The 288,358-nt window shown below is 44.1% G+C and overlaps 4 protein-coding genes and 2 non-coding genes across 14 annotated transcripts in view; 2 read left to right on the forward strand and 4 right to left on the reverse strand.

Annotated features, from left to right (window-relative positions):
- The first annotated feature begins 4,831 nt into the window (after positions 1-4,831).
- On the forward strand, positions 4,832-4,969 carry LOC119920032. The gene has a single exon (XR_005447803.1). It is a non-coding gene; the product is annotated as a small nucleolar RNA SNORA7 (small nucleolar RNA).
- Positions 4,970-24,774: 19,805 nt separating this feature from the next.
- ABHD6 (abhydrolase domain containing 6, acylglycerol lipase) lies at positions 24,775-139,524 on the reverse strand. Of its 5 annotated transcripts, none has more exons than XM_038739869.1 (10): positions 139,203-139,524; positions 66,182-66,238; positions 58,159-58,302; positions 47,829-47,985; positions 42,381-42,494; positions 39,987-40,119; positions 34,802-34,959; positions 31,290-31,344; positions 31,008-31,108; positions 25,225-25,401 (listed from the first exon to the last, which is right to left on the reverse strand). In XM_038739869.1, the coding sequence occupies exons 3-10, from the start codon at positions 58,275-58,277 to the stop codon at positions 25,225-25,227; spliced, it is 1,014 nt and encodes a 337-aa protein (XP_038595797.1). In that variant the 5' UTR covers positions 58,278-58,302; positions 66,182-66,238; positions 139,203-139,524. The 5 variants fall into 5 exon arrangements, with proteins under 5 accessions (XP_038595799.1, XP_038595797.1, XP_038595796.1 ...); XM_038739868.1 differs by lacking the exon at positions 139,203-139,524 and adding an exon at positions 76,120-76,216; XM_038739870.1 differs by lacking the exon at positions 66,182-66,238.
- Positions 93,177-93,314, reverse strand: LOC119920055. The gene has a single exon (XR_005447824.1). It is a non-coding gene; the product is annotated as a small nucleolar RNA SNORA7 (small nucleolar RNA).
- DNASE1L3 (deoxyribonuclease 1 like 3) lies at positions 99,514-131,049 on the forward strand. Of its 2 annotated transcripts, XM_038739872.1 has the most exons (8): positions 99,514-99,652; positions 106,959-107,047; positions 107,717-107,806; positions 112,761-112,873; positions 117,075-117,187; positions 128,601-128,758; positions 130,478-130,574; positions 130,710-131,049. In XM_038739872.1, the coding sequence occupies exons 1-8, from the start codon at positions 99,515-99,517 to the stop codon at positions 130,800-130,802; spliced, it is 891 nt and encodes a 296-aa protein (XP_038595800.1). In that variant the 5' UTR covers position 99,514; the 3' UTR covers positions 130,803-131,049. The 2 variants fall into 2 exon arrangements, with proteins under 2 accessions (XP_038595800.1, XP_038595801.1); XM_038739873.1 differs by lacking the exon at positions 107,717-107,806.
- Positions 139,525-144,568: 5,044 nt separating the features above from the next.
- LOC119950058 (protein ATP6V1FNB) lies at positions 144,569-146,894 on the reverse strand. Its single transcript, XM_038772002.1, has 2 exons — positions 146,432-146,894; positions 144,569-144,678 (listed from the first exon to the last, which is right to left on the reverse strand). Exons 1-2 carry the CDS (start codon positions 146,892-146,894, stop codon positions 144,569-144,571), a joined length of 573 nt encoding a protein of 190 aa, XP_038627930.1.
- Positions 146,895-155,937: 9,043 nt separating this feature from the next.
- The window catches only part of FLNB (filamin B), a 139,376-nt gene continuing 6,955 nt past the window's right edge, over positions 155,938-288,358 (reverse strand). Inside the window, exons 2-47 of one of the 4 annotated variants that reach the window (XM_038772473.1) lie at positions 242,070-242,318; positions 241,177-241,274; positions 237,732-237,879; positions 234,018-234,136; positions 233,202-233,279; positions 231,202-231,364; positions 229,770-229,967; positions 228,042-228,179; positions 226,565-226,691; positions 223,054-223,190; positions 222,281-222,474; positions 220,931-221,044; positions 217,102-217,245; positions 216,759-216,882; positions 214,259-214,419; positions 212,786-212,876; positions 212,254-212,423; positions 208,879-208,996; positions 206,669-206,931; positions 205,379-205,976; positions 204,531-204,704; positions 203,970-204,132; positions 203,315-203,475; positions 198,469-198,636; positions 196,075-196,167; positions 195,107-195,230; positions 193,558-193,714; positions 192,490-192,679; positions 191,000-191,247; positions 188,100-188,171; positions 187,260-187,362; positions 185,737-185,877; positions 184,770-184,898; positions 182,149-182,322; positions 181,018-181,176; positions 180,645-180,848; positions 179,707-179,859; positions 179,464-179,586; positions 176,580-176,846; positions 175,421-175,558; positions 174,195-174,310; positions 170,763-170,895; positions 169,757-169,933; positions 159,230-159,448; positions 158,252-158,455; positions 155,938-157,662 (exon numbers count right to left, since the gene is read on the reverse strand). In XM_038772473.1, the coding sequence (XP_038628401.1) occupies positions 157,475-157,662; positions 158,252-158,455; positions 159,230-159,448; positions 169,757-169,933; positions 170,763-170,895; positions 174,195-174,310; positions 175,421-175,558; positions 176,580-176,846; positions 179,464-179,586; positions 179,707-179,859; positions 180,645-180,848; positions 181,018-181,176; positions 182,149-182,322; positions 184,770-184,898; positions 185,737-185,877; positions 187,260-187,362; positions 188,100-188,171; positions 191,000-191,247; positions 192,490-192,679; positions 193,558-193,714; positions 195,107-195,230; positions 196,075-196,167; positions 198,469-198,636; positions 203,315-203,475; positions 203,970-204,132; positions 204,531-204,704; positions 205,379-205,976; positions 206,669-206,931; positions 208,879-208,996; positions 212,254-212,423; positions 212,786-212,876; positions 214,259-214,419; positions 216,759-216,882; positions 217,102-217,245; positions 220,931-221,044; positions 222,281-222,474; positions 223,054-223,190; positions 226,565-226,691; positions 228,042-228,179; positions 229,770-229,967; positions 231,202-231,364; positions 233,202-233,279; positions 234,018-234,136; positions 237,732-237,879; positions 241,177-241,274; positions 242,070-242,318 (7,610 nt within the window). In that variant the 3' untranslated portion in view covers positions 155,938-157,474. The remainder of the gene's footprint in view (positions 157,663-158,251; positions 158,456-159,229; positions 159,449-169,756; positions 169,934-170,762; positions 170,896-174,194; positions 174,311-175,420; positions 175,559-176,579; positions 176,847-179,463; positions 179,587-179,706; positions 179,860-180,644; positions 180,849-181,017; positions 181,177-182,148; positions 182,323-184,769; positions 184,899-185,736; positions 185,878-187,259; positions 187,363-188,099; positions 188,172-190,999; positions 191,248-192,489; positions 192,680-193,557; positions 193,715-195,106; positions 195,231-196,074; positions 196,168-198,468; positions 198,637-203,314; positions 203,476-203,969; positions 204,133-204,530; positions 204,705-205,378; positions 205,977-206,668; positions 206,932-208,878; positions 208,997-212,253; positions 212,424-212,785; positions 212,877-214,258; positions 214,420-216,758; positions 216,883-217,101; positions 217,246-220,930; positions 221,045-222,280; positions 222,475-223,053; positions 223,191-226,564; positions 226,692-228,041; positions 228,180-229,769; positions 229,968-231,201; positions 231,365-233,201; positions 233,280-234,017; positions 234,137-237,731; positions 237,880-241,176; positions 241,275-242,069; positions 242,319-288,358) is intronic. The other 3 variants (XM_038772475.1, XM_038772474.1, XM_038772477.1) reach the window with 3 other exon arrangements.

The following is a 288,358-nucleotide window of genomic DNA, read 5'->3' on the forward strand; positions in this document are numbered from 1 at the left end:
TCCAGTGGCTACCAATCAACCTACGCATCAAGTAGAAACTCTTCACTCTAGGCTTCAAGAAGGCTCTCCATCACCTCACCCCCTTCTACCTCACCTCCCTTCTCTCCTTCTGCAGCCCAGTCCGCACCCTCCGCTCCTCTGCTGCTAATCTCCTCACTGTGCCTCATTCTCGCCTGTCCCACCATCAACCCCCGGCCCACGTCATCCCCCTGGCCTGGAATGCCCTCCCTCCCAACATCCGCCAAGTTAGCTCTCTTCCTCCCTTCAAGGCCCTACTGAGAGCTCACCTGCTTCAGGAGGCCTTCCCAGACTGAGCCCCCTCCTTCCTCTCCCCCTCCCTATCCCCCCCGCCTTACCTCCTTCTCCTCCCCACAGCACCTGTTTATATGTTTGTACATATTATTACTCTATTTTACTTGTACATATTTACTATTCTATTTTGTTAATATGTTTTGTTTTGTTGTCTGTCTCCCCCTTCTAGACTGTGAGCCCGCTGTTGGGTAGGGACCGTCTCTATATGTTGCCAACTTGTACTTCCCAAGCGCTTAGTACAGTGCTCTACACACAGTAAGCACTCAATAAATACAATTGATTGATTGATTGATTGATTAGAATGGAGGTTCCAGGATGATACTGCGGGAGGGAAGGCGGGGAGCGACTGGTTCCTAGAGAGGCAGCATGGGTGTATGGTGCAGAGGACTGTACTACTGAACTTTTAAAATTTCTGGCCAAAGATATAAAAAAATGATCTTAATTGAGCAACAACGATGTGTCTTAGGCAGAGGAAATTCAAGAATACACATATGTATTAAATGCAAATCTCTGAAAGCCTCAGATCCTGCCCTCACAAGATCATGATTTTCTTCTCATACTAAGATCTAAAAACTTCTTTTGTTCTAAAACGAGTATCTTTGTTGAGCCAATAGGTTGATTTTCTTGAAGTCAAGCTTCGTACTTTCAGAACAAAATGATTATGGCATACATAAAAAGGTGGTACACTATAATAATGATGATAATAGTAATTACAGTATTTGTTAAGCATTTACTATGTGCCAGGGATTGTACTAAGTGCTGGGGTGGATACGAGTAAATTGGGCTGGACACAGTCCCTGTCCCACAAGGGGCTCACAGTCTCAATCCCCATTTTACAGATGAGGCACCGAGAAGGGAAGTGACTTGCCCGATGTCACACGGCAGACAAGTGGCGGAGCCAGGGTCAGAACCCTTGACCTTCTGACTTCCAGGCCTGTGCTTTGTCCACTATGCCATTCTGCTTCCTATAGATTAACCTGTCACTTGCTTTTGCTCAGTTGCTTTTAAGGGAGATTTAACAACGCTAATTGTGGTCACTAAAAAACCACCCAGAAACACAGATGAGGCCTTTGCCCTCGAGTCTGCCTAGGCTAGAAATCTAGAGTCCAGTCTAGTTCAACCCATCATGGACTATGCTAATTTAGCCCAGTATCTGCCTTGGAAGGCAGCATTGGAGCACCTAACTAGACCTGAAGTGAGGTTGGTCTGAGCAAGAAGTCATTCATTCTGGAGGCTGCTGCCATCCAGGTGCAGTTACTCCACACATTTGAAAGTGAGGAGTAGGAAGACAGTTAACTTGGGAGTAGGAGAGTGTTCAAGCCGAGAGTGGTGGGAGGAAGAGGTGGAGAGCCTTCAAGCCAGTGGTCCGGAATTTCTGTCTGAAGAGGAAGTAAATGGGGACCCATTAGACGTTTCAGAAGAGCAGAATGATGAATTCAAAATAACGTTTGAGTAGGCAATCCAGGCAACAGAGTGTGACAAGAGTTTAAGCAGAGCACTTATCCTGTCCCGCCTTGATTACTGTTTCAGCCTCCTTGCTCACCTTCTTGCCTCCTGTCTCTCCCCACTCCAGTCCATACTTCACTTGGCTGCCCATATCATTTTTCTACAAAAATGTTCAGTCCATGTTTCCCCACTCCTCAAGAACCTCCAGTGGTTGCCCATCCACTTCTGCATCAAACAGACATTTCTTGCAATTGGCTTTAAAGCACTCAATCACCTTGTTCCCTCATTCATTCATTCATTCAATTGTATTTATTGAGTGCTTACTATGTGCAGAGCACTGTACTAAGTGCTTAGAAGGTACAATTCAGCAACAAATAGGGATAATCCCTACCCAACAACAGGCTCACAGTCTAGAAGAGGGGGTAGTAATAAATATGTACAAATATACACAAGTGCTGGGGGTGGGGGGAGAAGGGAGTATAGCAGAGGGAGGAAATAGGGGCAACCAGATGCTATCTTGTCAATCCTTGATACTTGAACTTAAGAACCTATTTCCCGGCAGGCCTAATAAAGTCAAAGTCTTTCTGACCCAAGAGAGCACAAGGTGAATCTTTGACATCTAAAATGCAAAACCAAGACTTACTACTCAGTGTGCCCAAGTGAACTGAAATAACAACAATGAAACAAGCCCTCCCCCTTCCACCCAACTGACCCACCAGAGCCACCCTCCCCTCCACCCACAAGAAGGTTCCCGACCCTGGAGCACATTCCTCCTATCTTACCTTGCTGATCTACGACAACCCAGCTCCAAAATAACTTTGCTCCTCTAATGCCAACCTACTCACTGTACCTCAATCCTGTCTATCTTGCTGCCAACTCCTTGCCCACATCCTGCCTTTGACCAAGAACTCCCTCCCCATTCATATACCCTCATGAGGCTGTGAGCCCCATGAGAGACAGGGACTCTGTCCAACCCAATTTGCTTGTATCCTCCCTAGCGCTTAATACAGTGCCTGACACATAGTAAGTGCTTAACAAATACCATAATTATTATTATAATTATGTCTGACAATCACTCTCCCCACTTTCAAAGACTTTTTAAATCACATTGCCCCAAAGAAGCCTTCCCGGGCTAAGCCCTCATTTCCCCTTCTCCCACTCCCTTCTGTGTCACCCTTGCCCTGGGATTTGCCTGCTTTATTCACCTCACCCTCAGCCGCTCAGCACCTTTGTGCATATCAATAATTTATGTATTTATATTAATGTCTATCTCCTCCTCTAGACTGTAAGCTCCTTGAGGGAAGAGAGTGTGTCTATCAACTCTGTTATATTGTGCTCTCCCAAGCACGCAGTAAGCGCTCAATAAATACAATTGATTAATTGATGAAGGTTGGCAAAAGAGGGGAGAAGTTGGAGGCAGGAAGACTAGTAAGGAGGCCGATAATAATAATAAATATGGTATTTAAGTGGTTACTATATGCCATGCACTGTACTAAGTGCTGGGATAGATAACAAGATCATTAGGTTCCACGTGGGGCTCACAGTGTAAGTATGAGGGAGAACAGATGAGGGAACTGAAGCCCAGAGAAGTTAAGTGACCTGCCCGAGGTCACATAGCAGGTGTAAATCATTGAACTGGGATTAGAATCCAGAGCCTATGACTCCCGGGCCCATGCTCTTTCTATTAGACCCCACTATTTTCAGTAGCCGGTGCAGTAGTCTAGTCGGTAGATAACCAGAGCTTGAACAAGGGTGATAATCCTGAGTACAGAGGAAAGGAAGGACCTGGGAAATACTGTGGGGGAAAACAATATGACAGATTTAGTGAAAGGTAGAATGTGAGAGCTTAAAGGCAGAGAGAAGTCGGAAATGAAACCAAGGTTGTGGGCATCTGCGTCAGGGAAGATAATGGTGCTAATGACTGATCCCTACTGACTCATCTCCCCAACCTATTTCCCTCCCTATTGCCTCACCTATGCAATTAGTCCATATCCTCTAAGCACTTGACACTCACCCCATCCCACCCATAGGACTTTAACATACTCTTATCTTCAGTTACTTCCCTTACCTGTAATTCATTACGATGTCTGTCTACCATACTTCTTGTATGGGCAGGCATTATGTTTATATACTCTCGTATACTCTACACAAATGCTTAGTACAGTGTTCTGCATGCAGTAAGAGTTCAATAAATATGATCGACTGATTGATTGATTGATTGAACCTTATTTGTTATTGCCTTCCTGCTGGGTTTGTAAAGCTATAGAGCAGACACAGACAGACAAGAACATATATGCTGTATATGTGAAAGTATATAGTATGTGCAGAAAGATGATTAGAAATAGCAACACCATATTTTCGAGCACCTTTGCCCCTCTCAAGCTTAGCACTCTGGGTGCAAATACTCTGGGCACAAACCAGCTTTTTAGAAGAATGGCACTACATAAACATAAAAATATGCAAAAATAAAGAAAATGTATTTATCATTTATTAAATGTATTCAACAATTTCCTTTGTTAAAACTTGCTATTTCATTGCCTCAGATCCCAAAACCTGGCTTATAGGATAATAGGAGGAAAATATTGCCCTCCCATGCATGCAATTTGGGAGTAAGAACAGAGAATAGAAGTAAATCAGGTAGATTCCCAGGATCCAGTCATCGAAGGCAGCATGCCCTAGTGGATAGAGCATGGCCCTGGGAGTCAGAAGGACCTGTGTTCTGCCACTTGTCTGCTGGTCACCTTGGGCAACTCACTTCCGTGGACCTCAGTTACCTCATCTGTAAAGTGGGAATTAAGACTGTGATCCCCATATGGGACAGGGACCGTGTCCAACCATAGTAGTTTGCATCTACCTCAGTGCCTAGAACAGTGCTCGACCCATAGTAAGCACTTAACAAATGCCATCATTATTATTATTATTATCAGTGGAAAGAGAATGAGACAGAGAATCAAGAGCCTTAGGTTCTAGTCCTAGCTCTACTACTTGCCTGCTGTGTGACATTGGGTAAGTCACTTCACTTCTCTGAGTCTCAGTTTCTTTATCTGCAAAATGGGGATAATAGATGAGCATTCCCCTCTCAGGGTCACACATGGAGAGTTCCCAGTACTCTACCAGTCTCGGCTAAGGGAGGGAGAGTCAGGCAGAGGCATAACCATTCTATTCCTAGCTTGGGCAGTGACTAGCAAATGGAAGGCAATCTGCTACAAATTAAAACTCACCTGTGCTGGGCAGCAGTGGCATGGGAGAGAATGAAGGGTGAAGACTCAAGTTTACTGTACGGAAGGAGGCAATGGTAAATCTCTTCCATATTTTTACCAAGAAAATTCTGTGGATACAGTGTCAGAATGACTGCAGAGAGAGGTGGGGCGTCCTGGGAGAGATGTGTCCATGGCGACGCTATGGGTAGAAGACGGCTCAATGGCATAAGACATGATTGGCACTCCCTCTTAGGCCGTGAGCCCTGGGGGAGAGGCAAGGCCTGTGTCCAGTCTCATGATCTCATTTCTATCCCATCACTTAATTATTATCTACACCTGTGCCAGACACAGAATGAGTGCTTAATAAATACTAATATTATTATTACATCTCTTACAGTCATTAGAGGGAGTTCTTTGCCAGTTGAATACCCATCCTTGGGGAATGGGGATGAGTACAACCACAATAGGCCTTCTTCTGTGGGGTGCAGGGGACCCACAGTGAAGTCTAAAACAATTGGAGTGTGGATCAGAGGGGGGCTGTGTAGCCAAAACCGGACACCAGGCTAGGGACTCTTATATATTAAACACCATGCTACCATCTTCCCTGTGGGCCGTCGCTAGAGTGCTGAAAATTGGAGCCCCAAGAAGCTCCTCTTCGGGAGTAGCTGAGTAACAGTGGTACTACAGAAGGCAAACTTAATCCATGTGTCAGGGTTTGAGAGGCTTGCTTGGATTTGAGTGAAGAGTTTGCAAAATGGACAAAGTGTAAGAGGACCATTGTGCATGGAGCTTTGATCAATGGGCTGGTTTCTACTGTGCTGAGAATTCAAATGCCTGGCCCGGGTTGTGAGTTTCTTTTGCAGGAAATTAGCTTCCCCAGTGGTCCTATATGTTGGAAAAGAAATCGTAACTGTTGCTGAAGTGAAGAAACTCAAGCGATCCATTGCTTTCATTACTATTTGGCAATATTATTTCCATATAGATACCTGTCTACTGGAATTACAGGAAAGACTCATTCTGGTCACTAGAGGGCATGAAACACCAGCAAGGATCTTTTCTTGGGATCTACATCACTGAACCTCCATAGGCGACTTCCTGAAGCTCAAAATTCAGCAGGCAGTTATTAGAGATGAGGTTTAGTGTGGCTTATTCCCCATCAAGTAGAAATCCACATTTCAGGCAGAGTCATTCTTCACAGGCACATAGTCACGTGAACTCTTCTCTCCATCCCCACCCCTTGGGGAAGGTGAGCTCAAGACACACACAAACAAACCCACTCACATTTTCGCTAGTTCTCTTTCTCCCCCTCTTCTTCCCTCTGCCTTCCCCTTCTCCTGCTCTCTCTTTTTGCTGCCCTTCCTCTCCCTCCCTGCCTGCTACCCTTTTTCATGTTCACCAACGCCTCCTTTCCCCACTTCCCAAGCCAGGACACCTTGGTCCAGGACAGCAGGCTCCCTGCTGTCTGAGCCATCTCAGCACCACACATACACCCTGGCATTCAGCAACTCCTATTGTCTTTACCCAGGGCTAAGGTTCAGGGCCTAGTCCTCTGATGGTGCTGCCATCAGAGTTGATGGCTCTTTCCCTCTGGGCCTTTCTTGCCCTACATGGCGGGCTACTGATGGCCCTTTCACAGTATCCCCTGATGATGATTGGGCTACCCATCTTACATCACCTCCTTCTCACAGTCCAGGACTTACACCAGGCTGGCTGCCTCTGAATTTGGTAGTCTAATGCAGGTATTAAGAGGATTTATGCTGGATCTTCAATTGGAAAAGTTGAAGACCATTGACATCCATATCTGGAGACAAGGGGCAGTCTGCTTCTCCCAGATAGAAGCACACACACACTCACTCTCTCTCTCTCTCACTCTCTCTCTCTCTCTCTCTCTCTCTCTCTCTCTCTCTCTCTCTCTCTCTGGCACAATTACCAGCTCTGGGGCAAGTGGCTCGGTGGAAAGAGAATGGGCTTTGGAGTCAGAGGCCATGGGTTCAAATCCCTACTCTGCCAATTGTCAGCTGTGTGATTTTGGGCACTTCTCTGTGCCTCAGTTACCTCATCTGTAAAATGGGGATTAAGACTGTGAGCCCCCCCGTGGGACAACCTGATCACCTTGTAACCTCCCTAGCGCTTAGAACAGTGCTTTGCATATAGTAAGTGCTTAATAAATGCCATTAAAAAAAAGTGGCAATGGGCTCTGCACCTGAGTGGCTGGGCAGACCATGAGGCAGGGAATGAGGGTGGGCCGGACTGGACTCGGTGATCCAGTGAGTGAGTGAGAGTGATAGCCCCACTGCTTTTGCTGCCAACGGGGCAATGGGGGAGAAAGTCCAGCAGTCCACCTCATTCCCTGTAAATCCCCCGGCCAGTGCAGACCCCTTTCCTCAGAGTGGCCACCCACATCCCCTGTGTCCCTGCTGCCTGGAGTCATGCCGGGGTCACTGTGACCATCGCCTAGTGTCAAGCAGCTGGGAAAACTGCACTGGTGCCACGAGGACTTCTGTGCCCATTCTGCACCCTCACTCTCCCCAGAACCTTTGTGTCCCCCTCCTGTGTCAGTATGAAGCCATGAGACTTGGTGGCAGAAGTCGCAACAGAGCAAAGCATGACTTCTGTACAATTCACACAACGCGGGGCCATTCCGGCACTCGCTGTTTTACAGGAACAATGCTCCAGCGTACTTGCCCCTCTGTCTATGGTAGTCGGTCAGTGACAGTTCTGGTTATTTCTCAATCATGCCACCTTGCTGTTGGAGGATTCCATTGTGCTCCCAAGTACCAAGCCCCAAGGGAATTCTCCCCAGAATATCTGCTCATTTGGCTTTTGGTGGTGGAGCTGCCATAATAGAAGCAGCATGGCTTAGTGGAAAGAGCACAGGCTTGGGAGTCAGAGGTCATGAGTTCTAATCCCTGCTCCTCTACTTGTCTGCTGTGTGAGTTTGGGCAACTCAACTTCTCTGTAAAATGGGGATTAAGACTGTGAGCCCCATGTGGGACAACCTGATTACCTTGTATCTACTCTAGCACTTAGAACAGTAAGTGGCATATAGTAAGCACTTAACAAATACCATTATTATTATTATTATTATTATTATTATGTTAGAAGACAGCACTTCAATCAGGGAGAAGGAAGGACATCCCCAAAGTGAGGACTACTGAGTCACCAAAAGAGGTTGTGGAAAGATGACTATCGGCATCATGATGTCATACTTAGTAAGACCCACCTGAAGGGCTTTAAGAACAGGAGAGAAGTCTTGGGAGGCTTAAGTGGAAGCAAAACCTGAGGGTGGGGGCTGGATCATGAGATGGTCTCCTGCATGTTCTTTCTAGCATAAGTTCCAATGAGTCTACATCGGCTTTAAATCTTGAGCCCCAAATGGTCACTGTCAAACTGGGGAAGCAAAGCCTTCAAGGTAAGGAAAGGGTGAGTTAGAACTCAGATGAGATGTTTCTTTAACCCTCGGACTTCATGCTTATGTTGGTAACGTGAAACCTATTATAAACCCAGCAAACGGACAAAACACATTTCAGATTTTTTGCCATAGATTTTTCAAAAGCAAAATTCCAAGGATGGTACCCAGAAACGATTTTTTTCCAAAACAGAGCTCACAAAGGAAATGATAATGAGAAATCAACACAAGTCAGCCTAAACATTTTAGTTTGCCTCAATTGGACCCCCTGACATTTACAGATGGCCTTTATCAAAGCACAACATTTTTTTTCTTCAACCATTTGTTGTCTTTCTTCCTTGGCTGTAGTTGAGGCTGAAGGGAATTCTTGTGAAAACTGCCATCTGATAAAAAAAAAGGTCACCTTGATGTGCTAAAAGCAAATAGCTCATATAATCTGATAGGCTCTGAGGAAGGAAATCAAGATCTACATCCACTGTCCAGCTGCCTTAAAAAGAAGCCCTTCCCTAATAATTTTTCACTGTTGGTGTTCCCCTCTCTCAGACTTGCCCCCACCAAATCTCTCCTTCAACCCTACTGCTCTAATCCATTTTCAGGGAAACTTTGGACATCGCTGAGGATTGAGTGTGAGGAAATCTTGTGTGACTATAGGCATCAGTACTACTTCTCAGGACAGGGCAAATGGGTTTGGAGCCATTTCCTAATAACGATTTTAAAATGGCTTTGTCTATATTTATCATCTGAGATCCGTTGGCTGCGGGGCAGGGGGGGGGGGACAGGTCCACCAGAACTAAGGAGACTTCCCCCCTCATCGTGGCCCCTATGGAGGCCCCGAGAGAGAGAGAGAAGAGGTCCTGCAGACCTGGTGGCTTTTTCCCTCCTTTCTGGCTGGAAGCAAATACCCCAGGGAAAGGCGCTCTGAACCCCTGATAGCCTACCCCTGACCTGTCTGCCTCCTCCCTCATGTCCCATCCCCTCTCCTGTCGCATCCCCTATTAGCAGTGCTGAAACCAAGACTTTGAGAAGCACTGTGGACTAGTGGAAAGAGCACAAGCCTGGGAGTCAAAAGACCTGGGTTCTAATCCTGGCTCTGCCACTTGTCTGTTGTGTGACCTCGAGCAAGTCACTTCATTTCTCTGTTCCTCAGTTCCCTCAGCTACAAAATGGGGATTCAACATCTCTCATACGTAGACTGTGAGCCCCACATGGGACCTGATGATCTTGTATCTACCACAGTGCTTCACATATTGAAACTGCTTAACAAACAACACAATTTTTTTTGTAAACTTGAGAAAGGGAATAGTCACTTTGTCAAGCCACTTTAAAAATGATCAGTCTTTGGGGAATTTTCTAAACAGGAAGCTCTCTGTCCATAAAATCAGATTGGCTTCATGGTACTCATGAAACTCAACAGGGGTTTGGTCAGTGGATCCTGTTCAGTGAGGTAGGAAAAGTGCTTCACTACTCATAATACAGCCAATTTCTTGGAGGTAACATATTATACAATAACAAAACAATAAAGCACACACGTTCTAGGAACAGAGTAAAACAATAGAGCACACAAGTGCTATAGTCAAAATCTCACTTCCGTAAGACCAGGCTGCAGGACTGGCCAGGTCCCTCAGCTCTGGTTTAGATGAAAGGAACGAGACTGTAGTTCTGTTCCTAGAGATTTTTCTCTCTTTCTTGCTGCTTTGGGATATTTGCAAAACATAGGAGAGTCACATCCCTATTCTTAATCCCTAAAAGTAGTAAAGATTCATTTATGTGTGGCAGTTATTTCTTATTATTGCTACAATCATGTGGGTTGGCCTTGGTCTGAAGAGAGGTGTTTGCTTTCCCACATTAACTCTATCTCTTTTTGTTCTTCCTCTGTCCCGGAGAATCTGTTCCTTCTCCACACATAACTGGCAACTTTCATAGTCAATAACCTCTGTCGCAAAGTATCTGTTTTTGTTCTTTGTTTCCAGAGAATCTGTTCCTTCTCCTCACATAACTGGCAACTTAGTTAGTCCTTACAGACTCAGGAAATGGCTGATTTCCCTCCACTTATGGTTCCTTCTAGTTTTCTCAGGGCTTTGGCTCTTTTAACCCTATTTTTGATAAATATCCTTGCCCAGTTTTTTGGTCAAGTAGGGATTGAGCTACAGAGAATAACCAGATGGCCGGCAGTGATAGTTGGTCTGCTACGGTTACTGGGAAAGTGGCCCGAGAGAAAGTCACAGTCTTGCTAGACATTCTCAAATATTCAGAGCTCAAGCATCCAAAGGAGTTTAATTTTTAAGTGTAGGAAGACAATGATGGGAAAGCTAAAGCCAAATCCAAATTATAATAATAAGAAATAATTGTGGTATTTAAGTGCTTACTATGTCCCAGGCACCGTACTAAGCACTGGGGTGGATACAAACAAATAGGGTTGGACACAATCCCTGTCCCACATGGGGCTCACAGTCTTAATCCCCAGATGGGGGGAAGGGGAAACGTGCAGAGGACTGCCAACTCCCCACACCCCACCTGCCAAGTGGTGTCCCCGGATAAGTGAGGCCTGCCGAGATAGGTTGGGGGAAGTCTGGAGGGATGCATTCTCTGCCCCTCTCCCTGCCTTTCATGCCCAAACCCCACAGGAATTGGGCCAGCAGAGGGAAGAGAAGCAGCAGGCCTTTACGCCTCTGCATCTGCCTCAAACTAACTCTTCTGGGAAACTGGGGAGCAGCAAGAGTAAGTCCAAAACAAGTCTGATCCCTGCTGCCTTCCCCCTTGTAGGTTTCAGGGACACTCAGACAGGGGAGATCTGGGCAGAGGGATGGGAGTCTAGGTAGGGTAGGGTAGGTTTTGGAAGAGAGACTTTGGCAGAATATTCAAAGTGGCTGCAGAGTTGCTGCTCTCACCCCTCAATAGATGCCACTGATTGATTGAGTAAAGTATCCCTTCTCTCTACACCACTGCCTCCGCACATTGAGATGTGGGTTTCAGAGAAGCAGCATGGCCCAGTGGAAAGAATATGGGCCTGGGAGTCAGAGGACATGGGTTCTAATCCCGGCTCCACCGCTTGTCTGCTGTGTGACCTTGGGCAAGCCATGCAACTTCTCTGTGCCTCAGTTACTTCATCTGTAAAATGGGGATTAAGACTGTGAGCCCCATGTGGGACAACGTGATTACCTTGTATCTACCCCAGCGCTTAGAGCAGTGCTTGGCACATAGTAAGCACTTAACAAATAATATAATTATTATTACTGTTATTATTTTCAGCCTGCCTCTGGGGCAGGCTGGACTTGGCAGCATTTCACAGACAGTTACCATGGAGGTCCTAGACTTTAGTCTCTTGCCTGACAACCTAAATTTGGCCTCCAGCTGCTCCCTGCTCTCCTCCTCCCTTATGGCCTTGGCAACAGTATGTACCACAGCGAATGATTTCTCTCCCATCCTTTCTAAAGTGGATCTAGCACAGGCCTGAGAGTCAGAGGACCTGGGTTCTAATCCCGGCTCCACCACTTGCCTGTTGTGTGACCTTGGGCAAGTGACTTAACTGCTTTGTGCCTCAATTTCATTATCTGTAATAATAATAATAATTACAATATTTGTTAAGCACTTACTATGTGCCAGGCACTGTACTAAGCGCTGGGGTGGACACAAGCAAATCGGGTTGGACACAGTCCCTGTCCAATGTGGGGCTCACAGTCTCAACCCCGTTTTACAGGTGAGGTAACTGAGGCCCAGAGAAGTGAAGTGACTTACCCAAGGTCACACAGCAGACAAGTGGCAGATCTGGGATTAGAAAACATGATCTTCTGACTCCCAGGCCCGTGCTCTATCGATTACACCATGTTCCTTCTCAAAGGGGTTCAATACCTGTTCATCCTCCTTAGACTGTAAGTTCCATGTCAACAGGGACTGAATCCAAACCTGTGTCTACCCCAGAGCTTGACACAAAGTAAGCACTTAACAAATACCATTATTATTACATGTTTCCTGCAAAGGCCTGCTACTTCCGCATTCCACAGGAATGTGACCAACTCCCTGGGTACCTAACTGATAGGATCTCCCACACCACTTATCTCCACTTACCCTGAGGGCATCTGGTCCTCAGAGTAGTGCCTTCCATGCTAAATGACAGGGTGACATCAGCTTAGGGGTTTGATTCCCTTCTCCTCCCAGCTGACTGTCTCCTTTCTCAGAGCAGCCTTTCTCTTCAGCAACCTGAAGGCTGCCACAGGGGAGATGAGACTCCTCTACAATTGCCCTGAAGGCCTGGCAGTGCCTCTCCCTTAGCTCTCTGGCTCATCTCTCTACCTAGCTACCTGCTCCAGGTACACAAATATGACACCAGTCAGAGGGATAAGTACTCATACATGTGGCCCCTACACCGAATAGCTCCCTGTAAGCTTGTTGTGGTCAGGGAATAATAATAATAATAATAATAATAATAGCCTTTGTTAAGCACTTACTATGTGCCAAGCATTGTTCTAAGTGCTGTGTCTGTGTATTGTTATATCGTACCTTCCCAAGCGCTTAGTACAGTGCTCTGTACACAGTAATAATAATGATGGTATTTGTTAAGCACTTACTATGTGCCAAGCATTGTTCTAAGTGCTGGGTAAGAGCTTATTAAATACAATTGAACTGAACTGAATACTATACTCACCCAAGCACTTAGTACAGTGCTTTGCACACAGTAAGCACTCAATAACTATGATTGAATGAATGAATAGCCTTCACTCTGCTCCTGGGTCTCTACCTCCATTGCCTCCTTACCCTTTCTCACCTGGATGAAGTCCTCTAGTCAGTCTACATTTCAGTCCCCTCTATACAACCTAGTTTAGGGTACCAGACTGGATCACTCTCAAGTATTTTAGTTTATCTTTTCTTCTGAAGACATTTGAAACCATACTTCCCAGGAGCCACTGCCCACTGCCCCCCACCCCCACCACCCCTGCAATGCAAGCTCCCCTTCCAGAACCGGAGGAGACCTCTGCCTAGTCCTGCCTGTGTGTTGGGGTGAGAACAGCTCAATAATAATAATAGTTGTTATAATTGTATATAATAATAATAGTAATTATTATTATTATTAACAGCTCTGGGGCTCCAACAGAGCAATCTTTCCTCATAGTAGCAACAGCAGTTTGGGGCCATAAATCTGAATTCATGATCTAAGATGGCAGAAATAAATTCACTGTAACTGACTATCGTCCTGGAATCGATATGCATGCCTTGGAAAATAAAAAAAATGGAGGCCACATCTGGGCATTCATTTTGAATTAAGTCCTGGCATTTACCTGGAGGCAGGAGACTGTTATGCACTAAAGGTGTTTGGTTCTATTGACATTCTCTCTTAAACTAGTCTCTTCCCTGCATGCTGAGTAGGTACAGAGGTGCAGACTCCACTAGAATGGTTCCTGAAATTCAAGAGGCAGGAATACTAAACACACCCAGCTAACTTGTTCTTTGTGGCTCTCACACATTCAAAGTTCAATGCGAGTTGATCAGATTTCTGACCTGAGGTAGGAAGTAGAGGAAGTGGGGGAGAGAGGGGAATGTTAACAAGGGAGTGTTCTCCCACCCTCTCTAAAGCATGGCCTAGTGGATAGAGCATGGGCCTGGGAATCAGAAGGACCTGGGTTCTAATCCTGGCTCCGTCACTTGTCTGCTGTGTGACCTTGGGCAAATCATTTCACTTCTCTGGACCTAAATTTTACCTCATCTGTAAAATGGGGATTAAGACTGTGAGCCCCATGTAGAACAGGTACTGTGTCCTACCTGATTAGCTTGTATCTACCCCAGTGCTTGGTACAGTGCCTGGTACACAGTAAGCACTTAACCATAAAAAGGGGAGTAGGGCTATAAGGGGAACATAGAGATGAGGGCTGGGTAAGGATAGAGAGAAGGGGAGAAAAGGAGAGAGCAGGGGAATAGCAGTTTCATAGTAAGGAATCCTACCCTGGCCTTGAATGTCCTCCCTCCACACATCCACCAAACTAGCTCTCTTCCTCCCTTCAAACCCTTGAAAGCTCACCTCCTCCAGAAGGCCTTCTCAGACTGAGCCCCCCTTTCCCTCTGCTCCTCCTCCCCTCCTCATCGCCCCCACTCCCTCCCTCTGCCCTACCCACTTCCCCTCCTCACAGCACTTGTGTATATCTGTACATATTTATTATTCTATTTATTTTATTAATGATGTGTATATATCTATAATTCTCTTTATCTATTTTGGTGGTATTGACGCCTGTCTACTTGTTTTGTTTTGTTGTCTGTCTCCCCCTTCTAGACTGTGAGCCCATTGTTGGGTAGGGATTGTCTCTCTCTGTTGCTGGATTGTACTTTTCAAGCATCTAGTACAGTGCTCTGCATGCAGTAAGCTCTCAATAAATATGATTAAATGAATGAATGAATGAATGAATGAATGAATGAATGAATAAGGAGGAAAAAGAAGAAGAGGAGGAGGAGAAGGAGCAGGAGTCTCCCCCAGACTGTAAGCCCATTGTGGGCAGGGAATATGTCTACCAGTTCTGTTGTACTCTCCCAAGTACTTAATACAGTGTTCTGCAGACAGTAAGTGATCAGTAAATGCCATTGATTGATTGACTGATTTGCCATAGCAGCACCATCATTTTTTAAAAAAATGGTATTTATTAAGTACTTACTAGGTGCCAGGCATTGTACTAAGCACTGGGGTAGATACAAGGTAAATTGGGTTGGACACAGTCCTTGTCCCAGGTAGGGCTCACAGTCTTAATTCCCATTTTACAGATGAGGTAACCGAGGCACAGAGAAGTTAAGTGACTTGTCCAATGGCACACAGCAGAGAAGTGGCAGAGCTGGGATTAGAACCCAGGTCCTTCTGACTCCCAGGCCTGTGCTCTAGCCACTAGGATACTCTGCTTCTTGTTGCCATTGCCACTACAGCTGCACTGGCTTATCTGGGAGCTGGGAATGAAGGGGAATTTCTAGAAGCAGTGTGGCTCAGTGGATAGAGCATGGGCTTTGGAGTCAGATGTCATGGGTTCAAATCCCGGCTCCACCAACTGTTAGCTGTGTGACTTTGGGCAAGTCAGTTAACTTCTCTGTGCCTCAGTTACCTCATCTGTAAAATGGGGATTAAAACTGTAAGCCCCCCGTGGGACAACCTAATCACCTTGTAACCTCCCCAGTGCTTAGAACAGTGCTTTGCACATAGTAAATGCTTAACAAATACCATTATTATTATTATTATTAACTATATGATCCACTTGTGCAGAAAAGTTCCATTTCTACATGGCCCTAGGACCTGCCAGTTGAGCCAGGCTGGCTGCCAAGGCTGCCCTCAGCTTTCCCTTCTATGGGAGTCCAGGAGTTCCCCAAACAAGGTGCTAACTTCCCACCTTATGGCCTGCAGACCATTAGCAAGGGGACATACCTAGCCATCATCACCTTGGTCAGAGAAGCCAGACATGGTTTGAACATGCTAACCCCCAGGGGCATCATTCTGAGTACCAGCCTGACTTTAGGCTTACTACTGTGTCCTCAAAGGAGTAGACTGGCTCCCAAGGCAAACTTCTTTGTCTTGCTACCAGCTACTCTAGGTCTCTTCCCTTTGGTCAGAGAACATGCTCCTCCTTTGCTCGCCCATGCCTTGTCCCTCTAGCCTTCCCAAGTCTGACCCATTGCCAGAACATTGTAAGACTGTGGATTTTCTGAAAGGGAGCCTGTATGGCAGGTTAGTGCCCTATTGCCAATTTGCTGACCAATATTTCAAATTGTATGGACTGAAAAGGGTTATCAAAATCTGTTGCAGCCACCCAACTGGCTAGCCTCCAACTCCAACCTTCTAGAAAATGGAGCCCATGGGGGAGGGGAAGGGATAATTGCCAACGAGCCGAGTACAGAAAGGTCAGGAGAGTATAAGACGAGGAGGGAAGGACTGGAGATGAGCAGGAATTCAGGGGATCTGGATTTTAATCATGAGGTTGCCACTTGCCTGCTGGGTGACCTTGGGGAAATCACTTAATAATAATGATGGCATTTGTTAAGCACTTACTATATGCCAAGCACTGTTCACTTCTCTGTGCCTCAGTATCATCACCTGAAAAATGGAAACTAAATGTCTAGTCTCTTTCCCCTCTTAGACCATGTCCAATCCGCTTACACTGCATCTATTCCAGTGCTTGGAATATAGTCAGTGCTTAACAAATGCCACTATTAGTATCATTAACATGATTCAGGCACTCTTTCTAAAATGCTAAAGAGGTAGCAGCAGGTTATTCTGCTACCAAACAACCTAGGAAAATCTGGGTGGGAAGATGGACCACTCTTCAAGACTGCTTTGATATAACATGGGGCAGGCTGTTCTGTTGTCACACGATCTGGGTGGGGGGGAGTAGATGATTGTCTGGGAAGAGGAGGAAGAGGAGGAGGAAAAGGAGGGGGAGGCAGATGGGTTTCTAGGAAGAGGGGGGAAGGAGAAAGAGGAGGGGGGTGGATGGGTGTCTAGGAAGAGGAGGAGAAAAGGATACAGAGGGGGAAGCTGTGAATGAGGAGCTCTGGATGTTGGTGAAGTTTTTGGCAGACCTTCAGAAGGAGCCAGGAGAAGGCTGTAGCATCAGGGGCCAGATCACGGAGGAGGCAAATCCGCTTGTGGAGGAGCAGAGACCAAAAGCTTCTGATCTAGCAGTGATAGAGAATGAGCTGAGGAGCCCAATTATGTTTTCCCCTGGCTAGAACTGGGGGCCAGGTAAGGGTCAGTGTCTGGAGGGACTGGTGGAGAGAATGGGAGGAGGAACACATGGGAGAGCAGCTGGCTAGGAGAAAGGGAAGGAAGGAGGTTGGCCCAGCCCCATTCTCTCTGCACTGATGGTGGTGGAGCGAGAATGGCAGCAGGAGAAATTCCATTCAAGGGGAGATACATGGTCACTTTCCATCACTGCTAGGTCAGGAGCTTTTGGTGGCTGCTCCTCTGCAAGTGGATCTGTCTCCTCCATGATCTGGCCCCTGCTGCTGCAGCCTTATAGGAGAACTGGCAAAAGTATCCTCTCAGGGACTCTGGTGGGCACTTTAGTGGTAGGGTCCCAGGTCCCTCAGCACCCAGCCAGGGGACATAAATACAGTTATTAGAATGCCCAGCTCCAAAGAATTTGATGTGAGCCTATAGACTCGGGTAGTTTTGGATTATTTGTAGAAGAGGTGGCAGGAGAAGAGGCAGAGCGAAGTGTGGAAATATTTCCCTGTGAGTCCTCTGAGCCGGCTAAGACTGAAGACACTTTTCATTATGAAATGAGACAGTTTCAGTGAAGAACATAGAACTCTGGGTAAGGAGACCCTGGAAAGCTGTCTCTCAGCCTGGGAAGGTGGTGGCCGATGGGCCATCTGTCATGGTTTTTAGGTAGGCTGCGATCAGTAGGGGTGCCACACATGGTAGGGGTACTGTGTTTTGGACAGGGGAGCCCCATTAGCCTGAGGCCCCAGGGGGTGGTTCTAAACACTTCACACCCCCTCCTCAGGTGGAGAGTCATGATTGGTTCCAGGAAGAGCCAGGTATGGTTCCCAAGCCCTCGATTGCAAACCTAATATAGAGTAAGGGAAACAAGGGAGAGTTTTGGTTTCCCCAAACTGATTGGGTGGTGGATGCTTGTGGAGTAGAAAATGAATAATTTCTCTCCTACCTCACCATGTCTGGCATTTACTGCTTGTCCCACTGATTTTGGGGATTTCACTTCAAGCTCTTTGAAGAGTTTACCGGATTTATTGTTATTTTTATTATTATTGTTACTCTCATGGTGTTTGGTAAGTATATGTCAAGCACTGTTCTAAGTGCTAGGTTAATCAGGTTGGACACATTCCCTGTTCCCCTATGGAGCTCACAGTTTAAGTAGGAGGGAAAAACAGCTATTGAATCCTCATTTTACAGATTTCCACTTGATTTTTTATTATGAGAGTTTTTCCAGGATTGAAAGCTGTCCTATTGGGTCTCCTCAACAGCAAAAATTCCCTTTGACTGGCTGGATATGTTTTATTTATCCCAAGAGCTCCAGAATTCATAGCTCTCAGAATGGACTTGCCTATGCACTTGACTGTGTACTTCTTAAGCACACTGATACTCACCCCAACCCCACGGCACTTAATGTACATATGCCGATACTCTAATTTTCCCTATCTGTAATTTATTTTAATGTTTGTCTTCCCCTCTAGACTGAAAGCTCCTTGAGGGCAGGGAACGTGCCTACCAACTCTATGGCATTGTATTTTCTCAAGTGCTTCATACAGTGCTCTGCGCACAGTAAGAACTCAATAAATGCCATTGATTGATAGAATGTCTGGCCCGGTGTTACATTCAGTGACAGAGGGCTGGATGTCATCCCACATCCAATCCAGTGATTGGGCCATTCTTAGTTGGTATTGGGCACTGTTCCTATATGTCTACTCAGCGGTAGTAGCAAAACAGGTACTATAGACTCCTCAAAACCTATTCTCAAATGCCCTTGAGGACTCACCAGGCTTCTGCCCAACTTTTCCTAGTGCCAGAGACTCACCCTTCATTACAAAAGCCACTGCCTCCGAACACCAATTATTGACTTCTTCCTCTCAGCATCTGGTGGCTGAAAGATTCTCAAAGATCCTTGCTCTTAATCACCCTGCCAAGAATACTGTAGTCTGAATTTCTTGGAAAGCAACATGGCTTAGTTGAAAAGACCATGGGCTTGGGAGTCATAGGACCTGGGTTCTAGTCCTGACTCCACCACTTGCCTGCGGTGTGACCTTGGACAAGTCACTTAACTTCTTAGTGCCTCAGTTTCCTCATTTGTGAAAATGGGGATTCAATATCTGTTTCATTCATTCATTTATTCAATTGTATTTACTGAGCGCTCACTGTGTGAAGAGCACTGTACTAAGCACTTGGGAAGTACAAATGGGCAACATATAGAGACAGTCCCTACTCAACAACGGGCTTACAGTCTAGAAGTGGGGGGGTAGACTGGGAGCCCCTGGGGGGACAGGGATGGTGTCAGACCTGTTGAGCTTGTACCTACTCCAATGATAAGTACAGTGTTTGGCACATAGTAACCACTTAACAAATACCACAATCATTTCCTGAAGGGTGTGTAAGTAAAGAGGAAGGTCAAGTGAATTACAACAGGCTCGAGGAACCTTTCCTCACAGACAGCAAAGAGGAAATCCTTGCTTGCCTCTGAAATCCTCCGAGAAAGCCAGAGGAAGTACTGCTAATCCCCTTCATGCCAACCAGCTGCCCCATAATCTGTGTGAGGAAAGCCTAACCTGTAAATGCAGATCAGAAATGAGAGCAGCATATGATCTCTAGAATCATATAATGGGTAGGGGACATTGTCAGTGAAAATCAACCCCACTCTAGATGCTATTTGTGGAGACTGGAGAACATTAACCTGAGTTTGACATCCCTGTACCACATCATATTTTCAATGGGGTCCACGACAGGAGTGCGATTTACAGAAAAGGCATTTGGTTGGTAGACCAATTTGCTTGGGAGCCCTATCAAATCTACCAATCTTAGTAGAAGGGGTTGAACTATGACCCTGCCAGTCAAATGATGCAATCTGATGCCAGCCTGGTGCCTGCTTCCTGCAAGCAGCTCCACTGGCAGGTCACCCCTGCCTCGGACTGCTGCTAGCCCTGGGGGGTTTATTTTATGTCCATTTTTTAAATCAAAAGAAAACACGAGGCTCCTTGATTCATCTCCTCTGTCCACCCCATGGCCAGGGCCAGAGGGCCCGGAGTCTGGCGAGGAACCACAGGTGCTTTCCTGCTTTCCCTGCCTCAGGCTGATGAGTGGGGAGATGGACCTTGGGCAGCAGAAACCCTTCCGAAGAACTGGAATATCAATCAATCAATCAATTGCATTTATTGAGCGCTTACTGTGTGCAGAGCACTGTACTAAGCGCTTGGGAAGTACAAGTTGGCAACATGTAGAGACAGTCCCTACCCAACAGTGGGCTCACAGTCTAAAAGGGGGAGACAGAGAACAAAACCAAAACATATGAACAAAATAAAATAAATAGAATATGTACAAGTAAATAAATACGTACAAACATGTGTACATATATACAGGGGCTGTGGGGAGGGGAAGGAGGTAAGGCGAGGGGGAGGGGGAGGAAGGAGGGGATCCCTTCAGTCATATTTATTGAGCGTGTTTATTGAATATTGAGCATATTTATTGAATATGCCCTGCCCCTGCTGCAGAGATCAGCTCCAGGCTCACCCACCCACACATGCTTCTGTTTCCAAGGAAACCACACTCACTCACACCCCCAGTCCACTTCTCGCAAGCGAGTCCCTTCCTCCTGTAGAGCTTCACAGAAAATCCCTCCTTTTTATTTTTTTTTAAATGGTGTTTATTTAAGCACTTACAATGTGCCAAGCACTGTTTTAAGAACTGGGGTAGATACAAGATATCAGGTTGGACACAGTCCCAGTCCCACATAGGGCTCCCAATCTTAGCCCCCATTTTCCAGATGAGGTAACTGAGGCACAAAGAAGTGAAGTGACTTGTCCAAGGTCACACAGTTGACAGGTGGTGGTGCTGCAATTAGAACCCAGGTCCTCTGACTCCCAGGCCCCTACTTGTTCTACTAGGCCATGCTGCCTCCTCCCTCTTCCCCAGTTCTACCTCCTGCTCGGAAGCTTGGGTGTCCTAGTAATTTAAACTATTAGCCAATCCATCGGTAACCAATAAAAGCTGCCCATTTATCATATCATCTTGAAGACTTTCACCTGAATAACATTTCACAGAGCAAAATGCGCCATTGGTCATGGTACCCTTTCTATAGAGCCTACTTAGCATTTTATCTTTTTGAAGACAGACCCAGTTGCTGAATATCAAAACTGGCTGCACAAAACAATACTGTGAGTAGAGTTCTCTGTGTGCAGAGAATGTGTCTGTTTACTGTTGTACTGTACTCTCCCAAGTGCTTAGTACAGTGCCCTGCAAACAATAAGTGCTCAATAAGTACGACTGAATGAATGAATGACATCGATTCACTACTAGGCAAGTTCACTGGTCATTGAGTGACCCAAACGTTCAATAAGGTCTACTAGCAGTTTCTGATTTATCCTATTAGAAGACTGCAGATTGACAAATTAATGGAGTAGAGAAGATGGTGAGTGGCTATCTGAAAACTCCAAAGTACTGAATATTAAGATCCTGTGATGGTGTTCTTTTCTGGAGCTTCAAAAAAATCGTAACACTTGAGAACATTTGGAGTTCTTCATCCATCCCACTAGACTATATAGCAGGGTCATTTTCTAAACCGTCATATTGCACAACTCCTCTCTCCTTAAAAACCTCCAATGGCTGCCCATTCTTCCTCATATCAGGCAGAAACTCCTGACCCCTGACTTTACGGCACTCAATTAGCTCTCTTCTCCCATTACACTCCAGCTCACAGTCTCTCATTCCATTCAGGATAACCTACTCACTTGGGCCTTCTTCTCATTTGTCGAGCCACCAATCTCTTGCTCTTGCTTCCCCCCCACGCCTAGAACTCCCTCCCACTTCATATCCAACAGGCTACAGCTCTCCCCACCTTCAAATCCCTTCTGAGATCAAATCTCCTCCAGGAGACCTTCTCCAAGTAAGCCCTAGTCTCTCCACCTTACATCCACCAAGTGCCACTTCTGCCCTCCCATGCTACCTAAGCACTTATGTTACCATATGTTACTTTACTATTTCCCTATCTGAATTTGTGCCTGTCTGTTTCCTCTGCTAGACTGTAATATCCTTGAGGACAGGGATGGTGTCTTCTAAATCTTTTATACTCTCCCAAGTGCTCAGTACAGTGCTCTGCACACAGTAGGTGCTCAATAAATGATGACAAATGAACAAGAAACCATTTTCTCCTTTCCCTTTGTTTCCCATCTTCTAACCAGTTTTCTATCCATGATGGAGAGATCCTGAAGCAGCAGAAGGGCAGCAAAGTAAGCCATATCAGACTTTCCTCCCGCCTCCTTGGCTTAGCCCAGGAAAGAAGGGCTCCTAGGGAAGTATGGTTCCTCTGTGCCATGCTTCCTGACTAATATGGAATAGAATGTGCAGTTGTCTTAGGGTTCACGCTAGGCTTGTCAATGGGATCTCACCAGGGAGCGGAATGTGGGTCTGGATATTGTCTCTGTTGCTGAACAGTACTTTCCAAGTGCTTAGTACAGTGCTCTGCACACAGTAAGTGCTCAATAAATATGATTGAATGAATAAAGTGCATATGGTGGGGATTCCAGGTTGAGGAGCAGCATGGCCTAGTAGAAAGAACACAAGGCTAGGAGTCAGAGGTCGTGGGTTCTAATCCCAGCTCCAGTACTTGTCAGTTGTGTGACTTTGGGCAAGTCACTTAACTTCTCTGTGCCTCAGTTACCTCATCTGTAAAATGGGGGATTAAGAATGTGAGCCCCAGGTGGGACAACCTGATTACCTTGTATCTCCCCCAGCGCTTATAACAGTGCTTGGCACATAGTAAGCACTTAACAAATGCCATCATTATTATTATTATTATTATCCAGCTCTTAGTTGCCTGCTGTGTGACCTTGGGTAAGTCACTTCACTTCCCTGTGCCTCAGTGACCTCAACTGTAAAATGGGGGAGACAATGCCTGTTCTCCCCACTACTTAGACTGTGAGCCCCATGTGGGATGGGCACTGGGTCCAACCTGATTCCCTTGTATCTACCCCAGCGCTTAGAACAGTACTTGACACAGAGTAAGTGCTTAACAAATGCCATCATCATCATCTTCATCATATTTTTTTTCTTTTCCACTCCTTTACGATCTAGAACTGGCACTTCCATATCAAACCCTTCTGATCTCCAGTACTTTGAACCATGGAAGTAAAGGCCTTACTCAACAAAAGTGTCCAGAGAGAATAAGAAGCAGGTGCTCCTCCTGAAAGAGAGTGCACAGAGATATTCTGTTCTACAGCCACAGACCACACCTGGAATCCCAGTGACGACCCCGAGGTCTGGTATGGCAGAAGGGATTGTCTCCCTCAACAGTCATGTACAAACCAGATTAGGGCATAGCAGGGCCTGCTGCTGAAACCGATGCACAGAGATATTCAATTTCACATGCATTCAATCATTCAGTTGTATTTACTGAGTGCTTAGTGTGTTCAGAGCACTATACTAAGCGCTTGGGAAGTACAATTCACAGCCATGGACTGCACCTGTACCCCAACTAAAAGTCTTGCACTCTGAGTTGTTGACTACATGGGGACTAGGGAAGAGATTGTGAATGACTCGGTGCAACCCAGCACCACTACTGAAAAACCAATCAAGCATATGGCCCTACTGATGGGAAGCTACTCCTTGGCTTCCATCAGTGGCATCTTCTTCAAGTACAAGGGGCAACTATTTATAAAGTTATAAAATCATGACAAATTAGTCTCTGTAATTCCATGATCACTCAATTTCATTAAAAGTTTCTGGGTGTGGAACCTTGCAAAAGGGTATTTGAAAATCTAAACATAGTTTGTCTACTGGCTCTCCTCTATCCACGTGCGTCTTGACCCTGTCAAAGAACTCCAACACATTAGTGAAGCATGATCTCCCCCATTGGAAATACCCTAACATTTAAGTTACCAGAGTCAGTGGCTACCAGAACATGATTTTCGCATAACACTAGGGGCTTCAAGAACACAGCCCCCTTAACATAGGAAAACTAACTGAATGCTTATAGAATACGGATGGGGAAAAGAAGTGCTTCAGCATCAGTGCTGAGAATAGCTTGACCATGCCTTTTAATTTCATTTGGATGCAAATGGACAACCTGATAAAAAAGGAAACTTGCAAGCATCCTACTGCAGTTCACACTGCCACTTTTTCGATGCATCTCATTTGAGTTAACAGCATGTTTGCAAACACTGCACTTGTTTTCAGACTTTGGAGAGAGTTAGACTGTATGATGCTTATTAAATTTAATTCATGACACGTCAGTAAATTTTACAGCCATTATACTTGTTAATCACATCACTGTTCACTGAATTCCTACGGTTCACTAGCGAGCAGATTATTTACATCCAAGATTTTCATCAGCACAATGACATGGCAAGGAGGCAGGTGAACTACTTGTATGATACCTGAAGTGGCTTATGCACCTAATTATTTAGAGATGATGGATTTATTAGGTCCCGATTTCCGAAAACTAAGTTATTCATGAAATGGTTTTAACCCCCCACAATCCTGTAACTGTTCTCTATTCAAAGGCTTTACCACAAGGATCCGATCACCTCTTCAAAGAGAGGACAGACAAACTGCCAGAGCATTGCTCCTGGTAGGGCAAATAGATTAACTCTTCCAGAGTTTAAAAATCCACTTCCAGTAAATATGAACACTCGGGATGATCATTTCCCTTTCTCTGACTCCAGCTAATGTGTTGTGTTCATGTACATGTCTCTGTGGAAATCTTACACAAGATACAGACAGGATTTCATTTAAATGTCTAGAACTTTATAATCATTTTCTTATAACAATAATTTATCATGCAATAAGCTCTAAATAAGGGAAATATCTGAAGTCTCCATCTGTAAAGAACACCTTTCACAGAAAATCATCAATAACTACAGTCCACTGAAATCTGGCTTTGCACAAGTTCATGCACCACGAGCTGCAAAGAGCTCTCAGTGCATTCCATAACTACACTTTCTATTTTGAAGCCAGCAAACTATTCTCTGCCCTATATAAAATCTTTTGAGATCAGAGTCTCTTAGGACACTGGCTTTCATTAGTACTATAGGTAACAAATAAAGCATGGTTGTTTTCCTCAGGGACTTTTGGCACTTTCACCATGATCTGCTGGGATCCCTGAGAAATTATCAAAATGCCAGATTTCTGCTATTTAAGTAGTGGCGGTGGATGTGCTCAAGATCGCAGAGGGCTTAATCTAGCTTCTTTCTGCTGTCTGTGTTGTGCACAGAAGCTAAGAACTCCACAATGAGTTTGGCAGTTTTCCTGGGACGTTCCATGACCACAGAATGTCCGCAGTTCTCCAAGAGTTCCACCTGACAGTTGCAGATGGAATTGGCTAACATGTCTGCTCCAGATACATCCAGGACCTGGGTACAAAAGAAAGAAGTAAATGTTATGGGAAGATCCTATTACCTTTCATTCCAGTTTAAAATGATGTGGGGCTCTGTATTATGAAATTATGCCTCACTAGTCCCTGGGAATTCTTTGAGGAGTTTAATAAGTGGGTGAAATGAGGGGAACCGGTTAATGCTATCTAGTTACATTAGCTTAACAAAGTTCCCTACTGAAGACTTTTAAAAAAGCAGATAGATCTTAAACCCTCAAGGGCAAGGACCAGGTCTGTTACACTTAGTGTTGGCTCCCAAGTGCATAATATAGTGCTCTATACCTGCAGGCATTCAAAAAATACTAAGGTAAATGCAGTAACCATGGATAGAAAACTGAGAAGAAACATTTCTGGATGGAGAAATGTAAATAATGGCATCCTCCAAGGATTGACATGAAGACTAGTTTTGTTTCACATCTTCATATAGGACCTGGAAGAGGGAATGTGTGGTGAAATTTCCAACTTTGTAGGGGAAACTAAGCTCTTCTATTGGTGGAATGTCATGCAGATGAGAAAGAACTGCCAAAAGACTTTGTAGAGCTGAATGACTGTAAAAAAACAAGTGGCAGATAAGCTTCAGTGTGGGCAAGTGCATGATGATGGGACTCAGTGGAAAACAAATCACCCAAACTTCAACATAATGATGACAGGGTTGGAGCTTCCTGCCATGACTCAGGAGAGAGAACTCAGTGTCACTATTGACTGTTTCTTCAAAAAGGTTAACAAAATCCTGGGTATCATCAGGAAAGATAATGGAAGGATACAGCTACAAAAGCTGTAGCTTTGCCACTACATAAAACCATGTAGCATCCGCATCTGGAATACTATCTGTTGCTTCATTTTAGGAGAGTCAAAACAGACTTGGAGAAGGCTATACGAGAACATCCAAATGACCAGGACAATAGATCAGCCTTTAAGGGTGGCTTAGGAACTTCAGTCTAGAAAGATGAAGGCTGAGTGGGGACATGATTCTTTTTGTAAAAACATGAAGGGTGGGGACTAGAGGGAAATGGTATTGTTGTTTATCAGATTCCACAACATCCACAACACCAAGATGAGGGAAAACTTACTGAAGATTGAAGCTGGTAACATTTCTTCACATGGTGGCAAACAAAAGGATTTTGTTAAAACAGGAAATTGTTCAGGCCAAAAATATCAGCACATTCAAGAGGGGTTGGGATAAATCCCTAACGCTTGGGAAGCACTTAAACCTCAAGTCTCCTGGCTCCATAAGAAGCCACTGTAGTTGGAAAGCCCTAGTCACCAGGGTCTAGATCCTGTCTAAGCCACAGCACCGAAGTAGGGAACACCAGCGTGTGTGACCTAATGATACAGAGGGGAGTGGAGGTAATGAGAATAACTTTACCTTGCCAAGTAGGAGCACAACCTAGGTTGCTCTGGCAACTATCTGAGCAACAGCAAGGCCCAATTCACCAAGGCCCAATGCAGGCCATCTGCTAGCTTGCTAAGGCTGCTGTGGACTGCACATCTTCAATGAAATGCAGCAAGTCGGAGTCGAGTTAGTAATCCCATACACCCTGCTCTTCTGAAGGTTGTAATCGGAGTGGGAAGGGTTGTTACCTGTATCCATGGCTACCTCAGAGCAAGGTAGGAGTGACTGCAGGTGAAAGGTGTTGGCTTGGAGTCAGGTCAGATTTAGCCAGTGGGCCCTATTCTGGTCAAAGGGCTAGAAGGAGTGTGAAGACAGCAGAAATCTTCTTCTGTGGAAGTATAGATCTCCACAGGTAACATATTTTGTAGTAGCAACAGTATTAGCAATGGCATTTACTGAGCATGATGCAATGTACTAAGCCCTTAGAAGTGTAGTTGGAGAACAGGAGGTGAAAAGGACGGGTGGATAAAGCTGGAAAGGAGTCTTTGAGATGGAGTGAGGTAGGCAGCCACAGGAGGTTTTTGAATAGTGAAGAAACATGTGCCGAGGCACGTTTCGGGAAGATGATCCAGGCAGCAGCATGGAATAGGGGCAAAAATGGGAAGAGGCTGGAGGCAGGAGAACAGAGAGGAGGCTAACACAGAAGTTTAAGTACCATATGACAACTGCTTGAACCAGGGTGATAACTCTGTGGGTAGAGAGGAAGGGGAGGATGCAGGCAATGTTTTAGAGGGAAAATTGGGAGGAATTAGCAGTGGACTGAAGCACATATCTGAAAAACAATGAGAAGTCAAGGTAGCAGCCTTCCGGGACAGGACAGATGGTGATGTTATTGATAGAGATAGGAAGGTTGGGAGGAGGGAAGGATTTGGGAGGAAAGAGGAAGAGTTCAGTTTTGGACATGTTGAGTTTGAGATTCCAGCGAGCCATTCAAGTGGAGATTCATTCACTCATTCAATCATATTTACTGAGCGCTTACTGTGTGCAGAGAGAGACTGTGTGCAGAGCACTGTACTAAGCACTTGGGAAGTACAAATCGTCAACATATAGAGACAGTCCCTACCCAACAACAGGCTCACAGAGATGCAAGATTGAATAGCAGTGGAGCAGTCAGAGCTAGAGAGGTAAATCTGGGAATCATCCATATAGAGATGGTAGCTAAAGCCAGGCGAGTGAGCAGATGAGCTCCCTGAGAGAGTATGTGCAGCATGAGAACCATAGGAAACCAGAACAGAGCCCTGAAGGACACCCACTGGTAGGGGTTGAGAGGTGGAAGAAGAACCAGAGAATGAAACTGAGAAGAAGCAGTTGAGATATAAGAAAACCAGAACCAGATGAGTACCAACTCTGTTGCATTTCACCCTCCTAAGTGCTTAGTACAGTACTCTGCACACAGTAAGCACTCAATAAATAAATACCACTGATTGATTGAATGATACTACGTTGGCAAAACCAAGATCTGATTCCATTTTAAGTAGAGAGATGTGGTCAGTTGTGTCTAAGATGGCTGAGAGGTCAAAGAGGAATGGGACAGCGTAAAGCCTGTTGCATTTGGCTCTGAATCAGTCATTGGTGACTTGGGAGAGTGTAGTCTTAGAGGGATGAAGTGTGTAAAAGCCCGACTGTAGTGGGTCAAGGAAAGATTTGAAGGAGAGGAAGTGAAGGCAGTGGGTGTATACAACCCTTTCCAGGAGTTTGACCAGGAATGGGTTAGAGGTAGTTCCTTATTTCTGTTCTGCCTTGTGGGGGAACCTCTGGGGACGTGGTCTCAACTAAGATTTTCCTAAGGACCATGAGTGTATTCGTGTATTATTTTCATGTGCAAGTTAAAATATCACATCTGTGAGGTTGTCACTTAATTTTCCTCTTCTTTGTTTCTTCTCCTGCACTCACCCTACTTGATAGAGATTCCCTACACATTGAATGTGTATAAGCCCTGTACTAATGAATGTATAGCCTAGAAGGAAGACACACTAAGAACCAAGGACAGGATAAGGACTGGCAGGGAGGGCAGCCAGAAATTTTTGCTGACTCACAAATGATCCACAGTTAGGCACAGCTTGGATTATTCTAACCTGAAATAAATTAATTCAATTGCGTATTGGAAGCATTAATGACAAAGGGATTCAAGCTCTTGGGCTAAAGGTATACTGAGAATGAAAGAGAAGTACCAGGGCCTAGTGGAAAGAGCTCAGACCTGGGAGACAGGGGAACTTGGTTCTAATCCCAGCACCGCCACTTACCTGCTGTGTCATAAGTCACTTAACTTCTCTGTGCCTCAGTTTCTTCATCTGCAAAATGGGGATTAAATATATGCTCTCCATCCCCTTTAGACTGTGAACTCTCCGTGTCTGATCTGATCGCACTGGATCTACCCCAGCATTTTGCACAGTGCTTAGCACATACTAAGTGCTTAAATAGCAGTTTTAATTATTCTTATTATGGATTGTGGAATAAGTTGACATGAGAACAAATGAAAGGGTTAATACCAACCAACCATAGGTCAGGTTAAATCAGAAGTTTAATAAAAGAAAAAAACACATACTCAGTTGTGCCATAACACATATTTTCAGAGCATGTTTTGGGTAGAACACTCTTCCTACAACATGCACTTGTCTGGATACAATGTGATATGGTGTTGGCAGAAATAGTTGTGCGCAAACATGTGGCATCAACACAATGTGAGCATCACAATGCAATTTCTCCTTAACACAAGGTTCTTTACAAACAGAACCTTTGTGTTGTAGGTGAACTGACTGCATATTTCAAATGGAGACACCAGTTATGGAAGAAAGGGAGATGGAAAGGCATCATGTAAACCTAAGTCAACTGTTATCACCTGCCAGCAATTTTTTAAATCAATGTAAACTGAGACCTAATGATAAAATCATCCCAAACTGTTCAATGTACCCAATGCTAGCCCCATGTACCGATTTCTTATCTTCAACCTTTATAGGCCCAACCCTCTAGAAAACATTTTCCTGAACTTTGAGAGATTTCTGTTTGTTTCCTTTTATTTCAAAGTCCCCTGCACCTCACCCCCACTACCCCTCACTCTTTTTGATCTAGATATATGTGTGCACATATATATGCATATATATGTATCTCTTTGAATGCTGAAGACATTGAAAAGGAGCTTTAAGACTAACATAGATAAATTTCACCGTTTCCAACACCCTGAATTACATGCCACATAATGATAATAATAATAATAATAATAACAATGGTATTTGTTAAGTGCTTACTATGTGCCAAGCACTCTTCTAAGCACTAAGGTAGAAGAGCGTCTACCTCGATCTTGTCGATCTTGTCCATGTTTTCATGGAGCATGTATCTTGAGGTTGTCCCACGTGGGGCTCACACTTTTAATCCTCATTTTACAGATGAGGTAACTGAGGCACAGAGAAGTTAAGTGACTTGCCCAAGGTCACACAGCAGACAAGTGCTGGAGTTGGGATTAGAACCCACGTCCTATGACTCCCAAGCCCATGCTCTTTCCACTAAGCCACGGTGCTTCTAACTGCTAACATCTAGCAAATAATTTTCTACTGCCACTTCAATGCTTCCCCCATAATCTAAGGACTTGGATTCTCACCCCCCTGCCTCTTAAAACACTTATGTACATAGCTTGAAACTTTGTTGCTTTCCCTTAACTATAATTTTAGTGTCTGTCTCCCGGACTAGACTGTAAACTCCTTGAGGGCAGAGTTCATGTCTATTAACTCAATTGTTCTCCTAAGCACTTAGAAGAGTGCTCTACCCACAGTAAACACTCAAATACTGATGATTAATTTTCCCACCACAAACAGAAACAAATTATTCTCAGTAGGTGAACAACTTTCTTAGCTCACAGAACATTTCTCACAGGGCAATAAGGAGAATCAACCTTTACAACCATAATGTGTGCTACTGCTGTAAAATAGAGGCCAGCTGGAAGCTGGAGCCATGAGAAAGCTCCCTCCTGTTCCTGAGGAGGCTACTGGTATCCTAGGCACTGCCCAGACACTATCCCAAATGGAGAGTGACCTTCACCAACCTCGACCATGTTCTCCCGTGTGTCCCTTTACCCTCGTGTCTACATTTTCCTCTCCCCACCCCATATGTGGATGTGTGCATCTGTCCACTGTCCATCCCCACAGCAGTCCTTCCCCGGATTTTTCCCCATACTTCAAAGGAAAAGATGGAAATAGTACCTGATCTTGCTTCCCCCAGATGACTTGAGTTGGGACTTCGATCTTGTCCATGTTTTCATGGAGCATGTATCTTGACTTTTCATTTACTATTTCCAAAAACACTTCATAGAAAAGGAAGTAAAAGTTACACATATTAGAATTTTTGTTTATGACATTTACCAAACCCACTGGACATTTTCATTTTGCAGCAGTCCAGAAAAACATTTCAAAAAAGTGACTTAAAAAAACAACCCACCCATAGCTTCAATCTTAATGAAAGTGGTGTCAAAGCAGGTTACTTACACTTTCGATAGAAATCATTATGTGGGGTGCGAACATCAACAAGACCCTGCAGAATCTAAAGATAAACAACAAAATATCAAAGAAAAGACAGATCATATTTTTTGAAGCATCCCCTTCTTCCAAGAGCCTTGGAAGTGAAGGAGACTTTAGTGGGCTATCGCTGTGTATTCATTTCTGGGTTTTTTTTCCATCGTTGCTATCCATTTATATGTAGGAGGCATATCTTTCTGAGGTGCTTCTCTGACAAGAAAGTTGCTTCATCAAAGGTTCTTTCTTGCAGCATTACATGAGCATTGTGATATGATTCTTATGCCACACCTCAAGAGAGATGGTCTCTGTGTTTGCAAGGTTGGCCCTTACTGGAGCAGCAAGGAGTCTGAGAGTTATTCCTTCCCAGCAATAATGTGCTGTTACTTTTCCTGCTGCTGGTGTTATCATAACATTGTTTCTTACTGAATTTGCCTGGTTGTTTCTCTCCCCTATTGGCCAAGGATTATGTCTGATTCATTAGCCTTGTACCTTTTCCCAGTGCTTGGCACCCAGAAAGCACTTACCAAATGTCAGAAATAATAACAACAATGGTTAATGATAAAAATAATGATTTTTAAAGCAGTAGATGGGGGTGGTTTAGGAATCAAATAAGCTATCCACGTCACACATCCTACTCACTCAGTGCCCTGAAATAAAAACAAAACACAGAGGTTTATTAAAGGAGCAAAGGTACCCTGCCTCATTTTCATGCAAATCAAAAGGTGATTAGGAAATTGCATGTTTATATCATTCAGAATCAGCTGGGGTTGGGATAGTTCCATGAAGAAACTGATCTGCTGCTCATGTGGGTCTTCTAACTGACCTCTCTGAATATGCAACCTTAGGACAAAAATACATAAGACATGTCATATTGGATCAGACCAATGATCTGTTTACTCCAGCATTTTGTCTTTGATAGTGAAAGCAGAGAATGCTGAAGAACACACATAAAAATTGTTCTCCTTGCCATTCATCCTCACGGTTAGGGACACAGTTGTCCTTCATGCTCAAAGATGCCACCACGGAAGGTGAAGATCACCTATGGGTGTGAGTGAGTGAGTGAGTGAGTGAGTGAGAGAGAGAGAGAGTGTGTGTGTGTGTGTGTGTGTGTGTGTGTGTGTGTGTGTGTGTGTGTATCTGCAAAGACTAATGCGGAACCCGCAGCTCCAACCACACTATATGCATACACAAAGACTGTGCTTTGTTATGCTGCCGTGTATTGTTTGTGGTGACTGGCACTGTTTTTGCCTCTTTATATCATGTTCTTCTCAAAGCTTCTTCTCAAAAAGAGCCACTCCTTTCTTGAATGCTGGCTTGTTTGCCACAGTTGTCTCCCAGTATTGCCTGAAGCTTTTTTTTTTTGTCTTATTAGCTCCATACAACTTTTCCTCTGTCTCCTTATTTTTGGTTGCCCAATTTCAGCTCACCCTATGGCAGCTGTTTGGGGAACCCAACATCCATTATTGTCACATGGCCCATCCATGCGAAGCTAAGCTGCGTTGAGGTAAGCATAGCTTCAGGGATTGAGGACTGAATTCACTGCATGATTTATTTGGGATTCTATCTTGTTAATGATGTTGAGTAAGGCTTCTAAGTGGAATCACTCAAGAAATCAGATGCGGTATTTGGAAATGGTGTAGATCTCCGAACTTTTAAGAAGGTGGGACAGCACTCAGCTCTGTAGACCTTCAGTTTGGTCTGAAGCCTAATACCTCACTGCTGCCACACTCCGACCATCTCCCAGGGGATGTTTTGCCATTCATGATTCAGTTTTCTACTTCCTTCTCTATCGCTGCACCATTGACCAGTTTGCTGCCCAGATAGAATTCTGTGATGGTACGGTGTTTTAGCTCTGTGTTCAATGAAGAAGATCTTTGATAGGGTAGGGATTTCCCCTATGCAGACTGCTACATTACTTCAGTTTTCTTCAAAAACGTATCAGTCCTTAGCACTTGGCTGACTCAGAAAAACAGTTTTTCAGTCATTGATATGTTTTCTTGGTTGTGCATCTCTAAGACACAATAATCTCCAAATAGCAATTCTTGAAAAACTTTCTCTACGACTTCACTTCTGTTGAGCTGGAGGAGCAGAAGCATAGTCTCATAACTATGGACCACCTAGCAATCTTAACTTTTCCCTCTAGTTAGTATCCATTATGGACTTCTCATGACTTCTCAAGTTGGCTGCCCGAATGACATTTCTTGGGTCTTAAAGTCCCTCCTTCCTTCCCATTTTAGAAAAGGTAATGTAGCAAAATGTGAACGATGTTTCTTTAGATTCAGAATGTACCGACCATTCTGCAGCATAGACTGAGATATGTGAAAGATGCAAACAATACAATCATGGACATGTGAACGCTATACAGTCCTCTCAATGGGCAGTTAACATTAAAGAATTATGCCTATAGAGGCACTAAGTGCTAGACCGTAAGCTCGCTGTGGGCAGAGAATGTATCTGTTTATTGTTATATTGTACTCTCCCAAGTACATAGTACAGTGCTCTGCACAAGGTGAGCACTCAATATATACGACTGAGTGACTGATAATCTGATACCGTTGTTTGTATTCACAGTTTTCCACTTGGAGAGGTGGTCTCACATCTCCAGGTTTGTCCAAATGTGCTATCTCTCCAACTCTTTTCCTCACCCCTATGTTGAAAAAGAGTTAAAAGGAAAAAAATCTTAAGCATAAAGTCCCCACAACCAAACTAGGAGGAGCAGAACAACTATGGGTTCTGGGTTTTCCTCTTGCTCCCATTATATGTATATTGTCCATTTCTACCTGCCTCTCCATTAGATTGTAAACTCCTCCAGGACAGGGACCAGGTCTTTGCCTTTCACTGTATGTTTTCAAGCACCTAGTACAGTGCTCTACACCAGTGGGTGCTTAATAACTATTCATGATGATGATGATGATGTTGAAGATGAAGAAATTAGTACAGAGTGTCAATCAAATGGGCATGCTGATTCAAGGCTCCAGGGCACATGGCTTCAGAAGGGTCCACAGGGCTCTCTCCACAAGCACTGGGAGCATCAAGCATGAGATCTGTCCCATAAAAATACAGGCCATGAAAAAGTATCTTGCATGAGAAGGATCCACTTCAGAAACACACCCTTGCCCAATATCAGGCTTCCACTTCTGCGCTGAAACTTACTTTAGAGGAATGCAGTTCTGGATGATTAGCATTAGTTTTCTCTTGGTAACTCCCGATCTCTTACAACTGTAAAACATGGGGTTTTCAAAGAGCAGCCAATGGCCTTCGAAGTCAGCTGGCAATAGTTATTAGCACACACAAAAAAATGAGTGTGTAGGAGTAACCATGAAACACGGCTTAACTCCAATGCCAGAGACTATTTTCCTCCAGTTTCCATGTTACCCAGTCTTCCAATGAATAATTTGATACTCTGGGTAAAATCCACCGACAAGAGGCTGATGGGATCATGACAAACATTAACAGAAGCATCCCAGACTACACCTCTTTACCTGCTGGGGCACTCTGAACCGAACATATGAGCAAAGTTTCAGCATGTCGGCCATTTCCTCTGGTGTGGATGGAATTAAGGGAATCTTCTCCACATCAGCTGTCCTGTGTAGTTCTTTTAGTCGCTGTACAAATTGGTTATCAGTTGTGTACTGCAGGCCTGTAGATTCCAAACCAAAACAATACCATAACTAAAAGGTGTCGAGACACTCAAAGTCCAGTACCTGAAGAATATACTCCAGGGGGAGTTCTGAAATCAGGCTAAACTACGACAATACTACATTCCAGTTTGCCCTTTCCCTATCCACTGGTTCTTCTTAAATGGAGGGTCACAAAGGAGTTCCATTGAGGTCAAGGAGACTGGCGTTGCGAAACTCTGAATGGCTGCTTGATGAAGACCACAGTGCTCCTCCACTCCCAACCTTTAAATACTGTGGTGATGCCAAGGAGACAAATTGTGGGCCTTTTTTTTTGATGGAGGGAGTGAGGGCATGGATGAAAAGTTGGAGAACACTGCCACAGACCAAAAGAAAATAAGTTTTGCCATGCTTGTTAGGTGACAAATAAACTACTGGGAGAGTCAGGGAGCAGCTTTCAAAGGGTAATTAGAAGGCATTTCTACTGGAGCTCGTGTTTCATTCTAACCCTTCTTTAAAGAGAGCTTTGGTTAAGCTATCTGAAGGAATTAGGAAAGAAGGTTACTGAAGTCATTTCAACTCTGTGTTCCAACTGATCTGGAAGTTTTGAAAAATAGAAACACTATTGTCCTCTTGCTCAGTTTTACTGATTAGGGAGGCAAGAATGGAGTGGAAATAATGATAAGGGACTTCTAAACAATTTAAGCTGAGACCTTGGATCAGATCAAAACAGGAGACATAAAATATGAAATAAAGATGAGTTCCTAAACAGAGGATTTCAGTAGAAGGATTAGCATGTGTGAGGAAAGTACAATTAGATGTGCTGTGCTGAGGGACTGTTCCTATTCAGAACTCATGTTCAGCTCTCCATCTCTGATGGTAGCTCAATGCCACAAGAATCACTCAGAAGGTTTATGGGAGCAAGTAAAGTAGTTAAAATTACAAAGTATGATTTTTATGGGGCCTAACAAGCAAGTGTAGGTATCCTTAACCATGTATGGACCTGCATATCAATTTAGTTAGGGAATGCCACTCTCTGATATCACGTACTTATACACACACCCCTCCCCAATCAGTGCTGAATAAATTCTTGCTTGTAGCCCTTTTAAAATGTCCCAAATCGGCCGATATTAATATATCATTAATTATTTTTCAAACACTGCTTTTCCAATATGTTTACAGGTTAGTTCTCATTCTGTTTTGTCACCGAAATCAATTCTTTGTGACCTTTACCTTCATGAGAGGTGTTCCCTGATTGTTCTCAGTTTTTCTACTTCTGTGTTTCTAGTGGATCTAATTACTAAGTCCAAAGTATTGCTCATTTGATGTAGGCCACGCCCTCTTGGTTGTCGTAATTTAAATCATATTTTTCATGACCTATGTACTTTATTTTCTAATTAAGTTTAAGCTCCTCACTTGTATTAAATGTTGTCTGAACAGTTTGTTGATTTTGTAAAATTTATGCTTATGATTTATGCTTATGCTTTATGATTTCAGTGTATATACAGTATGCCTCTCCCCCTCTAGAATGTAAGCTCACTGTAGACAGGGGGCATGTCTATCCCCTCTGTTATACTGTACTGTCCCAAGCACTTAGTGCAGTGCTCTACACACAGAAAGCGCTCAATAAATACCATAAATTAATACGATTGATTGCCTACCAGACTGTAGCCTTGAAAGCCCTTGTGGTCATGCAGGTGAACGCATTATTTGATGTGGCCCATCAGGTAGTAGAACATAATCAGTGTTTGGAAGGAGGGGAGTTTGGGGGCTGTTTACATTTTCAAAAGTTCATCAGACTCACTTTTATGTGATAAATAACAATAAACGTGGTCCTTCTAGTCCACTGTAGGGCTGCTCAATTGACCGTACTCGGATCAAAAATAGTTAAGATGCAGCATGAGGTCATTTCCATATTTTGAAAATTAAATAGTAAAAGTATGCAATGTCCCTCACTCTCACCTCACTGGCCATCAACCCCTTGCTCAGTCCCTCCTCCCTGTCTGGAACTCCCTCCCCTTACATATGTGATAGACAGGATGCTCCCCATCTTCAAGCCCTACTTAAATCATCTCTCCTGCAGGAAGCCTTCCCAGACTATGCTCTCACCCCCCACACCCTATTCTCCCTCTCAGCTGCTTCTCTCATGCACTCAGTCCCACTTACTATGCACTCAGTGATCCCTCCCCCCTCCCCCAAGCCCCACTCCCCCAGCACTTACGTACACAATTTTACACTCGGTTGCTTCCCTTACCTGTGATTTATTTTAAATGTGTCTCCCCCTTTAGACTGTAAGCTTCTTGAGGGCAGGGACCGTGTCTACCAGCTGTATTGTATAGAAAAATGCTCTGCACAAAGTGCTCATTAAATACCATTGACTGATTATCAGTACAGCAATGTTTATCTGAAATGCCAATATTTTAAAATCAATTACTAATAAACTTTTGATGTGAATGAGAACTATATTTTCATTATTTAATTCACTTACTAGATGCAGTCCATAAACTAGATGTGGATAAGAATGTTGGCTCGTAACTTGTCACCCTGCTCTAAAATAGTCTCACACCCAATAATTTTTTTCCATCTGGGTCAAAACCATAAGTGCATCCCAAACCCTCTTAATAATCCTTTCCTGCTTCAGAAACAGCAGCCATTTTTGACCTTTCACACAGAACTCCTTTCTCCATGAAAGCACAGATAGTGATGGATGAAAATTAGTCATGCCAAAAGCAATTCCTGACCCATCACCACAAAGTTCAAAGATGAAATATGAAGAGGAAACAAATGATGAAACAGGTGGATAAGGTAAAGGTCCACTTTGACACAATTAACAATTGGCCAACAATTTCATAGCTGCAAAATTTCATTCCATGGACTGCTCTGAGGATCTCGGGTAACCAAGGGGACACGAAATTAGATCAGAAACTCTGCAACAACCAGCACTCAGTAAGTTACCCAGACACAATAACTTTCTCAAATCTAATTGCCTCTACACTGAGAGATATTTGGGGGATTTTGTGGAAGAACAGCATAGATTTGGTTAAATTTATAGGGGGTATCCATTGAGAAAGGAGAGGGGAGGTAGGCTTATGCACTAGCAGAACTTGAAAAAGGCAAGGATTTACTTGAGGATGTATGGCGGACGGCCAGGTGTAAGATGAAAAGCAAGGCTTGCAAAATACTGACCACCAGGACACATGGAAGTAAGAACACAAGCTGTAGCTAAAACAGGGTGAGACCAGGAGATGGGGGGCTGGCGGAGAGGAGCGGACACTGATACCCCCCGACCGAACAATCACGGAAGGAGACGAATAGAGGGCCAATAGCAAAAGACGATGGCAATCAGTGGACCTGAGAGAGGGTTTACACAAGCGTAGATTGTAACAGTGTGACTCTCTTTGGGTGACACTGTCCCCACTAGAGATCACCCACCAGATCACGACTGATGTGATGCCCCTCTTTGATAGGTTGGCAATAAAACTGCAATTGCTTTTCCTGAGTATCTCCTTGCTGGCTTAATGGAAAAAGCCCGCTCTTGGGAGTCAGAGGACGTGGGTTCTAATCCTGCCTCCGCCATCTGTCTGCTGTGTGGCCTTGGGCAAGCCACTTAAATTCTCTGAGCCTCAGTTACCTCATCTGTAAAATGTGGATTAAGACTGTGAGCCCCAAGTGGGACAACCTGATTACATGGCTCAGTGGAAAGAGCCCGAGCTTTGGAGTCAGAGGTCATGGGTTCAAGTCCCCGCTCCGCCAATTGTCAGCTGTGTGACTTTGGGCAAGTCACTTCACTTCTCTCTGCCTCAGTTACCTCATCTGTAAAATGGGGATTAAGACTGTGAGCCCCCCGTGGGACAACCTGATCACTTTAAAGAAGCAGCGTGGCTCAGTGGAAAGAGTGTGGGCTTTGGAGTCAGAGTCATGGGTTCAAACCCCGGCTCCGCCAATTGCCAGCTGTATGACTTTGGGCAAGTCACTTAACTTCTCTGTGCCTCAGTTACCTCATCTGTAAAATGGGGATGAAGACTGTGATCCCACGTGGGACAACCTGATCACCTTGTAACCTCCCCAGTGCTTAGAACAGTGCTTTGTACATATTAAGTGCTTAATAAATGCCATCATTATTATTATTATTACCCCAGTGCTTAGAACATTGCTTGGCACACAGTAAGCACTTAACAAATATCATAATTATTATTCTAGCCTTGCATTACCCCAACCACACCACCAGAGAATGAAGCTGCTTTTGACCAATTCCGAACACCTTCTCGGTGTGGTCTTGCAGCATCAGCCTTCTGGGGATAACATCTCCCAGGGTTAACAAAAATCCCTTTTGTGTTTTTCAGTATGGAAAACTTTAAGCAAGTGTGATTTGCCCCAGAGTCTCTTCTATGCGTCTCATAAACTTACTTCAACTCAAGGACTTGCGTTAAGAGTTGGTACCCCCCAAATCTTCTCTTATGCAGTAGAGAAAATTCTCTTTCTGATAGTGATGAAAGTCCAACCTATGACAAGAGTGATCGATAAACCAAGAGCCTTCCATGTATGAATGTACTACTTAAAAGGAAAAAAAACACCAAATGATTTTAGTGGAGGTAAAGAAAAAAAAAGAAGGAAAAAAAGCCTTCACATGAGTGGTGTTTCCTTCAATTTCCCTGTCCTACAAGGCCTACAGTGAGGAAACGCCAACAATATCCTGCCAAGTTTTCAGAGTTATGGGAAATGCTAGTAGCAAATTCATTCAGGTTGCAATGAAGTTGGTATACACCTGCAGAGGAAGGAAGGGGTGTGCTTTGGGTATTTTATACAATGAGGGTGGGCTGTAGTTCTGAACATGTTTTTATTCCTGGACTAAAATAATCATGCCCATCAAATGTACCTTTATGAAACTGAAATTCACACAGGCAAATCATCACAGACACTGAGAACTTTTATATCCTAGCTTCTCCCCCGCTCATGTTTACATTAGGACTGTCACTTCAAACTCCTTTTCTGAATCCTTTAGTATAGACTGCACACACTATTGGCAAGGAGGTTCTGCCTCATGACTCACCTGCAGGACACACAAGAGACAGGCTGCAGATGTCAGATGGGTAGAAAGCAGCATACACTCCCGCAACATGGCCACCCATGGAGGTGCCAACAAGGTGAAAGGGCTTTCGGTTCAGATTAAGGCATTCCACAAACTGCAATGGAAATGTGAGCATGGTCTGGTTAAATAACTAGAAATGATGCTGAGAGTGAAAAAAACCTCCAAAAAACACACACCTGAGAAGAAGTCCAGCTAAAATTAGCTAGTGGTTCTAGAGTGGGGCATGGCTCTGCTGTGTGAAGACCCCAGAGCAAAACTCTTCAGGGTGCTCTGAAATGTGTGTCTTAGCTCACTTTCTCATCCCACTGTTGACACCATCACACTACTTCTTATGCTTCAAATTGTGTACCAGAATCCAACTAATACAAGAATCCAAATTAAAAAGTGCATAGAACAAGGCTTCTCCCTTTAGCTTCTCTACTATTTTCCTCCTTGATCTTCAAAGGTAGCATGGCCTCGTAGAAAGAACATAGAGCTGGGAGTAAGGAGACCCAGGTTTTAGTCTCAGCTCTGCCACCAGCCTGCTGTGTGACCTTGGGCAAGCTACATAACCGCTCTGTACCTCAGTTTCCTCATTTGTAAAATGGGAATAAGATCCCTGCTCTCTCCCCACTTAGACTGTGAACCCCATGTAGGACAGAGACTGTGTCCAATCAGATTAGCTTAGTATGCATTTAATGCATTCCATAATTATGATGATTTCTTCACTCCCACACTCTTCCTCCTTTTCAATGGAAAAAAAAACCAACAAAAAATGATTTCCTCACTTGTCAGCTGCCTTCGTATCTCCAGCTGAAGCAATGCAGTCACTCGGGCACAAGTTTAAAGGGTTTATTGTGGATGCTTATTAAACAAAGAACCTAAGTGTTCTCGGATGTAGCGTGACTGGGAGCTGGTGGTTTGTTTACAGGTAGAGGCATATTTGAGTAGGTCTGAGGTGGATGCTAGCTTTTTATTTTGTACATGGGGACAAACTCAGAAAGAGAGGACTTTCTTAGTACTTCCCTGACACTCTATTATATGCATTCTCTGGCTCCACATTGCTTCCCCTCCTTGGTGACAATTTTAGAATGGCATTGCCCAGATTGCTCCTGGCATTCTGAAAGGTGTGCCAGGGAAGGAAAGGCATGGGCAGAGTCAGGAGACAGTCACATACAGAGAAGAGCACCTCCAACAGATCTCAGCCTCACTGTTCTACCCACACAACTAACCTTGTAATCAAATGCAAAAAAAAAAAACCAACTACTGTTTGCTCCTCACCCATGGAGCAAGTAAAATGAATGCAACCAGAGCTTTCTTCTTGCCCAGAATAAATTATTTGGCTTGAGTAGAGGGCTGAGAGATTGTACTGGGCAAATAAATGGGCAAGCACTTATTACACAGCTTTGCACACACTAAGCGGTCAATAAATACGATTGAATGAATGAATGAAATAAGCAGTTATTGCAAAAGCGTACTAAATTGGGGCTTCCCAATTGTTTCAAGTCTATGTATACTCTCCCCACCCTGAAATAAATGAGATACCCATCTCATTAGTGACTTCTCTGTGAGCCCATCCCCAAAACACCATTGGGAGGAGTGCTGGAAAGCTCCCAGCCCAGTCCAGAATTGGGTGTGGTATTCATTCAAGGTACTGATAATGGACTCATCTCCTAGACATGCACGCACTCATACACCATCATGTTCCAGAACATGCTGGCCCTGTAAAATCCCATATGGCCACAAGTCGGTAATCACGGGGCCTACCAGAGAGCATACAATGGCACTCTGGCTGGGAAATATGGGTGATAAAACTATCTTCTGGAACAGGGTCTCCCCAGTACAAAGCCTTTCTTTTTCTGCAGTGAAAACCCATGCCTCGCTGCAATCTAGTCTCATTCCAGGATCTTGCAATCTGAGATAAGCTTGGAATGGGCATGAGCCTCCTGAGAGCCTGAGGCTGCCAGCAAGGGAAACAGCAGGCATCAACGAGCTCATTCACAGACAAGGTCTGCTCCCTAGTAAAGTAATACCAAGAGTTTGCCCATGCAATTTTCAATGGAAAAGGGTGCTTAAGATGACAAAGTCTTTCCGTTCACTTTCCATTGACAGAATCTGCCCTCAGACTTAGAAATTCCTCCTCAAAGAGCAAGCAAATTCTCTAGATAATAGCTCAGATGAAAGTGACAATTCCTTTCATCTCTAATGGAGGGTGTTCTCTGCTTGCCATTTCACCTGCTCAGTTTGGAGAGAAGAACAAACTGAGTATTGCCCAAAAGTCAGTACAGTCACCTGCTTAGTCTTCAATCTTGAAAGAGGAGCATTTGTGAAATGCTAGTTCCAGTTCCACAATGGGATGCAGTTTCTACTGCCTACCTGATGTATCCGCTTGACTTGTCCACTTATTGAGAAGTCATCTAGGGATGAGCGGGTGGTACCCTCATGGCCAGGCATGTCCACACAGATCAGATGCAGATTCTTGGGGAGGAACTGGAAAGACAAAGCTCTAACCCGTGAGTTGAAACATAGTTGATAGTAACTAGATCAGCTGAGAACTGAATGTTCTTTTTCAGGGAAGATTTTCTATTTACCTTCCCTCCCCGCAATATTCGGGGGTGTCACTGGCAACAAATATATTTCCCAAAACATTTTTCCCTAGACTGAATGCCACTTTGAAATAGTAAGCCACCAGGTAATCAATATAGTGAACTCTCAATTACAAAAAGGATATTGATTAGATAGCCTCCATAGCCACTGAGCACAGAGCAAGAGGAAATGGTCTTAAAATGCAGCATGAGGGACTCATATGAGACTGAAGCAGAAATGAAAACAGTGCCGAGTACCTCAAATAGCATTCACATCAGAACATGAAACAATCTTTGCATGTGCATGGTGTGATCAGATATGTCAGTCCTGCACTAGCCGTTTCAGTCAAATCCACACCCGTAGGTAAACTTCACCATCACTGACATAATCTTCAAATAGGAAGGAAAACTGAATACCACTGATTGATTGGTTGGCTGATGACTATATTTCTCCCTACAGCTAGCTAGCTAGGGGATTCAAGTTCAATAGAAGGAGGAATTTCTTGACAGTGAGGGTAATTAAACATCGGAATGGATGACTGATAAGGACAGATAATTTCCTTTTCTGGAGGGTTTGAAAAAGAGGGCTGGGGTGATTAAAGTATGTTCTTGACCAGAGTTTGGCAAATGGCTAGATGATATTTCAAGACTCTTTTAAAGACTAATTCCATGACTGGAGTAAATGGTGATAGGGATCACACTGATAAATTGGTCATCTCTGTCCCCTGCTTGTCCCAAACCGGGTAGTGGCCACTTAAAGAGGCAGCATCCCCCGTAAGAGTCAACCATACCAGAATTTGGGCAAACAGTAGTCTTCCTAGCCCTGAGTTGTCTCCTCCTGGGTCCTTGCCCACCCTTTTGGCAACTCGTTGTGTGTCTGCTTCTATGGGAGCTGCTCTGGCTGCCCCGCAGTTGTCCCTGCAATCCTCACTGTGCTGGGCCTGGCCCAACCATGGTAGGTCCTACTGGCCTGGGGACATGGAGGGCTGCTTTAAAGCCCTCATGCCTCCTCCTCCTCACCCTTGGACTTGACAACAGAAGTGTCCAAGTTCTAATAGGTGACCATTAATACCAATTGACACCACCTCTTGGCCCTAGCTCATGTGAGCAGATGTGGTGGTCTTGGCTTTCTGTCAAGACCTGAGGTCCGGAAGTTCTGGAGTCCAACAGACCAAAAGTGGGGAGGAGAAGAGGGAACGTGCAAGATGATTTAGTGGGCAAGTCATTTCACTTCTCTGAGCCTCAGTTATCTCATCTGTGAAATGGGGATGGAGATTGTGAGCCCCACTTGAGACAGGGACTGTGTCCAACCTGATTTACTTGTACCCACTTCGGTGCTTAGTACAGTGTCTGGCACATAGTAAGCGCTTAACAAATACCACAATTATCAGAGAAGTGGCATGGCCTAGTGGATAGAACACAGACCTGGGAGTCAGAAGGTCCTGGTTTTTAATCCCAGCTCTACCACCTGTCTGCTGTGTGACCTTGGGCAAATCACTTTACTTCTCTGGGCCTCAGTTACCTCACCTGTAAAATGGGGATTGAGACTGTCAGCCCTATGTTGGACACAGTCCAACCTGATTTGCTTGTACCCACCTCAGCACTTAGTACAGTGCCTAAAACATAGTAAGCGCTTAACAAATACCACAATTATTATTATTATTGTTATTATTACCATGCCCCAGCAGGGCTGATCTGGCTCTGAATATGGGGTATAACATCTGATATTCTGATAATATCATCTGTGGTATTTATTAAGTCCTATGTGCCAAGCACTATACTAAGCACTATGGGTCGGAGACGACTCAATGGCATAAGACAAGACAAGAGAGGGTGGTTACAGGATAATAAGGGTAGACACAGTCCCTGTTTCTCATGGGGCTCACAGTCCCAGGGGAGGAAGAGCAGATAATTCATTCCATTTCACAGATGAGGAAACTGAGGCATAGAAAAGTTAAGTGATTTACCCAAGGTCAAACAGCAGCAAGTAGCACAGCTGGGATTAGAACCCAAGTCCCTTGACTCTCAGGCCCATGCTCTTTCCACTAATAGTAATAATAATGATAGCACTTGTTAAGGGCTTATTATGTGCCAAGCACTGTTCTAAGTGGTGGGTAGATACAAGTTAATCAGGCCGAACAGAGTGCGTAACCCACATGGGGCTCACACTCAATCTTCATTCTACAGATGAGGTAACTGAGGCCCAGAGAAGTTAAGTGACTTGCCCAAGGTCACACAGCAGACACATGCCCCGCTGCTTCTGGAGTTGTACTGCATATCATCTTGCTCCCACCTAAAAGTTGTTCCATTGTTTAACTAGAACAGCTGAAACTTTTCTTATTCAGGTCTACCACTATTGTATCACATCCCTTTGAAGTTATTAAAAAGTTTTGTAAATATTGATTATTGTAAACGGTCTCCTGGATTTTTGAGAACTGTCTTGCCACATTCACAGATAAAACATATAGTGGGGATAGAGGCAATACCATTTCAAATCGAGAAAGATAACACATTTTGAATTTAGAAAGGCCAAACAATTTTGCATCGAATGGATATTTATCAGTTTAAGCCAAAAGGGGGCATGTGGGTTTGCCCCGAGGACAAGTGACCTAGTTTGTAGTTAAAGGAGACATATGGATGAAGAAAGGCACAGTAATTTTAAAACTATGTCAGGAGAGCTCAGGAGACACTGCGAGCAATAAACAGAAGTACAGTATTTGCATAGTACTGAATTAAAAAGGGGTAAAACTCAAAAGTCTGAATCTCAAGGATTGCAACCCAGGACTTTAAACCTCACCTACAATTGCCAGGTTTGGATTTAAGGGACCACAGTGATGGAGTAGATAAATTAGAATTACTTAATACCAATCAAAAGTATATTTTGAAACCAGGACCTCGTCATTTCCCCTATCATCCCTCTCTTCTGGATCAACTGTACACTTTGCTGTGTACCCCTTACTCAATCCCAGCCCAACAGCACTTACATAAAATATTTTTATACTCTACAATTGCCCCTATACCTAATCTATTTTAATGTTTAAGTCCCCTACAGGCTGTAAGATCCTGGTGGACAGGGATCACTGATATCTACCAACTCTGTTGTATTGTACTTTCCCAGGTGCTTAGTATACTGCTCTGCCTACAATAAGCGCTCAACAAATACCACTGATTGATTGAAATGAAAATCTCAAAATTGGTCTGAAAATTTTGGCAGTGTTGTATACTTGTAGATTGAGTTTCAGAGGTTAGGAAGGAGAGCACAGTAAGTTTAATTCAAACATGTTTTTAATCGATTAATGATATTTACTTAGTGCTTATTGTGTGCAGTGCACTGTACTAAGCGGTTGGGAGACAACAACTGAGTAAGAAGACATCATCTCTGCCCTCAAGGAGCTTAACTGTTAGTGGTGTTTATAACAATACTGGAAAAGAATGGAAAACAATTTAAAATTGGAAATCAAGGATTTTTTCCATTTTTTAAAAAAGGTTCTTTAAGATGCTTCTTTCATAATTTCCTTTATGAAGGGCAATGTAAAGTTTTGGTGATGAGGTAATGTTTATAATGCAGTTTCACTTTTAGGAATGGAGTACTTTGATCACCCATTAACAAATGGGACTTACCCTTTAAAACTCGACTTGTCTAAACTGAGAATTGTTAAAAGATGAACAAATCTCATAATAACAATGATGGCATTTGTTAAGCACTTATACTGTAATACTAACAGGGTTTTAATTTGTGGAACAACTCCTAGGCTGCCCTTGCTGCCTCTCACTGTAAAAGGCTGAAGCCACAATAGGGCTCTGGACTGCAATTCTCTCAGTCCCCAGCCTCAGCAGGGAACAGGTGTTTTGCACTCCATCTGACCCTGGCCTCAAGCAAAAAATGGATGCCTGGGGGGGTGGGGGGGGGGCAGCCCCGACTTTAAGTGGGAAACAGGCCCTCTACCAAGTCCTAATTGTAGTGTGAGTGTGTGTGTGTGTGCATGTGTGTGTGTCAATGTCCACCTTCATGGCTCCATGTGTTGCATGCACAAGTCCACCTCCCTGACCCTGTGTACTTCTCATTTTTATCCCCAGCCCCATCTTCTTTGGAGCCCCGACTCAATTTTGCCCCTGCACTCAGTTGGCTTCACTGAGGGGCAGTAGGGGAAGATGGAACAGAAAAGGAGAAAAACCCAAAGATTTGTTTCTTAGAGTGACAAAAATCCTTTCGTCAGAACAGATGCAAGCCTAGGCAAAAGTATGCCTATGGCTGAACTCCTATTCCAGGGCTACTTTCTCAACTACCCCAGCATTTTTCTTGTCCCCACAACAGTGTCAGCCTTCCCAACAACTAAGGGGTTGGGGTGGGTACTGACGGGACCAGTGATTTGTATCCCTGCTCATGAATGTGGGTGGGACGTGAAGAGAACAATTTAAGTGGGACTGTTGGTGTCTGATTCCAGTTGGAAACCTAAGAAATTGGGATGGTTCACCTCCGGGCAGAGATTTAATCATATAACAAGAGTAGGGTGGTTTAGGGCTCTCCTGAGAGGTGGGATGAAGTGCCACTTCAAGTACTATAAATTCACAGCTGAGCAGGCATTAGTAATTGCTGAGGCAGAGAGGAAGTGCAGAGGTTAGTGGTGACTAACCTCCCCGCCCCCATATTATTTGCAACTCCTAACCCCACACTTACAGGGTGGGGATGCCTTAGCTGCATCCTGAGGAGGTGGTGGTAGTGAATGGGGAAATGGCACACTTGCTATGCCTCAGCATGGCTTTGGTACTCAGCCTTGTTGCCATCTTATACAAAAAACAACTTCTCATCCCCTCCTGCTCCCCCGCTCCCCGCCACTCCAAAATTACAAGCTCCCTGTTCCACCATATATCTGTGGAGTATATCCGCCAGAGGTATTTGGGAGCACATTTATAAATGAAACAGAAAAACAGAGTACAAGACGATATGTCAAGCAACAAAATGACCTACTTCTCTATATGTGAAGTGAAAGAAGGAAAAAAGGAAAATGGAAAGAAAAATAGAAGCTCAGCATTTCAAAGATCAAAAAAAAGAAAAAAATGTGATCCCAACCCATGCTACCTCGAAAGAATTGACTTCAGTTCTGGGCCACTGAGAAAGAGGGGAGGTTAATAAAGAGTTCACTTTTTCTACTCCTGTTCTGCTAGTACTGACACAGCAACAGTGAACCTGCTGTAAGCCAAAGACCATGCCCTTTATGAACGAAGTTTAAAAACATACCTTGATGACAGTGAGCCACATATCTTTGTGGGCCGAGAAGCCATGCAGCATTAAGATGGAAGGTTTGTTTCCAGGCCTGCCCCGATAAGAATAACAGAACTGATAGTCCTCATGATTAACATATCTAACTTGCATGCCCAGTGTCCTACGCCAGTACCTTCAGAAAAAGATAATAAGCAAAACCAAATTAGCTGGATGTATTTATTAAGTAGTAATCAGACTCATCACTTCAGGACAGTGAATGCATTTCGGAGGCATTCAACTAGGCCGAGGCACACCTAATCAGGTTATAAAGTGGGAAGCAAGGGCAAGGCTTAGGGATGGTGCAAGTGCTTACTTTCTTCAGCCTGTCTGGGTATGCCAGGGTCCACAGCACACCTGGATCTTTCCACTGCTTCATTCGCATGGAGTAGTTGAGAGACAGAGTTACTTACTAGCTAACGCTCTGTGAATAAAAAGTGCATTCATACACCCAATCACCATATCTGGAAAATGTGGTCTTCTCAAAGCTAGATCATTAGTCTAGGTTTTTTTAAACAAGTCTCAATAAGATTAAGTGATTTACTACTTTGGAATTTTACAGGATGGTATTCCCATTGTATTTTGACTGTATGTTTTCATCAACTATTCTAAAACTTGGCTTATATACCATCGTGACTGGTTAACTGAGTTTCTGCAGCACTAGTTAGCCAAAATCAGTTTCTAATCTGAAATTTCCATTTTAATAAGTAGGCCATTTCTCAATGGAGAATTTTCTCAAAATAAAATGAGAATTTATGGTTTCAGGCAGTTAGTCAAGGACCAGTTTTATAACCTCTTTTGAGTCAAAACTACTTCAAAGCCTTACAGGTGAAGAGAAAATCCATGTATCTGGGAGTGTTTTAAATTGTCCGATATAAATGCTCTCCTTTACAATTTAGGAAGAGAATATTTTCCCCAATCTTCATCAAAAATCATTTTTCTTTCTGAGATTCGTACATACTGAAAGCAGTATTTTTTAAAATGTTCAGATCAACTCCCTGAATTTTACTAATTTAATATTTTTAAATGCAAAGATGGTGCATCCTCCAGCTATTGCCCCAACTCCCCCTTCCCATTCCTATCCAAACTCCTCAAATGGGTTGTATGTACCCGCTGCCTTCATTCCCTTCCCTCCAACTCCCTTCTTGACCTTCTGCAGTATCATTTCTGCCCTACTCGCTCCACTGAGACCGCCCCTTGACAAACTGAACAGACTCTATCTTATTCTTCTTCAACCACCTGGCTGCTTTCAATACTGTGGCTCACTCCCGTCTCCTGGAAACACAGCTCTCGGCAGGTTCTCCTCCTACGTCTCAGGCTGATCCCTCTTCGTCTCTTTCACTGACTCTTTCTCTGCTTCCCACCCACTAATGTGGTGCCCCTTAAAAGCTCTGTTCTTCTCTTCTCACTTTACACTCACTCCCTTGGTGAGCTCCTTAGATCCTGTGGCTTTGACTACTACCTCTCTGTGGATGATTCTCAAATCTACCTCGCTAACTCTGACTTGCTCCATCTCTGCAGTCTCGCATATCCTCCAACCTCCAAGACAGCTCTATGTAGATGTCCTGCAAGCACCTCAAGATATCCCAAATGGAACTCTTCCTCATTTTATCTCCCATACCCTCACCTCACCTCCCTTCTCTCCTTCTACAGCCCAGCCTGCACCCTCCACTCCTCTGCCGCTAATCTCCTCACTGTGCCTCGTTCTTGCTTGTCCCGCCGTCGACCCCTGGCCTGGAATGCCCTCCCTCCACACATCTGCCAAGCTAGCTCTCTTCCTCCCTTCAAAGCCCTACTGAGAGCTCACCTACTCCAGGAGGCCTTCCCAGACTGAGCTCCCTCCTTCCTCTCCCCCTACTCCCCCTCCCCATCCCCCCGGCCTTACCTCTTTCCCCTCCCCACAGCACCTGTATATATGTATATATGTTTGTACATATTTATTACTCTATTTATTTATTTATTTTACTTGTACATATTTATTCTATTTATTTTATTTGGTTTATATGTTTTGTTTTGTTGTCTGTCTCCCCCTTCTAGACTGTGAGCCCGCTGTTGGGTAGGGACCATCTCTATATGTTGCACACTTGTACTTCCCAAGTGCTTAGTACAGTGCTCTGCACACAGTAAGTGCTCAATAAATTAATGAATATCCCTTCCTCCTCCCCATCACAGTGGACAACACCACCGCCCTCCCCATCTCTGAAGGCCACAAACTTAGTATTACCCTTGAGTCCTTCCTCTCTTTCAACCCCCCATACTGAAGATGTGTTGCCAAATCCTGTTGGTTTTTCCTCCACAATATTTCCAGTATCTGCCCTTTCCTCTCAATTCAAATAACTTCCACACTGGTTCAGGCACTTGTAATATCCCAACTTGACTACTGCATCAGCCTCTTCACTGGTCTCCCTGTCTCCAGTCTCACCTGTTTTCAATCTGCTGCCCAAATCATTTTTCTAAAATGTCACTGTTCACATGTCTCCCTACTCCTCAAAAACCTCCAGTGGTTGCCCATCCACCTCCACATCAATAGGAAACACCTGATCATTGGTTTAAGGCCCTCAACCATCTCTCTTCCTCCTACCTATCCAGTTTCTTCTCCCACTCTACCACAGCTCACACTCTTCAGTCCTCTCAAGCTAAAGTTCTCACTGTACTTCGTCGCTGTCTCACCACCATTTCCCCTGCCTGGAATTCTCTCCCAATTCAAAGCACACAGACCACGACCCTCCCAATCTTCAAAGCCCTTCGAAATCACATCTCCTCCACGAGAACTTCCCCACCTAAGGAAAAATGTATTCACAACCACCACTACAACCACTCATTTACCAAATTGCCATACTCCCTTACTTAAGCATTAACTCAGGCACATATCCTTTTTTCCTTCTTCCTCCTGCCTGTAAATCATATTAGTGCTTACTGTCCCATCCGGATTATAGACTCCTTGAGGACCAGCATTATTTCTATCTCCTCTATTTTACTCACCTAAGTGCTTAATATAGTGCTTTGTACACAGTAGGCACTCAAACTTTATCGATCTATCAGATGCTAATTGGACTACTTTTGTGAGGATTTCCCATGTGAATTAGTTAACAGTTCTGAAATATAACAATAATAGGTGTAAAGAGAAACTCCTATTCATATTTTATTTGGCTTGTCCATCATTTTTGCCTGGAGACTCCACCGATAGGGGTCATTTTGGGTGATGTAAAATTGACCAGGATGAGAATGAATCTAGTCCAGAGCAAGAAAATTAAAAGAGAATACTGCATATTTTATAAACATCATGTTTAGGTACTGCTTCAAGCTGAGGAATCACTGCCCATTTTTAAAATGACTAAATTTTCTGGTCCAGGTTCACATTCTGCAACATTTAATAGAAAAAGCCAACGTTTACCATTCAGACAAAAGAATAAAAAGAGTAATTTTCTACATCAATGAATACTATAATCAAGCTCAATTAATTTTGGTTTCAGGATTTGAGGTCCTGAGAAGTCAAAAGTTAAAAAAAGAAAAAAGAAAGAAACAAGGACAGATTCTTAAAGACAGCTCTCCAGTCTTTTCAGACTCTCAGAAGCCCTATTGTGCCAAACTAAGCACCACGTTGATGCTTTTACCAATGGATCTGGGTGCAGCTGACTATGTCAGCCCAAAGATGATTTTATGCAAAACTGCATGGCTCTGTCATAAGGTGCGATCACTCTGTAGGATGGCTTCACCAGTTAGCAATTCACTGTGAGAAGCATCAACTGCCGCAGTGGCTTTATCTTCCATTTCAAAAGACAGCTAAGTGTAGCAACCAAGGATGCCTCAGATTCAGCTTTAGAGGGTGGTGAATCAGTTTTCCAGTTCTAAGCCCAAGAGAGAGCAGCATAAGCCAGAGCAACCCACATATTCATTCTATCACTAAATCCTGTCAGTTCAACCTCCATAACTTTGCTGAAATCCATCCTTTCCTTTCTATCCAAACTTTTTACCACATTAATCCAAGCACTTATCCTAACCCACCCTGATTACCATATTAGCCTCCTTGCTGACCTCTCTGCTTCCTGTCTCTCCCCACTCCAGTCCTTACTTCATTCTGCTGCCCGGAACATTTTTCAACAAAAACGTTCAATCCACGTTTCCCCATTCCTCAAGAACTTCCACCTCCGCATCAAATAGAAACTCCTTACCACTGCCTTTAAAGCACTCAATTACCTTGCCCCCTCCTTCCTCACCTAACTAGTCTTCTACTACAACCCAGCCCACACACTTTGCTCCTCTAATGCCAACATACTCACTGCATCTCAAACTCGTCTAGCACACCGCAGACCTCTCACCCACACCCTACCTCTGTCCTGGAACACCCTCCCTTTTCATATTTGACAGACAATTCTCTCACCAACTTCAAAGTCTTATTGAAGGCATATCTCCTCCAAGAGGCCTTCCCTGACTAAGCCTTCATTTCCTCCTTTCCCACTCCCTTCTGCGTCACCTTGACTTGCTCCCTTTACTCATCACCTCCCACCCCAGACCCAAAGTATATATCTGTAATTTATTTATTTATATTAATGTCTGTCTCCTCCTCTAGACTGTAAGGTCATTGTGGTCAGGGAGTGTGTCTGTTATATTGTCATGTTGCACTCCCCCAAGTGCTTAGTACAGAATTCTGCATACAGTAAGTACTCAATAAATTGACTGAGCAGAGAGCTCGGACAGAATTGTATTTAAAATGGAAATGATGTAGGAAGGTAATACAGCATTTTAGGATTTTAGGCTATCTCCTACTGTGACAGAAGCCCCCATTAAGATACTAAGGAAAGGGCTTGCCTAGCCTGGAGTTGGCACTGCAGAAATACAGTGACAGATGTCTTATTCAGATGTGATGAAGGTCAGTGCCAAGACCAGACCACCACCTTCCTGAGTCCTGCTTCTCTGCTTCCACTATCATATGTGCAAACAGACTAATTTCCTCCTCTATGCCTCTTAGAAATCGAGGTTGCTGCCACTCCTGGATCAATGAAGCTCCCCAAAACCACCCCTACACATGCCCAGGGGTGAGATCCAGGATGCTAGATGACTGCTATTGTCTATAGCCCCAAAATCTGAGAGGCAAATGGATTAAAATATTTAACTTAAAGTAGCCATTTGCCTTTCTTATAAGGACTAGAGCTGATAAGGAGTCAGATGTTACCCCAGTAGTGAAGCAGCACCCAGGCTAAAATTAGTCCAATATTCTCATGGGAAGCAGGGCAGCAGGAACCAGAGTGAAATCCTTGACCTTGAGTCATCTTGGGTGGCTTGGAGCCCTGATACCTGATGAGCAGACATTTTAAAATTGGCCAATCTGTTCATTAAATAACAGGGTGTGGGGTTATGGTGAGGGAAACAACAGGGAGAGAGGGTTGAGCAGAGTCTTCAGGAGGTGCCTGGTGGAGAGGGAGAAGACTTATTTTACCATGTCATAGATCAGTCATAATGATATCCATTCATTCATTCAATCAATCATATTTATTGAGTGCTTACTGTGTGCAGAGCACTGTACTAAACGCTTGGGAAGTACAAGTTGGCAACATATAGAGATGGTCCCTACCCAACAGTGGGCTCACAGTCTAGAAGGGGGAGACAGAGAATAAAACAAAACATATTAACAAAATAAAATAAATAGAATAAATATGTACATAAAATAGAGTAATAAATACGTACAAACATATATACATATATACAGGTGCTGTGGGGAAGGGAAGGAGGTAAGGCGGGGGGGATGGGGAGGGGGAGCAGGGGGAGAGGAAGGAGAGGGCTCAGTTGGGAATCTACAAATAGAAGAACTTTGGTTGGAACTTCACGGCGCCAATTCTAAGTCCCACAGAAGCATGGGAACGTAAATTGGTCATGCTCCCTAAGGAAAGTCAATGTTCTAAGCAACCTTACCGCTCAGAGGGAAAAGTATAGCTCAGATACCAACAATTTGTGCATTTACAGAAATTCCCAACAGCTTTTGTTAATCTCAATGCCTTACCAAAATTCCATGATAGGGAAACTATGTTTACTTGGTCTTGGAAATTTATTTGGAAAGTTTACTTGGAAATTTCAATTGAGAAAGAAGGAGACTTTATGGCCTAATCTTTATGTTCATTCATTCAATAGCTTTTTGTTATTGTTTTTAATGGAATTTATTAAGTGCTTACTATGTGCCAGGCACTGTACTAAGTGCCATGGCAGATGCAAGCACAGTTCATATCCCACATGGGGCTCATAGTCTTAATTCCCATTTCACAGTTGAGATAATTATGGCCCAGAGAAGTTAAGTGACTTGTCCAAGACAACTGGCGAAGCCGAAATTAGAAGCCAGGTCCTTCTGACTCCCAGGCTCATGCTCTATCCACTAGGCCATGCTGCTTCTTGCAGTACTTATTGAGTGCCTATTGTGATCCAGCATAAAGAGTACTGCTCTGGGAATCAGGAGACCAGGGTTCTAGCACCAACTCTGCAAATAATGGAAGCTTGCTGGGGTTATGCCACCCAAGGGGAAGGTTTCTGAACCATTGTGCACATGGACAGGCCCAGTAGAATTCCTGAAAAATAGCTAACTTGTACAGCAAAAACCACAGTGGCTACCAAGGCAACCACCTGCTGGGTCACTGCGTTACGATACAGTAACGGGACCCTGCAGCAGCAAACCATAAATGGGTCCTGCTCGTAAAAAAACTTTTATGTGCACTTTGCAATGTTCCACATCCCTGCCCTCTTACACACTCATTCTACTGTGTTCCTGACGGAACATGACTGGCAGGGACAAGAAAGTGCAAGTGGCACTGCACAAACCACTAGCACTAGAATCAATTCCTTCAAGCAGGCTCTCAGTACTAAAGTTTGGGGCCAAGTCTCATCCATCATTCCCAATGGGAGACTGTCATTATTACTGCATACAGAGCACTTTATCTGGGAGAGTACAATAAAATAATAATGGTGTTTATTAAGCACTTATTATGTACCAGGCACTATACTAAGCACAGGGGTGAATACGAGCAAATCAGGTTGGACACAGTCCCTGTCCCACATGAGGCTCACAGTCTTAATCCCCACTTTACAGATGAAGAAACTGAGACACAGAGAAGTGTAGTGAGTTGCCCAAAGTCATACAGCAAACAAATGGAGGAGCAGGGATTAGAACCCAGGTCCTTCTGCCTCACAGACCCATACTTTATCCACTAGGCTACGTTGCTTCTCAAGAAACATGGTCCCTGATTTTCAGGAGCTTACAAATCTACTAGGGGAGAGAGGACACAAATTGTATACATACAAAAGGGAGCAGTATTATATTTTATTTTCTTTTTTCAAATTAGTCAATTTCTCTTAAGCCTCTAAATTCACAGGCAATAATTACCTTGGATTCCTCGGTGCTGCTAATTAATGGACATGGTTCACTTTAATGAATGGCAATGTAATATAGTGTAAGAACACATCAGACTCATCTATGTGATAAATTTGTAAAGTGCCTTGAGGTGAACAGAGATAGAAAAATGTGAAATCTTTCAAAAGTTGATCAATGATAATTTGGACAAGGTATAAGAATGCCTTATTATCTCTCATAAGATCTTGTTATTCCAAAATCGAAAAAAGGAACCTAAATAAGGAAAGGAGACTTTTTGGGTAAGACTTAAAATTCCCCAAGGAAGGAAATAAATATCTCCTTCTTAAAACAAAACAAAACTTGCCAAGGCAAGGAAAAGCAGAAAGACAAACGTGCGTATCTCTCTCTTAAACAAATCATTATTTTACAGTAAATGGAAACCATGTCAAAGACTAAATCCTTCCTTTTTCAGGGATAAAACAGACTGAGAACCTACTGACCTAAATAGCATAGTCAAAAGAAAAGTGCACAAATGCATCTCTTCTGAGCTATATCTCTTCAGTATCTTCCCCTTGGTTAATATCACCAGATAAGTCTTTCACTCATATCATTTTTACAGCAAATACTGGGAAATCTACTCTTGATTCTCCAATTTAGTCCTAACCTGGAAAAATTCCTCTGTGCTCCCCATCTTCCACTTGAGAGAACTCAACACTTATTCATTCTTCTGTTTCTCCAGCTCAATACAAAGAATTTCTGTTCTTTTCACTCCCAAAGAAAAATGTATCCAACCCAGTTTTCTGTCAGTGTTCTAATGGGCATATGCTAGGGATCCCTTCAGCACCACTTTGCAATTGCAGTAATCACCAGCGTCTTAATGGGATTGGGGCTGGACACTCTCCCAAGACTCCCAAGATTCTTAACAGCTGGCCTCAGGAGTACTCGTTATTCTCCTCCCAGGGTGACTATAAAGCCCTCTGACCTCCTTCAGAGGAAGAGTCTATAGGAAGACAGCATACTCACAGAAATCACAGTCATTACATAATAATCAGCCTCATTCTTGACTAATAAAGAAACGGGGATCTTACAAAATGGAAGTTGACTGCTGTTTGCAGCTGCACAATTGTGCAGTTACCCTGAAATGAGACTGACACATTTAGTGAAGAACAGTAAAACGCCCTGGTGCCCATCACGGACAGCTACTCTAATGCCATTAGAGGTTTTGCACAGAAAAGTTGCAAGACTCTGGCTTCTTACAAACACAAATCACTTGCAGTTTTGCTGCCTGCAGAGTATCCTTTGACAATTGCAAAATGAATGGCAGTTTTAACTGCATAGTACTGTTTGCAAGGAAAGGCATCCTATTGCGTTGCTATGGATTCTGAAGAAGGAACTCTCATGTTTTGGCTGTTTTTTTGTTTTTTGTTTCTAAATGGAAGGTTTTCCTGCCCCAATTTGCAAGGGTATTATGAGCTATCTAACAGCTTCACTTGATTTTCATTTGATTCTCTCTCTCTCTCCCTCCCACTCCACCCCCCACATGCCCTTGGATTCGCATGACTATCCCTTGGGATAATCATGCTGGCATGATCTCAAAGGCTTCCCTGGCTGATGTCCCTTCCCAACAAACTGAGTTTACACTCAGACTGCTTTCCTGAATCAAAAAGGACAAAAAATTGCTTGTACCCACCAGCAACTGGCTTCCTTCTCAAAGGTGATCAACCTAGGCAACTGGGATCCTGGCTAGTTAAAGCAACACAATATCACATGGCTCTCACCCTGGTCTAATAAGGGAATGCAGATTCTGTTTCATAATGTCTTTCACACAGACAGGCAATGGTAACAGCAGAGATAAGGTTTATCCCTCTCAGCAACCCTAGTCTGGTGACTGAACAGGAGTTTTTGCCCCCCAGTGATAAACAATCATGCTGCCAATGGTATGAGCCCAGCTACTTTAAGCAAACCATGCTTCTGCTCCGTTGATGTGCAAAGACAGAGTCTGCAGTGACCTTTTTGAAGCGGTCATTGCACAGAAAAGAGGTGAAACAATCTTTTCCATTTCATTAGATTTTTTTCAAGGATCACAGCTTGGCAGCAGACAAAGAGTCCAGCAATCTTTTTACACCAGAGAAAGCCCAAAGGAAAGATGGAAGAGGAAGCACACAAAATTTGAACTCCTTAGATTCTTTTCCTGATTCAAAGACTCCCATTTACCCAACTCTTTAATGCTCATAAAATCTCTAGCTTTCTTTCACTAAAAGTTTAGCCCAAGCACAAACCACTATTTTCTCTGGTTCTTTTGTCACCTGCATTATTTTCCCATTTTGGGGGCTACCAGTCCAGCTCTAAGTCTCTGTCACCTGAGCAGAAACATGAGACAGGTGTGAGACCATGGTGGGCACCTATTAATGGGACAGAGAGCAGCATCGGAATAGGCAGAATCTTGGAAAAGCAACGAAAGCCTTGGCAGTCATACCGGAAAGCTGGCAGACCAGGAAGACCTCTGGATCAAAACTGCTGATGTTTAGTTTAGTTCAGCCTGTTTCAATGGCTTTGCCTGGTAAAGATTTTCATAATGAATCACCATTTTCTAACCTCTACTCTGTGTGCCATTTGGGGGCAATTACTTAATCATCCTCGCTTCTTCATTTCTCTCCTATTATTCAAAATAATTTTAGTGTACAATGTAAAACATTTAGGGAGGGCATTGTATTGGAATTTGTTGACCAAAACAATTGTTCATTCCAGAGTTTCAGGGAACAGAGCTCTCCCCTTGCTAGAATCAGAGAGATAGTATGACTCTTTGAATGTGAGTGACTGGGCTGTTAGCAATGAAGACCAGGTCAGGGGGATGACTGTCTGCCATGAATTTTCATTTAAACAAAGTTGACTTGAAGATCAGAGATAACTACCTATGAAAACAAAACTAACTTTCTAAATTACAAAAACAACAACAAAAAAAATCAATGACCTTACCAATAATAGATTCTTATGAGTGCTGATGGCCAAAGAAGAAACGATGCAATAAATGCCAGAATTGGGATGGCTAGGGTGCCTCCAGCTATTACAAACATGTTAACCATATCAAGATCCATCTCGACTCTTAGTGCTCCACTTCACCTGTAAGGAAGAGAAAGACAGACTTTAAACAAAGAAAAGATGAAAAAGTAAAAGGCAAAAAAGAAAGAAATGTGGTCAGAATCTAAAAGAGAGATAAAAGGCAAAATTGAGACTTTAAAAATTGTAGCCTGCTGTCCTCTTGCTGACTCATTTAGATAAATTCTCGGGCTGCTCACACCCTGATCTAAATCAGCAAATGGTATTTGTTCAATCCACTCATACACAAGTGGGCAGACAAGATACTATAAATAAAATACTGGGTTCCCTCAAATTCTGGTCATTCCTACTGCACTTGTTATTAAAATACAAAAACTCCTCTTTACACGGAGCCTCTCCACTGGGAGATGCTCATATGTATTACATTTTTATTACCAATTCAGTCCATCAGAATCAATCAATCAATCAATCGTATTTATTGAGCACTTATTGTGTGCAGAGCACTGTACTAAGCGCTTGGGAAGTACAAGTTGGCAACATATAGAGACAGTCCCTACCCAACAGTGGGCTCACAGTCTAGAAGGGGGAGACAGAGAACAAAACCAAACATATTAATAAAATAAAATAAATAGAATAGATATGTACAAGTAAAATAAATAAATAAATAGAGTAGTAAATATGTACAAACATATATATATACAGGTGCTGTGGGGAAGGGAAGGAGGTAAGACGGGGGGGATGGAGAGGGGGACGAGGGAGAGAGGAATGAAGGGGCTCAGTCTGGGAAGGCCTCCTGGAGGAGGTGAGCTCTCAGTAGGGCCTTGAAGGGAGGAAGAGAGCTAGCTTGGCGGATGTTGGGAGGGAGGGCATTCCAGGCCAGGGGGATGACGTGGGCCGGGGGTCGAGGGCGGGACAGGCGAGAACGAGGCAAGGTGAGGAGACTAGCAGCAGAGGAGCAGAGGGTGCGGGCTGGGCTGTAGAAGGAGAGAAGGGAGGTGAGGTAGGAGGGGGCAAGGTGATGGAGAGCCTTGAAGCCCAGGGTGAGGAGTTTCTGCCTGATGCGCAGATAAGATTGGTAGCCACTGGAGATTTTTGAGGAGGGGAGTAACATGCCCAGAGCGTTTCTGGACAAAGACAATCTGGGCAGCAGCATGAAGTATGGATTGAAGTGGGGAGAGACACGAGGATGGGAGATCAGAGAGAAGGCTGATGCAGTAGTCCAGACGGGATAGGATGAGAGCTTGAACAAGCAGGGTAGCGGTTTGGATGGAGAGGAAAGGGCAGATCTTGGCAATGTTGTGGAGTTGAGACCGGCAGGTTTTGGTGACGGCTTGGATGTGAGGGGTGAATGAGAGAGCGGAGTCGAGGATGACACCAAGAGTCGAGGATGTGTCCTAATTTTTCTGCACAAGCTTTGAAATTATCCAGTGAGATGTCTTTTGGTTCTGACAAGGGCTTTCTTACCTTCTTCACTCTTGAAAATCATGCAAGAACACCTCCAGAGTTATGCAGATTAGTGGCATCATTCTTTCTTTGAAGCTGATCTTGCTAACCATCCTCTTGATTTTCCAACCACTATCTCAGATCTGGGTCTCCACACACATGGTCACTGTGCACAAGACTTTTACAGATCAGAGCCACTAGGAACTCCCTCATTTCAGATGAAACATACTTTGGCTTTAAAACCATATCACCTGGTGACTGAAGTTGAAATCAGGGGATTGGCCATGCTCAGATGGGATGGATGGGTGGGCAGAGTGACCTAGTGGTTAGAGCACAAGATAAGGAGTCAGGAGACTCGGGTTTTAATCCTGGCCTTGCCACTTGCCTGTTGGGTGACCTTGAGCAAGTCCTTGAACTGATCTATGCCTCGGTTTCCTCATCTATAAAATGAGATCCATATCTGTCTGCCCCACCCAACCCTTGGACCTGGAACTCCGTGTGGGACAGGGACTGTGAATGTGCTGATTATCTTGTCTCTAACTCAGTGTTTGATACAGTGCTTGGCACATAGTAGTGCTTAATAAATACCATCATCATCACCAACATCATCATGGATGGGTTAAAATTTAAACCAAACAGAGAAGCAGGATGTACCTAAACTAAAGAGTCCTAGGGCATACAAAGAAGTTGGGGGCAAATAATTCTCTGTTTAACCAAATAGAAGGTGCTCCTCATGCTCCTTTCCGCCTTATATCTACCCCAACGCTTAGTACAGTGCCTGGCACAAAGTAAGCACTTAAATACCATAAAAAGGTAAGCTTTTCAATAATGTAATATGGAAAAAAATATACTCAGGTAAAATAGCCAGGTATAAATCCCTTTCGTGTCACAATGAATCATTTGAAAGAATACTGTAATGATAGAGGAATCCCTGCAGAATACAGACCATCTAGCATTCATTACACAGAAAGATTGGCTCCCATTAAACAATGACTCCTGAGATTAACAACTGTGAGGCCGAGAAGTCAAAAACATAGACAGTCCCCCGACCAACAGTGGCGTCTCTGATCCAAAGCCTGGGTTGAATCTGTAGCTATTGTGAAAGTCCTGTCACTCATTCGTGGGTTTTTTTTTTTTCTGACACTCTAATATTCAGACAATAAATATGTCAGGACATAACGGGATTAGGCTATGTGGGTCACGAGAGCAACTGCATCAATCAAGTTTAATTTGTTGCAACAGGTAATTAATTACTTTCTAGAGATAAAATTTCATACCCTTGAAAATGACAGTTCCCTTTGTTTTCCTGGCATTTTCAAGACAGTGAGCATTCATTATGGTTTTATGCAATCTTTCCTTTACACAATCACGTTAATCAATACCCCCATATTTCCTGAAAATGCTGACCTCTCAAGCCCTCCACAAGAATACTTAACCTTACTGAAAGAAAATGACATGCTGGCATTCAAACAAGTTACTGATTGCCATAATAATAATAATAATAATAATAATAATAATGATGGCATTTGTTAAGCACTTAGTGCCAAGCACTGTTCTAAGCGCTGGGATAGATACAAGGTAATCAGGTTGTCCCACGTGGGGCTCACAGTCTTAATCCCCATTTTACAGATGAGGTAACTGAGGCACAGAGAAGTTAAGTGACTTGCTCAAAGTCACACAGCTGATTAATGGCAGAGCTGGGATTAGAGTGGGTATTAAAACAACTCCATGGTCTGTTTTTCCCTTGATAAGCCTATTACTGATCCTTCCTTGATTGATTTGGTTTATTTTAGGACATGGTTATGACTGCTCCAAACCATTAATCAGTAGAATTTATTGAGCACCTACTGTATGAAAAAAACTATTAAATGCTTGGGAGAATACAATAGATGTTGGAAATGATACCTGCCCAAGAAGACAGAGGAGGCAGACACATAATTTAGACAAGGGGTAGAAATGTTTAAATAGTACAGTACATAACAAAAGTGCACCAGGAGGTTGTGCATGCAAGAGTCTTGAGAGGAAAGTTGGAAAAAACTTCTTGGAGGAGGTGCGATTTCAGTAGGACTTTGAACATTGGGAGATCTGAGGTCTGATGATTTGGAAGGGGTAGCAAGCTCCAAGCAGGAAAACGGCAAAAGCCAGGGGTTGGAAGTGGGAGAATCAGGAACGATGCACAGGGAGATGGGCTTGGGAGGAACAGAGAGTGTGAACTGGGGCATGGCTAGGTAAGGGCTAGTGAATTGACAGAATGTCTTGGAGTCCAACGGTCAGGAGTTTCAGTTTGTTGCAGAGAGGAACTGGTAACCATTGAAGGTTTCTGAGGAGCAGTGAGATGGGTCCAGATGATCTTTTTGAAAGACGATCTGGGCACAGACTGGAGTATGGACTGGGAAGAGGGAAGGCAGGGAGACGAGTGCATGCTTCCTCAATTGGGAGGCAAATGTATCAAATGACTGAAAAATAAATGCACTGTCCTAGGAGAGATGAGGCCCCTACCAGATTCTGTTTTCCTGAGGCCAATAAACTGATTTCTCAAAAAGTGCATTAATTGAATGCCTATGTGCAGAGCTCAGTACTAAGTGCTTAGAAGAGTACAATAGGATTAGTAGACATGATCTCAAGTCCTCAAGGAGTTTACAATCTAGTGGGGGAAAACAAGCGCTTAAAATAAATTATGGGGGGGGGAAATAATAGCAAATATAAACCATGTATGTGCATAAGTGTTACAGGAGATTGGGAGTACTCAAAGGTTTAGGTGGTACAGAAGGGCTGAAGTGGCAGTTGGAGGACAAAGTAGGGAGATTTGAGATGAATCAGGGAAGGCCTCCTGGAGGAGATGTGATTTCAGAAAAGCTTTTAAATTGGGAAAAGGTGTAGGCTGTCAGATATGAAAGGAGATGCAGTTCCTGGAAGGGGGAAGGGCTTGAGTTCAGTGGCAGGAGAGGCTAGAACGAGGCACAGTGAGTAGGCTTTCTTGGGAGGAATGAAGAGTGTGAGGGGAAGAAGAGAGTGGATAAGTAGAAGGGAGAGAGCTGACTGGGTCCTTTAAAGCCACCAGTGATGGAGTTTCACCTTGATTCAGAGAAGAATGAGCAAATATCTGGAGGTTTTTCAGGAGTGTGGAGACAAATGCCTGTCTTAGGAATACTGAAAAGACACTCTCAAAAAATATTTTGAAGACCCTCACCACATCGATTGTCAGAGCACCTTAAAGAGTTACACCCACTGTGCCTGTGTGCCTTGATTCACTTCTAACCCATTAAGATTGTTGTTTCACTGCGAGGAAGATACTGAACACGGATAATATGGGGAGGGAGCAATTTGTCCAGTTACCATCTTTCTTTCACCCATCAAACCTCCACATCATGATGTAGTGTGGCAGGGTCATCAGGAGTGCAGTGGGAAAGGAGATATAATAAAGGGTGGAGGGGGAGAAAAGTAAGACCGTTATTGAAGCACAACCCAATTGGCAACAATTTCTGCTCAAAGGCCAGATATTAGGGATTGTGAGCAACATATTTGGTAACAGATTTTAAGACTCATTTGTATGGTAAATAGGTATGTATGTGAGACTGGAGGATATAGGAGGCTTGATGGACTAGCCTCATTTTTATCAGAAAATATCAGGTGTTCAAAGTGCATGACACTGTACCATGAACTATGAGGTTTGTAAAGTACAGTACATTCAATCAATAGTATTGAATGCTTACTGTGTTCAGAGCACTGTACTAAAGACTGGGCAAGTATGATACAATAGAGTCTGTAGATGTGATCCCTACCCGCAAGGAGTTTATAGCCTAAAGGGGGAGACGGACAATTTGTTCTATATGAGGTGCTGGATCTCTAAAGGCAGGCATCATTTCCTCTGCCTTTACCTCACATGCAGAAGAGAGAGGGGAGAAGGATTATGGTTTGAAGGCCGAAAGGAGCAGTGAAATGTCATCCCGATACTAGGAGATGTACTCTCTTGGGATGAAACCAACTGGTCCTGGAACTGACAAAACTAGCCCTATGATCAAAGGTGGTGGGGTGAGGCCAGAGGTACTGGGGCGGTGTCATAGATGTGTTTGAGCTCCAGTACAAATTAATCTTTGACTTGGGCTAGCCCTAGGTAAAATAATAATAATAATGGTATTTGTTAAGCGCTTACTATATGCCAAGCACTGTTCTAAGCATTGGGGTAGATACAAGGTAATCGGGTTGGACATGGTCCCTATCCCACATGAGGATCACAGTCTTAATCCATACAATGTTCTGCACAAAGTAAGCACTCAATAAATATGATTGAATGGATTTTACAGGTGAGGTAACAGGCACAGAATTTAAGAGAGTTGCCCAAAGTCACACAGCAGACTGATTTGTCTAACAATTAAACTTAATACAGACCAGTGCAGCCAGAAGGTGCTGCCTTGTTAGAAATTGGCTTATGAACCTAATCTTTAAGAAATGTGATCTAGGTAACACTGTAGCATTACTTACAGCCACAGCCGATTTTCTCTTGACCAAAGAGATCTTATCTTGGCACCTCACCTCCAGTTTTCTCTTCATCTAATAGTGTAGTGTAGTTTTGAATGAGCCCAAGTTCTATAGTCCTCATATTCAAAATAACATCCAAGTCATCCACCTAATGAAAATTGGAATCTCACGAGGAGACCTAGTCCTCCCAACCATGAAGCCCAAGATGCTCAGCTCTTGGGTTTTATGCAGGTAGTATTATAGAGCCTCAGGCCTGACCTAAACTCCTGGTGTTTGCTGCAATAAGCATCTTCTCAATTTAAAGGACCAAGATGCAGCCTTTGATGATGGGAGCTTTATTTGACTGTCAGAAACGGCCTTCCAACATGGTTATGCAAATACCACCACCTTTTAAAGAGAAAATGATGACCTGCTGAAATAGCACACAACTGTTTTGAGGGACTAGATCCCTGGCAGGTGAGAGCAAATCAGTCACTGGGCAACCTTTCTACTTGTGTTGGACCTATCTTCCTTCATTTTGAGGACACCCCAGGGAGACCTGAGCTGGGTCCAGAAAACTTCTTCTTTCCAAGTTCCATTGAAACGAAACGAGGGACACCATTGTCTGGAGCTGGTTCTCAGTCACTCTATGAGTGACCCAGGCTGGAGACCTGATGCAGGCAATTGACGGCCTTGGGGAGTTGGCAAGGTTTTACGCCTCTCAACATATGGGTTGAAAGGAGTATAAACCTGACCCAAAAAATTTCTCCCAAGTGCAATGTAGTTTGGTAGCTAATGCAGTATTGATATTGACAAACATCAACAGTCATTATGGCTAGTGAACACAACTTTACACTAACCCAAACAAAAAACAAAATGCAGCATTGATATTGACAAGTATCAGCAGTTATTATGACTAGTGTATACAACTTCACACTAATCCAAACAAAAAACAAAATGCAGCATTGATATTGACAAGTATCAGCAGTTATTATGACTAGTGTATACAACTTTACACTAATCCAAACAAAAACACCACCACAAAAACCCACTGATGCTCTTTATGCCTGGATTGCAGATCTAGCTGAAAAGCTAATGCTCAGAAGTGGTTGGGTTAATTTGAGTTATCCATCACAACACACCAGAGGTCACAGTGGAATTTGGGAAGCAAAATGACTTAGCTTAGTAGTAGTAGTAGTAAATAATGGATTTCTTCATATTATATTTTACTGAAACCATAACATTCTCCACAGGGTCTCATAATTTGATTTAAGCAGTGCAAGATATGGCCTGCCCCTCAAAAGAAGTGCAATTTACTTCAGATAAGGGCATGTGTTAGGAAGATCAATTGGTTTCCAAGCATATTTCCCTTCTGGTATGAAAGCATCCTTGGGTTGCTATTACTACTAATAATAACTATGGTAATTGTTAATAGCTTATTATTTACCAAGTACTCACTGTATTAAGAGCTGGGGTTGATACAGGATAACGTGGTTGGACACATTCCCTTGTCCCACAGGGGAGGCTCACAGTCTAAGTAAAGGAGAGTAGGAATTAAATAATAATGATGTTATCTCTTAAGCGCTTACTATGTGAGAGGCACTGTACTGAAGCACTGGGGTGGATACAAGCAAATTGGGTTGGACACAGCCCCTGTTCCACGTGGGGCTCCAAGTCTCAATCCCCATTTTACAGATGAGGTAACTGAGGCCCAGAGAAGTGACTTGCCCAAGGCCACATAGCAGACAAGTGGCAGAACAGGGATTAAACTCATGACCTTCTGATTACCAGGCCCATGCTCTATCCACTACGCCATGCTGCTTCTGTAAAAAGTCCACTACGCCACCTGTAAAAAGTCCATTCGACATATGAGGAAACAGGCCCAGAAGTTAAGTGACGTGCCCAAGAACCCACAGTAGGCAAGTGGCGGAGCCAGCATTAGAACCCACATCCTGTGACTTCCAAATCAAGTCTCTCTCTCATCTTACTAGAAGCAAATGCTCTGAAAATAAGGATAACATTGGTTAAAATTAGAGCTTACTTTACAAGGTACACAGTCTTCCTCTGGGCTGAACTGGTACAGGTTGAAAACAGGACTCTGGGATAACAAAGAGAGACACAAAGAAGTATATTATTGTCCAAACACTACGAGAGAATGGAACAGTGGAGAAGCAGCATGACCTAGCATATGGAATACGGGCTTGGGAGTCCTAATCCCAACTCCTCCACTTGTCTGCTGTGTGACCTTGAGGAAGTCACTTAACTTCTCTGTGCCTCAGTTACTACATCTGTAAAATGGGGATTAAGACTGTGAGCCCTATGTGGGACAGGGACTGTGTCCAACCTGATTAGCCTGTATCTACTCCAGCGCTTAGCACAGTGCCTGGAACATAGTAAGCTCTTAACAAACACCGTTTTTAAAAAATACCATTCAAAAAAACCCCAGCTCCAATGGAGGTGAAGATTACTTGCGTATGGGGACAATCAAAGCTCCAAACACCTCTGTTCAGGCCCACCTCCTCCAATCAAGAAAGCTCTCCTCACTTGTTCTAGCTGTATACAAAGCACAAAGCATTTCCCATAATATTCTCTGAAAGAGGTAAAAAATGAAAGCCTTCTGAGAGAAGAGAAAGACACCCTGGCTATGCTAGCTAAAAACTATTAAAAAAAAATTCTCCCATGTACCAGTGCATTTCTAAGGGATAATTTCAGATTCTAAAAATAGAGATAACATGGGGACCTTAAAGGTAGTCAAGAAGCTGAAATACAGAGATGAAAATCTCCTTGTAAACTCGGAAGAGCCTGAGATAGATGAGGCTGAGCACTATGTTACAGGTTCTGGGACTAAGACTCAGTACCAGAAGGATCAAGCTATCAGAAGAAGTGCTCAAGGAATCAAAGAGGCAATTATACGGGCAAAAGAAAACTGCACGGGGATGCGGCAGGGGGCGGGGAGGAAGGGAGGAGGGAATAAGTCCTTTAAATAAACCATTAAACTGAGAGTACACCATAAAAAGATATAATGGAGAGGCATCATTTCTGCAATTGTTTTTTCAAAGAAAGAAAAGAAATGAAAAAGGTGGCACTCTGTATTCAATATTCTCTATCCAACGTAGCAAAAGCAACAAGGTTTTCAAGGCTGGGGGTCATGTTTTCCTGTACCACCCTCCTAGTCTGCCAGAATAGAATAGCTTCTATCCTCCAACCATCTCTTCTGCTGGAGAGCCTTGCAGGGAGACAAGATTGTTCATATGTTTGTTCTTCTGTCATGTTTGAAGATGCTGTTCATATATTTGTTCTGCTGTCATGCTTGAAGATGCTCTGGAGAAGGTGCTGAGGAGATTACTGTTGGCATCTCTTCCTCACATTTGCTCATCCATACATATGCTGGCAGAGCAATGTACCTACATTACTCCTGCTTCTCTGGAGCCCGGAAGGACCAGAGTCAAAGTCACCCACTCCACTCTCCGAACCATGCTTGACTACCTGGGAAAGTGCTGTGAACACAGATTCGTTCTTTGTTTTTGCAGATGAGGGTAAGATCCTCTCCATACATGCAACTGTGACTAAAAAGACCAATAGGTGTTCACGAAGCCTGAGACCTCGATGTCACTCTCACTCAGTTATCATTCAACTCTGCCACATTCTGCCGATTCTTCTTCCACATCTCCCAGCTCTGCCCCCTCCTCTTCATTCAAACTGCTACCAATCTATCAGTCAATCAATGGTATTTACTGAGCACTTCCTGTGTGCAGAGCACTGTACTAAGCATTAGGGAACACCTCGAGTCATATCATCTGCTCAGCCAACTCTAAACACATTTATTCATTCATTCAATCACATTTATTGAGTGCTTACTGTGTGCACAGCACTGTACTAGGCGCTTGGAAAGTACAAATCAGCAACATATAGAGGCGGTCCCTATCCAACAACAGGCTCACAGTCTAGAAGGGGGAGACAGACAACAAAACAAATAGACAGATGTCAATAATGTCAATACCGTCAGAATAGAAAAATAGAATTATAGCTATATACACGTCATTAATAGAGTAATAACTATGTACAAATATACACAAGTGCTTTGGGGAAGGGAAGGGGGTAAGGCAGAGGGAGGGAGTGGGGGTGATGGGGAGGGGAGGAGGAGCAGTAGAGAAAAAGGGGGGGGGCTCAGTCTGGGAAGGCCTCCTAGAGGAGGTGAGCTCTCACATTCATTTAATTACACTCTCCTTAGCACTCACTTATATTTATGCTCAATTATTTGTTTTGACTATTGGTGTTTGGCTCCCTCAGAGTATAAACCTTCCTAACTGCCAAGTGCAGTACACTGTATCAAGTGGGCTCTCAAGTGCTGCTGCTACTACCACTAGCTGGAGTTCTTTGTTCCAGCATGGATGCTGCAACTTTGTCAGCGAGTGCCATGCAAGTCTCTTTAACATTCAGCCTCTGAGATGGTTTGAATGCCACCTTTCGGTGCACTGATTGTACTGATGGCTTGAGCTAAGTGCTCTGCCCCTCACATAACTAGAGTAAACTGGACGTCTTTCAAGTCCCGCTAATGGTAAACAATACAGTCTAGGAGCTGCTACTGTTTAGACCTTGGGTGAATGAATGACGCCTTTCTCTCATTTGGAAGGTTGAAGATAAAAAGCAACGTGGCCTAATGGAAAGGGCACGGGCCTGGGAGTCAGAAGGACCTGGGTTCTAATCCTAGCTCTGCCACTTGTCTTCTTTGTGACCTTGGGCAAGTCATTTAACTTCTCTATGCCTCAGTTACACCATCTGTAAAATGGGGATTAAGACTGTGAGCCCCATGTGGGATGTGGATCATATCCAACCTGATTAGTCTGTATCTATCTCAGCACTTAGTTTAGTACCTTGCACATAGTAAGTGCTTACCATAAATACCATAAAAAATGTTTGGCACATTTGCTAAATTGAAGAAGGCTATGGCTAGTTAGCGTCTCAATCGCATGTGGACTGATTATTTTTTCCACCTCTTGGCATCATTCCCTACACTTGTATTAACATCTCCCATGATTATGAACTTTGGAGTTTATATGATGAGTCTAACCAGATTCTTACAGAATTTTCCTCTTCTATTTTCTTTCTTATCATTGTTATTTGTCATCGTTGGAGCATACATATTATGCCTCACCTAAACCCAAACCCACTCAAACCCTGTCCTCTCCCAACTTTCCCATCACTTATACGGCACCACCACCCTCTCTGTCTCACAAACACATAACCTGGGCATTATCCTTGATTCATCTCCCTCATTCAACCCACATATTCAATCTATCACCAAATCCTGTCAGTTCACCCTGCACAACAATGCTAAAATCTGCCCTTTCCTCTCCATCCAACTGTGACCAAGTTAATCCAAGCACTATTATTATTATTACTCCGCTTTGATTACCACATCACCATCCTTCCTGACCTCCCTGCCTCTCCCTACCCCAGTCCATACTTCACTCTGCTGCCCAAATCATTTTTCAACAAAAACGTTCAATCCATGTTTCCCCATTCCTCAAGAAGTCCAGTGATTACCCATCCACCTTCTTAGCAAACAGAAACTCCTTATCATCAGCTTTAGAGCACTCAATCACCTTGCCCCCTCCTACTTTACCTCCCTGATCTCCTACTACAATCCAGCTTGCTCGCTTTAATCCTCTAATGCCAACCTACTCACTGTGCCTCGCTCTCATCTATCTCACTGCTGACCTCTTTCCCACATCCTTCCTCTGGCCTGGAACCCCCTCCCTCTTCATATCCAACAGACAATCACTCTCCCCATCTCCCAAGCCTTATTGAAGGCACATCTCCTCCCAGAGGCCTTCCCCGACTAACCCTCATTTCCTCTTGTCCCACTCCCTTCTGCATCGCTCTTGCACATGGATTTGCAGCCTTCATCCACCCCTCCCTTAGCCCCTCAGCACTTATGTACATATCCATAATTAATTTATATTAACGTCTGCCTCCCCCTCTAGACTCCAGTGGCTACCAATCAACCATCAGGCAAAAACTCCTCACCCTCGGCTTCAAGGGTCTCCATCACCTCGCCCCCTCCTACCTCACCTCCCTTCTCTCCTTCTACAGCCCAGCCCGTACCCTCCGCTCCTCTGCCGCTAATAATAATAATGATAGCATTTATTAAGCACTTACTATGTGCAGAGCACTGTTCTAAGCGCTGGGGAGGTTACAAGGTGATCAGATTGTCCCATGGGGGGCTCACAGTCTTAATCCCCATTTTCCAGATGAGGTAACTGAGGCCCAGAGAAGTGAAGTGAGTTGCCCAAAGTCACACAGCTGACAATTGGCGGAGTCGGAATTTGAACCCACAACCTCTGACTCCAAAGCCCAGGCTCTTTCCACTGAGCCACGCTGCTTCTCTATGCTAATCTCCTCACCATGCCTTGTTCTCGCCTGTCTCGCCGTCAACCCCCAGCCCACGTCCTCCCCCTGGCCTGGAATGCCTTCCCTCCACACATCTGCCAAGCTAGCTCTCTTCCTCCATTCAAGGCCCTACTGAGAGCTCACCTCCTCCAGGAGGCCTTCCCAGACTGAGCCCCCTCCTTCCTCTCCCCCTACCCCCACCTTACCTTCTTCCCCTCCCCACAGCACCTGTATATATGTATATATATTTGTATGTATTTATTACTCTATTTATTTATTTATTTTATTTGTACATATTTATTCTATTTATTTTATTTTGTTAATATGTTTTGTTTTGTTCTCTGTCTCCCCCTTCTAGACTGTGAACCCACTGTTGGGTAGGGACCGTCTCTATATGTTGCCAACTTGTACTTTCCAAGCGCTTAGTACAGTGCTCTGCACACAGTAAGCGCTCAATAAATGATTGAATGAATGAATGAATGAATAGACTGGAAACTCATTGTGGGCAGGGAATGTGTCAACCAACTCTGTTATACTGTACTCTCCCAGGCGCTTAATACAGTGCTCTGCACATAGTAAGCGCTCAATAAATATGATTGATGATGATGCTATGTACACAGTAAGCACTCAATAAATACTGAATGACGGTAGCAGAGCACTTTAGCTTTAGAGGTAGACATAGGGACATAGATGGTCACTTCAATCTTGACAGATTTGGAAGGCCAGAGACTACGGGCTGTCTGATTGCAAAACTGACAGCAAGTAGCATCACTCTGGAGAGGGAAGGTCATTCCAGAAGAAGGTGTATAAAGCACCTGTCAGTCATCAGGTAGCCTAGTTTCACTCAATGCCACACTCAGACCTCCTGAAGAATAAGGCCAGACATCCTATGTCAGGAGGAGAGGAAAAACACACAAGAACAGACAGATCCAAGAAGAGTAAGGGAGTTTACTGATATATATGGGACATGGACATTAGGCCCCAAATCACTTTACCTTTCGGCTATTAAGGTCTGAAGCTTAGGCAGAAAGTATAACCACACTACCAGGCTCTGACCTAACTAAAACCTGCTCAATATCAATTACCCTAAAGCAAAGAGAAGACCTTGATCTCAGCCTGCCATCCATCTCACCTCTACAATAATTGGCTCGGCAGATGAAAAGAAACATAATACTTAGGCTTTTCTAGGCAAAATTTGTTTAAAAACCAAACTCCTCCTACCAGTGCTCCAGAAGCCATACGAGCCAACAGCTATTAAGATTGGTCTCTAATGAAAGGTGTACTGAAAATTTAAGGTTCCCTGGATGCATTGGAGTTTCTTATCCCAATATTCAATTCCAAAAATTTTCTGCACAAATGGCTGAGAACATGTGTACATTCCTCAGATCACAGGCACGGTTCAAAGGTAAATGGCAAAAAAGCTGCATGTAAATGAGTGTTTTCCACATTGAAATGATTTAAGATAACTCTACTGATGTGAAAGAACAGAGGAATTAAAATAGGCACTCAAAAACATCCCCAAGGAAGTAGAAAATCCATTCTCCAAAGGTTAGCCAGGGTCTCTCCCTTCCGCAACCACTAGACTTCCCAACACATAGTTTTGGGGTCTCTCATCTAGAACAGATGAACCTTGATGCGGTCACAGTGATTTCAGGTCCAAAAACCTATGCAGAGGATTATAGTGCTACGGGTTTGGACAGCACCACTCATATGCCATTGTCCCTGTCGGTCGTCTCCAAGGTGGGACAGTAGGAGAGGGAAATAATAGGGTGCAAAGTAATTTTAAGTTAAGGGATGATCTGCAATAAAAAATGGTCTAGGCTAAAGCTCGTGCTAACTAAACAACGAATGACAGTGCTTTCATGCTATATATGTTCAAGAGCAAAACCAGTTACTGAAAAACACATGCAAAACCACTGCGGTGTCCCTAGAAATCATAAGCCAATGGTAATAAACAGGACTGCTAAATCAATATCAGTATGTTGCCCCTCAGCTGATATGAGCTGCAGAGGGGTGGGGGTGGGAATAGGTTTATTCTCACTTTGAAATACTAGCAAAAGAAAAGCATCTCAACCTGAAGTCCAGCTTTGAAAAAAAGAATGCTACCATAACAGCCATTTTAACCTCAGAAGAAAATGCCTTGAAGTAAACATATTATATGTATATATTTGAAGGAAAAAAGAAATCAAACCTCTCGAGTACCACTGCATCAGCACAATGCCCTATTCACCAGGATCAGCAATTTCTTCTTCTGTGCAACACTTGGAACATCGCTGAATCTATATAGCAAATTTCTTTCAACAGAATGCAAAGAAGAAAATAATACTCCCAATGCACCAGGCTTAAAGTAACAACAACCCAAAGTATGTATAAAACATAAATACTCAAATACAATAATACAGAGGGTTTACTTGAGGTCTAATTTCTGTCTTCTTCGAAAAACATAAACCTTTACATATCAGAGGACTTCCCAAGACGGAAAAAAAAGGGAGGAGCAGGGGGAAGAGAGGGGTGGTTAGCAAAACAGGCCTACTCAATTTGAAAATACTATTCATTTGCAAGAGATGATGATGTATACAGTGTGATCATTTAGAACAATGCTACATGATTTGCCTGAATCCACTTTCCCATATCCTGTCCAAAGTGCTGGATTATGCAGACCCTGCCCAGAGGACAGCAATAAAAGAAATGCTTGTTTTTTAAAGTTCAAAATATTAAATCTACTCCTAACTATTTTACTCCCTCACACTCCCATTCTTTTTTAACTTGCAGAATAATAGTAGTGAAGAAATCAGCCAATTCAAGGCTGCAGGGATTCATTAAAAAGTACCATTCTAAATGATGAAACATCTTCAATGCGTTGCCTTTTTCTGAATTTAATTGGAATCCCTCTGAAACACATAATCTTTGAATGCCAAGTGACAAAGAGTGGAGCTTCCATCAGTTTCCAAATGTCACACAGATATGAAAAAGGAGTTTGTGTGTGTGTGCTGTGAAACAGAAACAAGACAATATACACTTGGCTAAAATCCATTAAGATTTGACATTGCATGGAGTGCATTTCCTTTTCATAATTCATTAAAAATCCTTTTAAATCCAATCCTGATAAGACCTGAGATTATGAAATGCAACCTTTACTCTGCCAATTAATCGCGAGACAGTTGGAGGATGGGGTAGCATGCCTACAGGATTTTTTAAAGCTGGCAGAATTAACTTCTTTATATATTATGCAACACAATTAAGCTTTCAGCCTTATGGTATGTGGGGTATCTGAACCTTATTCTTTAAATATAAATCATTATATTGGACCAACCAACAACAGACACAACTATCTTTTGTAACATCACGGCTGTCGTGATGTGTGTGACCCTGTGTAGTTCAATTCGGTATCATTTAGAAAGCCAACATTCAATATGATGAAATATTGAAGAAAGACCCCATTCACCCTTTGCTCCTCTAAATTCAAATATAATCTCTATTCAAAAGAAGATTCATCTATTTGTAGGAAGCATTTTTAACGGATTTTTTTAAAATCATCACTTTACTAAATTATACAATTACTCCCATCTGTTCAAACTGTCCTAGAACACATTTCAAACTTTGTTCCCAAGCATGCACGGCCCTTGAACACACAATTCCGGGTGAGAAGACTATGATAGCAATTTTGTCTTCTTTATGAGTGGCAAGAACAGTTCCCATGTAATTCAAACCCCAGATCCCACCCAGTCCGAAGATTTTAATCTAATGCCTATCCTTCAACAGAATTGTTTCTTAGATTGGCTTTTTACTATGAGAAGGAACATCCACATCATCCAGGGTAAAAATTCTTTCAGTGCTACAAATGGGTTGACAATTTGGGCATTATTCACATTTTGGCCATACAAAGAACAGAATCAAATAAATGACTTTGACATGGGTCACTTGCTCTACAGAGAAGAGAGGGCAGCACATTTAGTGGGATTTGGTATAAAGGACTATTTTTGCTTAATAATTGAACAAAATTCACCCTATGCTTCTTTATTTGTGAATGCTTTCACCTGAACAACGGTTCCTATAGCTTCCTTAAAAATGCAAAATCAAGAAACAAAAGCGAATGATTTCTGTCCCTTCGACAAACATTGCCAGTTCTTGAGGCTAAAAATGTAGCTAGTCACAGAGTATAATGATACAACTAAATTCTGCTCAGTAGCAGACTTTTCAGCTACATTCGAATGTTTTCCTGATACCCTGACAACCTGGCACTGATGTTAATTAAATAGCAAGATTAGAAAGCCCTTTATCCCCTCATCCGGGCTTGAGTTACATTTTTATGATGCTTCAAAACCCAAGGAAGCACACTGGTTTATCTACTCCATTGAGAAATGAAGGCTTCCGAATGTGTGACATTAGAAAAAGGGGGTATTTCTGGACCTCTAATCTGCTGGGGACCGAGGATGGAGGAGAGGCCCTCAGCGGGCGTGGGAAGGAAAGCAAAATTCAAATTATCCACCCTTATGGGGAGAAACTAAGTTTCTGTTCTGTGCTCAAAGCGGTCAGACTATAGTGGAAGCCCCGATCCTGCTGGAATTCACATGGGTTCTGGGTTTTCCCCACCTGAAAAGAAAAAAACCACCACCACCACCAAACACACGATTCGGTGGCATTCAGCCATTCAATCTCCCCGCTGACATGATGTTATACGACAGAGCCCTCCTATTAAACTCCCTCCGTATAGGGAGCGGCAGGTCCCGGACACATAGAGCAGCGAGACCAGTTCTTCTTGATACAAATAAACCGCCAGAGCCTCTTCGGAAAAATCCTCCCAAGCGTTTCTCCAAAGGGAACAATTCTAAATCCAGGGGGCCGTGCGGCTTGGACGCGTGAGGCAGTTGGGACAAGTTACGGGAGGTGAAAGGGAAGGACAGAAGGCAGGACTTTTCACGCTCTGGGGCCAGTGCCCCGGGACCGAGGGCTTAGGCGGCGACACCTTTGGGTCAGCACACCCCCGATCTTCTAAAAGGACGACCGCAGGGTAGTGGGCACGGCCGGGTTCCCCTTCCAAAGTGGGCGCACAGGTGCCGGGGGCACCGGGGTCCTGGGCAGAAGCCACAAAGGGAGGGCAACTCACCCCGCTCTACCGTCTGCTTCGGAAAGAGTAGGATGCGCCTCCCACCCGCCGCCGCCAACGGAAGCCTCCGGGGAGTTGGGGACGTTGTGCCTAGCAAGGCGGGCACGGGAAGGGACCTCTCTCCGACCCCCCACTCCTTAGGCCCCTGCACCTCGGGGCTCCGGAAACCATCCATCGCCCCCCGACTGGGACGTGGGCACAGTTCTTGGGAGATCGAGATACCCGCGGGGAGGGCGACGGGACTCGGCTGCCTGGCCGGCCCCTTAGGGGTAGGGAGAGAGGGTCAGCACCAGTTCCTCCAGCCCGGCGCCCCCGAGGTGGGAGGGGGGGTCCTCTTACTGCCCCATATTCCCTTTCCCAAGCCCCTCGGCCGGCCCCCGCAACCGCAAGACATCGCCTAGGAAACCTCTGAGCAAGTACCGGCCGGTATACCTGCTGAACCTGCTCGCTCCCGCCCGCCGTCCCCACCAGGCTCTCACCCCTCCCTGTGCGCTTGGTTCCGAGTCTTCTTCCTTTTCTTCTTCCACTTCTTCTGTTCCGGCGACTCTTCCTCCCCTTTCTTCTTTTCTTTCTCCTCCTCCCCGTCCCCCGACCGCCGCTGCCCAAGGGTTTCTCTCCCCCGAATGCCGCACTGGCTCCGCTTTGCCTGTCTCCCCGAACCTTAAAGGCAGGGCCAACTGGGCGATCCCGCCCTCCGACGAAAAATGCTGAGCCTCCGCCCCCGCTCCTCCTCTCTTCTTCTTTCGCTCCCTCTGCGTTCCCGGCTATCCCAATCGCCCACCGCCACCTTCCCGAATCCTCGGGCCTAGTTGAGGCACCGGGTCCACTACATCCTGTCTGAGGAATTAGGGGCGGGGGATTAGAGCGGCGTGGGAATAACTGTCTTCCATGTTCCCTGCCCCTCTTTTTATTTGCTCTCCCACCATCCCACCTTTCTGGGGTCCTGCGGGGAAGAAGCCTGGTTAGAAACTATGTTCAATCTGATTATCTTGTGTCTGCCCCAATGCTTTTTTTTATTATGGTATTTGTTAAGCGATTACTATGTGCCAAGCACTGTTCTAAGCACTGGGGTAGACACAAGCTAATCAGGTTGTCCCACGTGTGGCCCACAGGCTTAATCCCCATTTTACAGATGAGGTAACTGAGGCACAGAGAAGTTAAGTGACTTGCCCAAGGTCACACAGACAAGTGGCAGAGCCGGGATTAGAACCCACATCCTCTGACTCCCAAGCCCGGGCTCTTTCCACTAAGCCAGTGCTTGTCTTTGTCATATGGAAAGGACATGCACTTTCACTTCTCTGTGCCTTAGTTTCATCACCAGTAAAATGGGGATTAAAACTGTAAACCCTTTGTGGGACAGGGACTGTGTCCAACCTGATTAGCTTGTATTTACCCCAGTGCTTAGTACAGTGCCTGGCACGTTGTAAGTGCTTAACAAATACCATTAAAAAGAGAAATACAGGTCTTCAAATTGCTTCTGCCTCTCTGATTTTGCTGATCCCTTAATTCCCCTCTCTCCCCCCAGACAGAATTTCTTCATGGAATGAATCTGCAGGCTCTCTTTTGGTACCTGACACTAAGCCCAGTCTGATAAAGTGCTCAGGCAAACAAAGTTAGCACCCCACACTCCCCAATCCTGGATGCTTGTGTTGAGTTTGGAAGTGATTTTGAGGCTGATCTTTGGGGGTCCAAAGATCTGAGGTCATCCCAGACCCATCCCAGACCCACATCTCCAGACCTGAGTTAGAACTGGATCCACCTTTGGGTGAGGGGATGAAGTAATTTCTCCAGGCATTCATCTCTCTAGGTATTACTAACTCCTGCTCTCCTCCTACAAGATTATACCCTTAAATCCCAACTCTTCTCCACTCGAGATGATGATGGAGTCTCCCATCAAGAATGATAGATGAGCCTCAGCCCTAAGACTCATTGCAGGGTTAGTGGTGTACATAGGACCACTCACGGTCTTTCATCTCTGCCAGTCATGTTCCCTCTGGGGCATGGCGTGAAACAAACGAAGAGACAGGCAGGGGCACCACACTTTGCGACGTGCACATGAAAACTTTACAACGCAGGATCCACAGCCAAAGTGACCACAGCAGTGTGGATGTTGTGCTGACCCACCATAATGGTTGCTGCAGTCTTCATCACCCATTTTAGCTATTTTTCAGGATTTCTGCTGTGCCTGCCCTCCTCAAAGAATATCCTAGGTGGAAAACTTCACCACTGTTGTCATTCCCCTATTTGCAGAGCCAAAATTAGAAGCCAACTCTTCTGATTTCCAGAACTATGCTCTTTCCACTGGGCCAACAAGCGAATCAACCAGTCGATCAATTAATCATATTTTTTGAGTGTTTGCTGTGTGCCGAGCACTATACTGTGCACTTGAAGAGTACAATATAACAGAGTTAGTAAACAAGTTCCCCACCCACGTGAGTTTACAGTACAGAGACGGAGGCAGATATTAATATGAATAAATGAATTATGCATATGCACATAAGTGCTGTGGGGCTGAGGGTGGGGTGAATGAAGGGTGCAAATTCCAGTGCCAGGCAACACAGAAGGGAGCGGGAGAAGAGTAAATGCGGGCTTAGTTGGGCAAGGCATCTTGGAGGAGAGGTGCTTTTAATAAAGCTTTGAAGGTGGGGAGAGTGACCGTTTGTCAGAAATGAATGGGGAGGGAGTTCCAGGCCCAAGGCAGGATGAGGGCAAGGAGTCGGCAGTGAGAGATACAAGACTGAGGTTTAGTGAGTGAACAGATTGGCATTAGAGGAGCAAAGATTAAGGCTGGGTTGAAGTAGGAAATAAGAGAGATAAGGTAGGAGGGAAGAAGGTTTGAGAGCTTTAAAACCAATGGTAAGGAGTTTCTGTTTGATACAGAGGTGGATGGGCAACCATTGTTTCCCAAGCGCTTAGTACGGTGTTGTGCACACAGTAAGCGCTCAATATATATGATTGATTGATTGATTGACAGAGGACAGGCCTGAGAGTCAGAAGGACCTGGGTTCGGATCCTGGCTCCACCACACGTCTGCAGTGTGACCTTGGCCAAGTCACTTCACTTGACTGTGAGCCCACTGTTGGGTAGGGACTGTCTCTATGTTGCCAACTTGTACTTCCCAAGCGCTTAGTACAGTGCTCTGCACACAGTAAGCGCTCAATAAATACGATTGATTGATTGATTGTAAGAACTAGTTGGGTGTTGATTAGGCCTTCCTCTCGTGTTCACTTCAGCGAAGAGGCTGAGGACTAGGTTTCCCGGAGATTGCCCGGATCATTTTTCCATGAAAACGTGCTGTCCGTGTTTCCCCACTCCTCAAGAATGTCCCGTGGTCGCCCAGCCACCTCCGCATCCAACAGAAACTCCTTACCATTGGCTTTAAAGCAGTCGATCACCTTGCCCCCTCTTAATCTCACCTCGCTGCTCTCCTACTACAATCCAGCCCACACACTTCACTCCTCTAATGCCAATCTTCTCGCCCTACCTCGATCTCATCTATTTTAGCGCCAACCTCTCGCCCACATCCTGCCTCTGGCTTGGAAATCCCTCCCTCCCTCTTCATATCCAACAGACAATGACTCTCCCCACCTTCAAAGCCTCAAAGAAGGCCCATCTCCTCCAAGAGGCCTTCCCTGACCAGTCCCTCATTTCCTCTTCTCCCACTCCCTTCTACGTCACCCAGATTTATTAACCTCCTCCTCAGCCCCCCAGCACTTACGTGCATATCTATAATTTATATTTATATTAACACCTGTCTCCCCCTCGAGTCTGTAAGCTCACTGCGGACAGGGAATGTGTCAACAAGCTCTCTGCTATTGCTGTATTGCACTCCTAAGCACAGTTCTCTGCCCACAGTAAGCACTCAATAGATAAGATTGGTTGAGAACGCTCAGTAGACAGTAATAATGATAATAATGATGGCATTAATTAAGCGCTTACTATGTGCAAAGTACTGTTCTAAGCGCTGATAAGATTGGTTGAGAAGGTGCCAGTGTCAGCACCAGATATTGAGCCCACTGTTGGGTAGGCACTGTCTCTATATGTTGCCAACTGGTACTTCCCAAGCGCTTAGTACAGTGCTCTGCACACAGGAAGTGCTCAATAAATACGATTGATTGATTGATTTGATATTTGATAATATATTAATGTTTATAATAATAATATATATATGCACACAGTAAGCGCTCAATAAATAAGATTGAATGAATGAATATCTCTCTCCCCCCCCATCTCCTGTTGTTGGGTAGGGACCATCTCTAAATGTTGCCAACTTGTACTTCCCAAGCGCTTAGTACAGTGCTCTGCACACAGTAAGTGCTCAATAAATACGATTGAATGAATGAATCTCTCCCCCCCCCCGCCCCCCACCATCTTTCTCCCCTCTCTCATCTCCCGTTGTTGGGTAGGGACCGTCTCTATATGTTGCCAACTTGTACTTCCCAAGTGCTTAGTACAGTGCTCTGCACACAGTAAGCGCTCAATAAATACAATTAAATGAAATGAAATGGAGGTTCTTGAAGAGTGAGGAAACATGGACTGAATGTTTTTGTAGAAAAGTGATCCAGGCAGCAGAGTGAAGTATGGACTGAAGTGGGGAGAGGCAGGCGGCAGGAAGTTCTGTAAAGAGGTTGATGCAGTAATCAAGGTGGGATAGGATAAGTGCTTGGGTTAACTTGGTAGCAGTTTGGACGGAGAGGAAAGAGTAGATTTTTAGAGATATTATGAAGGTTGAACCAACAGGATCTGGTGACAGATTGAATATGTGAGTAGAATGAGAGAGATGAGTTGAGGATAATGCCAAGGTTTCAGGCCTCTGAGATGAAGAGGATTGTGGTGCTGTCTATGGTGATGGGAAGGTCAAGGGGAGGATAAGGTTTGGGTGGAAAAATGAGGAGTTGTTTTAGACATGTTAAATTTGAGGTGTCAGGACATCCAAGTAAAGTCCTGAAGACAAGAGGAAATTCAAGACAGCAGAAAAGGAGAAAGATCAGGGCTAGAGGGGTAGATTTGGGAATCATCTACATAGAAATGACAGCAGAAGCCATGGGAGCAAATGGGTTTTCCAAGTGGGGGGGTGTATATGAAGAATAGAAGGGAGACCCAGAACTGAGCCTTGAGGGACTCCCACAGTTGGAGGGTGGCAGGCAGAAGAGGAGCCTGCCTAAGAGACTGAGAATGAGGATAGTATTTATTGACCACTTACTATGTGCACAGCACTGTATTAAGCGCTTTGGGGAGTAACATCAATCAATCAATCGTATTTATTGAGCGCTTACTGTGTGCAGAACACTGTACTAAGCGCTTGGGAAGTACAAGTTGGCAACATATAGAGACAGTCCCTACCCAATAGTGGGCTCACAGTCTAGAAGGGGGAGACAGAGAACAAAACAAAACATATTAACAAAATAAAATAAATAGAATAGATATGTACAAGTAAAATAAATAAATAGAGTAATAAATATGTACAAACATATATACATATATACAGGTGCTGTGGGGAAGGGAAGGAGGTAAGACGGGGGGATGGAGAGGGGGACGAGGGGGAGAGGAAGGAGGGAAGTCTGGGAAGGCCTCCTGGAGGAGGTGAGCTCTCAGTAGGGCCTTGAAGGGAGGAAGAGAGCTAGCTTGGTGGATGGGGGGAGGGAGGGCATTCCAGGCCAGGGGGATGACGTGGGCCAGGGGTTGATGGCGGGACAGACGAGAACGAGGCATGGTGAGGAGATTAGCGGCAGAGGAGCGGAGGGTGCCGGCTGGGCTGTAGAAGGAGAGAAGGGAGGTGAGGTAGGAGGGGGTGAGGTGATGGAGAGCCTGCTCGGGGGGTCGCGTAACTAGTTTAAAACAATAGAGTTGGCAAACTCTAGCTTAGTCTAGAGAGGGAGACAGACATTAAATAAAGTATGGATCTTTACATTAGTAAAAATAATTATGGTATTTGTTAAGCACTTACTATGTGTGAGGCACTGTACTAAGCGCTGGGGTGAATACAAGCAAATCAGGTTGGACACAGTCCCTGTCCCATGTGGGGCTCACAGTCTCAAATCACCATTTTGCAGATGAAGTAACTGAGGCACAGAGAAGTGAAATGACTTGCCCAAGGTCTCACAGAAGACAAGTGGCAGAGCCAGGATAAGAACCCATGACCTTCTGAAACACAGGCCCGTGCTCTATCCACTATGCCATGCTGCTTCCGATAAGTGCTGTAGGGCTGAGAGTGAGGTAAATATCAAGGGCTTAAAGAAAGGGAGTAGGGGAGATGAGTGATAGTCAGGGAAGGCCTCTTGGAGGAGATGTGATTTTAATAAGGTTTTGAAGATAGGGAGAGTGGTGGCCTGTTGTATATGAAGAGGGAGGGAGTTCCAGGCCAGAGGGAGGACATGGGCAAGAGGTCAGCAGTGAGGTAGATAATTTTTAGGTACAGTGAGTAGGTTGGTGCTAGAAGAGTGAAGCATCCAGGCTGAGTTGTAGTAGGAAATCAACAAGGTAAAGTATAAAGGGAAGAGCTAATTGAGTGTTTTAAAGCCAAGGGCAGGGAATTTCTGTTTGATGAGGAGGTGGATGGGCAACCACTGGGGTTTCTTGAGGAATGGGAAGATGTGGACTCAACAGTTTTTTTCAGAAAAATGATCTCAGGCAGCAGTGAAGCCTGGACTGGGGAGGTGAGAGACAAGAGACAGGAAAGTCAGTGAGGAAGCTGATGCAGTAGTCAAGGTGGGGTATGATAAAGTACATGATATGATATATCATATCCTATGATAAAGCAAAGTGGAAGTTTGAATAGAAAGGAGAGGGTGGATTTAAGCGCTGTTGTTAAGGCAGAACTGACAGGATTTGTTGACATTTAATATATGTGTTCCCCACCCCCTAATTCTTGCCTGTCCATTTCCTACAACCCAGTAGCAACTTCTCAATCAATCAATGGTATTTACTGAGCACTTTGTGCAGAGCACTGTACTAAGTGCTTGGGAGAGTACAATGTAACAGAGTTGGTAGACAAGTTCCCTGTGCAAAATGACCTGACTCCAATCAAGGATTTTCATATGAAAGTAAAGAGTTGCAGGGATTCCCAGTACTTTCTGTGTCTGATCTGATTGCATTGTATCTACTCCAGCGCTTTGTATGAAGTTTTACACATAGTAAGTGCTAACAAATATCTCTATTATTGTTATTATTATTACTATTATTATTCACTTGGCTGTCCAGTCTGATGGTAGCCTTTAAAGGACAGGGACTGTGCCAAATTTCCACTGTGTATTCTTTCCCGGAGCTTAGTACGGTGCTCTGCACACAGTAAGAATTTAATAAATACTTTTACTATTACTACTATTTGAGAGTAAGATGGCAGTGTTCTAAATGCTTTGGGACACACTGATTATTTGGTATGAGGTCAAGAAAGGGAACATAAGAATGAACAATGTTTGTCCCATGCCTTCACACCAAACCAACTTGCCTTGAGTCCCACCAGCTAAAGAGTGGACACTAGCAGTGATAGCAGAAAGGGCCCCTTTGCTTCAGCATCCAAAAAGCAGCACGATCTAGTGGACAAGTGCTTAGTACAGTGCTTTGCACACAGTAAGCGTTCAATAAATATGATCGAATGAATACAGAAAAGGCCTGGGAGTCTGAAGGATATGGGTTCTAATCCTGTCAAGGGCTCTGTCACTTGCCTGTTGCATGACTTTGAGCAAGTCATTTCACTTCTCTGTGCCTCAGTTATCTCATCTGTAAAATGGGGATTTGAGACTCTGAGTCCCATGTGGGACAAAGCCTGTGTCCAACCTGATTTGCTTGTATCTACTCCAGTGCTTAGTATAGTGCCTGGCACAGAGTAAGTGCTTAAGAAATACCGTAGTTATTATTATTATGCTAAGAGAATTCATGGTGGTAGGGGCCTTTTCTGGAGAGGAAGCAGTGGTAGCTGGCACAGATAATAATAATAATAATACTATATTTGTTAAGCACTTACTATGGGTCAAGCAGTATTCTAAATGTTGGGGTAGATCTAAGTCAATGAGGTCAGACACAGTCCTCGTCCCACATAGGGATCACAGTCTAAGGGGGAGGGAGGATAGGAATTGAAGCTCCATTTTACAGTTGAGGAATCTGAGGCATAGGGAAGTCAAGTGACTTGCCCAAGGTCACACAGCAGGCAAGTGGCAGACCTGGGCTTAGACTCCCAGGCTTGTGCTCTTTCCACTAGGCCATGCTGCTTCCCTAGTCAAGTCACAGTTCCCAAGTCAGTAGCTGCTACAGCTCTCGCTTCCAGGAGACACCCGCCCTCCCCACCAGAGTACTTCCTTCTGGTTCATTCATTCAATCGTATTTATTGAGCGCTTACTGTGTGCACAACACTGTACTAAGCACTTGGGAAGTACAAGTTGGCAACATATAGAGACGGTCCCTACCCAACAGCGGGCTCACAGTCTAGAAGGGGGAGACAGACAACAAAACAAAACATATTAACAAAATAAAATAAATAGAATAAATATGTACAAATAAAATAAATAGAGTAATAAATACGTACAAACATACATACATATATACAGGTGGTGTGGGGAGGGGAAGGATGTAAGGCGGGGGGGTGGGGAGGGGGACAGGAAGGAGGGGGCTCAGTCTGGGAAGGGCCTCCTGGAGAAGGTGAGCTCTCAGTAGGGCTTTGAAGGGAGGAAGCAGAGCTAGCTTGGCGGATGTGCGGAGGGAGGGCATTCCAGGCCAGGGGTATGACGTGGGCCAGGGGTCGACGGCGGGACAGACGAGAACGAGGCACGGTGAGGAGATTAGCGGCAGAGGAGCGGAGGCTGCGGGCTGGACTATCACGACGGTCTGCTTGGGCCCCGGGGGGCGGGGGGCGGCGGCGTTGGGGCCGGGGCCGGGCAGGGTCCCGGGCTGGCGGCCCCGCAGGCCCCGGGGGTCCAGCTCTCAGGCGGCCTCCGCCACCGCCCCAGACCCCAACAGCAGCAGCAGCAGCAGGAGGTGGAAGAGGCGGGGCAGGGCCGGACCACCGCAGGCTCTGGGCCGCGATCATTGTTGCCAGGAAGGACCACGCGCCTCCGCCGCCCCCGCCGCAGGGGCCGTCTAATCCCGCCTCCGCCACTTGTCTGCTGTGTGGTCAAGTCACTTCACTTCGCCTCAGTTTCTTCATCACTAGCTTCGGCAGGAATCCTCATCTAGAGCCATGGAACTGATCTGGAGAGATGCCAGGATTACCGATCCCGTGATCCTGGGTCGCCCATCCTGCCCTCTGGAAAAAGCTGAGAACCGTGTCGTTCTGTCCAGTCCCGTCTGCACCAACACGTCCTTGGGAGGCGGGGTTGGACCAGGGGGCAGGGTCTTCCAGGATGCACCTGGGGCTCAGGCTCCTTCCTTGGCCCTGTTCCGGGTGCTTGAGAAGATGCGGGGACAGAGGTTCTTGTCCGGGAGGTTCTTGTTCTGGTCTGATAAGGCAGCTGATCTCAGTTATTCTAGTGGAGGAGCCTGCACTGCTGTCCATTCTTTGATCAGTGAAGGTATGTAGGTTCCACTAATGGGAAACTGGAGAGACCCTCATGCTGGGTCCCAAGATAATGACTATTTCAAGTGATCTGTCACTCCTGAACCAACTCTGCTGCTCTCATACCTTCAGATGTCAGAGAGCCTTCTGTCCTGCTCTGGAACAGAGGATCCCAATCTGCAGGATACTAGCGACCAAGGCAGTTTGTTCTGCTTATTTGTTTTTAGAGCTAAGGAGATCACCCCCTTCTATATCACCCTTGCACTTGGATTTGTATCCTTTATTCATTTCACCCTTAGCCCCCACCACTTACGTACGTATATGTAATTTATTTATTTATTATATTAATGTCTGTCTCCTCCTCTGGAATGTAAGCTCCTTGTGGGTAGGGAATGTGTCTACCAACTCTGTTATATTGTACTCTCCCAAGCCCTTAGTGCTCTGCACATGGTAAATGCTCAGTAAATACAATTGATTGATTGATCATTTTTCAGTCAAAGTCCCCATGAATATTCTCAGACCCATCTCTGACCCATTCATTCTTCATTAGGGCTCAGAAAGAACTTTTGTCTAAAGATGATGCTTGATGCTGGGGCTGGGCTAAGAGGACAGGGGCAAGTCACAGGGAAAAAAGCATTTTTGCTCACTAAAATCTCTTCAGTGTTTGACTTCACTCTTTGAGAGAGTTGAAGTTTTTGGTCCTAGTGCAGATTTCTCATTCAGCACCTAGCATGTTGAAGTTGGTCAACAAATATTAAACAACAATAGGTTTTGTTATTACTACTATTACTATTGTCTTTCTGAAGACTGAATAACTGGGGAAGTCACTTGGCAGAGTATAGATGGGCTAGGATCAAAGCCAGGCCTCAGAGTGAGGCCCAGGCCAATGCTGATCAAGATCATTATCATTCTCATCAGCATCACTAGTATTTATCGAGGCCCTTCCACTTTCTCCTCTCCATGGAAACTACCTTCTCTAAGGTTACCAGTGACCTCATTCTTTCTAAACACCCAAATGGTAAGCATCTATCCTAATCTTCCTTGACCTCTCAGTTGCCTTCAACACTGTCTACCATCCCCTTCTCCGGGAAACATTATCCAACCTTGGCTTCACTGACACTGTCCTCTCCTGGTTCTCCTCCTATCTCTCTGGATGCTCATTCTCAGTCTCTTTCGAGGGCTCCTCTGCCTCCCACCCTCTAACTGTGGGAGTCCCTCAGGGTTCAGTTCTAGGTTCCCTTCTATTCTCTATCTACACCCACTCCCTGGGAGAAATTCATTCATTCATTCATTCAATCATTCAATCGTATTTATTGAGTGCTTACTTTGTGCAAAGCACTGTACTAAGCACTTGGGAGAGTACAATATAACAACAAACACATTCCTGCCCACAATAAGCTCACAGTCTAGAGGGCTTTCAGTCTCCCACAGCTTTAACTACCATCTCTATGTGGATGATTCCCAAATCTACCTCTCCAGCCCTGATCTCATTCTTTCTCTGCAGGTCCTCAAACTTAACATGTCCAAAACATAACTCCACATCTTCCCACCAAAACCCTGTCCTCTCCTTCCTTACCCATCATCCTAGACAACACCACTATCCTCCATGTCTCACAAGCCTGTAAACTTGGCATTATCCTTGACTCATCTCTTTCATTCAACCCACATATTCAATCTGCTATCAAATCCTGTCAGCTCAACCTTCACAGCATCGCTAAAATCTACCACTTCCCCTCCAACCCAACTGCTACTAAGCTGATCCAAGCACTTATCATATCCCACCTTGATGACTGCATCAACCTCCTCGCTGACCTCCCTGCCTCCTGTCTTTCCTTCACTCTGTAACCCAGATAATTTTTCTAAAAACCTGTTTAGTCCATGTCTCCCCACTCCTCAAGAACCTCTGTTGTTGCCCACCCACCTCCGAATTCAAACAAGAAACCATTGGCTTTACAGCAGTCTATCAGTTTGCCCCCTCCTATCTTACCTAACTGATCTTCTACTACAATTCAACCCACACTCTTTGCTCCTCTAGCACCGACCTACTCACTGTATCCCGATCTCATCTATCTTACCTCCAACCCCTTACTCACCTCCTGCCTCTGGCCTGGAACTTCCTCACAACTCCTCCAAGAGGCCTTCCCTAACTAAGCCCTCATTTTCCCTACTCCCTCTCCAGTCTGTGTCTCCTATGCACTTAGATCTGTACCCTTTAAATACGTGATATTCACCCCTCATCAGCCCTACAGCACTTTTGTACATTTATTTTAATGCCTGTCTCCTCCTCCACACTGTAAGCTTCCTGTGGGTAGGGTAATATTTCTACCAACTCTGGTACATTGTTACTCTCCCAAGCATTTAGTACAGTGCTCTGCACACAGTAAGCGCTCAATAAATACTGTTGATTGATTGATTGACCTTCAATGCATATAGCATTGTATTAGCCACTTGGAAATTCACTGAATAAGTTTTAAATTGAACTCTCTTCCCACAAGAAGCTCACAATCTAGGCAGCAGGGGAGACACAAACATAGAACGAGAAATAATTAACCATGAAAGACAACATACCAACATTTGACGAAATGCTATGATGTAAAATTGGCCAGAACAACATCCTGATGCCTCCCTCCCTCCCTTCTCCGTCTCCAAACCCTATTCTCAGTCCTTAAACAGAAAATTACCAACACATACTCTTCATCAAAGGTCACTCTTCTCCTTTTCCCACATTCTCCCATAGGGGAGGGCTGAGCTTGGGGGTCCCAGTGCTTAGCAAGGTAGGAAAGGGGACTGAGGCATCAAGGCCTCAAGCAGCCTGGCCCTGATGCTTAATCAACACCATAATTACTACATCCTGCCTGTACCTCAAGCTCAATATGTTGAGAACTGAACTTCCCTCCCAAATCCTCTCCTCCACCTAACTTTCCCATCACAGTTGACAATACCATCATCCTCCCTGCTTCTGAAGCCTGCAACCTTGGCAGTATCCTTGGTTCCTCTCTCTCTCTTTCAACTCTTTCATCCAGTTGGTTGCTAAATTCTCAACAATATAGCCTGGATCCACCACCCTGGTCCAAGGGCTTGTAACATCCCAACCTGCCTCCAGCTTCTCTCCTCTTTGATCAGCTGCTTGAATCATCTTTCTAAAATGATGTTCTACACATCTCTCTGCTCCTCAGAAACCTCCAGTGGTTACCCAGTTGTCTCTTCATCAAACAGAAACACCTGCACACTGACTTTAAGGCATTCCATCATCTCTCCCCTCATACCTCTTTACTCTCTTCTCCTATTACACCCCAGCTCATACTTTCCATTCCTCCAAAGCTCACCCTGGCATTGTGCCTCATTCTCCTGCTTCCAACCCCTGATTCAGTTACTTCCTCCTATCTGCAACATCTTCCCCTTTCAAGTCCACCAGGCCCCTGCTCACCCCATCTTCCAAAAGCCCTTCTAAAATCTTGCCTACTTCAGGGGTCTTTCCCAGATTCATTTTTCTTTTCCCCCATGTCACATCTTCTCCACTCTCAGGTCAGCACTATTATGCCCACAACCTCTCATCACACTTTGGTACATATCCATTTACATATTCTTGAACCTTTATTGTGCTCTCAAGCACTTAGTATAGTGCTCAGCATCCAGTAGGAACTCAATAAATACTGTTGATTGTAGGAGATGCCCTGGAGGTCCCTGGGGCTCCCACCAAGTCACATAAATTGTTAGGAGTCAGAGGATGCGGATTCTAATCCCGGCTCTGCCATATGTCACTGTGTGACTTGGGCAGGTCACTTCATTTCTCTGTGCCTCAGTAATCTCATCTATTAAATGGGAATTGAGACTCTGAGACCCATGTGGGACAGAGGCTGGGTCCAACTCAATTTACTTGTCTCCACCTCCGTGCTTAGTACAGTGCCTGGCACATAGTAACAAAATACCTCAATTATTATGATTATTATTATGTCTTCTGTGTGACCTTGGGCAAGTCACTTAACTTTTCTGTGCCTTAGTAACCTCATCTGTAAAATGGGGATTAAGACCATGAGCCCCATGTGAGACAGGGACTGTGTCCAACCTGATTACCTTGTATCTACCCCGGCACTTAGAACAGTGCTTGACACATAGTAAGCACTTAATACCACAATTATTATTATTAAAAATCTATTTTGCACTTTCTACATATTATGGCTCTTAGCTTTGCCTTTGATTTTGATCTTGTGCACCAATATTAATTTAATTACAAAAGACCATGGAGTTGAACTCTAGCTGGACTTGGCCAGCTATTACAGCAAGTAAAAAGAAAGTTGAAGGTGCAGTACTGTTTTTTTTTGTCCCCAGTAATTATCTCAGTCAGTCCTGTCACCAGCAGGTGGCTAGAAAAGATTGCTGTTTGTAGTTTGGTAATAGACTTGACTCACTTCTACCACTGCCTGCTTTGGCAGTGACTAGGAGAAGCAGCATGGCCTAGTGGATAGAGCACAGGCCTGGGAGTCAGAAGGACCTGGATTCAAATTCCGGCTCTGTTATGTGTCTGCTGTGTGACCTTGGGCAAGTCACTTAACTTTTCTGAAACTCAGTTACCTCATCTGTAAAGTGGGGAATAAGACTGTGAGCCCCATGTGGGGCAGGGACTGTGTCCAGCCCAATTTCCATGTATCCAGAGCTTAGTACAGTGCCTGAAATATAATAAAGCACTTAACAAATACCAGTTATAATTATTAGAAGTTGCTGAGAGACTGTGAATAGGTGGTGGTTAGTGTCAGAACTCAGACAAGGAAGATTTCAAAGACATTGTCATGAGGAAGAAATAGAATTCAAGGCTGCATGAAAAATTCAGGAAAGTAAAATACCAGTCAAAAAGGTTTCTCCACCCTTAATATCCACCTACTCATAGATGCTCCTGTTTAAGCCTGGCTGCAGTCCCTTTATTAAAGAGTGAGGAAGGACCCATTTCATCCATTCATTCAGTAGTATTTACTGGAGTGCTACTGCATAGGCAGCACTGTATTAAATGCTTGGCATAGTGCAATAGAAGTAAAATTCCCTTTGAATTAGTAGTCGTAATGACATTCAGTAAGCGGGGATGGGGGCGGGGGTGGTGAATGTAATTTTGGAGAAGAAGGGGAAGATTGGGGAAATATAAACTAGTAGGATTTAGAGATAGACTGAAATGAGACCATAAAGTCAGAGATAAGTCAAAGATCAATCAATCAATCGTATTCATTGAGTGCTTACTGTGTGCAGAGCACTCTACTGAGCTCTTGGGAGAGTACAATACAACAGAAGTGGTAGAGGAGGAGACAGACATTACAATAAATGATTGATATGTACATAAGGGGTTGAGGATGGAGTGGATAAAGGATACAAATCCAAAAGCAACGGCAACACAGAAGGGAGAGGGAGTGAGGGAAATAGTGAATAGTGCACACAGTAAGCTCTTAATAAAGATGACTGAATGAATGAAATGAGGGCTTAGTTAGGGAAGGCCTCTTGGAGGAGATATAATTTTAATTAGGTTTTGAAGGTGGGGATAGTGATCATCTGTCGGATACGAATGGGGAGGGAGTTCCAGGCAAGCAGCAGGACATGGGAAAGGGGTTGGCAGAGAGATAGATGACATCAGGGTACAGTGAGTGGTTTGGTATTTAGAGGAGCGAAATAAGTGTTCTGGGTTGTAGTAGGAACTCAGCTAGGTAAGATAGGAAGGGGCAAAGAGGTTGATGCAGTAGTCAAGGATAGATCAGCATAGAGACAGTTTGCATAGAGAGAAAACAGCAGATTTTAGAGATGTTGTGAAGGTAGAACTGAAAGGATTTAGTGAAAGATTGAATATGTGGGTTGAATGAAAGTGATGAGTCAAAGATAATGCCATGGTTACAGGCTTGTGAGACAGGGAGGATAGTGGGGCTGCTTACAGTGATGGAAAGCTAAGGGGAGGACAGGGTTTAAATGGGAAGTTGAGGAATTCTGTTTTGCCATGCTAAATTTGAGGTGTCAACAGGAGATCCAAGTAGAGGTGTCCTGAAAGCAGGAGGAAATACAAGAAGGCACATCTCCTCCAAGAGGCCTTCCCTGACCAATCAATCAATCAATCAATCATATTTATTGAGCACTTACTGTGTGCAGAGCACTGTACTAAGCACTTGGGAAGTACAAATTGGCAACACATAGAGACGGTCCCTACCCAACAGTGGGCTCACAGTCTAAAACCCCACTTTTCCTCATCTCCCACTCCCTTCTGCATCACCCTGACTCGCTCCCTTTCCTCTTCCCCCGCTCCCCACCCGACAGCATTTACGTATATATCTGTAATTGCATTTATTTATATTGAGGTCTGTTTATTTGTATTGATATCTCTCTCCCCACCTCTAGACTGTAAGCTCATTGTGGGCAGGGATTGTCACTATTGCTGTATTGTACTTTCCCAAGAGCTTAGTACAGTGCTCTGCACACAGTAGGTGCTTAATAAACATGATTGAATGAATGAATGACTGCAGAGAAGAAGAGATATCAAGAGTGTGAGTTTCTGGAACAGTGAGGATGGTGTTGTTGTTGACCATGATGGGAAAAGTGGGAGAGAAGAGTAGTTTTAGGAGGGAGGATGAGGAATTCAGTTGTTGCCTAATAGGCAAAACTTTTTGTACCTGTTAGGATTGAGGGAGATGGCAGGGAAACTCCAAGGGGATCACCATCATACTCCATAAAAGGAGCTTAAGGTGTCAGAGGCCCATTCATATGGCAATGTCCTGGAAACAGGAAGTGATGTGAGATTTGTAAAGCAGGACAGAGGTTGGGGCTGGTGAGGTAGGTTTGGGAGGCATCCACATAAATGTGGTAGTGGAAGCTCTGTGAGCTGATCAGCTGCCCAAGAGCACAAGTGAAGCATGAGATGAGTAAAGGATCCAGAACAGAACTTTATGGGATACCCTCAGTTACAGAGTAAAGTGAAGAAAAAGAGCTAGCGACAAAGGTTGAAGAGCAGCATTCAGAAAGGGAGGAATAGAACCAGTAGAGTACAGCGTCAGTGGAAACAAGTTCAGCTAGAACTTCCAAGAGAAGAGAGTGGTCAACAGTGTTGAAGATAGGCAGAAGGTCGAAGAGGGTGATACAGAGAAGCAGCATGGCGTAGTGGAAAGATCACGGGCTTGAGAGTTAGAGGACTCTAACCCCATACCTTTGCACCTTATCAAAGTTCTTACCCCCTCCTTTCTTTCCTACCGGACTGCCATAATCAACTGTTCATTCTCTAATGGCTTTTTCCTCATGGCTTTCAAACAGGCTCATATCTCCCCTCTCCTGAAAAAAACCTTCCTGGAGTTTCCTCCAGTTATTGCTCCATGTCCCTCATAACATTTCTCTCCAAACTCCTTGAGGAAGTTGTCTTACACATGCAGTCTCCACATTCTCTCCTTAAACCCCTCCAAGGTTGAACCCAGAGGACCTGGGTTCTAATCCCAGCTTTGCCAATTGGTTGCTGTGTGAACATGGGCAAGGCACTTCACTTCTCTGTGCCTCAGTTCCCTCAACTGTAAAATAGGATTAAATACCTGTTCTCCCTCCTACTTAGACTGTGAGCCCCATGCAGGACAGGGACATCGTCTGATCTAATTAACTTGTACCTACCCCAGTGCTTAGAACAGTGTCTTACACATAGTAAGTGCTGAACAAGTACCATAAAAACTAAAACAAACAAACAAACAAACAAAGAGAAGAGCCCTTTAGATTTGAACAGAAGGAGGTCATGGAGACCTTGGTAACTGTGATCTCAGGAGGATGAAGGGGGCAACCATATTGCAGAAGACCATAAAGAGAGCTGATGGAGAGGAAGTGTAGGCAGCAGGTGTATTGTCTTGTTTTATGCTGTCAAGTCGTCTCCAACCCACAGCGACTCCATGAACACATCTCTCCCAGAACACCCTATCGCCATTTGCAATTGTTCTGGTAGGGTATCAGTAGAATTTTCTTGTGGTTTACCATTGCCCTCTTCCATGCAATAAACTTGAGTCTCAGCCCTCTACTCTTTTCCATGCTGCTGCTGCCCAGCACAAATGAGTTTTGACTTGTAGCAGATTGCCTTCCACTGGCTAGCCACTGCCCAAGCTAGGAATGGAATGGGTAGGCCTCTACTTCACTCTCCCTCCTGTAGCCGAGACTGGTAGAGTACTGGAAACTCTCCAGTTGTGAGGGGAGCAGGTGTATACAGTCCATTAAAGGAGTTTGGATAGGAATGGGAGATGGGAGATGGGACAATAACTGGAAGGTGCAGGGGGACCAAGAGAAGGTGTTATTTTTTTTGTATGGAAGAAACTGGAATATGATTGAAAACAAAAGGGAAGGAGTCAGGAGAATGAGACGACTGTAGGTGATAGTAAGAGAAGTAAGTAGGGTGAGAGCAAACATAGTGAAGAGATGAGAGGGGCTGGGGCCTATAGCACAGGTAGAGGAGTTAGATTTTAAGACCAGATCTATCAGTCATATTTATTGAGGGCTTACCCTGTGCGGAGCACTGTACCAAGTACTTAGGAGAGTACAATACAATAGAGTTGGTAGACATGTTCCCTGGTCACAACGAGCTTACAGTCTAGAGGGGGAGGCAGACATTAATACAAATAAATAAATTAAGGATATGTACATAAGTGCTGTGGGGCTGAGGGAGGGGGGTGTATAAAGGATGTAAATCCAAGTGCAAGGGTGACACAGAAGGGAATGGGAGAAGAGGAAATAGTAATAATAATAGTAATTGTGGTATTAAGTACTTACTGTTTGCCAGGCACAGTACTGAGTGCTGGGGTGGATACAAGCAAATTGGGTTGGATACACTCTCTGTCCTATGTGGGGCTCACAGTCTCGATCCTCATTTTACGGGCTCACAATCTCGATCCTCATTTTACAGATAAGGGAACTGAGGCACAGAGAAGTGAAGGGACTTGCCTAAGGTCCCACAGCCTTAGTTGGGAAAGGCCTCTTTGAGGAGATGTACTTTTAGTAAGGCTTTGAAGATGGAGAGAGTGATCGTCTATTGGATGGGAAGAAGGAAGGAGTTCCAGGCCAGAGGCAGGATGTGGGCGAGTGGTTCTAGACTGTGAGCCTGTCTACACTGTGAGCCCTTCTAGACTGTGAGCCCGTTGTTGGGTAGGGACCGCCTCTATATGTTGCCGACTTGTACTTCCCAAGTGCTTAGTACAGTGCTCTGCACACGGTAAGCGCTCAGTAAATATGATTGAATGAATGAGTGGTTGGTGGCCAGATAGACGAGATTGAGGGACAGTGAGTAGGTTGACATTAAAAGGACCGAAGCATGTGGCCTGAATCGGGGCCAGCTCAAGACACTTTGGAATCTCGGACAAAAAGAAGATTGAACTACGAGGCAAGAATTAGAAATCAGCGTGGTTCAGTGGAAAGAGCATGGGCTTGGTAGTCAGAGGTCTGTGGGTTCAAATCGTGTGACTTTGGGCAAGTCACTTAACTTCTCTGTGCCTCAATTACCTCATCTGTAAAATGGGGATTAAGACTGTGAGCCCCATGTGGGACACCCTGATTACCTTGTATCTCCCTTAGTGCTTAGAACAGTGCTTGGCACATAGTAAGTGCTTAACAAATACCATTTTATTATTATTATTATTATTAAATCAGAAGGGGAAAGAGGTGGCTTTTCTGAAGGCAGTTGCCTAATTTGCTCCTATGGTAGAGCTAGCCCTTAGTAGGGGCTTTGTAAATATGGGGAAGAGGATGTTTCTTTACTCTTGAACACTGCTCTGCACACAGTCAGTGCTTGGTAAACCCAGTTGATTAATTGATTACATTGAACTTGACTCTTGATCCTTGGACATTAGTGGATAGAGCACAGGCCAGGAAGTCAAGAGGTCATGGGTTCTAATCACAGCTCCACCACTTGTCTGCTGCGTGACTTTAGGCAAGTCACTTCACCTCTCTGTGCCTCCATTACCTCATCTCTAAAATGGAGATTGAGACTGTGAGCCCCACATGGGACAGGGACTGTGTCCAACCTGATTTGCTTGCATCCACCCTCCGCACTTAGTATAGTGCCTAGCACATAGTAAGTGCTTAACAAATACCACAATTATTATTATTATTGTTAGTCACCTCACCTCCAATCCCACAGCAATAATGTACCTATCCTTAAATTGTATATTTTAAATTACCTATTTATTTATATTAATGTCTGTCCCCACCTCTAGCCAGAAAGCTTGTTATGGGCAGGGAACATGTCCGCTAATTCTGTTGTAGTGTACTCTCCCAAGCGCTTAGTACAGTACTATGCACATAGTAAGTGCTCAATAAATACCATTGATTGATTGATTGATCAAGGTGATTGAGTGCTTTAAAGCCTATGGTAAGGAGTTTCTGTTTGATGCGGAGGTGGATGGGCAACCACTGGAGGTTCTTGAGGAGTGGGGAAACATGGACTGAATGGTTTTGTGGAAAAATGATCCAGGCAGCAGAGTGAAGTATGGACTGGAGTGGGGAGAGACAAGAGGCAGGGAGGTCAGCAAGGAGGCTGATGCAGTAATCAAGGCTAAGTGGGAAACCTATAAGTGGGACAAGGATAAGTGGGACACCTCTCCAGAGGCACCTGGGAAGGAGGAGAAAGTAGAAATAGAAGCAGGGGAACATTAAGGAAGTGAGGATAGCCCCAGAGAAGTTCACATCAATTGACTTTTTTTAAAATGGTATTTGTTAAGAGCTTACTACGTACTAGGCACTATACTAAGCGCTGGGGTAGATACAAGCTGATCAGGTTGGACACAGTCCCTGTCTGACATAGGACTCTTAGTCTTAATTCCTATTTTAAAGAGGGGTAACTGAGGCACAGAGGAGTTAAGTGACTTGCCAAGGTCACATAGCATGCAAGTAGCAGAGCCAGGATTAGAACCCAGGTCTTCTGACTCCCTGATGGGCGCTTTTTTCACTAGATCACACTGCTTCTCTAATGCCTTCTGTGATCACCTCTTGTGGTCCAAAGTGGGCACTGCAGGTTGTCCTGCCATCCCCACCCCTCCCCTCTAGGTGACCTCTTTGGCACATCCATTCATTCATTCAACCATATTTATTGAGCACTTACTGCATGCAGAGCACTGTACTAAGAGCTTGAAAAGTACAATTCAGCAACAAATAGAGAGAATACCTACCCAACAACGAGCTCACAGTTTAGAAGTGGGGGGAGACAGACATTCCAGGGAGCTGGCATAGTACTGGCATAGTATGTGGAGGATCACCCTTCTCCACAGTGGGTGAGGCCTGCCATGTAGGAGTTTCCCCAGAGTGCAGATGGGAATCTGGGCTCATCCCACATGGCCGGTTGTATCTGAAACCTTATCTCCTCCAGGAGGTTTCCCTCTATTAATTTCAATTTCCCCCCTTAAGAACTCCCAAATGTCATTTTAGCACTTCTGTGCCACTTATGCACACACATGTGTACTCCCAACTTCTGGTAGCACTTTTGTACATATCTTACATACCCTATTACTTAAACACTAACTCATTCATAGTCCCTTTTCATTCATTCATTCATTCAATCGTATTTATTGAGCGCTTACTGTGTGCAGAGCACTGTACTAAGTGCTTGGGAAGTACAAGTTGGCAACATATAGAGACGTTCCCTACCCAACAGTGGGCTCACAGTCTAGAAGGGGGAGATAGAGAACAAAACAAAACATATTAACAAAATAAAATAAATAGAATAAATATGTACAAGTAAAATAAATAGAGTAATAAATATGTACAAACATATATACATATATACAGGTGCTGTGGGGAAGGGAAGGAGGTAAGGCCAGGGAGATGGGGAAGAGGGGGAAAGGAAGGAGGGGGCTCAGTCTGGGAAGGCCTCCTGGAGGAGGTGAGCTCTCAGTAGGGCCTTGAAGGGAGGAAGAGAGCTAGCTTGGTGGATGTGGGGAGGGAGGGCATTCCAGGCCAGGGGGATGACGTAGGCCGGGAGTCGATGGCGGGACAGGCGGGAACGAGGCACGGTGAGGAGCTTCCTTCTTCCTCTTCCTCTTTGATAATCCTTCTTTGATAATCCTTTGATAATTCCTTCTTCCTCTTTGATAATCACACTAATGATAACAGCAATGGCATTGATGAAGCTCTTACTTTATGCTAAGAGCTTGGGTAGGTACAAGATAATTAGACCGGAGAGTTGCTGACCCAAAGCTAAGGGGGAAGTAGTACAGGTCCCTGAACCCCATTTTACAGATGATAGTACTGAGGCACAGAGAGATAGGTAACTTGTCCAAGGTCACCCAGCAGGCCAGTGGAAAAGCCAGATCTAGAATCTAGGTCTCCTGACTCCCAGCCCTCTGGTCTTGCCACTAGGCCACGTTGCCTCATCTGTAAATTATTTTAGTGTCTATCTCCCCTACTAGATTGTAAATTCCCTAAGGAAAAGGACCATGTCTACTAACTGTATTTACTGTCCCAAGTGCTTAGTATAGTGCTATGTACACAGCAGCTGCTCAATAAATACTATCGATTGATATACATCCTAGTGGTTAAGATTGTACCATCTAACATCCTTAAACTTTCCCTCTAATTCATTTTAGTAGTCCATTATGAATTTACTGTTCATGTATTTATCTAAACCCTTCTTGATCCTACTGATATTCCTGCCTGTGTAATTTCCTATGACAAAAAATTCCATGCTTACCACCCATCGTATGAAGAAATGTTTCATTTCATTTGCTTTAAAGCAATGGCCAAGAATGCAGCATTGCCTAGTGGAAAGAGCATGGTCCTGGGGGTCAGAGGACCTGGGTTCTAGTCACGGCTCCACCACTTGCCTGATGTGTGACCCTGTGCAAGCCAGTTAACTTCTCTGTGCCTCAGTTTCTTCATCTGCAAAATAGGGATTCAGTGTCCGTTCTCCCTGTTTAGACTGTAAACCCCATGTGGGACAGGGACTGTGTCTGAACTGATTAACTTGTATCTATCCCTGTGCTCAGAACAGTGCACATAGTAAGTGCTTAACAAATACAGTAATCATAGTAAACATTTCATAATGACATTTGAGCCGAAAGAAGAGGAGTGTATTTGGAGGCTAGAAAAGGTAGTGGGATAATCCAAGAAAGTACCCTGACCATGAGCAAATAAAGACCTGTTCTGAGGGTTTGGCTTTAGAGACGGAGAAGAAAGGGTGAATACCGGCCTTACTGCTTTCTTTCCACCTTCTTCTAGTTGAATGGGATTAATCAATAATCAATTGTATTTATTGAGTGCTTACTGTGTACAGAGCACTGTGCCAAGCACCTGGGAGAGGACAGTACAGCAGAGTCGGGAGTCACGCTCTCCGCCCATGAGAAGCTTACCTGTAAACTAGTCTCACCGCTGTGGGCAGGGAATGTGTCTGTTTATTGTTATATTGTACTCTCCCAAGCGCTTAATACAGTGCTCTGCACACACTAAGCACTCAGTAAATACCATTGACTGACTGACTTTACCAATAGAGCTGAATAACTTTGAACTCGTTGTCTTTCTGGAGCTGCCTGTCAATCTTCACATGCCTCACTTGTGTCTCTAGTTTGGGAGGGGAAAGGCAGGTGGAAGTTTTGATCACCAAATAAATTGAACATTCAAGTTACTATCCTCATCACTAAGCCTCCCGGAAGAGGCCTCATCAAGCCACTACCATGAAAATCAATCCCTTCACCATGGTTCTCAGCTCTGAAGTCTCCGTGACTAGACAGAGACTCATCCGCCACTACGATGGAGGATTTCATCCTCACTGTTTAAAGAAATTATCATTTCTAAATGCTTTTGCTCTTAAATACAGAACTTCCCTTGTGGGGAATTGATATGCTGTCCAGTCCTTTACCAGACTAACCCAGCTAGAAGAGGAGCCAGAATGCTTCTCTTTTTCTTGCCCTAGGGTCTCAGAGTACAAAACAATGTTCCCATTTTCTCCTTTACTGAGTTTTAAGCAGATTTCTGGGGCTCTCCAAAGTTACTACTCATGAAGTGGAGGTCCGAGTTGGAATCACTAGGAGTGGGAGAATAAAAATTACTAGTGGTGTCAGCCTGGAAGTCACCTGTGTTTATCAGATTGCCTGCTGTCTCATCTCGGCAAGTTTCCGTATGGAATGCTCTGTCAACTAGGCAATCTGGTTTCCTTATGCGTAGAAGACGACCAGAAATTTTGGTGTGCTATAATTAATCTTGAAAGCTTGAAGATTACCTTAGGGCAAGAAGTCTATGAAGTTAAATTCCTTTCGACCTCCTCAGCTTCAAGAGAAGTGAAAGTAACAAGGCGGAAGCCAGCAATTCCTGTTATTTTAAATCTTATCTAAGTCAGGAGATTCATTGGATAAAGCAGTCTTGGCGTTCTAAGTGCTGAATCGCAGGGCTACATTCAGAGGCTTTGAGTGTGCGAAAACACCACGATGTTTTACGCTTTGGTGGTTTTACTTTTCTTTCTCTCTTCCGAAGAAGCTCTGACCCTCAAAATTTGCTCCTTCAACGTCAGGTCTTTCGGAGTGGCAAAGCTGGAGAACCATAAGGCTATGAATGTCATCGTCAAGGTAAGTAGATAGTAGACAGACCTCAGCTCTCACAGTCTCCATTCGGGGGGCAGGCTACCAGTCAGGGGAGGTGAGGAAAGCTGAGCCTCTTGTTTCATGCCAGCAGTGGGAACTTCAATTCAACAAACCCCTAAAGTCCTGACTCTAACATTTCCTTCTGGGCCCCTTCCTGCTGCCACTAGCCCCTCCAGGCACCCATCTCCCTCGCTGTACTCTTGCCATCTATGTCAGCTTTACGCACACCTTAAATTAACTTTCAACTCTTACCCTGCAGTTAACTTTATCTTTGATGGCAAGAATTTAAAGTGAATGAATAACTGCTTGTTTTACAGGAGTTTGGGATGACTGTTGAGTTTGATCTGAATGCAGGTCAGCAAATTTTGTAGGGCACACTGAATAGATGAATATAACTGGGGTTTCTTGTGTCACACCCATGGTCTTAATTCATTCATCCATTCAATCGTATTTATTGAGCGCTTACTGTGTGCAGAGCACTATACTAAGCACTTGGGAAGTACAAGTCGGCAACATATAGAGATGGTCCTTACCCAACAACGGGCTCACAGTCAAGAAGATCTTGACCAGGCTGTCAGTCCTGGGAACAGAAACTTAGCTACCTGTACAAACCAATTCTGATGCTTCCAAACTGTTAAAAATTGACAGTGAGAAGCATGTCAGGTCTCTTGCAAACTCAAAGGCGAGACCTACTCGGAGGCTCTTCCCCACCTGCTCAGGGGCTCTTACGAGCAAAGCAAGTCTCCCATTTCTCCATCAACATTCTTGATCAAGAGGTCTGTTTTTTTAACTCCCTGAAAGGACACCACTGTGAAAGAAAATTATTGCTCTAAATGCCTTCCCTCCTAACCACTTCCTTCGTCTCTTTGGTCAGAAGTGAGTGATTAATGTACACCTAACAAGCAGCTCAGTGTCATGAAAGTGTTGGATGCACGACTCACTGCCCTCATATTCTCAATTGTTCTGTATGGGGATGCCAAAGACCTAGCTTGAGCAGCTCAGTACAGGATTCTAAAAACTGAGATATCCTCCTTGGGGAAAGGGGAACATCTGAAGGTATGGTGCTATGCTAAAAATATGTGTATAATTGCCTAGTCAGCCTCTTCACGGTACTCCTTCACCTGGATACTACCTTATGGGGGAACACCCCACTTGTCTGTCTCTGAGCACATCCCAGTCCCTGATGGGTGAGAACATGCATCTCATCCCAGCTCTGCAACTTGTCAGCTGCGTGACTTTGGGCAAGTCAATAAACTTCTCTGTGCCTCAGTTACCTCATCTGTAAAATGGGGATTAAGACTGTGAGCCCCACATGGGACAACCTGATTACCTTGTATTTACCCCAGTGCTTAGAACAGTGCTTGGCACATAACAAGCACTTCACAAATACCATCATTATTATGCATCATGTTACAATTCAGGATGATGTATCATTCGCTGTTTTCAGAGAGCAATAACTCCTCACTCTTGGCTTCAAGGCTCTCCATCACCTCACCCCCTCCTACCTCAACTCCCTTCTCTCCTTTTACAGCTCAACCTGCACCCTCCGCTCCTCTGCCGCTAACCTCCCATGGGACTCCCAACCCGTGTCCTTCCCCTGGCCTGGAATGCCCTCCCTCCACACATCTGCCAAACTAGCTCTCTTCCTCCCTTCAAAGCCCTACTGAGAGCTCACCTCCTCCAGGAGGCCTTCCCAGACTGAACCCCCTTTTTCCTCTCCTCCTCCCCATCCACCCCAGCCCTCCCTCCTTCCCCTCCCGACAGCACTTGTATATATTTGTACAGATTTATTACTCTATTTATTTTAATTGTGCATATTTACTATTCTGTTTTTTGTTAATGATGTGCATATAGCTATAATTCTATTTATTCTGACAATTTTGACACCTGTCTACTTGTTTTGTTTTGTTGTCTGTCCCCCCCTTCTAGACTGTGAGCCCGTCGTTGGGTAGGGACCATCTCTATATGTTGCCGACTTGTACTTCCCAAGCACTTAGTACAGTGCTCTGCACACAGTAAGCGCTCAGTAAATATGATTGAATGAATGAATGAGAGGCTGTGTCAATGTTCCTCAAGGGCTTTCCATTCAGAAGAGTGCATTAGAATTGCAGTTGGATATTTTGAAGAGTATCTTGCTCCATTAAAAACAGGTAGACAGATGGATAGATAGACAGATAGATAGATAGATAAATAGATAGACTCCTGCCTTCCATCCATTTCTCTCGCCTCAGGATTCTCCTCAAATGTGGTGAAGTAAATCTGAGTTCAATCAATTAATCAATTATTCATATTTATTGAGCACTTACTCTGTGCAGAGCGCTATACTATACTATAGCACTATACTATATATACTCTATACTATATACACTAATATACACTATACTATGCTAAGCTATACTAAACCTGTCCCTTTCCTAAGGATAGGGTCCATAGCCAGCATTTATAGTAGGTGGATCTCTTAGGGTTTTATGGCCAGTTCCGGCAGGGAATGTGACTGTTTATTGTTATAATGTACTCTCCCAAGCACTTAATACAGTGCTCTGCACACAGTTAGCACTCAATAAATACAACTGAATGAATGAATGAAAAAGGGACAGGAAATTCGCCTGCCACTTAGGCCTGCTGAAGCTTTTTTGCTGATCTTCCCTATGGTCAGATTAGCCCAGGCACCATAGAAGAAGGCCAGGGAGGCTCAGTGCTCCAAGGCAGGTGGGCAGTTTGCTTTTCTTCTCCGCTTCTTGACCACCCAACCAGCTGGGCAGGGGGTCGGAAAGGCTGCAACCACACCCACCTCTGCCCAATTTGTGACTCTCGACCCAGATTTACATGGGCATGGGAGGAGGGACTGACTCCTCTGGGACTTTCCCTGGTTTTCTGCAGGAAAGGATGGGAGAAGTCAAAACAGGTCTCCTCTAGATCCTTAAGGTAGAACAGGTCTAACAAGAAGAGTAAGGAAAAAAGTAGGAAATTGCTTAAACCGTCATTACAGTTGACTCACCTTCCATAATTTGAGTCAGTCAATGGTATTTATGGAGTACTTACTATGTGCAGAGCACTATACTAAGCACTTGTGTTTAAGACAAAAATCAGCAGGTGAGATGCTCAGCAACTATTGATTATGATGATGATAAAATGATAATAGCAGACACCATCGATATACCAAGTTCAATATGGAACAGGTAATTGTGCCTGGTCTTTGCTTTCATTCATTCAATCCTATTTATTGAGCACTTACTGTGTGCAGAGCACTGTACTAAGCACCATCTAAAGTATCCCCAATCAAGAGTCTGGCACAGAATTGAACCTGGAAAGGCAAATGTTCCATCCCCCTGCCCTCAAGGGCTGGAACGGTTCTGGCCCCAGCCTCAGGGAGAGTCTGGGGAGTCCATGCCAGATCAGAGTAGTCTCAGTAGGTCTCTCTAGGCCGAGGCCCCTTCGGATCCTGAAACAGTTCCAAACACCCCTCTTGGCTCCACAGTGGGTCCAGGGACAGGGAAGCCAACTTCTCATTTTGTATGTGGGGACGAATTTGGGGATGGGGTTTAGAGGGAGTGGGACACTGGGGGTGGGGCTTTGTGGGGACAGGGGAGGAAGATGTGGAGGAGTAAAGAGGAGAGGAAGGCGGGGGGAAAGGGAGGGAATGGAAGAGGAAGGAAGAGAAAGGAAGAAGAGAGAATAGGGGAAGGAAGAAGAAGCAAAAGTTACAAAAGGAGGGAAATGAGAAGCCACTGCAGGAATGGGGAGGGAGTCTGAGGTGAAAGAAGATGTGAGATGAACAATGCTTCAATATACCACTAGTACAGACTGGGAAGAGGAGAGGCTGGAGGTAGGGAGACTAGTGAGGAGGTTGATGCAGTAGTCTGGCTGTGCAAACTACATTCAGAGTTAGGATGCAGGTGGGAGCAATATGGGTGTGAGGGGGATGGGTAGATGTGGGAAATGTGTAGCAAGAACCAGCAGAATTTTGCAGTATCTTGAATGTGAGAGCTGAAAGACAGTGAGAAGTCAAGGTTGCAGGCTTTGGTCCCATGACAGGTTGGCCGATTTTGCTCTACGAAATGTTAATCAGGCAAAACCCTTCGAGATCATCCCATATAGCAGCACTTTGAAAGCTTCCTGATTGTCTCTCTACAAACTTTGAATTACGAAATTGTGGGACTTTCTGTGAAGCTCCGGAGGAAGGAGCCCAGGCTGACTGTGGGGGTGCACACGCTCTCCTCCGAAGTCAAAGCATGTGTGGGTGAATCTGGAGCTGACCCAAGTGGCAAGGGGGATCCCAGTCTGAGCCACCGCAGCCAGGACTCTCCCAGCTCCTTGGAAGGGTCCGTACTGCCTGAGGTCCAACTTCCCACTTGTCAGCCAGAAGCATGGGAAAAGCACTGTGGGAGTGAAGGGAGCCAGACCTTTTGGAAAATTGCTGATGTTCTCGCTGCCAAAGCTGGGCTCTGTAGGTGAACGGAGATGTGCGTGTACCCAGTTTCCATTGCTGGACTAGGGGAAAGAGAAGTAACTCCATCAGGGGTGGACCAAGGGCAGGGGGGACAATCAGGTGGCCAAGGAGTCAGCAAACAACCCAGGAAAAAGAGCCATCAGAGAAATGAGAGGCAAACAATACCATGTCAGCAAAACAAGAACTAATAATGCTTCCAGGAACGGGGGTCCACAGTGTCAAAAGTGATTGAGAGGTCAAGGAAAATTAGAGCAGACTAAAGCCCATTGGACTTAGCTATAAGGACCTCTCTGGTGACCCAGTAGAGCACAGTTTCAGTGGAATGAAAAACTTAAAGCCTGACAGAAGCGGGTCAATCAATCAATCAATCAATCATATTTATTGAGCACTTACTGTGTGCAGAGCACTGTACTAAGCGCTTGGGAAGTACAAATTGGCAACATATGGAGACAGTCCCTACCCAACAGTGGGCTCACAGTCTAGAAGGGGAAGACAGAGAACAAAACCAAACATATTAACAAAATAAAATAAATAGAATAGATATGTACAAGTAAAATAGAGTAATAAATATGTACAAACATAAATACATATATACAGGTGCTGTGGGGAAGGGAAGGAGGTAAGATGGTGGGGATGGAGAGGGGGACAAGGGGGAGAGGAAGGAGGGGGCTCAGTCTGGGAAGGCCTCCTGGAGGAGGTGAGCTCTCAATAGGGCCTTGAAGGGAGGAAGAGAGCTAGCTTGGTGGATGTGGGGAGGGAGGGCATTCCAGGCCAGGGGGATGACGTGGGCCGGGGGACGATGGCGGGACAGGCGAGAATGAGGCACGGTGAGGAGATTAGCGGCAGAGGAGCGGAGGGTGCGGGCTGGGCTGTAGAAGGAGAGAAGGGAGGTGAGGTAGGAGGGAGTGAGGTGATGGAGAGCCTTGAAGCCAAGGGTGAGGAGTTTCTGCCTGATGCGCAGATTGATTGGTGGCCACTGGAGATTTTTGAGGAGGGGAGTAACATGCCCAGAGCGTTTCTGGACAAAGATAATCCGGGCAGCGGCATGAAGTATAGATTGAAGTGGGGAGAGACACAAGGATGGGAGATCAGAGAGGAGGCTGATGCAGTAGTCCATACGGGATAGGATGAGAGCTTGAACGAGCAGGGTAGCAGTTTGGATGGAGAGGAAAGGGAGGATCTTGGCAATGTTGCGGAGCTGAGACTGTCAGGTTTTGGTGATGACTTGGATGTGAGAGGGGTGAATGAGAGAGCGGAGTTGAGGATGACACCAAGGTTGCGGGCTTGTGAGACAGGAAGGATGGTAGTGCCGTCAACAGTGATGGGAAAGTCAGGGAGAGGGCAGGGTTTGGGAGGGAAGACAAGGAGTTCAGTCTTGGACATGTTGAGTTTTAGGTGGCGGGCAGACATCCAGATGGAGATGTCCTGAAGGCAGGAGGAGATGCGATCCTGGAGGGAGGGGAAGAGAGCAGGGACAGAGATGTAGATTTGGGTGTCATCAGCGTAGAGAGGATAGCTGAAGCCATGGGAGCGAATGAGGCCACCAAGGGAGTGAGTGTAGATCGAGAACAGTAGGGGACCAAGAACTGAACCTTGGGGAACCCCCACAGTAAAGGGATGGGAGGGGGAGGAGGAGCCTGCAAAAGAGACTGAGAATGAACGACCGGAGAGCTAAGAGGAGAACCAGGAGAGGACGGAGTCTGTGAAGCCAAGGTTGGGTAGCGTGTTGAGGAGAAGGGGGTGGTACACAGTGTCAAAGGCAGCTGAGAGGTCGAGGAGGATCAGGATAGAGTATGAGCCATTGGATTTGGCAAGCAGGTGGTCATTGGTGACCTTTGAGAGGGCAGTTTCTGTGGAATGTAGGGGACGGAAGCCAGACTGGAGGGGGTCGAGGAGAGAGTTGGTGTTGAGGAATTCAAGGCAGCGCATGTAGACAACTCGTTCAAGGAGTTTGGAAAGGAATGGTAGGAGGGAGATGGGACGATAACTAGAAGGTGAGGTGGGGGTCAAGAGAGGGTTTTTTTAGGATGGGAGAGACATGGGCATGTTTGAAGGCAGAGGGGAAGGAACCAGTGGAGAGTGAGCAGTTGAAGATGGAAGTTAAGGAGGGGAGTAGGGACGGAGCGAGAGATTTCATGAGAGGTGGGAGAAATATATCAAGGGTAGCAGATGTATTCAAATTCTTGTTCCAAGAGTTCAGATAAGATTGGGAGCATAAAGTTGGCGAAATGGCTGGAAGGGTCTGTGGGAACAGAGTGAGGGATTTTTTTCATATGGGGGAGGCTTGAGCGTACTTGAAGACAGAAGGGAAGGTGCTGTCAGAGAGACAGTGGTTGAAGATAACAGTGAGGAAAGGCAGGTGGGTGGGACCATGTGCTTTTAGAAGGTAAGAGGGGATAGGGCCAGGAGCACAAGTGGAGGGAGTGGATTCAAAGGACAGGCAGAAGACCTCTTCTTGAAAAGCAGCAGGGAAGCCAGAGAAGGATGAAAAAAGGGCAGTGGCGTGATGGGAGAACTTCGGGAAGTTCATGTCTCATTGTTTCCATTTTACTGACAAAAGCAGATAACTGGGTCATCGGGACGAGGGAGGGAGGAAATTGGCGAGCTGGGCACTTCGGAAAGGATGAAAGGTTCAGGAAAGCCTGGGGGTGGTGGGGGGGTGGTGGTGGTATGGGCAAGGGAGTCAATCAGCCGTTCCAAAGACATAATGTGCCATCCAGTTCTCTCAGTGTTATTTTATGGACCTGCCACAGTTACATCTGGTTAATGTGTCTATTGATTTTCACCAGCAGCCTGTTGCCTAGAACAGCAATCTGAATATGCTGCTCTCTCCTGTCCCAGGTTATCACTCGCTGTGATGTCATCCTCCTGATGGAAATAAAGGACAACAGCAATCGCATAGGTCCTGCTTTGTTGCAAAAGCTTAACAGGTAAGAGGACAGTCAGATAAATGGGAACAGGAGAAGCTCAAGGAATTGAGGAGAGCAGAGGCATTACTGGAGAGGGGAAAATGGAGGGTGGCAGGGGTCGGCAAAGATAGCAGATCCACCTGAAGTCAGAGCTGGTTATCACATTCTGGAGCCTTTTCATTGGCTTTTATAGCAAAGAGTTCTGTTTAGAGAACTTTATACCTGGAACATTAAATCTTCTAAAGACAAAACAATGGAAACCCCAGTGGGAACCACAGGGGAAAAGATAGGAAGAGAGAAGGAAGAGGGAAGACAGGAGTAGCAGGCAACAAACAATTCCAGCCCTGGGCTGATCTTCAGGGCAAAATATCAGGCCTCATCTCACCCTCGACTTCACAGTTGGGAAATGTGTTGCGGCCAAGTCGTGATGAAAGTCCAAGTCTAAAAGCCACCATTCTGAAAGACCATGCCTGATCTTCATTTGTCATCTTGCTATGCATTTCCCTTCAGTGACACATTGACAGCACAAAAAAAAAAAAGAATTCAGATTGGGAAAACTAAGGAAATGGGGTGCAGAACCTGAGTATTGTAGATAATTTATAATTGGGCACCGAGTAAAGATTTGGGAGATGAGGGAAGAATATGATCTTTTATTCCGAGAACTTAATGATACATTATCATGTTTGCTAGTAAATCACGAGACAAAAAAGAATTCAACTACGTAATCAGCCGTCGGCTAGGAAGAAACAAATATAAAGAGCAGTATGCTTTTATCTATAGGTAAGTGTAATCTGCATGTATTGTAACATTCTCAGTTTACAAACTATACCTCCAGTTTTCCTAGAATGCAGAGGTTGTAGTCTTGCAGAACCCAGCAACAAGGAATACTCACAATGAAATACTGACCGTATCCAACATTACACACTTGCTCACAACTTTTTCTTCTGATACAATGCCATGCTGTATCCAGTCAGTGGCACATTGAAGAAGAACATTTCCTAATTCTGCCATCCTATTCTATCCTAAACACATAGCAAAAACATGTTCTTTGGCAGAAATAGAATAAACTCCTAGTACAATGCTATTGGTTGGATGACTGTATCAATTACCACCGGCTACATACATTAGGGTATTTCTAATCCCTAGAAGCTTCTGTGCCAGGGAGCCACTTACACCCTCGCCATCTCTCCCTCGCAACTCCCATAGACCACGTTTGCTGTATTGTACTTTCCATGCGCTTAGTACAGGGCTCTGCACATGGTAAGTGCTCAATAAATGTGATTGAATGAATGAATGAATGAATGAGTTTCAGGAGCACAAACAGGACAATGGGTCTGTGGGTCTGGGGTGCTTGTCTTTGGGGCTCCTCATAGCATCATGAGCCCAGAGATAAAGCAGAAGCAGCACAGAAAGATCATTGGGGAGCTCTGCCACTTTCCTAGACTCTAGACTGTGAGCATGTTGTGGGCAGGGAATGTCACTGTTAATTGTTGCATTGTACTTTCCCAGGCACTTAGTACAGTGCTCTGCACACAGTAAGTGCTTAATAACTACAAATGAATGAATGAATGAATGAGTGGATCTTGTACCACCTATTTGCCTAGGACATTTGTTTAGGGTAGAGTATAGGAAAGACTACTTTCAGTAAGACATGAGCTTGAGTAGTAGTAGCAGTATCAGCAGCAGTAGTTGTAGTGTTAATAATAATAATGATAATGGTATTTGTTAAGCGCTTACTATGATAGTAGTAATATCTTATTGAGCACCAACTTGATACACTGCACTGTACTTGCCTCTTGGGAAGTACAGAATAATAAAGTGCCACATTCCCTGCTTTACACTGTGATGGGGAAGACAAATACCAATATATTTACTACTAGAGAGATAAAAAATAAACAGAGAGAGAGAGAGAAAGAGAGAGAGAAGCTGTGTGGCTCAGTGGAAAAGAGCGTGGGCTTTGGAGTCAGAGGTCATGGGTTCAAATCCTGGTTCCTCCACTTAGCTGTGTGACTTTGGGCAAGTCACTTAACTTCTCTTAGTTACCTCTTCTTAGCCTTAGTTACCTCTTCTGTAAAATGGGGATTAAGACTGTGAGCCCCCCGTGGGACAACCTGATCACCTTGTAACCTCCCCAGCGTTTAGAACAGTGCTTTGCACATAGTTCTAAGCTAATAAAATGCCATTATATATATATATATATATATATATATATATGAATTCTAAGAAGAGTGAACACAAATTCACAAGTGATGGCTGAGGGGATGATATGGTCTCAGAGTGCTGGGATATTACACATGGAAAGCTTGTTGGAGGATATGGAATTTTAGGAGGGCTCTGAAAGTGGAGAGGGAAGGAGTTCTAAGGCAGGAGAACATCGTGAGCGAGGGGACAGAGACGAGAGAGTCAGGAGCAGGGTACAACTAGGAAGTTGGGTTGGGAGGAATGAAGAGAGGTAATAGCAGGTGAGGAGAGAAGATAGGTAAAGTGGGGTCTGGTGGTGGAGCAAGGATTGTGCCTCTTTATTGTTATAATGCACTCTCCCAAGTGATTAGTACAATGCTTTGCACACTGTAAGTACTCAATAAATACAATCGAATGAATGATGCCAAAAATGAGGTGTTTTTGTTTGCTGCTGAGAGATACAGGAAGCTAGTGGAAGGCTTCAAAGAGAGATGAGTTGTGGTCCAAGGGATGCTTCAGGAAAATGACCCTTGCAGTAGCAATGTGTAGTAGAGATTGGAGCAGGGAGAAGGTGGAGAGTGGGAGACCAGTGAGAAGGCTAATGCAAAACCATGGTAAGACCAGAGCTTGTACCAGGGTGATAGTAGTTTGGGTGGAAAAGGGGTAGATTCAGGAAATATGCAGGAAAAACTGGCAGGATTTGGCACTGGACTGGATATGAGAATCAAATGATAGCAAAGAGTTAAGGATGACACTAAGGTCACCATGCATGGCAGTAGTGGAGATGCCTGTAGTGGAGATGGGTTGTGATAAGCCATCAACTTTCTCTTGGCCAGTCCTCCTGTAGCCAATAGCAGGCATCGCAAAACTGTTGTGTGGGATAAAAGTGCTGTCTGTGGCAGCAAAACAGAATAACTCTGGACTCTCTCCCCAATAGTATAACCTACTCTGCCCACATCTAGTTCGTATATCATTTTTTGAGTGAGACTCTCACACCCTCTGTACCAAAACTCAAGGTCATTACTGGGAAACCAGGAGCAGTCACTGGCATCTCAAGCTCAATATGTCCTAAAATTAACTCTTCAGCTTCCCTCCCAAATCATTCTCATCATTGTTATTAGCATTGCTCCCTCAAACCCGCAACTTTAGCTTCATATCTCTCTCTCTCTTTCAACCTACATACATATAAGATGATCAGGTTGGACACAGCCCCTATCCCGCATGGGGCTTACAGTCTTAGGGGGACAAAGGACAGGTATTTAATCCCCATTTCACAGATGAGGAAACTGAGGCACTAAGAATTTAAATGACTTGCCTGAGATCACACAGCAGGCAGGTAGAAGGGCTGGGTTAGAACCTAGGTGCTCTGACTTCTAGGCCAGTGTTCTTACCACTTGACCACTTGTTTCTTAGATCTTAACTATCACATTTCTTTAAGCTCTGTTGCTTCTCTCTCCCTGTAATTCATGTTGTGTCTGACTCCTCCACAAAACTGCAAGCTCCTTTAGGGCAGAGATCATGTCTATAACTCTATTGTAGTCTTTCTCAAGTGCTTAGGACAGTGCTCTGCAAAGAGAAAATGCTTAATGAGTATGTTGTATTGACTGACTGATCTGTAGCCAGAGAACAGCGGGCGGCAATGAAAGGTGCCAGAAGACATTGGGGCCCACTTTAGCTGAGTTTAGTCCCCACAGAGTAGTTTGTTAGTTAACCCCAACTCTGTAACCCAGAGGCCTTAGCAAGAGCAAATTAGGTCAAAGTATGCAAATTAGGAATTTTTCAATTCAATTCAATCGTATTTATTGAGAGCTTACTGTGTGCAGAGAACTGTACTAAGGGCTTGGGAAGTACAAGTCGGCAACTATATAGAGACAGTCCCTACCCAACAACGGGCTCACAGTCTAGAAGGGGGAGACAGTGCTTTGCACATAGTAAGCGCTTAACAAATGCCATCATTATTATTATTATTAAAACATGTAGACAGGTGTCAAAACTGTTAGGGCAATCAATTTGAGCGCTCAATTCAACCACTAGGTGATGGCGAAACCCTCCGGGTAAGAATCCTTGTCCCATTGTGTTCATAGGCTATGTTCTTGGCTTTTACAGCAAAATCACTACAGTAGTCCCTTGGTTTTCATATTGGATTGACTAGAAAATCGCCCTCAAATGAGGGGAAACCGCAAAGACCATCAGCACCAGATGGCAAAAGTTTATTCAACGACTCCCAGCCATCTGGGTTTTCTGTGGGGGTAGGGTGGCCATGGGAATAGGTGGGGTTGCAGCTGCTGGCAACCAAAGAGATGGGCGCAGGGTGTGAGGCCAGGATCTGCTGCTGAGAGCATGACTCACATGGAGAGGCGAACATAAACATAAATTCTTGAGAATCCCAAGAGACTACTGTATTTACTAAAAGAATGACACCATCCCAGGAAGATTAATCATTCATTCATTCAGTCAATGGTTTTTATGTTCTCAACTCTAGACTGTAAGTTTGTTGTGAGCAGGGAATGTGTCTACCAACTCTGTTATAATGTACTCTCCCAAGCGCTTAGTACAGTGCTCTGCACCCACTAAGCACTCAATAAATAAGATTGACTGATTATTTATTGAGCACTTATGGTGCGCAGAGCATGGTAATAAGCTCTTGGGAGAGTACAATACAACAAAGAGGGTAGACATGTTTCCTGCCGAGCACTATACACTTGGGGGAGTACATTTAAAAGTAAAAGACACAGTCCTTGACCTCAAGGAGCTTGCAATCAAATGGGGGAGATAGGCAGACACGAATACTTTGCATACAATGGGAGGAAGGGCATGAAAAATGAATAAATCCATTAATACATGGAGTGTGTAAATGGAAAAATACACAAGTGTTAAGAGCGGTTGTTGGGATGACATCACCAGATGTAGCAGTCATTAATCCAGGAGAGCTGACCTGGAGGAGGCAGGTTTCACGGGGGCTTTGAAGATGGGGGAAGTTGTGGTCTGGAGGATTTGAAGGGGGAGGAAGCTCCAGGCAGGGGATCAGCAAGGGCAATGTGTCAGAAAAAGGAAATGTGAGGTCAAGGAACTGAAAGATGTTTAGCTCACAAGGAACAGCAAGTGCTCAAGGTATAGTAAGTGAAGAGGGCAGACATTTAAGACATATATGTGGAAATGTCCTGGAGGTAAGCATAAACTTGAGTTTGTAAGGCAGGTGAATGGTTGGGGCTAAAGCGGTAAATTTGGGATATATCCCCTTAGAAGAAGTAGCTGAGTGAACAAGCTATAAGAGTAAGGGATCTGTGGGACTCCAAAATTAAAGAATGAGAGGAACGAGAAGAAACTGATCAGGAGCATTCAGGGAGAAAGGAGGAAAACCAAGTGTGCAGATCAAAGACCAGATAGCATTTCTATGAGAGGGAATGGTCAACAGTGTCAAAGATAGCCAAGAGGTCAAGGAGGAGCAAATGAAAACAGCCCAATTGGGTCTTTCTTAAAGATATAAATAAGCATTGACCCGGCTTAAGTTCTGTATGGTATCATCAGCATTCTGTTTTATTTTACCTTACAGAGAAAACCTGGTGTCAGTGAAGAACACCTATCAGGTACCTGATTTTCAAAAAAAAAATGGAGATGTATTTTCCAGAGAACCTTTTGTGGTCAGGTTCTTCTCCCCTCGCACAGGTGAGAAACAGATTGTCAACATCTTCGAGTACTTATACCAAGTGCCCATGGACTGCATAGGGATGAGGGCTCTTCTCAATTTTAAGAAGGATAATAGGAAATGAATGATGGCAGCAGTAACATTTCCCATTTCTAGGTTTTGTGAAACATTTGTAGACTTTCATAGGGCTTTAAGTTTCAAAAAAACAAGTTATTCAATGATTGTTGGGGGAAAAAGCTTCACATGAATGCACTCAATCCCCCTCTTGAAATTAACTGGCCTGTTCACCGAAACAGATGAGTCGTGACTCTACCTTAGAATTGAACCTCCAGATATTGCCTCTTTGATGTGTTCAGGCTGACCACATATTTAATGTTAATCTCCATTTTTATAAAGTAGAGCCAATCCTTCATTTAGAAAATAGCCACCAAGTAGTCGGTATAGGGCGTGGGTCGAAAACACTGGAGAACTCTCCTGGCTCAATAGGCTATGAGCACCATCATGAGTCTTCATGCCAGTGTGGTCTAGCAACTGTTCTATGCTTAGCATTGTCCTCTTAAGGCACATACACAAAAAAACATGCATGTTGTTATGAATCGCTTGCAGACTCATTAAAGCTCTGTGCATTGACTATACGTCTGAAGATTATCACCAGATTCTACTCTAGGTGGTGCACTAAACCAGTGATGCAGGAATATGCAAATAAGTAGAAGACAGTTTAAAAGGCCAGCATCACTTCTGGCAGACTGCAAAACAGAATGTAGTGAGAAGAGGCGTGTCCCACATGGGACTCACAGTCTCAATCCCCATTTTGCAGATGAGGAAACTGAGGCACAGAGAAGGGAAGTGACTTGCCCAAGGTCACACAGAAGTCAAGTGGTGGAGCTGGGATGAGAACCCATGACCTTCTGACTCCCAAGCCCATGCTCTATCCACTATGCCATGCTGCTTCTCAAACTGTGAGCCCCATGTGGGACAGAGACTTGATTAGCTTGTATCCACTCCAGCACTTAGTACAGTGCCTGGCACATAGTAAGTGCTTAACAAATACCACAAAAAAAAAATACAGCTCCTCTGGGCAGGACATGGGAGAAGAATCGATGACACCAGGATACCTAAGGAGGAGCTAGGTGGTGAACTGAAATGGGGCTCATGTACACCAGGAGGATAAGATAAATGACAGAAAGACACAGGGAATCCCAATCCCAATCAAGGAGAAGGAGCAGTGGACCATTGGGTGAATATCCAGAGGAAAGATCAGCCTGGAGGGCTGCAACTACTCTTCTTGAGTAAAGGCTTTCATGAAAATCAGCATGCCAAGAAGCACTCTTGAAAACTGAGACAGAGAGTGTATTGGGCAAATACATCAGCACAGCAAGGAACTATCCTTACATGTACACAATGCAGAAGGTAATGTCGGTCACTTATCATCCTTTTCAATCACACTCACATTCATGACCAGGATTTCCCTGTCAGTTACCGCCGTCTTCACACATGAAGGACAATTATTGAAAAATGAATGAAAATTCCCACAACCATCAACAATCTAATGTGGGGAGACAGCCAGGTGTTTTTGTTTAATGCAAAGATAAATGGATAGCCACAGAAGCTATGAAGACAGGTCCACTTTTCCAAACATTATATGAGTGCAGGGGACCTCTTTGGTGATACAGAACTCAGGGAAAAGGCTAACAACCCCATTAGCCAAATGCCAGTTTCTGTACTGAGCACTGCTACTCCATCCTGGAGGCTTGTCTCCTTGTTGAAGTAATAATAAGTTTCATTGCTGGTCTGCTGGGACCTAAGATGGAAGTCTCTTGGGCTTCCCTGGGATAGGAGAGTGGTAGTAGTAGCATTTATTGAGTGGTCACTTGGTGCAATGCTGTAGTAGGTGCTTGGAAAGTCACATGTTTTCTGCCCACCAGAAGTTAACACTGTGTGACCTTGGGCAAGTCACTTAATTTCTCTGTGCCTCAGTTACCTCATCTGTAAAATGGGGATTAATAATAATGATGGTATTTGTTAAACAGTTACTACTGCCAAGTCTGTCCAACCTGATTATCATGTATCTACCCCACTGCTTAGAATAGTGCCTAGCACACAATAAGTGCTTAACAAATACCATTTAAATTTTAAAAAGGAAGCACTTAATAATAGAATATTGTTACTACCAAAGTGGGGTCAGCTGGTGGAGAACCTTGAAGCCAATTTTAAGAAATTCCTATTTGAAGCAGAGACATAGGAAGCCAGTGGAGGGTTTTGAGTGGAGGAGAGAACTGATGGTTTAGGAAGGTGTTCCATGCAGCAGCTTATAGAATAGATTAGAGGGGGAAGGAGAAGTGGAGGCTGAGAGACCAGTGAGGCAGCTAATGTAATAGTGTAGTAGAGGCAAGGCCAGAGTAGATACAGAATTCATTTCAGATTACCATAGAAGAAAATGCTCTTTAGTTCCTCCCTCAAATAGCAGGCACAGTTTGGTTTTCAGCTTTATCTTGCTGTTGGTTGATCCAAAGAGGGAAAATGTATTTTCTATTGCCATCCCAGGGATTAAGGTGCAGAGTAGAAGAAGAAGAATATATAGTGCAGTATCCAGCAGTTTTGGAAATGGGAAGCATTGGGTAGTCAAAAAATCTGTTAACAAAGAGTCTTTGCATAATCACGTGGGATTCAAAGTAAAAGTCCCATCCCAAGTTCTAGAAAGATCTGTAAAGAACACACAATAAACCCAAATGAACCCTGATCACCCTTTACATCTAGAGAGTCTTTGCTCATTAGATTAGTAATTACCTCAACCTGAAGCTGTTAAAAGAGTTAATCACATTAGCAGAACAGCAAACCCTGCAGCTGCTCAAGGCATCCCTGCTAGATCTGGGGAAAACGTTTAGGTGGAACAGCCCATAAAAATGCATAGGGTTTGATGCTGTACAAATGGACTTCAGATGAGAGAGAGCTCCCTGATGAAACCAAAACTGTTTGCTAAAGAGATTAGCAGAAAATTCAGACAAATGCCCCATGGGACCCACAAAAACAGTTGGCATGGGGAGTGGGGAAGGAGTGGGAAAGGGAGAAGTCAGGGCTCTAACACTGTAAATTCCTCCTCCTCTCAGGATCAATGGCCAGAATTGCCCTTGTATGAGAGTTAGCTGATGCACTTACTACTGGTAAAGTTTCAGATAATGACGTTTTTACTGTATATCTGATAGATTAATCATTAGAATAATGTAAATAATAATAATAATAATAATAATGATGGCATTTGTTAAGCGCTTACTATTTGCCAAGCACTGTTCTAAGCACTGAGTAGATACAAGGTAATCAGGTTGTCCCATGTGGGGATCACAGTCTTAATCCCCATTGTACAGATGAGGTAACTGAGGCACAGAGAGGTTAAGTGACTTGCTCAAAGTCACACAGCTGATAAGTGGCAGAGCAGGGATTAGAACCCATGACCTCTGACTCCCAAGCCCATGCTCTTTTGGTGTGGTATTTGTTATGCACTAACTAGATGCCAAGGCTAAGAGCTGGGGTAGGTACAATACCATCAGAGCAGACAGAGTCCTTGTCCCACATGAGGCTCACAGTCTAAGCGGGTGGGAGAATGGATGTTTAATCCCCATTTTACAGATCAGAAAACTGAAGCCCAGAGAAGTGAAGTGACTCGCCAAGACCAAACAGCAGAAAAGTGATAGAGCCAGGATTAGAGTTCAGGTCCTCTATCTCGCAGGCACATGCTCTTTCCACTAGATCCCATCTGCCCTAAGCCTGTGGGCCGGGAACGTATCTACCAACTCGGTTACAATGAACTCTCCAGAGCACTTAGTTTGGTGCTCTGCATACAGTAAGTGCTCAATAAATACAGTGGATTGATGGATTGTTTGAGTGACCTGGAGCTACCTACACTAGAGGAAGAAAACTGGAACTGTCAGCAGTCATCTCAGTGGTTTGCTTTGACATTACTTCTGAAAATGGCCCTGAACAAGATTACCAAACAATCAGACTATGCATTTCTAGGCATATTCACCTTAAATATGCATTTTCTCATCATCTCCCTTCAATTTAAAAGGGCAGATGTGAGAGAGAAGGTGTTGTTAAGGACATAAAGAAAGGTCTGGATGGGATGAGATCTACCTGCTTTTTTAGGGGGAAGGCTTTTTTGGCCAAATGGAAACTCAGGAAGTCTTTGATAACCACTTCTTCTCTGTCTTCTTTCCTGTTGCTTAGTGGTTAAAGACTTCGTGATTATTCCCTTGCACACTTCCCCTGAGACCTCAGTACTGGAGATTGACAAGCTCGTTGATGTTTTCGGGGATGTGAAACAGCGATGGAAGTTAGAGGTGACTGATGCCTTCTAATGTTCCTGTCTTTCTGTTCAGGAGGCAAAGAGCCTCAGCCTTTAATGAATCCCAAGTCTGGCACTGGGGCCTGCTTTTTCCTCACCAAGGCTTTCCCTCAAACCTCCATGTCGAAGGTATCTCTCAGTCCCCCCTCCCATGGTTCACAAGTGTCCTGAACAGAAGAAGGATGAAGCACAGTGGCTTCTGTCCTCCCATGAACTAATCTGCTTAGGTCAGAATGAACTTCTTCTTGCCAAAAATGCAAAACAAAGAAAAAAAAGAGAGCCAAGGCCAGGCAAGCCAAGATAGACTCAATCTGCAAGCAGTGCCTAATTTATGATTATTATGCAGAATCATTAGATGGTATACCATTCCAGCCCAGTGCATATAAAATACAAGTAGCACAATTGGACCCGGGAACTTTACAATGACAATCTCATGGAGCTATTGAGAAGAAGAGGATCAGAATATTAAGATGATCACAGCTTCAGGCCGGGATATCGCCACTATTTTTTCACCATCCAGTCCATCACAGAATCTGTCACCTTTAATTCCTTGAGTTACTGGTATTCCATCCCCATCATGTTCTCTTCATTCATTCATTCAATCATATTTATTGAGCGCTTACTGTGTGCAGAGCACTGTACTAAGCCCTTGCGAAGTACAAGTTGGCAGCATATAGAGACGGTCCCTACCCAACAGCAGGCTCACAGTCTAGAAGGGGGAGACAGACAACAAAACAAAACATATTAACAAAATAAAATAAATAGAATAGTAAATATGGACAAGTTAAATAGAGTAATAAATCTGTACAAACATATATACTGGTGCTGTGGGAAGGGGGAGAGAAAGGAGGGGGCTCAGTCTGGGAAGGCCTCCTGGAGGAGGTGAGCTCTCAGTAGGGCTTTGAAGGGAGGAAGAGAGCTAGCTTGGCGGATGTGCGGAGGGAGGGCATTCCAGGCTAGGGGGAGGATGTGGGCCGAGGGTCGACGTTGGGACAGGCGAGAACGAGGCACAGTGAGGAGGTTAGCGGCAGAGGAGCAGAGGGTGCGGGCTGGGCTGTAGAAGGAAAGAAGGGAGGTGAGGTAGGAGGGGGTGAAGTGATGGAGAGCCTTGAAGCCGAGAGTGAGGAGTTTTTGCCTGATGCATAGGTTGATTGGTAGCCATTGGAGATTTTTGAGGAGGGGAGTAACATGCCCAGAGCATTTCTGCACAAAGATGATCCGGGCAGCAGCGTGAAGTATAGATTGAAGTGGGGAGAGACAGGAGGATGGGAGATCAGAGAGGAGGCTGATGCAGTAATCCAGTCAGGATAGGATGAGAGATTCAATCAGCAGGATAGCGGTTTGGATGGAGAGGAAAGGGCGGATCTTGGTGATGTTGCGGAGGTAAGAGCGGCAGTTTTTGGTGATGGATTGGATGTGAGGGGTGAATGAGAGAGCAGAGTCGAGGATGACACCAAGGTTGCGGGCTTGTGAGACCGGAAGGATGGTAGTGCCGTCAACAGTGATGGGAAAGTCAGGGAGAGGGCAGGGTTTGGGAGGGAAGATAAGGAGTTCAGTCTTGGACATATTGAGTTTCAGATGGCGGGCAGACATCCAGATGGAGATGTTTTGAAGGCAGGAGGAGACACGAGCCTGAAGGGAAGGAGAGAGAGCAGGGGCAGAGATGTAGATTTGGGTGTCATCAGCATAGAGATGATAGTTGAAGCCGTGGGAGCAAATTAGTTCACCAAGGGAGTGAGTGATCTGATCATAACCTGCTCACCTGCCTCCTCACTCACACTCCTCTCCCCTGTAAATCTATATTACTACCTCACAGAGACCTCCGCTCTCTCAACCCCATCCATCTCTCTGTGCGCCTCACACCCCACCTCGCCTCCCTTTCCTCTCTACCCAATTTTGATGATCAGATTACTGCTCTCAACTCTACCCTCTACCCTCTCTACTCAGCTTGACTGGCTCACTCCCCTTTCCCTTTGCCGCTCTCGTACCACTAACCCACAGCCCTGGATCACTGCCCCTGTCCGCCTCATTCACTCTTATGCTTGAGCTGCTGAACGCTGCTGGCGAAAGTCAAAACACCAAGCCAACCTCGTTCACTTCAAGTTTATCCTTTCCTGCCTTAACTCTGCCCTCTCCTCTGCCAGAGAAAACTATTTCTCCTCCCTTATTGACACCCATGCCCATCATCCCCATCAGCTCTTCCATACATTTAATTCCCTTCTCAGGCCCCCTGTTCCTCCCTCTCCTCCTTCCCTCACCCCCAACGATCTGGCCTCCTACTTCATTAGTAAAATTAATTCCGTCAGGTCTGAGCTTTCCAAAGTCACTCCTCCCCCATCTCCAACCCCCCTGCTCTCAACCCTCTCCACTACTCTCTCATCCTTCCCAGCAGTATCCTCAGATGAGATCTCCTCCCTCCTCTCAAGTGCTATTCCAGCCACCTATGCTTCTGACCCCATTACCTCTCATCTTCTGAAATCTCTCACCCCGTCCCTCCTCCCCTCCTTTACTTCCATCTTCAACTGCTCACTCTCCACTGGTTCCTTCCCCTCTGCCTCCAAACATGCCCACGTCTCCCCCATCCTAGAAAAACCCTCTCTTGACCCCACCTCCCCTTCTAGTTATCGCCCTATCTCCCTCCTACCATTCCTTTCCAAATTCCTTGAATGAGTCGTCTACACCCGCTGCCTCGAATTCCTCAACGCCAACTCTCTCCTCTACCCCCTCCAATCTGGCTTCTGTCCCCTACATTCCACCGAAACTGCCCTCACAAAGGTCACCAATGACTTCCTGCTTGCCAAATCCAATGGCTCCTACTCTATCCAAATCCTCCTCGACCTCTCAGCTACCTTTGACACCGTGGACCACCCCCTTCTCCTCAACACGCTATCCAACCTTGACTTTACAGACTCTGTCCTATCCTGGTTCTCCTCCTACCTCTCCGGCCGTTCACTGTCAGTCTCCATTGCGGGCTTCTCCTCCCCCTCCCATCTCCTTACTGTAGGGGTTCCTCAAGGGTCAGTTCTTGGTCCCCTTCTGTTCTCTATCTACACTCACTCCCTTGATGAACTCTTCATTCCCATTATTCCGGCAAACCTCCTGTACCAAATAACCCTGATCATGTACAGCACCTCCCCATCACTCTCCCCTCCCTTTCTCCTCCCCTTCCACAGTTTCACTCTACCAGAGCCTGCGGAGCCCCCAAACTCCCCTTCCTCCTTGACTTGATCGCGGCCTTCCCACCTCTCCTCTCACCATCCCTGAGACCTGGCTCTCACCTCTTGGCATTGTTTCCCCTGCTCTTCTCTCTTGAAGGGGTTTTACCTCCTCCTACTCCCACTATCTCTCAGGGAATGGGGGAAAAGTCAGCCTGCTCCTCGCCCACGTCACTTGCATTCCATTCGCCCCCTCTGTATCTCACCTGCTCTACCTTTGAATCCTACAGCATCTGTCTCTACCAGGCACTGCAGGCAGATGGTTGTTGTTATCAACCACCCTTGCGGTCTCACCTCAGTACCTCTGCCTGACTTAATGCTTTTCTCTCCTTCCGACTCATTCCCTTCTACTCTTCTCCTGCATCCCCTACCCCACCCCATCCTTCTCCCCAGGAGACTTACTTGCCCCTACTCAACTCTGCTGACCACTTGTTCCACCACCCTTCAGCCACTCATCAGCAAAGACACACATTAGATCTCATCATTGAGAAGCAGCATGGCTCAGTGGAAAGAGCACGGGCTTGGGAGTCAGAGGTCATGTGTTCAAATCCCAGCTCCACCAGTTGTCAGCTGTGTGACCTTGAGCAAGTCACTTAGCTTGTCTGGGCCTCAGTTACCTCATCTGTATTCATTCATTCATTCAATCATATTTATTGAACGCTTACTGTGTGCAGAGCACTGTACTAAGTGCTTGGGAAGTACAAGTTGGCAACACATAGAGACGGTCCCTACCCAACAGTGGGCTCACAGTCTAGAAGGGGGAGACAGAGAACAAAACAAAACATATTAACAAAATAAAATAAATAGAATAAATATGTACAAATAAAATAAATAAATAAATAGAGTAATAAATACGTACAAACATATATACTATATACAGGTGCTGTGGGGAGGGGAAGGAGGTAAGGTGGGGGGATGGGGAGGGGGAGGAGGGAAAGAGGGGGCTCAGTCTGGGAAGGCCTCCTGGAGGAGGTGAGCTCTCAGTAGGGCCTTGAAGGGAGGAAGAGAGCTAGCTTGACGGGTGTGCGGAGGGAGGGCATTCCAGGCCAGGGGGATGACGTGGGCCGGGGGTCGACGGCGGGACAGGTGAGAACGAGGCACGGTGAGGAGATTAGCAGCAGAGGAGAGGAGGGTGCTGGCTGGGCTGTAGAAGGAGAGAAGGGAGGTGAGGTAGGAGGGGGCGAGGTGATGGAGAGCCATGAAGTTGAGGGTGAGGAGTTTTTGCTTGATGTGTAGGTTGATTGGTAGCCACTGGAGATTTTTGAGGAGGGGAGTAACGTGCCCAGAGCATTTCTGGACAAAGACAATCTGGGCAGCAGCGTGAAGTATGGATTGAAGTGGGGATAGACAGGAGGATGGGAGATCGGAGAGGAGGCTGATGCAGTAGTCCAGACAGGATAGGATGAGAGCTTGAACGAGCAGGGTAGCGGTTTGGATGGAGAGGAAAGGACGGATCTTGGCAATGTTGCGGAGGTGAGACCGGCAGGTTTTGGTGACGGCTTGGATGTGAGAGGTGAACAAAAGAGCGGAGTCGAGGATGACACCAAGTTTGCAGGCTTGTGAGACAGGAAGGATGGTAGTGCCGTCAACAGTGATGGGAAAGTCAGGGAGAGGGCAGGGTTTGGGAGGGAAGACAAAGAGTTCAGTCTTAAAATGGGGATGAAGACTGTGAGCCCCACATGGGACAACTTGATCACCTTGTATCCTCCCCGGTGCTTAGAACAATGCTTTGCACATAGTAAATGCTTAGCAAATGCCATCATTATTAGAGAAGCAGCATGGCTCAGTGAAAAGAACATGGGCTTTGGAGTCAGAGGTCATGGGTTCAAATCCTGGCTCTGCCAATTGTCAGCTGTGTGACTTTTGGCAAGTCACCTAACTTCTCTGTGCCTCAGTTGCCTCATCTGTAAAATGGGGATTAAGACTGTGAGCCCCCCATGGGACAACCTGATCACCTTGTAACCTCCCTAGTGCTTAGGACAGTGCTTTGCACATAGCACTGTGCTCACATTTGCTCACATTTTAGACTGTGAGCCCACTGTGGAGTAGGGACTATCTCTATATGTTGCCAACTTGTACTTCCCAAGCACTTAGTACAGTGCTCTGCACACAGTAAGCGCTCAATAAATACAATTGATTGATTGATAGTAAGCGCTTAATAAATGCCATCATTGTTATTATTATTATTATTATCATCTCTCCTTCCCCCTCCATCCCCCCGCCTTACCTCCTTCCCTTCCCCACAGCACCTGTATATATGTATATATGTTTGTTCGTATTTATTACTCTATTTATTTTACTTGTACATATCTATTCTATTTTGTTAATATGTTTTGTTTTGTTCTCTGTCTCCCCCTTCTAGACTGTGAGCCCACTGTTGGGTAGGGACTGTCTCTATATGTTGCCAACTTGTACTTCCCAAGCGCTTAGTACAGTGCTCTGCACACAGTAAATACAATTGATTGATTGATTGATCTCTAGTGTCTATTGCTAACCTCACCAATTCTGACTTAGCACACTAACTGACCACAATTTTCTGAACTGCCGCCTTGCCCCAATGCTCCCCTCCCCCTCCCGCACACACCACAGTTCAAATTCTGTCTTCACCTGCTATCGGGGCCCCTGGACTCTGGATACGCTGAACCCATGGCAGGCTGTCACACCCCTCCTGAATTCCCTATGAACCCTCCCACCCCTGATTCTAAAGTCTGTGGCCTCAACTCCGTCTCCTCCACCAAACTCAATTCCCTTGCCCCATTCCCTCTGTCACTCTCACACCTCAACCCTCAGTTCCAGATCACCCCAAAATTCCACTTTCTTCACTTCTGCATGCATGAAGCTGAGCCCAGCTGGAGAAAATCCAGGCACCAAGCTGACTTGGAACCTCAAATTCACTCTGTCCTGTTCTAATTCAGCTCTGTCTTCTGTTCTCCAACTCTTCTATTCCTTCCTCATCAATTCCCACACCCACAACCCACACTATTTCAAAACTTTAACTCCCTCCTGAAGCCCCTAATGCCCCTACCATCTCCCTCCCTAATTGTTGATGACCTTGCCAAATACTTAGTCTGTAAAAATAGAAACCATTGGGGTTAATTTCCAATAGTCCTTCCTTCACCTTCTCAACCCTCTACTAATTCCTCCTCTTTCTCTGCCTTCCCAACTGTCTCTAAGTGATCTCTGGCCTGCTCTTCAACTCTACCCCTTCTACCTGAGCCTCTGCCTCCATCTCTTTTCTTAAAAACAGCCATTCTCACTCTCCTCCCCTTCCTCACTGTCATCGTCAGCTTATAACTCTTGGATGGCTACTTCCTCTCTGCCTTCAAACATGCCCATGTATCTCCTGTTCTAAAAAAAATCCTCCCTCAATCCCAGTACACCCTCCAGCTATTGCCCCATCTCCCTCCTCCCTTTTCTGTCCAAAGTCCTTGAAAGAGTTTCAACATACACACCCACTGCCTTCACTTACTCTCCACCAACTCTCTCCTTGACCCACTACAGCCAGGTCTTGGCCCCTTTACTCCACCAAGACATGCCTCTCTAAGGTCACCAATGACCTTCTCATTGTCAAGTCCAATGTCCCTACTCTGTCCTAATCCTCCTCAATCTTTTGGCCACCCTTCATCACTGCTGATTAGCCCCCTTCCCTTTGGAAGATCTTGATTTTGCCACCATGGTATTTACCTTGTTCTCTACAAAACTCACCAATTCCTCTGTTTCTTTTCCTGGCTCCTCCTCCATCTTTTATCACCTTTGGGTGCCTGCAAGTCTCTGTTCTGGGGCCCCCACTCATCTCGCTCTACACTCACTCTCTCAGGAAGCTCATAATCTTGCAAGGATTCAGCTACCATCTCTACGCAGATGATTCCCAGAACTATTTCTCTAGTCCTCACCTCTCTCCTGCTATTCAATCTTGCATCTATTCTTGCTTCCAGGACACCTCCACTTGGGCCTCCACTTGGATGGCCCACTGGCACTTCAAATTAATCACATCCAAAACTGAACTTTCCTCTTCCCTCTTCAACCCTCCCCTCCTCCCAACTTTCCCATTTTAGTCAGTAATGCCACCAGCCTCCCTGTCCCTGGACCCCGTAACCTTGGTGTCATCCTCCACGTCTCACTGTCACTTCAGCTCTCACATCTAATCACCTGAAAGATTTTACTGGTTTTTCCTCCAAAACACTTCCCAGATCCACCCCTTCCTCTCCACCGAAACAACCATCACCCTGGTTCAGGCACTCATATCACCAGTAATGAATGTACTTCACTGTCCTAAGCTTGTGAGAAGTACAATAGACGCACGAGACACTTTCTGTGCCCATGAGGAGTTTACACTCCAGTGAGGGAGATAGACATAGAAATGATCACAAGGTAAGACTACTGTGTCAGCCTCCTCACCGGTCTCCCTGACTCCAGTCTCTCCTTTCTGCCAATCCGTATTTCCTGCTGCCGCCCAGATTATCTTTTTTTATGGTATTTGTTAAGCACTTACGATGTGTCATATACTGTTCTAAGGTCCGGGGTAGATACAAGTCTTTCTGAAATGTCACCCAGAGCACTTTCTCCACTCCTCAAACAACTAAAATGGTTCCCCCTGCATTAAAGGAAGTTTCTTACTGTTGACTTTAAGACTTTCCCCATCTCGCACATAGGCCCTTTCACACTCTACCCTCTAGTTTGCACTCTTTGCTCCCCTCAAGCTCACCCCTCACTATACCATGCTCTTGTCTTGTCCCCTGCCACCACCACCACCTCCGATCCTTCATTTATGCTGTTTCCTCAGCCTGGAACTACCTTCTACAAATCTGGCAGATCTCAGTCCGCCTCACCTTCCAAGCCCTCCTAAAATCCCTCCTCTTCTGACAAGGCTTTCCCAATTAATCCCCAACACCCCGAGTCATATCAACATCCAAATCCAGCATTTGTGTGTTCTTTTAACCCATCCTTGCCACTTCTGTATATATTTTTCCAATTGTACATTCAAATATGTATTCTGATTTATTCTCTCCTGGCCTAGTCATTCAACTCCCTTATATGACCCTCTTTCATCCTGTTGCTCCCACTGTTTGTAAATGTTAATGTCTGTCTCACCTGTTAGATTGTAAGTTCCCTGTAGGCAGGGAATGTGCTTCTGTTGTACTTTCCCCAGCACTTAATAGTGCTTTTCACTAGGTAGGTGGTCAGTAAATACCATCACTACTACTACTACCATTAGGTGCCCCGATCTGGTGACAAGTACAGACATGAGCAAGGAGATGGGGAGATGAGGAAAGGGAAAACCGCTAGAAAAAAGAGGTAGTTCCAGCAGGAGAAGTATAAAGCCCTTAGGACTCTTTTGCAGTCTGGGTAGTCAAAGGAAGCTAAGAAAATAAAAGAAAGTGACTGGGTCTGCATAGGGTAAGTGGGCTTTAGGGGATTTTTTTTCTTCAGAGGAAATCTCTGGTAACTGGACAAAGCAAACCGCTGACACCAAACAAATGCCTGCCTGCAGACAACTTTTGATCTTTGAACTTTGATCTTTTGAACTCAGGGGCCACTCATCCAGCCTGAGATTGGCCTCAAGAATCTTGGCACCAGCATGTTTACTTGACAGACAGACTACTACTGGTCAGGTTTCTCACTGACTTCTAGCCCCAACCCCTTATTTTCCTTGATGGACAGTGGTCAAAAAAGCCAGTCCCAGTCAAATTATAAGGGGGAAGCAGGACAAAGGGGAGAGCTGTTTTGTTTGTCACTTCGTTATCTAGTCTGCCTGCTGACTGCTGACCAAAACAGCAGCAGCAGTGTTAGCAAGTTTCAGAGAAAAGGGCACCAGTCTCCTTGCTGTTCCTTGCATTTCCTTGCCGGAAATGAAACAAACCAAGGTTGTCCCCAGTAGAGAAGAATTAGCAACACTACTGGATCCAAAAGGAAGGTGATAAAGAAAAATTAATATCAGGGTCAACTGCATTCTAGCCATCAGAAACTATGCCCAAGGACATGATCCCATGGGAAAAAAAATACTCCCTTCTAGGACCTCGAATAAATTACATCAGCTGATACCTCTAAAGTGGCAAAAAACAGAACTTCAGAACATATCTGTAATGCTGAATTACGACCTGAGGCAGAACACTATGGAGGGCACGATGGGGGGAAGGGAGTGAATGAGGTATATCCCTTTTCTGAGCCTAGAGCTCAGGATTCTTCTTCTTTTTAATAAGATTTGATTCAATCATATGCAGACATGATCTGCAAGAAAGGAAAACAAAGAGAATTGCTCATAGGCAGAGGGAACTATAGGAAAAGGAGAGGAGAAGCAAATGGAAGCAATCAATGGATCAATCAATGGTATTTATTAAATGCTTACTGTGTGCAGAGCACTGTACTAAGTGCTTGGGAGAGTACAATACAACAGAATTAGCAAACACATTCCCTGCCCATAGCTTACAGTCTAGAGGGGGAGACACACATTAATATAAATAAGTAATTTATGATATACAATTTGAAGATATGTACCTAAGAGCTGTGAGGTTGGGGGTGGGGCAAATATCCAAAGGTCACAGATCCAAGTGCATAGACAACGCAGAAGGGAGAGTCAGTGGGGGGAAAAGAGGGCTTAATTGGGAAGCAGATAGGTGTGTCCCCGTTCTATGGTGATGAAGATTAAAAACTAAGTGTTTTCCATGGGTCCTGTATTAGGAAGACAAAGTCTGGTGTTTTATGTTAATGAAGAATCTAGTGTGAGCAGAAAGTGTACAGCCCAAAGGAAACCAAAAATGAACAGAGAAAATCTCAATCTAAGCAGAAATGTACATATTTTAATGTATCAGTCCAACAGCTGAAGCGTAGAAAAATGTTTTCGTGGCAGATGAGGGTTTTCATTTTCTGTCTTCTACAGGAGGCAGTCACCCCATTCTCTAAGGATCTGCCTCATATGGGCAGAGTTTCTGTAAACCAATCCCCCAGCCTCAAAACAATGTAATCGAGTAGATTATTCATGCCAGGAAATAGGGGACAACCATTTGGCCATTTCAAAAATAGTTCAGATTTTAGTAGATTGATTTAGCAAGCTGTATGTGCTGTAACTATGTAGGTATGTCCATATGTACTGGTGTACCCCAGATCCTGAACCCCCCACAGTATGTGCTACCTGAGGATAAGTGCTACCCCTTTTGCTAATGTACCCAGAATTCTTAAGCCTTGCCCCTGGCATTATATTCAATCGCTACAGGGAAGTCACTTGCCTTCTTGCCCCTTCTCTCCTCATCCCACTAGTGCCCTTTGCACTCTATCCTGTCTCCAGCAGTTTTCGTGTGCCACTCCTGCACCTCAAACTTAGCCTTCCGGCGTCCTTCCTCATGCTCCAGAATTTTTTTTAACTACTGACATGTGCAAAGCACTGCCTCCCTCACCATCTTCCTGCTTGTGGTGACACTCCCCCATCTCAGCACCAGCTGTAGCAATGGGGAAAGGGACAAGCTGGGGCTGGATGGGGAAAACAGCAGTTGCTGTGGGTGGAGCTTCCCATTCCCAGCTTGTTATTGACAACTGGGATTGGGGTTAGGAGGTTGGGCTACAAGCTGGAAAGAGCAAGGGGAGGGGTACACAATGACACTGGAGGTTCTTGAAGTTCCAAAAAATTTGGAGTGCAAGGTGTGATGGCTAGGGAGACAATGGCAGAAGGAGAGGAGTTTGGGTCATGAGGGGAGGGGAAGGAGCTCTTGGTGGGGAGGGTGTAGCAGGGAGAGCTCTACACTGTAAGTGTTCACTATCATGCCAGGGTTGGTTCTGAAATAGACCCTAACTGAATGCATGTAAAGCATGGAACCATTCATGATTCAGGCAGTTTTGAAGACTCTGACCCAGCCAAAACAAGCCAAATCATGCAGTATGTGTGTATGTATGTATATATGTGCATGTGCGTGTACATATATATGTACACACACATCTATGTATGGATCAAGAAAAGGAGACAGAGAGGTGTTGCTACAAATGTATGAGAATCTCCAAATCAATTTCTTTGTTGCCAAAAACCTCCACCAAAAGATGCTAATCCCTTTATCCCAACCTTACCTCCTTAACACGGTCTAGTATCAATGGAAAAGTGGTCATGGCTCCTCGGACAATAAATTACAAGGGATCCATTTACTGCTTTGAGTGAGAAGAAAGACATTCTGCAAAGGATTCTCACTTGTGATACTTCAAATGTTTCAGAATTTCATCTTTATGGGCGACTTCAATGCTGACTGCAGCTATGTCCCAAAGAAATCCTGGAAGGAAATCCAGCTCAGAACTGACCCAAGATTTGTCTGGCTGACTGGTGATGATCTAGACACAACAGTGAAGGAAAGCACAAACTGTGCTTATGACAGGTAACTCCTGACTTGGAAGCAACTAGTCCCCCTCATCAAGGTCATCCCTAAAGGGTTGCGGGCAGGGAACCAGCAGGACCAGACCCTCAGGTGACCTGCCACTTCATCCCTGCCCTTCCCAAGTCCCCGGTGCCCACTTTTCCTCTGCGGTCCCGTGTGGCGGCAACTGTCCGGGGCCTCTTAGGAGCTTGGGTGCCCAGCTGCTTCTGCCCTCCTCCTGCCACCCTGCGAGGTCACAGATGGCCAGAGATCTGCTTACAGGGCTTTAGGGATGAGCATCAATCTGCTTCTAGCTCTCTGGGTCTCAATTTCCTCAAATGTAAAGTGGGGATTTGATACCTGTTCTCCCTCCCACTTGGACTGAGAGCCCAGTGAGGGACAGGGATTGTGTCCAATCTGATGATCTTGAATCTACCCCAGTGCTTAGTACAGTGCTTAGCCCATAGTAAGTGCTTAAAAATACCGTCATTAGTATCATGGGATTTGACTCTATGGGTTTCCCAAAATAAACCAACCTAATTCAGGACATAATTTCACTGACAACTTTTTAATCAGTCAATCAATCATTTTTATTTACTGAGCACTTACTGTGTGCAGAGCACTGTACTAGGCACTTGGGAGACTATAAATGTTTATTTATTTATATTAATGTCTGTCTCCCCCTCTACACTATGAGCAGGAAATGTGTCTGTTATCTTTATACTGTACTCTCCCAAGTGCTTAGTACAGTGCTTTGCACACAGTGGTGCTCAATAAATATGAATGAATTAATTAATTAATGGGGCTCCCTAGGGTGTGGGGCTCAGGTCAATTACCCTGCCTGGCTCTTCCCTAGAAAGAGCTAGCCCCACTTCTATCCACTTCCCCAAAATGGCACAGAATTGCTGCTAGGGGTCGCCACAATAAGGACTTTCATTCAATCGTATTTACTGAGCGCTCACTGTGTGCAGAGCACTGTACTAAGCGCTTGGGAAGTACAAATCGGCAACAGATAGAGACTTCTGCACTTCCTGCCCAGAGAAGCCACCCAGGCTGATGGGCCCCAAACAGGGTTGGTGCTTTGAGGAGGGCTTTTTCCTTGGGAGCTCTGAGCCTCATTAAGTTGGGTGGAGAAGGAACCTCTTTGGAACGCCAGTTGGCTCAGCCACTCAACTGGCCTGAGCCTCTGGAATTTCCCTGCCAACAGTGCAGCTTCTGGATTTTGCCACATTCTGATCTAACACCCCAACTTTTAGGCTCATGGAGGCCAGGCTGGCAAGGAAGACCTGAGAAATCCTGGCCCAAGAGTGACTTGGAAAAGCCTGCTCTCTGGGCCCTTCCTCAGATTTTCACATCAATCTGCAAGCTGACATTAGAAATCAGCACCTACCGCTTGAGTCTGTTGTGAAAAAAGAACTAGATGGAACAGAGGAATAGCACTTTATCAATCATTTTCATCCATTTCACAAACTACTTGCAACTTCAAGAATAATAAGCACTGGTGTTTAGCTAGAGCTCATTCTGAGCGGGGAGTTCAGAACTATTTAAAGTCATTAGCCCTTGGGAGCCATTGTCCCCCACTGAATCAATTTCATTATCAGGAAACCCTCGGCATACCCAAGCACCTGGCATATCCAGGCACATAGCCAGCCCTAAAAACATCCAACTCACAGTTATTTTTTGGTCTGCATCACAAAAAATAGAGAGCTAGAATAATTTGATGAGTTTTCCCTGTTCTAGGATTGTGATTCATGGCAAAAGTCTGAGGAGTGCCATTATCCCAAACTCAGTCAATGTCTTCAACTTCCAGGTGGCCTATAAAATGAATGAAGAAGAGGTAGGTCTGCCTTTTTGCACTGCAGTTTTCCCTGTTTGGTTCATTGCAGTAGAGTTCTGGTTTCAGAAATTTTCCAAATTCCAAACTGATTCGGATTGGGGCTAGTACCCAGAGGTGTCTTTCTTTCACTCACAGGCCCTGCAAGTCAGTGACCACTATCCAGTTGAGGTTGAGCTGAAATCTTTGCGATGGTCTAAGAAGAATCAACCACCAAAGAAAAAGAACTGAAAATACCAATTTTACTGCCAGGCTCTTTTGCCCGTGATGCTCATTGATTTTTTCTCTGCAATTCCCCCAAACCCCAACCCCAGTATAAGCCTCTGTAAATCTATCAAAGTTGAAAGTTCACTTTGAGTATTTTAAAGCCTTGTAAATCATTTTAGATAATTACAAGAACCCTCACTAATGGATGATATTAAGTATTAAAGGTGAAAAGTGAATCAGGCTTAAGGAACACTGCTGACTCCTTAAGATAAGCGCGACATAAACAGAGGATGATATGAGGAAGTAAAGGATCATTCAGAGGTTGCATCGAAATTTGTTGAGCTTTTTCAACCCATTTCAGATTCCTCCTTGCCACCCGCCACCCCCGATTCTATGACATGTGTTTTCTATACACTATTTAGGACTAACACAATGGAAGAATTGGGGAATATTCTTCCTACAACCCAAGGCAGTCCTGGTATAAAATGATTCACAAGTTCATGCAAGTAGATTTGGTGTAGAAAGAAGCAGTTGTGCTCATCAAGTCAAGACATGCTGCTGCAGCTATGCTTTCCAGCCTCTGACTCAGCCTTACCATACTGGACCATGCAGTACTCCGTGTTTCTTTGGGTTCTTTCATCTTAACAGTATTTGATCCAGTAAAATAACAAATAGTGGCAAAGAAGTAAAGTTCTCGTGGTAATGGTAGATACTATTTTCCCTTCTTAGCATATCTAGCGCAGAAAACCTCTCTTTAACCCTGCCCCTAGATGTGGTATCCCCTCTTTACTCAGTGACAAAAACCCTAAAGTGTTTTCGAGAACCACGACAATGCCAAATGAATGGGGAGGTCCATTTAAGACCACCTCTACTTAATGAAATAGCAGAAAACCGCTTTCTTCTAGCAGCATATCAGCTGAATCAATCAATTATATTTATTGAGTGCTTACGGTGTGCAGAGAGCACAATACTAAGTGCTTGGGAAACTACAATATGAGTTGGTAGACACATTCCCTGCCCCTAGGAGCTTAAAGTCTAGAAAAAGAGACAACCATGTAGTAATAGTATTACTAGTAGTAAGAGCAGTAGTGGCATCAGTGGGAGTAGTGATAGTAGCAGTAATAGCATTTATTGAGTACCCACTTGGCATGGTGCACTGTATTACGTGCTTGGGCACTGTGATAACATGTCTTTCTAAGCTAATAGTTGACATCGTTTTCTCATCAGGCATTCCTGCAGGCTACCCAATCACTGGAGTGTGTGTTTCTGTGTGTGTGTGATCCTGCTGACCCAGACATCATCAAAGTGCCTGAGCATCCATTTAACAAACAAGCTAAGCTTCCTGAAAGTACAGTTAACCCTCCAGGTTTCCAGCTTAGCCTTAGCTTTAGGGTGTGAGGAAATTTTTGTTGTCTGTCTTTCCTGGGATGGTAGCCAAATCAGGAAGTCCTGCAAGCTCTTAATTTGAAGGTCTTAGCATGAGGAAAATTATGTAGCATCAGGGTGAAAGTCTAGGAGCACACTGTCATGACAGTCTCTGACTATCTCTCTCCACTCCTGTTCATTCATTCATTCAATTATTTATTGAGCACTTACTATACACAGAGCACTGTACTAAGAGCTTGGAAAGTACAATTCAGCAACAGAGAGAGACAATCCCTGCCCACAATGGGCTCACAGTCTAGAAGGGGGACTACTATACTCTCCCAAGCGCTAAACAGTGCTCTGCCACCAGTAGGCACTCAATAAGTCACTAGAGCTTCAACAACTCAGAGGAACCAAAAACTGACTATTGTCCATTTTCTACTATGGAGTGAACAGTTCATGGCCAGATCCTTTTTTTTAATTTTTAAAAAGGGACTTTCCCACATCTCGTATCTGTGTGGAGCCAACAATCCAATAAGGAACTGAGTCAGATTTGTTTTCACTTTCCAGCAACACAATAGAATATCAAATAGTCTTTCTTCTTCCATCATACGTCATGACTGATTGTCCCCATATAACTAAGAAAGGTCAAATGGTCTTTTAGAAAAAAAAAAAATCACATTCTGTTTGTTGGCAAAAATCTGAGTTTTTATCATAATTCTTTGCATTGCTTTTCACCTTTAAATTTTTAGCCTCCACCCACATTTGAATTCTTCACAACCTCAAATGTTACAGACTTTATTAGAACCATTTTTTTTTTTCCATTTGAGGTCTCCATAAGTCCCCTGTTCCAGCCACACTGTCTCATTGGAGTTCCCTCTATTTCTGCTTCTGTGGAATTGAGTCCTTTATGTGACTAATGACATAAACTGGACAGTTTGACTTTGGTTTCAGTGTTACATAATTCCTCAGAATTTTGAGTTATTGTGGACAATCAAGAGAACAGAGAGATAGAAAGTGCTTTGGAAAAATAGAGCTGAAGACATGGAAGCCTGTCCCCTAGGAAGAACAGCATCAGGAGAGGAAGCTCAGAGCACAGTAAGTGACACTGGTGGAAAATATTCCAAAATGAGCCCATGCAATTGCCAAGTAACCTCCTAATTCCAGGGTTCCTGAGTGTTCTGCCACCCCTGCACCATGCACTGAAACAATTGCTGGCCCCATAATGATCTCAAGCTTTAAGGTTCCTATGTTCTGAATTGATAAACTCAAAATGTGATCCTTATTGCTAAATGAAGACATTCTTTTCTCTCACAAAACAAATTGCCCGATGCTACTGTATGTGCTGTCAAAACATTAATCTGCTGGTATTCACTGCCCTCCTGGTATTGATGAATTCACTGCGACCTTTTGTTAGCACTTACGTAATTGTCTCTTTTCCCTTTTTTGTCTATGGATAAGGGAATGGGCTGTTTCAGAACCAGGGACCCAGGATAGAACAGAATTAAAATGACTGTTCTGTGGATTCTCTCAGCAACCAGAATCAATGCTATTTACTGAGCATTTACTTTGTGTAGAGCCCTACACTAAGCGTTTGGGAGAGTGCAATACAGTTGGAAGGTACAGCCCCTGCCCTCAATAAACTTACAGTCTAAAGGGACAGATGGACAGTAAAAACAATTACAGGGAAGGGAAGCAACAGTGTATAAGGATCTGTATGTAAGTGCTGTGGGGGTGGGGGTTGGAGGGGTTGAGATTAAGTAGTAGGGAGGGAAGATTGGGTGCAGAGGGATGAGGGCTTTGAGAGCTTTTTAAAGAGCCCAGACCTCAAGCTGGGTGGCATATCTACAGATCCTAGATTTAGGCATGGAAAGAAGACATATGGAATAAAGTGGGGTAGGGACTGTCTGTCTTCCAGCCTATTGGGGGGAAATCAAGAAGGTCTGTAGAAAGCAAAACAAAGCAAGAGCCCAGTCAGCTTGAAAAGCAAAGTAGCACTCTCTACAGCCATGTAAAATCATGGTGGCTCAAAGTGGCATAGTGTGGTATAAACCCAGTATGGGCAGGGATTGTCTCACTTTATTGCTGAATTGTACTTTTTTAAAAAATGGTATTTGTTAAGCACTTACTATGTGCAAAGCACTGTTCTAAGCACTGGGGGGGATATAAGGTGATCAGGTTGTCCCACCTGAGGCTCACAGTCTTAATCCCCATTTTACAGATAAGGTAATTGAGGCACAGAGAAGGTAAGTGACTTGCCCAAAGTCACACAGCTGACAAGCGGCGGAGCCGGGATTAAAACCCATGACCTCTGACTCCCAACCCGTGCTCTTTCCACTGAGCCTCGTTGCTTCTCTTTCCAAGTGCTTAGTACAGTGCTTTCCACACAGCAAGCACTCAATAAATACGATTGAATGAATGAATGAGCGTTTATGCAGAGAAATGAACGTGGGTATGCAAAAAGGTGGTTAATGAGGGAAGCCTGTATATTTTGTTTCAATCCTGGTTGCCAGGGGTCTGAATAGTGGGAGGGAAGAAGGGAAGGTAACACTAGAAGTTAGTCATTGTTTTTTCCCACTAGGGGGAGCTTTACTCACGTGAGGAGACCCTTTCTCTCCTGGGTTGTTGCAGGCAGAGGAAACCAGTCTCTCCAACTGTATGTGCCACACCAACATTACATGTAGATGCCACTAACAGGCATTGGGAATAGGCAAGAGGGACATATGGAAGCTACTTACCTATCTGCCTTTATAGCCCCCTTCTCCCTCTTTAAATAATGATGGCATTTGTTAAGCATTTACTATGTACCAAGCACAGTTCTAAGTGCTAAGGTAGATACAAGGTAATCAGGTTGTCCCTCGTGGGGCTCACAGTTTTCATCCCCATTTTATAGATGAGGTAACTGAGCACCGAGAAGTTAAGTGACTTACCCAAAGTCACACAGCAGACAAGTAGCAGAGTCAGCATTAGAACCCATGACCTCTGAATCCCAAGCCTGTGCTCTTTTCACTATGCCATGCTGCTTCTCATTAAATCATTTAAATCATTTTGGAGCATAAGTAGAGTCCAGATGGAATTTTTCTCGGGAAGTTTGACTTTATCATACTTGAATCTGTGAACGGGTGAAGACTTCCTTCTAGAAGAGAGGTATCATCACCATCATCATCATTATCAATGGTATCTGTTGAGTGTTTACTATGTGCAGAGCATAGCATTAAGCACTTGGGAGAGTACAACAGAGTTGGCAGACACGTTTCCTGCCCACATTGAGCTTTCAGTCTAGGTATAAAGGTGTGAGGGGGTCCCCCAGCCCCCAAACCCCTGCACCTTAAAAGATATGGGTTGTTTTTACTCTAAATCCTTTAAGAGATAGCAGTTTGGCTCCTAGGAGAAGCACCACATTGCCTAACTAAAGATGACAGCCTTGATTTTATGGTGGATTACTATCTCAACTGCTTTTAAAAAGAATGTATAGCTGCCTCCAAAACCACCACAAATATACTGGGATGATCGACGTTTATGTGTGTACCTGGGGGAAGCAGATTATCCTTTGTCTCAGAGGATGATAAAGAGATGATGGGACTCACCTTTGCCAGCTAACGACTCTAAAACCCAGCACAATGTACCCAGCAAAGTCCCTGTGAATAACTGGGAAAGCCCAGAAGAGCTCTGGGGGAAGAGTGTTTGGAGCCATGAGATGCAGGATCAAGCTGGAACAGGAATTCATAAGGAAGCTTCCAATCCAACCATCTCCTGGAGATGGTGCAAGAAGGCCTGCAGTACCTCTTAGCTGGACCCAGCCCTCAGGAGAAAAGGCCCAGGACCATCTGCGCTGGGCAGTGAATCGGGGCATGAGTACCAGGGCCCAGTTGCTCAAAGACTAGCCAGCAGGGAGCCTCCCTCTGCACACAGGTCCCCTGGCCAGGACACTGAATGCAACATCGGCCCAGCTGGAGAGTTGGGGGGAGAGAGAGGAAGAGGCACTGTGAGAGAGAATTTGAACTCATTCTTGCTTGGAAGCCTACAGCTCCCTTAAACTGGGTTTCTACTAACTAAAAAGTCAACCTCATATCCCCCAACATAAAAAAATAACAATAATAATTGTTAAGTGCTTACTATGTGCCAGGCACTGGACTAAGCGCTGGGCTAGATACAAGAACATCAGATCCCACGTGGGGTTCACAGTCCAAGTAGAAGGGAGAACAGGTTTTGAATCCCCATTTTGCAGATGAGGGAACTGAGGCCAAGAGAAGTTAAGTGATTTGCCCAAGGTCACACAACAGGTAAATGGTGGAGATAGGATTAGAACCCAGGTCCTCTGATTCCCAGGCCTGTGCACTTTTCACTAGGCCCCGCTGCTTCTCATAACATGATTTCAGCAGGTCAGAACTGCTTTTGAGTTGGCAGACCTACTATTTCCATTCTTCCATTTGGAGAGTTTCCTGAGGTTGCTGCATTAAATTCCCTTACTCTCCTTAGCCACTCCAGAGATGGGATGGCCTACAAGATCCTACAGTGGATCTGGGATTGCACTGAGGGACACAGTGATTCAGTATCTCATTGGCCACCTGCAGAACCAGAGCAAGTGACCAATGAGATAAAGAGGCCACCAAGATCCTAAAAAGTGAGCTGCTATTTTGGGATGGGGGAGTGGCTGACAGCAAGCAACCCCAGTGCAGGGAGGGGTGTGGCAGCAAGTGGTGGCAGTGAACTAGAGGCAGCTGGGGCAGGGATTGGGGATGGGGTCAGGCCTCACATCTCTCCTGGAACGGGGTTTACGTGGGTGGAGTTGCCACTGCCCCCGAAAGTCTGGAGCAGCAGCGCACTGAAAGATAATGAAGCATATAGCCTAGTGGAAAGAGAACAGGCCTGGGAGCTGAAGGACATGGGTTCTAATCCCAGCTCCATTGCTTGTCTTCTGTGTGACCTCGGGTAAGTCTCTTCACTTCTCTGTGCCTCAGTTTCTTCACCTGCCAAATGGGGATTCAATACCTGTCTTCCCTCTCCCTTAGAGTGTGAGCCCCATGTGGAACAGGGAGCATGTTCGACCTGACTGTCTTGTATTATGATGGTGGTATTTGTTAAGCATTTAGTGCCAGGCACTGTATTAAGCACTGGGGTGTATACAAGCAAATTGAGTTGGACACAGTCCTTCAGCCCTTAGTACAGTGTCTGGCATATAGTAAGTGCTTAACAAATACTATTATCACCACCATCATATGGATCTTGGATTACTGAGACACTCACCCCAGGGGCTTGGCAAACAACCCGAACAGAAAGCAGAACCCCAGTCATCCTCCAAGTCTTCCTCAATCCAAGTCACACAGCCAGCCTGTGGTTGCTGATGAGCTGCGGTGATGTATCTCTAACCTGAAAAGGGCAGTAATGCTTGCACCTTTGTGACAGCGGATCTCTTGCAGGGAGCACTGGTTCAGGGTCACAGAGGCAGGAACTCCACTCTAGGTGGTATTGGTTCAGTGCAACAGCTCCAGGAATTCTCCTACACAAGGCCATTGGTGCCAGAACTTTTTTTTTTAATGGCATTTGTTGAGCGCTTACTATGTGATAGACACTATACTAAGTGCTGGGATAGATACAAAACTAATCAGGTTGGATCCAATCCATGTCCCTCATGGGGCTCAGAGTCTTAATCCCCATTTTATAGTTGAGGGAACTGAGGCACAGTGAAGTGATTTACCCAAAGTCAAACAGCAGGCAAGTGGCAGATCCTGGTTTAGAACCCAGGTCCTTCTGACTCCCAGGCCCATGCTCTATCCACTAGACCACACTGCCACCAGGTGGTGTAGATCCTGGGATTCCAAGTGTCCTTGTGGATCAGTCCTCCAGTTTCTCCAGGCAAAAGGCAGATTCTTTCTGACTCTGCTCCCGCTTCTTCCCCCAACCCCTCATAGTTTTCCCACCTACCAGTGTTATAACATTATCAGCCAGGTCGATCGGTCACTGCTATTGCCTGTTCTTTCTCCTTCCAATAGGTTCCTTTTATCCAGCCCCAGTTTAAATATGGTGACTTCCTTTCCTGGCCAGTATAAAGTTTTCTGGGTCCCCCTTATCCTAGAGCCATCATCTTCAGTACATGGATCCATCCACCCATGAAATTGAGCCTGGTCTTGTTTGACCCTCGATGGTCTGTTCCCCCATAGCCAGAATGCAGAGTGGGGAGTAAATGGCAGCACTCTGGAACAGAGCTGGGCTGAGAAAATGTTTCCATCTCACAGCAGTGACTGCATCAGGCTATGGGTCGTGAAGCTCCCTCGGTTCTTTCAGTGAGCCCTGCAAGGCTGCAAGTGAGTATGGGGTGGTGAGGGTGCCCCATAGTGCCTTTGGTTCCTGCAGTGAATACTGCATGGCTCCAGGTGTGTGCAGAGGATGGGGAACTACTGCGGGAGGGTGTCTGCATGGGGGCGGGGTGGGGGGGGAGACGGTGAGGAGGAGGGCAGGGACAGGGCTGGCCGGTCTTGAACATTTCTGGGGGAGGTGTCCCAAGGCAGAGCTGTAGGAGCATAGGGCTGGGCCCTGGGGCTCCTGTCCAGAGCTGCCCAATTCAGATGGCCCAGTCCGGCCCCTTGGACTACTACTATGGACACTGGGATATGTTCCAGGGAGGAAGCCAGACACCTCAGGGCTGACCAGGAGGAGCCAGGCCACTCCTACAGCCCTTGGGAAAGAAGACCTCTGGGTATGTGCTCCCATCAGGCTGTGGGGAGAGCCACTTCTGGTGGAGAGACCCATCCCTGGGGCTCTGTGCCCTTTACCTTCACTCCTGCTAATATGCAGTCAGTGGAGGGTTTGGAAAGCCAGATGACACATGGAAGCCCAGAGAGGACTCAATTTAGACACTAGATGGCAGCAACAAAACTCATTCAAGATCACTTCTTACAAGATAATCAATGAAGGCCCAGACCCTGACCTATAAGGTGCTCACAATTTAAGTGGGACATAGGGGACATATAATAAGAGTGTAATCCAATTAACAGTAAAAACAAGATAAAATTCAACCATCCAAAAAATCAATAACAAAATATACAAGTTAATCTGTACCTTAAGGGGGCAGTCTTCAGTACCTCATCGTTCTAGGCAACCTCCGCTGGTCCACTGCTCCTCTGCTGTCTAGCAGGATGAGGGAAACTGTTTTAGGCATAAATCGCCACCTCCTCTCAACTCTGGAGTCCTGGTGGTAGGGAAGCTCTGACCCATGGCCATCCCAGCTTCTACCTACCCTCTACTCCTGTGCAGGATGGAGATCCACTCTCCCTGTGTGTCTCTCTGTAGTTTCTTTCTCTCTACCCCTTTTTGTTCCTTTGGGTTTTTTTCTTATTCCTGCCTGTCTTTGTTCCTTACTTCCTTGTCTCACTTTGTGGACAGAAAATACGATCACTTTAGGATCACTGCTACTTCCTACTCCTCCTTCCCTTCCTTCACCTCCTCCCCTTCCTCCACCTCCTCCCCTTCTCATCCCCCCACCCCCGTTTTCCTCTTCCTCCTCCCCTGCCGCTGAGCACAGCATTCCAGTTCTGTGGGAAAGCTATGCCATCTTGTGGTAATGCTGAAAACCTTTCTGCCCCGACGAGTTGGAGAAAAACAAAATGAAACTAGCAACACAGCTCAGCCCAAAATGCTGTGGGCAGGGAGGCCTTTTCAACTCCAGCACCTGCTTCCTGGGGCTACAGGTGGCACTGATACACTTAAGGAAACGAATACAAGTGCTGACCTACAAAATCACCCTTGGCTGGCAGAACCATTAGACAACAGAGGATGCCAAGCAACATATGTATCAATCAATCAATCATATTTATTGAGCGCTTACTGTGTGCAGAGCACTGTACTAAGCACTTGGGAAGTACAAGTTGGCAACATATAGAGACAGTCCCTACCCAACAGTGGGCTCACAGTCTAGAAGGGGGAGACAGAGAACAAAACAAAACATATTAACAAAATAAAATAAATAGAATAGATATGTACAAGTAAAATAAATAAATAAATAAATAAATAGAGTAATAAATATGTACAAACATATATACATATACAGGTGCTGTGGGGAAGGGAAGGAGGTAAGATGGGGGGATGGACGGGGGATGAGGGGGAGAGGAAGGAGAGGTCTCAGTCTGGGAAGGCCTCCTGGAGGAGGTGAGCTCTCAGTAGGGCCTTGAAGGGAGGACGAGAGCTAGCTTGGCAGATGTGCGGAGGGAGGGCATTCCAGGCCAGGGTGATGACTTGGGCTGGGGGTCTACGGCGGGACAGGCGAGAACGAGGCACGGTGAGGAGATTAGCGGCAGAGGAGTGGAGGGTGCGGGCTGGGCTGTAGAAGGAGAGAAGGGAGGTGAGGTAGGAGGGGGCGAGGTGATGGAGAGCCTTGAAGCCGAGGGTGAGGAGTTTCTGCCTGATGCGCAGATTGATTGGTAGCCACTGGAGATTTTTGAGGAGGGGAATAACATGCCCAGAGCATTTCTGGACAAAGACAATCCGGGCAGCGGCGTGAAGTATGGATTGAAGTGGGGAGAGACAGGAGGATGGGGGATCAGAGAGGAGGCTGATGCAGTAGTCCAGATGGGATAGGATGAGAGCTTGAACGAGCAGGGTAGTGGTTTGGATGGAGAGGAAAGGGCGGATCTTGGCAATGTTGCGGAGCTGAGACCGGCAGGTTTTGGTGACGGCTTGGATATGAGGGGTGAATGAGAGAGCGGAGTCGAGGATGACACCAAGATTGCGGGCCTGTGAGATAGGAAGGATGGTAGTGCCATCAACAGTGATGGGAAAGTCAGGGAGAGGGCAGGGTTTGGGAGGGAAGACAAGGAGTTCAGTCTTGGACATGTTGAGTTTTAGGTGGCAGGCAGACATCCAGATGGAGATGTCCTGGAGGCAGGAGGATATGCAAGCCTGGAGGGAGGGGGAGAGAGCAGGGACAGAGATGTAGATTTGGGTGTCATCAGCGTAGAAGTGATAGTTGAAGCCGTGGGAGCGAATGAGGTCACCAAGGGAATGAGTGTAGATCGAGAACAGAAGGGGACCGAGAACTGAACCTTGGGGAACCCCCACAGTAAGGGGATGGGAGGGGGAGGAGGAGCCTGCAAAAGAGACTGAGAATGAACGACCGGAGAGATAAGAGGAGAACCAGGAGAGGACGGAGTCTGTGAAGCCAAGGTTGGATAGCATGTTGAGGAGAAGGGGATGGTCCACAGTGTCGAAGGCAGCTGAGAGGTCGAGAAGGATTAGGATAGAGTATGAGCCGTTGGATTTGGCAAGCAGGAGGTCATTGGTGACCTTAGAGAGGGCAGTTATCCTTTTTGCAGTTATTTGAGCACAGCTCATTCAGGCTGCAGTTCTCTCCCTTCTGCTGCAACTGGTTCTCCATGTATGCTTGGTTTTTAGAGTTGTATGTGGGCTTAGGGAACTGAAGGGAAGACTTTGTATCCTTGGCTCCTAGTTCCTTATACCTTTGCCTGTGGTCCTAGCAGTGGAGAAGCTTGCCCTGTTTCCTTCTGCTCCTGGGTCAAAAGGCAGAAAAAACAGTTCAGAAGGAAAGTGTTTGGCTAGGAAGGCGGAATGAGGAGCTGATGAACATTCGGACCTGGGACTGGGAGGATGAGCTGGAAAGAGATATGGCTACGCAGCCCAGAAATTAAGTTCTCACTTTGGAGCCTCTGAGGATTTCTGGCTCTAATGGTCATTTCTACTTGTCAGTTTCCCCATTAACTTCACTAAATAATAGCACTGCAAGTTATTTAATAACACATATTCACAGAAATTTGTATTAATAGAAATTTATGTCTGTATTCTGAGGCTCATCTTTGCTTCATTTGGGTTGTCTGTACACTTTGATTGTAAGCAATTAGTGGATTTCATTCTGGTTTTTAATTTAAATTTTGTTCAGCACCTAGCACACCACCAGGTAAAGATTAAGCTCAAATCATGTCAGTTGACCAGCTACCTGGTGGGGTTTGGAGGGTTGAGGAGAGAGTGCTTGGGAGAAGAAATTTGTTGAGGATCATTACTTTTTGTTTAATGTCGAATGATAGAGGCAGTGCTTGTCCTATTAGGGAGAACCAAAAAGAAGCTCTGACAAATCCAAAAAAAAAAAAAAGATCTGAGTCTTTGGCCCATATGTATATATCGATCTATCCTTCATTTTCAAAGATGACAATATTCACAATAGGATGATAATGAAATAACTGTGGTATTTTTGAAGCACTAACCATGTGTGCAAGACCCAATGCTTGACCAATCAGTACACCCTATCACGTTGTCTGCAATTAAGAATAGACCTTTGCTGGATTAATGGGTTTGTCCCATCCAGGGCCTATCTCTGTTTTTGAGCCTAACTCTTGATATTCCATGCTTCTCAAAGCCTTTGCTTATCTCTTCTCCTGCTTGCTGCCTGCCAGCTTGGTCAGAAAGCTGCGGTGGCCTTTCAACAGTCCACTACTTCGCCTCATTATCTGAGACTGCGCTTCACCGCATCTTTAAATTGTTTATTCTACCCTCCAGGTTTGCACAGTTCTCCTTGTAGCAGCTGCTTGAGTATCCTGCTGTCATCCACTCTACTCACATGCCCCTGTGAAACTATCACCTGTGGGGAAAATCTGATAAGCCCATACATCCTGCATTGTAAGGGATGGGTATGAATCTCAGACCCCTGTCTCATCACCCCCAAAATAGCCATCAGGAGTCCCCTAAAGTGGAAACCAGGGTAGTGGAAGCCACCATAGTAGTGGCAGAGAGTTCAATGTGGGGCAGCAACAGTAGGTAGGCAGAAAGTATGACTGTCAGCTGACACTGCACACCCTTCCTGCCACCAACCCAACTGCAGCTGCTACTATTGCTGCTGTGGCTTTCACAGTCTGCTATTCCAGGGGTTTCCGGTGTGGAGGAACTGCATGCAGCTCATCAGCTCTGGAACAAGGCAGCACACAGTGGAGGCAGCAACAATAGAGGGACAGCCTGTCTGATGCTGACTCTCTCTATTCATCTTCTGTGTTTGTTAAACATGTCCATGTTTGTCTGTCACCCCTGATCCTCTCTCTCTCTGTTCTTTCTCTCTCTCTCTCTCTCTCTCTCTCTCTCTCTCTCTCTCTCTCTCTCCTCTCTGTCTCTCTTATCTGAGTATGCATCTGTCTGTAGAGGGTATGTCTTCCTGGGCCTTCATCCCTCTCCCCCCTCCCCTTCCTAAGTAAGGATACCAGTTGAGGGAAAGAGGGCCCAAAGGTAAGGTCTATATCCTGGGACCCTAGAACCACTAGCTTTACAATGAATTCTACAAAAAGGGAAGATTCCTCTCAGATTCCCTTAATAATTGTGGTATTTGTTAAGTGTTTACTATGTGCCAAGCACTGTACTGAGTGCTGGGATAGATATAAGATAATCCAGTCCCACAAGGGTGCTCACAGTCTAGGAGGGAGAACAAATATCAAATCCCCATTTTACAGGTGGAATAACTGAGGCACAGAGGAGGTAAGTGACTTGCCCAAGGTCACACAGCAGACCTATAGTAGTGGAGTTGGAATTAGAACCCAGATCCTCTGACTCCCAGGCCTATGCTCTTTCCATTAAGCCACATTGCTTCCTTTGGAGGAAAACCCCTTTCCTGAACCTCCCTTGGAGCATATGTTCCATCCTTGTTAGTTAGTTCTCTGGGTTTTGTAGTGATGGAAAATCATCTGGAGACTCAAGTCTCCTAAAAAGCAGCAGTTTAGATTCCAAGGTTGTCAGGCAGGCTTTCAGGCAGGCATATTACCATAAAGTGGAGTTTAGATGACTCTGAGTCTTCTAAATGGTGCCCTGCCCAACTTCAGTCATGGAGTTTTGCTTCTGTTTGTTTCCATTGACTTAGTTTGGCTCAATCAATCAATAAATGAATCAATCAACTGTATTTATTGAGCAGTCATAGTGTGCAGAGCACTGTACTAAACACTTGGGAGAATACAATATAACAGAGTTGGTAGGCACATCCCTGCCAACTAGTCTAGGCCCAAATGAGACAGTATAGATTCAAGCCCAAATACACATTTGCTGACAATCTTTAACATTTATATTTGGCAATAAAAGCAAAAAAAAGAGAAAGAAAGCCCTACCAGTTGTGAGGATTTTATACTAAATAGACTAAGCAAATGAACAGTCAGTGGTTGCAGGAGCCATGCTCAGGGTGACACAAAATATCCTACTTTAAATGGATTCAGTTTTCAGGAAATTTCTGCAACCTTACTGATGGTCCTTATCATTCATTCATTCAATTGTAATTACTGAGCACTTACTGTGAGCAGAGCACTGTACTAAGTGCTGGGGAGAGTACAGTATAACAATAAACAGACATATTCTCTGCCCACAATGAGCTTACAATCTAGAGGACGAGTTTACATCCCCAATCTGTATTTCTGTCCTCTCCAAGCTCTGTTCCCCTAGGTTCACAGCAACTAGTCACTCCGACAAGGCGGGTGGAAGACTCCATTTCGGAAGTAGAAAGTGTCCTTGATGACCCGAGACCTGGCATGAGCTGGAGCTTTGGCTTCTTTTACAGCGTCACCTGAAAAAACACCAAAATCTCAGAAGCTTGGCTGTCATGTGATTCAGCAGCTCCCTACCCTCAGGAGGAAGGCGGGACAACAGGAAGCACCACACTGACTCCAAGACCATGCATTGCCTGCTTTGCTCCTGCCCTATTGTCTAGCCTTGCAAATTGACTGGTCGGTTCCTTTCTAGACTGTAAGCTCCTTGTGGGCAGGGAATGTGTCTACCAACTCTGATGTACTGTACTCCCCCAAGCACTTAGTAAGGTGTTCTGCATCCAGTAAGTGCTCAATAAATACTACTGATTGATTTCTTGCTTTCCTCCTCCGGCTGGTGATATCAGCAGTGAGTTCAGATGGCAGTCAATCAACCTATCGATAGTATTTATTAAGTGCCTCCTGTGTGCCAGGAACTGTTCTCAGACACCTGTCTACATGTTTTGTTGTCTGTCTCCCTCTTCTAGACTGTGAGCCCGTTGTTGGGCAGGGACCATCTCTATATGTTGCCGACTTGTACTTTCCAAGCACTTGGTACAGTGCTCTGCACACTGTAAGCGCTCAATAAACACGATTGAATGAATGAATGAATGAGAGTACAATAGAATGAGTAGATAATTGATCCAGGACCCTAAGTAGCTTACAATGTAGGGGGATCGGGGCGGGGGGGGTGGGGGAGACCAACACTAACATAAATTACAGGTAAGAGAAGTAAGAGAGCATAAAGGTATATACATGAGTGCTCGAAGGGGTTGTGAGCATTTAAGTTCTTAGATCAATCAACCAATCAATGACATTTATTGAGTGCTGACTGGGCACAAAGCACTGTACTAAGTGCTTGGGAAAGTACAGTACAATAGAACTGGTAGACACGTTCCCTGCCCACAAGGAGCTTACCTGGCAGTTGGGAGTCCATAAAGTGGGGAGATTAGAAATCAATCAAGGAAGACCCCCCTGGAAGAGGTGTGATTTCAGATTTAATTCACCTCTATGCCCAGGCCAGAAGAAACATTTTATAAATTAATTCACATTTTTACACGCCTGCAGTCTGATTCCTTCTAGGTTCTGGGCTGTATTCAATGTGGAATCTAGCTTCCTGTACCCCTCCAAAAGGAATCCCCACTCCAATCCCTCGGGGGGAAAGTTTGACTTGAGTGAGAAGCACAGGGCCTGTTCCCAATCTGTAGCCATAACCCCACAGGGCAGCTCGGAGAGCAGCCGCACCAATTCTGGCCCTTATCAGGCCCGAGGCCAAAGGGTGCATTTGATATAGTCTTCAGCTGGGAGAGAAGGGGCAGGGGGGGCCTCTGCTTGGCTCAGGGCCCAAGGCCAAGCACGGGCCCAATCCTGACCTGCCTTCCCTTCCCTTCCCTCCAGGGAAGCTCTCTTTTCCTCTCAATCCTGGTGCCGATGGAAAGCTAATGAGCTCTTTGCCATTTCTGAATTCACCCTGAACAAATCCCACTCAGTTTTTAATGTATTTATTTATTTTCAAAAATCTCAAAATGTGTCAGAAAAGCCACCCAGCTACTGGTATCCATGACAGGATGTATAAAACCTTTTTAAAGAGCCATTTATAACAAGATGGAAAGGAACTGCTGGCTGACAACTTGGGTAGAGTGGACTCCAGATGTTTTGCTCAATTAAAATATGGGAAAAAGGAAGGGGAAGGGAAGGATGACGCCCGGAAAAAGGAAAAAAATGAGAGAGGGGCCTAGCGGATGGAAAATCACCCCAGTTCCACCAACAGTAAGGAGGGGACCCTAGCCTTACCTAAGCACCATCCATAGTCCCAGGATGACAGGACAGGGTACTTGAACCTCTCCTCAGGCTTTTGCTGCTGCCTCTCCCTCAGATACTGGCGTCTCCCTCTGCCCTCATGGGAGATGCCCTGGTACAGCAACTGCAACATCCAAGGACTGGCAGGACTCATCTCAGCCAGGAGAGGCTCGGCCTTCACACACTCCCTTTGGCCTTTCTTCTCTGCCTCCCGCAGAGGCCAGACCCCCACTCCCCTTTTCCCAAAGCGCTGGGTCTCTGTGCCCTCATATTTAAGGGAGTTGGTGATGGTGGGCAGAAGGCCCTTCTGGGTGGAGATCAGGTGTCTCTTCACGGGGCCAGGGGCTTTAAGATGACCCTTGCCATAATGAACTCTCCAGGCTACTCTACTATAGGTTTCCTTTTCTATGAGTTCCCGCCAGCAATTCTGGTTGTGTGTCGTGAGCAGATCCTTCATTCTTGAAGGCTGGACGGAAACAGGGAGAGAGAGGTCTTTGATCGATAGAACAGGCAGCGGCAACTCTAGCCCTGAGCTCCGGTGTGTTTGGGATAAGTCACTTCCAGGTGGCCTCTGGTCTCCATGGAGATTGGGCCCCGGGATTGAGTTCTTACTGTTACCAAGGGAGGCTATTTCTCCTCAGCAACCCCACTGACAGACAGGAGGCACCATCAAGGGAAGGAGTCAAACCTAATTAGGCAGCTGGAAGTCAGAGAAAGATTAATTGCTCTCCTCCTGGGGGTGCAGGGGACAAAGAGGGAAGGGCAGAGCTTTGCTAAGGCAATAAACTGGGGATTCAGACCATGGGAGTGTCACCCAGCACAGTGGCTTCTCATAGGAACTCTCAGAGCACACCAGCTGTCCTAGGCAGACCCTCTTTTTTTATGGAATTTATTATGCGCTTAGTGCTGGGCAGGGAATGTGTCTGTGTATTGTTATATTGTAATCATAATAATAATTGTGGTATTTAAGTGCTTAGCATGTGACAGGTACCGTACTAAGCACTGGGATGCATACAAGCAAATCAGCCCACATGGGGCTCCCAGACTCAGTCCCCATTTTACAGATGAGGTAACTGAGGCCCAGAGAGGTAAAGTGACTTGCCCAAGGTTACACAGGAGACAAGTGGCAGAGCCAGGATTAGAACCCAGGTCCTCTGACTCCCAGGCCCGTGTTCTTTCCACTAGGCCATACTGCTTCTCTGTCCACACTGTTACTCTTCTCTGTCCATCAATCTGTCCCCAGCACTGGACTCAGGAGAGATCACTTTGGGGGCATTATTGAGTACTAGAGCAATAAAGTGGAAGTCACTGGGCCCCTGACGAGGGGCTATAAGCACACATGGCCACTTCTGCTCTTGCTTTGGATGGAACCAGGCCCTGTTTTGGGGTGGGAGGCTAGACCAGCCAGTTGATTGGACTTGAGCTGACCCAAGCCCATGCAGGGCTCTTGGAGCCTTTAAGAGAAGAATTCTTAGGTGCCTGTAAAGGTTGATCTATAGTCATCTCTGCAGGCAGAGGGAGGGATAAGATGATCCCCCAAAGTGCTTTCTTGACCTGAGGATAAACACCCTTGGTCACAGTGACACCTAGTGGCGCTGGAGACGTGCTGAACCACACCCAAGGATTTATTTGGGTACGCAATCCTCCATTCATAAATCCTCCATCCCTTCTTTTCTCCCTTCTTCTCCCTCAAACACCAAACAATAAAGTAACTGCGCACATGTACACACACTGTTCACTCGGAGACAACACACAGGCACTTTTGTTGAAACAACTGAACAAGCTATGCAAACCTAGTGCTTCAGTGTCTGTCTTTTAAAGCTGAAAATCCAGTTTGGGACGAGGCAGGAGAAGGAGAAAGAGGAAGAGCATGCCGAGCTGAAAAACAGGTGGGACTCATTAACTAATAAGCAGCTTCCCAGGCTGCAGGGCCACAATCAAACAACTCCACAATCAAACAACTCTCCTCTTCCAGCCTCCCTTCCTGTCCACTGAGAACATACAAAGCAGCCATTAAAGGAAAGGTGTCCAGGTTTTAACTAAGCCAGACTGATCTCAAATGGAGAACAGATCAGAACAAAGCTGCAAACTCAAAAATGGAGATCCTGGAAGTACCCATAAAGTTGTGAGGACAGGCTCTCTCCCCCTAGCATCCTTAATTAGGGCCCTCCCTCTCACAGACCTCCAGTGCAGAGAGACCTTCTAGATAGGAGCCTGATCATTTTTCACTCAACCCCTGGATAAAGGTGGGGTGGGATGTGGTGAGAATGCCAAAAAGAAGACATTGGAAATCACTCTCAAACTCTGCCCAGCTCCAGATAACTCCCTTCTCCCAGCATTTCTTGGGAACCAAGTTTGGAATTACAAACAAGCTGAAATTCTGCTGACTAGGGAAAGACCCTATGTTTTGCTGTCATGCTTGACTGAGATTTAAAAAAAATACCCCATCCATTCCATGCTGTAAGCATCAACATGATAGATACCACAATCTGGGTAGAGAAGGAAGAGAAATGACTTGCTTTGGACATCCTAGTCACATTACTGTTAAATGATTTGCACATTTGGGAGGCCAGAGAGTCCCAACTCAGGAGTTACTCTGGTTTCTTCAATCCAAAAGATCATTCTGACTCTACAAGTCCTGCTACTCAATCAATCAACCAATCAATCAATCAATCGTATTTATTGAGCACTTACTGTGTGCAGAGCACTGTACTAAGCGCTTGGGAAGTACAAGTTGGCAACATATACAGACAGTCCCTACCCAACAGTGGGCTCACAGTCTAGAAGGGGGAGACAGAGAACAAAACCAAACATATTAACAAAATAAAATAAATAGAATAGATATGTACAAGTAAAATAAATAGAGTAATAAATATGTACAAACATATATACATATATACAGGTACTGTGGGGAAGGGAAGGAGGTAAGATGGGGGGGATGGAGAGGGGACAAGGGGGAGAGGAAGGAGGAGGATCAGTCTGGGAAGGCCTCCTGGAGGAGGTGAGCTCTCAGTAGGGCCTTGAAGGGAGGAAGAGAGCTAGCTTGGCAGATGTTGGGAGGGAGGGCATTCCAGGACAGGGGGATGACGTGGGCTGGGGGTCGATGGCGGGACAGGTGAGAACGAGGCACAGTGAGGAGATTAGCGGCAGAGGAGTGGAGGGTGCGGGCTGGGCTGGAGAAGGAGAGAAGGGAGGTGAAGTAGGAGGGGGTGAGGTGATGGAGAGCCTTGAAGCCGAGGGTGAGGAGTTTCTGCCTGATGCGCAGATTGATTGGTAGCCACTGGAGATTTTTGAGGAGTGGAGTAACATGCCCAGAGTGTTTCTGGACAAAGACAATCCGGGCAGCGGCGTGAAGTATGGATTGAAGTGGGGAGAGACACGAGGATGGAAGATCAGAGAGGAGGCTGATGCAGTAGTCCAGACGGGATAGGATGAGAGCTTGAACGAGCAGGGTAGCGGTTTGGATGGAGAGGAAAGGGCAGATCTTGGCAATGTTGCGGAGCTGAGACTGGCAGGTTTTGGTGATGGCTTGGATATGAGGGGTGAATGAGAGAGCGGAGTCGAGGATGACACCAAGTTTGTGGGCTCGTGAGACGGGAAGGATGGTAGTGCCGTCAACAGTGATGGGAAAGTCAGGGAGAGGGCAGGGTTTGGGAGGGAAGACAAGGAGTTCAGTCTTGGACATGTTGCGTTTTAGGTGGCGGGCAGACATCCAGATGGAGATGTCCTGAAGGCAGGAGGAGATGAGAGCCTGGAGGGAGGGGGAGAGAGCAGGGGCAGAGATGTAGATTTGGGTGTCATCAGTGTAGAGATGATAGTTGAAGCCGTGGAAGTGAATGAGGTCACCAAGTGAGTGAGTGTAGATCTAGAACAGAAGGGGACCGAGAACTGAACCTTGGGGAACCCCCACAGTAAGGGGATGGGAGGGGGAGGTGGAGCCTGCAAAAGAGACTGAGAATGAACGACCTGAGAGATGAGGAGAACCAGGAGAGGACAGAGTCTGTGAAGTGAAGGTTGTATAGCTTGTTGAGGAGAAGGGGGTGGTCCACAGTGTCGAAGGCAGCTGAGAGGTCGAGGAGGATTAGGATAGAGTATGAGCCATTGGATTTGGCAAGCAGATCATTGGTGACCTTTGAGAGGGCAGTTTCCGTGGAATGTAGTGGACGGAAGCCAGACTGGAGGTACTCCATATCTCTACTTCAGCCAGTAATTGACATTTTTACTTTCACTTCTAATTAGGCTTCCAGGGCTTTTCCAACCTCCTCCATTAGCAGATCTGTGAAAAGTTGGAGGCTCACTTGAAGGTTTCGTATTTGCTTTTGTTACAGGCACTTACTGTGAGTCAAGCACTGTGGTAGATACAAGATAAGACACAAGATACAAAATAATCAGGTTGGACACAGTCCCTGTCCAATATGGGCTCATGTCTAAGTAGGAGGGAGTAGAATTGAACCCACATTTTACAGATGAGGAAAGTGAGGCACAGAGTTGTTAAGTGACTTGCCCAACATCACATAGCAAGCAAGTGGCAGAGTCAGGATTAGAACCCAGGTCCTCTGAGTCACAGGCCCATGCTCTTTCCACTAGGTCATACTGCTTCCTATCTAAAGTTGGGTGTCCATCGGGCTCTGGGGAAGGGGCTACCAGAGTAAAAAAAAAAAAAGAAACAATAGCATTTGAGGGTATGTGCTAAGCACTTGGGAGAGTAGACTAGTTAGGGGACACACTCCTTGCCCTCAAGGAGCTTTACCCTTTAGTGAGTGAGGGATATGCTTTTGGGTTTTTGTGATTTAGGTTTTAGAATTAGAAAGGGAAGAGTAACCTTGCCCCTTCCTACCTCACCTCACTACTCTCCTCCTACAATCCAGCCCACACATTTTGCTCCTCTAGTGCTAACCTTCTCACTGTGCCTCGATCTTGCCTATCTCGTTGCTGACCCCTAGCCCACATCCTGCCTCTGGCCTGGAATGCCTTCCCTCCTCAAATCTGACAGGCAATTGCTCTCTTCCCCCCAATGCCCCCCCAACCCCTCTTCAAAGCCTTATTGAAGGCACATCTCCTCCAAAGGGCCTTCCCAGACTAAGCCCCTCCTTTCATTCATTCATTCAATTGTATTTATTGAGCACTTACTGTGTGCAGAGCACTGTACTAAGTGCTTGGGAAGTACAAGTTGGCTTCTCCCATTCCCATCTGTGTCACCCTGACTTGCTCCCGTTGTCTCCCCCAGCCCGCTCCACAGAACTTATGTACATAACTAATTTATTTATTTTTATTAATATCTGTCTCCCTGCCCTCTAGACTGTGCCGTTATGGGCAGGGAATGTGTATTATTGTTGAATTGCAGTAAGCGCTCAATAAATACAATTGAATTGAATTGCCCTCCGTCAATGGGATAGTCACACATTTTGGGGCTCCATCCTGTCACTCCAAAAGCCTTTTTTGTTCGAAGCAGGGTAGCAGCCAGAGCAGCAGCCGGGCGGTGGCAGTGGCAGCATGGAGGAGAGGTTGCTAAGACTGCCTAGTCTTCTCACCATCTCCTTTCCTCCTCGATCCTTGGAGTTTCTGGCATGACGTCTCCTACTATGCAGGAAGCTCCAAGGAACAGCCCAGGAACGGTTCGTTCAGCTATGGTGGTTACTGCAAGAGAGCTGATGCTGCCACTTCTGAGCACCACAGCCTGGGCTGAACAGCAATAGCAGTTGGCTACTCTGGTCTGGCCCAACTGGCAATGGACATGCTGGGGTGAGTGCATCTCCTCATCTCCTTTCCTCTCCATGGCAACCCCCTTATCTCTCCTGCATAGCCTTCCCCACCCTTAATCTGCACTGGATCCCCAAAGTGGAAGAGGGAAAGTTACTCAGATGCTTACTCTTGGGTGCTTCATCATGGTTAAATAGCAAGTTTCAAAATGAAAGGCTCAAATTGTAGCCATAGATCACAATTACAGATGCCACGGCGCCTCCATTTCAAGGCCTCCGTGGGGAAGGGCATGAAGGGTGGTATTGGGAGATTCATCTCAAATACTAAACTCATGAGTGAATGGGTGGATTTGAAGCTGCCTTTTCTGAACTCATCATAATGAGAATAAGGCATCTGTTGTGGGGAAAAATTCCTCCTACTACAAATTTTGCACATTGTACATTTATAAGAAAATCTGATGGAGCAACAAAAAATCCTGATATAGTTTGTCCTTTAGTTCTCACTCCCACACACTGACCTTTCCATCTTTTGTATGCTCAGATTCATCTGTATTTTAATAAGAAATTAAAATCCTACCAAATTTTGAAGAGACTTTGCAGTTAGTTGGAGAGTTTGGGGTCAACTTCCCTGAAAAGGGACACTCAATGGGAGATTGTTAACTAAAAAGAAACATTTTTTTTCATTTTTGCAAAGAGTTGACATGAGGACTTCACTTTAAGTCTTCCAGTCAGTCACATCTCCTCTCCTCCATATGTTCTCTGGAGTGTCCATTATCTAACTGGGTGAATGCAGCAGAGAGGCTAAATCTTTTTAACAACAAACTATTTCACACAAGGAGAGTGTGGAAGAGTGGCAGACATCGTAGTTTACCCTTAGACTTTATGCTGTTAATTTATAAAGCCCTAAAGAATTTCCAAGGAAATTGAATCCATATGTTTCATTCACTTACCTTAAACCCAGACTTTCCTCAGAGATGCCTTTAAGGCCTAGAAATTACAATGCAGGGGGAGGAAGAAGGAAAGGCAAGGGATGGAGAAGAGGTGTCCAGTAATTTGATATTTACTAAAAGTTTCAAAATGGAGAAGAGCTTGTTTTACAATTTAGTTTATTCTCAGTAGCAAGTGGCTTTTTTATAACCATTATTTTTGGGCTATTAAGTTTTCCCTACTTACTCAAGTGTAGCGACATGTTTAGAGAAGCAGCATGGCTTAGTAGAACAAGCACGGGCTTGGGAGTCAGAGGTCATGGGTTCTAATCCCAGCTCTGTTATCAACTGTGTGACTTTGAGCAAGTCACTTATCTGTGCCTCAGTTACCTCATCTGTAAAATGGGGATTAAGACTGGGAGCCCCACATGGGACAACATGATTATCTTGTATCTACCCCAGTGCTTAGAACAGTGCTTGGCACATAGTAAGTGCTTAACAAATACCATCATTATTACATTTGACGAGAACTTTTTTGAAATATATAAGCAACATGGTCACTGCCCTGCCTCTTGCCCAGCATGGACCTCTACTCCCAAACATGTTTCCCACCATGGCCGGGGCCTAACTCCTCCCTCCCAAATCTCACTGACAGGCAGTCTTCCTCTTTCAGCTTCAAGGTCCAAAAACCTCTTAATAATAATGGTATTTTTTAAGTGTTTACTATGTGCCACACACTATACTAAGCAGTAGAGTAGGACCATCTTACACATCAGAGCAAGGGTCTCAAGGAAATTGAAAATGTCTCAAACCTGCTCGGTCTGGTTTGTACCGAGGGGCCTGGGGCAGTTTTCTCCTGCAGTGCCCATTAATAAAGGAGCAAATATTAAACCTGTTACACCTGGGACTGTACTGGACACTAAAGTACAGTAGAACGGTCATTGGAGAACATGAAGCAGAATGTCCAGCAGCTTGAATTTTGCAGTTTTGATTGTTACAAAGAGCCCAGCACAACTCCTCCTGCCCACCCCCCATCTTAAGTTTCAGTTTCCCTTCCTCAGGTTTCAGTGTTTACAGTAACATTTACTAGGACTCACAGCAACCTGTGGAATGAGAGTGTACAATACTACCCTGCTGGCAGCTACCTCTTATTGCTACATCAGTGGGTGGGATGAACATTGAGGGCCAACTCTAAACATCTGTCCAGAACTGGTTGCATCTCACAAATGCTGTGAATGACATGAATAGACCTAAATAGTAGTGTACTCACTTTTGGGGACATGGAAAGAAGATGAAACTTCCCTGGAGCAGAAGAGGTCGGGGGGGGTGGCCCAAATCTAGGTTACACGTTGACAAGATAGAATAATTTCTCCTGAATCCTTCCTTTCTTCACCAAATTGCTCCCACCCTGGTAGCAGCTTGGGTTCTGCCATTTTGGGCAGTTTTACTTAACAGTATTTGTTAAGCGCTATATGCTAGGCACTATACTAAGCACTGAGGGAGATCCAAGCTAATCAGGTTAGACACAGTCCATTTCCCACATGGGGCTCACATTTTACGAATGAGGTAACTGAGGCACAGTGAAGTCAAGTGCCTTCCCCAAGGTCACATAACAGACAAATGGGGCTGGGATTAGAACCCAGATCCTTCAGACTCCCAGGTCCATGCTCTATCCTTTGGGCCATGCTGCTTCTCTAACTAGACTATTTAGGGTGTATGCTCCTTTAGGGCAGCAAACATGTCACTTCATTATTCTGTTGTTTCCAATCACCTAGCACAGTGCACTACACCACGTAGGAGCTTGATATATACCACTGGGATTCTGATCCTCAAAAGAGAGTAGGTCTTACTGGGTCATGATTTAGCCAGAGAATTAATGAAAACAAAGGATCTAGAAAGCAAGGCATAGAATGAAGGGAACCTATCATCATCCTTCCTTTCTGATCAGTCAGAATGTAATCCCTTGCCTTTGGTGTACTTTTATAGGAGACATAGTTCACTTCCATAAGTCTTTGCAAAAGCGATTGTTATCCACAATCTTATCAAATGTACAAGACTAAACTAACCCCTGAAACAGTAAGCAGTTTCCGCTATCAAGATAATGAATGGGAGGGTGGGGGTGGAGGAAAGATTAAGGTGATAAGAGGCGACACCATGATTGTTTAGAGATCCTTAATTTACTTGATTTTCCTCAAAGTAAGCTTTTAGGGAGGGAAGGTTTTAGAGGATGTACCTCAAACTTATCTTAGGTTGTGATACAGGATGGCATGCTCATACATTTCAAATATTTTCCTTGGTTGTATTGGGATGTGACCCAGCTTTATTTTTTAGAAATATTATCTGTGGTTGTCCTTATTCAAAGAAGATGCCACTGAATGGAATTCTCTAGTGGGTGTGTGAGAAGGCCACCAGTCCAAGCTGCATAGGGTGTGTGTGTGTGTGTGCATGCGTGTGCGCACGTGCGCGCGCGTGCACACACACACACACACACACACACACACACACACACACACACAGAGCCCCCCCGCACAGACTGTAAACTCCTTGAGGGTAAGGATTCTATTGTACCAAGCATTTCATACAGCACTCTGCACACAGTAAGAGCTCAAGAAATACCACTGATTGGTTGCAGCTTTTGCCTCTCCTTGTTTCATGATCCTCAATGAGCTTCTTACTCCAACAGAACCCACTCATTCCCTGATTGCACTGTACTCTGCTGGGCTGGCAGTATCAATCGACTTCCAGTGGTAACAGCATTTTAGAAATTAACTCTGACTCCATTTTCTCTTCCCCCTTCACCTTTTGAATTAGCCCAAATACCCAGATGCTAAGCCTGAGTTAGAATCGTTTTTTATAAATAAGACACTCCCTTTTTAACATGCAAGTTTAACTTTATGGAGCAAAACCTTTTAATAAGTTATAAGACAACATTACAATCCTGCATTTGATTCCAGTTTATCTTCCACTCTAGTTTACAACATTGTGAACAATTCACAGTAAGGCACAAAGCACAGTTAAAGCAAAACAGCTCAAATTCTTCTGATTTTAAGTAGTAGATTTGCTTTAAGAATCTGGTCCCGCTCTCTCAATGGAGCTCTGTCCAACATGAACACCACTGATTTTCCATGTATTCATTTTTAGATTTAAAGATCATTTAGAAAGCTTTTGCCCACCCACCAGTTACCAGTTTGTTAATTCTGCATTTGCAAGGCAATTTGCTAAATGATAAGCTTTACCTTAAAGCCAGATAGCTCTGGGAAGGGAATATTCATATTATTGGAAAGATGAATCTTGAGGCTCTTTAATAGTTTTGCAGCAGAAAAGATTAAGTGTAGCAATTAGGGAGTTTTGTATTTCACTGGCAGCTACAGAAACTATTGACCAGATGCTCGGTTCTGTCTACGATCACCATCCAAGGGCAACTAACTACTCACTCCTTTGGAAAAGCTACAATAGATGCTCTCTTCCCGGAAAAGAGAATAGGCCTATCTGTACTCCTCTAAGTGATTAAATATTTTTTTATTCTTCCTCCTCCACCCCACCCGCCCCCTATACACTACTAGCCCAACAGTCGGAGGTGGGCATCTTTTTCCTAGGTAAACCCCTTAGATTTTCTGTACCAGACCTTGGGTCATCGGAAGCTTGAAAGGACCAAGGGTTCCTGGTACACAGGTGAAAAGACCAGCCTATTGCTGGCTTTGTAAGAGACTCAGTTGGTTTTACAAGTGCAGGTTGCAGGTGTTGAGCAGAGATGAACTTGCCCAAGGTCACTGATACAGAAGGCAGTAGTATAGAAAGAGAGCAAGTTCCTGGTAAGGAATCTCTTATCTGAACATAAATCGGACTGAACAAGTTGAACCTTGTTACAAGTGTAAACCACGTTGCAGAACACTTTGTAAGAGATAAGACAGTGGTCAAGTCACTTAGTAGCCTTTCCCTAGTGTTAAGCACTAAAAACATATCAAGCATATAAAGGCACATATTAAAGTACCAGTTTCTTAGCCCTATTCCTTTATAAAAGACTCTGAAAAGGGGTTATTGCTTCACCCTAAATTTATGTTCCACAACAAGCCAAAAAGAGACACATCAGTAGCTTAAGATAACCAATTACATTTTTTTAAAATCCATTTTCAATTGCTTTCCAAAGACTAACATCTAAAGTGGAAAATATCATCTGCATGACTTCCAAACGCTGTTACAAAATAATAGCACTGAAAGGAACAAGCTTTGAATTGAACACACACATTATAGGACAGAACATTAAATTTTTCAAATTTTGAAGATTTTTCTAAAAATACAGAGTATAGAATTTTCTTCTGGATGTATGAGCTGCATATTCAAAGGCTATTTTCGTTTCACAAGGACATACATTGTATAGAAGCTTGAATTACAAAGAGTACTTTGACAACTACTTAAGGTACAGTGATATGGAAGGGACTTCCAGGAATGTGCTCCTCCCCCCATTTCACGGCCAGAACGTAATCCCCCCTTTCCTTGACAACGTAGGTTACGTTATACTGCTGATTTCCCACATGTTTCATGGACACTTCTTCACAGGGAGTTGTGGGGCCATGGACACCAATTAACAACATATTGGAACCTAGAAAAAACAAAGGAGCTTATTCAGTCCTATTAGAGTAGGATGCAGTCCAGGGCAAAGTAAGGGTGACAGAGAGGAAATGCAAATGGGAAAGTAGTTGCCTCAAAGTTGCAAAACTTGCCTAAACTGAGACCTCCCAATTTGCCTCAATCTTTGTCAGAGGTTTTAAGAAATAGAAAAATGAGTCAAGGGGATGGGGGCTCAGATATCAGCATCCTCTCCCTCATTCGTGTTGTTTACAAATGAAACAGCGCAATTGTTTTGAGTCTGAAAGGAAGGCCAAGCAGAGGTAGGACTTGACAGTAGGATAAACATCCTTCCCACTACTGGCTCAGCCAAAGGTTATTGGCAAGTAGCTATGTGTCGGGCAGAGCCCTGTCATTTTATGTCTACCAACTCTTCCATTGTAATAATAATAATAATGATGATGGCATTTGTTAAGCACTTACTATGTGCAAAGCACTGTTCTCAGCACTGGGTACTCTCTCAAACACTCAGTACAGTTCTCTGCACACAGTAAGCGCTCAATAAATACGACTGACTGACTTGACAGAGGAGACAGACGAATGGGTCATCTGGGATAACATACCGGCTTTGCTGCAATCTACCGTGAAGGTGCTCTTCTGACCCACAAATGCTTTCAGGAGACCTGCTCCCTTTGAGGTCACTTTGCTGGCATCCGATGAGGATTTGGGAAGAGCACTGTAGCAAGTCTCTGTTGAAGACCTAGTCACAGATTCGACCAGGATGGAAGAAGTCTCATTGACAGAGGCAGGGACGACGAGGCGTTGGCCTAGAAAACAAGGGTTTTAGTTACTCAACACCAGTGTCAGATCGAGTCCAGGAGTTCCACCACCACCCAAAACCCAGAAAGGATAATGAGCTTCAAGTTTTCAGCTCTATCACATTAAAAACAAAAAGCCCTCTATTAAAATTGTCTTCTACAGATTTGATTCTTACGTGAGCTTGTCACCGTTTTTGCCTTGGCCAACTGTGTTGCTATTTTTGTCTGTTTCCCCCAGCCTAGATTAGAAGCTCCTAGTGGGCAGGGGACACATCTACCACAAGAAGCGGCATGGTCTAAATGGTCTTCTGGGAGTTCTAATCCCTGCTCCACCACTTGTCTCCTGTGTGATGTTAGATAAATCCATTCACTTCTCTGTGCCTCAGTTACTTCATCTGTAAAATGGGGATTAAGACTGAGCCCCACATGGGACAGGGACGGTGTCGTTCATTCAGTCATATTTATCGAGTGCTTACTGTGTGCAGAGCACTGTACTAAGCACTTGGGAAGTACAAGTTGGCAACATATAGAGATGGTCCCTACCCAACAACAGGCTCACAGTCTAGAAGGGGGAGACAGACAACAAAACATGTAGACAGGTGTCAAAATCCAAACTGATTATATTGTATCTACCCCAGGGTTTAGAATAGAGCCTGGCACAGAGTAGTAAATGCTTAAATACCATAAATAAAACCTGTTGTACTTTCCCAAGCACTTAGTACAGCGCTCTGCACACAGTAAATGCTAATACCATTGATAAAAAATTTTTTTAAAGAAAGTTACCTGTAACTTTGGCTTTGAAAGGACTGCCCACTATGTGGTTAGGCCCACCGTATTTCACTCCAATCAGATAGTTTCCTGGAGCCATAGGTGTATACATAACTTTATATCCTTCAGGGGTTTCTTGGCAATCCATTTTGACCTTTGACGGTCCTTCAATTGTAACGGACAGTGTGCCTGGGCCTGCTCTAATGGTGTTTATGAAGAATTCCGACTGTGTTCCTGAAAGAAAGGAAGAACAGGGTCAAAGTTGTTCCTTTTTCTGAGAAACAGAAGGGGGAAAACCAAGGGGTGGAGGTTGGAATTCACACACATGCTCCTAAACTGCTTGCTTGTGCAATTATTCAAGCAAAAATTCCTCACTATTGGCTTCAGAGCTCTCCATCACCCTGCCCCCTCCTACATCACCTCCCTTGTTGCCTTCTACAGCCCAGCCCGCACATTCTGCTCCTCTGGTGCTAACCTCCTCACTGTACCTCGTTCTCGTCTGTCCTGCCATCAACCCCTGGTCCACATCCTATCTCTGGCCTGGAATGCCCTCCCTCCTCCAATCTGCCAAACTACCACCTTCGAAGCCCTACTGAAAGCTCACCTCCCCCAGGAGGCCTTCCTGGACTAAGCCCCCCTTTTCCTCTGCTCCCCCTCCCCATTGCCCCCACTCACTCCCTCTGCTCTACCCCTCACCCTGCCCCACAGCACTTGTGTGTATATGTACATATTTATAATTCTATTTATATTAATGATGTGTATATACCCATAATTCTGTTTATTTATATTGATGCTACTGATGCCTGTTTACTTGTTTTGATGTCTGTCTCCCCACTTCTAGACTGTGAGCCCGTTGTGGGCAGGGATTGTCTCTGTTGCTGAATTGAACTTTCCAAGAGATTAGTACAGTGCTCTGCACACAGTAAGCCCCCAATAAATATGATTGAATGAATGAAATATTCAGATTTCCATAGTCATTTGGGGAGAACCTGAGGCAGACAAGTCATGGGGGCTTGAAACTGAGAGACAACTAGCTAAACAAGAGAGGTGCAATGGATTACATATAATAATGATAGCATTTATTAAGCACTTACCATGTGCAAAGCACTGTTCTAAGTGTAGCAAAGGTTACAAGGTGCTCAGGTTGTCCCTCGGGGGGCTCACAGTCTTAATCCCCATTTTACAGATGAGGTAACTGAGGCACAGAGAAGTTAAGTGACTTGCCCATCTTCATGGCTACACGGGTAGTGCTCTGAACCCAGTCACCATGGAAAACTACCTTATATTTTACACCTACACAGAAAAGACACCAACTGTTCTCAACAAGCCAGAAGAACTAGTGGTGCATGGACATGCTCATTTCCACAAGTGTTTCTTTAGCCTTCCTTCTGGATCCTGAGTTGGTTGTGGGAACAAAACAGGTGAGAGTCAGTCTAATATTGCCCAAACTGGAAGCCATAACAAAGTTAGGATGCAATCCATCAAAGTAATACTATTTATTGAGCTCCTTCAGTGATCAGAGTACTGTGGCACTAGGGAGAGGACACTAGAAGACACCATTCCTGCTCAACAGGAGCTAACAATTTGAGAAGCAGCATAGCCCAGTAGAAAGAACATGGGCCTAGGAGTCAGAGGTCCTGGGTTCTAATCTCAGATCTGCGAACTGCCAGCTGTGTGACCCTGGGAAAGTCACTTATCTGTGCCTCAGTTTTCTCAACTATAAAATGGGGATTTAATATCTGTTCTCCCTCCTACTTGGTCTGTGAGCCCATGAGGGGCAGGGACTGTGTCCCCCTGGCTTGACTTGTATCTACCCCAAAAAACTTAGAAAAGTGCTTAACATACAGTAAGTGCTTAATACCATTAAAAAAAAAAAACCAACAATTTAGTGTGGAAGACTACAAAAATTTTTACAAGAATGAAGAAATGTGCAAATAGAAAATATACAACTGTACAAATTATGGGAAGTAATGTGTGCATAAGTGCTAAAGTAATGCACAAATACTGAGATGACAATAGGGAGGACATAACCAGAGGAGAGCTTCCTGGAGGAAGTGGGATTTCCAGGAAAATATCCTGGAGGAAAATAGGGAGAGAGGTGGGTGGTTTGGCAGAGTTGAAGAGGGAGGTCAGGAGGAAGGGATTGAGCTCAAGGTCACAGATGGGAAAGTGGAGGAGGTGGTACAGGGAGAGGATGAGCTTGGGAAGAATGGATAGTGTGTGGGTGTGTATGGGGGAGGGAGGAAGCAAAGGAGGAGAAGAGAGTGGATTGGTAAGAGGGAGACAATTGGTGGAGTGCCTTAAAGGTAATGGTCAGGACCTTCTGCTTGATGCAGAAAGGCATGGGTAACCATTGGAGGTTTTTGAGACTTGTGCAGAATGAAGTTTAAAAAGAGATAATCTGGGTGGCAGAGTACAGTATACACTGGAAGCCTGTTGTTGGGTAGGGACCGTCTCTGTTGCCAACTTGTACTTTCCAAGTGCTTAGCACAGTGCTCTGCACACAGTAAGTGCTCAATAAATACAACTGAATGAATGAACTGGAAAAGGGAGGTGCTGGTGGCAGGGAGACCAACACTGAGGATACAACAAGGACATGTTGAGCTTGCGGTGCTGGTGGGCCATCAGTGTACAGTTAGGCAGAAGGAAATGCGAAATTGCGAGGAGAGGGATCAGGCCTAGCAAGGTCGATCTGGGAGTCATCCACACAGAGGTGGTAGTCGAAGCCTTGGGAGTGGATGAGTTCCCCAAGGAGTGAGTATAAAGTGAGAATTGAGCTTCAAGGGACATCCATAGGGAGTGGGAGGCAGAAGAGACTGAGAAGGATGGGCCAGAAAGATAGGAGAACCAGGGGAGGACTTGAACAAATCCAAGGCTACATAAGGTTTCTATGAGAAGAGGGTAGTCCACAGGTATCAAACACAGTCTAAAGGGCAAGGAGGATTACGAAAAACCAGAGCCTGTTACTCAACAAAAGAGTGGTCATAAATCAATCGTATTTATTGAGCACTTATTGTGTGCATGGCACTGTACTAAGCATTTGGGAGAGTACAACACAACAGACACATTCCTTGCCCACAGTGAGTTTACAGTCTGTAGGGGGAGCTAGACATTAATATAAATAAATGAATTATGGATATGTACCTAAGTGTTGTGGGGCTGGGGTGGGTGGTGAATAAAGGTAGCAAGTCATGGTGATGCAGAAGGGAGTGGGAAAAGAGGAAATGAGGGCTTAGTCAGAAAATGCCTTTTGGAGATGTGCCTTCAATAAGACTTCAAAGCGGGGGAATATAATTGATTGTCAGGTATGAAAAGGGAAGACATTCCAGGCCAAAGGCAGGATGTGGGCAAGCGGTCAGCAGTGAGATACACGAGATCAAGGTACAGTGAGTAGGTTGGCATTAGAGGAGCTACCTGTGTGGGCTAGTTTGGAGCAGGAGAGTAGTGAGGTGAGGTAGTGGGGGTCGGGGTGGAATGCTTTAAAGCCAATGGTGAAGAGTTTTTGTTTGCTGTGGAGGCGAATGGGCAACCACTGGAGGTTCTTGAGGAGTGGGGAAACACAGACTGAACATTTCTGTAACAAAATGCAGCAGAGTGAAGTATGGACTGGAATGGGGAGAGACAGGACTCAGGGAGGTCAGCAAGGAGGCTGACAGTAATCAAGGCAGGTTAGGATTAACATGGTAGTAGATGGAGAGAAAAGAACAGATTTTAACAATGTTGTGAAGGTTGAACCAACACGATTTAGTGATAGATTAAATATGTGGATTGAATGAGAGAGACTAGTTATGGATAATGCCAAGGTAATGGGATTATGACAGAGGAAGGATGGTGGTGCTGTTTACAGTGACAGGAATATCATGGGAAGGATAGAATTTGGGTGGGAGATAAGGAGTTCTGTTTTAGACATGTTAAATTTGAGGCGACAGCAGGACAACCAAGTAGAGATGTCTTGAAGGCAGGAGGAAATGCGAGTCTGTAGAGAGGGAGGGAGATCAGAGCTGGAGATGTAGACTGGGGAATCATCCGCGCAGAGGTGGTAGTTGAAGCCATGTGAGCAAATGCATTCTGGAAAATAGAAGGTGACTCAGAACTGAACCTTAAGGGACTTGCACAGTTAGGAGGTGGGAGGCTGAGGAGGAGCCCGCGAAAGACTTGAGAATGAGTGACCAGAGAGACAGGACAGCCAGGAAAAGACAGTGTCAGTGAAGCCAAGGTTGGATGATGTTTCCAGGAGAAGGGGGTGGTCCACAGTGTCAAAGGCAGCTGAGAGGTCGCGGAGGATTAAGGTGAAGTAGAGGCCATTGGATTTGGCATGAAGGAGATCATTTCTGACCTTTCTTCCTAATAACTCGTCTGGGAATACTCAGAGCAATGGATGTTTATTGCAATTTATCATAAGGAGGTATAAAGTTACATCTTTTCAATTTAGGCCTACATGGGATTTAGTTTAAAGAGTTGCTCAGATGTAGCAAACAGCATAGTCTAGTGGAAAGAGCACAAGACAGGTACTAGTCCCTGCTCTGTCACTGAACTGCTGGGTGACCTTGGGTAAGTCACTTAGCCTCTTTGGGCCTGGGTTGCCTAAACAGTAAAGTGGGGATAAATTAGATTGCTCTAACACTGTCCCACATGGGACTCATAGTTAACCTGTTATCTTCCCCAGTGCTTAGCACATACTAAGCACTTATTATATGCCACAATCAGTATTTCCATTTGTTCCACACTGGAAACTTGACCCAGGATTGCTCTAAACTACCTATGCTGCTGGCAACGTTTTGCTTTAATTATAGCCTCAATGCCAAATAACGAATTACTGTTTGTTATCCGACACACAAGAGCGGCTATCAGCACAGTTCAGGAACATAGTCCAGCTGCTTTTAAAGGCTTTCAACACCCCTCACCTTCTTCCCCCAAGGCAGCTCTATCTAGGCCTTGTCACAGTAGCAAATCTTTACAGCAGAGATATCATACACACAGTTATTGCAACCAACCGTTATTGTGTGAAAAAGGAACAAGAGTTCTAGAACGAATAAGCAGTAACATGTGAGTGGGAACGATCATTTTAAAGTGAAGTTGAAAACAATTTAGTTGCAGGACGAGGGCAGGGATTTTGTCAAAACTGCATTGTACTCTCTCAAGTGCTCTGCACAATGTAAGCATTAAATACCACATTTATTGGCTTGTTCCTGAGAAGGCATTGTAACACAGCTATGGGAGGGCAGAGAACCACCACTTTATCTAGTCTAGGAATCCTGCCTCTAGATGGAACACTTGCCATAACAGAAGTTAATTATCAAATAAGCTAAATTCTGTCTAGCAAGTCTCACCCACCCTGTTTTAAGTATCTTGCTAAATTACCCCTTAGGCTTCTCCACCCATACTGATCTACTCTAGTTAAAAAGGCTCCTATATGAATGGAGAGAATCTGTATTATTATTATTCCTTATTTCTTGAATTCTAATTATTCCCCTCCTGCTCCAGGAAATAAGCTCAGCTCAGAATCCTCAGTTTCTACAGTTTCTAAGGCTAACGAGGAGAGTGTTGTCAACCAGACTTTTATTCTGAGCACAGCAGAGGCCACAAAAAGTGAGGCAGAGGCAGACCATCCTCAAAGTGCCTCCTGGTAAAACTGGCAGATCAAACTTTGCTAGCTGAAAAGGATCCTATCCTGCAGTTCAAGACTAGGGGGAGGAGAAAGTCACCATAAAAGCCCCAAAGGACATCTTAGGCATTTGCCCTCTCTCTCCCCAAGTTTGAATTGGATAGGGACCAACTTAAGCTTGGGCCAAAGCCATACATAAAATATAAACAAACACAAGAATGCCTATTTCATCAGAAAGATTGTGACACCAAATTTCTCAACTGCACAGTATAGATACCTTTTTCATTCCACACACAGTAAAGCTGTTTAACCTCCGAATGAATATCTGGGAAAGGATTGGTTGAGGGAGTTGAAGCAGTTAAATAAATAAAGTGCCATTCCCTTGACAAGAGTAATATTTATGCAGAATTTTAAACAGGCATTCTCTATACCCTTCATCAAGTCTACTCTGAAATGTCGTTCCTTCTCTCAATGGCATCTGTAGCTCAAAAGACAGCCTGAACCACAATTGAAAGTATGAGAAACTCCAACAGGAAGTAGGTGAAAACTGGAGACATGCAGCATGTGGCACAATAACTCTTCCTGAGTTCAAGCATAGTTCTTCAATTAGCCACAGGGTTCACTGATGTTTGTTCTCCTATAGATAGTGGTCCTTCATATTGAACACCACCCCATTGACAGTTAAGTTCACTGGAGGCTTATGTAGTGGAACAGACCAATGAGGGATTTACAGTTACAGCTATATTAGTGCACAAAAAGGTTGTCCCTTATTGCGTTGTACTTAATGTTTGTGGCACCTGGTGTTCTCTTCTATTTTGTCTCCTTGAGAAGCAATGTGGCTCAATGGAAAGAGCACGGGCTTGGGAGTCAGAGGTCATGGGTTCAAATCCCAGCTCCGCCAATTGTCAGCTGTGTGACCTTGGGCAAGTCACTTAACTTCTCTGTGCCTCAGTTACACCATCTGTAAATGGGGACTAAGACTGTGAGCCCCACGTGGGACAACCTGATCACCCTGTATCCTCCCCAGTGCTTAGAACAGTGCTTTGCATATAGTGAGCGCTTAACAAATGCCATCATTATGAGAAGCAGTGTGGCTTAGTAGAAAGAGTCCGGGCTTGGGAGTCAGAGGTCATGGGTTCTAATCCCCGCTCCGCCACTTGTCAGCTGTGTGACCTTGGGCAAGTCACTGCACTTCTCTGTGCCTCAGTTACCTCATCTGTAAAATGGGGATTGAGACTGAGCCCTACGTGGGACAACCTAATAACTTTGAATCTCCCCCAGTGCTTAGAACAGTGCTTGGCACATAGTAAGCGCTTAAATATCAACATTATTATTATTATTATTATGTGGAGCTTTTACTCAAAGAGAGTTCTTCCCCCATCTTGATCGCAGTGCGCCATAAAAGCCTAGCCTCAAAAATTTGACCCCAATTTTCAGCTGGGACGAAGCACTGTGAGAGGCTCTTTTTTTTTTTTTTTACCACACCCTTAAAAACACTTTCCCTGTTCACCTTCCTTTCATTTTCCCAATTTCAGTTCTCCAAAGAGCAGCTTTTTGGGTATCCTGCCATCACTCATTCTCTTCACGTGCTCCACCGAGAAGCAGCGTGGTCTATTGGAAAGAGCACGGGCCTCAGAGTCAGAGGACCTGGGTTCTAACCCTGGCTCTGCCACTTCTCTGCTATGTGACCTTGGGCAAATCACTTCCCTTCCCAAACTTTGCTCTGAGCCTGTTACCTCATCTGTAAAATGGGGATCAAGACTATGAGCTCTGTGTGGTACTAAGTGCCAGCCCTTAATACAATGTCATATAGTAAGCACTTAAATACCATTGAAATAAGAATTCCACTATAATGTGGTGGCTCCTCTCCCCCTCCTCCCCATCCCCCCCCGCCTTACCTCCTTCCCCTCCCCACAGCACCTGTATATATGTTTGTACATATTTATTACTCTATTTTACTTGTACATATTTACTATTCTATTAATTTTATTTTGTTAATATGTTTTGTTTTGTTGTCTGTCTCCCCCTTCTAGACTGTGAGCCCGCTGTTGGGTAGGGACCATCTCTATATGTTGCCAACTTGTACTTCCCAAGTGCTTAGTACAATGCTCTACACACAGTAAACACTCAATAAATATGATTGAATGAATGAATGAAAACTCAAGTTACAGTAGGCACATCTGGACCAATGCTGTGCCACAAGCATACAGCCATTTCTTCTGACATCCATGTGTTCTATTCAGACGGAGGCTTGGTAGAAGAATGTTCCCCAATTCCTTAATAGCAGTCTATTCAAAACATGTGCTCTGGAAGAAATGAGTGTACATGTGGCTACAGAATAACCAGTGATCAAAACTATCCCAGAATAGCTGGGCATGGAGACCAAAGCTTGCTTTTTGCTTTAAGTAGGAGGCAAAACCACTGCTAAATGTGGTCAGTGGCCCAAGGGACTCAGCTTGCCAAGCTTGGCTTTTCCCTGGAAGGCAGAATACCTCCAGGAGCAATCAATACTGGCTGCTCTAGGAGCCACAGCACTAGGTGAGAACAAGGGAATGAGATTCCCAGCTCCTTCACTGACCAAAATGCTATTAAACACTTAGTACAGAGCTCTGTACATAGTAAGCATTCAATAAATACCATTGATTATAATAATAATAATTTGTAGTGTTTAAGGGCTTACTGTGTGCCAAGCACTGTACTAAGCACTGGGGTAGAAACAAGATAATCAAACCAGACAGTCCCTGTCCCACATGGAGCTCCCTAAGTAGGAGGAAGAACAGGTACTGAGTACCCATTTTAGATATGAGGAAACTGGACACAGAGTAGTTTAATGACTTGCCCAATGCAACAGAGCAAACAAGTGGCAAGCAGCACAATGTAGTGGATAAAGCACAGGCTCAGGAGTCAGAAGGTAATGGATTCTAATCCCGGCTCTGCCACTTGTCTGTTGTGTAACCTTGGGCAAGTCATTTCACTTCTCTGGGGCTCAGGTACCTCATCTGTGAAAAATGGGGATTAAGAATGTGAGCCCAATGTGGGACAGGGACTGTGTCCAACCTGGTTAACTTGTATCTACCCCAGCACTTAGAACAGTGCTTAGGACATAGTAAGCGCTAAACAAGTACTATTATTATTATTATTATTATTATTATTATTATTATTAAGTGGCAGAGCTGGTATTAGAACCCACGTCCCCTGACTTGGCTTTATCCACTAGGGTGATCTAGGCAAGTCCCAAATTCCGTGTCTTAGAACTCTCCATCTGTAAAACAGGATAATGTCACCTCCTCCACTGGACTGAAATTATAAAATGAGATGTGAAAATGCTAGAATTGATTTGCATACAATTTCTGAGTTATTATATGATGTCGAATTTTGCAGTCTTGGGAGCTAACCCACTGAAAGCATTTCGGCAAGCTCTTTAAGTGCTAAATTACATTGTTCCTTAATTCTATTATATGAAGAAAGCCTCAAAGCAGAAAGATCCATAGTTTTCTAAAACCATCCCCAGATGTTGCAGTGGGAGTAATAACAAATGCATATACCATTCAGAATGGCTTAACACGGGAGAACATCAACAATACTGGAACGTTCCAGTCTATGATGAAAGGGCAGTGAATCTGGAGTAGATTATCATCAAGAAGAGATTTGTAATAAGTATTTGACTATTCACTGCCTTACTTATTCCAGTCACTAGAGCAGCTTAGTTTTTGAAAAAAAAAAAAAAATTAACAGCTCTCTCTAGAGGATTTGACACTCCTTATATTATTGTTCCCTTGGATGATACAAGGCTCTGATTTTAAATGATTATACACATTTAGCAAGAGTCCTTGACAAAAAAGCACTGGAATTACTTTTTTGGCCCTTCTGCCACATCCAAGTCATGTTAATTTCTAAGAAACTAAATTGAACTGGATAGGCTGTTTCAACAATGGTCCATATCATAATCCTCAAATAGCCAACATTGGATTTCTTTCTTTTTGGCCATCAAGCACTATGGCAGAACAAGATGCTCCAAGGTGCTCTCTCCGCCCTTTCCCACCACCTCAACCCCACAATTACCACAACAGTCCTTCCCCTCCCCCATCCATCACATGTCACTCCTAGGCCTTCTCCGCTCATGTAATGACCCTCTTCAATCCGACTATCCCCAGCTTTTCATCCTCCTTCCAGGCACCTCACCACTCCTCAGTCTGACCTTGATAGACTAATGGTGGATTCAGACCTAGCTAAGTAGACTGTTACCTCTACATTGGTCACACAAGGATATGTGGCTCTATCCTAAAAGATCACAGGCAATTAGTCATATTTTGTTCCTACATCTAGAGGTGACTCCTGCTGTGGCTGCATTACCACATATGAGCAATATTGTTTTGGTTGACAGACTACCCACATAAACTATATTCTCTACCACTACTTTAAAATGAGTTTCCCAAAGCTTGTCAAGTTACTTTTCAAAAGGTCATTATTTCTATCCTTAGGTCTTAAAGAGTCATATGAATTGCCCCATAAGAATGCACCAGAATTTCTTCCATAGCCTTTAATAAGAGTCCTACCCTTCCACCAGTAATCAGTCCGGAGGTATATTAAGGGGACATGTGTTGACAATGCGTGATTTTCAGAAATGTATTTAGTTGGCAAGTGACCTCCTAACTGAACTAAGTGGTATATCAAGACAGACTTGTTAATCTAGTCATGTGTTCCTGTAGGCAAAGTACCAAGTTACATTACATGTCACAGTTCCTGGCCAAATCCTCCCTAGTATAGCTTTATGGGCTTTAAGTTTCAAGAAGAAACATGAATATCAATGGTAAGATTTCAGACTCACTCCACCAAGGAAAAAAAAAGCTTCCTGACAAAGAGGGCTATGATTCTTTAGAAGAAAAGTCAGTCATTTAATACTACTGGCAGCTTTGTATTGCACTGAGTTAGTTTACCTGTGGTGCCCCCTTCTAGGCCAGCTCCATATGCAGACACAAGAGTTGGATTTCCTCCTTGTCCTGGTTCCCCAACTCGAACTTTAAATGGGCTTCCCACAACATGGCTCCCATTGAACTTCACATCAATTGTGTGAACTCCATTTTCATGTGGGATAAAGCGAACTGCATACTTGTCTGTGAATAAAGAAAGTTACACACCTAAGTCACTGACTTGGGAAAGCAAGTCCAAGTCAAACATCCTAAAAGGTCGGTTTCAAACTTCTGAAAAACATCTGATTTGGACTGTTTCGAGCTTTAAGCCCAAATTCTTCATGATCCCATGATGTGAACCTGTCTAGCCTGACTCCTAATAGGCCATCTTCAAAACCAGAGTCAAATAATCTACTTCAGCATTATCTGAGCATTCATAATGCAAGATCTCTATAAAATACTCTTCAAAATCAATAATTGCCAGAATTCAAGGTGACTTGTCAACTCTACTAAAAGCACCTGAAGAAGAATCACAATCTCAATTTAATCAGTTTAATTGTATAGCTCAGAGGTATGAATTAAATTCAGCATTTTCTACAGTACTAGAAGAGTGAATACCAAATGGACTTTAATAAAAATAGACAAAATCATCATCATCATCATCAACCGTATTTATACTACCACCACAAAATAGGCTTGAATCTTACCCATTAGTACCAGAGTTCAATTTCACGTATTCCTGTTTTACATACAGCTCCAAACTCCATTTTCTTTACTTTGGACAAAGATCATCATCTTTTAGACTGTGAGCCCCCTGTTGGGTAGGGACCATCTCTATATGTTGCCAACTTGTACTTCCCAAGAGCTTAATACAGTGCTCTGTACACAGTAAGCACTCAATAAATACGATTGAAGGAATGAATGAATCATGTCTTCCAACTCTGCTGTACTTAACTCTCCCAAGCACTCAGTACAATGTCTTGCACAAAGTCAGCTCTCAATATATAGTATTGATTGAGAGATTCTCTCTTACCTGGCTCCAACTCGGAAACATGGCATTCTTCCACTGCTCCAGAGGGGCTGTGAACTTTTGCATCAATTTTGCCCTTTGCTCCATTCAGTCTTATAGCAAAGGATGCTGGCTGGTTAACTTTTAATCCAGACTCCTGAGAATTTAATACATTAGATGGGTTATCACCTTAGGTTTCCTTTCTACACTGTTTGGAACACACTGGCTTAGTATGGAAGTTTGAGTGAAAAAGTGATCAAAAAAGCTTATTTTTCCATATGCTTTTTGAGGAAACACCTGACAATAGAGGATGAAAGTTTTCCACATGAGGTTTGATCAAGTGAAAGGAAGAGGAGTGTGAGTTTTTACATTGGGCTTGTTTGTGTGGTGACTTCAGATGTAAACTCAAACAATTTGAAATCCCAGCCTCTTGCACTGCTGATAGTTTTCCCCTGGAGTGCACCCTATGAATTTGGAAAAAAAAAAATCAACGGAAATAGGAAGCCCACCAAAATGCAATCCAGAGTCCACCAAGCAAACACATTTGTTGCACCCTATTTCATAATAAGTGAACTAGTTCTAGTCACCTGGGTTCACCTAGGATTACACACTGCCTATAGCACAAGTGAATGCCACTTGGCCCTACCTCCATAGGTATCAATAATTTAATTGCATCTCATAGGTAGGGCCAGAAGGCTCGCAGTTGTGAACTGCAGAGTGTTTATTACTGTAATTGTGGCTCAGAGCAGTTAGGGAGGTCTTGCAATCACAGGAGTGGGCAAATTAGAACTTGGCATGAGTGCCAATGCAACCTGAAGTGTTAGAATCAGCCAGGCAAAACCAGAAACTCAGTATGATTTGGGGGCTTGGACAGTCTCCCCCTTGTGAAAGGGTCTAAACAGTAGTTTAGTAGTCATAGTAGTAGTAGTAGTAGTAGTAGTAGTAGTCGTCATAGTAGTAGAGCTGTCCTTTGGTTCAAGGATGGTGCTGCTGATGGTGAGACTGCACCCATTAAGTGGGATGTCTGAGAGACTCTTTATCGGGCCCCTAGCTACCCTGATAAGGAGCAGTTAAACCAATAGATTATGTTGGGCCACAATGCATAGGGCATTTGAAGGGAGTATACCACCTTTAAACATTAATACTGCTGGTCATAAAAGTGGAAAAAAAAAGATTCAGGGTTTGGGTGGGCTAGACAGTCTTGCTAGGTAGGAAAGGATCCAGGGCAGATCTGCCCACCCTCCCTCCCTCCCTTCTACCTATCCTATTCACAGTTCTATGGCATGAAGAACACTTTCAGGAGCCATGTTATGGATGTATCTGATTTTGAAGTCGTTAGAACCCAAACAGGCTGCAAATGCTGACAACTGTAGACTGAAATACCTTTCTGGGTCCTGGTTCTTCAGTGGACTGGACACCTCAGGCAGTTTACTCACTGGCTAAGTAGGGAACTAATCATCTGTATGGGGATTTTGTGACTTTTTAAAAAGTGCTTTGGGAGCAATGTTTAATCACCAATTCCTGAGTAACTCCTTTGAAGTAATATTCAGTAACATAAAAATAAACAGTAGGATGCTCTAGTTAGCAACAACCCTAGGTGGGCACCAGAAGTCTAACTTTTCAGCTCCTTTACTGACCAATTATGTGTCAGTCTCCCCATCTGTAAGAGATGGGGAGATGTTGCAAGACTAAGATGAGATTTGTGAAAGTGCATAAGATTTCCAGGAATTTCATTCTGAAGAAGAGTACCTTGTTTAAAAAGCAGACCTAATGAAATCATAGGAAAGACTACATAATTTTCCAAAATGTTTATACCACATGATGTCAGGAAGGCAATAATTCAAATGTCATGCAGAACAGACCTAACACAGGGTAATATCAACAGGCACACTTTTCCATGTGGGTAAAACAGATATTCATGACCCACCTGTCATGAGAAAGTTCCTACAGGAAGAGCTGATTATATATTGCAGCAGACCACTTACTTGAAGTCTTTTCTTGCTAAATCCTGAAGAGGGAGATAAACTATTCCAATGACTTCCCAACACATCCCTGAAGTAAAAGACCTTTAGCATTTTCCACATTAAGCAGATGCAAGAACCTCCAGTTTTTTTGCCCTTAATGGACTTTATCTCCCTCTAGGTTTTAGCAAGTCAAAAGGAATTCCTGTCAAAAAGTCTTTAAATGAAACACAAGAAAATCATCACTGCCACAATGACTAATTAGTGCCCTTGATGAGAATTTCTAAAAAGGAGTGGAAATTGTCCTATTGGTATAGTTAAACAAATGGGTTGTTTGGGTTTGCAAATAGTTTAGTCAGACAAAAGCTCCTTTTAAATAAAGTTGGCTACTGGAATAACAGGAGCATGTGCATGGACAACACTTAAAAACCGAGTTTAAATGCAACTCCTTTAGAGATTTGAGCCAGTGTTTTACACCACTGGTATAGTCTCAGAAGTTTCTGACTGCCTTGTCTACTCTGGGGGGCCTTAAAATTTGTCTATTGCTCTTCAGGAAAAACCTCAGCACATGATTAAGTCTGCACCAGCTTTTGTATAACTGGGCACTGCTAAAGTCAAGAGGATTTACTATTTGATATAGAAAAAAGAGCGTGCAAGACAGACTTGCTTATTGGACTCTGGGAATATGCCCCAAACTCATTTTGTGCCAACACTTGGCCTAATACAAGCCTTGAACACTGGTTACCCTCAGGCAAGGCTTCATTTCAACAAATCTGATATTTCCATTTCCTTACATGGACTTCAGCAAATTCAACAGAAATAAAGCTAGCTTTACAGAATTCCTCAATTCCTTACCATCTCTCCCGCACCCCCGCTAAGGGATCATTTATAAGTTTTCCTACCAGCGTTTCAGAACTTCTGAACTTACCAAAAAGGCTCAAGACAAAAAAGCCCCACAAAACAGAATTAACTTCACATAATTTGGAAATACTGACTATGCAGGTATTCATCAATGGGACCTTGTTTTTTCTGGACCATACTTCCAACTTTCTGCCACAAAATATCAAGGGAATTTCGGCTGCCATAAGTGTTTTTCCAGACATTTCAATGGGAAAAAGCTTACCTCCTCAAAACAGAGCACACTCATTTTTGCCATAACGCGTATTTTCTCACAAACACATTTTGATTAAAATGTTGCCAGGGAACTAGAGAATGCTCATCCAACAACCTGAGCCTTTTTGACAATGCGCCGTGGTGTTGGAAGAAACAGCTTGCACACAAAAAATATGCGCACAGCATGAGAATGGGTGGGTTCTACAGTGTTATTCTAAATGAAGGGTTTTGTAAAAATGCAGCCTCCACATTAGAGGAGAGCTGTTTTCACCAGATTACTGACTGATCAACCAAGCTTGGGGTAGAATTTACAGCCTCTCGAGAACAAGGGACTAATAAGTCAGCATGCGGTCAGCTACACAGATGTTTCCTTGTGTCTCACCTGAAGGCTCATAACAGTGAGTCTGCGAGCATCGTCTGAAGGAGCGATAACTGGAACCAAGTAAGGACTGTCTGGAATGTGCTCATCATTGAACTTGACTGACACCTCATAGTCACCTAAAAGAGAGAAAAGTTGTGCGATAGTTGTCAAGCATAGAATAAAATTTAAAGTCTCTTCCAAATCAAATAAGCATCCCAGTTTGTTCCTTCGCACATCCAGGTACATGACAAGGGTCGGGACTACCTAAGCTACATCTGACTGGACTACGGCTGTCCCGGGAGCCCCTATCTGACTTTCCTTCACTCAGTTGAAGGGGTTAGTTTACAGCACGGTTATGAGCTGCCTCTGACTGGTCACTGCCAATGTGAGCCACGCTTTTTTTCTTGGTTCCTGCCAAGAGGTTCTGAAACTATTAAAACCTTAGCAATGAAGAGAATGTTTCTGGAAAAAAAAAAATCCAAAAATCGGTATCTTTTCCTGTCCCCAGTTCCAATGTCCCTGCTGTGGGAGGAGTCTATTGCCAGGGCTGCTGTTTCTCCATGCCTACAGCCGCCCCGTCTCCTTAGGATGCAGAGCTGTGGTACCAGGGTGGGAGGAGAGAGAAAGAAAAGGGGCAGGAGCAGTAGAAGCTGGGCTCACCAGTACCGGTGTGTTTTAATTGATTTTTAAATAAAAATAATGCCTGTCACCACTTCCTCCGCTCAGTTATATCCACAGACAGGATCCCCAGCACCAGGGGGTTGATTTTCTACTTAGGGCAGCACTAATGGCAGCCCTCTGGTTTCCTCTCCTCCTGCCACTGGGTTGAGAGAAGAGAGGGAACCAGAGGGCTGTCGCTAGTGCTGCCCTAAGTAGAAAAGTGGCAGCATGGGCAGCAGCTCTCCATAACTGGCTGGAAGACACCCTCACCCCCTCAACCAGCTGCAGCAGCCCATAGAAGGGTCCCCGCTGCTGTGGGGATCAGCTCCGGGGTCACCCAAACATGCTTCACTTTTGGAGGTATCTGTGACCATCCTGGGTTCCTTGCTCCCCAGCTTTATGGAAAAATCCCACCTCCCTCTCTCCCAGCTCCTCTCCCTGCTCACCAGATTAGCCTTGCAATTCTAGCAGGCAGATTTTTCCAAAGACATTTAAGAATGCCATCTGATATATCACTTCCAAGAATTTTGCCTGAATAACATGCCGTAGCAAAAGAATGTGCCAACCCGTCATAGAACCGTACGTACCAGGCTCTTGAGCAATGTAAGACACACCACAAGATCCATTTTTATGGTCATCAAATGTAATTTCTGCTTTACTTGGTCCTTCAACGGCAATGGAAAGGCCACCGGCTCCTGCTTCTCTGGTCCATATGCTGAATTCAGCTATGGACAACACATACAATTAGTAACCAGGGAAGAATTACTATTCAAAATTATTCTGGGCCCCTCTCAGTAAAATTAAATCTGCAATTTATGACTTTGCTGTGCCACCCTGCATTTTACTGTTTTATACATGCACATGGAACCTACGGACGAAGTCAATCAATGCCATTACAATCAGTTAAGCAATTTTTAGTCCTCTGTTTCACAAGCTGAATAAGACTGGTTACATTCTTAAAGTGGCAGTTACTACTATACTGGAAGGAAAATCACTGGGATCAGTTTCCAAGTTGCATGCTTTACGCAATTCATGTATGCTACTATGCTAGAGAGACGCAGGGGGGCCTTAGGGAAGGAACACGGGTCTAGGCTTTAGAGGACCTGGGTTCTAATCCAAGCTCCACCACTGGCCTTCTCTGTAACCTTGGGCCGGTCAACTACTCTGTGCCTCAGTTTCCTCATCTGTCAAATGGGGATTCAATCCCTGTTCTCCCCCAACTTGGACTATGAGCCTTGATTATCTTGTCTCTTACCCAGTGCTTAGGAGAAACAGCATGGCCCAGTGGCAAGAGCACGGGTTCGGGAGTCAGAGGACGTAGGTTCTAATCCTAGCCCCGCCACTTGTCTTTTGTGTGACCTCAGGCAAGCTGCTTAACTTCTCTCTGCCTCAGTTACCTCATCTGTAAAATGGCGATTAAGACTGTGAGCCCCATGTGGGAGAGGGATTGTGTCCAACCTGTTTTACCTTGTATCTACCCCAGCGCTTAGAACAGTGCTTGGCACATAGTAAGCACTTAAATACTATATTATTAGTAGTACAGTGGCACACAGTAAGCACTTAAATACCACAATTTTTTTTTTATAACTTTAGTGCTCTCAACAAGGTTCACTCACTGCTACCAAAATGCTCCCAGAAGAGACAGCTGGCAAAAGAAGAAATTTAATTTTTTTTAGAACTACTCAGTGCTGAGTAAAGCATTCATGCTTGAGTTCAAATGGAGTTGCATTTCTCTTGAATTCTTACCTGGTACTCCTGCTTCTCCCCTCTCAAGGCCTGGCCCTCCAGCTCGGACATTCTGAGCTCCCCCCTCACCAAGAGGTCCAACTGTGAACTGAAATGGGCTGCCTGGAACATGCCGGCCCTGGTATCTTACAGTCACTGTATGAACGCCCATCTCTTCCGGGATGAAACGAACACAATGGGAGCTCTTTCCCATGGGAACTATTTCTGCTTCTGTTATTCTGCCGGAGGGGCTGGTGACCTGAGCAGACATTTCCTTGCTATCAATTTCTAAACAAGGAAAACAGGAGTCAGAAAATGAGCAGCTACTCAGCATTATGGGCAGCATTGCAAATGAAATGTAAGCCAAGATTGGAAATTTTGTATTCAGGCTCAGTATCTCTGGACCCCTTAGTCTAATCTCACACAAAAAAAACAAAAAACAAAAAAACCAAAAACCTTCATCTTGACTATTTTGGCTCTTATACCCAAAGCAAATAGAAGCCTGAAAAATCAGTCAAAAGCTTATTTTTTTGCAGCCCACCAGGAGCACCACTCCTACGGCACTCCCAATAGGGTGGCAATGCCAAGCAAAAGCCCAAAAGGCTTAGAAACATTACAGAATATGAAGAAAATGAGTCCCAACTTCATATTTCTTACCCTAAATGACAAATGAGGCAAAACATTTGGGAATTTGCTAGTTGGAGCCTTAATAGTTGAGCGGGAAGAGAACACTCTCATGGTTTCTCACAGTTAAAAGATCGGAAAATTTCTCGGTGGGGGGGGGGGGGGGTGAACATAGGCCTGCCCCAAAGGGACAAGGAAAGTCAAGTATGACAATACCCGTGACCAAATAGTTTGAAGTTATGGAAATGACAATATTGCCACCAATATTGGGAGATGCGGCAGGAGGAGGTGAAGTCAGTGAATCTATTTCTAAAATAAAGGGCTTGCTTATGGTGAACAGTAGTGCCCAATATATGAACAGACAGGCATCACAGAAAGCATGCTGGACAATTTAAAGTAGATAAATCACATACAGTCATTGTCAAGCTACACCCTGCATTCCTACAGAACCTGTGCTGAGAAATTCATGCTCCTAACCCCAAGGACAGAAGGTGGGGGTGCAGGGGATGTTGGCAGACTAGTTGATCCATCCACACAATCACGGTATCGAGGACATCACAGGTGCGATTTGTTTCATTCAACAGATGGAAAAGGGTAATATTAGATTGTCAAAAGAAGTGGGAAAGTTTCTCCCAAAGGCCATTTGGAACCAAAGTAACTAGGAAAATGAGAGGAGGAAAAGAAAGAAGAGCAAAGAGTAATTCTGCTTTGACATTAACTACTCACATTTATATACGACACTAATAACCATTCAGAATTTGAAGGAAGGTTATAGAATTCAGACAAGTATGTTCTTTTGGAGATTCAAATGTGAAAAGTCATTCAGAATCTCATTTAGTTTGCTCTGGACATATTTAGAACAATTAGCCATCTCATAGTTGTTCAGAATACTAAAGTTTTTCCAATACCACCAGTACCCGTTAAGACTCAAAGAGTAGTATCAGTACAAGGTTTTACCCAGTCAGTTCAATCTATAAAGGAGTAAGAGGAAAACTTTTTTGTAACCTGATTCCTCGAGGAACTAATTCCCATTTTAACTGCAAGGACTGACATAAAAACTCATCTGTATACGGGACTTTCCGCCATGACCTTGACAGAACAAATCCCACTGGGAACCCTTTCCCCCAGCCCCAGTGACTCTCATGGTTCCTGTTTCTGACATGACCGTGCCCTATGCATGCTGGGCCATGGGGAGTTAAGCTGCAGCAGCATGCTCTCCCTCTCCCCACAGTGTCAGAGTGAAACTAGGGAATCTTGTCACCTTCCCATATACATGCCCAGGGCCCTCTACTGGACCGCAATGCTGCCTCTCCAGGACCCCACATCGCTTCTCCTTCGCATCATGAAGGATAGCCTCCAACCTGACCTGTCTTGCACCACCCCAGCGGGAAAGAGAAAAACTAGACAGTGCCACTTCCACAAAAGCCTCAGTAAGGCTGGGGTGGCTAGGGCTGCATTAACTCAAGCTGGGGCATCTAGTGTGGGTCCCCTGTCAGATGATCCCCAGTGATGTCATTACAGAGCCACCAGCCAGAGTGGTGGCAGAAATGTAGGAGACCTGTAGGTGGCCTTGGCAGCCAGGGTTGGGAAGCCTTTTGTCTGGGAAGGGAAAAGGAGGAAGCAGAAGTCAGGAGTATCCCAGCCATGACCCAATGATGTCTTTCTAGGTGTCTACGCAACTTCAAAGCCTTATTGAAGGCACATCTCCCCCAGGAGGCCTTCCTGGACTAAGCCCTCCTTTCCTCTTCTCCCACTCCCTTCTGCATCACTCTGACTTGTTCCCTTTATCATCTCCCCTCACAGTTCCACAGCACTTATGTACAGATCTGTAATTTATTTCTATTAATGTCTGTCTCCCCCTGTAACGAGACTGTATGCTCGTTGTGGGCAAGGAATGTGTCTGTTATATTGTACTCTCCCAAGCTTATTACAGTGCTCTGCACAGAGTAAGTGCTCAATAAATATGAATGACACTAACTCCCCTGCGGCTTGCTCTTTCTAAAGGAAGACAAGCAACAGAATTTCCAACACTTTTCCCTTTTCTATTCATCACTCTTTATGTGTCTGTCACCAGTTCCCTCTTCTCCCTTACATTTTTAGATGGTGAATCCTCCAAGGGCCCAGATGTGATTATTCTTTCCCAGCACTTAGTACAGAGCTTGCACCCAAGTACTTAATTCTATTACTACTACTTTTCCATGATGGTTTTGGAAACCTTCAGATTATTTAATCTCAGATATTTCAGAAAATGCTGTGGCTAAAAATCAGTTCTGCCACTTACCTGGAATTTTCAGATTAAGATCACAGATACTCCCAACTGTTGCTACAGAGGGAGCACGGCTTGTGCGAGTGATGCTCTCCTTGACCCTTCCTTCTCCACTTATTTTCACTGTAAATGGGCTACCTGGAAGTATCACGGAAAATTCTTATGAGCCTGCATATTTGACATGGCATGGTGAGGACTGCTTACCATCCAACATAATTTCCACATAATACTCAAAAAGCTAGGAAAATTGGCTCATACCTGGAACATGTTCATCCGCAAATTTGGTAGACACAATATAAACACCCGGTACCGTTGGGAAGTATGACACCTTGCAGGTTCCATCCTCCAGATCTTCTGTTTGAATGTCAACTTTGCTGGGCCCCTCAACTGCTAGAGATATGCCACCATACCCTAGAACCAGAAAAGGGGTTGCTTTTCACACTAGCAATTAAACTTTCAAAGGTCACTGAAGGCAAGATCAAGGTTTAATACGAAAGAGTGGGTTGGGTGATGGACTGGGTTCCCAAGCAAGGCCTCATTAATCTTTGATGTAAAATGTGCAGATAGCTAGCTTAGTAATATATTCTCCCCCTTCAGACAGTAAACTCTCTGTGAGCAGGGAACATGTCTACAAACTCTGTGTATTGTAGTCTCCCAAGCGCTTAGTACCATGCCCTGCATACATTAAGTGCTCAATAAATACCACTGATTGATTACATGCCAGCAGGTGTGACCTATCTGGGCAAACTGGTCTCATACTAATGAGCCACAGGCTCGGTCCTGCTGGGAGAAAGCAGTGCAACTACAGCACTGGTAAGTACTTCTACTCCTTAACCGCTTCCTCTCCACCCTACTTCCTGACTGCAACTAGAGGGACAGCTCTCAACCTGAAGCAGTACTTTGGTAAAAGCCAGCCTAAAGTCAAATAGCAAGTCAAAAATGGAAAAGAGAAGATGCTCCTACTTTTAAGAAACTTAACATCAGTTAGTGGAGAACAGTTCAACATTTTTCCCCAAGCAAGCCACAAATCAGCCTCTTCAGGATTGCCCTCACGGGACTCTGGAACTTATAACTTTAGCCGTCAATCTTTGAAATAGGGGACTATTGAGAAAAGGGAAGGGGAAGCTTAAGGGGAAAAATAGGCCTCAAATTGTTCCTCGCCAACAGGGGTCCTGAAGGAGCAGCACCTCATTTACCTGCATCTCTTGTATCAACGATGAAATCTGACATCTCAAAAGTACGCCCTTCAGTCAAGCCCCGGCCTGAGACTTTAGCTCTACGGGCATCTCCAATTTCTGATTGAACCACCATGATGGACACCGGACTATTGGGCACATGGCTGCCATTCTTCTTAATGCTGACTACATGCTCACCCACTTCGCGCGGGATGAATGAAATGCCTGTCAGGGAGCAATAGCAAGTTTTTGGTTTGGGTGGTTTTTTTCTTTTTTTTTTTTGAACTAAATCAAGAAAAGCAGGAGAGCACGTAAAACAGATTTCATCTGCCTCAGTGGGTGGAAAAACTGAGAATTGACCAAGTTTGTAGGTAGAACCTGGCTTCTTACTTACCAATATGGTTATTAGGTAGTCTCTTTAGGAGGCAAGGCTCATCACGGCCAGATGGGGCCTTAATACTGGCTGTCAAGGTGCTAAGATCAGTTTCATGGATATCAAGCAGGAAATCAGCAGCAGAGCCAAGCTTCACCTGGGAACATCTCCTGCTGTCATCTAGAAAGAATGCCAGCTCAGATCACTTATTGCATTATTTTACTATAAATATACATGCACGCGTGCGCGCGCGCACACACACACACACACACACACACAGTTAAAATGTCCTATGAAATTAACATAAGGGGAATTTTATTCATTCATTCAATCATATTTATTGAGTGCTTACTGTGCGCAAAGCACTGTACTAAGGGCTTGGGAAGTACAAATCAGCAACATATAGAGACAGTCCCTACCCAACAACGGGCTCACAGTCTACAAGTGGGAGACAGACAACAAAACAAGTAGATAGGTGTCAATACCATCAGAATAAACAGAATTATAGCTATATACACATAATTAAAAAATAGAGTAATAAATATGTACAAATATACACAAGTGCTGTGGGGAGGGGAATAATGATGGTATTTGTTAAGCGCTTACTATGTGCCAAGCACTGTTCTAAGCACTGGGGTAGATACAAGGCAATCAGTTTGTCCCACATGGGGCTCACAGTCTTAATCCCCATTTTACAGATGAGGTAACAGGGACAGAGAAGTTAAGTGACTTGCCCAAAGTCACACTGCTCATAAGTGGCAGTTGGGATTAGAACCCACGACCTCTGACTCCCAAGCCCGGATTTGGACATTAATACTGTCCTTCACAAGATGCTGAGGTCTTAGAGCCTTGCATATTGGATCTGAATAAGAAGCTTCAGAAATGGGCACACACCCACCCACAAGATGCACATAGTAAGCGCTTAACAAATGCCATCATTATTATTACTACCTTCTGGATGTTAACATGCAAAAACCACACCTGGTTCCTGCTTCATCTTCCAAATTTCCACAAATATTCTCAAAGTCTTAACTAAGGCACTGTGATTGTCACTATGCTTATGATTGGCTCTTCTCTGGTGGTTTTTATACAGATGATTCATTCCAAATTATACAAGATAGTAAGTGCAAGATCCATCAGCCACCTCCCTACCTGTGATCTTGGCTGTGAACGGGCTGCCGGGAATGTGTTTGTCATTGTACTTGACCAGTATGCTGTAGTCACCTGGAAGGGTCGGCAGATAGGTCACCGTGCAGGTGCCATCCTTGTTATCAATGCAACTAATTTCTGCTTTGGAAGGTCCTTCAATAGCCAAGTCAAGCCCACCTGTCAGAGAGAGACAGAAGGAGGGAGTGGGGGAGAGGGAGAGCTCTCTTTCAGAAACAATTTGCTTGTAGAATTTTGGCTTAAGCATTTTTCAATCAGGTGAAAATGACAAAATGGAAGAAGCAACTGAGATCATACTTCAGTAATTATGATTATGTTTAGTCCATGCGAAATTTAGCTAGAAAGACATTTCTAGTCACTATAAGAGTCACAGCCTGCTTATCAAGTCGATGTCACAGGCCCTACTTAAAACATTTTACACATAACTAAATTTTTTTCTCTGTAAGTAGAAGTACCTAGGAGCAGTACCAGAGGTAAAGTTCATTCCTTACTGCATATAGGTCACAGTGACTACATCATCACGTATTCTCTGTATGTGGTTAGCATCTGTTCTGTTTTCAGGGGCTGGTAAAAATATATTGGGAAAGCAGTCATTATGCTAGAGGAAGAGAATCCCGAACCAGAAGCCCCAGTGAAGTAGAATAATTTCATTTTTTAAAAAAAGAAAGCTTATGTATCTGCAGTATTGAGTGCCTACTGTGTACAGCATGCTAACAGAAAATTGCAAAATATGCAAGAGATGATTCCTGCTACCATGGAGCTTAAGGTAGAATGACAAATATCAGTTAAGAGAATACATAGGTGAAAAGGAAATGTATGTACACACACACACACACACACACACACACACACACACACACATCTTGATGAGAGTGCTGAGGTGGCTGACGGAATGGAATTACTAACAAGTCAGGGATTACCACCAGGAGGTAGCTTTTTTTTTTTTTCTTAAGAGGGTTTTGAAAGATGGGAACAATATGTTTGATGAAGCTGAGAGGAGAGGGCACTTTAGGCAGGGAGAGAGAGATGAGTATAATGGGCTAGAGGTGGGAGATTTAAAAGTGAGGAACAGCTAGATTTGATTGGGAGGAGTAAACAGCAGGAGCTGGGGTGTAGTGGGAGAAGAGAGCAAAAAGGTAGAAGGAAGCCAGAAGACTGAGGAACTTGAAGCCAAAAGCCAGGAGCCTTTTTATGAGAAGTAATGGTAATCGTTAAAGATTTACTGAAGAGGGGAGTGCTGTACTCTGAATGGTGTAAAAATAGGATTATATGCATCTACATGTGAGAGAGTTGATGAGGGATGAGGTTAGAGGCAGTAGGGCTAGAAAGGAGACTGGAACAGCCAAGTGATAACAGGATTGTGTTTACTAAGGGTTGGATCTGTCATATCCCAAGCATTTAGTACAGTGCTCTCAAACAATAGTTGCTCAATAAATACAACTGATTTTGAAGGTGGAGAAGGAACAACAACAAAAAAACCCAGTGAACTATAGATAAGGAACTAGCAGGATTGAGACAAACACCAAGATTCGTGGGAGTAAAAATGGGACCAAACTAGCAAGCATTTGAGGCAGAGACAATGACTGCATTGCCAATGACAGGAAAGTTAGGAAGTGCAGTTGATTTAGGATGGGAAATGGAGTTCAGTTAAATAATAGCATTAAGTATCTACTATGTGCCAAGCACTGGGGTAGATACAAGTTAATCAGGTCAGACAGTCCCTGTCCCACAATGAGGCCCATCGTCTAAAGGGGGAGGAAGAACAAATATTTAATTTCCATTTTACAGATGAGGAAACAAGTACAGAGAATAATGATGATACTATTTGTTAAGCGCTTACTATGCATCAAGCACTGTACTAAGTGCTGCAGTAGTTATGCAATGATCAGGTCCTACATGGGGCTCACAGTCAGTCAGAGAGAGAACAGGTAATGAATCCCCATTCTGTGGATGAGGGAACTGAGGCACAGAGATGTGAAGTAGAATAATAATAATAATAATAATAATAATAATAATAATAATAATAATAATATTTGTTTACCACTTACTATGTGCCGAGAACCATTCTAAGCGCTGGGGTAGATACAACACAATCTGGCTGGACAGAGTCCCTGTCCCACATGGTGCTCACAGTCTCAAAATCCAGCACTTAGAACACTGCTTCACACATAGAAGTGCTTAACAAATGCCATCATTATTATTATCTCCATTTTCCAGTTGAGGGAACAGGCACAGAGAAGTGAAGCAACTTGCCCAAGGTCACACAGCAGACAATGGTGGAGCCGGGATTCAAATCCATGACCTCTGACTCCCAAACCCGGGCTCTTGCCACTAAGCCATGGTGCCTCCCCTCAAGTGACTAACCTAAGGTCATAAAGCAGGCAAGTGGCAGTGCTGGTATTAGAAGCCAGGTTTCCTGACTTCCAGGCCAGTGTTCTTTCCACTAGGCTATGCTGCTTTTTGGCCATGTTAAATTTAAAGGTGCTAGCAGGTCATCCAGATGTACATTTCCTGAAGACAGGAGGAAATATGACATATACATGCCCAAATGATGCTGGTAATTGAAGAGTCAAATGTTCATGGAGCATAATGGCTTAAAGTCTTACCCTCTCCTGCATCTTCTGTGACTATGGTGAATGTGGAGGTTTTGTTTGCCACACCATACACGAGACCAGGTCCAAAAGCAGACACACTTCCACTGTTTGGGTAGTTGACATAGAACTGGAGGGGGCTCTCTTGAAATGTACAAAATAGGCACATCAGTATTAAGAAATATTTTATATCTTGTTTTTCTCATTTCAATTCACTAGTCTTACAATTTCATGTTGCTCTACTGTGCATGCATAATCCTCAAGCATCAAGGGGTTCTACTTTGAATCTCCTGAAGTACAATTGAGAGAACTAGGCTTTGTTTACACTAGTCAAGGAATAATACAAAGACAGGATATAACTCTCCAGCTCCTAGATTTTTAAAAGGTTGGAATTCCAAGAAGGCATAAAATGCCAGATGGCCAATATCAGGTCACTCTCCTGCTAAGGATTACAATCATCAATTTTAGTGAAGTACTTGTGTTTGGGAGTATTACCACAGAAAGAAAATCTTTCTCTTCTATTCACCCTCTCCCCCTCCCTCAAGTGTCTGTCGGCTATTCTGGAAAGTCCCTTGCTTCTCACATTTTTCCTACAATTTGACCTTTGGTCATGCTCAGCATGGGGAAAAAGATAAACAAATGCAACTCTAAGTGGTCTCTACTGTGAAATGAAACACATCATTGTGATGTCATGTTGGAAGTCAGCTGGGGGCATACAGCTCGACTCTTCTGTTTCATGCAGATAGTTTTCTTTTCCATATTTTGTTGGTGCTTATTTGTAGAGTTTAAATACCAGTGCAAGTCCTGGAAATCTACTTCTCACACTTCAACTGTTAAAATATTTCACTTGGAAATCATTCAGATTCATCTACACCCCAGACAAAACCTCCCACAGAATTCAGTGTTTCAAGTTATTCAGTGCACAGGGGAATATGACAAAGCATGAGTGGGATTCTAAGTAACAGACCTCCTAACAACTTACCTGGGATGTGACTACCAATATATTTGATGTGCATCTCATGCAGCCCAACTTCAACAGGAGCATATCTAACAGTCACTGTACCATCTTTGTTGTCCACAATTTCTGGGCTAGCAGTCTTTCCAGAAGGCATGTGGACTTCACCTATGAAGTTCAAGAGATACAAATGAACACACCTTTAGGAGGATGATGCCGACTTCCCTTGAAGCTCTGGTTAAAGGTACCCTTAAAAACAAACTTTAGGTTTAGGTTGCACCACCCCCTTGCCCATTCCACAGTGTCCCCTGCCTGACAAAGGATCACTCTTCCCACCTTCAAACCCTTATTAAAAAGAAAATCACATCTTCAAGAGGCCTTCACCAACTAAGCCCTCATTCTCCCTACTCCCTCTCCCTTCTACAGTGCCCTTGCACTTGGATTGATAATCTTTATCCTCACCTTCAGCCCCACAGCACTTATGTACATATCACTATATTCTGCCATTTATTTTAATGTCTGCCTTCCCCCCTAGACTCTAGACTTCTCCTTGTGGGAAGGGAACAGGTCTACCAACTGTTGCACTGTACTTTCCCCAAACACTTAGTCAAGTGTTCCGCAAACACTAAGTAGCCAATATGATTGACTGATCATCCAAACATGCAGACTGACAAGTTCTCTAATAGGCTTCTGCTTTATTTTCACAGAGTGTGTGAAATCTTCTATAGGACTGTGCAAGACACTGTTGTTGATTATAAAATCCAGAAGCCCTAGGCAGTTTGGGGGACAATACAAATTCTAGCCTGCTATACATACAATCTTAGACTTACTTAGACTTGCACAAGGAGAAGACTTAAGTGTTAAATATCTCATCAAGATCCTGTGAGAAAAGGGCTTTTGGAAGCTTTTCTGGGTGTAGATTCCACTCATGTGCAAAGTAATCATTTATTGAGTGCAGAGCACTGTACCTAAGCGCTTGGGAAAGTACAGTCTAAGAGTTGGTAGACATGCTCTCTGCCCACAAGGAGCTTACAGTCGAGGAATTTCTGGCTGACTCGCAACCGTCCTCCCTTTCCAAAAGTTACACTACTGAAAGTGAGCTCCAACCCACATGTATGAAAGTGAATGAAAACGGTCAATGCACGAACAACACCCCCCTCCCACGTCCTGTGTGCCCACACGCAAAGATGGTTCCTAATATGTTTGTCCCTTACAGGGCCTGTATCTGTTTTTGAGCCTGCTTCTGGATAACCCCTCCTTCACAAGCCTTTTCTCAGAGAGTAACTTTTCCTGATTACTACCCGCCAAATGATATGTATGTTCAAGTGGTCACATGAGGGCAATCCTAAAGAGGCTGATTCATGGCTTTCTTTGAAAAAATAGACTGTCAGACATACAGGGTCAGACAGAATACCTACAACTGACTCACCTAATCATACCGCTAGGGAGTAGCCTGGCAATGATCCAGAAACCACCAAGGTAAGGTGAGATGGTGGCATCTAAATATGTGAAAGAAGAAAAAGTCTATATATGTATTAAATCATGCTTACCAGTTATTTCTCCTTTCCTTACTGCAAATGGAATGACCATATCAAAAGGCTTAAATCCTAAGCCATTCACGTCACTGCCTGGGACATAAGCTTCTTCAGTCACCTAAAAACAGGATGCAGTTGATTAGGGAAACAATGATATTTCCCTGTGAACCTACCATGGCAAAGTAGCTAGAAATTTTGCAAGCCAATTAAGTTTACTTTGATCACTGTACTCAGAACAGCAGTCTGTCCAACACTTGAAATTAGCACTTCAGCGTCAGATACTGAACTCGAAGGATTTTGGAGACACCACATTTGCCCGATGGTCAGGGCCCACAAGGATCAACTCAACTGCAAAATTTGCAGCAGTTTTCAAACACCAACAATTAAGAAAAACATGAAACAGTAAGAGATGCCAGTGGCTCCATCTGAAAAAAGTTTTAGTTGCTTGTGGCCTGGAAAAGAAAGTGCATTTTAAAGAGGCAGATAGGGTTCAAAGAGGAAGCAGCAAATAACTTTTGCAGATTTGGTTTCTCTAACTAGAGAGAGTCAGGCTTAGACTAAGCAAAGTTGCTGAGGCCCACAAGTTTTCACCTTTCCCTTCAAATGAAGACTAGACATTGCCTTAGGGTAATTAGACATATATTGAGAACTCAGGGAATGTTATGACATAGCATGGTATTAAAAAGCCATGAGGATAGATTCCCAGGAGAATTTTACTCCATCTAAATGCTACTGATCAACTGGAGAGATATGGGTGACCAGAAAAACTCAAGGGCTCAAGCAATCCCAAGAAGCAGGCTGCAGCATTTCTGAAATGAAGAGTTGAATGAAAATGGAAATGTAAAAAAAGTGTACCCAAGGATTGTATCCAGGGAGACATGCATTTACCGGTGCCTCCTCCATAACTGCAACTTCATCATCTGCAGCCTGGTTAGTGGCAAACAGAAATTAATTGGGTGTCATACTAGAAAAGTTACAAACTGTTCAGCAGAGAGCAAAAATTACGACCAAAAAGTAGCTTTCTTCCTTACCCAACTTCATGCCCAGCCCTTCGAGGATTACAATTTTACTTTAGATATTATATTGGGAGCTTTTTGAGGGTAGGTAATGCTTGTCTTGCTTCTGATGCTCTCTCCCAAATGTTTGGTATGGTATACGGTAGTACTCAACATGAAGCTATTGACAGAGTCTACTACACTAAGGGTTCCAGGGTTTAATACAGCATAAGCTTTGTTATCCAGCATTCCAGTGGCCAATTAGTTAACAATTCTAGTTAAAAGCCAGAGCTGCTCCTCAAGGGCCTTTGCCTAGTCAGGGGGCTTAATAGCAATAGTGTTCATTAAGCACTGAGCACTGCCCCTCTGGGACAGCCTAAGAAGCAATAGTGAATTTTGACCATACTTACATCCAGAGAGGGCTGCATTGCAGCTGAAAAATGGGAATCAATGTGTAGGGGCAGTGAGGGAGTGGCTCTTGTCACACAGAAGCCTTATAAGTCTCTTGAGACAAGAAGGCAAGAGCAAAAAGCACCAGGGGCTACCAACATGTCTGCACCAGGCATACAGGCTGTCCTTTGTTGTGCTTTAAGGACTATGCGTCCCACATTGGCCCAAATACATTTTTCACTGTCTGTGGCACTTGTGGTTTGCAGGAACACCCAGAAGAGTTTGGCCAGATTAGGAGAAAACCTCAAACTGAAGACGCCAGAGAGGACCACTTTCAAATTAGCAGGGCAGCAAGTCCTGGTTGCTTAAGGCAGCCCTGCTAGAATTCTGGGAAGAATTGGTACAGAAAGCCTCAGAGAAAGCCTCTGACAGCTTTGAAACACAAGAAATAGGCATCAGTGGAGAGTGGGGGCTCACTGATGAATAGTGGGTAGGGGCTGAAGCTGTCTGCTTAAACTCACTAATCGAGAATTCAAACATTAGAAACCCCCTCTCCCCCAGGGAGCAAAATCTTCCGGGATTGCTCTTGCAGAGGAAGTCTCCCAAGTGGTGGTTAGTAGAGTTTTACAGTTGGAAAGGTTCTGGATAACAAAGCTTTTAAGGTAGTGTGAATTTTTCTGTAACTAGCAACAAGAAAGGTACCCTACTTAATAGGAATGACATTAGGAGTATTCACGCTCTATAGCACCTCACTTTTCAAATTTTCAATCCAAGAAATTTCATTCTTGTTTTCTAACTATGGTCTCAGTATGACAAAGAGTTTGTCCTTTTCCTAAGAATTCTTAATTAACAATAATCATGAGTTGTTTTAGGACTTAGTAGGTCACGTGTATCAAGCTAGCCTGCTGTATTGAGGTCTGCAGTTTTAGATGCTACTTCATCTCAATTTACACGATTATGATCTGATCTAATACATTACTGGCACGATCCTATCTAATGGCATATAGGCTCAATTATTACATAATGTGCGTTTTCACTGTGAATTTTGAATAAAGTGTTGTTAAGGAATTTGGGACTGTTTCAGATCATGCATTCCAAATCTGGAGAGAATGCAACACAAAATCAGAAGTAATGATTATGCACATATGTACAGTATCAGTCAAGGCACACATACTATAGAGAATACACATTTTTTCTTAATGTGGAGGTTCCCTGCTACAGGCACACTTGAGTATTTTTATTAGTAGCTCAAGTCGGCTGCAGCACATACATTTCTTCAAGCTAAACATATATCACTTGTGACAAAGACAGCCTTTCATACATCATTTCAACTGCTAGAAAAGAATTCAAAATGTAAAACTTCCACAGAGTTGAGGCATATAAGGGCTCCTAAATCTTGGGTCAGATGCAACAATAGAATGTGGATAAACTTGACTTTGCAGACAAAAAAAAACAAAAGAAAAACTTTTCTACAAGGTGCAGTATTTAGAAAAAACAGTATTGCAATTGGAGGCAGATTTCCCAATAGAACACACCTGGTGCTGGTACCATTTTCTCCAAGATGGGGGTGGGGGGGAGGGAGGAAAGGGGGAAATTAAGAGTAAAGGAAGGTTATACTAAATATTAGACGGCACTGGTACCTACTTTCTTCAGTTGCACCCTTCAATTGTAGTACGCCACAATTCTGAAAGTTTGTAGGGTGCAATGTGACAGGATACCTTGTCAAAATTTTCAGATGTGTCTCCACCACTAAGAATGTAAACTCCTTGTGGGCAGGGAACGTGTCACTTTGTTATTCTACATTTCCCAATTCAAGAACATGTACCATGCCCAATGTATGTTCAATAAATGCTGCTACTATTAATACAAAAGCATTAACTACAGTTAGGCACATGAGAAGTGAGTTGACCTAGGAGTGACATGGTCATGTATGTGAGAATTTAAATGCCTTTTTTTTTTAAATGAACTATGAGCCAGCAATAAGCTTAATGTCTTATGGGGGAGCAATGATACCCATCCATCCCTGATTGCAATGGTGTTTACAGGATACCTTTACTGGAATGGCCCCTCTCGTGCTAGTTTGCCATTTTGTTGTTTGGCAGTAGATGCCCTAACTCAAAAAGAATTCCCCTTTTCGTAGAGGTATGTCATAGTTAGTTTTATTTGGTTTCCACTTAATTCCCATCTTTGAGTTCTTTTACCCCAAAGGTCAGTCCCTTGTTCAAGCTGAGATTCGAACTGCAGTTTTCCTCAATTCTTGGCTTTTAACACTATACCCACTCCCTTAACCTGATAGTCTAAGGACAATAGCTATCTGTATTTAAAAAGTTAAATACTATTTTGGAAATTCAATTCAAGACTTTGTCTTACCATGACGGTGAATGGGCTGTTGGGAATATCCACTCCCCCAAAGCGAACATAGATAACATAAGTTCCCGGCTTTGCAGCAGTGTAGAAAATGTCATACGTCCCATCCTCATTTTCAATAACATCTGCTTCAGTTTCTGTGCCATCCGGGGTCAGAACAGTACAGGTCACTTTACCTTTACCAGCAGTCTTGGCATCAACCACGAAACCAAGCTCTTCACCGGTTTTTACAGTGGATGCGATTCCAGGACCTAAGGCGTGTTGAACAGAATGATACTGAACAGTTAGGAATAGTGAAGTCCCAGGATAAACACTGGCCTCACCCATGGCCAAGGCCAACAATGAAGACCTTAACCTGAGGCTCCAAAGAACACTCAGTTCTGCTCTATTGCTACTATGGTTGGGCTCCCCAAGAATGTCTTTGGGGGAGGGGAGGAGAAAAATATTTTAGAAGCCATTGATTCAGTGAGATCTAATGGGTTAGGAGGTAGATGGTTTGATGATACCTCGATGAATGACTGATACAAATTCCTATATTGTTATGCACTGTGTCTTTATAATAATTCAGTGTTACTTTATGGCATGGAACACTCAAGTTGCAAACACACAAAACACAAAGTATTGTGCGTAAGGTTGGTGCATTTCATAAGCCTAGTGCAGTTGCGTAAGGTTGAGGAAGGTCCCCAAATGCCCAGCAACTTTCCCTTGTCATCACCTCCCTTTCATAGAAGGATGTCTATATTAAACATTGATTGTCAAGGTAATATCTGGCAGTAGGTAAGGTTATCTACATGGGTCAAGTCTGTTTCAGGGGGCAGGACAGAGTGGGAGGACACAAAAAGGGTTTGGGGGCGGGGGGACAGGACGGCAACCTACCAGCCACACACTAACTTAGTTTTGTGCTGTCAAAACTGTTGCTGTTGGTTCCCTACCCCTGCTGCCCCCACATACCAAGCTCCCTTTAAATCCCCTTGTCTCAGCTTCAGTTTCAGGTTGCCTCCACAACTGTAGCCACTAGAACTTGAATGATTAAAACACCATGGGAATACCATTTCCTAGGCCTCCCGCCCTTGCTCTACTGGCCCCACCACAAGTAAATTCCGCAGTAGCATTCCATTCAAATCGAGCACTGAAAATACAGCTAAAGAAACAACACACTCAGTTTCTCTTCATTCCCTCCCCTACCCCCTCACTGCCCTTCCAATGTTTAATGAACTACTGTTCAGGGGAAAAGCCTGAGAAAATTAGTAAGACATACTATCTCCTTACAAAAAGCCATGTTCTCTTATGTTTAACAGACTGTATTCCTCACCTTATCTTCCAATTGAAAAGGGTGAGTCTTGCTTTCCTGCTCTCCCCCACTCTGCCCCTGGGGGCGGGGGAAAGAGTGTGACTGGGAAGCCTTTAAAGTTGCTTACGGTGCCAATCAGCAGATATAAAATTAGCCTCAAACAGTGCTATGGAATTTCATAACCGGAAGAAGCAACATTTACCTGTGGCCAGGCATTTGCTGGCATCACCTGTTGGTGTGGCCCGGATTCGGTAAGGAGATGCTGGGATCTCATCACCCCCATAAGTAACCCCAATCACATAGCGGCCTGTCTTATCCGGGATATATGTTACTGAGAAAGTGCCATCTTTGTTGTCATGAATATCCGCTCTCTTTAGTTTCCCTTCTTGATCCTACATGTCAAAAAATCAAGTTGCATTTAAAAGGTGATGCTTACAGAAATCACGTTTAGTGGTAGTAATAGCATTTGAGCTCCTATGGGGTGTAATGCACTGTGCTGTGTATGGAAAACACAAGACTAGTGACACTTTCCCTGCCCATGAGCTTACAGTCCAAAGGCAATGGGCAGTCATAAAAAATATTTACACACAGAATAGCCAAAGTAAATGCTGACAACAGGTATCCACGTTTATTCTTTCAACCGTATTTTTGGTAAAGCAGAATTTAGGTTTCATACCCTGAGGCTATAGGAAGAGGCCAACTTAGCTTAGGTATGTAAAGAAATATCTGCAAATAATTCAGCTCTCGGTACTAAGTTCTCAGAGTATGTAATCCATATGGGACACCTTGATGAAAAGTTCACTACAAAATAGGTTTATACAATCAAGTTTCTCAGATCAGGGGGCTTGAACCTCTTTCAGAAGACTGTGCCCTTATGGCCTCAGGGTTTTGCCTGAAGAAACCTCTCCCCTCAAGTCCCCACCTCAACATGATGTACCTTTGCCCTTATAAAGAAAACTACGGGAGCCAACCATCCTGGTTGAATGGAGAATAATAGTCCAAAAAATAAAAACTCCCATATGCCTCATCACCTACTCCTGAGTTGATGTTACAAGTCTCTTTTCACCCTTCCAACCCACCACCCCAATCACAATGTCAGTACCCCGCCTAGTGAACTGAAGAACACTCAGGGATTCTTAAGTCACCATTAACCTCTGCCTTGGATTATAAATCAGCTGCCCCTCCCAGTTCCTTAAAGTTAGAAATTCATTTCCTCAAACTAAGCCTAATCAGGTTTCAGTAAACATTTGAAAAGGAGGATTTAACTTACAGTGATCTGTACAGCGAGGAGCCCTTCACCTGCATCTTTAGCATCGATTGCAAAATCCACAGGCAAACTGGCTGGCACACCATAGGAACTGAGGCCGGGTCCATTAGCGGTCACTTTACTAGCATCATATGTAGGAAGGACCTTGATCTTGAAAGGACTTAAACAGTGGAACACCAATCAGACACATTTATCCACCTATAACCTGGTCTCATCTGCCCTCTATTTTTAATAAGGTTTGGAAGAAGATAAGAATTGGTTGGTGAGTGTTTGAATTAGAATGGTCAAATAAAAGGATACTTGATGAGGAATCTCTGGAATTGTCCCCCAAATTCACAGTAGCTGGCATTAGCAGTCTTATGTTTGACTTCTAAGAGAAATCTGGCTCGAAGTCAAAAATTGTACCAAAGACCTATTATAAGGATATCCCATTTACAGCCACATTCCTTTGAGAATGTCACTATTTCATGAAAGGTTATGTGCAATTACTTGGGTTCTGTTCTGGAGCCAGCTTCAACATGATGGTTGAACCCTAGAGGCAAGTTATTACATGGTAAAGCCCTCCCATCCCCTCACTCTTTGCCCTCCCCAGCAGTTTTCCTACCCGTACCCTTCTCCTCCCTGTATCAATTGCATTTTATTGAGCACTCACTATCGCAGAGCACTGTACTAACCGCTTGCCAGAGTAAAACAGAATTAGCAGACATGTTCCCTGCCCATAATAAGCTTACACTCCAGATGGGGAGACATATTAATATGAATAAATAATTTATAATATATAATGTAAGGATATGTACATAAGTACTTTATGGTTGGGAGTGGGGCAAATATAACCAAGCACCACGAATCCAAGTGCATAGATGATGCAGAAGGGAGAGGGAGCCAGGGAAAAGGGGGATAAATTGGGAAAGGCCTCTTGTAGAAGATGTGACCTTAATGCTTTGAAGGTCTCCTGTATCCTTAATCCTCCTCTCCCCTTCTAACACAATCCCCCTCCACACCTCCAGTTCTGGAACTTCCCTCTATCCTTCATGGTTTGTAGCCCGACCTCCACCACTGATAAACTGGGAATGGGGGGGGAGGTTAGGTGTGGCTGGTAGCTACACCCAGAGTAATAGTTGCTCCCCCCGGCCCATTCCTAAGGCCGGGGGAGTGTTGTGAGGGCAGCTAGAGGCAGCTGTGCCCCAGGCTTCACTACTTTTACCAAGTTCTGAAGGAGCTTGCAGGGAGGAGAGACAGGAGGAAGGGCAGAAAAATGACAGGGAATGGAAGAAAGTGGAAAGGGAGTAAGGCAGAGGAGGGAGGAAAGCAACTTACCTGAAATGAGTGGACAGAATGTAAGGGGAAGAGCTTACACATTCTGGGCTATGTGTGCAAGAGGTATAGAGGCTTGCAAATACTGTGGGGTGCTTAGAACCAGGAGTTAAACCTGTGCAGAGCAATCCTAGACAAACAGCTTCAACCTCAAGGAGCATATTTCAGATAGCATGGCAAGACATGATGGTTAACTGATTGCAGGCTATTTCCAAGCCTGTGCTCTAACAATGATTACCTGCGGGGAATCTCTTCATCAGCATATTTAACAGAGATTGTATAAGGTCCTTCTTGGGAAGGGGTATACGTTACAGTATGTGTACCATTTCCATTGTCCATCACGTTCACAGGATCCATCAGGCCTGAAAATAGAAATGGAAAATTAAATTGTGACAAGTTCAGTCGACACCTCCTTGGTGCTTGAGTTTAAATTAAAATGGAATTAGGTCAGAGCTTAAAAGAATGATTTCTGCTGAGCTTTTATTTTTTTTTAATGTACATGCCAATGACCAGAACTGTCAGCCTCTGGTGATCACTTTTGTAGGTGTTCTCTATATAACCTTCATTTACAGGTTTTGAGAAAAGCAAATGTGAGCTCTTAAAGATTAATTCAAAATTCAATTTCTCTACATTGAGTCTCCCCAAAGGTACTGCTTCCAAATTAGTTTTCTGTCCAGGGTGTTGTGATGCAAAATGAAATATTACTGTCCAACCAGTAGGTAATGCAATTACACTCACCAAAATAGTTTCCTCAAGATCAAAGCTTGTTAGAGAACACTTCAGGCTTGGTGATTGTTAGTATTTAGAGCATAGTGCCTACTGGGCAGTAATAAAGCTCTAGATGGCCTGCCATACAAAATTTCAGATTAGTTTGCCCATTTATACTACTGATCCAACATGCTGGATGGGGTTGGGTGGGGAGGGCACAGAATGCCAAAGTGAAGCAAATCTAAAGAAAATTAAAGCAAAATCATTGTAGAATCTGTGGATAGAGAGAACCTGGCTCTGATTTCATACACAAAACATTTGATGACTGCCTTGAAATTAACTTATTCTAAAGTGATTAATGGAGCAGTTTAGAGTGGCTAGGCAAAGCAGATAGGTGAGTTAAATATAAACAGATTGTGGAGGGGCATCAAACATGCATTTTATTTTCATTTTGTAGAGCAGAAGCTTAAGTGAAAATGTTAATAAGGAAATGCAAACCTGTCTCACTACCACCACCTTTCAAGTCCTCTTTAAAGAACCCTGAAATCACTTTCAAAGGGCTGCGCCATGTTTGAGAATCCAACTCATCAACTGAAATTAAAAGTCTGTTATTCAGAAGGCTCAAATGTTATGTTAACAGCTATCAAAGACAACTACTCCCCGCCACTACCCATAAAGCCATCTGAGGAAATTAGATCCCTGGTAGCATCTCTCAAATGATTATGTCACATCAGAAAGCAGCTGCAGTACTGGAATCCTACTGAAGTGAAACATCTAACTACCTAGAGTTGAGATTATACCATATTCTAGTTAACCTGCAGAGGCAAACTGAATTAATTAAAAATAATAAGTGTTCATAAAGAAAATGGATATGCTCAAGATTACTAGAGGACATTGGAAAACTCATTTGAAATCAGCTCCTCAATCCCAAGTTTTTCCTGAAGATTCACAGTTATGATCCATTCCAAAACCAGTCCTGCCCAGACAGCCAAGCACTACGGGTAGTAAAAGTTGCACTGTAAATCCCTTTGCACTCCCTTCTGGCCCTCATCCTTGCCACCACCTGGCCAATCTTCTTGCTTCCCCCTTCCTGTCCTCTTTCCATGCTGAAGCACTTCATTCAATCATATTTATTAAGCGCTTACTGTGTGCAAAGCACTGCACTAAGCTCTTGTATTGTACTAAGTACAATACAACAATAGTGACAATCACTGCCCATAACCCGACTTTTGCTTTAATCACAGTCATAATAGCTGTCAGGGGTGTGACCATGCAACTCCCAGACCTACAGTTTGTAGCCTCTCCTTCCAACCTGGCCAAAGCCACAGAAATGGCAATCAGAATGGACAGCTTATTATGATTCAAGTTAAAAAGAAAAAAAAAAAAGTAAAACCTGGGGGTAAAGGCATGGGGTACAGAAAACAATGACTAAAGAGACAGGAAAGGAGGGACTGACTCGGGGAACAGGAGAAGGAAATGAAATTTACTTTCCTATATAGACTGGAAACAATGTCAGGTCCAGGTATACACAAAGCTAAATCAGAAAATAGTGCAGGTCGTATCCCCTGGGTCCAAATATCATGGGGTGACTAACCCAGTGTACATCAGTATTTGGATGTTTAGAGTGGTACTTGTAGAAACCAGCTATTCAAGCAGAGTGAGCTATGCTTCAACTGAGGTCTACATTTGATTTTTACTGCTAAATAAAGGATCTGAAGATTGCATTTCTAAATCTAGGGGTTCAGGGTAGTCCAAACTCGAACCAAGTCACAAAACCACCCATCTGTTCCTTAGTAATCTACTTTTTTGCCCACCATCAGAAAAGAACATCAAGCTTCCAGAAAACACCTGTACTTTCCACAGGGTATACGGAAGCTCCAGAGGAAAAGGAAAGGAACTTAGGCCTTACTTTTTGTGGGTGCTGAAAAGTTGAGAATACTCAACATGTGTGAGAAAGTGTGCAGACCAAGCTACAGCCCACTTAAACCTAAAGGCATGTGCAAGAGAGCGAGCACACTTTTTTTTTGCAGGGGAGCAGCCTGAAAATGGGTAGTTTGTTGGGGTTTTTTTTTGGGGGGGGGGGGGGGAGTGGCAACCTATGAGTTGACCTCAAACTCTGCAATATTTTAAGATGAAGGCAGATTTCATTCTCATGTAGCTTAGATGAGCCACTTCTGGAAGACTCTTTCCCTCATAAATTGCAAAGGAAAGCAGCCACATGAAGCAGCAGTCAAGTTCAACAAAGCACAACTGGGCAATGGAAATTTTGAGTTAGTATGGAATATGCGAGACATACCAACTCTGCATTTGATTAATATCTAGTGGTGGTGGGGGTGTGGAGGGATATGTTCAAAAAAATTTCCATATTACTAAATTATTTTTAAGTTGTAGGAGCACCAAGGGGACAAGGACTATTATATTCCTTCAGTACTACAATTTGCAGGGGACACTGATTCATCCAACCCAACAATTCTTCAATGAAGATGGTAAATAAGTGTTCTAGTTTGCCTCCTGTCAAGCTCTCTTCAATTGTTCTTTCAATAACTCCCTCCCTCCCCTCCCTCCCTCTGTTCTACCCCCGTCCCTGCCCCACAGCACTTTTGTATATTTGTACATATTTATTACTCTATTTTATTAATGATGTGTATATATCTATAATTTTATTTATCTATTTTTATCCTATTGATGCCTGTCTCCCCCTTCTACACTGTGAGTCCACTGTTGGGTAGGGATTGTCTATCTGTTGCCGAATGGTACTTTCCAAGTGCTTAGTACAGTGCTCTGCACACAGTAAGTGCTCAGTAAATACAACTGAATGAATGAATGAATAACTGTATGAAACTGTTGATTTAAGACAGACAGCGAGAGGAATACCCAGATTATGCAACTTACCTCTAGGCCCCAGTACCCGAACCTCAAGAGGGGCAAACCCAGCTTTGCTACTGTCCACTGTAAAAGACTGTGGGATTCTGGCTCTCACTCCTGTGGTTAAACCTGGACCGGCAACCTTTACTTTGCTGGGGTCGACCACATCTTTCACAGGAACCCTGAATGGGCTACCTGTAAGAAGCCATCAAATCCATGTTAGAACATTAAAACTAAAAGAATTAGGAACCTAATTTTCTAAATCCTACTTAATCTTTTCCTCCCTATGCCATTTACAAACAGCTTCTAGTTCCTTATAAAGAACTAGACTGATTTTACTTCAGCATCCACCTTCTGATAAAGCTCCTGGAATCATAAACTGGCTTCCCTAAAGAGAAATAATGCCAGGCTCTCAACGGTTCAAATAGTTTCCATTATTAAAGAGAGTTATATCTATATCTGCAAGTGGAAGAATAAAACTCAAAACAGAAATCCACCTGGAATTCCCCAAGACCAGACACATTTTTCTGAGATTGAGTAAGAGACATATTTTAAGTGAGCTACTGCCCAAGCAGGGTACTTGGTCAGGATTAACGGGCAGGTCATTCCTTGGGGTTCTAAAACCTATTCTTTCCTAATTTAAAATTACAGCTTCACCATGACTTCCTGGAGGTTTCACAAAGCTAAATTATAGCTAATTGCCATGGAAGCTGAGCTTTGTATTCCAAGGTTTTTAAACAAACAATCTCACATATGAATCAGAGTAAGGTACAGAAAAACAATAAAACAAGACCCTAATCTTTAAAACTGAAGCCTGTTAAATACAGCAGATAGAAGGTATTTGCCTTTCATCAGATTAAAGTCACCTAATCTGATTAAAGATTTAAGTAAATAAGGGGTGGGGGGGCGGCACATGGGGAGGAGGTGAAGAAAATTATAAAAATGATCAAGGATGCACAGAAGAGGTGAACACCTGTTAACTGAAATAACACTACAACAGATGCTCTTTCCAACCCCTTAAAAATTTCACAAAGCCAAAAACCACCATAGTAATACCTAGTGTACTTTACCTAGTCTACAGAACAGCAGCAGTGTGGACTCAGAGGGCCTGGATTCTAATCCTGGCTCCATCATTTACCTGCTGTGGGATCTTGGGCATGTCACTTCACATCTCTGTGCCTCAGTTCCCTCATCTACAAAATAGGAATTCAATACCTGTATGCCCTCCTACTCTTGGATTATAAACCCCATTTCGGACCTGATTATCTTGTACTTACCCCAGCACTTAGTACAGTGCTGGGTACATGGCAAATGCTTAAGAAATACCACCATTAATCAATCTTATTGAGTGCTTACTGTATGTAGACAGTATGATGCCAATTTGTACTTCCCAAGCGCTTAGTACAGTGCTCTGCACATAGTAAGCGCTCAATACGATTGATTGATTGATTGTAGACAGAGCACTGTACTAAGTGCTTGGGAAAGGTACAGAGCCAGCAGACATGTTCCCTTCCTATATTGTAAATTGCTTCTGGGTAAGAACCTATTTACTCTGCGCAGAGCACTTGGATATGATTGAATGAATCTGTACCTTTTAAGCAACTGATATTCACCCCATCCTCAGCCCCACACCACTTATGTTCAGATCTGTAATTTATTTATATCTGTCTCCCCCTCTAGACTGACCTCCTTGTGGACAGAGACATGTCTACCAACTCTGTTACAATGTACTCTCCCAAGTATTTAGTACAATGCTCTGCACACAGTAAGCACTCAAATATCTTTGATTGTGTGCACTTGGGAGAGTTCAGAGTAAGTGCTCAATAAATAAGTTTGATTAAAGTATTGCTACCCACCTAGATCTTTAGAGTTAATGAACTGAATAAGTTTAGAAGCCATATACATAATGCATTCCACTCGAGCTCATATTGTGTGCTAAGTACTGTACTAAGCACTGGGGAGAGTACAACAGACATTCCCTGCCCACAGCAAGCTCACAGTCTAGAGATGAGCCCGTTGTTGGGGGGATTGTCTCTAATTGTTGATGAATTGTATTTTCCAAGCGCTTAGTACAGTGCTTTGCACACAGTAGGCAATAAATACGATTGACAATGAATATAGAGCACTCACACTCGTGTGTTTTACACTTGTTTTATACATTCAGGAATTGTTGATATAACAGTTACCAATGTTACCAGAAATGCATCCAAATTGTGTTTGCTTTCTTCTTTTATATGCTCTGATCTCTCAAACCCCTAGAATGATAGCTCGAGTTTACTTTAGTTAAATTTGACTTGTATCTTTGAAAGTCATGCTATATTTCAATCAATGTAGAATGCGTGCATAAAAGTTTTTCACAAGACTAGCTAAAAAAGAATTGAGCCTAATAAGTACCAACTAAAGCAAAGATTTCCAATATGGTAGAGAACAGTAAAGAATTGCTTATGAGATCGTCTTCATACCAACAAATTTAGAAATGCAGTTTGACACCAGAATTAGAGTCTGCAGAAGCTTGGAGGTAGGTCTGAGATTTGAATCATCTCCCCTGGCTTTAGTAGGTACATATATAAGACTTCATTTCCACAGGATGTTAGAGGAAGAAGATATCAGTTGACTGAAAAAGGATTGAGCTAGATTAACCGATGTAAACACTTTCAACAGTGTTTACTGAGCTCCTATGCTGGGCAGAGCACTACGACAGAGCGAACATCTGTAGGTTCCTATGAAAGAATAACCACTGCGTGCTAAAAAAACGTGTTTTGTATTGGGCATACAAAACAGTGCTGCTAAACTCTTGGTATTGACTAGATTTTAATAGAAGCTTCTACTTCCCTGGAGACAGGAGGTCTGAGGTTCAAGCCACCTTTAGTGGCATATACCAATGGTATACATTGAGTGTTTATTTTGTGCTGAGTATTGTATTAAGTACAGTATGATTTGCTAGACATGATCCCTACCCACAAGCAGCTTACAGTCTACAGGATGAGACCGGCATTAAAAAAAGATAAGGGATAAGTACAGAAGTGCTGATGGGCAAATATCAAATGCTTAAAGGGTACAGATTTGAGTGCATACGTGATGCAGAGGAAGGCGGGTTGGGGAGATTAGGGTTAAATCAGGGAAGGCCTCTCAGAGATGTGAGTAAGGCTTTGAAGGTGGGGAGAATGGTGGACTGTGTCTGATATGAAGAGGGAGTTCCAGGTCAGAGAAATAACATGGGCAAGGGTTTAGCTACCTTTGCACATTTTAAAGGGAGGTAGAAAAGAGCATGATGAAGGGACTCTTAGTGCTTTGTCACAGTGTAGAAATCCCCACCATATGGAGATGAAGAGGCCATGAGGTGGAGAAAGGTCCAGATTAGATCACCAAGATTAAGTTAAAGGTGCTAGTTGAACTGGGATTCTTCAAAGTGACAAGAGTTTATCAAATAGGCTCTTTGACCAAACCCAGTATTCTGAGTACTGTAAAAAAGAGAAGGAGGAGACTCCCAGATGACTGGGTGTGAATGAGCTATAAGTGAGCACTACTGTGCAAACTATATTCTCATCTGTTTTGGGCTTTTTCCTCCTGGTGGTATTGGTGTAAATCTGGGTACCAGACCCATACTGTTCATTTTTAAAGTCATCCTTATCTGCTATAAACTTTGCTCAGCAACACTACTTTTCCCTTACCAACTCCCATACCCACCACTTGCACCAATTAGTCCAGATTTAATTCCCTCTTTAAACTATCAGTGCCCCACCCAAAACTCAAACCACAAGGTATGCACTCTCCAACTTCCTCCTAACCCCTTCCAATCCATCATCTCATTTTTGGCCATTTTTTTAAAAATGGTACTAAGCGCTATGTGCCAGGCACTGTACTGAGTGCTGGGGGTAAATATAAGATTATCAGGTTACACAGTCCCTGTCCCACATAGGACTCAGAGTCTTAATCCCCATTTTACAGATGGGGGAACTGGGGCCCAGAGAAGTAAAGTGACTTGCTCAAAGTCTCACGGCAGACAAATGGCAGAGCCAAGATTAGAACACTGGTCCTTCTGACTCCCAGACCCATGCTCTATCCACTAGGCCACGCTGCTTCTTGTGAACCATCTCAAGAGATCTTCCACCTGCTTTTGAAATCTACCCCCTTCACCCCCAATCCCAACCTCTTACTCCTTTAATTAAAAAGACAAAAAAAACCAAAAAAACAAACAAACAAAACCCCTCACTTGCACTCAGTCTTCTCTCCCTGACATCACTCACGATGTGTTTAAAAGCAGTAGGCAAGGAGCCATCAACTCCCCTGAAATAACTCCCTCCGAATCCCATTGTACCACTCAGCAATTGCCCCATCTTCTCTCCTGTCATTCAGGTTTGCCCCCACCCACCCCCTCCACCATTCCCCACAACCCAGTAGCATTTAGTTACATATCTTGAAACTATTTTCTTATTACGTCTTGAGGACAGGGATCGTGTCTACTAACTATTGAACTCCCAAACACTTAATACAGTGTTCTGTACAAAGTACACAATAAATACTATTGATTGATTCTTTTGGAAGTAGGCCTTATATTTGGGACTTGGAGAAACAAGTTGAAACTTGAATAAAACATCCTTCTTAGGCAATGAATCTACCTGGGAAATTCACCATCTTAAGACCCAAATATACAGTTCAGTTCTGTCTCTGGGCAGGTAGTTGATGAAGAGTCTAACCCAGCAACTAAACCTTGGCAGAGGATACCTAACACTGACCTTGAGTAGAAAAATTTGCCAGGAAACATTTTCTTGCACTAGTCTGGTCAAAGTTTCTCATCAAGGACCTGAAACCAACGCTTCCCTCCTCACCAAGCAAAAACCTTCTACTCTAATTCTGGCTAGTTGAGACTCACCAGGTATGTGTTCTCCTCCATAGGTGATATTAACATCATAGTCTCCTGGAGCAAATGGAATATACTCAGCACTGCAGCTGCCGTCTTTATTATCTTTGCAACTTATCTTCGACTCAGATGGTCCCTCAACCGTTATGCCAAGTCCACCAATTCCTGCTCCTCTGAAAGAGGGAGAAGTGATACATAAGACATAATTGGAATCAACTGTACCTATTTGCTACAAAAGCCATGAAGGGTATAGAGAAAAATTGTTCACCAAATCCCATACCACCACGATTAGGAGGTACCCTTGGAAGCTCGAAAATGGTAGCTTCAAGACAAAAAGAAAGACTGTTACACAACAGGTGGCAAATACAGAGAACAAACTGTCACAGGAAACTACGGAGGCAGAATACATTGGAAGGTTCGAGGGGGACTGTATAAATTCATGGACAAGGGAAAAGTTTTAAATGTTAGGTAGTACAGCCTTAACTATTAGAATGGATTTCCAGGACAACTATCACAGTTCCCTGAAACATCCTAATGCCATTCTCAGGGACAAAGTACTGGGCGGGTCAGTCTCACAATGGCATTTGTCTACATCCATGATGCATCTTCCTGCATTTGTTAAGAGACCAGTTACTTACATGTTATTGCATTGAAAATCCCTAATTACCTTGTCACCACACTGAATCCATTTGGTTTATTTGTGAAAGCTTCTTTCAAACCAGGACCATGGGCTTTTACCCTCGATGAATGGCAACCTTCAGTAACCCCCACTTTGAAAGGGCTATGTGCAACCGGTACATTATCGTATGTTACCTCTACTTTATGGGGGCCTAGTAAAGAAAAAAAAAAAAGCCAGAGGATTGCATCTGTTTGTAGAAAAATATTTAATCATTAAGAATTCTTATCAAGCACTCAGCATTATTCAACTGAAACTCACTATGGGCTTATCACCAAACGAGACCACACCCCTCAACCATATTAGATACACACACACACACACACACACACCCCGACCCCAACAAAAATGAATACCTGGCTCCTTCCAGAAAGATTTTCCTAACATCCCTTTCCACCAGAGCAGCATACAGCAAAAAAAACCCACAGTGCTGGGGCTAGGAACCATTTACGAACAGTGGCAGACACAGTATGGGAACACTTACTAAAGTCTAACGAGCCCCCCAAAAGGTAGTTTCCATTTGTTAGCACCTGTAAAAAAGCAGCAGCTTACCTTTTTCAAATGGAGTGTACTCTGCACTGTAAGTTCCATCAGCATGGTCTTTGATTGGACAGTTAGTGGTAGCGCCAGAGGGACTGGTGACAAGTGCTTTGATATGATCTCCTCCTACCTTTGTCAAGGAACGGGCATCTACTGTGAAGTTAGTTGTGGCTTCGCGGAAAACGTCTATGGAGTAATTATAAAGCCATTGAGCTCTAACACTGCACATCCCCTTCATATCTAAGGCCTTAAGTGACTAAAGGGTATCCGATACTTAACAGTGTAATTTGTTGGTAATCCAAGGTACACTTTCATTTGTGTTCTAAAGCTAAGTACTACTTACCCTCTGATCTTTGCAGTTTAGCAATAGAGAGCAACAAGCTGCTAATATAAGTTTGCAAATACCTACTTCACTAACAAGAATACTCCTCTCCTCCCCTCCCCACAGTAAAGAATGCCAATTTCGTTCATTTAATTGCCTACTTATAATAATTATGGTGTTTGTTAAGCACTTACCATGTGCCAGGCACTGTTCTAAGCACGGGGGTAGATACAAGATTAATCGGATTAGACAAAGTCCGTGTCATAGGGCTCATTATCTTAATCCCCATTTTACAGGTGAGGGAACTGAGGCCCAGAGAAGTGAAGTGACTTGCCCAAGGTCACATAGCAGACAAGTGGCAGAGCTGGGATTAGAACCCATTACCTTCTACACTCCCAGGCCCGTGCTCTATCCACCATGCCATGCTGCTTATACTTTTCTAAGGTGGAGGGCAAGTTGGGAGAAGTTGTGAACTAAGGGGTGGGTAGGTGGGTGTGGGTCCACAGTAAGGTCGGGGGGAAAAAGGGTCTCTTCCTACCTTTTCCTTCTATTCCCGGTCCAAAGGCTCTTATTTTGCTGGTATCCACAGCTGGTTCAATTTTGACCCGAGCAGGGAACTTTGGCACTTGTTCTCCTCCGTATTTCATCGTTAGTGTATACATTCCAGCAGACAGGGGTAGATAGGTAACTGCATAAGTTCCATCTTTGTTATCCTCAACCTGGACTTGAGCTTTAGCACCAGAATCTGATATTGCTTCCATACCCAAGTCCCCAGGGCCTGCTTCTGAGCAGTCCACATTAAGCAAACCAGCTTCACCCACTTTCCCACGTTCAAGCCCTGGTCCAGTGGCAATGACTTTAGAGGCATCAAACGGCATTTCAATGTCTGCTTGAAATGGAGAACCCGGAATGTGAACGTCTTCGAAAAGAATATTAACAAAATAATCACCAGGCTTTGTCGGAAGATAAGAAACAGAGCAGGTCCCATCCCCATTATCTGAGCATTCAATCTTGGCTTCACATGGACCTTCTACAGTCAGTCCCAAACCACCAGTTCCTGCTCCTTTTGTGTCAATAGTGAACTCTGCGGGCTTCCCAACCAGACCACCTCGAAGACCAAAGCCATGGGCTCTCACCTACAATAAAACAGGTTACATTTACTCTGATGTTGCTGCATTGGTTTAACTGGTTCACCACACAAGTCTCAAGCTAGCACAGGCATCCAGCCTAATTTCACTATCATTCCTTCTAAGGGTGTAATTTTGTAGTGAATTAGCAACCCAAATACAGAATAGGGCATATTTTCATCGGAATGAGTAGGAACAACTGAAATGTAAACTACCCCAATTTGCTATAAAAAGCCTTTTGGCTTAACCTATCAGGAATTTAAAAACCCATGACGCCTTCACCCCCATCATTCTTTTTACGTAACAGAATAAGCTAGATTTCAGACACTGACACCCATGTGGGGCTTTATGGAGGCCAATTTTTCAAGACTGGCTCATAAATCAGGTAAACTGAGTTTTCATTAACCTGTGCTAAAATTGATCTTCTGGTAACTTCTCTGCCTGCTTGACTTGCTTGCAAAGTACAAAGCAACTCTCATGTTTTCCCAGTGGGCTATGCATTTTAGACATTGAAATCAAAACAATAGTACTGTTCAAACGCTTCAATCCAAATTTGTGACTTCTCAGGAGGAATAGATTAAGTAGCAATTTAACCCACAGTTGAACAGATTAAGTAGTAATTTAACCCACAGTCTCCCATGACTGAAAGGCCTCAGACAAACTGAGCAAGAAAAAAAAACAAATAAGAGCTAGACATTTACCTTTGTGGGATCAGGGGGTAGAGAGGCTTCCACATTATAAGGACTTCCTGGGACTGGATTTCCATCATAGCTCACATCAACCACATAAAGTCCTTCTTCCTTTGGGATGTATTTTGCAGTACTACAGTCTTTACCCACAACAGGCTCCAATAGGCATGGCAACACCTTCCTTCCAGGAGTTAAAATAGTTACATCCAGTTTTCCTTGTCCTCCAGCTCCTTTGGTATCAACTGTAAACTCTTGATCTTTACCCACTTCCACTCCTAAAAGAAATCAAACACTGTTAATGGAAAGGTTTGTGGAGACATTCATGAAGCTCAATTGGAGCTCTTTAGACAACTTATGTATGAAAGGAAACGGTGGTAGAGGCGGAGTTGAAAAAAGTCACTTCAAGGCATGAAAATAAGCACAGAACTACATGGCTAGGTTTGGAGAAAAAAAATAATAGAATGAACATAAAGCAAACATATTTCCATAAAGCTAAGTGAATCTGAATGAGATATGCTTTCATTCCTCTTAGTGATAGAGGGGACAATTGCTGGTAAAAGAATCATTTGACCCACAAAGCAAGTTACAATGCGGACCTAAAAAGAGCTTACCAATGTGGTAATTTGCCGAAAGAAGCTAACACATAGCATGGAGGTAAATTGGGCATCCATCCCTGCCAAGGAGTGTACCAAGCAAGAAACACTGACAACTTGCAAACTGATACTTAAGTAAAACGGAGAAATTATAAATGAAAAAGCAGCAAGATCTTACTTGCTAGACTTGGTCATATCACTTACTTGCAAAATGCGACCTTTTCCTCCCACTAAGGTCCCATTTTTGATTGGAAAGAACCCCTTAGCACCAGTGAAAGGGTGCTATGCATTATCCCACACCCTTCTCCCCCCTCTCCCTCTGCTTGCCTCTGGCCCTGTCCACTGGGAACAGGTCCCATCTGGCCTTGGATTATGGAAAATAGTTTCTTTACTTCAATTTCAACTCCTAAATTACAGTAAGAGGTGATTTATGAATAGTCCCACTGTCAGTAGCAAAGTAAATTTAGGAATGATAAGCAGTCTCAACAGCCCCATGCTCACTATTCTGTAAAAGTTAAATTCACTTGAACCTAAAATTCAATTATTATTAATAATGATGATAACAATAATAATACTATTTGTTAAGTGCTTACTGTTTACCAGGCAGTAAGTGCTGGGGAGGATATACAATAATTGAATCAGACAGTCCTTGTCCCACACAGGGCTCACAGTCTTAATCCCCATTTTACAGATGTAGCAACTGAGGCATAGAAGTGAATTGACTTGCACAAGGCTTCACAGCAGACAAGTGGGAGACCTGGGATTAGAATCCAGGTCCTTCTGACTCCCAGGCCTGTGCTCTACCCACTAGGTCAAGCTGCTTTATCAATGGGCCAAATTCAGCTGCCCATTAGGCAAACTCATAGTCCCTCAAATTGAGACTTGGCCTTCATATCTAATACAATTGAGCCAGATGTTAATGAATTACATTGAACCATCCTTTCCCACAGTTGTGACTGGGTTTTTTTTTCCAGTTCAGAAAAGCAAGAATTTCAGAAATTCCATATGAAACCAAAGTGCTTTGAAATGCACAACTTTGAACTTGAGAGTATGTTAAAAAAAAAAAAACAGCATGAACTTGGTTGATTTAGGAAGCTGGTACACTATCAATACACTACGCCTTGGGTTTTTACACTGGCTTCCCAACCTTTCCCCAAATGCTCTGATCCTACCCAGTCCACTGCCAAAAGTTGTGTCAAAAGAGTGCACAAGGGAAATGATTGTGGCACCATTTAACAAAGTTCAATTTTATTGGGCCACCATATTTGTTTGATTTAACACAGAGGTGCATGTTCAAACATCGAGACTCCAAAATATTGGTGTGCCCATGCACTATTGTCAAAGTTGTTAATACCCTCAAATTTTCTGGCATTCAGGGCATATTGGGGAGATTGCCAATGCACTCTAGTGTGCTGCAACAAACTAGCTGGGAATCACTGCTTTATAGATTACTTACCCTTAAAATGCTGTTGAGCAAGTATTTTTGTGGGGGCTTATTTTTTTTGTTTGTTTGTTTGTTTTTTTAACAGCATGGCAGTTTGCCAGCGATTAGGCAAGGTTCTCAGGTAAGCATGTTGTGGAAAAAAAGAATTAGAGCTAAGTGTCCTAATCATCTATGAGTGCACTTACTGTTTTCCAGTCCATTGATTTTTATCTTGCTCAGATCCAATGGAGCGGCAACTCCCACAGTGAAAGGGCTTTTAGGAATAGGATCACCACCATAAGTCACCAAAACTTGCGTGTTACCCTAGCAAAAACACAATTGCATTTGAGACGCTTGGTTGCTGCAGGACTAAATAGGTTAAAAAAAATGCTAAAGTTCCCCACTACTTTTGGAGAACCTAGAGATAGTCTCCTTGCAGATTTTGAGCTACTTAGCCACATGACTGCTCTAGTAAGAAAAAAAAAAACAAAAAAACACTATTTTCTAAAGTTCTTCTGCCAGCCAATAGGTAGAGACAGTTGAGGAGGGGAAAAAGAACCCCAAAGAGTTGAGCCAATACTAGACGGGTACACACACACACACACACACACACACACACACACGTAATTGCAGTCCCCCTCTTGAAGAAGGAAGAAGGGGAAGGTGGGGATAGCAAGAATAACACTATTCAGTCCCTGGGCCCAGGCAAAGGATTTGCAGTAGACAGCAGTGATCTCACATGACACAGTAGTTCAAAACTGTGTGTGGCAGTATGTCAGGGGGAAAGAAAAAAAAATCTGAAGTTTAAGAGGAATGTTACTGTATGCTTTGGCTTGACTCCCCTGGCTTGAAGGCTCCTCATGGACCGAGGAAGTGTTCGTCTGAGCTGTGTGCATCTTTTGTTCTCCTCAGCCACATTCTGGCAAAACTCACTGTTTGCTTACTTTTTCACACTGAATGGTTTCATTCCCCCAAGTAAGAAACTCCAACAACCTGAATGTCCATGACTTTTCTCAAGTTTAACACCTCCAATTTCAGGATGTGAAAAAGAAAAAGTGAAGGAGAAGTGAAAGCAGTGAAAATGGCTCCCACTGAAATCTAACAGTCCCCTAAAGCAGTGGAATAATGAGGCAACAAGCCCTGGGTAGAAAGTTAGCTTGAGCACCCCTCCTACACACCCCCAACCCTTACCTCACTATAGGATAATAAAAATATTTAATACAACTGCTGAGCAAGGGAGATGAGGTGGAAATGGGGGGAAAAAATGTCTTAAGGCTCCAGCGTCTTTTTGGAAACATATTCCCAGTTCTTGGAAAATACGTACTAGGAATTTCCCAATGCACAAGGCTTCAAGCCAGAGGTCTAGACATTTTCAGAGCAGCTGCAGGATTCTGAGGACCACAAATGGGCTCCATAAATCCAAAGGGTAGTTGTCCCAGTTGCCACTCAAACCTCTGCTTTGAAGAGTTCAGTCTCTGCTAGGAGTGGCACAGCACTCAGTCAACACTGCAAGTGTTACCTACTCTCAAGGAGTTATTTCATGGAAAGACACCCTAAAAATATTATATTTGAATGAGCCTGATACTGGCTTCAAATATGTTGATGGTTATTTTTCCTTTTGTCATTTGAGAGAGATGTACGCTCCTGTGGGCAGGGATCACTTCTACAAACTCCGTGGTATTGTACTTTCCTAAGCACTTAGTATAGTGCTCAATGAATACTATTGATACGGACACTTTGCTCAAACTGGTTTGATTTCTTGACATGAGAATTCCTCCAGTCTCTTCATTTTCCATTAGTCTTGTCTACAGGAGCCACAGTATAATCAATGGCATTAACTTACTATGATTTAACAGATAAGGAGATATCAAATTCCCACTTGCAAATATAAGTGATGGCTTGGCAGGAACACAATAAAATATACAACAGAGTGTTACAAAAATGCTGAAGCACCACTCCCAACACTGGTAGAATATACAACTCCTAATTTTGGTAATAGCTAAAATGACTTCAGAATAACAGCTGTTTAAAAGGTCTTTTGGACATAAGGTATCCTGAGAGTCAACAGTCAATATACATGAAATGTAAAGGGTAGAGATGAGTAAAATAATACCCATTCCTGGAATCAAGAGAAGTTCCAAAATTTCCTTTCCAATTAGATGACACTCTCTAAAAGCATTCATGAGGAGCCAAGACATACCCATATCTTCAGTACATCAAGCAGCTCCCTTTCTGGGAGGTCACAGCCTCTTATCTCCTGAAAGTTAGCACCATTTGAAGGTGCTATAGAAAGTGAGTCTTCAAATATAAGGCCTTGGACAAAGACCAAGGCCAGAAGGAAAGGAGCAGCACGGGCTCCAAAGATAGGCAAAAATCCTGATTTCTATTCTGAATTTATATCATCTGTTTATAGCAATTCCAAGGTAGAGTGTGAAGGTAAGAATTAACTGCTTTTGCTTTACTTCTCAAGTTTCAGGTTTAGAACTGCCAAACCTAAAAACTTTAAATACGCTTAGGTGCACTGCAACAATAACTATGTCATGCTGGTTCAGAGTCAGCAGTTTGGGCTTTGAGTCCTCAAGTGACATTTATAACAATACTAATAATGGTATCTAAGGCACTAACTGTGGGCAAAGCACTGTATTAAGGACTGGGGAAGACACAAGATAATCACATGACAGTCCATGTTCTATATGGAGTTCACAGTCTAAGTCTATCCACAAGTGCCTAGTGGATAGAGCAAGGGCCTAGAAGTCAGAAGGACCTGGGTTCTAATCCCAGCTCTGCCACTCATCTGCTGTGTGACCTCAGGCAAGTCACTTCTCTGGGTCTTAGTTACCTCATCTGTAAAATGGGGATTAAGACTGTGAGCCCCATGTAGGACATGGACTGTGCCCAAACCTGATTAGCTTGTATCTACCCCAAGGCTTAGTACAGTGCCTGGCACATAGCAAGCACCTAAATACCATTTAAAAAAGGAGAAGGAGAACAGGTATTTAAACCTCCATTTTACAGATGAGGAAATAAAGTCATTTACCCAAGATCACCCAGCAGGCAAGTGGCAGAGCCAGGACTAGACAGCAGGTCTCCTGACTCCTAGGCCCATTACCGTAATCAGGGTACTTTTAAGCACACTATAAAGTAGCTTTGGTCACAAACACAGGCAAAACAAGTATTCTACAGTCTTTGCCTCAGCTTTTTCCAATTTCAATATGTTTTACAAGGCTTGCTCTCCCTAGAGTCAGTTTATTTTTTTATTCAGGTCTTACTGCCCACCCCCCACGAATGTAATCTATGCACACATTTTGAGTTCTCCTAGATAGGAAGTGTTTCACTTCCAAAAGTTATGTCTAGAGCGTGCACGCACATGCGTGTGTGTGTGTGTGTGTGTGTGTGTGTGTGTCTGCATGCATGCACGGGGGTAGAGAAAAAGGGTGAATGAGCAAGAGCAGAAAACAAAGTCAGGAACCAGGTCTCACATATTTCTTTTGGTAAGGTCCAAAGTACAATGAAATTTACAGGCCCATACCCTGTAAGGATGTGCAAAGAAAAAAAACAAAAAAAAAAAAACCAAAACCCACCTGTTGGAGAGGGGTGTATTTAACTGTGTGAGAATAGTCATAGTTATCAATAATATCCAAATCCTTCACTGCCTCCCCAGAGAGAGGGCCACTGAACTGAACGTCTAGTGGTGCTTTTCCAGCCCCTTTTGTGAAGACTGTGAAGTGAGTTGGTTTTCCATTTTCCACACCTGGAGAGAGATACTATGGCATTACTAAAAAAACAGGCAGCATGACAGGCAAACTGCACTACCCTAGTACTTTCATTTTTAGAACTTGTCTGGCAGGTCTGACAGCAAGAACCAATTGAATTTTACTACTTTGAGTTCCCTATTGGAGTCCGCATCTCCCATCACTGAATGATTTTGATTAACATCAAAGAGTTCTGGATTGAGTACTTGCATAAACTCAGTGTCCTTAACATAAGATCTTGTTGGCTCTTATTCTGTTGAGAAACCCTGCTGCCTATTTTCATTAAAAAAAAAAAAAAAATGCTGATGAGCAACACTGAGAGCACATTTCCAAAACTGATCTCTAAACTGGATCATCTCACCTGCTTTACTTAGCCCAGGACCTTCAGCTTTCACTTTGCTTGCATCATGTGAAGGATCAACCTTGACGTGGAAAGGGCTGGCAGGAATTTCCTGGAAAAGAGTGTTTTAAAACTCCTTAGATCAGCAAACACACTGTAGCTTTGTCAGACAGTAGTTGAAGCCTTATACAATTTAAAATATGTCATTAAAAAGCTGACAATTAGATTTGGCAAATTCTTGGAGCACATCAACTTTGGCTGGACACAATATAGGCCAAAGTTCCTTGGGGGGGGCCCACAAAGTCACTTGTTTGGCCTCATTTTGTCCTATTAAGTGAATTATTAATTAGCTTGGAAGATAAAGGAGTGAAGACTGCCACTGGGCCATGTCAATCAATAAGGATTATTTTAATAAATTTCCAGAGCATTAATGAAATGAAATTCCCAGAGCAGAATAGGAAGCAGTTTATATAAACTCCTAGCTCAGACTGAATTGCCTGATTATACAAAGTGATGCACAAGAAGACTCAGCACTGGAGGCTTGCCAAGCAGTGGAGTTAGACCATTTTTATGACCAAGTGCTGTATTTGAGCAGTCAAAATAGAGTCCACTAAGATAACCTTCATACCTTTCAAGTCCAATAGATCAAATACCAGGATTTTCTACACTACTGTAGGATCTTTAAAAGAAAAAAATGGTATTTTTTAAGCAATGATTACATGCCAGGCACTGAACTAAGTGCTGGGATAGATGCAAGCTAATCAGGTTGGACACAATCCATGTCCTACATGGGGCTCACAGACTTAATCCCCATTTTACAGATGAGGTAACTGGAAGAGAGAAGTTAAGTGACTTGCCCAATGTCAGACGACAGACAAGTGGCAGAGCCAGGAATAGAACCCAGGTCCTTCTGACTCCCAGGCCCCTGCTCTACCCACCAAGCCACAATGCTTCTTCAACTGTTCTCCAACAGTTAAGCCCTTCCATAACTGTTCTAGATCTGTGTCAAATTCATGGTGAAATTCTTTTTCCTTTCCTTGACTATAGTTCATTTTAACACTGCAATTCCCCAAATTACTCAATCTAAAGTATTCACTTACCCAGGAAAATTTCCCCTTCACCAGGCACGTTTATGTAAAATATGCCCCCAGGGAAAGCTACTTTGGAGACTGTACTGAGTGGTTCCTCTTACACTGGATGCCAAATGGAGATTATGTAGGTGTTTAAGTATTAGCTTCCAGATTATTATTAGTTCCCAGCTAACATTGCACAATTTCATATTTAAGCAATCTTTATAATGCAGTGTCAATAAAAAAGTAATACTTAAACATTAATGAGCTTAGTTGCCAGATGATATCAAGATTGGGCTGTCTTTAAAGTTGCTATTATAAAATGCAATGGTTCATATGCACAGCAACAATAACACCAACCACACCCCTTCTGGGCCAGCTGAAGCAGCTACGAGGTTAAAAAAAAAATGCCTTAAATACAAACCTGGGAAGCAAAGAGCACTTTGATAGTATATCGCCCAGAAGCTGGTGGCATGTATTTCACTGTAAATGTATCATTGGCATTGTGAATAATGTCAAAATCCACATCTTCCTCATCCTCACTCAACACTCTGGCATCACACTTAATGCCAACGCTGACATCACCTAGAACAAACAAGTGGAATTACTAACAGTCACTTATGAGAAAGTGCAGACTGAGCAGAGGCTGGTGCCAAATCACTGACTGTTGTAGCTATTTAGAAACCAAATAAGAAGCTTCCATTTACTCATTCATATTTATTGAGTTTTTACTGTGTGCAGAGAATTGTGCTAAGCACTTGGAAAGTACAATTCAGCAACAGAGAGACAATCCCTGCCCACACTGGGCTCACAGTCTAGAAGTGGGGTAACAGACATCAAAACAAGTAAACAGGCAATAATACAAATAGAATTATAGATATGTACATATATATGTACATGTTCTGTGGGGCAGGGGGGTAGAGCAAAGGGAGTGAGTCGGGGTGACAGGAAGGGGAGGGGAAGCTGAGGAAAGGGGGGGCTTAGTCTGGGAAGGCCTCTTGGAGGAAGTGAGCCTTCAGTAGAGCTTTGGTGGGGGGGGGGGGGGGGGGGGTGTTTGGTTCCAGGCCAGAGGTAGAATGTAGGCCAGGGGTCGATGGTGGGACAGGTGAGAATGCGGAACAGTGAAAAGGTTAGCACCAAAGGAGAGGAGTGTGCGGGCTGGGATGTAGAAGGAGAGAAGGGAGGTGAGGTAAGACGGGGAAAGGTGATGGAGAGCTTTGAAACCAATAGTGAGGAGTTTTTGCTTGACATGGAAGTTGACAGGCAACCACTAGAGATTTTTGAGGAGGGCGGTGTTAGGCCCAGAACGTTTCTGTAGAAAGATAATCTGGGCAGCAGAGTGAAGAACAGACTGAAGTGGGGAGAGACAGGAGGTTCGGAGGTCAGAAAGAAGGCTGATGCAGTAATCCAGTCAGGATAGGATGAGAGATTGTACTAATGTGGTAGTGGTTTGGATGGAGAGGAAAGGGCAGATCTTGGAGATGCTGTGAAGGTGAAACTGGCAAGCATTGGTGATGGATTGGATATGTGGGGTGAAAGAGCAGAATCAAGGATGACACCTAGGTTGTGGGCTTGTGAGAAGGAAAAGATGGTAGTGCCATCCACAGTGATGGGAAAGTCAGGGAGAGGACAGGGTTTGAGAAGGAAGATAAGGAGCTCTGTCTTGGACATGAGTTTTAGGTGATGGGAGGCCACCCAAGTAGAGATGTCCTGAAGGCAGGAGGAGATGCCAGCCTGGAGGGAGGGACAGAGAACAGGGGAGGAGATAGATTTGGATGTTATCTGCATCGAGATGATAGTTGAAGCCGTGGGAGTGAATGAGTTCACCAAGGGAGTGAGTGTAGATGGAGAATAGAAGGGGACCAAGAACTGACCCTTGAGGAACGCCTGTTAGGGGGTGGGAGGGAGAAGAGTAGCCCTCAAAGAAGACTGAGAATGAATGGCCAGAGAGGACAGGGTCAGTGAAGCCAAGGTTGGATAATGTATTGAGGAGAAGGGGATGGTCCACAGTGTCAAAGGCAGCTGAGAGGTTGAGGAGGATGAGGATGGAGTAGGAGCCATTAGATTTGGCAAGAAGGAGGTCACTGGTGACCTTTGATAGGGCGGTTTCAGTGGAGTGGAGGGGGAGGAAGCCGGATTGGAGGGAGTCCAGGAAAGAATTGGAGGAGAGGAATTCAAGGCAGTGAGTGTAGACAACTCATTCCAGGAGTTTGTAAAGGAAGGGTAGGAGGGAGATGGGGGAGACGTGGACATGTTTGAAGGCAGAGGGGAAGAAACTATTGGAGAGTGAGTGGTTGAAGATGGAAGTTAAGGAGGGGAGGAGGGAGGAGATCTCTTCTGGAGATACTGCTGGGAAGGATAGGAAAATAGAAGATGGGGCCGAGAGGAGTGGGGGCATGGAAAAGGGGGAGGGGTGATTTTGGGGAACTCAAACCAGACAGTGTAGGTGATCCAGGACTCTGGGTTAGTGGTGTGAGAGTGACAAAGGAATAGGGAAGCGAACGAGTTGAGTAGAGGGGGTGGAGATAAAATCATCTATTTGGACATCAAGAGTAGGTAAAAATGGGTAGAGAGGCTACGTGGGGCATGATGCGCTGAGAGAGATGGATGGAGTCAGGAGAGCGGTGGTCTCCGGGGAAGTAATATAGATTTACAGGGAAGAGTGTGAGAGGAGGAAGCAAGTGAGAAGGTTGTGGTCAGAGAGGAATTTCAGAGTTAGTGATGGTGGAGATTGTGCAGCGGTTAGTAAGTAACAGTCTAGGAGCTGTGGCAATCAGGTGTCCAATGATTTGTTAAACTGTTTAAATAACATTGTGGTTGGCTTCCGAGTTTTCTAAAGCCTAAACAGTACCTTTGCATTGCATTAGCTCTTTTAGTTAGTTTGGGAAGTTTGTTAGAAACTTTTCTTTTCAATCTGTTCTTACCTTCTCCTGCCTCTGTGCAGTCCACTGTGAAGTGAGTTGGCTCATTTGCTTTCAGACCAGTTCTCGCCACACCAGGCCCAAACACTCTGACTCTCTGAGGGTGGCTCCCTTGCCCAATGATGACCTAGAGGCCCAACAGCACAAATGGTTTTTAACAAAGCGTATCAAACTGTCAAAGCTAACTAGACCAGACTGATGCATGTTACATTGCGGAAAATGGAGTCGTTCCCGGGATGTCCACCTGCCAGTTTTTCTTCCCAGAGAAACCAACTGGTTATGGTTCTACCAAAATTTGTTTCAGGACCACAACTGTCAAAACCAGTAAAATAAAGCATTTACTTACTCTGAATGGGCTATTGGGGATATCTACTTCACCCCAAACAACTGCAAAGGTATGTTTGATTGGCTTCAGTGGAGTGTAAGAACAGGTATAAGTTCCATCCATCTTGTTCAATATGTGAACGTCAATAGGATTTCCTTCTCCATCCTGAAAGCAAGCATTAAAAAACACAAGACTTGACAGTGGAGAAGCTACTACTTATTTTAGGGTATTAACCAAGTCCACATAAAATTATCAAACGGCTACATTTTCCCAGTCTCTTACAGTCCACTTCTCAGAAAATGAATCCTGGCCTAATTTACGGCAGGAAATATTTCAACTGCTTATTGCCTTCTTCTGAACTCCTTGTCTTCCCTCCCAAAACCCTGCCCTCTCCCTGACTTTCCCATCACTGTTGACGGCACTACCATCCTTCCCATCTCACAAGCCCGCAACCTTGGTGCCATCCTCGATTCCGCTCTCTCGTTCACCCCTCACATCCAAGCCATCACCAAAACCTGCCAGTCTCACCTCCGCAACATTGCCAAGATCCGCCCTTTCCTCTCCATCCAAACCGCTACCCTGCTCGTTCAAGCTCTCATACTATCCCGTCTGGATTACTGTATCAGCCTCCTCTCTGATCTCCCATACTCCTGTCTCTCCCCACTTCAATCCATACTTCACACTTTGTCCAGAAATGCTCTGGGCATGTTACTCCCCTCCTCAAAAATCTCCAGTGGCTACCAATCAACCTACGCATCAAGCAGAAACTCCTCTCCATCGGCTTCAAGGCTCTCCATCACCTCGCCCACTCCTACCTCACCTCCCTTCTCTCCTTCTACACAGCCCAGCCCGTACCCTCCGCTCCTCTGCTGCTAATCTCCTCACCGTGCCTCGTTCTCGCCTGTCCCGCCATCGACCCCCGGCCCACGTCATCTCCCTGGCCTGGAATGCCCTCCCTCCGCACATCCGCCAAGTTCTCTTCCTCCCTTCAAGGCCCTACTGAGAGCTCACCTCCTCCAGGAGGCCTTCCCAGACTGAGTCCCCTCCTTCCTCTCCCCCCCTCCCTCCCCATCTCCCCACCTTACCTCCTTCCCGTCCCCACAGCACCTGTATATATGTTTGTATGTATTTATTACTCTATTTTATTTGTACATATTTATTCTATTTTATTTTGTTAACCTGTTTTGTTTTGTTCTCTGACTCCCCCTTCTAGACTGTGAGCCCACTGTTGGGTAGAGACTGTCTCTATATGTTGCCAACTTGTACTTCCCCAATCGCTTAGTACAGTGCTCTGCACACAGTAAGCGCTCAAATACGATTGAATGAATGAATAATTCTGGGTTTTAAGGAAACTGACCGATTTAGATTGGCTTCAAAGCCACTATCCTCTGTTTCAACCTGGCATTTTCTTCTGACTGATCCCTCCCACCTTCTTTGACTTGGTTTATTTTTGTTTCTTTCTGCAAAGCCTCCAGGAGAATAATTTAAACACAAGCAAACATTAAATCAAATACATAAATAAGCAGAATGCATATTAAACAATACTATGTAGACTACACTATCAAAATATACAACTTACCATCCTCCTCGACCTCTCAGCTGCCTTCGACACTGTGGACCACCCCCTTCTCCTCAACACGCTATCCAACCTTGGCTTCACAGACTCCGTCCTCTCCTGGTTCTCCTCTTATCTCTCCGGTCATTCATTCTCAGTCTCTTTTGCAGGCTCCTCCTCCCCCTCCCATCCCCATACTGTGGGGGTTCCTCAAGGTTCAGTTCTTGGTCCCCTTCTGTTCTCACTCCATTGGTGACCTCATTCGCTCCCACGGCTTCAACTATCATCTCTACGCTGATGACACCCAAATCTACATCTCTGCCCCTGCTCTCTCCCCCTCCCTCCAGGCTCGCATCTCCTCCTGCCTTCAGGACATCTCCATCTGGATGTCTGCCCGCCACCTAAAACTCAACATGTCCAAGACTGAACTCCTGGTCTTCCCTCCCAAACCCTGCCCGCTCCCTGACTTTCCCATCACTGTTGACGGCACTACCGTTCTTCCCATCTCACAAGCCCGCAACCTTGGTGTCATCCTCGACTCCGCTCTCTCATTCACCCCTCACATCCAAGCCGTCACCAAAACCTGCCGGTCTCAGCTCCGCAACATTGCCAAGATCCGCCCTTTCCTCTCCATCCAAACCACTACCCTGCTCGTTCAAGCTCTCATCCTATCCTGTCTGGACTACTGCACCAGCCTTCTCTCTGATCTCCCATCCTCGTGTCTCTCCCCACTTCAATCCATACTTCACGCTGCTGCCCGGATTGTCTTTGTCCAGAAACGCTCTGGGCATGTTACTCCCCTCCTCAAAAATCTCCGGTGGCTACCAATCAGTCTGCGCATCAGGCAGAAACTCCTCACCCTGGGCTTCAAGGCTCTCCATCACCTCGCCCCCTCCTACCTCACCTCCCTTCTCTCCTTCTACAGCCCAGCCCGCACCCTCCGCTCCTCTGTCGCTAAACTCCTGACCGTGCCTCGTTCTCGCCTGTCCCGCCGTCGATCCCCAGCCCACGTCATCCCCCTGGCCTGGAATGCCCTCTCCGCACATCCGCCAAGATAGCTCTCTTCCTCCCTTTAAGGCCCTTCTGAGAGCTCACCTCCTCCAGGAGGCCTTCCCAGACTGAGCCCCCTCCTTCCTCTCCCCCTCGCCCCCCCATCCCCCCGTCTTACCTCCTTCCCTTCCCCACAGCACCTGTATATATGTATATGTGTTTATACATATTTATTACTCTATTTATTTATTTTACTTGGACATATCTATTCTATTTATTTTATTTTGTTAATATGTTTGGTTTTCTTCTCTGTCTCCCCCTTCTAGACTGTGAGCCCACTGTTGGGTAGGGACTGTCTCTATATGTTGCCAACTTGTACTTCCCAAGCGCTTAGTACAGTGCTCTGCACACAGTAAGTGCTCAATAAATACGGTTGATTGATTGATTGATTGATTTAGGGCAATCGGCTCTTGCTCGCTCCCTCCTGCCAAACTTCACTGGTCTCTTACTACAGTCCAACCCAAACATTCTACTCCTTTAACAACCACCTACTCACTGCACCTCAATTTCATCTATCCTGCCACTGATCCCTTGTCCACATTCTTGAGTACTCCCTCCCCCTTCATATCCAACAATTTACCACTCCCCAATTTCAAAGCCTTCCTAAAAATCACATCCCCTCTAAGAGGGGTCGTCCCTGGCAGTCCTTTTACTTCCATTATCTGACCTCCCTCTCTGTGTCAACTATGAACTTGGCTGTGTACCCCTTAAGCACATTGATAATCACCCCAACCCCACAGTGCTTTGTAAATATTCTTATTCTCTATTATTTCCCCATCCCTAATGTATGTCCGTCTCCCCCTATAAGATCCTTGTGGGCAGGGATCACATCTACCAGCTTTGTTTTATTGTACTTCCCCAAGCAGTTAGTACAGTGCTCTGCACACAGTAAGTGCTCAATACACTCCATTGATAATGATAATGTAAATTAAGAAATCCAGTTTGCTCAGATAAGGCATACATGAGCTTAATCTCAGAAGGTGAAACCTATAGGGCAAAAAACAAGCCGAAAGAAACAACAAAAAAACCTATCCAAACCAACCACCTGGAATGCCCTCCATGGAATGCCACCTGGCCTCCAGTCCATTTTGCTGTTACTGTATTTGAATCCAGTGGGATTAGCCCCAATTACCATTGATTTAAGACCATGTAGTCAAATATTTTTCATGTCTTTTAAATCCATATGTACTGATACGATTGAATGAATGAATGTGGATATCAGAAATTTCACTCGAGGAGTCTTACTTGTGCATATATCTTTAAAGGAGCTTTTCCAGCAGCTTTGGTATCCACTGTGAACTCAGCAGGATCATTGACAATGCAGCCAGTCTTCTCTAATCCTCGACCAAAAGCTTTGACCTAGGGAAAGTGGCAGATTAACACTGGGTTCAATTCCACTCACTAAATCCCTTCCTTTAGGAAAAGACAAGGGGATTTACTGCTGACAAAAGGCTGAGAAATGAAGAGATAAACTGATCTCCCAAAAAACTGACATCCTTGCTGAAACAAATCAGAGACTTTTACAGGTAATGAGGAAAGAGCTAGAGTTTGCAAGTTCTTTCAGCTAACTGTGAGGCCATCATCCTCTATAAGGAAAATTAAGGCACCTCTCACACAAACCCCAAAGGCAATGGTCAGATTCATTCTCTCACTGTGCAATGCCATCAACATCTGGAATTTTAGACTAAGCTCACTGTCGGCAGGGAAAATGTTTACCTACTCTGTCATATTGTAATAATAATAATAATAATAATATTTGTTAAGTGCTTATTATGTGCCAGGCACTATACTAAGCATTGGAGTGGAAACAAACAAATCGAGTTGGATACGGTACCTGTCCCACATGGGACTCACAGTCTCGATCGCCATTTTACAGATGTAGTAATTGAGACATGGAGAAGTGAAGTGACTTGCTCAAGGTCACAGCAGACAAGTGGCAGAGCCAGGATTAGAACCCTTGACCTCTCCAAAGCACTTAGTACAGTGCTCTGCACAGAGTAAGCGTTCAATAAATATCACTGATGATGATGATGAATGTAGTTGGCAAGGGCAACTGGCAGCAAGTGCTCCAGCCAAAATCTGTTTTGTAAATGTGGTGGTTTAAGCTAAAGGTATTCCATAGATCACCTTCCATGAACAGAATAAATAAAAAGAATCAAGGGCAAAAGGACTTCAGTCTCACTACATGATGTCCCCTTTAAATTTATTCACTAGTGTGTTTAGTATTTGGAATACTTCTGAAAACACGTCTCCAAATACATTATAATCTGCCATGATGAAGGCTGGATTTACGGCTTCAGGGGAAGATATAGGGAGGTAAAATAATCAAAGTACTTTGCTTCTAACAAAAATCATCTCGTCAAACCTGGAGAACAAAGATACAATTAATAATCACAAAGGGCAATATGTGAGACTAAGGAAACTGCCCATATGTATAACATGCCTGGGCATGGTTCAATATATACTGAGACTTGGGTGGTATTTGATTATATATTGTGTCTGTCTATATAGTTAGCTTTGTGTATGTATATCTACACACACCTCATGACAACCCCTAGCAGTGGGATAAACTAGAAAAATTTGAAGTGCTTTTACCAAATCTGGATTGAAGTCTTCAGAGGTCGGTTGGATAAGAGCCATGTATGGGCTGTTCTTTATGTCTTCATCATCACACATGATATGAACTGCATATTCACCAGGTTCTCTGGGCCAATATTTCACATCACAGGAGCCATCGTTTTGATCTTCACATTCAATTTTGGCTTGAGATGGGCCTTCAATTGCAAATCCTGGAAATATGTTCATTTGAAGTCTATCAAAGTGGAATGTGAGGTAACTGCTACAATTTTATATGTAATTATATCGATTTTACTCTCAGAGGTATGGGTGTTCTGAGGAACAGCATGTAGCCTCTTCTGCTTTCACCATGCTATTCAAGTTCATAATGGCTTTGGAAAGTTTAGAGACCAGTTTTATTTTACCCTCTTCCACCCTCGATTTAAAACACTTCAACCTTTTTTTGCCAGTTGGGGTCGGGGGGACAGAAAGCTAAGAAAAATAGATCTTAAAATCTGCAAAGCTAGGAAGAAACATTTAGCCTTGTTTTTCTAGTCATGACTATTTCTAAGTCAACTTTAGAAAGGAAACAAATATCATAGGGAAGTGTTAAGACTCAAGGGATTCACCAATCTGGGTTATTCCTGTTCTTTAGATTGTTCCTTTCTTTAAAGGGACTGCACATGTACTAGTCTATAAAGGCAAAAATCGGTAAAGTTGAAGGGGAAGAAGTCAAGGAGAAAAAAGCTAAACAGTTAAAGAACCATATAACACTGAACCACTCATGAGGCCTGCTCACTCAGCCAACTTACCTAGAGATCCCACTTCGGTTCCAATGGACTCCACCACAAAATCAGCTGACTTCCCAACAACTCCACCATGGAGACCTGGGCCCCAGGCTCTTACTTTTTGAACACCAGCCTCTGGACCCACTTGAACTTCAAAAGGGCTGGAAGGAAATAATGAAGAGTTTACTTTCTAAAGAGGTATATAAAAATAAGAAACCAATCACTTGTTAGGCTCTTAAATTGAGACACCCTTTTCATCTTTACTGTTAGCCTCAAGTCAGCCTAGTATAGATGTGGAAACTATCCTGGTTTCCACACAAAATGGGGGTATTTTCACACTGTATATGGCTAAAGAAAAACTACACAAAACTGGTAATCCAGTTCACTTAAGATAGATCCTGTTGCTACTGCCTGACGCTTTTTTTTTCCTCCAGTATTTCTTGGTATGTAGTTTTTCCTTCAGCCTCTGAGCAATCCCTCACTCAATTGTCACCTGCCATTCTGATATATCTGTAGCAGTATTAATATTTTGGTTCATTCATTCAATTGTATTTATTGAGCACTTACTGTGTGCAGAGCACTGTACTAAATGCTTGGAAAGTACAATTCAGCAATATAGACAGTCCCTGCCCATAACAGGCTTACAGTCCAGAAACCTGTTGACTGAAATGGCCTGACAATCTGGACCTCAACCAGAAATGGCCCTTGCTGAAGTGCAGGGAGCATAATAATACCATCTCTTGCTAGATGTGCCCACCCTGGGCCTGGGATGTTCCTCCAGTGTCCCCTCTCCCAGCAGAGGGTTAGGCCTTTCACCCTTTCAGATAGGTAAGTTTGTCCAGGGGCCTTCCTCTCTCTGTCTTTGCAAAGGGAGGAATCCCAGCTCGGTGCCAAGCAGGTGAGAAGCCACATGGCCAGTGGGTTCTAATCCCTGCTCTGCCTTCTGCCCACCCACCCAATCTCCCCATTTGAAAGGCCTCATTTACAGTTAGTTGGGAGTACAATATTTTCTGAAGCCATATTGTTTGAAATTGTGTTTTAAGACAATATGCTAAGACTTTACTACGTGCCAAGCATTGTGCAAGATACAATACAATCAGATCAACCAGTCCTTGTCCCATATGGGGTTCACACTAAGGGGGAGGGGGACAAACAAGTATTTAACCCTAATTTTACAGATGAGGAAACAAGCACCAAGAAGTCGTGACAAAGTTCCTACAGCAGTCAAGTGCCAGAGTTAGAATTAGAACCCAGGTTCCTCAACTCTCAGGTCCATGCTCTTCCCACTAAGCCAGGTTTCATTAAATCTTTAAAACACGTGCTCTGCTCTCCCTGTTTGCCTGTGATCCCTTGTAGTTCATTACCCAAGTTACTTCAGAGTCCTACAGTTTTGTCCTCTCTTATGTATCCTACAGCCAGGCTATTTTGCAAGGAACAAACATCCTCAATGCTGGTGAGCTGGCCGCATTCTAGGATGTCACTGGGTACTTTGTCTTATCTGTGGTTAAGAATGGCTCATAGGTGATGCTGATGGAACTGCAGGCATATTCTGTAGTAGTCACAGGTCAGAGCTAGAGAAAAGGTTTATTTTTTTATGGTATTTGTTAAGCATTTACTATGTGCCAGGCACTGTCTGCTGTGTGACTTTGGGCAAGCCACTTAACTTCTCTGTGCCTCAGTTACCTCATTTGGAAAATGGGGATTAAGACTGTGAGCCCCACGTGGGGGAACCTGATTACCTTGGAACAGTGCTTGGCAGAGTAAGCATTTAACGAATACCATAGGGAAGCAGCATGGCATAGTGAATAGAGCACGTGCCTGGGAGTCAGAAGGACATGAGTTTTAATCCCAGCTCTGCCACTTGTCTGCTGTGTGGCCTTGGGCAAGTCACAACTTCTCTGTGCACCTCAGTTATTCCATCTGTAAAATGGGGATTAAGACTGTGGGCCCCATGTGGGACAGGGACTGTGTCCAACCCGATTTACTTGTATCCACCCCAACACTTAATACAGTACCTGGCACATAGTAAGCACTTAATAGAAACTAGATTACTAGTGCTTAAAACAGTGCTTGGCACATAGTAAGCGTTTAACAAATACCACCATTATTATTATTACTATGCACCAGGGTAGATACAAGCTAAGCAGGTTGGACACAGTCCCTGTCCCACGTGGGGCTCAGTCTAAATCCTCATTTTGCAAATGAGGTAAGAGGCACAGAGAAGTTAAGTGACTTGCCAAAGGTCACAGAGCAGACAAGTACAGTGGGAGCCCATGTCCTTCTGAATCCCAGAGCCTCAATTTTGTATTAAGCATGAAGTCTCATTGTTAGGCTGTGATTTGCTAAAAGTCTATGTTGGCCTTCTTGATGCAGTGTTGTGCTTCTCTACCTAGCCAAGCAACATTGAAAAGTGTATTGCTTAAATAGAATTTGATGACATTATTGAAAGTTTTTGGTTGCATACAGGCTGATACACTTTCCTTTGGGCTTGAGCTTTAAAGCATTTGCCAGTCTGGACTTTTTTTAAAAAAAGAAAATAAATCAATAGATAAAGTTAGCATTTAAACTATTCCTGATGAGCACACCTTGAGGGTTGGGAGCAAGTTCTTATCCTGTACTTCAAATGCTTATATCCTAAATAGTTTTAGATCACGTTTGATATTTGTCCCACTTCCAACACCAGAGCACTCTGTACATAAGTTATATACAATAAATTATCTATATTAATATCTGTCTACCCTCTCTAGAATGTAAGCTCGTTACAGGCAGGGAACAGGTCTGCTAATTCTGTTGTATTGTTTTCTCCTGTTTAGTACAGTGCTCTGCACATGCAAATACCACTGATTGAGACCATTGAGAGACAGGAACCATGTCTAATTCCTACCTATGTATTCTTTCCCAGCACTTTGTACAGTGCTCCGCATAGTGTTTAAAACCATTTCTACCACAAGATGACATCACTTTCTCTAAAGCAATGGACTATGAAGGATTTTTTCCAATAATGCAGTGTACACCTTTATTTGCATGCCAAGTATTCCATGTCATACCAGTGAGCATTTCTAATTAATCAGAGCTATCTCAAGTCATTACTTTGTTTTCATTCATTCAATCACATTTATTGAGCGCTTACTGTGTGCAGAGCACTGTACTAAGTACTTGGGAAGCACAAGTGAGCAACATATAGAGACGGTCCCTACCTAACAATGGGCTCACAGTTTTAAAACTATATGCTTAAAGTGAAGAAAACACTGTGAGCCAACTACATCTTTATTTCTTCCCTTGATTTTTCTCACTCCACCCAGACAAAAGCCACTGGAGTGGATTTAAAGCAGGAGAGCCAAAACCAGCAACAACCTCCTCCGGCCCCACAAAGAGAAAGAAGCCAAATGTCTGGTTTGCAATGAAGCAGTCCATGCTGCTTCCTCAAGTCTGATAGACATTTAATTTGTGGCTCTGATTTAAGCCTTTGTATATTGGTGGTAGGGAGGGGCAAGTGAGCAGGAGCATCTGTTGAAAAGTCTTTCCTCAAACTAACCTCTTAGGTATGTTATGTCCTCCCCATGTGATGATAACCACATATTTTCCTGGAATTCCTGGATAGTACTCAAAGGCATATACACCATCCATAAAGTCCTTCTGCTTCACAAGCTCTTCCAGGCCCTCTGTTAGACAGAGCAAGAAAGTGAGTCACATAACACATCGAATACCCAACCCTATGGTGAAAGCTACAAAGTATGCAGGTGCATTAAAGGAAACTAGTTTTCTAGGTTCCTCACATTGGGTTTGACCACTGCTTGTTTTTTTATTTTATTTTATTTTTTTTTAAAAAAAGGCCATATTACTTCTTCTTGGTCCTATAGAATTTACTGTCAGGCTTCATATCCATAAACAACTTGGGGAATATCTGACGTCTCTAATATGCAATGATACTCACAGGAAGTGTAAACAACCTCAGTGCCATCTCTTTTCAATATCAAACCTTGTGGAGGAATACAAGGCTCTGAGGGATAGGATTTCAATATAGTTTTTTTAAGTATCAAAAGTGTGATTTTCTAGATTGAAACCAAGTTAGAACACTACCTTCCATTCATTTCAAGAAAGCATGCAAGCCATTAAGATTAGGAACCATGTCTATAATCTCAACACCTGATGCATCAGGCAAGAACTTGTTATGTCTAGTCTAGTGGTTTGGAAGGGCAAAAAAATTTAGTCACAAGAGGGACTCGAGGTCTTGAGGTCTCAAGACCTCTTCAGTTCTTGTTCCAACAGGCCTGGATGGGGGGGGGGGGTGGGGGGGGGGGGGAGGACTACTGCACCAACCCAGGCTAAGTGGAATCAAGACCTTTGTTTCCTGGGAAACCCCGTTTAGAAAGACAAAAGATATTTGTTATGCTGTGGGAAAATTTCTGGCTCAGTCCATTGTAAAATGAATACCAACAGCACAATGACCTAGGAATTCCTTATGCTAAAAGTGATTTTGCAACTGTAATTTAATTCACTGGGAACTGTGACTCGAAACCAATGTAGGCTGGAGCATCAACTCACATCTTCATTCCAGTGTTTTTGAATGAAAAAGTGTTGGAATTCTTCATTGCTCAATAGGGGTTCAAAGGTTTTCAGTCACTGCATAATATTTACTCATGTACAGACAAGTCTCACTCTATCAGCGTGCACTTTCTCTTCTCAGCCACTTTCCCTCTTTCAAGAGAGGTACTACCCCGGTAGTAAAAAGAAACTAGAAGGGGGTGATTAGGCTCTTATTATTCCATAATGATGTCTCTTAGCACTGAAACCTAGAACTCCACTGGTCAGTGACTGAGCATCATCAATTTACAGATGGGGAGCCTGGCAGTGCACCCTTACACTCGCCCAATATCACACGGCTCTTTCAGACTCCCAGTGCTAGAACTTGTAACCCTTCTGATGTCAATCCAGCTCCCCTGATCAGCCCAAGGCACACCTTTATACATCACATTACTGCAAGAAGATGAACAAGAAGCTGTTGCACTTACTGGGTCCTTTGACAATTACTTTGACTTCTCCACTTCCCGCAGCTTTTGTGTCAACCTTAAAATCTGCAGTCTCTCTGATCCGGACTCCCTTAGGTTGCAAACCTCGGCCACTGGCACGGCAAGCATTTGGATTGCAAGCTGCAAGTATGTTTAGGACATGTACTCAGTCTTTCATTCTCAAGACCGATCTAACCAAGGCAAGATGGTATTTCTTTACAAGTACACATACAATCGTGTTCCTGAGACCTGACATCTCACAATCAAAGAAAAAACATTAACCAAAGCAAATTCAGAAATGCAACAATTCAGCCACACCACAAAGGAACAGAAGTTAAGATGCTCTCTGAAGGCCAAGCCAGTACTAGGCCAGAGGCTTGTGTATGCTTTTGCTTAGGACACAAGGAGTTAAGATTGCATACTTTGAAAGCTACACTACTGTACTCAAGAGCTTAGTGATGCTTACACAAATCTAGTTTTAAAATTCCATTGGCTAATGTGATTTAAAATGTGCCCTACTGTGCTCCAAGTTCATATGATTAAGTGACAAAATTTTGTGCTGTATGGCAACTTTAACTTATTTATAACCTTAAAGCTACAGTGGCTATCTTTGTTGTACTCTGAGCACTTAAAGTGCTCTGTTCAGAGTGGGGTACTCAATAATACCACTGACTGACTGCCAGTCAGTGGGGAGAGCATTACCAGACTTCCTATTTCTGAGTTCACTTTTTTCCTCTGGCCTTTAAGGTACAGTCCTGTGAAACCCAGAAGCAAAAAGAATGTGCCCTCAGGGGCCACCTCACTGTTTGAGACCAGCACTTGCCCCTAACATGACTACAGATTAGTCACCCTCTGTGATCCTAACTTTAATTTGACCATTCCTTTTCTTCCATTATATCCAAAGAAAAGCAATCCCATCCCTGGCCAAGGGAAAGAATTCTAAGAAAGTTGATCATATAAAAATTAAAACCTAACATTTAATAGGACTTTCCTTTATTATTGCCTCAAATGTATTTGCTAGGGATCAATTTTAAGGCCACTAGAACAAGGTTTTACATTCAGGATCCACAAAACATGAACTGAGTCGTATGCTCTAAAGAAGTTTAAGCATTCCCTGGAAATAGCTGTATCATCTCCAAAATTCTCCCAGACAACACCAGAACTCAGTCACATATCAGATTGTAAATTCAAGTCGATCTAATTCCTACCTCAGTCTACCTTGCAGAAAGAGCACTCACTTCTATTATACTTGGACAGCATTGCAAGCACTTGCTACAGGCAACAAAAAGCACAAGCCATAAGGAGATCAGCCTTCTAATCCTTACCAGCAAGCTGGCTCCATATTGGCCTCTCTCAACAAGAAAGCCATTACCACTGAAGTCCAATATACCCCAACTGAAGCAGCTAGGAGTGTGCAGGAGCAGAGGACAGAACAGAAAAGCTAGGTGTCAATTTAGGAAGGAAATAAAGTAGTTTTAGAATGGAAAAGCTGGAGTGAAGTTCAACAGTTAAGTAGTGTTCATTCTGAGATTTCAGGAAAAAGTCAAGAACAACTGCATTTGTACTGCCACCTTTCCAGCCCCCTAATATTAATTAAGCCACGTGCACTGCTCTGAAAGAGGGAAACAACTTGGTGTTGAAGCTTAGTGTCATAGTTCTGTTTAATCAGATAGAACACGGGCAATCATTCTCTAATAATTTGCTCAGCAGTACCTACACTGCTTTACATACCTTCTCCAACATTAACAGCAAAAGGGCTTTTAGGAATAAGCTCCCCGGCAAATGAGACTTTAACAACATGGAGTCCAGGATGAGTTGGTTTGTAGGCACAGCGGAAGACCTGGTTTCCCTTGTCTTCTATAAGCATTTCTATGTTCTTCTTTCCTTGAGGATCCTCCACTTCCACTCCAAGGTCACCTACACCAGCTCCTAGAAGAGATCAGGCCTGTGTTTCAATGTGCCTTCCCAACACATTCTCAAGAATGAACTGTCTTCTGGGTTAAACTCTAGATTTCTTCATTTTGTATTTTAATGGTGCTTAAGTGCTTACTATGTGCCAAGCACTGGGGTAAATACAAGATCATCAGGTTGGAACACAGTCCCTCGTCCCACATAGGGCACTCAGTCTAGTCAAGACATGGTGATTACCTGCCACATGGAATTCACCTTGAAAGAACAATAATGATAATAATCTTGCTTTTTCAAGGTAATCTGGCTAAAAACAGTGTTTGGCACATAGTAAGCACTTAAATGAATGAACAAATACCATCACTATTATTAAAAAGTCACTTTCTTCCAAAATAGTATCACCTAAAGAAGCGAAGTGCGTAGGGTCAAAATAAGAAACTTTTAGCACAAAGAAAGTCTCACTAAACGTTGCCTAAATGCAAATTTTTTTTATGTTATCAAGTGCTATGTGGCAGGGACTCTAAATGCTGGGATAGAAAAAGCTAAGCAGGTTAAACACAGTCCACACCCCACATGGGGCTCACAGTCAATCCCCATTTTACATATGAGGTAACAGGCACAAAGGTAAGTGACTTGCCCATGGTTTCACAGCAGACAAGTGTCTGAGTGGGATTAGAACCCAGGTCCTTCTGACTCACAGGCCCATACTTTATCCACTAAGCCACACTGGATGTCTTCTCATGGGTTCGTGGTCATGACTTCGAATCCCAGCTCAGCCACTTGTCAGCTGTGTGACCTTGGACAAGCCACTTAACTTCTCTGTGCCTCAGTGACCTCATCTGTAAAATGGGGATTAAGACTGAGCCCCTCGTGGGACAACCTGATCACCTTGTATCCCCCCAGCGCTTAGAACAGTACTTCGCACCTAGTAAGCACTTAAATACCATTATTATTATTATTATTATTATTATTATTATTCTCTAGGTCTAAAGGAATTTTCCTTGAAAGGAATTTTTGAATGTCTCCCTCAGCACACTAGCTTCTAAATCCTGTTTAAAAAAAAAAAAAAAAGACAATATAGGAACGTCCCAAGTTTCAAGAGCTATGAGTAAAAACTAGTCAAAATTCAGGTGAGTATAACCAAATCTAGTGTATTCTGGTCCAACTCTATTTGCCTATTTAGTTAGAAAAGAAAAAAAAGGGTAGGGTGCCACAATGTTCAATGGTTCAGACAGACGTCAGTGAGTACTCTTACCCGCTGTGTATATATCAAAATAGGTTGGCTTGTTAGCAATGACCCCTGAAGCTTCCACACCCGGCCCTTTCGCTGTTACTTTACTAGCATCTCCCTGGGCTTTGTCAACATTCACTTCAAATGGACTCTTGGAGATATGTTGTCCAGCAAAGAGAACTATGACCTATGGAAAAAAACATAAGAAGGATTAACTTTAACCACACCCCCAGAGAATCATGGCAAACTTGCTGCTTGGCAAGTCAAAAATTCCTTAAGTGGAAATACTTGTTGGATTGAGCATTATGGAAATAAAAAGAGCTAACATTAGTAAATCTCTCAACAGGGAGTTGAGAGTTTTGGAACTTGAAAACTGAATTTTTTCAGCCAGTATAGGAGGAAAATATGTGTCCTGAATTTACTGGCTGTGAAATTTTGGCTGAAGAAACCAAATTTTAAAATGATTAAATGAAAAAGTGGCCCAGAAGGATAGTAGAGAGCAAGTTTTTCTTTAGGTTCTTATTTTAAAGGCTAGTATGCTTTGGAGGGGCTCAAGGAAACTTGTGAATTCAGAAATGGCTTTTTTGTGTTGTTGAGGAATCTGGCTTAGGACCCGCCCTCACAGCAAGGTTAGAGGAGAAGGGTGAGGACAACCCTTCTCCTGTACATTTGGGAACACTCATTTCAACAGCAGACATTCCATCTTTACCCATTCTCCAAATGATCATCTTCCCCAACCAACTCTACTACTCCTGTTCAGCAAAATACCCTCAGAGAGGTTACCGAACTTGAGGCTGGTAAATTGCAGACACTAGTCATTCTTACTATGTAATGAAAACCACATTCAACAACAGCTTATGAAATAGATGATACAGCATATCACTCTGGAGAGGAGGGTGTACATAGATATTCTGTTCTATGGTTACATCTTTAATCCCAGGCAGCCATCTAAAAATGTGAATCAGGCAAACCAGGCAAGTGACTGAATAGTTTAGTGCAACTCACCACTCTACTCCTGGAAAAATAAGGTATATGTCCCATACATATTTGCTATCCTGCATAAAATTTTTTGACTAGTAAGTGGCCCAAAATACAAATCATTCTTCTTAAGGTGCTACAGTGAAACTGAAGGCATCCCAAGTGTCTGAGCTGGCCTCCTGGGAACACATTTAAAGACAATGGGGAAAAGGCTAGAAAGATGACAACCATCTTGCTCTGGTATTAGCACAACAAAACCAGGTAAGCAATTATAATTCCCTGATTTAAGATGCTGGAGGCTCTGAAACAGATTGTGGCAGGGGAGAAGGGGGAAAAAGTAGCAGGAAACTCCAAGTTCTCTATTACCCCTCCCATTGAGAGGTCTCTAGTCCACCCAGCAATTACCTGGCTGAAATCCAGTCCTGTGTGAAATTTACAAGTGTCCTCTAAAGAGGGAGACCATTCAATCTCAGAGCCATGAGTATATGCTCCCTTATTGCAAAATAAGAGCAAAATCCCTTCTGCCAGGTTACAGATATTCCAGAAATAAATTTCACTGGATGCATGGCATGCTGAATTTTTGAAGTAATCATTTTGAATAGTATGAGACCAGAAAGACTAAACTCTAACCACACCCCTAAAGAATCATGAATAGTATGAGGTCTAGAAACCAATCTTTGCTTCTGGCTCCACCACCAACTGTGTTACTTTAAGCATGTCATTGTGCCACGTGTTCCTCACATGGTAAACAGCACTCCTGTCTCAAAGCAACATGAAGGACAAAGGGTAGGCAGTAATAGTTGCGTGTCAACAGAAAACAAACAATGATGTAGTCAAACTTGCACAATTCTATGGAATCCTGTTAAATGTTCATCTATGTGAGATATGTTAAATATGAGGAAGGTTGTCTACACCATAGTTTATCCAGTTAGAGCCTATTTGTATAAAGATTTTTCTTCATTGCATCCCTTCAGGCCCAAACAGGTGAACAAAACCTGATGGTCTCAGAAGTATAGTCAAGAATCTTATAATTAACTCAAGCTTACCTTGTGAAGCCCAGTAACCTTGGGCATATACTCTACAGAGTAAGTTTTGTTCTTGTCACTGTCAGGAGTCACCTGTGCCTACGAGAGAGAAACCCAAGTTCTTCATAAAACAGGTTCACATGAACATTCGAGAAAGATACCACATTTTAACTGAAACCAGGAGTTGGAAATAATTCTGAAGGCCACTACACTTTCAAAGTCTTCTACAAGGCTCACAGAGGAACTCACTAATTCCCAATTCTGTGGCATTCGCACAGAGGAAAAATAAACCTTAGTTTTGAACCAAACATTTGCTCAGCATGAAAAACAACGTAGAGCCATTCCTCGCTATGCTCCCCTCCCAACAACTGTGTCTGTAAACCCCATTGCTTTTGAGAGAGAAAAGCAGCTAGCTTGCAGAATTCTATAACCACTTCTCAGACAACTGCTATGTTGAGAAGTAGAGCTTCATTAGCCAGAGTACATTCAATTTTTTCCTGAAGAGCACATGAAGTCAATATTTAGTATGATAAAATTTTGGATTAAGCCCTAGCATTTGGGGTATGAATTTTATGGGGGAGCAAAGAATAAAAAGTCCTGATCTTCAAGGAGAGGACATACCAAACTGGTCAAGAAATCACTAAGTCATTTTTTTTGAAACTCAAAGTTACTTTTATCACTGAGCAGCTGCTCAAGCCAGGAGGATGTTAGAGTGAACAGGCTATCTTGCAACTGATTGAAGTTAAAGTGGAACAATGGATCCTGTTCAGGCTCTGGCTGTCCTATGTAACCTCATCTTCCAATTTAAATGGATAGTAGACAAAACGATTGACAAACCTCTTCTTTGTTGCCTTCTGGGTCTTCCACAAAAACCATAACGTCTCCTTGTCCAGCACTGATAGTGTCCACCGTAAATCTGGCAGGCTGCTTCACCATGTTTCCAATGGGTTCAATGCCTGTTGAAATGTTTACAAGTGCTAACATGAAAACTGATGATACTAGCATTAATCCCAATTTCCTAGCGTGACAATACACTTCAGGCAGGAAACGTCAGGCAAGAAAACTTCAGTCTTCTATAAGAAACAAGTTAAGGGAGTTAGCTTCTCAGTAAATAGTTTTAAGTCCTGGTGTGCAGGGCATTATCCTAAGCTCATGAGAATAAAATAGAGAAATGAGTAATTTTTTTCTGGAACAAATTACTTTCCGCATCAAGGGTACCATATAATGTAATCAAGTAAGCATACCTGTAAAACACGCTTATGAATACAAAATACTAGAAATCAAAAATAATCAGTGGGATCCCAGCATATGATCTGAGATAAGATGCCTTCAGCAACACAGAATTGGTCACTGAAGTTACAGTTGAAAGCAGATGGCTGCATTCCTTTTGCTAAAAGCATATACAAATAAAACTATTAACTGACAGAGGGGTGATGATACTGGATCTATGTACTGGCTACTTACAAAGATATGGCTTTGATGAGCAAAACAATTTACATTTAAAAGGTCATTTGGAAATATGTAGCAGCTTAGGTATCCTATAGCCCCAGAGAAATAATAATAATAATAATAGCATTTAATAAGCGCTTACTATGTGCAAAGCACTGTTCTAAGCGCTGGGGAGGTCACAAGCTGATCAGGTTGTCCCACAGTCTTCATCCCCATTTTACAGACGAGGGAACGGAGGCCCAGAGAAGTTAAGTGACTTGCCCAAAGTCACACAGCTGACAATTGGCGGAGCCAGAATTTGAACCCATGACCTCTGACTCCACAGTCCGTGCTCTTTCCACTGAGCCATGCTGCTTCTCTAATCTACATATTACAAAGCAAATGAGTTAAGTAGAGTCAACTCTATCCAACCACACTTTTGTCTTTATGGCAAAGAGTGACCCCCTCTTAAAATATCCCTGAATATTTTTTCCCCCAAGAATGCATCATATTTTGGACTTGCACACTAACAGCAAAGAATAAAACTTTAATGACAAATCCAGTATTTTAGCTGTGGACTACACGTGGCTTAAATGAGAGGTACATATTTGTTAGCTGTTGCTGGCCAGCACAACATAAATCTCTATCCCTTCTGTAACCCAAGTCATTAAAAAACATTTTATTTTACTGGCCTCTGCCTCCCCACAGAGCCCACTGCTTTCCCAACCCTCCTTTTTAATTTGTGTTCCAGTCATTTCCCCCATCCAAACATTCAACCCAGCAGCTCTTTGTTTTGCCTTAAATTTTTTTAAAAATTTCTACTGTCCTCACCTCCCTTGTCCCAGCTATATTCATTCATTCAATCATATTTATTGAGTGCTTACTGTGTGCAGAGCACTGTATTAAAAGCCTTATCAGCTCTGCCATCCTTCCCCCCACCCTCCCACAGCAGCCCTGGGAAATACATGTGGCACGGGCTGGAATGGAACACAGAGGCAGATAAAGAAAAACATTTTGTTTTATGTGGATGACAGCTGGCAGTGACACTTCAGCTGGACTGATCAGCAACCGCCAGTGAATAGGTCCAGCTGACAGGGAACCATGTCAAGAGCAGTGGATTTAGCACAAAGGTTGACCTAGCCTGAATTTTTGGATTATTTTATTTCCTTCAGACATACAATAGGACAGGTGTCATATCTCCCAGCTAAGTAGAAGCTTGACAAACTGGGTCCAGGCTAACCCATTATTGCTCTATTCCTTAAAATGGCTCTCAAGTCCAATGCCTATTTGCTCAAAACAAGCGCCTACAAAATATCAGATTAAGGAAATGGTAATGATCGGTTAAATTCCTGAGCCTCAATAAGTGGTGGTTTTAGAGTGAAAAGCAATACACAAAAGGAAACTGACTCATGTTTCAATCGGAAATATGAAAGCTGGTGATAAGGTTATTATAAACATGCAATTTTTACTGTGATTACATTTGATCCATTTAACCAATTAAAATCTATAAAGAATTTAGATGTTCACAACCTTGAGTTGGCTGGGCACAAGGAAACCTAACCCTTTAACATTGTGCAGTTGTGTCTGCACAATCTAATCCTTAATCACCGAAAGTAAATTCAGAATAGGATGAAAAAAATTGCTGCTATAATCAATCGTATTTATTGAGCACTTACTGTGTGCAGAGCACTGTACTAAGCGCTTGGGAAGTACAAGTTGGCAACATACAGAGACAGTCCCTACCCAACAGTAGGCTCACAGTCTAGAAGGGGGAGACAGACAACAAAACAAAACATATTAACAAAATAAAATAGAATAGATATGTACAAGTAAAATAGAGTAGTAAATACAAACAAACATATACACATATATACAGGTGCTGTGGGGAAGGGAAGGAGGTAAGGCGGGGAGAATGGGGGGGAGAGGAAGGAGGGGGCTCAGTCTGGGAAGGCCTCCTGGAGGAGGTGAGCTCTCAGTAGGGCCTTGAAGGGAGGAAGAGAGCTAGCATGGCAGATGTGGGGAGGGAGGGCCTTCCAGGCCAGGGGAGGACATGGGCTGGGGGTCGACGGCAGGACAGGCGAGAACGAGACACGGTGAGGAGATTAGCGGCAGAGGAGCGGAGAGTGTGGGCTGGGCTGTAGAAGAAGAGAAGGGAGGTGAGGTAGGAGGGGGCGAGGTGATGGAGAGCCTTGAAGCCGTGGGTGAGGAGTTTCTGCCTGATGCGTAGGTTGATTCGAAGCCACTGGAGATTTTTGAGGAGGGGAGTAACATGCCCAGAGCGTTTCTGGACAAAGACAATCTGGGCAGCGGCGTGAAGTATGGATTGAAGTGGGGAGAGACAGGAGGATGGGCAATCGGAGAGGTGGCTGATACAGTAGTCCAGATGGGATAGGAGGAGAGCTTGAACGAGCAGGGTAGCGGTTAGGATGGAGACGAAAGGGCGGATCTTGCATTCAACTCCCTTCTCAGGCCCCCGGTTCCTCCCCCTCCTCTTTCCCTCACCCCAACGATCTGGCCTCCTAATTCATTAATAAAATTAAATCCATCAGGTCCAACCTCCCCAAAGTCACTCCCCCCCACTTCTCCAACCCCCTGGCTCTCACTCTGCTACTCTCCCATCCTTCCCAGCAGTATCCTCAGAGGAGCTCTCCTCCCTCCTCTCAAGTGCTACTCTGGCCACCTGTGCTTCTGACCCCATTCCCTCTCATCTCATGAAATCTCTCGCTCCATCCCTTCTCCCCTCAACTTCCATCTTCAACCACTCACTCTCCACTAGTTCCTTCCCCTCTGCCTTCAAACATGCCCACGTCTCTCCCATCCTAAAAGAACCCTCACGATCCCACCTCACCTTCTAGTTACTGCCCCATCTCCCTCCTACCATTCCTTTCCAAACTCCTTGAACGAGTTGTCTACACGCGCTGCCTCGAATTCCTCACCAACTCTCTCCTCGACTCCCTCCAGTCTGGCTTCTGTCCCCTACATTCCACGGTAACTGCCCTCTCAAATGTCACCAATGACCTCCTGCTTGCCAAATCCAATGGCTCACCTATCTTATCTCAGATGCCTACCTATCTCAGATGCCAATGTTGCCAATGCAATCAAGCTGCCATTTTCAGTCCTTACCTCGGCCATAGGCCCTGGCTTTCTTTGGGTTGAGTTTGGGTTTCAGAGGAGCTCCTGGTCTGAGTTTGGCTTTGGGAAATTGTGACAAGTAAGTCATTACGGAGTGCTCATCGACATTAGGGTGGATAATTTCTTCAGGAGTGATAACCTGAAAAAAAAAAAAAAAGTGTGTGTTAGCCTACTTTGATATTCCCATAACAGCTACTTTTGCCAACTGACAAAATTTTACCACTTCAATATGGGTGATTGGTCCTGGAGTCACTGCACTATCTCCAAGTAGTAATGGCCTGAATCCCTTTAAGCTCAGGTGGTGGCAGCAAACTTAAGGGGCATATGTAGGAGGAAACAGGAAAGGTAGTACAGTTTTCAAAACATGCTTCTGAATTTAAAGTGAAGGGTTTTTTTCCCCTGTAGAATTGTCAGCCTGTGAGGGGAAACCCAGAAGAACTGGCCAAGGAGAAAGTGCCTGAATAATAGTAATAATTGTGATATTGGTTAAGTGCTATGTGCCAACCTCCGTATTACACACTGGTGTAGATATAAGATAATCAGGTCCCACATGGGGCTCACAGTCTAAGTAGGAGGGAGAACAGGTATTGAATCCCCATTTTCCAGATGCTGAAGGAACTGCAGCACACAGAATAATAAAATAGAAGTTAAATGACTTGCCCAAGGTCACACAGCAGATTAGTGAAAGAGCAGGGATAAGAACCCAGGTCCTCTGATTCCCAGGTCCATGCTCTTTCTACTAGGTCATGCTGCTTCCCATTTAAAGGTAACTTGAGAGTTATCTTTAAAATTTAGAGTCTAGGCAGAAAGCTCTCTCCCTGGAAGCTAGACCCACCCTGCTTCGATCTGTGCCAGCCTTTCCCTTTAACAAATACCATTATTTACCATTTTCTCCTAGCAACTTGAGTTTAAACTTCATTTCAGTCACCCACATCTTTTCTGGAATGATATTCAAAATAGTCAAATGCCTCACTGCTATCAGTAATGAAGCTTGCTTATGTGAGATGGCACACTACCATACACCATATTAATACCAGATGTACAGAGCCACAGAAAAGCCAGAAGATAGACACCAGCAAAGCTTTTGGGACTTAAATATACCTACCTGGAGATACAGCTGCTCTATGTTCTGGAAAACACCACTGATGTGAATTTTGCCTATTTGCACAGGTGTGTGGCCAAAAAGGACCCACAATCTCAGCCACACTGTGCATGCAAAAACTGTCTGGAGGGTGGTTTGCGGTACTTGGCAGAGTTGGCTTTTGCCTCCTTGTCTCATGAGCCTAAGTTTCTGCTTCCTTGAGTCCAGTGTGCTGCACCATCCAGTGGCTGCCTTCAGCAATTATCTCCCTGTTTTCGGCTGAGATGTGGCACTGTCCAAGACTTTTACTGTACTGTTTAGGAATTCTACTGCCATCCACTCTCCACACAGGTCTGACCCAGCAAAAGTGTGCTACTGTGAACATAGTCCCCCCTTCTAGACTGTGAGCCCGTTGTTGGGTAGGGACCATCTCTATATGTTGCCAACTTGTACTTCCCAATCAATCAATCAATCGTATTTATTGAGCGCTTACTATGTGCAGAGCACTGTACTAAGCGCTTGGGAAGTACAAATTGGCATCACATAGAGACAGTCCCTACCCAACAGTGGGCTCACAGTCTAAAAGGGGGAGACAGAGAACAGAACCAAACATACCAACAAAATAAAATAAGTAGGATAGAAATGTACAAGTAAAATAAATAAATAAATAGATAAATAGAGTAATAAATATGTACAACCATATATACATATATACAGGTGCTGTGGGGAAGGGAAGGAGGTAAGACGGGAGGATGGAGAGGGGGGGCGAGGGGGAGAGGAAAGAAGGGGCTCAGTCTGGGAAGGCCTCCTGGAGGAGGTGAGCTCTCAGCAGGGCCTTGAAGGGAGGAAGAGAGCTAGCTTGGCGGATGGGCAGAGGGAGGGCATTCCAGGCCCGGGGGATGACGTGGGCCGGGGGTCGATGGCGGGACAGGCGAGAGCGAGGTACAGTGAGGAGATTAGTGTTGGAGGAGCGGAGGGTGCGGGCTGGGCAGTAGAAGGAGAGAAGGGAGGTGAGGTAGGAGGGGGCGAGGTGATGGAGAGCCTTGAAGCCCAGGGTGAGGAGTTTCTGCTTGATGCGCAGATTGATCGGTAGCCATTGGAGGTTTTTGAGGAGGGGAGTAATATGTCCAGAGCGTTTCTGGACAAAGATAATCCGGGCAGCAGCATGAAGTATGGATTGAAGTGGAGAGAGACACGAGGATGGGAGATCAGAGAGAAGGCTAGTGCAGTAGTCCAGACGGGATAGGATGAGAGCTTGAATTAGCAGGGTAGCGGTTTGGATGGAGAGGAAAGGGCGGATCTTGGCAATGTTGCGGAGCTGAGACCGGCAGGTTTTGGTGACGGCTTGGATGTGAGGGGTGAATGAGAGAGCGGAGTCGAGGATGACACCAAGGTTGCGGGCTTGTGAGACGGGAAGGATGGTAGCTCAGTACAGTGCTCTGCACACAGTAAGCGCTCAATAAATACGATTGAATGAATGAATGAACATAGCTTACAGCACTCAGAAATTAGCCACAGTCCCTGCCATTCGGAGGGCTCACACTCTTCCCCAAAGTGGTTTGTTAAGAACTGGAGAGACGTCCAAGTGGAGCAGAGCAATATCCACAAGGCTGACACTGTTCCAGGAGCACCAACAACAATACAACTCAGTCTCAGAAGCAAACCCTACTCAACTCTTAAAGAGTGTCATAACCCACGCTTTCGGAAAGGAATTCATGAATTCATGCCTCACCCCTCCAGACCTAGTTCCAAAGTGGCCTATTCTCTTTCTACACAGTGGAGAATCGTGCTCAATGGGCTTGCCCTTGTAAAAGTGGTTTTGATCTATCTTGAGCACACTTGTTAGCAAATTTAATCCTGCTGCTTCTGCAAGAGTTTCTCTAAGCCTCAACTCTAGACCTACATTATCAGAGATATGGAGCTGTTGGCATGAACATGCATGCCCTGCTTTGGGAGCATTATACATGTAGGCAGTGAGTAGTATTAGTATACAATCCTCAAACATTTAAAATAATGAGTATTCAATTGTACCCTGAGTGGGACAAGCATACAGCTCAGTTGTCCTGGGCGGGCAAGCGAGCGTGAGAGAGCACGCTCATTTACATATACACACATCTTGGAGTTGAGATGAACTTGGTTAAACAGGTAATTCAACAGTGTACTCACCCCCATTTCAAATATTTAGATTCCCATGGTCAAGATAGAACAAGTCCGTCCCAGAATACCGGCTACTTTAACTCCACACTTGGCTCCACCTTCTCAACAGTCACTGAGAAGTGGAAAGTGCACAAGCTTGGTATGGTGTTACTGCTATCAACAATAACATTGTCATGCTAATTATGATGGTACTCTCACCTGTGGGACTCCCAGCCAGTCATCAGCCTGCTGCATGGCTTCCCGGGCATTATCTACTGGCTTGCTAGGATCCCAAGACTCCCAGTCAGGGCAAAGACCTGTAAGGGTAATATTGGAAGTGTTTCATATAACAATAATAATAATAGTAATAATAAACATTATTTTTTAAGAGCTTATTAAGTACCAAGCCCTGGGGTAGAGACAAGATGATCAAGTGAGACAGTCCTTGTCCCATATGAAGCACTCAGTCTAGATGAGAGGGAAAACAGGTACTGAATCCCCATTTAACAGATGATGGAACTGAGACAGAAAAGTGACTTGTCCAAGGTCAAAACAGCAGACAGGTAGTGGACCCAGGATTCAAACCCAGATCCTCTGACTCCAGGCCATTTCACTAGACCATCCTGCTTCTCATATGATTACCCATCAAAATAAACAAGAGGAGCAAGAAAATGGGTGGCAAAGGATGCTGATGAACTCGATGCCACCCATAGATAACTGAATCCCAATACATACGTTCACCATCTGAGATCCGGTCATAAAGGTTCTTTGGAGCCATGCTGGATGCTTTCTTTCCAGCTAGGGGTTCATTTGCAGTTTCTTGGAGGACATGAGCCCCTCCGTCCAAAAAAATGAACAGAATTTCTATGGAAAGTGAACTTTCTCAAGTTCCCAAAGCCCTGGGGTAGTTGCTCAACTGCAGTTCTATCTTTCTGGTACATTATTTCATTAGATGGGCCATCTGAATTAGCAAACCATTTTCCACACCATTTAGTGGCTATTAAAAATGCAGCTTGGCACCTCATTCAAAGCCTCTTTTTCTATTTTAGGAATGAAACCCTTTCATTCTGGTTGCCCTCACTTGCAACAGGACCATTAAAACATTTTCTCACCTGGAGCACAGCTGTCCACAAGAGCTCCCAGTGCTTTACCATCTTGCCAGTTCTGGTTGAAATTTGTGATGGGCAAGTAGGGAATTTTGTTCTGAATCCATCCCAACAGCCTCTGCTTCGGAGTTTGTTTCTTAGCATCGTCATCTCCTTCATCCTCCCACACAGGCATCGAAATGGAGTAGTGAAGGATAAGGGTCCATACTAGGCCGAGGATAAGCTTCAAATTCCCATCAACAATGGCTTTGCTATCTAAAGAGACATAAGTTTGTCAACATTTATTCCCTCCCCATTTTAGAAATACACGCTTTTTTCCCCTAATGGGTACAAACAGTTACATGCAAGCCGTATATGCCCTGAATGCGGGGAATTAAAAAAAAAAAAAAAAACAAACTCAGGTTAAAATTAGAATTTCAAAAATGTGGGTTCTGTTCTACTTTTCAATGTTTTGCACAACATCTGCACAAAAAGTTTCTTTGGTAATAGTGCTATTTTCCATTGTTTGCAAGTTGTCAAGTGAATACTTGACATGTCCACCTCCTGACAGAGAGCAATGTTAAGGCAAACTTGCTTGACTTAGGATAAACGCCAGTGTTGGTTTTAAATTTTAGAGCCAAGTTTTAGTTGTGAAATGAATGAAAATAGGGACACCAGAGATAAGCAAAAACTGACCACGAAGGCTAGTTGCCCAAAGAGACTCCACATGTCCTTATAGAATGGGGAGAAAGGAAATCCCACATGACAGACACAGATAGCCCATTCTAAAATAGAGGTTCTAGAGGATGGTGTAGTTAATGGCAATTTATCATGCAAATGTGATAATCACACTGAATCTTAATTTTGCCATGGTCAGTTTAAGTTTAATACTTTCACTGCCCAAATGGATTAACAAAATTGTTTTAAAATGTATTTTTTTTGTTTTTATGACTCAAGGGCTAAAAATTGGATTTTTAGAATATTACCCACACCCTTTTCATTTAAGACAAAAAAGTTTCAGGTAAAAAGTCAGGGAGGGTAAAATTACCTGGTTTTTTTTTTTTTAACTTTAGATAAAAATCAGGTTTATGCAAAAATGAAATTAAAAAAAAAAACATTCCAACAGCCTTAAGCTCTTAAAAACAACAACAACAACAAAAAAAAACCCAAGTGTTTACCTGGTCCAGTAGATCCCTGTGAAGGGAGCTGTAGGAAAGGATGGCATATGCGTCACTTACCCAAGGGGGGGTGGGTGGGTGGGTGTGTGTGTGTGTGATGGCTTTTGAGGGGGTTGGGGGGTAGGAAGAACAGAGAGAAGGATGATGTTAGTGGGAGGAGCTGGGGCTGCCTAATTCATGGCTGGGGCTCTCTCACAGGAGCTTTAGGTGAGAGGAGGGATGGGAAAAGAGCAAGGCCCTTCGCAGCACTACTTCTCTCAGGCTGATCTCTTCTCCCCACCTCCACCCACTAACCAGGAGCTGCTCTTATTTATCCTCCATGGTGAGAGCAGAAATAGGGGAAGGGGTTAGGGGAAAAAAGAAAAAAAAAAAGAGTGGATGACTGCTGAGATAAGAGAAAGGAGGGGAAGGAGCAGGCATAAAGCAGAATCTGACAGATGGAGGGAATGGGTCCCTGAAGACAGTCTGCATTTTCAAGTTTTACTTGAGGTTAAAAAAAAAACAAACAAAAAACCACCACACACCACCAGCAACCCCTACCCCTAATAATAATAATAATAATAATAATAATAATAATAATAATAATAATAGTAATGGCATTTATTAAGCGCTTCCTATGTGCAAAGCACTGTTCTAAGAGCTGGGGAAGTTACAAGGTGATCAGGTTGTCCCACGGGGTGGGGGGGAATCAGTCTTAATCCCCATTTTACAGATGAGGTAACTGAGGCACAGAGAAGTTAAGTGACTTGCCCAAAGTCATACAGCTGACAAGTGGCAGAGCCAGGATTTGAACCCATGACCTCTGACTCCAAAGCCCGTGCTCTTTCCACTGAGCCACACTGCTTCTCTAATGAGAACATTCCCTTATGAGAATGCATCATCCTACACTAACCAAGAAAGGGTGTTAGCCTGTCTATATTTTTCCATAAAGCCACTTTTTCTGGAAGGGGGCAGTAGGAGGAAAAAGAGTTGCACTTTGGAGCCAGGATTGGAAGCTGCCTGCATGTGTCAGACCAAGTTCTTTTGCCTACTCTAGCGACTCAAAGAGAACAAATACTGAATTATGCTATGACAATGCCACTTTAAAATCCATGAAGCATGAAATTCTCAGACACTACTGAAAATTACATAGCTACCCTGAGAACATTCTGCTATTCGTGGGTGGTTTAAGGAGGTAGGCAAGCAATCCAGACCTTACAAAATCCCCTTCCAGCTGTAAGCAACCAGAAGACACACATCCTATGTATTTCCCAATAATGCACTCCAAATGATGGTAGTAGAGGGCAGGATGAGGAATAAGATTGCTGGGTTACTTCAGCCAGCAAATGTACCAATAGTTGTCCTTCATTTTCCTAGAGGACAATGATGGTAAAATCTTAGCCCCCCGTGAGTATGGTTGTAAAGACCAATGCAAGACTGACACTCCTTTATAATCCTCATAGTCTATTGGGGAAGATGCACTAAAATTAGAGTTAAGGAGAGGAAAAGGGGGGTATGTACTTGAGTTAGTGCTTAAGTACCTAAATTATGTACCCACATGCCATGGGAAGTTGAGTGCCAAAGTGCTTAAATGATGCAGGACTGCTGAAGGAGCAGTTGGTGGGGGGTATAGGCTGAGGAGATTAGAAATTAAATTGGGGAGCTGGTTGCAGGCAGGATACATGTTTGTCAACTCTGTTGTATCGTTCTCTCCCAAGCGCTTTGTACACGGCACATAGTAAGCACTCACACTCAACTACATTGACTGAATGTTGAAGATACGACTTCAGATGGAATTTGCAGATGCAAAGAGCTGTGGTCTCTGGGATGAGAACGGGAAGGAAGTTTCAGGTAAAGGGGGGGGGGGGTTAATAAGGAAGAGGTTCGGTGGTGGGATGAGACTAGAAGGAGGCACCATAAATATGTTTGACAGGAACAAAGAGTGACCTGGGATGTAGTGGGAAAAGAGACTGGATAAGTAAGAGGCAGAGGCTTGACCGAGTGCCTTAGAACTAATGCTTAGAAATTCCTACTTGATGCAGAAGGGAGAGTTATGAAAAAAAAAAAAAAAGTTCCCAAAAAAGTGATCTGGGCAGCAATTCCCATCTGTATAGTCTTTCCCAGAACTTTATACAGTATATGTTTAATACTATTGGGATGTCACTGATTGTGAAATTCATCCATACGATCAGACCAGCAGTGTGCTAAATACATGAACTAGATGAGGAAGTCCAATCATGGCATTGAACTAAGAGCTGAAAGTTAAATGTAGCCTGCTCATTGTGGGCAGGGAATGTGTCTGCCAATACTGTTGCATTGTACTCTCTCAAATGCTTAGTACAGTGCTCTGCACATAGTAAGCACTGGACAAATACCACTGACAAAGATGATCAAGTGGGTGATGTCTGGGAGCCATTTCTTGCTTCCAGACAAGTTGTGAATGCTTCAGTTGGCCACATCTGGTATATTCTTCTGACTTTCAATTTGAACTTTCCAGTTTTGATAGCTTCAGTGTTTACAGCAATGCAAATACTTTTTGAGCCAAGCAAGAGACCTTGAAAGTTATCCTGATCACCATGAAATTCCTCAGCTATCCTCCTAAAATGATTTTAAAGTTAATGGCAACACAACCATGCAAGGCAAGTGTCTAGACAATACCTTTCACTACTGCTAAGGTGACAAATATGGCAAAAGTTAACTACATTCTGTACATTATGATACCAGCATCTGTTCTGGCCACACCTGAATAACTTATTCCTATTCTTTCAGCCTACTTTCCTTCCTCTAGACTGTAAGCTCACTGTGGTCAGGGAATGTGTCTGTTATATTGTACTCTTCCAAGCACTCAGTACAGAGCTCTGCACACAGTATGCACTCAAATATTGACCAACTTTGTTTTGAATTTTGAAGAATGAAAAATTAATTTGGAGTTACTATTGTGTCAACTGTACGATACTGTTAGACTGTTTCCCATTCTCTCATCCCCTTTCAGCTTTTACAAAGATGTTAGAGCCAGGAAGTTAGTCTCTAGTTAGGGGGGGAAAAAAGAAAAATCAAGTTTTGAAAATGAGCTAATAAAGGACAAAGTTTTTATACACTAAGCTGTTCAAAGTGTAATACTAAAACCACACAAGGCAGTCATCTTTTAGAGAAGCAGCATAACCTAGAGGATACATGCTCTCATGGGCCTGGGAGTCAGAAGGACCTGGGTTCTAATCTCCACTCTGACTCTTATCTGCTGTGACACCTTGGACAAGTCACTTAATTTCTCTGGGCCTCAGTTACCTCATCTGTAAAATGGGGATTAAGACTCTGAGCCCCATGTGGGACAGGGACTGTGTCCAACCCCATTTGCTTGTATCCACCCCAGTGCTTAGTAGTGCTTATCACATAGTAAGCACTTAAATACAACAATGATGATCTTTTGAATCCAAAGTAAAAATAGGGGCAGAGTATTTTTTTTAACCTCAAACACAATACATGAGCTAAATGCCTTTACTATCTACAGAAATCCCCTCACAAAAACTTGGAATGCTTGACATTAACTACAAATGTAGTTGGGAGAGATGGTCCGTCACTCCACCTGGAAGCCAGTTTGTTGTACCTATGTGGTCAGTCTGTATACATACACAAGATGTAAGTCTCAAAAATGTGCAAAAAAGATGTTGCACAAAGCTAAAGCAGTGATGTATACAATGCCCATTCCTTCTGGATGCAGTGACTTCAGGATGGGCCCCCAGATTTGAAGACAAATTAAACACCCACCTTAAGTATTTTCTATTCATAATGAAATGAACACTTGCCATGCCAACAGGGATTTTTAACATCCAATTCAAATGTTAGCATTACACTTGAATAGATGGCCACTCACTATTGACAATTTTCCTATTCTTTATCAGAGGGAGACTCCAAATATCTTAGGGATTAATCATATCGATCAATGGTATTTACTGTACTAAGAACTTAAACTACAACAGAGTTGATAGACACAATCCCTGCCCATAAGAAGTTTACAGTCTACTGGACAAACCTTGCAGGCTATGGGATTAGTGCTATGGAGCAGCTGTGTCAAGTTATGTCAGTTCATAAGATGCTAAAGATGTGGAGGCTTAGTAAGCACTAAATAAATCAACTTTTGGAAGCTATGTGCAGAGCACTGTACTAAGCACTTTTCTAGGCATGGTTTTCATACACTAAGAAGAAAAGTCGAGGATACACAGGGAAATGTGGTGGAAGCACAAACTCTGGAAGAACTTGCCATGGTATAAAGTCCTAATAATGGTGATAATTGAGAATAACAAATGCTGGCTCTTGGTTCCAAAAATCATTTCCACATCCCTCCCACTATGAAAATTCCAGTGCACTCAATCTGTCATATATGTTGTGATTTGTTTAAACAGTGACCCTTTGATTTAAACAGGCAGAACAATTAATGATTGGATGCAACACAATTTGTGTTAATCATCTCCACAACACGATTTGAAATGTCATACATCCTGTGTTACTGCTACTACCTGGTAGCAAAGATGGTGTGTTAATTTTTCCTTTTTGGAGAGAGATGGGATAAGGAGTCAAATACTGTGTCTAGAATAAGACCTTATTATTCTAAATGAAGCCCTCCTCACCGTGTACAATGATATTTCCTGGTGTGCTCATGAGCTTAGGTGAACACTACAAACAAGATTAGCTATTCAGAGACCACTCCCTCTCATTAGCCAGTGCTGTTGTGAGGCTTCAGGGGTGCTTTGCTGCCAGGGGAGCGGCCTCAAAATATTTTAAGTTCTAGGACTAAAGCGTTAGAGCAACAGATCTTGTTTTAAGTTGCAGTTAAGTTTGGCCAGCATGGGCTCTTTGCCAAATCATACACCCCAGACCACACCTGTGTGCTATGAGTCAAGTCTAGATGATAGGTGACTCTGGAAGGATAGGCTGTTGACGCAATGTGGAAACTTTAGGATTATTTCCAGCAAATTTGCATTCTAGGCTACACAAAGGAGGAATGACTTCATGCTGTTGAAAGTAGATAAATGTGTATTTCAACTAGAAGATATCAAAAAGCTAACCCATAGAATCTGCACTTTCACAAGCCTTTTTTAGGGAAGCAGCATGACCTAGTGGAAAGAGCATAGGCTTAGTAGTCAGAAGACCTGGGTTCTAATCCTGGCTCTGCCACCTGTCTGCTGTGTGACCTTGGGAAAGCTTCTTCACTTCTCTGTGCCTCAGTTTCCTCCTCTGTAAAATGGGGAGTCCCTCTCCTCCCTCCCACTTAGACCATGAGCCCTGTTTAGGATAGGAACTGGGTCTGACCTGACTCTTGTAGTTACCCCAGCGCTTAGCATATAGAAAGTGCTTGAATACCACTATTACCATTATTAAGGATTAAGTTTTAACACTACTAAGACCACATTTGCCAAACTGCTGCAATGGGCCATCGGAACCTGGAAGAGATCTGTCAGCTATATGATAAAATGAAGGCTTTTCCCCATCCCACTAAAACATTTCCAATATGGAGGATAGGAATCTGGGATTGTCAGTGGGCAAGAAGGAACCAAGAAAAAAAAAAAAAAAAACATTTTACTGCCTGAGGGAGCAATAAATTTGCCTGACAATAGTTAGTAGAGTCTCTGTAGACATAACCACGTAAAGATCCTTGCAAATCAATTTCATAACACATGTGGTTCAAAATTCCTAGGAAGGCATCCTTTGGTATTACCCACAAACTGGACATTTAACTTCTGAAATTAGAGCTAATCAAAACACTTGCTAGAGTTCATCACCATTTTCTACCTGCCAGAAGAACAAAGATTATCATTAAAAGGGTTTTGTCACCACCCCCACTCATCCTTAGAGCATTACAAGGCCCAAAGTCTTCATCAAAATACTGCCAGGTTACTTAATTCACATGGCAAGACAAGTTAAAGGCCCATTTTCTCCATCTGACAATATTTTCTAGGACTCCCTCCAGAAGACATCATGAAGCAGTGACAGACACGATGGGACAGCACTTAGGCATTGATCTTTTAGACTCTCCTGCTCTTCTGACTAGGTTTTCCACCATCTTTAAACATGAACAGTGATATGAATGGGGGCCTTTGAAGATAAAGGACTTGATATCTCTAATTATGACAACTCAAATTGAGAGAATTTCTTTACCACCCAAAGCAGAGGAGTGTATGGTTCCCTAGTCAGTTTGGTTTGAAGAAGGTTTCAGTCTTCATTGCTAGAGCCCCTCTTCATAGTCAATTCTGCAGGATTCTAAGTCCTTTGAGAGAAGGTATCATATATCTCCTAACCCTACTGCACTCTCCCAAGCACTTTGTACAGTGTTCTGCATGCAGTTGGCACTTGGTGCTATTGATTAATCAATTCCTGATCCTCCCCTCAGCCTCCATCCTCTTCACCCTCAGGATTCCAAGTCTCTGGGAAGCAGGGCCCAAATCTATGTATTTTTGCCAGCACTTTCACAATGCACAAAGTAGCATGGTCATAGTTGTTCATAATCACTTTCTGAACAAATTTTATAAAGGAACCCCGCAGCAAGCCAACACCTAAACCAGAATGTGTTCAGGGACCAGTATTATTCAAGCTAGATCCAGAACAATATTTCGTCTGATCGGCAGACAACTTATTCTGGATCTGCCAGCACAAAGGGCTGGCCTGAAATAGTTTGGGGGCAGAAAGGCTCTTTGCTTGACAAAAATGTTTTCTATATCTTCAGAAATAAAAGCTAGTTCACACTGAAGTGAAATGAATTGCAAGGTAGATTTTGAGCCTCAGGGTCATTAGATATTATTCAAATCCACATCAGTCTCATATGAAAGACAACAGTACCTCACTGAGTACTGACCTATGGTAATGGAGCCCACTGGATTTTTAATCAATGAGAAGCTGAATTAGACAGGAACAGGGTGAGAGCTGGGGTGAAGTGGGCAAAGAGCGAGAGGTTGAGACAAATACCTTAGTCAGTGGTCAGAAGCAGCATGGCCTAGCAGCATGGGCCTGGGAGTATGAAGGCCTGGATTCTAATCCTGGCTCTGCCACTTGCCTCCTGTGTGACCTTGGGCAAGTCACATAACTTTCTCTATGCCTCATTTACCTCATCTGTAAAACAGGGATTAAATCATATTCCCTCCTACTTAGACTGAGCCCCAAGTGGGGCAGGGACTGTCCCGACCCAATTTTCTTTTATTTCCCAAAACAAATTCATTAGTAGAAATGGTTAAGAGTAAGCCTTGAACACACCACAGTATGAATGCTAACTCAAAGGGACACACTGTTATATTGTGGAAAACATTCAGAAAGTGGTCTTTTTTAGTCAATGATCCGATCAGACCATGAAAGCTAATGAAGACTATAACAGTGACTAATCTCAGACAAGTAAAAGCTAGTTTACAGGCAACACAACAAGGTCAATTGACTCATATGCTGAATATTTAAGTGACTATGTTCCTGTCAGTGAACATTAAAAAAAAAAAAAACAATAAAAAAACTTGCCTATTATTTCATAATAGTTATTTTCCCAGTAAGGGGGTGGCAAAGAAGTTACAATTGGTGTGGTTTAGCTGTCAAATATATTCCATTGCATCATCTGCTTGCTAACAAGTTTTCCTGATAACTATATAGAGTTGATTTAAAAATATTTTGGTGATCAGACAATTCTAGGGAAGTCAGCATTATCCATAACGGCCATTCATCAGCTCTTCCAAATCAGACCTACCCAAGCAGAAAGTGGAAGTATCCCTGAACTCTACTTGCACAGTCCCTTACGATTGGGTCCATTACCCTGCTCTCTCATCCTTAAATACGAACAATCAATGCCAGGAAAGCAAACCAGTTCTTGGAAAAAAAAAAAAAAAAAAGCAAAGTTTGATGAATATTCAATTTCAAGTGTCTAAAAAGTGTCAGAGGGTTGGAACGATATCTTGGTTTCCAAACTAATTCAAGGAAGTCTAAATTTGTTTTTGCCCATAGGACTGTTCCTCTTACAATTGATAGTTTTATTCCACTTCAGCACTTCAGCCATTCGGAAACTATGTAAAGGAGACTATGTCTCCAGCTTAAGTTGTCGTGTTTTTTCCTTCTCTCCACTCCCCTCATCTGCATCTTAAGTGCTCAAAAAGTGTGCAAAGTTGTATTTCACTTAAGTAAATAGTACTTCAAGGTTATTTATGCATAGTTTAGCTACAAGAGATCCCAAACTTGAATTTATGTAAGGTGACTTCCCACTGTTTCTGAAAAGCCCCCCCCTTTTCCTCAGCTCCCCCTCCCTTGTGGATCACCTCAACTTACTCCCTTTGCTCTTCCCCCGCCCCCGCTCCACAGCACTAATGTATATATCTATAAATCTATTTATTTATATTGATGCCTGTTTTGATGTCTGTCTCCCCCCCTTCTAAACTGTAAATCCAGTGTGGGCAGGGATTGTCTCTCTCTATTGCTGAACTGTACTTTTCAAGCACTTAGTACAGTGCTCTGCATGCAGTAAGTGCTCAATAAATATGAATTAATGAATGAATGATTTCTAGAAGCCCAACCGTACGGTGGTTTCAGTAAGGCATCCATGCAATCAATCAACTAATGGTGTTTGAGTGCTTACTGAGTGTAGAGTACTATATTAGGTGCTTGGGAGAGTACATTACAACAGAGTTGCTAAGATACAATCCTTGCCTACAGGAGCTTACAGCCTACAGGGGGAGACACATTAAAGTAGATTACAGATATGGTGTGCAGAGCATAACTGAATATGAATATTTCTATAAATACTGTGAGGCTGGATGAGAATCAAAATGCTTAGGGGTTTGCAGTCAAGTGCATAGCTGATGGAGGTGGCAGATAAGGGGAATGAAGGGTTTTTGGGGGATGAGATTTTAGGAGGGTTTTAAAGGAAGGAGAGAGGTGGACTCTCAGATATCAAGGGGGAGGGTGTTCCATGTCGGAGGGAGAACATGGGCATGGGGTCAGTGGTGAGACAGACAAGATCGAGGTCCAGAGAGTAGGTTGGTGGTCAGAGGAGTGGAATGTGTGGGTTGGGTTGTAGTAGGAAAATCAGCAAGATACTATAGGAAGGAGAGAGCTGGTTAAGTGCCATAAACCTGATGGTAGGGAGTTTGACATGGAGGTGGATGGGCAACAATTGGAGGTTTTTGAAGAGTGGGGAGATACTGACTGAACAGTTTTTCAGAAAAATGATCTGGACAGCAGAGAGACATATGGACTGGAGTGAGGAGAGATGGGAGGCAGGGAGGTCAGCGAGGAGGCAGATGCAGTAGTCAAGGCAGGAAATGTGGTAGCAGTTTGGATGGAGAGGAAACAGCAAGTTTTAGAGACAATATGAAGGTAGACCGACAGGATTTCATGACAGACTGAACGTGTGGGTTGAAAGAGATGAGTTGAGGATAACGCCAAGGGACGGAGATGATGGCGCTGTCTACAAGGATGAGAAAGTCATGGGGAGGACAGGGTTTGGGTGGGAAGAGGAGTTCTGTTTTGGACATGTTAAGTTGGAGATGTCAGCGAGACATCCAAAGAGAGATGAGCTGAAGGCAAGAGAAAATAGGTTACAGAGGCGAGGACTCAATCCTGGAGATGTAGATTTGGGATCCTATGTGTTTGCAACTCTTTGCAGCTCTAAGTGTTCATGGGTAGCTTCCTCTACCACCTTTAACCTAGCTTTTACCTGATAACCGCTCACCTGAAAGCCAGATAAAACAAAAGCTGCTATAGACCGGAGGCAATCATGAACTTTCTAATCTCCAAGGGCCCCAAGTACCCCAGTTGTGTCATGCAGAATGGCAGTGATTTAAGACTGTCCACCAGAAATAAATCCTTCCTCCTGTATGCAACTCTGCCCCTCTCCTTTCTGTTAGGGGAGTCACCCCTCCTTATACAAAGTGTCAAACGAAAACCAGACAGGTTAACATGATCATCTAACTGCTTCCACAAGAAAGAGCGGGTATCCAGGGTTACTACTTGCCCCCCTGGTGAGGATATGTCAGCTTCCACAAACAGTCCTCAGATTCTTGACAATTAATTGGTTCCTAAAAGCTAAATTGTAAGTTGAAACACAAATCAGAACCAATTTTCCCATAGGAAGATTAAGTGAGGGATTGGTTCCCAAACCAAGTCTAGATGCCCTATTTACCAGTTACCCAGAAACATATACCTAAGAGGAGTAATATAGTGATATTGATGAATTTCAACTAAATAGCAAGCATGTGGATATAAAAAAGAAAACACATTAAAATTTAATACAGTACTGTACATTGTGCACTACCTCTACCCAGAAGCAGACTGTGTCCAGGGTTGAACCCCAGTACGCAATGTTGAGTCTTGTCTTTATAATATCCCTTTGGATCCAGGTCAGTGGAAGCAGAGATAGAAAAGGGAGGTTAGCCTGAAAGAGCACTGAGAAGCCAGATGAGGAGGGCTAGGCGGAAAGAGAAAGGGGTCAAAACACCAGCTGGAGTAACACAGTGGCATCACTGCAACAATCAGTTCCAACATGGTCTGGCCTTCCCCCAATACTAGAGCTGGGGCAGTTTGCAGGGCTGCACTGGGAGGCCTTAAGACACTGCAACAACCAATCAGTGATACTTACTGAGCACAAAGCACTGTACTAAGCGCTTGGGAGAGTACACCACCACAATATAAACAGAGTTGGTAAACACATTCCCTTCCCACAACAAGCTTACAACCTAGAGGAGGAGCCATTGCTTACCTCTCCCTGGCACTCAGGAGACCACTCCGGCTTGGGGAGGGAGTCCCAGAGAATTAGCTTAAGAGCAGATGCCAGTGCCATTTTGCCCCTCCAGTCCTCTCCAACGCCTTGGTTGCAAAGTCAGGGGGCTTGGGCAGAACTCAGATGGGGAGGATGAGAAAAAGTTTGTAGGGCACCCGCACAGCAGCTGCTGCCAGGGTAACCCCAAAACACAGCTCTGGAGAAGGAGTGGAGGAATGGAGCTGCGTGGTTAACTCCACGGCACTGCTGCTGTCACCACCGAGGTGACGGTGGAGAAGGAAGGGGACGAGGGGGCTCAGGGCACGGAGAGCCTGTGCAGCAACCCCATAGCGGCTGCTGCTGTCACCATCGACCGGGAAGGAAAGGTGGGGAGTGTGGCCACCACGGGTCTCCTCCCTTTTCCTGTCCCAGCCACCTGACCTCGTGGCCCCAGAGGGTGAGGTCCAATGAAGGTCGGCAGCAGCACCGTTGAGCAGAAGGACGGGATTGGGTTTGGAGGGAGGGTGGCGGGGGGTCAGGGAGGGGGCAAGAAGGGTTAGGGTTACGTAATACTCACCTTATAAGCCTGATGTTGGCAATTCAGATCCGAAGTCGTAAACCTAAAACAGGGTGTAAATTCAGAGATGTTGGAAGTGCCGTTTGTTGTAACTCGGATGGTCATAAGTCAAGGACTTCCTGTATGTGACAGGACAGTTGGCCTCTGAGCCCACCCATAGGGTCAGGTTAAGGAAGATCAGGTACCTGCACTTTCTCCGCCCCTCGCTTTAAATGTATTTTTGACTTTTCACAGAACGGCATTAAAAAAAGTGCCTGGAGAGACAAGACAGACATGTGCCTGCACCCTGGGAGTTCATAATTGCTAACATCCCTGCAGGCAGGAGCTGGAGGCCAACTGAGAAGGCAAGGGGAGAAAGCAGAATCCACGCTGAAGTAAGAATCGCCAGCCCCAAGTGAATAAGCAGCAACCAGAATGAATGAAAACTTCCATTTCATGAAAACCCAATTTTGATCACTCACTACCACCCATACTGCCATTCTTATCTAGTTTTATTATGCAACACTAATGGCAGTTTGCCCAAAGATTTAAGTCATAAAGGAACCAACTCTCCCAATTTCAAAGTTTTGAACAGGAACCAAGCTGAGAGATATTCCAAGTGATTTATAACTACTGGCTCCCATGATTACAAAGCAGCCATACAGGAATGTAGACCAAAAGCAGTTTAAGTGGCCAAAGACTGAAAGTTTCCATGCATTCTTCCTTTCAAAATTCATACGCTTTTTTTTAATATAACAGGCACAAAATTGATTTGATTGCTGCAGTTTAAACTCAGACCTTTACTACATTTAATCAATTCCTGCAGCCTTTCAAAAGGCCAACTCAAACACCCTATTGTTGTCAGAAGCAAATACCACCAAGAGATGCTTGTTTAAAGTGCCAGATCCTGGGCTTCCAACTGGGTGAGAAGGGCAATGGATATCACTGCCCCCACAGAATTTCAAGTCAAACCTATTCATTTTCCCCCTCTAGCTTTTTAGACTGCCTATTCCTTGCAGGAAGATAGGAGCCAGATAGAAACCTGAACCCCAAAAGGGCTGTGGGCCAGTGTTCTCTCCTATCCCAGCCTGCCAGAAAGATTCCCCACTCAAACCCCAACCACTTTTCTTACATATCTCCCTCCCAGTCATGGCTGAGTAACTATGTTCCTACTCTCCATCCCCAGGAGCCTTGCTGTTTGAGCCTTGCTGTTTGAGTTTAGGGGTGTGTGGTGGTGGTCGGGGTCGGGGGGAGAAGAATGGGGGACGGAAGAGAAGGATGAGATGTCCAAAAAGGGGGTGAAATGAGTATGGTTAGTTTTTTTAGCAAAATACTTGGAATAAAATAAATAAAAGACTGGATAGTCAATTTAAGATGTCCCCATTCAGGTATAAGAACAGATTGAACACTGAAACCAATTACCACAAAATACAGTCACACACTAGTATTCCATCTGCTAGGCAATAAATCAATTAATGGCATTTATTGAGCTCTATTTTGTGCAGAGCACTGTAATAAGTGCTTGGGAAAGTGCAAAAGAATAGGTAGACCTGATCCCTGCCTTCAAGAACCTAAAATCTAGTGGCAGGGAGATAGGCACCAAAATAAGTTAGACGTAGGGAAAACAACAGAGTCAGAGGATGGGTACATAAGTGTGCTATGGATGGAATGAGTACTTAAGAGCTTAAGGGGGTATGAACTCAATTGTATGGGAAACCCAGTAGTGAAGAGAAACAGGGTGAGGAGAGGAGAGCTTGGTCAGGGAAGGATTCCTGCAGGAGATATGATTTCAGTAAGACTTGGAAGACAGGGAGAGTGCTGGTCTGTTGGATATGAAGCAGGAGGGAGTTCCAGGCAAGCCAGAGGGTGTGAGCCAGGGGTCAATGGCAAGAGAGATGACACTGATGCACAGTGAAAAAGGTGGGAGCAAAGCATAGACTGGGTTGTACTGGGAGAGGAGCAAGGCTAGGTAGGAGGGCAAAAGCTCACTGAGTTCCTTAAAGCCAATGGTGAAGAGTTTCTGCTTGATGTAGACATGGGCAGGCAACCACTGAAGGTTTTTGAGGAATGGAAAAGAGGTATGCAGAACAGTTTTTTTTCTGGGGGAACAGAGTGAAGTGTGGACTATGGAGGGATGTTCTAGACAATGCATTAAGATTAATGAAATCAAGATTTCTTGCTATGAGTTGAACAGCAGTTTGCTCTAGCAGATTAAAGGGGATGGTGTATCGCATACAGCAGTCTTCTGTGACTTGACTGGTCTATTGCTGACAAATTAAAACAAAATATCTGTAATAATAATAATGATGGCATTTAAATTCAACTCCCATCACAGGTGTTTGCAAAAAGGTTCTCTGGCTTTATTTTCAAGACCATCACTTCTATACCCATGCCAGAAAAAGGTTAGTGTGGCCTAGAAGTCAAAAGACCTAGGTTTTAGTCCCAGTTGTCACTGGCCTGCTGTGTGATAGTGACCAAGTCACATAACCTCTCTGTTTTTCAGTATCCTCATCTGTAAAGCAGGGATACGAGTCCTGTTCAACCTGCCTCAGATTGTGATTCCTGTCAGGGACAGGGCCTGTATCTCCTCTGATCATCCTTTACCTACCACAATGCTTAATGCCATAATTAACGGGCCACAAATGCAGGATAATGTATCCAGCATCTTAGCATTTAAAACAAAGTGATTTCTCTGGAACTTTTTTGTTGGTTTGTTTTTTTCCTCCCAAGTGCTGGCATCATAAACAAGTCTGATGATCTACTGATGTTACACCCTAGAATCCTATCAGCTATGCATAAAAATGAACATGAGGATTGTGTTTCCAAAGCTAGGTGTGTTCCCAATGGTTACAGCAACTGACAACTTTCCATAGAGGAGGTTAGGAGCTGTACTTCCTGAACATTTGGGTTAAAAATGACCATTATAGTCTTTGAAAGCCAGATCCTGAAGCTCTAGGTTTAAAGTCTTGCGAGAAGGAGACTCATACTCGACATTATGACTCCTTCCTTAAAAACCTCAATGATTTTCAGATTGTCCTACCATTTCAAATTAACTCTTATTATTCTATTCTTTACAATGGAAGAAGAAAAAAAAGATACTTGTCACTACTGGCCAGTATAAAAAATATATACATATATCTAAAACAATGAGCTCCATATGCACAGCTTGATTTAACGCCAGACACTACTTCAGAAAGGAGAGACTTTGATAACATGCTACAAAGCTGGATCATTGCTGATACTGTAGTAGGGCAATTTCACCAAGACACCAACAGAGCAGAAAGCCAAATGTCCTGCTATAAAAATGGTATGAGGAAATATGGACACACCCTGTGAACAATAATCAGATAACAGGAATCGTGTTTAAATTTTAAGTATCATTTGGTCAAAAGTACAGGAAAAAAGTGCTTTGAAGATTACATCATTGCCATGAAACATGCAACTTTGGCCCTTGAACTTTGCCTTGTTTAAAAAAAAAAAAAACCTACTGGCACAATGAAAAATTTCCTCTCACACTGACTGTTTCCCACAAAGAATATGGCCTAGCTCTAGTCCTAAAGCAGAAATAGTAGAGGTAGAGCACTTCTGATATTTACATTGTGCTCTTCCAAGCACTTAGTACAGTGCTCTGCACACAGCACTGAATACAATTGACTAAAGACATTAGAGGACCAGCCATGTAATTTATGCTCCAGCCTGAAGTGACCTATCTCCTCCCATTTTTAGAAAGCAGCTTATGACAGAATTAAGAACAAAATGTTAAGGATTTCCATCAGTAATGTATTAGGTGATGAGACATTCAAAATAGGAGGAAGTTTGGTGATCAGCAGAGTATGGACATTGGAGATATAAAGGTTCATACTCATTGAGTGCCTAAAGGCTTTCCTCTGCCTAAAGCAATAGCTCCTTACCTATTGCACTTGGATCTGAGACTTTGGGACATTCCATATTCACTCCAAAGCACTTATGGGATTACATATCTTTAAACTATCTGTTACAAATTATTTTACTCATATTAAGGTCCATCACCGCTAAACTGTAAGCTTACTGTGGGCAGAGAACATGTGTGCTAACTCTGTTGTACTCTCCCAAGCACCTAGTACCACGCTCTACAAAAGGTAAGTGTTCAATACATACCACTGAGTCTAGTACACTAATACCAATGATTAAGACAACTTAATGCACTGAGAATACTTTCCTTAACATGGGTATGAGATAGTGCAAGGAACCAGGTCAACTGCCCAAAAACAGTTAATAACCATCATGCCATTTCCAGATAGCAATGACAAACACTGGGCATAGTCAATGCCACCAAAACAGATTTGATTTAAAGGACTGAAGGACAACTTGCAGCAATCCAATCAATTCCTTGCACACCTTCAGATCCCTGACAAAAAACACAAAGCCTGCACCATGTCTAGAAATTCAAGGTAGGGAACATAAGCAACATGGGGTGGGATGCCGAAACTGGAAAGCCAATCTCAAACCAACTAAAATACTACTCATGTCATATGGTTCTTTAACGCTCACAGTGCTAGTGGAGGGAAGAAACAGTGCCAACCCGGGGCAGACCAGGAGGAAATCCTACAGAGACGGCAACACCATTTCAACAGACTTTGCAACACACCTATTGTTAGCAAACACAAAGCTCTACAAAGCATGAACAACTGTTGCCATGCCATTAGCCCATATTGCACCTTTTGAGATGGTAAAGACTGTAGTTATGAAAAATGGTTAAGAAAAATAATCGCATATGTTAAGCACTTACTATGTGCCGAGCACTGTACTAAGCGTTGGGGTTAATACAATGTCATCAGGTTAGACACAGTCCTTGTCCCCCTTGGGGCTCCCAGTTTAAGAGGGAGGATGAACAGGAACAGGTTTCAGCACCTGGACTCCATATACCTACCCAGATTTATAATAATGATACTTGTTAAGCACTTACTATATGCCAAAGACTGTTCTAAGTGCTGGAGAACATACAAGTTAATCAGGTTGGACACAGTCCCTGTCCCACAGAGGGCTCACAGCCTTAAGCCTCATTTTGCAGATGAGGTAACTGAGGCCCAGAGAAGTGACTTGCCCATGTGTCACAGCACAAGTGGTGTAGTCAGGATTAGAACCCTGGTCCTCCGACTCCCAAACCTGTGCTCTTTCCACTAGGCCACATTATGCTTAAGCACTTCTACAAGCTTCTCTTCAATAAATGGGTTGCTGGAGATATCCCAATACCATTTGCAAGGAAAGAAAAAAATTAAACAAAAAAATCTAATCAATCATGGCATCTCGCCACTCTCCATCGCCAACAAGATCAGGGCCAGATAATTCTGGATGAATTACTGAAGCCTAATTAACTGTGCAGGGCTGAACAGGTCAACTCCTGTTTAATTTATTCTACACGACCATTGGGGTGGGTGCAACAAAGACCCTAGCATTTGAGTATGCTTTTTGATCAACCAGAAAGTTCTTTCAGTTGACAACAGGCTACTGGCATTAGCCACAGACCCAGAAAGCCATTGAGGAGTTGCAGCACCAGGTGAGCCAAGTGAGCTAGAACTGCTTCTTACCCATCTTACTTGTCCTGAAGCCCCAGGGTGAGGGAAAGAGAGCACAAAAGATAGTTTGTGGCCTGGCCCTAGAACCCCAGTGAGGATCACTTAAGTGGTAGGGGAGCTGGAGAAGGAGGATGACTATAACAAGACAGGGAGGGTAAAGTGATTGAGTGCTTCTGTGCAGTGTTGTTCTAGAAAGGGGGTGGGGTGGGGGGAATAAAATAATAGAAGAGATAGTCTCAAGTACCCTTCCTCTTTTCCTCCCAAAATGAAGTTTGGACCCCTGCCTATAAAACTGTACAAGTAAATGCAGTAAACATTTGGACCAGATTCTAAATGCCAGAACAGTAGTTGAAGTTTCACCCAGCTTTCAAATTGAAATACCAATTTTAGAATCTGCCACAAATCTTAAATGGTCTAAAATCTAGCTAAAGTGAGTTCTTGTAGGTCTGGAAAAGAGCTGATTTTAAAAGCATAGCAAGTCACATCCATCTTCTCTGTCCTTCCCACCCCACACCCACCACTTATGTATATCCAGTGCTTAGAACAGTGCTTTGCACATAGTAAGACCGTAATAAATGCCATTATTATTATTATTACCTGTAAATTTTATTTATTTGTATTGATGTCTGTCTCCCCACCTCTAGACTGTAAGCTTGTTGTGGGCAGGGAATGTGACTGTTGTACTGTACTCTCCCAAGAGCTTAGTATAGTGTTCTGCACACAGTGAGCACTCAAATATGATTGAATAAATCTCCCCATTACTCTCCCCCTCCAAAAAAAAGTACATCTTTATTTTAAAGGAAAAGTTCTCAAATACATACAGGATTTCTGTCTCTACACTAGTTTAATACAGAAAATAAAGGCTCTTTAAGAGACTCTTTTACAGTTATGCTAAATTAGCCCTTAGTGCTTGCCACATCTATCATAAGGTGCACTTCCCTGGAATAAACCTTAATAAGCGCATATACTAAATAATGAGTTACTGGAACTTAATAGCATAGTATTACTAAAATATCCTGATGCACACATTAAACATATTAGGAATGCCCTCTTGCAAGGATTTGGGGAAGATAAGAAAAAGCAGTGTGGCCTAGTGAGAAGCAAGGTCTTGGTAGTCAGAGGACCTAGTTCTAATCCCAGCTCTGTCATTTGTCTGTGTGACCTTGGACAAGTCACTTCACTTCTCTGTGCCTCAGTTCCCACAACTGTAAAATGGGGATTAAGATTGTGATCCCCATGTGGGACATGGACTTTGCCCAATCTGATTAGCTTGTACCTACCCTAGAGCTTAGTACAGTGCCTGGTATATAGTAAGTGCTTAAATACCAACAACAAAAAGTGCACTCACAGCCAGATCACACAGGGGCTAATCTGGGTTTCAACCAAACCCTCTGTCACACTGACACCTCAAAAAACTTAACCTACCCAAAACAAGACTTCTCATCTTCCCACCCAAACCATGTCTTCCCTGTCACTGTAGACAGCACCACCATCCTTCTCCCAATCCCGTAACCTTGGCATTATCCTCAACTTCTCTCTTTCAATCTGTCACCAAATCCTATCAGTTCTACCATTCCAACATCACTAAAATCCACACTTTCCTCTACAAACTGCTGCTACACTGACCCAGGCATTTACATCCCTCCCTGGCTACTGCATCAGCCTCCTTGCTGACCTCCCTACCTCCTGTCTCTCCAGACTCCAGTCCTTACTTGACTCTGCTGCCTTAAAAACATTTTCCTAAAAAAGTTTTCTGAAAAAAGGTTCAGGCCACATCTCCCAACTGCAAGACCCTTCAGTGGCTGTCCACCCACCTCTGCAAACAGAAACTCCTTACCAATGGCTTTAGAGCAATCACCTTAGTCCTTCCTATCTTACCTCAGTGATTTCCTAAAACCCAGCCCACACACTTCACTAAATGCCAATCTACTTGCTGTACCTCAATCGTCTGTATCTTGACACCGACCCCTTCCTTGTCCATGTCCTCCCTGCCCTGGCACCTTCATATCCCAGACCATCACTCTCCCCACCTTCAAAACATTATGATCACATCTCCAAGAAGCCTTCCACAAGTCCTCATTTCCTTTACTCCCTCACCCTCCTGCATCACCTATGCACTTGAATTTGTACACTTTAAGCATTTGAAATTCACCCCACGCTCTTGCATAAAAAGCCATAATTATTTTAATAACCATCTCCCCTGCTAGGCTAAAGGCTCACTGAGTGCAAGGAATGTGTCTACCAATTCTGTTGTACTCTCCAAAGTGATCAGTACAGTGCTTTGCACACAATAGTGAACAACACGCACCATTGATTGATTGGTCTTAACATAGCTACAGCTTGGGACACTGCAAAGATGATGCTCTTCCCACAATGGCTGCTGCAAAGTGGCTCAGGCTGGCAAGTCAGGCTCTTCAAGGGGATGCTGCCCTTTAAATTACAGGAAATGAGCAGCACAACAGTGCCCAGCGCTTAGAACAGTGCTTTGCACATAGTAAGTACTTAAATACCATCATTATTATTACCCTTCAGGGCCAGAAGTTGACCCTAGTTGAGTGCGAGGTCATTGCTTTAAAATTTGTGCTGCCTCAGCCTCCTCAGTGAGCTCATTCTGCAAGTGGGAGGAAGGGAGAGTAATGATTAGGTGTTAAATACCATTGTGCATCTATTATTATTATTAAGGTACTTGTTAAGTGCTTACTATGGATCAGGCACTGTGCTGGATACAAGCAAATTGGGATGGACATAATCCCTGACCCCACATGGGGCTCAGTCTTAATCCCCATTTTACAGATGAGGGAACTGAGGCCCAGAGAAGAGATCTGACTTGCCCAAAGTCACACAGCAAACATGTGGTGGAGCCAGGATTAGAACCCACTTCCTTCTGACTCCCAGATCCTTGCTCTATCCATTAAACCATGCTGCTTAACGGGAAATCATTAAGCAGATTATGAAAAGAAAGGGGAAAAATGGGTTTGAAGACAAAAGATTTTGGAGATTTGATGAAATTAAATCAGTAATATTTATTGAGCACTTACTAAGTTCAGAGCACTGTACTAAGTACTTGGGAGAATCCAATAGAACTGAGTTGGTAGACAAGTTCCCTGCCCACAATGAGCTTACGGTCTAGAGGATGAAGTCAGACATCTCTGCTAGACTAGAAGTGATCCCTGTGTGCACTATTCTAGGATCCCTCTTCCTCCCTGACCCTGCAACACGCTAACACTTTTGTTGGAAGAGCAAGCCAGTAAGGGGGGGGGGGGGGGGGGGGAGCTTCAGGAAATGCTGCTTGAGGGTCCTCCTGACTCCTGTTCCTCTGGAGAATTTCCCCTACCCACCCCAGACTAAAAAAGGCAGCCCCTACCCTGGCGGTCCCTGGCCATGAGGCCTGATTGTAGGTAGTTTCTCCCATCCTCACTGCCCCAAAGATGCAGGGACCAAGGCACTGGGGTGGAGATACATTATATACACACACACACACACACACACACACACACACACACACACACACACACACACAGAGCTGCTCCACTACACTCTGGGGTGTTACTATAGCTTGGGTGGGGGGTGGGGGGGCAGGCAGGGACAGGGACACAACAGGAGGGCTCCCTGCTGCCATTATTCTTCTTCACCCTTCAATCACCTTCACTTTCAGAAGAACAAGCTACAAAGTGAAGCTTGTTTTTGTTTTGGGTTTTTTTTTTTTGGGGGGGGGGGGGGGGTGCAGGGCCCCAAAGGCCATCCAGCCGAACTGCCAAGGCTGGCCACAGTTCTCTGCCATGTTTGTCACCACTTGGGTGGTGCTATAATGTCAATCAATCCATGATATTTGAGCGCTTACTATATGCAGAGCACTGTACTATGCACTTGGGAGCACTGTGCTACACACTTGGGAAAGCACAACAGAATTAATGGACGAGCTTTATGCTTGAAGTCATCTGCACCGATAGCCATCTGGGGGGAGCCCTGCTAGATATGTTCAGACCCCAGGCCTGAATCAGTTAATGAAACCCCCAGTGTACTGGCCCAAAAGAAATCCAACTTCATGGCTTTAACTTCTAGATTGACTCAAGATTATCTTTTGTAATATTAAAGATTCAAAAAGCATAATTTGGAGCCAGGCAACCTAAATCATTCTGAAAAGCAATACATTTGCCTGAAGGTCAATCTAAAATTCAGAAACACTGGCATGCAACAAAAGAATGCACTTTTTGGCCACATATACAGCATCAATTTCCACTAGTACCTTAGAAATCAAGAGACATGCCTAAATCAATATCAGGACCACAGCTTCCTAACTCAGGCAGAAAGTTTGCTAATAGTAAATGTATGCCAAAGGTTCCATAATTTGAGGCAATTAAAGAGGCTGATCAGGTGGTTCTAGCCAAATGGGATCTGTGCTTTGGCCAATTATATTTACTGAGAACTGTACTAAGCGCTTGGGAGAACACAACAACATAAGTCACGTTCCCTGCCCAAGCCTCCCTGCAATCAAAGGTGAGAGCACACTTTGTAATGCACAATGTAGCTTTGAGTGAGTGTCCTGCACAAGGAGAACAGAGAGAGCTACCTCTGGGGTTGTGGTGGTGGGCTGGAGAAACCAAGTCCATACAATGTTGCAATAGTCCAGATTCAAGTTCAAAGTCATTTTAGTACTTGACAAATGTACAAAGCTCTCCCAGTAAAATATTTAGGCATTTAAGAAGTCATTTTTTATACATCTATGCATCAGGTGAGGTATCACTTAGAAAATCATACCCATTCGGATCTGCCACCCACCACTCATAGCTCCTCGGGGGGCATGGGGGGGAAGAAAGGTAGTCCAGTCAATAGCCAAACCTGCCTGAAGCTAATTTCCAGTCAACAGTATGGGAGATATAGAAATGGCTCAACCGACTAGGAAACAAAGTCACCTAAATGGTTACCCATCTGGATTAATTTGAACCTTGTCCCTTTTGCGAGCTGAATAAAAATTTTTATAAAATGGCTTCTTCAAACTACATAGTTATACAGTTTCTGGACAAGGTAGAATAGTTAGCAAGACAGCTAAGTCAAAATGATTTTTTCCCTGCCAGATGGATCCTCATGCAGCTGTATTGCTGAAAGCAGATATTGGGCAGCCAAGTGAAGTTAGTCACAAGTATGTATTTCTCGAGCTACTTTGGGTATTGGGTAAATACCCAATACCCAAATATTTGGGTAAAACTTTTCCTCCACTCCCAATGTAAAGGTCACAGTCAAAGTATTTAAACTTGGTTCTAATCCACCCCTGCAGCAATCCCATTGAGTTAGCTGTAAAGGACTAACCAGTTTTTAAAAAAGGTTTTCCAACAGTTTACCAAGCTACATGGAAGACTCTGGTTTTCAATCATAACCTAGCAAAAAAAGCTGCCAAGCTTGCAACAGGAGGCACAGTAATGCTTCCTGTTGCAATAAATTCCTCTACACCCCACTGGTCAAATTCCACTTCCATTTATTGCCATAACAGAAACTACAGCTTTTTGACCCCTTCCTGAGTCCTTGAAGGCTGTTAAAGCTTACTTTTTCCAACTGATGACATCATTAAAAAAAACCAAAAAACTTATTTCTGACAATGGGTCCCCATGAGTATAGATTTCCCCTCCCCCCAACCCCCAAATACCCCGTAAAAGCACATTCTTTGCTAGTGAGGCCATCCATGCTCTCAGGAAAAGTTACCAACCTCTTCCCCATTTAGTTTCTCCCCTTTTCCAGCAATAAGTATTGAGGGGAGATTTTAGAGCCACTTCAACTGCCAAGAACAGCCACCAGACAAGGATTCCTCCCTCACAAAGAGGAGGTTAAGATGTTAAGGCTACCAGAAATTTCTTGGAAACAGTAGTTTTATAACTGCAATGTCCACCTTGCAGCTAACCACCCCTTGTGGAAAAGAAAAAAAAAAAGTTTCTTGTTAGACAAGTTCTAAAACCTAATTTGGTTGATTTTACTGCACATATAACCTTTAAATAGGACTTAAGTGGTTGGTTCAGCCTTATTTACAAAATCAAATTAAACATCCTGTATCTTGAGGATTGTAGAAAAATAAGATGCTACAGAAGTATAATAATTCCAATTAACTGCTTCCTAACTGGTCTTTCACGTGGTGGGATAACCATCCTGGGAAGCACCACACACACTAGTTACCATTATGCTCCCAACTTTGGCAGTTGAATTATTTCCAAGTAGTGAGATTGTCAGTTTGTCACATTGTAGACAGGACACTTAGGAGGCTGAAAGAATACTGTGAGGTTTATAACTCGCAGTATGGTCACTGTTGGCTATTTACTTCAACTACCCCATAAATACTATGACTGGACAGGAATAGGAGCTAGTTATAATCCCATTTTACAGGGTGCTAAATCTGCTTTGTGGATGTTATAGTAGGCTTCCTACATTTTCATGATCTGAGGGTGTGGGAGGAGATGGGGGGGATGGTACTGAGTGCATATTATGTGTAGAACACTGTATTAAGTACTTGGGAAAGTGCAATACAACACAGTTGGTAGGAGTAATCCCTGCCCAGAAGGATTTTACAGTCTACAGAGGGGCAGGACAGAATAAGCATTAAAATGGATTATGGATAGGGGAAATACAGTATAAGAATATTTTCCTAAATACTGTGGAGCTGGGGTGATTATCTGGTAGTATTAAGTAGTCCCATGGTTCTGGGACAGAAAGACTAATGAGTAGGAACCTAATATCAGTAGTGAGAAATGCAAAAGCCATTTGAAGTTGTAGTCTCTCAAGTGCTTTGTTCTCAAACACCATCTATTAGATTACATTCTAGGATACTAGAACCTTAGTTCAAAGTAGCTTCCTTTCTGTGGACAAGAGAAAACCAAATGGTGTGGAGGCCTTTGGAGTGTAATCTACAGGATCAAGGAGCAGTAATAAGAATCAGAGGGTGTTGAAAGAAGGCTCGAAGAACAGAAACATGTTTCAGTCTTTGATTAATCACCTCACACTAACACACCTTCTTACTGTATTTATATCAAGATAGAGAAAGCATCAAGTGCAACCCAGAGAGCCATCTTTGAAAAACCTAGTTTCTCAAAGTCTTGTGCAGAGGAAGCCAAGTATTAGAGTCACAATGGACAAACTCGATTTCAAAGCCAAAACCTACACACTGGAAATAGTCAGAACTGATTAGTGTTTGGGGAAATCACTGGCTGCTGCGCACTCTTTGATTCAGTTTTTCCAGTTAAAACTATCCAAAATTAGCCTAACTTGGAATTGACAGATGAAGATTCCCATTCATGGGGCTCTGCACACATTATAATCTACTTCAGAAAGAGTGTGTTAACTCATGAACTTATACAAAATTGAAAACTTCCAAGAGGCCCCAAGGTGCCAACTCCTCAAAACCCAAATTTTTCACTGATGAAAGACCATTTGTAACCAGATATGGCATACATATTTTTTCTCCCCCCTGCCAAAAAAGACAAAAAAACCCACCTTCCAGATAATTCCTTTTCCACTGATGACAGTTTTGCCACATTTTTTAGGTCATTTACATAAATGCAAATGCTAAGACAACACCAACATCATAAGTGTGCCAGGAGAATGGGTTATAGCCTTCAATTTCAATAAGACGAGCTAGAGCTATTCAAAGACTTCAGATGGTTTGGAAGATTTCTTTTGGTGGCTACAATAAGGGATAGGAAAGCATCAGACATTACCAAATAATAAATGTGGCCTTAACTTATAAGTGGTCCATGACACTGCATGTTGGATAGTTAGATAAAAGAGGTTCAGTCGGATGAACTATGCGTAAATTCAGCATTAGTAGTTTCTTTTTTTAAGTCCCTAAGTTTTCATGGCTACAAATGATGCTTCTGATGACACTGAACACTAATGATCTGATGGGGTCTATTAGCATTTCTCCCTCACCCCCCAACCTCAATTCTTACTTACCTGTTCAGCTGGGAACATGTCTACCAATGCAGTTCTACTGTACTCTCCCAAGCATTTAAGTACAGTGCTCTGCACACAGTAAGGGGTCAATAAATACCATTGATTGATTGATTCAAACCTCTGAGGCAGTTTGCAAGACTACTGGTTGTCCAGCATACTCAACTTAGTCAATTGTGCAAGCCCACAAAGAGATCTCAAAGTAGACAGCAGCATGTTTGACACTTATCAACTAAATCTTTCAGGAATCCCAGAGAGCAGAGATCAAGAAGAGGTCAAAATGGTCACAAAGCAGAAGGGAGAGACTAGGAACTTCTTATTAAGTAGATGAATGGGGAGATAAGGCTGTAGCAATTAGGATGAGAGGAAGCCAAACTGCATAGAGACCATCCAACGGTAATCTATAGTATCAAGGAATGGTAATTACAATCAGAGGGTGCTTAAACAAGGCCCAAAGCACAGAAATTCATTTCAACCTTAGATTACTCTGAACTTGAGGACAGAAAACTCTGGTTGGGTAATGATCACACAGCCCAAAAAGTCAGGATTTTTGAAGATGTAGGTTCCATGTAGATTGAGTTGGACAGAATCCTATATGGCTAAAGTGCCATGATTAACACTGAGCACCAACATTGTACTAAGGACCTGGAAATGTGCATAAAAAAGAGAGGTGGCGGGGGAAGGAGAGCGGGGGGGGGGGGGGGAAGGGATCGGGGGAGAAGGGGGGGGGAAAGGAGGGGGGGAGAAGGGGGGGGAAGGGAGGGGGGGCGAAGGGGGGGGAAGGAGAGGGGGAGAAGGGGGGGGAAGGAGAGGGGGAGAAGAGGGGGGAAAGGAGAGGGGGAGAAGAGGGGGGAAAGAGAGGGGGAGAAGAGGGGGGAAAGGAGAGGGGGAGAAGAGGGGGGAAAGGAGAGGGGGAGAAGAGGGGGGAAAGGAGAGGGGGAGAAGAGGGGGGAAAGGAGAGGGGGAGAAGAGGGGGGAAAGGAGAGGGGGAGAAGAGGGGGGAAAGGAGAGGGGGAGAAGAGGGGGGAAAGGAGAGGGGGAGAAGAGGGGGGAAAGGAGAGGGGGAGAAGAGGGGGGAAAGGAGAGGGGGAGAAGAGGGGGGAAAGGAGAGGGGGAGAAGAGGGGGGAAAGGAGAGGGGGAGAAGAGGGGGGAAAGGAGAGGGGGAGAAGAGGGGGGAAAGGAGAGGGGGAGAAGAGGGGGGAAAGGAGAGGGGGAGAAGAGGGGGGAAAGGAGAGGGGGAGAAGAGGGGGGAAAGGAGAGGGGGAGAAGAGGGGGGAAAGGAGAGGGGGAGAAGAGGGGGGAAAGGAGAGGGGGAGAAGAGGGGGGAAAGGAGAGGGGGAGAAGAGGGGGGAAAGGAGAGGGGGAGAAGAGGGGGGAAAGGAGAGGGGGAGAAGAGGGGGGAAAGGAGAGGGGGAGAAGAGGGGGGAAAGGAGAGGGGGAGAAGAGGGGGGAAAGGAGAGGGGGAGAAGAGGGGGGAAAGGAGAGGGGGAGAAGAGGGGGGAAAGGAGAGGGGGAGAAGAGGGGGGAAAGGAGAGGGGGAGAAGAGGGGGGAAAGGAGAGGGGGAGAAGAGGGGGGAAAGGAGAGGGGGAGAAGAGGGGGGAAAGGAGAGGGGGAGAGGAGGGGGGAAAGGAGAGGGGGAGAAGAGGGGGGAAAGGAGAGGGGGAGAAGAGGGGGGAAAGGAGAGGGGGAGAAGAGGGGGGAAAGGAGAGGGGGAGAAGAGGGGGGAAAGGAGAGGGGGAGAAGAGGGGGGAAAGGAGAGGGGGAGAAGAGGGGGGAAAGGAGAGGGGGAGAAGAGGGGGGAAAGGAGAGGGGGAGAAGAGGGGGAGAGGAGAGCGGGAGAAGAGGGGGAAAGGAGAGGGGGAGAAGAGGGGGAAAGGAGAGGGGGAGAAGAGGGGGGAAAGGAGAGGGGGAGAAGAGGGGGAAAGGAGAGGGGGAGAAGAGGGGGGAAAGGAGAGGGGGAGAAGAGGGGGGAAAGGAGAGGGGGAGAAGAGGGGGAAAGGAGAGGGGGAGAAGAGGGGGGAAAGGAGAGGGGGAGAAGAGGGGGGAAAGGAGAGGGGGAGAAAAGGGGGAAAGGAGAGGGGGAGAAGAGGGGGAAAGGAGAGGGGGAGAAGAGGGGGAAAGGAGAGGGGGAGAAGAGGGGGAAAGGAGAGGGGGAGAAGAGGGGGAAAGGAGAGGGGGAGAAGAGGGGGAGAGGAGAGGGGGAGAAGAGGGGGAAAGGAGAGGGGGAGAAGAGGGGGAAAGGAGAGGGGGAGAAGAGGGGGAAAGGAGAGGGGGAGAAGAGGGGGAAAGGAGAGGGGGAGAAGAGGGGGAAAGGAGAGGGGGAGAAGAGGGGGAAAGGAGAGGGGGAGAAGAGGGGGAAAGGAGAGCGGGAGAAGAGGGGGAAAGGAGAGCGGGAGAAGAGGGGGAAAGGAGAGCGGGAGAAGAGGGGAGAGGAGAGCGGGAGAAGGGGGGAGAGGAGAGCGGGAGAAGGGGGGAGAGGAGAGCGGGAGAAGGGGGGAGAGGAGAGCGGGAGAAGGGGGGAGAGGAGAGCGGGAGAAGGGGGGAGAGGAGAGCGGGAGAAGGGGGGAGAGGAGAGCGGGAAAAGGGGGGAGAGGAGAGCGGGAGAAGGGGGGAGAGGAGAGCGGGAGAAGAGGGGGAGAGGAGAGCGGGAGAAGAGGGGGGAAAGGAGAGGGGGAGAAGAGGGGGAGAGGAGAGCGGGAGAAGAGGGGGAGAGGAGAGCGGGAGAAGAGGGGGAGAGGAGAGCGGGAGAAGAGGGGGAGAGGAGAGCGGGAGAAGAGGGGGAGAGGAGAGCGGGAGAAGAGGGGGAGAGGAGAGGGGGAGAAGAGGGGGAGAGGAGAGCGGGAGAAGAGGGGGAGAGGAGAGCGGGAGAAGAGGGGGAGAGGAGAGCGGGAGAAGAGGGGGAGAGGAGAGCGGGAGAAGAGGGGGAGAGGAGAGCGGGAGAAGAGGGGGAGAGGAGAGCGGGAGAAGAGGGGGAGAGGAGAGCGGGAGAAGAGGGGGAGAGGAGAGCGGGAGAAGAGGGGGAGAGGAGAGCGGGAGAAGAGGGGGAGAGGAGAGCGGGAGAAGAGGGGGAGAGGAGAGCGGGAGAAGAGGGGGAGAGGAGAGCGGGAGAAGAGGGGGAGAGGAGAGCGGGAGAAGAGGGGGAGAGGAGAGCGGGAGAAGAGGGGGAGAGGAGAGCGGGAGAAGAGGGGGAGAGGAGAGCGGGAGAAGGGGGGGAGAGGAGAGCGGGAGAAGAGGGGGAGAGGAGAGCGGGAGAAGAGGGGGAGAGGAGAGCGGGAGAAGAGGGGGAGAGGAGAGCGGGAGAAGAGGGGGAGAGGAGAGCGGGAGAATAGGGGGAGAGGAGAGCGGGAGAAGAGGGGGAGAGGAGAGCGGGAGAAGAGGGGGAAAGGAGAGCGGGAGAAGAGGGGGAGAGGAGAGCGGGAGAAGAGGGGGAGAGGAGAGCGGGAGAAGAGGGGGAGAGGAGAGCGGGAGAAGAGGGGGAGAGGAGAGCGGGAGAAGAGGGGGAGAGGAGAGCGGGAGAAGAGGGGGAGAGGAGAGCGGGAGAAGAGGGGGGAGAGGAGAGCGGGAGAAGAGGGGGAGAGGAGAGCGGGAGAAGAGGGGGAGAGGAGAGCGGGAGAAGAGGGGGAGAGGAGAGCGGGAGAAGAGGGGGAGAGGAGAGCGGGAGAAGAGGGGGAGAGGAGAGCGGGAGAAGAGGGGGAGAGGAGAGCGGGAGAAGAGGGGGAGAGGAGAGCGGGAGAAGAGGGGGAGAGGAGAGCGGGAGAAGAGGGGGAGAGGAGAGCGGGAGAAGAGGGGGAGAGGAGAGCGGGAGAAGAGGGGGAGAGGAGAGCGGGAGAAGAGGGGGAGAGGAGAGCGGGAGAAGAGGGGGAGAGGAGAGCGGGAGAAGAGGGGGAGAGGAGAGCGGGAGAAGAGGGGGAGAGGAGAGCGGGAGAAGAGGGGGAGAGGAGAGCGGGAGAAGAGGGGGAGAGGAGAGCGAAGTGAGAAGTAGAGAAGAGGTGTCCAGGAAGGTTAAGCTCAGTTTTGACTATCCAAATCTACCTTAGCAACAAGGTAGTTATGATGCTAAACAACTTTTTTTTTTTTACACAGTATTTTGACCAATTGTGCTAAGCACACTAGTTTTTGATTTTTTTAAAATTTCAGTATTTTATTCTGAAGAGGTTTTATTAAAAAGTCAGTTCTACATAAGGCATAAAATTTAATATGGTAATACACAGGTTCACATAAAAATAGACAACACCAAAGCAACAGGTTTATATAGCTTCCAAGATTTATATTTTTTTAAAAAGACCTTGGGTGTAAGAGTGTTAGAATCCAGCATCTCTGCCTAGTTAAAGTATTTGAAGGAAAGCAAGCACTACTAGAATAAAGCTGTTCTTGGGTGGCTATTATGCAACCTTAAGGGCCAGCCACGTGGGAACAATATTTTCTGTTATAGTACATGACTGAGAAAACCACTAGGTGATAGCCAACTACCTGATATTTGTGTAAGTACCAGATGAAATATTAATAGAACTAATCTAATCAAATGTACTTTTACAGAATCCTGCCTAAGGACGAGGGAGGAGAGGAAGGAGACAAGGAAATGACCCCTGCTACTATGGCATCCATGGTAATACTGACTTCCATTATTTTCTCTGCTTTGTTTGGACTGTGGAGAGGAAAGAGGAAAGACAGAAAGATAGCCAGGTTAACATTTTTATCCAGAATTCAGTCCATGTGCCAAGTCCACAGAAGAAACTATTTCCTCAAATTTGGTATCCAATTAGTATTGTGGAATTTTGTTATTTGTCTAGAGGGTAGACAAGTGGGTGGGTCCTAAGAGGTTCTGACATTCCAACCAGCAGCCTACTCATTTAATTACAGAGAGCCAATGGCACTTTAAGAACAGGGTACAAGCAACCCTCATTCCACTGGCCAAAAGCCAACTGTGGCAGACTTTAACCATTTACCTGAACTCCCCTGCGGTTTCACTTGCTATTATATTTGCTGTGTAACCAGATTTTGGTGTATCATTATACCACTCCTCTGCTGCAGGCATAAGGGCCCGGGCAGCTCTCTACCCAGAGTGATCAGACACACAGCTCCCTTTTGATAGCTAATAAGTGCTAGCTTGCACAACTACCTTAAAGCATTACTTCCCCTGTAAGTGATGGGCCAAACTGTACTTCAGTTACCTGACCTGATAGCAACCAAATAACCTATAAGAATGAAGTCAATTTAAAGCCAGTTATGAAGTCAGAATGGCATTCCTGATGAGGGTGGGTAAAATAATGAAGAAATCAGCCTTTCATTCAGAAGGGTGGGGACAGGAGGGGGAAAAAAGAGACATGATGTACACTCAGGGGTTGTTTTCACAAATCCTGCTTTCTAAGATATCCTTGGATATAGGCACAAACATTTCTTTGGACATGTTCCATTCAGATAGACCCATAAGAAGAGCCATTAGAGTCCATCTTGGACTACATTTCAATCAACTGTAGGCTCGCTGCGGGCAGGGAATGTGTCTAATATTGTACTCTCCTAAGTGCTTAGTACAGTGCTCTGCACACAGTAAGCACTCAATCAATGCAATTGAATTGAATGATTCAGGCCTTTGGGAAGACTGGGAGATTTAAGGCATAAGGCCAGGGTTCTAGAACTAGTTCTCAGCTCCTAACTCTGAAGCCTTGGGCCAATCGTAATAAAAGATTGTTATATGTTAACAGCTTACTAGGTGCCAATCAGTGATATTTACTGAGTGAACAAGCCCACGGTGAACAAGCATTGCACTGAGGTAGAATCAATATAATCAGTCCTTATCCCACATGGTTTTCACATTCTAAGTAGAGGGGAGAACAGGGATTGAATCCTCATTTTACAGATGAGGAAACTGAAGCAAAGTTGGGACTTGCCAACTTCTTTCTTTCTTTCAGGTACATGGCAGAACAGAATTATTCACTCAATCCTATTTGAGTGCTTACTGTGTGGACAGCACTGAACTAAGCACTTGGGAGAGTACACATTCCCTGCCCACAACAAGCTTACACTCTAGACCATTAAAACCCAGGCCACTGGACTACCAGGCCCATACTCTTTCCACTAGGCCACACTGTGTTAAGGGATGCAGTAGAAACACGACAGTCAAATCAGACATTTTCTATCTCACATGGGGCCTATGTTCTATACTTCAATGTCAAATTCTCACACTAGGCTTCCTGCTCTATTTTTCCCCCCCGCCTATAATGATCAAGAAGCAGCAGCAGCATCTTGGAAGACTTCTCATGGTATTTGTTAAGCACTTACTATGTACCAAGCACTGTTCTAAATGCTAGGGTAGATACAAGGTAATCAGGTTGTCCCCTGTGGGGCTCACAGCCTTGATCCCCATTTTACAAATGAGGTAACAGGCACCGAGAAGTTAAATGACTTTGCCACTTTCAGCTGTGTGACTTTGGGTGAGCTGGGATTAGAACCCACGACTCCTGACTCCCAAGCCCGTGCTCTTGCCACTAAGCCATGCTGCTTCTCTAAATGGAGTATTCATTCATTCAATCGTATTTATTGAGCATTTACTGTGTGCAGAGCACTGTACTAAGCACTTGGGAAGTACAAGTTGGCAACATATAAAGACGGTCCCTTCTCAACAACGGGCTCACAGTCTAGAAGGGGGAGAGAGACAACAAGACAAAACATGTGGACAGGTGTCATCCGAATAAATAGAAATAAAGCTAGATGCACATCATTAACAATAAATAGAATAGTAAATATGTACAAGTAAGCACCTTTGGCTTTGAGTATAGGAACAAGGGGCAGCAGAATATTCCTAATGGTTCCAAAGGAAAGAAAAACAACTGGTATACTCAGTTCACTCTGGTATTTGAGAATTTCTGTCAATGTGTTTTCACTATGGGTTTTGGCTAGAATACTGTTAGGGAATCTGGGAACACTCATCTGACAACACTGGATGCAATACACTGCAGTGTCAAAAGCAGCTTTGCACACATGGATGGCAGGCATGAGGACTACTACAGTACAAGTGTTCCTCAATGAGGGATTTTGCGACAACACAACTCATGTAATTGGAGAGCTAGGTCTACAGTATTTGCAAATACAGGATTAAACTGTAAGTGACATGTAGATTAAGGGAGCCACTTTTGGCAGCTTAGTGGCAGAGTTCAGGGGTCTGCCCTGCCATCTGATTTTTTACTTTCAGGACATGTTTGTATCCTGAAGCACAAACAATTGTTGGGGACACTCCCCAGGCAGCCTGAAACGGCTAACACATGCACACATTTCGACTACAGAGGGGAATAATGCCAGTGGGGAGGTGTGTAATCAAACTGGAATGCTCTCCCTGAATTTTCTCCCCCTCTCCTCGAAAGAGATAAAACCAGTGGAAGGACATTTCTCTTGGCTCTGGAAAAGATGACATCAGTAGTTCAGGCAGGGAGGAGTACTGAGAACAGGCTAGGTGAAGAGGAAATAAGTAGACTGGGGTGGGGAAGGCAAGTGAAAGCCAAGGGTATCTATAGCCCTCACACTGGTCTCAGAACTTAGTCCTGAGTCCCTTTCTTCAATTAATAATATTTACTGAGCTACTACAATGTGCAGAACACTGTACTAAATGCTTGGTGAGTACAAGAGAATTGATCAACACAACTTCCTGCCCTTAAGTTTACAATCTAGTTGGGGGTACAGACATTAAGTAGAGAGTAGTATACTCTCCCAGTAATACTCATCCCAGTGCTTAGTACAGTGCTCTGCACACAGTAAGCACTCAATAAATATGACTGATGGGATAAAGGAGAAGGTAATCTGCACATGAGTTAGTGCTTAAGCAATAGGGTGAAATATATAGATAATAATAAATAATTATGGCATTTGTTAAGCGTATACTATGTGCCAGGCACTGTACTAAATGCTGGGGTGGATACAAGCAAATCAGGTTGGACACAGTCCCTACCCCACTTGGGGTTCACAGTCTCCATCCCCATTTTATAGATGAGGAAAGAGACACAGAGAAGTCAAGTGACTTTACACAGCAGACAAATCGCAGAGCCGGAATTAGAACCCATAACCTACTGATGTCCTCTGACTCCCAGACCTGTACCTTTCCACTACATCATGCTACTTCTCTTCAGTTTTATATAGGAGTTTGAGGTGTCAATGCGACACCTATGGAGAGATTCCTAGAGACAGGAGGAAGCATGAGATTTGCAGAGAATGGGGCTATGGCTAGCAACGTAAATTTGACAGTCACCTGCACAATAATTGAAGCCGTGAAATAACTGAAGCCATGAGTGTATAAGTTCCCAAGATTGGCGGGGGGGGGGGGGGGGGGGGAGGGGGGAGAGACACTGACATCATAACATCAATACAAAGTTATGGATATGTACGTAAGTGCTGTGGGGCTGGGTGGGGGGAGAAGGAAGAGCAAAGGGAGCAAGTCAGGGTGCATTCATCCACACAAGCGATAAGTTTCTATGCACTAGAGTTGGCTGAAGGGATGATATAGACCAGAGAGATTAATCGGGGAAAGCTTGTTGGAGGAGATGGGATTTTTAGGAGGGCTTTGACTGTGGGGAGAGTTGTGGTCTATCTCATGTGGGGAGGGAGGAAGTTCCAAGTTGGTGGAACAGCAGGTCACCAAAAACCCCTGCAAAGGAGGGTTTATTTAAAAAAATAAATAAATAAAGTTACCCACATCACAGTTCAGCACAAAAATCATTAAGCTTTGAGGCTCTCAAAGTTTGGTATACCTACTCCAAGAACTAATCTATTTACCACATAGCCATTTGGTGCAACTCCTGGAGAAATTCCTCAAAGGAACTGGAAGTATTTAACCCCATACTATTTAAACATGTAAAATATATTTTGTTAAGCAATGATTTTATACATAGTATTAAAAAGGAAACCTTAGTATCAATGGTACCTGTGTTCAAGATACTGTACAAAAGCAGTACAATAGCCCTCGAGGAGCCAGAAGTTGACAAATATACCAGTTAAGAGCATGTGATATAAATATACTAATACTTAATGAAATGGAATAACTGGGAAAGTGGGGTAGCACTTCCCAGAGGAGGTGACTTTAGGAAGGAAAGGGACATAGTTTGGTGAAACTGAGGAGAAAGGATATTTCAAATAGGGAGAAAGGGAGGAAATGTCTCTGGAGTTGAGAGTGAAGGACCATTAGCCCAGATGGTTATAATGTCCTAATTCATATTTGTCCCTCTATGAGTGGGAAGATGCTTTTACTGGGGGCAGTTATTGATTGCTCAACATGTCAGAAATTCAGGTTCATAATTACTGCCTCCAGCAAATTTAACATTAAATCAAACGAAGAAAATAGCTCAAGTGACTGAGCAGCCTTCTCTATTACACGGTGGTATCCCAAATAACTTCATATTCCAGATTACACTTAAACCCCTTGGCATCAACATATCCAAAACTGTGTTTTTCCATCTTTCCTCCTCCAAACTTTCCCTATCTCCATTGGCACTGCCACCATCCTCCCTGTGACTCAGAACTGCAACCTTGGAATCATCTTCAATTCCTCACTCATTCTGCTCTTGCAGAAAATCTACTGCTAAAGCCTGTAGATTTCTTTCCTCATAAGCATTTCAGGATCTGCTTCTTCCTCTCTCCATCCTCACTGCAGACAGGGAATGTGTCTGCCAACTCATACTGGATGCTCCCAAGCACTTAGTACAGTGTTCTGCACATAGTAAGCACTCAAAAAGTGACTGGTTACAGCCTAAAACAAGTGCTCATCATATGACAACTGAACTACTCACTGGTCAACCTGCCTCCAGCCTCCTCCCTGTTAAGTCCAGACTTCAACTGGACTTAAGTGCTACGCCCAGAGTAGCACTTAAAGTGTTACTCACCACAGGTCTCCTCGCCACAAAAACCCTCCAATGCTTGTCCATCTCTCTCTACATCAAGAAAAGATTCCTTACCATTGGGTGCAGGGCTCAGATATTTGCTCTCCTCACACCTACTCGCCAGTTTGCACTCTTCACCCCTCCTAAGCTCACCTTTTGGTGGCATCCACTCTTTTTATGCTTAATTCTGACCTCTTGCTGACTTTGTTCCTAGGGTTTGGGAATGCCCTTCCCCAACTACCAGACCTCAACCCCACCTCTTCCACCCACCTTCAAAAATCCTCTTAATTCCCACCTCCTCCTCCAAATTCATTCAATCGTATTTGAGCGCTTACTGTGTGCACAGCACTGTACTAAGCACTTATTCATCTTCCCTCGCCCTCCATACTGCTGATTTAATCAACCTTTCAGTTACCTCAACCCCAGCCCCACCACTTGTACACACAGTAATGCTCAATAAATATGATTGAATGTATATATAGGTGCCACCCAGGTTACAGCCACCCCATTACATACAACCCAGGGATATAGCTTGGATATTGACAATACATCATGGCAAGAAGCCTAAAGAGTTGAAGTTGTGGTCTCTCCCACCAGATAAAATTTTGGGAATAAAAAGTTTGGTATCCACTTTAAAGGTAATGAATTTATAGAAACGATTGCAGAATGTGCCTACCAACTCCATTTTACTTTTTATAGTATTTCTTAAGCTCTTACTATATGTCACACTGTTCTAAGCCCTAGGATAGATACATGTCCATCAGGTTGGACACAGTCCCTGTTCCACATGGGGCTCTCAATCTAAATAGGTGGGAGAACAAGAGAATTGAGGCACAGAGAAGTGAAGTGACTTGCCCAAGGTCACAGCAGGTACGTGGCAGAGCAGGGATTAGAACCTAGGTCCTCTGACTCCCAGGCCTGTGCTCTTTCCACGAGGCCATACTGCATTTCATGGCCTACTACAGTATCCCTCAAGCACTTGGTAAAATGCTCTGCACACAGTAAGCACTTAATACCACTGACATTGCTGGAGACGGATGGAAAAAGCAATCTAGAAGGATTTGGCCTGCTATAAAGAGTAGTAGGAGTGTAGTGTGTACACTGTACTAGGCACTTGGGCAGTACAGGATAACAGAGACACCCTCCCTGACCAAAAGGAGCTTCCACTCAGAAGGGTGGTTAATTTAAGTGGGCAAATTCTTCACTGAAGCTGAGACACTACTATATTCAGCAGAATAAGTTCTATGCTTGCAGTCTCACATGACATTTAACTCAAACCAGAGCAAAGCACAATATTAACAGAGAAGCTGCATGGCCTAGGGGACAGAGCACAGGTCTGGGAGTCAGAAGGACCTGGGTTCTAATCCCAACTGCCACTTCTGCTGTGTGACCTTGGGCAAGTCACTTCACTTCTCTGTGCCTCAGATACTCCTATGCAAATTGGCGATCAACACAGCCTTGTGTGGAACATGGACTGTGTCAAACCTGATTAGCTTGTATCCACCCCAGTGCTTAGTATAGTGCCTGGCATATAGTAAGTACATAATACTGTAATTAAACAAGAGTTTAGAGATGCTTAATGTAGAATATAGCACACAAAGAAGTTTCACATTTCTCTAGAGGCTTTGGAACAGATCCCAATTTATAACATGTAAGCCTCCTGGAAAATATTTGCCATAAGCATAGAGTCATTCACAATACATATCTAAGGAACACTTCATTGCTGTATTGTGGGGTACACCTGTATGTGTACATTTGAACACTCAATTTTATGTCTTCTGTTTCTGCTGTTTTTTTCATACTGCTCATGTTTGTCTCCTCCATTCAAGTGTACTCTCCTTGTGTGTTAGGGAATACTTCTTGTCCTATTGTTGCACCTCCCAAGCACTTTAGTATAGTGTGCTGTGGTCAACAGGCATTCAAATACCATTACTACTATTACAAAAACTGGGACTTTAATAGAACCTGCTAACATGATTCAGGCTATCTAAACCAAGTCAGAGTTAAGCATAACATACTTTAGAATATATTATTAAATTGGACACTATTTTGTTGGCCCCCCTCCAGATTCTTTACTGACCTAAATAGAAGTCATGGGGAAAAAAAAAAAAAAAATATATATATATATATATATATCTTTCCAAGGGAGGCATTTTAGCATTATTTCCTACCCCATTCATCTTGAAGCCTCTAATTTCTTAATAGCTTAGGCATTTTTCCCCACCCTCAGCCCCTTCACCTATCCTAGCTTATACTCTGTGACTCACTTCTTGAAGTAAGGTTGTTAGAAAAGTGTCAAACCAACGATTGCATACATTCCTCAAGAGACCAGCACCTGACATGTGACAACTGTTTGCTTTAAAGACCCTGATAGTTTAAGGAGATCCTGGTGACAGATGTGTGTTCCAGGCCCCATGCTGTTTAAAAAGGGATGCTTGTAGCAACAGCAGTTTAGAAAGTTTCCTTTAATTCCTGACACAAGGACAACATGAGTTACACACACCTTGGATAACTGCAGGTTAACAGGCAAGTCACAAAAAAATTAAAAAAAATAAAAAGAAATAAAAACCCACTTCTATGCAGCCCCAGGACCTGGTTTAATTCTCAAAATTATTTTTCTCTTTCCAGCTTTTGAGACTGTACTTTGTTGGCAAAGTAGTAAGATTTATTAAGCACCTGTTCCCTACAATCAGTTTAATTTGGGGGGAAATGAACATGGCTGCCACCTCAAATCCTGAGGATGCCCTGCCTTCAACTCATGGGACTTCTCTTTCTCTAGAGGGTCAAAGGAAACTGGTCATTAGCAAGCGACACTGCTTGTCTACATGCCAATAGGAGTAGTTCACTAGCATTTAAGAAAAATGCCTAGTTACCAAACTACACCCAATCTAGGTTACTGAACAAGGAAGTGGCCAAGCAAAAATGGACTCACTGCTAAAATACTTGGAGGAATACCAGCACATAGAACATTTCTAGGGGTGATCAATTAACAGCCAGGTCTGCAGTTTTCTCACATGGTTTGATACTTATCTTAGGAAGCCGTTATGATAACCTGCAACTGAACACTTTTAGTGCATAGTGCTCCTATTACAGCCCAGCCCACTCCTCTGGTGCCAGCTTGCTCACTGTGCCCCAATCTCATCTATCTTGCTGTTGACCCCTTTCCCACAACTTCCATCTGGACTGGAACCCCTGCCTCTCCATATATGCCAGACCACCACTCTCCCCACCTTCAAAGCCTTTCCTGATTAAGCCCTCTTTCTTGGCTCCCTCTCCCTTCTGTGTTATCTGTGCACTTGGATCTGTACCCTCTAGGCATTTGATATTCACCCCACCCTCAGCCCAAGGGCACTTGTGAACCTATCTATAAATGATTTATATTAATGTCCATTTCCCCCTCTAGACTGTAAACTCATTGTGGACAGGAACATGTCTACCAACTCTGTTGTAATGTACAATCCTAAATGCCTAGTACAGTGCTCTGCACACAGTAAGCACTCATACGATAGATTAAAATCATTCAGTTATACCATCCCCAAAACTAGGGGGGTGTATGACAATGTAGAGTTCCCCCACCCCCTTTTCTTGTCCTGAGAGGTGACCCAAAGGTTGCCTCTCCCCCTTTCCTAAAGTATCATACAAGAACCCCTCCATAATAGCGCAAGGTCCCAGAGAAGAATATTTAATTGTGTAGGATGAACATCTGTAATAATACTAACTACCTTCCATCCAAAGTTCAACTGAAATGATTGCCATTATAACAGTAATAATAATAGCATTTATTAAGCGCTTACTATGTGCAAAGCACTGTTCTAAGTGCTGGGGTAGATACAAGGTGATCAGGTTGTCCCACGGGGAGGCTCACAGTGTTAACCCCCAGTTTACAGAGGAGGTAACTGAGGCCCAGAGAATAATAATAATAATAATGGCATTTATTAAGCACTTACTATGTGCAAAGCACTGTTCTAAGTGCTGGGGTAGATACAAGGTGATGAGGTTGTCCCATGGGGGGCTCACAGTAATTATATAATGATTATAGAATTTATATGTATATAATTAATAACTAATAGTATAATGATCTACAATACGATTATAATAATATAATACTGTAATATAATTATGGTATGTTAATGATAATAACAACATTATCTATAAACTATGTTGACAATCAATCATATTTATTGAGCGCTTACTATGTGCAGAGCACTGTACTAAGCGCTTGGGAAGTACAAATTGGCAACATATAGAGACAGTCCCTACCCAACATTGGGCTCACAGTCTCAAAGGGGGAGACAGAGAAAAAAAAAACCCAAACATACTAACAAAATAAAATAAATAGAATAGATATGTACAAGTAAAATAAATAAGAGTAATAAATATGTACAAACATATATACAGGTGCTGTGGGGAAGGGAAGGAGGTAAGATGGGGGGGGGGGGGGGGGGACAACCTAATGGCTTAAGAGGTGGTAGAGTGATTAAGTGGCTGAAGACTTTCACACCATTTCACAAGTTTGATCAACCAATTTATCTCCCCAAAAGGGTAAATATTTCAAGTCAAAACACAGTTATTGGTTCCCTAGGAAAGAGCTGGTGGGAAACTCCCCAAATGTGTTTGAACCTCTACCTTTGAGAACTGCAAAAATTATATTTTCCACAAGCCACTGGAGTTGACCTTGCATTCTAATCTGATTTAGCTCAATTGTTTCAACATGTACCAAAAAAAACCCTCATGAGCTATGTAGTGTAAATGTCTCCCCTCCCCCCTTTAAGAGTTCATTAAGCAAAGCTTATTTTCATTCATCCCCACCCAAAAAGGAGTTTTTCTTCCCTTCCCCCTCTGATTTGAGAGAGGAACTGGTAGCTTTCAAGGACAGGGTCTCATTTACACAAATTTCAGTGCTGTAATAATATAGTATGTGCCCATTAAATGAAACACACCTTATGTTTAGAATATCAGTTCGATGTTTCAGCCCAATTAAAGTTTTGCAATTTCAGGGGAGTTAAGGACTCTCCCCTCCAAAAAATGTGTGCTATCCACATCACAGCTCTTTAAAATAGTAGGCAACTCACTCCCAGGAGTTAGCATGAGCAGGAGGTTTCAACATCTCAACCAGCTAATAAAAAGCTACCCCAGGAACCAAGTAGCACCCTTAATCAGTCACGCATGGAAATCTACCATCTTCACCCTATGCAAGAAATGCATATATTAAGCAACTTTCTGTAGCAAAAAATGTTCATACTCACATGAGTGGTCTGGGAAATTTTAGTTTTGCAAGAAGGAAGCACTGCTTTGATCCTCACGTACCCAATTGGCTATCCAAAGTCAAGAAGGCATACAGTTATCCACACTAGACAGTAAGTTAAACATTTGAAAGATAGTCTAGAATTCTGCTTGATGATAAAATAGAAATGCACAGTTTAAAATTCACAATCCCTCTTTTTCCTTCCCTCAATCCAGGGTCTCTAATTATTATTCTTTGAAGGCTGATCCAGGCCTCTTAATTTTCTGATGGAGTTTTCCATCAAAAACAATGGAGGATGGAAAAGCGGTATGGCCTAGTAGAAAGAGACTGGGCCTGGGAATCAGAGGACCTGAATTCTAACCCTGGCTCTGCTACTTCCCTGCTGCATGAACCTGGGCAAGTCACAGTTTCCTCATCTGTAAAATAGGAATTAAATACCTCTTCTCCAATTAGATTGGGAGCCTCATGTGGGACCATGAGATTGACTTAAGTCTATCCTAGCGCTCAGTACAGTGCTTGGTAAATGGTCAGCACTTAAATACCACCATTATGAGCCTCAGGCCTGAGACTTTAGGACCAAAAATCTGTACAGAGGGATTGACTATAGTGTTTACGCAGTCACAACTGTCATCCCTAGCAATTATACTCCTTCTGGGGCAGAGCATGGAACAACTGAATAGGCAGGCAGGATGTATCATATTGCCAAGTGTGTAGTAAAAGCATTAGAACCTTTGGTTCCCAAAAAGCCTCTGGATGAACACTTCATATACTAATCTATTTGCAAGGTTCACGTAGAACTACTTTGTTGCTGGTACCACTTTTAAACACAGATTAAGACTTTTGTTCACCCATCAATCCGAGAGCCGGAATGATAACTGCGGTATTTGTTAAGGGCTTACTGTGTGTCAAGCATTGTACTAAGCACTGGGATAGATACAAGATAGGTCAGGCCCAGTACCTGTCCCACACTGGGCTTGTAGTATAAGGAAAGATTTCCAAAGTCATTCCCATAGTGCAAAGGTTTTGGGGAGGGGAAAAAAAAAGAAAAAAAGTTGAGCTCCATTTGCTTAATTTCCTTGTATAAATTAGCAATCTGTAAAGATTGCACAATACTAGTCAACAAGGATAGGGCCATGATATATATATGAGAAGCAGCGTGGCTCAGTGGAAAGAGCCCGGGCTTTGGAGTCAGAGGTCATGGGTTCAAATCCCAGCTCTGCCAATTGTCAGCTATGTGACTTTCGGCAAGTCACTTAACTTCTCTGTGCCTCAGTTATCCCATCTGTAAAATGGGGACTAAGACTGTGAGCCCCAAGTGGGACAACCTGCTCACCTTGTAACCTCCCCAGTGCTTAGAACAGTGCTTTGCACATAGTAAGCACTTAATATCATCATTATTATTATATTCTAGTCAAATATGGACAAAGCCACTGGCACCACTGTGTTTAACTTTATACCTGAACAAAACACTTACCACAAGCACACTGCTTCAGAAGTTGAGCTTGTCATTTCATCCTGGGCATCCTTTACCATTAAACTGGAAATCTCGGGGGCTAGAGTTATCAATGTAGGGACAGCAATTTCTAAGGACTCAGACCAACTACTCTTTGCAAAAGAAATTCATAAATTTCTAGATGCTGTTAATGTCAAGCTCCAAATGCCAGACATCCATTATTAGCATTACTGTGCAATGCTCTCCTAGATCATTCTAACATATGGCACCTGAACTCAAGGAGTTGACAGTCTAATAGGGAAGAGAGGAAAAAACCCCTCAATATCCACTTAGAATTAGATGATCTTCAATATAGAAGTGTATGGAAGTAAAATGTATACATCCAAGTACTGTTAGATCAAGATATAGGATAAGTTTGCTATGGGAAGGAAGCAGGTAGGAGTATGAAGATGTGGCTTGGTAAAACAGGGAGACTTTCAAGTGAGGTGGGGAGAGAAAATGGCAAAGGCAATGACTGAATTAGGCCGTTCATTCAATCATATTTATTGAGCGCTTACTGTGTGCAGAGCACTGTACTAAGCATTTGGGAAGTACAAGTTGGCAACATATAGAGATGGTCCCTACACAACAGCGGGCTCACAGTCTAGAAGACTAGAAGTCTAGGCCACTGACAAGGGATTCAGCAGATCTGCTTGGGTAAGTAGCAAAAGCAAGAAAAATGGGTAGTTTAGTAGGGTAGTGGCTAATTGGTGGAGAACCTTAAAGTTCTCATTTCAATTGGTTAGTTATAGCAGCAGGGTGGCAATGTCAGCTTCTAGGAGTGTAGTCACACGACCAGATTAACATCAGAGGAAAGTTATTCTTGATGTGAAGAGACTGAGGAGAGGCTGGAGGCAGAGAGACCAACAGAGATGTGGTTGTCATAATCCAGGTGATATGGGCTGGCATTAGAATTGTGGCAGAAGGAGTGGGGATGGAATGGCAAATGAGAGGATTTAACATGGACACAAATGAGTCAGAGGCAGTAAGTACAGGGGACAGCAAGGGTAGTGATATACTATTAACAGATGAGAAAGGCAGAGAGCAAGTTTAAAGTATGTTAAGGTATTTAAGTAGAAATGTCCTGGAGAAAGAAGAAAATGTTAACCAGTGCTTTCCACTAGTCTATATGGTCCTTGAGGACAGGAACTGCATTTACTTCCATCATTGTACTCTCCCAAGTGCTTAGCACAGTGCTCTACACACAGCAAGCACTCAAATGCCATTGACTGATTGCCTTTCAGTAGTATCTGCTCCTTCCTTTAGAAGAATCATTCCAAGCTATTCACCAATATGCCACTTGAAGTTTAAACAAAAGCCTTCAAGATTAGAGCCACAAAATACAACTGAGCATTCCCCAACTTTGAGTACCATTACAGGAATTTGATGCAGAATTGCAGTCTCTAAGTTCAGGAGACCCTCTTTTTTGCAACACCAAGTTCAACTGACAAGAGTTATAATCATTCCTTTGTAAACTTTGTTACTCCCACATCATCTCCCAAGAGCCAGGCCTTCTAATCACAACAACAACAACAGTATTTGTGAAGCACTTACTGTATTCCAAGCACTGTACTAAGAGCTGGGGCATATACAAGATAATCAGGTACCCCATGGGGCTCACACTAAGTAGGAAGGAGAACAGGGATTGAATCCCCATAGTTCAGTGGAAAGGGAACGGGCTTTGGAGTCAGAGGTCATGGGTTCAAACCCCAGCTCCGCCAGTTGCCAGCTGTGTGACTTTGGGCAAGTCACTTAACTTCTCTGTGCCTCAGTTATCTCATCTGTAAAATGGGAATTAAGACTGTGAGCCCCATGTGGGACAACCTGATCACCATGTAACCTCCCCAGTACTTAGAACAGTGCTTTGCACATAGTAAGCGCTTAATAAATGCTATCATTATTTTGCAGATGAGGGAACTGAGGCCCAGAGACTCACCCAAGGTCACATAGCAGGTAAGTGGGAGAGCTGGGAAAAGAACACAGGTCCTTGCTCTTTCCACTAAGCCATGCTGCTTCCCAAGCAAAGTCCACCCAATTGAGGAGTGTTATCAGTAAGCTTCAAAGGTGGTGCATAGATCCAACATAATGTTTCATAGCTGACAACCCCCTTATTCACTACAAGGCAAATAATTACATTATTGAAGTAAAACTTCAAGTTACAAGTGCTGCCTTTAGGTGAAGCAGCTCAAATTGACCCTGCCAAAGAGTGAGGGATAATCTGATATACACCTGGATTATTAGCTAGCAGGTAGATAGCCTCCCCTTACTCGTCTGGCAGGAACAGATGGTAACCGTTATAGTCCACTCAGGGACATCAAGAGCTCAGTCCAATTTGTTACGTTTGCACTGGAGACCTTCATTACAAATGCAGTTTACAAGTATACTACTGTGGAAATATTTCAGCACATCAAGGGAAAGTGATTAAGGTACTTCTTCCACTGCACCACCCTTCTAAACATGGTTGTTCTTCCCCTCAAATGACAAAGTTCCATGACTTGCAAGAATTATACCAGTGTTGCCTGGAGGCAAGAGGTGCCAGAATTCTAAACTATTATTCAGGAGAATAGTAAGAAATGGTTATTGTCTTTGTCTGCAGGCTTTGTGCTTCAAACATTTGTAGTAAATAGCAAAACAAAATGCAACCACTTGAAGGCTAGTTATGAAATAACCTGATTATTATTACTGTTGTTGCATTTAAGTGCTTACTGTGTGCCAAGCACTTTACTAAGAGCAGGGGTAAGTACAGAATAATCAGGTTGGGCAGTCAGATGGGGCTCACAGTTTAAGTAAGAGGGAGGAAGATTGAATCCCCATTTTACAGATGAGGAAAGAGGTACAGAGCAGTGAAGCTACTTGCCCAAGGTCAAACAGCACACATGTGGAGGAGCTGGGATTAGAACCCAGGTCCTCTGATTCCCAGACCTGTGGTCTTTCCACTACACCACGCTGCTCCACTGCTGATCTGTGGTTCAAGGACTCTGTCAAGCCACCAGTGTTCTTTGCTAGTTAAAACGCCCCATTAAATGATTGGAGAAAGTTGAGGCCAGAGGGGGCTGGCAGGGAATGAGTCTGCCAACTCCACTGTATTGCACTCTACCAAATACTTAGTACAGTGCTCTGCAAATAGTAAGTGTTTTATAAATACCCTTGAGTTGACCAGAGAGAGAAAACAGCAGTGGGAAGTATGGCAACTGGAGTAGGGGTACACCATCACAGAATCCTAAATTTGGGGAGGACAGGGAGGAAGAGCAGGAGGACTCCCCAGGCACCTGACATTCCTTCTCCAAGCTTTTCCAAGCATTCTTCACAGCCTTCAGGAAATACGGAACGTGGTTGTTTCATCAGAAACTACTGGTGCATGCTTATGACCGGCACGGGCCAGCCCCGTTGGCCAGTGGGGAAACATGTCACCATTTCAGCACTTTCCCAATTTAGGACACATGGGGTCAAAGGAGCCAGCACCCAATTTGGGGTACAAAAATACTTGATTGCCACCAAATGCTTTGAATATATGGTATGGCTCAGCTGTACAGCTGTGTTCTGGCTAGATCAGACACCCAGCCAGAAAGACTTGATATTTACCTAGTACCTCAGTCAAAGACTCTGGATTTCAAAGACTTCTCAATACACCTCTTAAAGGGTGAGGACAACAATTCCCTATTTAACTGGGAAACTAAGGCACGACTAGATTTAGTGACTGCCCCAAAGCCACAGAGAAGCAACATGGAGAGCAGCATGGCTCACTGGAAAAAGCCTAGGCTTTGGAGTGAGAAGTCATGGGTTCAAATCCCAGCTCGACCAAT

Source organism: Tachyglossus aculeatus, chromosome X1 (assembly GCF_015852505.1).
Source record: "Tachyglossus aculeatus isolate mTacAcu1 chromosome X1, mTacAcu1.pri, whole genome shotgun sequence".
Lineage (NCBI taxonomy): Eukaryota > Metazoa > Chordata > Mammalia > Monotremata > Tachyglossidae > Tachyglossus > Tachyglossus aculeatus.

Bases quoted from the DNA above. Each gene is read 5' to 3' on its own strand.
- ABHD6 (XM_038739871.1), bottom strand. From the start codon at position 58,277: ATGGATCTTGATATGGTTAACATGTTTGTAATAGCTGGAGGCACCCTA. The intron at 42,495-47,828 runs GTATGTTTTTAA...TTGTCTTTCCAG, and splicing joins TGTGGCTCACTGTCATCAAG to TTCCTCCCCAAGAATCTGCA. The intron at 31,345-34,801 runs GTAAAGAGGTGT...GTTTATCTTTAG, and splicing joins GGTTCAGAGTGCCCCAGCAG to ATTCTGCAGGGTCTTGTTGA.
- LOC119950058 (XM_038772002.1), bottom strand. From the start codon at position 146,894: ATGAAGGATCTGCTCACGACACACAACCAGAATTGCTGGCGGGAACTC. The intron at 144,679-146,431 runs GTAAGGCTAGGG...GTGTTTTTTCAG, and splicing joins GGACTATGGATGGTGCTTAG to GTGACGCTGTAAAAGAAGCC.
- DNASE1L3 (XM_038739872.1), top strand. From the start codon at position 99,515: ATGTTTTACGCTTTGGTGGTTTTACTTTTCTTTCTCTCTTCCGAAGAA. The intron at 99,653-106,958 runs GTAAGTAGATAG...CTCCTGTCCCAG, and splicing joins CTATGAATGTCATCGTCAAG to GTTATCACTCGCTGTGATGT. The intron at 107,807-112,760 runs GTAAGTGTAATC...TTTACCTTACAG, and splicing joins CAGTATGCTTTTATCTATAG to AGAAAACCTGGTGTCAGTGA.